Source organism: Notolabrus celidotus, chromosome 12 (genome assembly GCF_009762535.1).
Source record: "Notolabrus celidotus isolate fNotCel1 chromosome 12, fNotCel1.pri, whole genome shotgun sequence".
Classification (NCBI taxonomy): Eukaryota; Metazoa; Chordata; class Actinopteri; order Labriformes; family Labridae; genus Notolabrus; species Notolabrus celidotus.
In genome coordinates this window covers 24,302,244-24,590,601 of record NC_048283.1, presented here as the reverse complement: position 1 = coordinate 24,590,601, position 288,358 = coordinate 24,302,244, and the positions used below count along the sequence as shown (strand labels likewise).

General features: G+C 41.4%; 4 protein-coding genes across 8 annotated transcripts; all 4 read right to left on the bottom strand.

Annotated features, from left to right (window-relative positions):
* Positions 1 to 36,581: 36,581 nt before the first annotated feature.
* On the bottom strand, positions 36,582 to 42,037 carry fzd1 (frizzled class receptor 1). Its single transcript, XM_034698230.1, has one exon. It carries the CDS (start codon positions 41,674 to 41,676, stop codon positions 40,015 to 40,017), a length of 1,662 nt encoding a protein of 553 aa, XP_034554121.1. The 5' UTR covers positions 41,677 to 42,037; the 3' UTR covers positions 36,582 to 40,014.
* A 4,745-nt stretch (positions 42,038 to 46,782) lies between these two features.
* cdk14 (cyclin-dependent kinase 14) lies at positions 46,783 to 241,447 on the bottom strand. Of its 2 annotated transcripts, XM_034698458.1 has the most exons (16): positions 241,296 to 241,446; positions 240,916 to 241,168; positions 228,563 to 228,594; positions 177,984 to 178,229; positions 171,455 to 171,549; positions 170,788 to 170,867; positions 164,690 to 164,784; positions 161,376 to 161,438; positions 147,370 to 147,493; positions 134,195 to 134,315; positions 128,222 to 128,315; positions 113,614 to 113,677; positions 106,937 to 106,985; positions 100,173 to 100,312; positions 96,359 to 96,509; positions 46,783 to 52,182 (listed from the first exon to the last, which is right to left on the bottom strand). In XM_034698458.1, the coding sequence occupies exons 2-15, from the start codon at positions 241,007 to 241,009 to the stop codon at positions 96,394 to 96,396; spliced, it is 1,413 nt and encodes a 470-aa protein (XP_034554349.1). In that variant the 5' UTR covers positions 241,010 to 241,168; positions 241,296 to 241,446; the 3' UTR covers positions 46,783 to 52,182; positions 96,359 to 96,393. The 2 variants fall into 2 exon arrangements, with proteins under 2 accessions (XP_034554349.1, XP_034554350.1); XM_034698459.1 differs by having other exon boundaries at positions 240,916 to 241,447.
* A 3,704-nt stretch (positions 241,448 to 245,151) lies between these two features.
* LOC117823461 (pituitary tumor-transforming gene 1 protein-interacting protein) lies at positions 245,152 to 266,583 on the bottom strand. The gene is made up of 7 exons (XM_034698671.1): positions 266,283 to 266,583; positions 266,057 to 266,103; positions 264,259 to 264,367; positions 261,484 to 261,592; positions 258,145 to 258,210; positions 248,473 to 248,519; positions 245,152 to 245,633 (listed from the first exon to the last, which is right to left on the bottom strand). The coding sequence occupies exons 1-7, from the start codon at positions 266,422 to 266,424 to the stop codon at positions 245,584 to 245,586; spliced, it is 570 nt and encodes a 189-aa protein (XP_034554562.1). The 5' UTR covers positions 266,425 to 266,583; the 3' UTR covers positions 245,152 to 245,583.
* A 17,031-nt stretch (positions 266,584 to 283,614) lies between these two features.
* Positions 283,615 to 286,543, bottom strand: LOC117822395 (G2/M phase-specific E3 ubiquitin-protein ligase-like). 4 transcript variants are annotated; one of them, XM_034697096.1, is made up of 3 exons: positions 286,181 to 286,543; positions 284,816 to 285,039; positions 283,615 to 284,464 (listed from the first exon to the last, which is right to left on the bottom strand). In XM_034697096.1, exons 1-3 carry the CDS (start codon positions 286,276 to 286,278, stop codon positions 284,208 to 284,210), a joined length of 579 nt encoding a protein of 192 aa, XP_034552987.1. In that variant the 5' UTR covers positions 286,279 to 286,543; the 3' UTR covers positions 283,615 to 284,207. The 4 variants fall into 4 exon arrangements, with proteins under 4 accessions (XP_034552987.1, XP_034552988.1, XP_034552989.1 ...); XM_034697097.1 differs by having other exon boundaries at positions 284,816 to 285,030; positions 286,181 to 286,542; XM_034697098.1 differs by lacking the exon at positions 286,181 to 286,543 and adding an exon at positions 285,214 to 285,909.
* Positions 286,544 to 288,358: the final 1,815 nt, after the last annotated feature.

Sequence of the window (288,358 nt, the reverse complement as noted above, 5' to 3'; positions counted from 1 at the left end):
ATTTTGTTGTGGAGCATACTTTCCTCAGTAATTAACAGATGTTTTTAACATTCTGGCAAAAACCCTCATCTGCTTTTTTTTCTAATTGTTCCATCTGAAATTTAGTAATTGAGCTACCTCTTGTAAAACAACAGTTCATCCATCTGCTCAGCACTCAGCGTCTCTGTTTACCTCAGTGAGGTAAGGTTCTGATTCTGGTCTCCATTGATACAATAAAGCACATAATAAACATGGTACCCAACCTAGTAACCACACTGTGACAACAGGAGTAAGGGAAGTAGCATAACCCCCAATTTATACAGGAGCGTAGTGCCAGCTCAGAGCAGCCAGGATCAGCTGGGTCCAGCATAGAGAGAACAACATAAGGTGTATTTTGACCAAGAGTTCCGGGGTCTTTTAGCCCCCAGAACTACTTTACCCTGAACTAAAAGGTTATGTGCCCCCATTGTTGTCTACGTTTCGACTGCAGGCTGAAGTCCCGGGGAAGATTGTGCAAATCAGGTCAGTGACGTATGGAGGGGAAAAAAAGGTAAATGCACTACACCACCAGACCAGTAGGGCACAGTAAAACAAAGACGAATGCCATTCATGACACCATAGAAGCAGACGGAGAGGCAGGTATCATTATAAGCAACACAACAGTTAGCCTGTTAGCATGGAAGAGACTCATCTTGCCTTGTTTTAGATGGTGCTATATTTCATCACAGATGGATTCACTGAATCAACATGTGAGAGGAGATAAGCGCGAGTAGCAAAGACGTTTCAACACGGCTTTAAATTCGTTTTGAACTCTAAAAGCCGTGGCAGAGATCAACCGGTGTTTTGGTTTAAACAGCGACCCTGTTAACTGGAGACTTTCAGCCCGATAAACATAAACATCTCTAGACGATCATTAAATACCTGATGAGGATATTTTGAAATCTTAATAGACTAGTTTGCATTCCCAGGAACTCCCTCTGTGTTTCAACAGCTGTGTAAACTCCACAAACACTGTTATGTTCAGTTGAATGTCTCCAGTTTACAGGGTCACTTTTAAAACCGTAACACCGGGAGAGATGCATTCGCAGTTGGCTGAGAGAAGACTACTGTTACAAGCTGCTAAATCAAGTGAATCACAGCTTCTTCTTTTGAAAAGTACACACATACAAAAAAGATAGAACAAATAAAAACAAATGAAAGAAAGAGAAATCAAGTGAATCACAGATGTGTGTGATGTTATTGTGGACGGCGGGCGGAATGAAAACACTGCAGTTAATCTACCAATCAGATTCAGCCCACACATTCAGCATTACAGGCCCTGCCCACTGAAAGTCCCGGGAGCTTTGAAAGGTACTACCCCCCAAGCAGGGGTTTTTCAGGGGGGAGATTAACTACCCCTGAACTAAGTTTAGACCCTGGTTCCTCAGGTCGCAACACGTAGTTCAGGGGTAAAGTCCCTAGCTCCGGGGTAAAGTTCCTTCGGTCAAAAAACACCTATACAAACAACAGGTTACAGAGCCTTTCTGTGGTTGAATCATTTGGATAGTATTCCATTATGTTTGTGCTTCTATCATCACTGAGTATGCTGCATAACTAAAATGTTTTGTTTTTTTCAGGTTTAGATGAGTTTAATTTGAATAATTCTGCTCTACTGTGTTGTCCTGTTAGCTTCTGACAGTAATCATTTTAATGTCCTGTTGTAGTCGACATTGACCTCAGCTCAACCTCTGAATGTTCAAAAGTCAATCTCCCTTCCTAACGGCTTCTCAGAAACAAACATCATCACTGTTACAAGTTGAACCAGGCCTGTTTCTGTCCTTAACTGAGAATCAAATTACAGTTATCCTCTCTGAACGTGATCATAATGCAGAGTTGCAAGAATGTTCCTATGCACGTGCTTTTATTCAGATTTTTCAATATGTAAAAAAACAGCTTCATGATACCACCGCAAAGCTTTATTTCTAACATGTTTCATCTTTTTACGTTTGACTTGAGCTTGTTTTTTTTTATTCTGTTGCATCCTCCTCCTATACAAGAGTTAAATGGAATGAGATTCAAAAATCTAGTGTGAACAGCTGTTTTTGTTTATCTTTTGTGGTGGTTACTTTCTGATTTTAAAATATCCTTTGTGGGTCTAATTTCAATCAGCTTTACGTTTGGATGGAAACCTTGGCCTGGGAACCAGACGAACCTGTAAGCTGGTGTTTTTGTTTGCTCTGGCAGATGTGTCTGAGTTCTCTCCTGTTCAGACAGATTTTATCCAGCCTGATTCAGATCAGGCCAATAACAACTGTTTATCTAATATGGTGCAGGTCTGAGTGCTGTTGAAGGATTTTGGTAAACATCCATCTCTGCCAATGATGTGGAATATTTTGGATCCACTGTCCCATCAGAATTGCAAACTGGATGGTTGAATATGTTGACGTTTACATGATGAATAATGTCTGCCAACTGAACTTAAACTGTGTTTACACGTTGTAGAGTCTGTGCACAGGGCTCTGGATTTTTCAGTATGGGAAGTGTTCTGGTTAGACCATTAGACCAGACCATCATACATCAGCAGGCCTTACGCAGAAAAAAACTGTTCATATGGAGAGCAAAAGCAGGACGGACACACACCACCTTAACAAATTTCAACGGTAGTAATCTGGCAATGATTTATTTATCTCTATAGACAGAAATCCTCAGTGGTTAGAATCCTGACTCTCTGGAATGCAAACTTAGAAAGTTTCCTATTCTCTCCTCACAACGATAGCCATTACAAAGTTTGCATTTTTCCTTTTGCATATCTTTATCACAATGTTGTTATTATGACAAAATGTAGACCCTTAAATTGTTAGTAAATCACCAAAAGTAGCTTTCTTTTTCAGGGTCATAACGCTGAAGTAAGCCTCTGTGTAATATACTTTCTACTCAGCACTTCCAAAGACTGGGTGCTACTCTGGGGGATGTAATCAGCCAGAAATTATGACATTTATGTTGCAGACTAAAACACCACATGGAAAATTGAAGTCTTGGACGGTTACACTAGAATAAATAAGAGTTATTGGCGGCAACAACCACCGATGGATTCTGAGATTGTGTTGAACTTGAAGACACATGAAAAAGATACCAAAGCTACCTGAGCAGACAACTGCTTTGTCAAACATTATCATCCTGACTGGATGTCATCTCATGAGGCATTTTGTTGACTGAAGAGACAGTGAAGACAACCAAACAGGGAAAATACAGGTTAAGATGGCGTTAATATGGCACCCACCGACGATTGGTTTCAAAACAGCTCTTCAGAAACAGATGTCACGGATACTACGTTCATTATTTATACTGTCTATGGTCAGAACGTCGTCTTGTACTGTGTGCTGGTTTGGTCAATCCAAAATCACTCATGGGTGAGCAGCTAACTGAGCTGTCCTAACTTTACATTGCAAAACTAATTTATTCCCACAGCAATGACTTAATTAAATAAGACTTTGTGGAAGAAGTCAGGGGAAATACATTACCAAGGGACGTGTAATATACTAGTACAAGGGGATGTGTGGTACATTTATAAATACTGTCTCATGTCAATAAGTGTGTACTACCATTTGGAATGTGAATAAACACGATATGACTAACAGCTGATGTGGATAATTTCAGATTTTTATTCCGTCTGTTTCAGTGCTGCTCCACAAATTACCTTAAGTCTAAATCTGGTGAACCTTGTTCCTGTTTTTAAGATAATTATCATTATTATTAATAGTTTAAGCACACGCGTCCTAATGAGGTGTTTTCCCACTTTGGAGCTCCCACACATGGCCATAAATTAATGCAGTATTAAAGCGCCCTTTAAACAGTGATGTCATGCCCTTTAACTGTGATTCCTCCGTGGGGAAATCATGGGGATCAAAGGAGGCAAGAAATATTCATGTTAGCCTGGATCTTGAATCTAATGAAAATAAAATTGAAATAACCTGTTTACTCCTCAGTCTGGAACATTTTCATAGGTAAACACTGATAACGTTGATTCTGACCCAACAACCTGCGAGGAAACACACATGCATCCACACACACATGCATACACACACACTCACCCCACACATGCACACATAAAATATCAGTTAGCTTTGGGGAACTTGTGAGGGATTATCAACATCAAAGTCAATAGAAATGTCAGCCTGGCTATCTTTGGAAATGCCAGCAACCCTTTGCATATCCGCACCACACAACCAATACCACACACACACATTTACACACACACACATACACACACACCTGCCGCCAGCAGAGGAGGTGATTAAAGCTGCTCTGGCGAGTGTGGCTTTTGATCTCCAAACATACTGGAAAGCACTTAAAGGCAAAGCAGGCAGTTAAGCAGCAGAAACAGATGACATCACACCCAATCAGGGTCTCCCACAACCCTGCAGGGCCCCTCCCTGCAGCACTATCAACTAGATTAACAGGATTAAGCAAATACACCCAGCTCAGGTCGAATGTTATGGTAATATTCAGGGATTTCCAGGTCATCTCAATGAGGTGCATGGACTATTAGGAAGTGGCACAGTTAGATATCTTATGATGGGTTCTAGCAAAACTTGAAATAAATTACCGTGGAGTCCTCAAGGAAAAAAGGAAAAGAAAATATTTGACTAGTTTCACATATAAAAAATGTTTAAACTTGTTATCTTTAATAGTCCACTGGCTCCCTGTTCATTTTAGGATTCATTTTAAGATTGTATTGTTTGTTTTAACCCTCCTGTTATGTTTGTTTCTTAGGGACAACAATAATGTTCATGGGTCAACTTGACCTGGGGCATATTTAATGATTCAAAAGTGTCAGAACCCCAAAAAATCCCAATAAACATTTTAAAAATCTCATTATGAACTCCATTAATAAGCATTTAAATCAATATTTAGTGCATTGGTGTTTTTTAATTCTCACAGTTCATAGTTCAATGAGGATAACTCACTCGTTTTTTAAGAAAATTCATGTTAAAATTTTTTTCATGTACATTGGAAAGTGACTTGGGTGAAATATGTCATACAGTTGCAAAGAAACATTTAATATTAACAATTCTGATCCCTTTTAGCCTCCACTTTGACTGCCGGGTCAAATTGACCCACGGACAGTATCTATGTAATACAAACATGCAGGGGGGTTGCAAATGTGTGAAATTAACCATTTTCATTTTCTATGTTGTTCACGACAATTAAGCCAAGCAGAAGAAATTTTATAGCGAAAAAATACTTAACTTTTTTTTTTTTAGATTTTTGAACTTTAAAATGGGTCAATTTGACCCGCAACGTTACACTCCCACAAGGACTTCGAGGTGTAATGGTCACCAGCTTCTTGTGGTCCACAAGACCAGGCTGAAAACCAGGGGGGGCCTTGCCTTCTCGGCAGTGGCCCCCAAACTGTGGAACGATTATTGAATGACCTTCCAATAACTCTAAATTCTTAAATCATAGATTTAATAATGTCAACTGTAGTCTTTCTTCTGTGCAGATAAAAACTTGGATTTTAAACATTTAATGTCTGAAAATGATGGAGCATTTGTGAACTGAACATTCTGTTACAAGTTTCAGTCACTGATGACCTTTGACCTGTTTGCTAAACCTCATTAAAGCAGTGATATTCCTGAGAGTGTGTTTTTAGTCCAGTGGGGGTAAAGCCCGTAAAGCTTTCAGAGGCACAATAACACTGACTGAAATAGATCCATCAGAAGTCTTCGCCCCCTCCCTCTGTACAACACACAGAAGAGGAAGCTTTGCTGACCTCTGACCCCGACTCACTCATCTCCATCGACAGACCGGTAACAGGAGACTGCAGAGCCTCACAGTGTGTCCGGGGACCTGCACCGCCCTAGGCTGTCAGCCACAACACACCTCATCTCCCACATCCACCCTGCAGCTGCCCTCTCACCCAGCCTGCACCTCCTCCAACGCACCCCCCCTGCAAATTCTCCACAGCCTCCTCCTTGCACCTCCTCTTCAGCCCCCACCCTGTATCTCCTCCACAGCTCCTTCACAGCCACCCTGCACCACCTCCACCTCCCAGAGCCAGAAGGAATCAGCCAGGGTAGATAACTTTGTTTCAAGCTGACCCTGAATCTGCCCCCCACCCTGCCTCAGGTGTTACAGCACATGGAGCTCCTTTATGGAAACATTACCTGTTTGTCTAGAATATAAAACCCATAAGATAACACCATACACACACTCTCTCTCACATACACACTCACCTACTTACACACATCCCAAAGAAGCATGTTCTTTACAATGAAAAAGTTACCTAAAAATGCTCTTTGGTAAAATAAGAAAAATGCATAATTAGGGGCGTGGCTGATTAGACTAACAGGTGGGAGTGTTGTTGGTGTTTGCCAGGCTCGAACTCTACCTCTCCCTCTTTGCCTGTTTCTAGATCAGCTGGATTATCTGGAGAGCAGCATTTCCAACATGGCTACCTCCATCTTTGGGTTTCAAAATGCTCTTCAGAAATTAACGGATGACATCACTGAGACTACTCCATGTTTTCCAGAGTGTATGGCTACAAAAGTTTTATTTCTTCTAATTATATTAATAATATCTCTAGATGTTTACATTGTTTTCTTGTGTGAATTTCTCTTGTACTATTTTATTAAAGTTTGGACTCATCAGCTTAAATTAGATACCTTTGCTTTGACCTAAAATCTAATAAATCTGGTTGTATCTTTTGATGTGAGATGCAGTGAATAAATATGATCATTAAATTGAATAAATTAGTCTCTTCCTTATCAATCAAACATAAAAGCTTCATCAATTAGGGTACAGTGTAATTTGTTACTTCGGTAAAGTGCATTTCAAGTTGTCTTTGAAAATTGAAAATGTTATGGTCTCTCCTGCTGTTTGTGACAAATGAGGAGAGGTGCACATTTATTCACAAAGTAAACCTTATGACGGCTTAATTTAAAGGTACAGTGTGTAGAAATGGGAATGTTTAGCGATATCTATAGCTGTCAGATTCTACATTGACAACCTCCCTTGCTTACCCTCCCACTGGTGAAGGTATGGTGGTCTTTAAGAGCAAGAAGCTCCTGTGATGCATAATAACTTTGATCCTCTCCACTCTCTTCTTTTTCTTCCTATAATACTGTTTCTAGTTTGTCAATTATGTGCTTCTGTAGAAACATGGCGGTGCAAGATGGCGACGTCAGTGGAAGAAGACCTGATTAACAAAAACAAAACTGCACCTTTAAAAGCTGAACACGGTACCCTTACATTGAAATTGATTGAATAAAGAAGGAATACAAAAGTGTATGAGTAACAGGTGTGCACAAAATGATAACCAGTACCTTTCTGGTCCTGGCAAACACTCATGTTTCATCTAAAAAGAATGAAGTGATTTCATGCAATAACCAGGTCTGAAGATGTGGAGCTGCTCTGAGAGATTTTGGAGATCATAATTGAAACCAGGAAAACTGGAAAGTGAAATCCTGCCAGCGTGGTTTACAGTGAGAGCGGCTTTGCCAGGACCCTGCATGCAGCCGTGGCTCAGATCTTACCTTCATCAAAATGGACTATGAGAAATAGCTTCCCAGCAGTGGTCGTGGCAGGTTTAAATACGAGCCTGAATCATTAAAATCGCAGCTCCAGCATGTGTTTGCTATAAAGGCTGAGCAGGGCGCCTCAGCGGTAATCATTTAATGTCTTAACTACATCAAAACCTCCAAAAATTCCCTGGCAAGACTCGTCTAACTTGTGATTTGGTACATGCTTAGCTGCACTCATTTTCAATCATTTCTTTTGGCTGGAGGGATGATGAAAAACTCGAGTTGTGCTTCAGTTTGGGAAGATTTTGTTTAATTTTTTTAAACAAATTATTTTCCAAACTTGGCAGAAAAGGCAGAACACTATGTTAACGTTCTGGCTAAAAATCACATGTCGTTTTTAAATTAAATAAAATGTGTTGAAAGGTTTGACTGCTGCAGCTCTTTGGTTGTCTTGTGAAACCGCAAACAACAATCATGAATCAATAAACATTCAATAAGTAGCTTCTGTAGTTCAATGATGTAGAGGAAGTATTGCTAAAATAAGAAAGTCCAATAAAAAGTGGTCAATGTTTCATCTAAAATTATAAAAATTAGCATTTTAACACAGGTTCTAACCAAAGACCACAAAAATATGGATGAATAGTCTTAGTATCATCACCCATTGGTTTCTGAAGCAGAGTTTTGAGGTGAAATGATGGTGGTCACTTTGGAAATGTTGCCTCATCTTAACTTTTCAACAACGTAGCAAGACGCAAATAAGGAGGGTTAATCTGGCCTTTAGCCTCCATTATGCAAAAATTGTGACCTTAATATCTTCGAAATGATTGAATAATACAAAATTTAATTCTGGGTTATTACGTACAAAATGCTTTATTTGCACAAGGCTGTTTGCTCTAAAAGTGTGCATTTTAACATGAGTTTTAATATGATTTAGTGGGCTTTTGGAGACAGCCTCAAGTGGACACTTGAATAACTGCGGTTTTCAGGCTTCTGCATCAGCTTCCTTTTTGAGGTTTCTGTCTCCGATCCGCTGTGGTCGGGCGCCGTGCTCTCTCACCCGTCAACACCCACCAGTTGCGTTCACAACGCAGCGTGGAGCAGGACCGCTGCTCTGTTGAGATTGATGCGTCGTGCTCCTGCTTGTGTATCTGATCCGGAGGACTGCGACCTGCCGGATCAGAGACGCAGCCGGAATGCAACGGAGCGGATCCAATGGAAGTTAACACATTGACTAGAATAGAAACCTATCAGAAAGGATCATTTTGGCTGTCAGATCTGATGCAACACAAGCAAAGTGGAAATAAAGACCAGATGAAAATGGCGGGGCTAAAGGATCTGATGTCACCCCCCAGGTAAGAGATTCAGATCACTAGAAGTCATTAAATTTAGATGTAGACGGTTCTCAGTTTACATTAAAGATAAAAACTCTCATGGACGTCTAGTCTGCTGGATGAAAGGTCAAAAGGCATGATCCGGTATTTTATGAAGAATTTCAGAAGTTTTGCAATTAAGTTTGTAATTACAGTTGACATCATGCATGTGTGGTTTGCAAGAATGTTAACAGAAGGGAAAAAACACATTAAACTGTGTGGCCTGGCCATGAAACTGGAAAATGATATAACTGTGTACCAAATGGAGGTTTCTGAAGTTACCGTTTGGCATTTTGAGGCAACATTAAGCCCAATGAACAGGTCATCCAGTCATGAATCAGGAGGAATGTCACAGCCACAGTTCAGAGCGATAAAACTTCAACAAGACCTGGAAAGATCTCCTGACCCTCAGGGCAGACAAATATCAAATGAGCAGGCTCGTTTTACAACAGCATAATGAGAGGAAATAGTGCCGGTACAGTTTGATTCAGACTTCCTTCTCTTTGTAAATGGTCTAATCTAGATATATGGATAATTGGCTGGTTGAGTGAGTGCAGAGATTTGGGCAGCGGTGTTATGTCAGTGGCCCAGGTCTCAGGTTTCAGCAGGAGACGGATGAATGAGTTTTCTGTCATTGTGATGTGTGCAGAGCCTCGGGGCTGGAGCTCCAAACAAACACAACAGTCATACCTTCGTGATGAGATGGGAGGAAGAGCTTCACATCTAATACAGGGTGCTCAAATTACAACACAAGACAGACAGACAGAGTTTAAAGGCATTTCACTCATGTTGACTTCTTAAACCCTGATTGAACCCTCAGAATTTCTGTATTTAATTTAATGAGCTACAACACAGGCATTTCAATTCACAAAAACAACATAGCGAAATTAAAAAATATGGAATTAAAGGAGATTAAACACACTGTAGGGTTAATGTCAATTTCCATTTAGTAGCTGTCAACAGTAGCCAAACATAAAGGCACATTTTCAGCCGACTGAAAACAACAAAATAACTCAATATTTCACATTTCTCAGTGTTTATGGATGTGATTTAAAACTGCTTTGATTAATCTGTAAATATATTACTGAGAGCAGTAAACACTGCCACTGACTCGATGTTGAAACTCTGTTTTTGTTTGGCTTTTGGTGCATCAACAGCTTTATAGTTTTAGAAATACAACCACATACATGTAGAGGTTGCACTTGCAGATTCGCTCATTAAAGAAGACCTGACTGCTGGCCCTGAGGAGGGTCATACTCTTCAAGACTCATTCAAGTTTCAGACATTTTCCTCCAGCTGAATTGCTTGCCATCATTGGTCAATGCCTAATGCGGGATCTGGTCTTAGACCCAGACTTCAGCTAGCCAGTTAAACCATTTCCTACTTTTGGTTTTGGCTCATTTACTCCACTTCTGTCAAGTGTCCTAAGTGTCTCAAAGGGCTCAATGTGAGTTGAAAAACCTCTTAAACAAACTGAAGAAATGCCTGTGTGCAACCTCAGAATAACAAATTGAGTGCACATGAACATACAGACAAAAGAGAAATTCAGGCGTTGAATTTTTGGACTGGAAGAAGCGTACGTAGCATGGAAAATGACTGTTGAGGTACAGTTCTGAGAAAAATGCAGAGCTCCTTGCCCGTGCTGCAGGGCTGCAGGTCTGGTATGAAGCCAGCCTGGCTCAATCTGTGTTTTTCTCTCTCCTCTCCACGGGCTGCAGCAGGGTTTCTCCTCACCAGAGGTAATGATGGCCTCATTTTTGGCCGAGATTTGGAAGGAACAGGAAATTCTATGGCTGTCCTCGGAGGAGGTTGCTATATTACTGGGACGCCACTAATAAAGGCTGGTGCCGGCCTGGGATTCCACGTCTCGCTCTCTCTCTCTCCCTCGCTCTCTTTTCTTCCCCTCTGAAGTCTCTGTCTCTTCAGCTCTCCCTTTATTTCACACAGAGAAGGGCTTCAGTATTTGGGGCTCATCGGAAAGCACATTCATCTCGGATCGAGACGCAACAAAATAAATAGGTCTTTGTCTATTTGCTGAAAGTCACCGACTGCTACTTGTGCTATGATTCGACAGCTGCTCTGTATAAATCATAACAGTCACACTGCAGATTGTTCACTTCCCAAGCCTGTGATGAAGCTGCCAGCCACACTCTGGCAGAGTTTCCTGCTCAGGCCTCACACGGTGTTAATACCCACACAATCCATCTCCCTCCATCCAAGTTCTTCCTGCTCAGCCAAAGATGATATCTGAGGGAGAAAGCTTTTTGAAGGAGGCGGGCTTTGTCCTCGTCTCATCTCAGGCTGGCACACAAGGTGGTACTGAGTCTCATTCTGCAGAGATCCTAAAGAGAGTCTGCATACAAATCATTGTTTTGTTTTCATGCTCAATACTTGGATGAGATGACATTGTAAAGATCAAGGTTTGTGGATGATAAACTTCTATTAATATAATAACATATATTCTATTAAGTGTCCTGGATGTACTAAAGAGGCACTCTTAATGATGAAGCCAACACATACAAGCCTCAAACTGCAGTTCTTCAAATGGCCACTAGAGGCTGGCTCCAAAAGTGAGTCAATCACCATAAAAAGATGCACAACCTTACAGCTGAAAGAAACATAAAAAACATAAATGTGTTATTCTCAGTGGTTGCATTAACTTAAATTTAAAATAGGTTGGCAGACGGAGCAACAAATGCATCAACGGTTTTTGCCTTTATATATATTCTACACCCCTAATACAACCTCAGTATCAACGAACATACTGTCACTCTTTCTGCTTCACACCAGTGATACATCAAATACTGCTTCCTATTGAAATGTGCTACTAAGTGTGGAGCCAGGATTTTGGACGCTTGTCACAACTGGGATTATTATTTGATAGAGAATATCAATCTATCGAGGTACGCTTCACCTGAAATCTTACTGGGGATGGGCAATGATTTTCTAAATATTCGAACATACGTTCACTTTGTAAAAATCAAAGAGTTTCTTTGAATATTTTCTCTTTTTAAAAGTACAATTTTTCAGCGTTTTATATGGTGCCTGGTTGTAATAGGGTATTCCCGCCAAACGGTGGCTATAGAGCGTCTTAAAGCTGTTTGCTACCCACATTAAGTAACAGAAGAAGAAGAATGCTAACTGTATTAAATAGCTAAAGAAGAAGAAAACATTCACGACAGTTGCAGCAATTTTCTCCGTTTCTGAATCTCACGCTACTAGGAAGAAGAACGTACTTTATTAATCCCCAGGGGGAAATTCAATTTTTTCACTCCTGTTATTTTTTGGTCATGCTACACGCAGTTTTTGGTATATACATACAATGCACACACATGCACTTAGGGAGAGATGTTAGAGTGAGGATGCTGCTATCAACCAGCGCACCTCAAGCAGTTGGGGGTTTGGTGCCTTGCTCAAGGGCACCTCGGCAGTGCCCAGGCAAGTGAACCAGCACCTCTCCAGTCACCAGTCCACTTGCCAAACTTCAACCATACTGGGACTCCAACCGGTGACCCTTCGGTTCACCAAGTCAAGACCCTATGGACTGAGCTACTGCTGCCCCACACACGTAATTCCAGAGACTGAGCATGGCGGTAAAATGTTAACATACACGCCACGCTGCATCACAGAAACACTGACATATAGGTGTTATTATATAATCAAATAATCGTTAAATAGATGCCAATGATTATCAAATTGTATTTTGGCTTGAAACGCCCATCCCTAAATCTTAGTGAAGGGTTTTGTAAATAGAGTATGAAAGCATGCTCCCAGTACTCTGACGCTGCAAATGGAGAGAAGTGGTGGGATGTAAAGGGGTAGTCATGTATTCTGATATATCTCTCCTGAAACTAAAATAAAGGTTTAATAGCGGTATTAAATCATACTCACCTTCTTCTTGCATAATACTTTCACCATTTGTAATCATTAACATAAATTAAGACTGCAAACTGATTGCCTATACTATGGACTTGCACTACCGTAGAATTTTTCAACATGGAAGCAAAACTCAGCAGAACACCGGTCACATTATACAAACATCATCACCATCTTCCTGCTATGAATTTTCCTGAATATTACCCACTGTCTTCCAACATAAGATCATCCAAAATATGAAATTTTACTCAGAGGCTGGCAGGAAAATGTTGGGATACAATCTGGGTGAACATTTAAGTTTTGCATTTACACATGCAGCCTACTTGGAAAATGTTGTGATGTTTTTAGTGTTTTTTGTCAGTGTGAATAGGCCTTTACAGCTCACATACCCCTTGCTGCATTGCCATCATGCCAAACTCAAGGCCTCAAAACTGCAGTCCACAAACCAACAGGTGACATGACGATGGCTTCAGTGTGATGGTATAAAAAGGTAATAAAATAAAGCATAAACCTACATTAAAAATACATGATTACACTAAAATATTCCAGTCATGAGTACAGAACTACATTAATTTTGTCTTATATACAGACTGTCTTGAGATATATATTATTCTCTCCTTTAGTTTTAATAATAAACATCTTGTTATGTTTGAAAAGATTGAATGCAAAGCTTGATAGAAACGAGGCTGACTTCTGCAAGCTCACACGTATGATCTCTCTCTCCATTTTGGGTAAGGAGCATTGTTATAGAATGAGTCATTTAGCAAGGTCTAACCCCCACCAACATGGTTCTCATTACGCTCGCCATAGCCTTGAGTGTGCTGGCATACACCCCCAGCTCCTCCCCTTTGGCAATACACTCACACTCACACTCACACTCACACACACACACACACACTCACACACACACACACACACACACACACACACACACACACACACACACACACACACACACACACACACTCTCTCTCACACACACACACACACACACACACACACACACACACACACACACACACACAGCAGAGAGAGCGCTGCAGTGTGGATATTTATACCTAGGTCTGTGTTTCCCATTAGGACGGCTGTGCCTCTGTGTCTGCTCGCCGGAGAAAATGGAGCTCTGAGTTCAATCACCCCGCAGACATTTCCCCACAGTCTCAGCGTTTTTTATGAGGGGAAATCCTCAACAGCATTTATGCAATAACAAGGATCTTTGTGGTGTGGAGGATTAAAGACTTATGGCACTTTATTGTCATCTACTGTTTTGAACTGAATTTGTAAGGATGGATTAATAAAGTAAGGAAGCCACACGTTCAAGACTCCTGACAGAGACTTTGATTATTCATCTAAAAGGTGACAACACAGCTGTTTTAAATACTTGATTCTGATTGGTCGAAACCCTGAAACAACCGTAATTGATTCTCAATAGCAAAAGAGACGCCAGGAACAGCCAGATTACACACACACCATATCTAATCAGCTGTCCAAAAATCGGAGTATACCCCATTGCCTGTTGACACTGTGGCAAAATGTCAGCGCAAGTGAGGGCATCTATTAGTTTCACTACAAAGTAGGGATGTACATTTTAACTATTCTCCATGTTCGATTTTTGGAAATGTTAATGATCAATTATCTATTAGTCAATAAAAAAAACTGAGTTGTCTTATGTCAAAAACAATGCTGCATGCGTTTTTCCCCTTAATCAAATTTTCCTTTGCGACATAATGTATACAACTGACGATATTGAATAGTTACAAATTTCATTCAGGCACACAAAATGTTAAACACGATGAATATCAACATGTGGAGCAGGCTCATAATCTCTGCGGACGCATAGTCATATAGAGTGAAGGCTCACACTTCAACAAGAGATCTGAACAGAAACATATTTCAGACTCAAGGTGTCCCGTTTTCTGTCTACTTGTTCTTATAGAGAGAACTTAGCATGTGTATGTGGTCAGGTGTCAGTCAGGAGCGCAACCGGGTCATAGTCAGTCCAGCGGCGGAGAGAAAAGTGCTCTGAACTAAGTATGAGACAACATGAAGTTTGTTCCATGTGATATAAAATTGAAACACAAAAAAGTGTTTGAGTACGTTCTTAACAATCAACGAATCAATGCTCAATTAGTTGTTTACATCCCTACTACAAAGTTACTTAAACCTTAAGTAGTAGTAATAAAATAGCAACAGCTTCATGTTAACTCATCCTGAAAGGACGCTGACAAGAATCTGTAGGCATGGAAGTGTCCCTAGAAAAGGAGGGACATCTCGTCTTCGGTTGTCTCTCATACAGAATAGGGGAAGATATTTAAAAACAAAGCAGCAACTTGCAGGTCTAAAAAAGATGATTAAGTACCAAAGACTGTAATACCCCAAATTGCCACTTGAGGCTCGACCCAAAAGTGAGTCAATCCTCATAAAGCCGTGTTGAACTGAATTTAATGCAAAAACAGACACATTTACTTCCTGAATAAAGCATAGATAAGCTATTTTTGTATTTAATGACAGCTGCAAATTGGGTGCTATATTACTATTTTTGTAGTACTATTGTACTATGTACTATTTTCTGTATCATCAGGAGCTTGGATGATTTTCCTTATAGGTGAGTACAGGTTGTAACAGGCAGCTAAAGAAGCCTTTTTGTTTTATGGGCAGACCCAGCTGACATTAAGTCATCAGGGTAGTATACAAAAAAGGTGGAGACATTGCACAACTCATCAGTGTGTTCACCTTTCACTCACACACACACACACACACACACACACACACACACACACACACACACACACACACACACAGTCATGACTCTGAAACAATATATACGGGAAGAGCTGACGGTGCAGCTAGAGTCTCAGACAAGTGGGTCAGACTGACCTGTAACATAATAGAGGGCTTTGAGCCACCAGCATATCATCACAGACAGCACATCAACAGCTGTGTAACAAAGTGAGATCACATGAAGCACATAAAACAGTTTCTCTTCTGGCACAAGTATGGGTGGAGAATTTAGGATCAACATGTGCGATCAGATAAGGAGACAAAGACAAGCAGGCAGTTGTACCTGTCAGGGAGATACAGATCAGTCTGCTCTGAGCGAGGAAGATTATTTCTGACTTGATTCTGTTTAACATTCAGATTTTATAGCAAAACAATGATAGACTTATCACTAACCAAACAAGGATCCCACTAAATATACATTGTACTTAATACATTTGTTCACCTCATCCTAACGGCCAAATTCCACCGGAAGTGTGTCTGTTCCGTCTCTGATCCGTCACAGTACCGGATCTGATCGGTTTCTATTCTAGTCTATGTGTTAACTTCCATTGGATCCGCTCCGTTGCATTCCAGCTGCGTCTCTGATCTGGCAGGTCGGAGCCCTCCGTATCAGATACACAAGACTTCTATTTTTGCCGGATGCCAGAGCACGACGCATCAATCTCAACAGAGTAGATGAAGCGGGACAGGAAGTCAGGCACCAAAACAAAATGAAAACATCCAGTTAATTTTCAGAATAAAACACTCTGTGTTATCACCAGATTGTATTTCACTTAACTACAACAACAAACCGTCACGATGAGCAGAGCCAGGCCTGGAGTCAACAGGTCAGAGGTTTTCAGAGGACCAGAAAGACAACATGGATGAGGAGAGGAGGAGGAGAATCCTTGATTCAGTTGTTACCTTGAGAAAACCTCGGTCACATGACTCCAGCTGTCAGGCGGTCCTGCTTTGTGCTGCGTTGTGAACCGGCAAGTGAGTGTTGACGGACGAGAGAGCACGGACCAGGACTGCAAATGATTTGGTAGAAGTCCTGACTAAGTAAAGTCTTACTCAGGGGGACACTTCATGAAGTTAAGGCTGGAAAGTTAAAGTTAGTTATGACTTTTAAAGCAGCTGAGAACTACACAATGTCATCTTTGTATTAGTCAAAAGTTATGTTACATAGAAAATCATAATAAAAGTAGAAAAGAGTTCCCCTCTAAGGAATCTTGTAGATCTTTTATATCCTGTAACTGGCTGTAAACATGGTTTTTAAAGTGTGAGGAGCGTCCTATTTGTCTTGCTTCTGGCGCCCCCTGTGGACAAAGCTCTACCTCTAACATCTTTCTGGTTTTATCCTGTTTATGTGTAAGTTGTGTTTCAGACAGAAAAAATGCAAAATGAATCACTCACTGTGAATATTTGCAGCAGAAGTGTAAAAGGCTGTTTCGTCAGCATGCTGTCAATCATCTCGTCCAACTCCGACTCCTCATGGTGGTTACAGGCAGTAGGAACTACAACATAGAGAGACTGTCAGTCATGTCATTGATGGTCCAATCATATGTTTCCTAAATTGAACAACATTTTAAACAGTGGAAAAATAACAGAGGAACATGTACTTTTCCTTCCCTCACGCTATCCCTGGTTACTGAGAGCCCAAACACAGCGCCCAAAGATAAGAGCGCGGGCTGATTTGAAGCAGTTAAACCATCACAGTGACAGCTTTCCTCTCCCTGTGTAGCTCTTAAAGGCATGAAACTGTAGCTTTACTACTCAGGCCTTTCTTCTCCTGGCGGCTCTTATCTGTAGCTCTTTAAGAAACAGTCAAGGTTGAAAACAGACGGCTTCCATTAGGGAATTTCATGCTCACATAGTTTCATTCAGCTCAGACTCAGACGCAGAGAGTGCAGTCACACAAAAATTGAATTTGATAGCTTTCTTCTCTTCAACTTTCTTCTCAATTTTTTTGTTTCCTCTTGGGAGCCGTTAAGGTGCTGTGACACTCAGCATTGAACAGCTGACGGCTTAAAGAGAGATTACTCTTTGACATTATGGATGAATATATGTGGTTAAATAGTAGTGAGAGTTGAAACGTAATCTGTGAAGAATGCGAGACACTACTTTTTTTTGGGGAAAAAAAAGAAGTTATCCCAAAAAGTGAGTTTTTGGAAAATTAAACGTCTATAAAAACAAGATCCTCTAAATCTCTTTCGAAGAGATCCACTTACTGGACTGCCTTGGTTAAAGCGAACTCAAGACCTACCTTTTTAGTCTCAAGTCTTATTCCATCTTACTGAAGTATTAATTATCTAGTTCACATTTTAGTCACTTTTTTAAGTATATACTGTCTTATTTTAAATTATTATACAAACAAATATATTATTTTACAGTTTTATTTTATTTATTTTACATATTTATTATGTTACAGTTTTTTTTTAAATAATTCTCTCTATTTATTGTTGATTATTTCATTTTGTATTTAGTAATTAATTAGATCTTTAATTTTTATTGATTACCTCAGCATTTTATAATTGTATTGTGTGATATTTTTAGTGCAGTGTCTTAGTTTCTTTTACTGGTTTAATATTTTAGTGTTTCTTTATCCTATGAATTGATATTTTTTGTATCTGTAATTATTTATTTTGCTTTAAGTTCTATTTTTTTATTTATTTGTATATTATTATATAGTTCGCACCCGAAACAGCAAAGTCCAGGCCCAAAGTCCTTATATTTCACCTCCAGCTGTCATGAAATGAGGTGAAGACTGATACTTCATCCGAGCTGGAAAGTTAGAAGTTATTAATCGTTACTAATATTCAGCTTCTAGCCGTAGCTGTTGCGGATAACGTCTCTCCTCTCATTTTTTTCACACGCGCCCCGCTTCCTCTAATAGTGATGTGTCATGATCAAAAGCTGCGGCTCTGAGAGCCGATGCTTTATAGTGAATCAGAAGAGCCGGCTCGCATTGAGAGAGAGCCGGCTCCCTGTTTTTACCTTTCGCTGCTTAGCTCTCACAGAGCTCAGCCCCAGCTCTGCTCACAGCAGAACTTAGGATATAGGATATGGGTGATGGAGGGGAGGCTGTGTATCGTGGCTTCATCTGTTCCTTCAGAGAGAGTCTTATTGAAGACCGGGCAAATACTCACTGAGAGGAGAAATCGGATCAGCCAATCCAAGCTGAGGCATCTGATTTTTCTCAATGCCAACCTGAGGACGTTAATAATGTTTGCTTGAGTTTAGTTCTGGTTCTGTTTGCTTGAGTTTGGTTCTGGTTCTGGTTCTGTTTACTTGAGTTGGTCCTGGTTCTGGTTGCTTGAGTTCTGTCCGGGTTCTGTTTGCTAACCCTAACCCTAATCCCAACCCTAACCCTAATCACAACCCTAACCCTAATCCCAACCCTAACCCTAATCCCAACCCTAACCCTAATTACAATCCTAACCCTAACCCTAATCATAACCCTAATCACAACCCTAACCCTAATCCCAACCCTAACCCTTATTACAATCCTAACCCTAACCCCAATCACAACCCTAACCCTAATCACAACCCTAACACTAATCCCAACCCTAACCCTAATCCCAACCCTAACCCTAACCCTAATCACAACCCTAACCCTAATCACAACCCTAACCCTAATCACAACCCTAACCCTAATCACAACCCTAACCCTAATCACAACCCTAACCCTAATCACAACCCTAACCCTAATCACAACCCTAATCCCAACCCTAACCCTAATCCCAACCCTAACCCTAATCCCAACCCTAACCCTAATCACAACCCTAATCCTAATCACAACCCTAACCCTAATCACAACCCTAACCCTAATCACAACCCTAACCCTAATCCCAACCCTAACCCTAATCACAACCCTAACCCTAATCCTAACCAAAACCTAACCACAAACCTAACCCTAATCCCAACCCTAACCCTAATCCTAATCCCAACCCTAACCCTAATCCCAACCTTAACCCTAATTACAATCCTAACCCTAATCCTAACCCTAACCCTAATCACAACCCTAACCCTAATCACAACCCTAACCCTAATCCCAACCCTAACCCTAATCCCAACCCTAACCCTAATCACAACCCTAACCCTAATCCCAACCCTAACCCTAATCCCAACCCTAACCCTAATCACAACCCTAACCCTAATCCTAACCCAACCCTAACCACAACCCTAACCCTAATCACAACCCTAACCCTAATTACAATCCTAACCCTAACCCTAATCATAACCCTAACCCTAATCACAACCCTAACCCTAATCCCAACCCTAACCCTTATTACAATCCTATCCCTAACCCTAATCACAACCCTAACCCTAATCACAACCCTAACACTAATCCCAACCCTAACCCTAATCCCAACCCTAACCCTAATCCCAACCCTAACCCTAATCACAACCCTAACCCTAATCACAACCCTAACCCTAATCACAACCCTAACCCTAATCCCAACCCTAACCCTAATCACAACCCTAATCCCAACCCTAACCCTAACCCTAATCACAACCCTAACCCTAATCACAACCCTAAACCTAATCACAACCCTAACCCTAATCACAACCCTAACCCTAATCACAACCCTAACCCTAATCACAACCCTAATCCCAACCCTAACCCTAATCCCAACCCTAACCCTAATCACAACCCTAACCCTAATCCCAACCCTAATCCTAATCACAACCCTAACCGTAATCACAACCCTAACCCTAATCCCAACCCTAACCCTAATCCTAACCCAACCCTAACCACAACCCTAACCCTAATCACAACCCTAAAGCTAATCCCAACCCTAACCCTAATCACAACCCTAACCCTAATCCCAACCCTAACCCTAATCACAACCCTAACCCTAATCCTAACCAAAACCTAACCACAAACCTAACCCTAGTCCCAACCCTAACCCTAATCCCAACCCTAACCCCAATCACAACCCTAACCCTAATCACAACCCTAACACTAATCCCAACCCTAACCCTAATCCCAACCCTAACCCTAACCCTAATCACAACCCTAACCCTAATCACAACCCTAACCCTAATCACAACCCTAACCCTAATCACAACCCTAACCCTAATCACAACCCTAATCCCAACCCTAACCCTAATCCCAACCCTAACCCTAATCCCAACCCTAACCCTAATCACAACCCTAACCCTAATCCCAACCCTAATCCTAATCACAACCCTAACCCTAATCACAACCCTAACCCTAATCCCAACCCTAACCCTAATCCTAACCCAACCCTAACCACAACCCTAACCCTAATCACAACCCTAACCCTAATCCCAACCCTAACCCTAATCACAACCCTAACCCTAATCCCAACCCTAACCCTAATCACAACCCTAACCCTAATCCTAACCAAAACCTAACCACAAACCTAACCCTAATCCCAACCCTAACCCTAATCCCAACCCTAACCCTAATCCCAACCTTAACCCTAATTACAATCCTAACCCTAATCCTAACCCTAACCCTAATCACAACCCTAACCCTAATCACAACCCTAACCCTAATCCCAACCCTAACCCTAATCCCAACCCTAACCCTAATCACAACCCTAACCCTAATCACAACCCTAACCCTAATCCCAACCCTAACCCTAATCACAACCCTAACCCTAATCCTAACCCAACCCTAACCACAACCCTAACCCTAATCACAACCCTAACCCTAATTACAATCCTAACCCTAACCCTAATCATAACCCTAACCCTAATCACAACCCTAACCCTAATCCCAACCCTAACCCTTATTACAATCCTATCCCTAACCCTAATCACAACCCTAACCCTAATCACAACCCTAACACTAATCCCAACCCTAACCCTAATCCCAACCCTAACCCTAATCACAACCCTAACCCTAATCACAACCCTAACCCTAATCACAACCCTAACCCTAATCCCAACCCTAACCCTAATCAAAACCCTAATCCCAACCCTAACCCTAATGCCAACCCTAACCCTAATCCCAACCCTAACCCTAATCACAACCCTAACCCTAATCCCAACCCTAACCCTAATCACAACCCTAACCCTAATCACAACCCTAAACCTAATCACAACCCTAACCCTAATCACAACCTTAACCCTAATTACAATCCTAACCCTAACCCTAATCCTAACCCTAACCCTAATCACAACCCTAACCCTAATCACAACCCTAACCCTAATCCCAACCCTAACCCTAATCCCAACCCTAACCCTAATCACAACCCTAACCCTAATCCCAACCCTAACCCTAATCCCAACTCTAACCCTAATCACAACCCAACCCTAACCACAACCCTAACCCTAATCACAACCCTAACAGTAATTACAATCCTAACCCTAACCCTAACCCTAATCATAACCCTAACCCTAATCACAACCCTAACCCTAATTACAATCCTAACCCTAATCATAACCCTAACCCTAATCACAACCCTAACCCTAATCCCAACCCTAACCCTAATCCCAACCCTAACCCTAACCCTAATCACAACCCTAACCCTAATCACAACCCTAACCCTAATCACAACCCTAATCCCAACCCTAACCCTAATCACAACCATAACCCTAATCACAACCCTAACCCTAATCCCAACCCTAACCCTAATCCCAACCCTAACCCTAATTACAATCCTAACCCTAACCCTAATCATAACCCTAACCCTAATCACAACCCTAACCCTAATTACAACCCTAACCCTAATCCCAACCCTAACCCTAATCCCAACCCTAACCCTAATCACAACCCTAACCCTAATCACAACCCTAACCCTAATCCCAACCCTAACCCTAATCACAACCCTAACCCTAATCCCAACCCTAACCCTAATCCCAAACCTAACCCTAATTACAATCCTAACCCTAACCCTAATCATAACCCTAACCCTAATCACAACCCTAACCCTAATCACAACCCTAACCCTAATCCCAACCCTAACCCTAATCCCAACCCTAACCCTAATCACAACCCTAACCCTAATCACAACCCTGACCTTGATCACGACCCTAACCCTAACCCTAATCACAACCCTAATCCTTATCACAACCCTAACCCTAACCCTAATCATAACCCTAACCCTAATCCCAACCCTAACCCTAATCCCAACCCTAACCCTAATCACAACCCTAACCCTAACCCTAATCACAACCCTAACCCTAATCCTAACCCTAATCCTAACCCAACCCTAACCAAAACCCTAACCCTAATCACAACCCTAACCCTAATTACAATCCTAACCCTAACCCTAATCATAACCCTAACCCTAATCATAACCCTAACCCTAATCACAACCCTAACCCTAATCCCAACTCTAACCCTAATCCCAACCCTAACCCTAATCACAACCCTAACCCTAATCCTAACCCTAATCCTAACCCAACCCTAATCACAACCCTAACCCTAATCACAACCCTAACCCTAATCACAACCCTAAGCCTAATCACAACCCAAACCCTAATCACAACCCTAACCCTAATCACAACCCTAACCCTTACCCTAATCACAACCCTAACCCTAATCACAACCCTAACCCTATCCCTAATCACAACCCTAACCCTAATCACAACCCTAACCCTAATCACAACCCTAACCCTAACCCTAATCACAACCCTAACCCTAATCACAACCCAAACCCTAATCACAACCCTAACCCTAATCACAACCCTAACCCTAATCATAACCCTAACCCTAATCACAACCCTAACCCTAATCACAACCCAAACCCTAATCACAACCCTAACCCTAATCACAACCCTAACCCTAACCCTAATCACAACCCTAACCCTAATCACAACCCTAACCCTATCCCTAATCACAACCCTAACCCTAATCACAACCCTAACCCTAACCCTAATCACAACCCTAACCCTAACCCTAATCACAACCCTAACCCTAATCCCAACCCTAACCCTAATCACAACCCTAACCCTAATCCCAACCCTAACCCTAATCCCAACCCTAATCCCAACCCTAACCCTAATCACAACCCTAACCCTAATCACAACCCTAACCCTAATCACAACCCTAACCCTAATCCTAACCCAACCCTAACCACAACCCTAACCCTAATCCCAACCCTAACCCTAATCACAACCCTAACCCTAATCCCAACCCTAACCCTAATCACAACCCTAACCCTAATCCTAACCAAACCCTAACCACAAACCTAACCCTAATCCCAACCCTAACCCTAATCCCAACCCTAACCCTAATCCCAACCTTAACCCTAATTACAATCCTAACCCTAACCCTAATCCTAACCCTAACCCTAATCACAACCCTAACCCTAATCATAACCCTAACCCTAATCACAACCCTAACCCTAATCACAACCCAAACCCTAATCACAACCCTAACCCTAATCACAACCCTAACCCTAACCCTAATCACAACCCTAACCCTAATCATAACCCTAACCCTAATCACAACCCTAACCCTAATCACAACCCAAACCCTAATCACAACCCTAACCCTAATCACAACCCTAACCCTTACCCTAATCACAACCCTAACCCTATCCCTAATCACAACCCTAACCCTAATCACAACCCTAACCCTAATCACAACCCTAACCCTAACCCTAATCACAACCCTAACCCTAACCCTAATCACAACCCTAACCCTAATCACAACCCTAACCCTATCCCTAATCACAACCCTAACACTAATCACAACCCTAACCCTAATCACAACCCTAACCCTAACCCTAATCATAATCCTAACCCTAGGGTTAGGGTGAGTATGGTTTTGTAAAAGAATAAATACACAAAATTGGTCAATTATAAGGCTTCTCATAAAAACACTGTACGTAAAAAGGGTTTTCAACACAAACCATTCGTTTTTGCAAAGTTAAGGTAAAATATACTGCTACAAAAGATCCTAAATTAAGAGCCGTTCGGGAGTCGAAAGAGCCGGCTCTTCTTTGGGGGCCGAGTCAAAAGAGCTGGCTCTCTGAAAAGAGCCGAACTTCCCATCACTATCCTTTAAGTCCCGCCCCCAATCCAATCAAAATACAGGAAAAGTGACAGGAATCTTAAACAACCAATACAACACAGTACAGCGAAACAGGTTCGGTTTCACTCTGTTTACGCCTAGTTAGTAAAGTACACTGCAAACAACCTATTTAAATTTGACAGTAATTAAAGGAGCCATATTACTGCCATCAAACACACAAAACATAATTAGTTCATATATTTCTGAGAAGGCTAAGTTACCCAAATTACAGGTATAAATTCTAACAATGCTAACAATTTAGTCAAAATGCTGTTTTTTCAAATAAATGGCTAGGATCTTTGATAAGGTAAGATATTCCTTTATTCGTCCCACAATGGGGAAATTAAAGTGTTACAGCAGCAAAGTAGACAGTGCAAAACAGTATAAGGTAAACAAGAGCCTATAAAATAGTAATTATTAAAAAGTTATTACCAATTATAAAATTAAAGAAAGTAAAATAAGCATATCTTGTGAACGTATATACACAGCTAAATAAGTACATTTACAAATATTTACAAAACCAGTGACACGGTGAAAAATGTGCACAGACTTATAGCATAGGTATAAAACAATGTACACAACAGAACTGAGAAGATGAGTAGAGAAAACTTATTGCGCATGTAAGAAGAGAGGGATGAAGTAATTATTGCACGTTAATAAATAGATGGGGTAGATATTGCACATGAGTCTGTTTTGGTGAGATTATTGATGTTGATTATAGAGTCTAACCACTGCAGGAAGAAAAGACCCGTGGTATCTCTCCGTGAGACACCGCATGTGAAGAAGTCTGTCACTGAATAAGCTTCCCAGTGTTGTTATGGTCTCCTGCAGGAGGTGTGATGTGTTGACCATTAGAGAAGATTGCTTTGCTATCATCCTCCTGTCAGCCACCACCTCCACAGGGTCCAGTGGGCAGCCCAGAACAGAGCTGGCCTCCTTCACCACCACCATCTGTAATACCTACAGTCTTTATTTCACTTCCTTCTGATAACCAGGACATAGAACAACCAATTAGAAAGCCAAATGTATTTGGCCTTGTAGTTTCACATTTTATTTCAACATATTACTCAAAATTTTTAATTGTCGCTTTTAGTTTTACAATGTATTTATGCTGTAAAGCCTTTTCAGGTCTTCATCTTACATTATTTGAGGATAGATATTCTTAATCCCCAGGTTGTTCTGAAAAAAAAGATGTATCTTACATTGGTGTGCTCGTTACTTGTATTGCTCCATCAGCCTTCACTGTGCCTATTCTATTACGTTGGTAGTAGCCTTAGGTCCTACACAGTCATCATGTTATACCACATCACCCTTCACTGGATTTATAATCAGCTGCAATAAACTATATTTTAGCATTTTATAATGCTAGTCATACTTTGACTAGTTATTTTGGTGAAAGTAACTCAAAAGTAGTGTAACGCATTACAATTCAGAGACAGTAATGTTGTAATGTAACTTATTACTTTTTGAAACGTCAGTAACTACTAATTACATGTGTTACATTTAAGAAGTAACTTGCCCAACACTGCCCAGGGTTACAATAATAATGATAAATAATTTGAATCGTTTTTTGACTGTTTTTCAAATGTTGAATAACTCATGTTCACAGAAACACAACCTGCTTTAAATAGACAGCTCTTTGTAGTTGTAAGAAGTGGGATGTTCCTGTAAGTGTGGAGCTGCTTCAGACATGATCGCAGTGCAGTAATTGAATTTTTTACTGACTGTGGACTTGCCTCAGTGTTTTCATGTAGACTGAAGAAGAAAGAACAGAGAGAGCGAGCAGATTGGGTAGATGGGGTAAGTGGAGATATGGATGAGAGCTGTGAAAGATAATCATGCAACCCTTACACCCCCCTCATCTCCCTGCACACTGTGCCCCTGTGATTGACACTGTGTTTGGAGCTGCTCCCTCTCTGTCTCTCAAGAGAAAAGCTTAACGGTGCAATCTTTGATAACACTGTCACACACTATCACAAACCTTCATTATGATTTGCGCTAAAGAATTGACAACAACTCCTGAGGGAGAAATGCAGGGCCTCTCTCTGCTCCCTCTGTGTTGTAATATCCGCAGTGGCGTTAGCGCAGAAACAAGGCCATATTTAGTTGCAAGGATTCAGCCAGTTTTATCTAAATTGTAATGTAAATTATGTGGACACGTGTATGTAAGCGTTGTCTATCAGTGCATCGGAAGCAACAGCTGAAGGAAGGAGGAGAGATAAAAAGGAAACAAGTGAAAGCCAGTGATCTGACTGGCACAGCATAGGCAGTGACATCCGTGGGTGTATGAGTGAAAGACAGCCTAAGAAGTGTATAAAACAACACATCAGTCATCCACAGGTGGAGACAGGCAGGTGGAGTTCACAGTGGCAGGCAGCATGGTGCCAGCTCATTTGGCGAGATGCTGCTGCTGTACGAGAGGAGCTGCAGAAACACGCTGCTGACCTGGAGGCAATTTGAAATTCAACAATGAGGGGTAAAATAGAAATCCCTGAAAAAAACACAGAACAATGGAGGTCCATTTTTACTGAGGCCTGTTTTTCATTTCAGAGCCTATTCCAGTCAGTAACAGCGGTACCAACTACGTCCTCAGAATTCATGCATCATTCACAAGCAGGACGTGTACACCTTCTGTAAAAATACTGTTGAATATAATCAAGCAGTCAGCTTAAAAGATTTAAACATTTATTCAAATTACATCCCCTCATTTTCTAAGTATTGCATTGAATGTAAGGTTTCTAAGGGTTCATACTTCCACTGTATTTTTGACCCTCATATTATCAAAACATTTCAGGAACATGTTTGTGAAGAAATGCCATAAATGTCGGGTAAAAGCTTTGATCTTAAATCTTGAATTATTTGCTTACATTCTGCTCTTAACCTTAAAGCCCACATGTTGAAACTACTTCATGTCCTTTTGTTTTGTGCCAGAAGGTTCATTTTACTTCAGCGACTCCCGGACAAGCCTCCACAGCTCTCACTGTGGTTATAAAGTATAACAGAACTCATCCCTCTAAGGGCCGTGACCTACTGGCTAAAGGACAAACCTTTAAGGTTTAATGTAACATGGGACTCCTTCACTAAGGCACTGGCTTTGCAAAGAAGTCTCTGTGGACTCATTTGGACAGACGTTTCTAAAGAGAGGTCATTACTCAACTCTTAATCATGACAAACTGCACCAGCTCACTGCATGAACACCTGGTCATGTGTCTACTTCATTGGTAAACCCTCCTCATTTTTCCCTTATTTGATGTCATTTCATTTCATGCTATGTACTTATTTAACTACACTTTATGTGGCATTTTTTAGAGTGGTTTTGTGTAGGGATGGGTACGAGTACTCGAGTACTCCGGTACTCGCCATTGACCCCATTATTCGAATAGCATTTTGTTACTCGTCCACCTGGCAACATAACTTGCACTCATACAACATTACATGTGTGACCATGTGCTTTTTGTTTTCGCCTAACTGAATATACTAGATAGGAAAATAATTAACGGGATATAAGCGTATTACTTCTCCGGCCACAGCTTCACCTTTAGTACACACCGAGCCAGATTTCAGTAAAAACAACTGTTTTACGGCAGCTATGGCAACTCTCTAGGAACATGTTATTCCACCGAAAGCGAAAGCACAAAAAAACACAGAACCGTCTGTGACACCTGCAACATGTCAGTTAAAAAAAATGATGTCTGGATTCAGAACAGGCTGTTTTCTGTGTCTGTGCCTTTAAATGTGAATGAGCTCTCTGGCCACGCCCCTTCTGGAAGTGGATGTGGCCTTGGCTCTCCAGCACGTTGATATATATAACGCATTACTAATAAAATTTCAGTAATATTATACCCGTTACAAATTTCTGGCCCCGCTACGATCTCTGTTTACTTTTCCTCAGCGATTCAGAGCATGTTATGATAATCTACAGCTGATACATTTTGCTGTTTATCATACAGACATGATTACATGAAGAATAGAGAGGAGGAGATGAAATACACGGCCGATGTGCGCCCGATACCCGGGATCCCGGAAGTGATATAAATGGGGGAAACACAATACCGCCCACCAATCACAGGGCTTGAAGTCTGCGTCGATTCTACGCAGACTTATGATATTTTGCGATATTTTTCACAGTTAACTAAGAAAAAAAATAGAGATGGTGTATATGTAAATGACACAATATTACTCAAAATGGAAAGGACAAATTAAGTCAAAAAATATTTGATCGAAAACAACTTTTACACTTCATTGTTTTTGAAATACTGAAGTTGTATTTTAGTTCCAACTTGGCTAAAATAAGAATTTTTAATTTATCAAAAAATCGATATTAAGAGTTGAAATATCGACATTATATCGAAGGTCAAAGTATTGGGATATATTGCTGTATCGATATTTTTTCACACCTCCAATATATACACAACGTATATACACAACTAAATAAGTAAATTGACAGAACTGGGAAGTGGCAAGTTAAAAATATATTATATATATAATAATATATTGTACTTACTATTAATCCAATTTGTATTATTTTATTCGTATTTATATCTTATTTTATTCTTTCTTTCTATTGATATTTTGACGTTTTCATAATGTGTATGAGAGCATTCTGCAACAACTGAATCCCCCCCCCCCCCCCCCCCCCCCCCCCCCCCAAGGATAAATAAAGTATTTCTGATTTCTGATGTTTGTGCTGTGGTGGCCATTTTGTTTATTAAAAGTGCTAACTTTTCATAAACAAAATGGCCGCCAGTGAATAGTTTGAAAGTAAACAAATGACAAGTGAGTCACAAAGCCAGGAACTCTTGAGCAAGATCAAAGGCAGAATGTAGTAGAATTGGACTATGATGTCATAACTGACCAAGCTGTAAACCATGTATACCAGACACAGTCAGTGATCGCAGCACCCAGCACACAGACTATTTACACAGTCAGTGATCGCAGCACGCAGCACGCAGACTATTTTAACTTCAAACTTGTCAACATCTGAGACACTAACTCTACCCAGATTAGTAATGGACAACAAGGTGAAGGTTAACACTATGTCGAATACAAGCAACAACAGCGGCATCCAGCGCCCCACTCAGCCAGGAGCTAAGATGCCTTATCAAAGGGGGGAGAAAGGCCACCCGGTTCACTACCACCGGACCTTTTACCAAAAGGGTGAAGGAGGCCACCAGCATCCCCACAACCATCCTGCCCAAAATCCAGGATATCAGAGACCCCCTCCAAGATGGGAGGTGGAGGCAGGTCTCAAAAAACGCATTGAGGAACTGGACTTGCTTCTGAAAAAGGAGAGAGAGATGAAGAAGAAAGCAGTGCCACCTAAACCCAGCGTCAGGGACACATCAGTGGATGAGGTTCACAGCGAGTGTGACAAGCAGATCAAGAGGATGAGTGAAGAACTAAAACACCTTAATCCTTCCTACTGCGTACCACAGGATATGTTTTATTACTCGCTGAAGACCAAAGAGGAGCTCTTAGGTGTAATTTCTGCACAAAACAGAAAGCTCGCACAACTCCCGGCTGGCGCAGAGCCTGATAATACCCCGAGAGTTGAGAAAGAAGCACCAAAAGAGAAAGAAGCACCAAATGAGGAGATGGAGATCCTGCTGAATGAGGCAGTAAGCAGAAACCTCACCACCACTCTGCAGATGGAGGCCTTAGAGAAGGAGCTGAGGGCTCATGAGGAGGAAAAGAAGGCGATGAAGACGGAGATGGTAGAGATGAAGAAGAAGCTGAGGCTCTATATGTGGGATCCAACCGAAGAACCCATCAACGTGGAGGAGGACGAGGAGGTCCCTGATGAGAATGGTACTTCAGACCTGGCTGGAGTTACTTCTGAAGAGGTTGGACAATGGACACAAATTCCATATAAATCCACCATTAAGGCAACGAAAAAAACTGCCAAGATGCACGAACTCCAAAATATCATTGCATCTCTTAACAAGCAGCTGCGAGCTGAAAGGTTCAGGACCCACACCCTCCAACAAGAACTGTATAATTTTAGGTGTATGCCTAAAGAGGAAGCAAGCCAAGACCCAAACCAGGCTGAGACACTGAAAGCAGAGAAAGTTTCCCTGGAAGAGAAGGTGAAGGCCCTGCAGGAAGAGGTCTGGACTATTGCATCAGAAGAAACAGATAATACAGACAAGATTCAAAAGCTTCAAGCTAGTGTTGAACATAAAAACAATCAGCTGCAGGCTGAAAGGCTGAGGGCTAACACCCTCCAAAAAGAAAATGAGACATTTAGGTGCAACATTCAAGAGGTAGCCAGCCAAGACCCAAGCCAGGTTGAGACACTGAAGGCAGAGAAACTTTCCCTGGAAGAGAAGGTGAAGGCCCTGCAGGAAGAGGTGTTGAGTAAAGCATCAGAGGAAACAGATAATACAGACGAGATTCAAAAGCTTCAAGCTAGTGTTGAACGTAAAAACAACCAGCTGCAGGCTGAAAGGCTCAGGGCTGACACCCTCCAAAAAGAAAAGGAAACATTAAGGTGTAAGCTTGAAGAGGTAGCCAGCCAAGACCCGAAGCAGGTTGAGACACTGAAGGCAGAGAAACTTTCCCTGGAGGAGAAGGTGAAGGCCCTGCAGGAAGAGGTGTTAAGTAAAGCATCAGAGGAAACAATTCTTCCAAACAATATTCAACACCTTCAAGATAGTGTTGAACTTAAAGACAACCAGCTGCAGATTGAAAAGGGATTAAATGAGACCCTCCACAAAGAACTGGAGAAATTTTGGTGTACGCTTGAAGAGGTAGCCAACCAAGACCTAGAGCAGGTTGAGGATCTGGAGGAGCAGAAACTTTCCCTGGAGTTGAAGGTGAAGGCCCTGCAGGAAGAGGTCTTCAGTAGAGCATCAGGGGAGTCTGAAAATAACAGCAAGACTGAAGAGCTCCGAGATATCCTTTCAAAACAAAACAACAGGCTGCAGGCTGAGATGTTGAGGGCTGACAGCCTCCAGACACAAAAGGAGGAGGTCATGAATCAGCTTGAGGAAATGTCCATCAAAGACCGGAAGCTGATTGAAAGGTTTAAGAGAGAACAAGACTCCCTGAAGCAGGAGCTCATGGACCAGCAAAGTGAGACCTTCAGCATAGAGAAGACAAACAGAGAGCAGATGGAGCACTTGAAGAACCAGCTCACAGAAAAGTCCAGAAGCTGCCTCAAGCTGGCCTCCAAACTAGAAGATCAGGAGCAAGTCAGCCAGGTGCTAAAGCAAGAGGTGGAGGGGCTCCATGAGGAAATAAAGGCGCTGATGTGTGAGAAGGCAGAGCCCTCCCTGACATTAGATACAATCCAGGTCAACGCCGAAGGAGACGCTCCAGCCATGGTCGAGGAGACATCTGAAAACATCCAGACAACCCCGGAGATGGTCAAGGAAACACCCGAGATCGTAGAGTCAAGACCCGAGATGGAGAAAGTCTCTTTGTGGAGGAGGTTTAAGAAGTTTATGACTCCTCACAGTCGCCGCCAATACAAGGAGCAGAGACAGAAGAACCAGGAGTGAGACCCCAGCCCTACCATTGCCCCAAAATATTTGATTAAATTCAAATAGCCCTAAAACAAATCAATAAAAAAAAAAATAAACAAATTAAGAATTATATTCTTGGAATACAAATGATTTCTTTATACATGGATTTCTGCATTTTTTTATTCTGTAATCTGACATTTTGAGCACCTTACTCTTAATTCCTTGCATTCTAGTGAATATTTATGGGACCATTTGTGCTGGAAATTAAATTATGTAAAAAATAAACCACCAAATTACTGATACATATATACAAAAATATATATATTCAAATCCCTGAAAGAAGCTTACAATCTAGTACAATTTGATCTGTTTTTTTTTCATGAGGTCTTTTTCAAACTGAGTAGTTCAATTTAAATCAGAGGTTAAAAAATAACTGATTAAACACTTAAATCAATAAACACTTTCTGGGGTGTTAAAGGTGACATATTATGCTCTTTTTCATCAAAATATATTGGTCTAAGAGGTCCCCTAAACATGTCTTTAATGTTGATTGCTCAAAAAAATACTTTGAAATCAGATTTTGGTATGCCTGTAAGTACTTCAGAAAAAACAATGAAGTTAATGTGCAGCACAAAATACGTGGTGTTAAACTTGCATACCATAGAAATACTAGTTTGAGGCTTAACCACATAAGCTTAAAGCACAAGGAGAAAACAGCAGAGACAGATAACAGGCAGTCTCTGTTAACACACGTCGTTGTGACGAAACCAGAGCGGTGAAGATTAGCCTGATAATAACCAAAATGGTAACTGGAGATATGCTCCCAATTAAGTTTTGTGGAAGGAGAAGGCTGCAAAGAGCTGATCGTGTTAATCGAGCCGGAGTACAAGCTACCATCACGAAGAACAACAGCTACAGTATGAGAGTGGAAAAGATGTATGAAGAAAAGGCAGCAGAACTTACTACAATTCTGGTCTGGTAGGTCCGTGCCCGACTGAATTTTATTTATTTATTTTTGATTACAGTTAAAAAAATAAAATAATTGCGAGTACTCGAGTAATCGTTCATTAGGAAATTCGAGTAATCAAGTACGAGGATTATGGTAAATTCCCATCCCTAGTTTTGTGTGAAAAATAAGACCCATTAATCCTTGCTTGTTGTCTAAAGTTAAGGCTAATAAAATTATCTCTGAGAAAAAAAATTCCCAACATCTGTTACTAATGTTTTTCCAGGGAAACATTTAACCTCCTTAGCTCCTTCTAAAATCAAGTTGTTACTGGTCAGGATGTAGTTTGAATATTCAAAATGACATTCTGGATATCTGAAAATAAAATTATGGATTGTAGATATCTGAAATGAGAACTCTTCCCAGGAAAAATACTTTTGCAGATTTCTAAAATTTTCACTTTGGACAATAAGAATGAACGTGTCATTAAATGTTGAAACATCTTGCCATAGAGCCTGTGTCTTATAGTTATGCTAACTTTCCTTTGTGCATGATGTTGGAAATATCTTTCCTGGCTGTCCATTGACGACTTCCAGACTGTCCGGGCAGACTGGGATAGCACCGAGAGCGCTGTGGGCCTCCAACCATATTATCTGCACAGGGAGATCTCACATGTCATACTAGTAGCTGTTTACATCCCCCCTCTGCCAACCCGACTACGGTGTCCAACGTTCTCAGCGCTGCCATAGCCAGACTCCAGACAGACCACCAGAGTGCCCTCTTCCTGATCTCTGGGACTTCAACCGTGTATTTATTTTCTACATAGTTTATTATTGTATTTGTATGACTTATTGTGTATAGAGCAACTGTAATGACCTAATTTCTTCCCCGGGATAAATAAAGTATTTCTGATTCTTATTCTGACAGACGTGACTCGAGCAGTGAATCCTGGAAAACTCTCTTTTTAAAGCTGGGTTAAAGCAGGTTAAAACAGGCATCATGCGTACACATCTTGTTTAGAAAAGTTTTGTTATCAAAGTTTGACTGAACACTTGAAACCTGGTGCCAGAGCCTCTCACGTGGCTACTTAAGCTGGACGGTGATGCAGCCAAGTCTTCGTGAAGTGCACCCTCAGTGGAGCAGGCTGAAGATGATGGAGAGTCTAAAAAGGCCCAGGGCAAAAACAGCTGCTGCTGACAAGACACAATATCAGAAACTCAGAGCACAAGAGGAGTCGGCATGAAGCTCTCTGTGACCTCAAGGAGTCAATCTTTTAATGCTGCTATTAGAGATCTGCACCCTGACCTCCACCAGGCCTGTACCTCCGACTTTAACCTCCAACCTTACCACACAGAAATACAAGAAATGACTAAGACCTTTAAATTACTTGGTGTTACCCATGTAGCAACCTCCCTTGGACCTGAGTCCAAATAAAGATGTGAAATTGGGTTTTCGTCTAAAGTTCCTGGAACCTTTGGTCTGCAGCTTCACAGCCTGCAAATCTTTTTCAAATCAGTCACCATATGCTGATAATAAATAGCTTTTTTTATTTTTGTTTTTGTGTGTGTGCTTCAAAAACTTCAATATTTGTGCAGCATTGCAATAACAGTAAACATGGAGGAGATTGAAGGTGTAATAGAAGTGAAATTCTCTTCAATCACAGTGTTGGAACTCAGTGAACAAAAACAAACATACAAGTTTGTGGATGCAGAGTTTCACATGGTGGTTTTGCTAAAATGCTTCTCAACCAATCAGTAAAGCTCACCACTTTTAGCCCCACTCCCAAAATTCCTGTACTTCTCAATGTATTACCCTCCAGCAATAAAAAATAATGTCCCGGATATTAGCGCTGACCCGGCTGCCTGCGATGGAAATGCTCCGAGTTCCACCGAAGGTTAAGTCCCTGGGGCGAGTTCCTGTGGTGGAAACGCGGTTTAAGATTAAGAGAGATGGGTTTTTTTCAAAATAAAGAAGAAAACAGGCCTTCAGTTTGAGCTTCTGCTGCTGAAATGTTTGTCTTTCTACAACAGGAGCCAGAGCACTGCTGCTGCCAGATCTGATTATATCTTCAGCTACCCTAAAAAGCACAACATATGTAAAACAATATACGCTATGTTCCTCTCCAGATCATACAGCAGAACCAGATGTGAGGCTGAAGCTACTGAGAAGACTACCCTGCATCAGCTTCAGTTAGAGATTATTATAATGAACTCAGGGCTGCAGAGAAATCAGCATCACAAGAGCGGAGTGTTTTTCACGTCTTCCATCTTCCATCTCACGTTGTTTTTTAAGACCATGTGGGAGACAAGCACAATACGCCCTCTGCAGATGCCTTACAATAAGACTCTTAGTAAGTCTGTAATATATATAAAGGCAGTGACTGACTCACCATGAGAAACACATTGACTATTCACTATTACCGTGTCAAAAATATGTTCCAGTTTCCAACAAAGAGAGCAGTTTTCACAGTTGTCATACGCATACGACAATCCATGTCAGCGCTCAAAGGGCCGTGTGGGGCTGGATTCAAAGCTGTGTGAGTGATAAAGAAGGAAGCAGCATGGTGTGAGGAACTGCCTGGACCTGTGACTGTGGCAGCTGACCCATGAACATCGCTACCACACTGAGGTCAAAACTTCTTCATGAACTGTAGTTATTAGCCCAGCTGCGGACAAGGTCTCCTGGGGATTAGTCTGCATTCCAGTGATTCCGGAGATGAGTTAAAGAAATGCGAGAGATGTGCTTTTATGGCTGCTTTCTAACGTTTTTCAGCATGTTGTGTCTTATTCCTTTTCTTAATGTGAGTAAAATATAGATGTGAACATTTGAGTGTGATAAAATAGCTAAATTAGCAAAGGTTAATTTAGCACAAATACTGGCAGCATGAGGAAATAGTTGGACAACACTATAAGACTGAACTTTCCCTATAAGGCACTTGAACTTAAGTATTTCCATTTTGCAATACATTTAACAGTTTCTAACGAATGCTTTCTTTCTGAAATTAGATTCAGTGTTGCATAATTGGAGTGCACAATTTAGTTCCATAAAACTATGTCATGATGTCAGGGTTCCCGTTTTGGTGGTTTCATTGGTGAGTGTTGGTTGAGGGTCAAAGGGAAGCAGCTGGGTCCTCAGACTCCAGGATTTGTGAACACAAACTTAATCTAGTGTGTTGCTTTTTCAGTCTGTTCATCAGTCCTGCTCTCCTAACTCTACCTCAACATTAAAGGTGTGAAGAAAAACCCAGTCCTGGTTCTGTGAGAGGAACCAAGGTCAGCTGAAAAAGTCAAATAAATATGGTGTTTTCTTCACGTTAAATTATTTTGTACTTAAAAAGATTGTTATAATAACAGTTACTTCTTGATTTGGTTAAGTTTTAGCTGAATGCATTTTCACACAGACAATGGCTTTGAGTTTTGTAGCAGCCACCTCAGAATACACTCAAACTTCACTGATCAGGTAAACAAAACAAAAAAGAATGTAGGGAGAAAGATTTTTTGACTTTTTTTTTTTAAATTGTAGGCTTCCTTCTGAGATCTTCTTCCGTGCATTACATTAAACTGAAAGAGTTAAACTTTGTTTCAAAAAGCAAGAGTAAAAGTAATCCTAATCTGATTTCTGTTACGCCTTCATCCAACACTCTTCTGTCTGTGTGAAAGGGAAAAAGACAAATCGCACAGAGCGGACAGTTGCAGTGGTGAGATTGTTTTTATTCTCATAAAGCAATCAATGTAGTGTTTATATAAGATTCTTTTCTATAAATATAAAGGTTCTCTTCATAGCAAATGCAAAAAAAATGAAATTACTTCAAAGCTGTGACTATTGTAGAGCCGTCAACACAATAAACGGATTATTATGAACCGGAAGCACCGTGTGAAGGAGCAGTTGACAAGAACACAAGTCAGGATGTGTGTGTGTGTGTGTGTGTGTGAGAGAGAGAGAGAGCCGCGATGCACTGACAGCAGCCGCTCTGCATTTCAACACAAGGCTTCCTTTCTCCTGCAGTGGAAGACATGCAAGCTGCTGGCTGCGTTTCAGTCCCACAGTGCAGACACGCAACTATGTTCACCGGGATCGAATTACCCTGCAGATCAACCCGAGTCTCCTCCTCACAATAACTGACACATTCAACGTCCACATGAAGGAGGCATGTCGGGGAGCATCAATCAGAGGTATGACTTGTTACAGACATTGATGAAGCAGACAAACAACTCTCATGTTGTAAATAAAAACATAATTACAGTGCTGTGTTGAAGTTTGGAGTCCCCTTACAGCTGGGTGTGCAGTGTTCTGAAAAAATAAAAAGATACCTCCGAATTAAAAAAAATACAGCCCTCCTCCTGCAGCTCTCCCCTCTCTGTGAGCCTGACCAACCAGACGAGCACACGGCGGCATAAGCAAGAGCCTCGAACGCACACAGTGATTATCATGTGTACTTCTTCATGCTCCTAATCAATCGCTACAACGCGTTTAGAGAGTACAACACAATCATGTGAAAGGCTAACCCGCCCAAGCTTTGAGTCCAAATCTCTGAAATGCTGTGCGGATGCTGTCAGGTGTTTTATTGCGCTTATTCGCCATAGAATCAGGCTGTCATGCTCATCTGCAGTAGAAAACAGCCAATAACGTACGCCCGCTCGCTCTGGATTGAGCCGTGATTGGCCAAAGTGTCTCGTCACAAGCTCTGAAAAAGAAAAAAAAACAGAGCCAGGAGGAGATGCAGAAGTCTGCTTTTCTCCCACACATCTTGAATTACAATATGCAGAGAGGTTATTGTTAAGGACACCACAAATAAGAAAGCTACTCTGGCTTCTGGCTTTGAAACAAAATGTTGTTCTACAAGAAACTTTGAATTCACAGTAAGAGTAAAGCATGATGTTTAAAGGAAGCATGCAAACCTGTGTCTTGTTTGTGCCAGATGATTTTATGTTAATAAAATACAACATTTAAACTCAGTTCTTCAAACATTGCCTGATGATGCACTCTCAGATAAAATAAAGGGAGTTATCATGATTCATTTTTCTTATGAAACCTGAATTACCTTGTCAATTCAACAAAATGCTGAATCCGCGCTACACCCAGAATTTCTCACATTTTCCTGAGCTCACTTCTTGTTTTTTTACTGGCAGTAAAAGTCAAAATGATTCCAGCTCTGAATCCTGTTTCAACCGGCAGCTACAACCTGAACACAAGATCTCCAGAGACGCAGAAAACGTGGAGGACTGAGCAGTTTTTTCCTCTTTAGCACGATTAACGTCTGATGTAGGTTAACGAGTATTGTCATTATTAATTCATTAGCTTAAAAAAAAAAATCATCTGAAAAAAAAAAATATTGTAATTTTTTTTCCAAAGCCTGAGTCAGGTGTGAAATAATTTGTTTTATCTGACCAACCATCAAAACACCTGAAGATGTTTACTTTTATGCAAGATAAAATCCTCACATTTAAAGTAGAATCATAGAAATGCCTGGCCTTTGTCTTGCTCCATTATTTGCTGAAATAACTAATCAATCAAAAAAGTTATTTAAAGGTTCTCAGTTATTTGTCTTTGCTCTGCTGACACTTCATGCATTTGAATAAATTCTTCTCACTTTGGATCAATTTAAAAAAAATCAGGGGAGCAAAACAAACATTGAAGGCTCAAAGGAACGTCCAATCACACACAGCACTGTACACACATGAATGTTTCAAACACTCTGAGGTCTCCTCCATTCAGTTCTTGAAATGTAAAGTTCACTAAAATCACAGAAAGCCCGTCTGAATGATGTTTGAACTCACAGTCGAAAAGAAACACACCAGAGTTTTTGCATGTTTTACACCCTCAGAATTCCTGTGACTTCATTTCTCAACACCAAACTTCAGTGTTTGATATTCTGTTTTCTTTCAAACATTTTAAATTTTTTGTTATATGTTAAAGGAAATTAATTTGAATACTAGGAGTGTACGAAAGATATAAAATGAACTGGATATTGTGAAACTGTTTTTAAAAACTTAATTTTTTTTAAATGATTTGGAATTTGTAAAAAGAGATAAACATGTCGTGTTTACTTTGACAGTATAAAAAAGCACTGTTGGATGTAACAGACTCAGTCACACCCACTATACTAAAAAGAGACTTAGCTCTGACTTTATGCAATAGGTGGTGTGTTTTTTGCAGCAAGAGATTCTGAATCTTTTAATGAAAACTTGGAATGCATCGCCTTGATTTCAATTCATCAAATCACAGTGACGACTGGTGATCTAAATCACGTCACCAGATTCTTACGTTAGATATTTTAGGGGTGAAAAATGTAAGATTGTGTCATATGCATTAACATTATATTGTATGATTAATTCAGCACAGCCATGATGGTCAGAGTAAGAGCTGTTTGAAGGTCTCTGCAGGTAGATTTTTAATTCTGGTTAAAAATAAAATCTGTTTTCAGATGTTTGGAAAAAATCACCATAAAATACTTTCAGGGCTAAAACATGCAAAAACATTTGCACGGTGCGTTATGCTGGCATGATTCTGTGTGCTTTATTTGGAAAGGAATGTTTTAACTGTTAGGCCCGAGCTACAGGCCACAACCATCTGTCACAATGACTCACATTCACAACCTGTGCACCGCTTCTTGTCCCACACTGCTGACATTTCCCTTCAGACCCGGGCAACTGCTGCTCGACTGTATAACAGACACAAAGTACAGCTGGTTAATCAGGATAAGAGGGAGCCACGAGGAAGCACTTGGGTTTCACGGGACTCTGCTTAGAATAGACCCAGAGCTCACAGGCGGCTCACTGATCAAAGACACCAACGCTCCATGAGAAATACTCCCAGTGGTGTCCACAGTAAGTCAGGTCATGAGACCTAAGGATCCTTGACGGTCAGCTGGCTCCTTGTGTTCATTAAGTACAATTCCATTATGTCCAAATATGAAAAAAGAGTTGTTGTTTTTTTTAAAAAGACGTATTTTTAAATCTTTAAATACAAATATATACTTACAAAAATCTCACAAATGTATATGTACATTAAAAAACAGACCAAGTGTCTCCTGAAGTCCGAGAAAAATCAGAAAAGGAAAATAACAAAAGAGGATTATCATTCAGTTTGTCACTATGCAGTCTGTGTGAGGGCCACATTACACTGTGGTCTCCCCCTGTTTACTGTTGGCCAGTCTCGTGTAAAACCTCCTCCAGGAGTTCAGGGTCTTCCCAGACCAGATCCAGAAGCCAGAGGTGATGCCCACAATGAGCGTCATGAGATACTTTATCATGAAGACGGTGAAGTCGGGACTCATGTTCGGGTGGTTCTGGATGGGACACGGCACGGCGTACGTCTTGCAGGTCTGGCTGATCCACGTCCGCTCCCACTGCTCTCTGAAGGCCTGCTCGTAGAAGTAGCAGGCGATGACGATGGTGGCTGGCACAGTGTACAGGACGCTGAAGATCCCTATCCGCACCATGAGCTTCTCCAGCTTCTCTGTCTTTGTGCCGTCGTGCTTCATGATGGTTCGGATGCGGAACAGGGACACGAAACCTGCTAACAGGAAGGAGGTCCCGATGAAGAGGTAAACAAACAGCGGGGCCAGGACAAAGCCTCGAAGAGCATCCACGCTGTTGATGCCAACGAAGCAGACCCCGCTCAGCACGTCTCCATCCACCTGACCCACCGCCAGGATGGTGATGGTCTTGATGGCGGGCACGGCCCAGGCTGCTAGGTGGAAGTACTGAGAGTTAGCCTCGATGGCTTCGTGGCCCCATTTCATCCCTGCTGCCAGGAACCAGGTGAGAGCCAGGATCACCCACCAGATGGAGCTGGCCATGCTGAAGAAGTAGAGCATCATGAAGAGGATGGTACAGCCCTCCTTCTTCGTGCCCTGCACCACAGTCCTGATGTCATTGTCAAATCTGTCATTGCAGACCACCTTGTCCTCCAGTAAAAACCCAGTGATGTAGGCGATGGACACCATGGTGTAGCAGCCCGAAAGGAAGACGATGGGCCGCTCTGGGTAGCTAAAGCGCTTCATGTCCACCAGGTAGGTCAGTACTGTGAACAAAGTGGAAGCACAACACAGCACTGACCAAATCCCGATCCATATCCGGGCAAATTTGAGCTCCTCCTCATTGAAGTACATCATCCCGTGAGATCTCTTTGGCTCGCAAGGCGCGCCGCAGTTCTCCTGCCCGAGGAAGCGGTAGTTCAGGTAGGGGGGCACCTTGAGCGAGGCCGGGCACCTGAACTGTCCGTTCATGGGGTCCGGCAGTGTGCGCTCGGTGGGGTACGCTCCAGGTCCTTCCGGCTCCGTGCGGTCCGACATGTTCTGCCCGACGCACAGCTCCCCTGCGCCGTGCACTGGGAAGGACTCGCAGGCCAGGCTGTCGGGCCACTGGAAACCGAACTTGTTCATGAGAGCTTCGCAGCCCTGCCGTGCGCGCTCGCATAGAGAGCGGCACGGAGGCAGCGCCTGCTCGAGCACCGTGCACACCGGCGCATACATGGAGCAGAGGAAGAACTTTAAATCCGGGGAGCACTGCACTTTCACCAACGGGTAGAACTGGTGCACCTCCAGCCCCGCGTCCTCCTGGTTGGTGTGGCCCAGCAGGTTCGGCATGATGGTCTCGTTGTACGCGATGTCCGTGCACAGTGGAATGGAAATGGGCTGGCAGAATCCGTGCTCCGGTATAGACATTCCTCGGTCCCCGCCACCGTACTGTCCGTTCACTCGGAAAATCCCCCCGTTCAGGACCAGAATACAGAAGAATAAAGACAACACCAGACCACAGAGTCTGCTGTGCGCCATGGTGAGGGTCTCTCCGACGCCGCACTTTATTCTCTGGCTGAACTAACTTACGCGTCGTCGCCAGGCAGCAGGTACTTCCTTGAATGCTCTTTGTTGGCGTCTCTTCGTGAGGAGAAACAGCTCCTTTCACCAGGATTTCAGCTCTCCTGCACCCCGTTTTTCACTGCACAGAGCTGATATGACAACGTGACAGTAAAAAAAACCGGTATCATTGAGACCGGCTCCGGTCCTTCTTCGGTTTGATTCAGAATAAAAAGCCAGCTCCTCCAGGAGAAGCTGCTCCTGTCTCCAGTCTACCAGACAGCTCAGTTTAGTCTGCCGTTCAAACCTGTTCTGCTCTCCCTCACTCGTTCATAACAAAGTCAAGTGAAACACAAAGCAGGAGCGTTTCCGGTCCTATCTTTCGAAATAAGAGTCCCACAAAATGACTCCAACTACTTAACAGAATGATAGACACTGATATAACTTTATTTATTTTTTTATTTTTGAAGAATGTCTATAGTTAAAGAGGGCATGATTTTATATGATTCATATCAGACTTGAGACATCATGCAATTACACTATACGGACAATCACACATAACCCAGGTTTACATTCCAGGTTTACGTTTTTTAATCTAATATTTTTTAAAACTTATAATTTAAATAATTCGGATTATTTATATGTCAGGTAGCCTGTTTGCATTATATAAAATGCTTTCCATTGTTTCTTCTCTTCTGTTTTGGCTATTAATCCTGTATAATAGATTCTTGTTTTTAGACATCATCAAAATATTAAAATAAAATGTATTATTTTTGTGATTAGTATGAAGTTTTGAAAGTAACACTTGCAAAGTGACTGTAATTCATAAAAAAGTTATTTATTTTAATGTTGTTTGTAATATCTTTACTTTTTCAAACCTCATGATTAAGGAGTTATTGCTCACATAGATATTCAGGTTAGAAATATTACGTATCAGAAAATATCTTAAGCACAGGAATAAAACACTCAACAAACAAACATGACAATAATAACAACTTTGAAGTGTTTACTTTGATGAAAACTATCAAATTAAATGAAAACTTGAAATGTCATTAAAAAACATGGAAAGGGGACTGCTGATGTTAATTAGCTTTATGCTAACTGGTACAATGCATCAAATAATATGGTAAATTATTGAACATGATCTCCTTATAAATAAATAAAAAATAAATGAATAAAATAATTTGACCCTGCTGTGACTGTAAATATTACTAAATTAAAACTCTGTGCACTCTCTATGAAAGCTTTTAAAACTGAAAGACCAAAATAGAACTCTGTTCAATTATTTTGAAATGATCTGTTAAATAAACTTCATCCAAACATGCGCGTTTACACCTGCACGGACATACTTCCGGTTTCTGCCTGACTCACTTTGACTGGCTTTACGGATCTCTCTCTCTCTCTCTCTCTCTCTCTCTCTCTCTCTCTCTCTCTCTCTCTCTCTCTCTCTCTCTCTCTCTCTCTCTCTCTCTCTCTCTCTCTCTCTCTCTCTCTCTCTCTCTCTCTCTCTCTCTCTCTCTCTCTCTCTCTCTCTCTCTCTCTCCCTCCCTCTCTGTCTCAGTTCGGGGATGTTAAGGAGGACCCGCGTTTTTCCTAATGTTTGCCTGGATTGCAGCAGTTCATTGCAGTTCACCTCTGCACTGATGCTGCTGTGAGTGCAGGATCTTTAGGGACACTGATCATGCATCTATTATGGAAAATGGCTTTCTGACTTTAGCTGGTTTACATCTGCAACAAGCATCACGTTGAATAATTACCTGCAATAATCTGTTGATAAGAATTGGATTCTGATTCTATGCTTGCATCTGAGTGGTGATCAGAGTGAGCAGGGGCGGATCCAGACTTTATGGCCCAGCTGTTTGCAGTGACCTACAGATGAGAGGCATGAAGTATGATTACATGATGTTAAAAACCTTCATTCACTTCTTTTAAGAACCATAAACTATTTTTAGTGTTACTTTACACGATGTGTTTCCCTCCAGCTGACCTCTAATGTTATAAAAATCAAACATGAGCTCTGTACTTGAACCAGTGAGTGGATGTTTAGGTTTCTTGATGCGCTGAAGTGTCTTGTTTGCTAATGTCAATCTATCTCCCTGGAATCTGAAGCCGTCCATCTCCCTGCAGGGTGAATCATTGACATGTAATTTTGGCATCCCCCTCCCTGGAACTAAGCACTCATGACTCCTCTGCTCTGTGCGCAGACAGAATGCAGTTTGAGAGTTTGTTTTGTGCCATTTCCAAGTACCAGTCGAGACACAGCTTCCTGTAATCATCCCTCGCACAATAAATCTCTTCATCACTAAGGGCAGAGATATCAGGCTGAGGTGGAAAAATAAAGAACTGGCTCTGTTATTTTATTGTCTTTTAACTCAAGAAGGGAAGAATGAACACTGACAGAGGAATGTTAGTTTTTCCTCTTTCAGCCGTGAAGAGGAAAGAGGGATAAGAACTGCAAACAAACATGCTCCAGGTTTTTTTTTAAGACTTTAGGTTCAGTTTATCGGTTTTATCACTGCAAATCAGCAATAGCTTTATAAATAAGGATGTGAGATCATCTGTAAAGTCTATGAACATGATATAACACCACATTTACTGTACGCTTCATGTAATATTCCCTCAGTGCTCCACAGCTTTCTGATTTTCCACTGTTGGTATTTAAAATGATGCACACTGTACGTCGTAATGTCAGAGAGAATTCAAGCTGCTTGATGTTTCCTCTGAACCCGCCTCTGTTCCTGGTACTGAGTTCTGTCTCTTATGTAAGAAAACTCTGTCAGTTTTTCCAAAGATTACATGTAATTTTTTTTTTCTCTCTCTTTCTTTTTTTTAACGTGTTTGCATAATTAACTGAACCCAGTGCTAAGCTCTCAGTGCATGGCTATAAAAACCAGAAGAGTACCAGAGCTAGATGTTCTAAACAAATGTAAGTGACCCTGCAGGGAGCACCGGGCCAGGCATGCGGGAGCTGAGGTGAGGCCTGCAAACCTTCCATCCTGCAGAACTGGCATGGAAGCTAGACTCAACTGCTCCAATTTAAAATCACAGTTTAGAACATAAACACCTAGATATTTATATTTAACAAAGAGTGTTTCTACCTGAGAGTTTTGATAGTGAATCGTTTAATCTAAAGTTTGCAATAAATGGCAGAAATGTGCAAAACACTTGTAATGCCCTTTAAATTCTTCCATGTTCAGATGTGTGTGACCCTGCATGACCAAAACATTCTGGAAAGTTCAACAACACAGCTTGTTTGTCCTCGTGCAGCTGCTGATGAAGGAGTGACCCTACCCTTGCCTCTGTGAATCATAACTAACACTGTGATCAGGGGAATGAAAGGGTGGCGTGACATGCTGTTATCATGGGGCGTATAAAAATTGGACTCTTTGACGTCAGCCGTTGGTTTCCGTAGAGACGTTGTGAAGCTGTGCCTTTTGCCAGGTCGTCACTGTAAATAAGAATTTGTTCTTAATGACTCACCTGGTTAAATAAAGGTTGAATAAAAACAAATAAAATAAATAAAAAGCTGAAGGATGACGCTCTGTTGGAAATGCTTACTCAACCCAACTTTGAATAAAAGTAGAAACAGGCAGAGGTGTGCTTCAAACGGATATCAACTTGGCTGTGGCCCTAATTTTGCAAAAATGTACACTACCAGTCAAAAGTTTGGAAACACCCTCTCATTCAAGGGTTTTTATTTATTTTAATTATTTGAAACACTGAAGATTAATACTGAAGACATCAAAACTATGAAAGAACATACATGGAATTATTATTTAGTTAACAAAAAAGGTTTCAACAAAGCAAAATATGTTTTATATTTTAGATTCTGGAAAGTAGCCCCCTTTTTCCTTCATGACAGCTTTGCACACTCTTGGTATTCTCTCAGTCTGCTTCATGAAGTGGTCTCCTGGAATGGTTTCTGATTAACATGAGCCTTGTCAAGAGTTCATTTGTAGAATGACTTGCCTTCTTAATGTGTTTGAGACCATCAGTTGTGTTGTTCAGAGGTAGGGTTAGTACACAATGGATAGCTCTATTTGACTACTGTTGTAATCCAGATTATGGCAAAACTAGATTATTTCATAGTTTTGATGTCTCCAGTATTAATCTACAATGTTCAAAATGATTAAAATAAATGAAACCCATTGAATGAGAAGGTGTGTCCAAATTTGACTGGTAGTGTATATTATTCCTACCCTAAATATTATCTTAAGGAAGCATTGTGAAAAAATCATCCCTGTATTGTAACGAATAAATGAGCTACAAACCGAAAACTGTTTTTGAACCAGGCTGTAAACATACTTTATTTTTTTAAACATATTTTCAGGCTTTTATGTCTTCTTTAGAGAGGACAGTGGATACAGTCAGGGCTGCAGAATGGAGTCAAACCCAAGCCACCTGCTTTGAGGACTGTAGCCTGTACATGGGGTGCATGATTTAACCATTAAGCCAATATGGCACTTACAACTGTGAGAATTTTGCTGCAAAAGTGTGCATTTTAACCATAGACTGTTTTGAAGACAATCGGCGGCAGCCATATTGAAATGCTGAACTCAACCAAACTTCTGTCGAGTGAGTGTGACGTAAAGAGGCATGCTTTGAGCCTTTCAGCCAACAACTACAGTGTTCCCGCCTGTCAATCAAGTCAGCGGTGCCACTCATAATAGAAAACTCATAATCTTAATAACTTCGAAATTGCCGCGTTATGAAAAAATTCAACCCCTGTACAGTGTGTGCTGATCGAGAAATGAGCTATCCAGACTACACTCGTTTTTTGTACCAGGCTGTAAACATGTTTATTTCTGCTGTAAAGATCGGCTCTTTTGAATTTGTGTGTATATGGTTTCTGGTACGTCCGGAGTCAGCCTCAAGCGGATCCTCATTGCAGTTTTTAACACTTCCGCATTGACTTCAATTCTCGTGGCCGGAGGTTGCCGCTGGATTTCAAATCAGGACCTAATGGGGCGTCCCCAAGTGGACACTCAAGGAACTGCAATTTTTGCACTTCTGCATTCTTCAACCACGGAGGTCTCAGCTTCATTTTTACACCCTCATAATCACAGCCAGAGCTCCAGAGAGCAGTTTGAAGCATTAATAAATTTTATTTCAGGTAAAACAACATTAAACAACATTTACAGAAGGACATTACATCTTCCATAATAACATTACATACAGGTTGTAACAAATAATGCAACTGCTATTCTACTGTATACTATATTGTTTCACTTGATGAAGTGACCGACGACACTTCTGTTTTCCAAACCACTTGTGAAAATGACATATTTTCAGTGCAGCATACAAAAAGAAAAATAAAACGCTAGAGAAGCTTTGTTGAAAAAACACAGTCATTGTTCAGCACAGCGAGGATGCACCTGCGATCCCACCTATATGTTCATTCTACTAATACCACATCATAAAGAATGACAAAAATAGATGCCTTATATCTAATATCATCATATATGTCTATTCATATATGACCTCTCTTTGATAGCGTTAAGGGGACATTTGAAACCCTGTATACAAACATAGTGGAAGCATCAGCATTCACTTCTCAGGAGGTTTGTCACCACATGACCTCCTCCTTTCTTATTGTTTTGATTTTCCTGTCACAGTGCTAAACATGCAATTCCACCTATCTTTCCTTCTCTGGACTTTATTTGAAAGATATGAAGAACATTCAAGTTTGAACAGAGTGCCTTCAGGAGCTCTGCCCACACAGAACTCAAAAATATATGTTACATAGAAGACCGCGGGCTGCCAAAGCTCCACAAAAGTCAAAGTGTTGAGGGGGAAACCAAGCGATGTGTGGCACACCAGAAGTGTGCATGAGAAGAAACATCCCAAAAATAATTATTCAGCTGCTAATACTGCCTGCAATCCTTTAAAGCCACATGAGGCTGGGCAATCTTAGCACAGCTCGATGGTATTAACCCTCTTCTGTCACGCCGCTTTACTGGCATTACCCACCCCCTCTCCTCCCCTTTTCTCTGCCGCACAATCACAGCCCGGGGATGACACTGAAAAGCCGCGAGATAACTTCAAGCACAGCTTCTTCTTCTTTTTTTTTTTTTACGAGCACTCCTCAATCTGTGGTGACGATTCAAAATAAGGGACGATATTTACATTTGTTAGGAGGGCTGGTTTGCTTTTTGGTTTGTTGGGCAAAGCAAGGTTATATATAAATACTTATAAATTTGTCATTAAGGGCAAAGCAAGTGCATAAAGTGACCACACAGGCTGGAATGTAGGGCAAACAGATTTTTCTTTTAAAGTGCTTTTCAAACAGGGTAGAGTCGAGCCTATAATTATTTATTTTGGCTCAGAGCCACAACTGTCCTTGGTTAGAGAAGCTGGAGTGGCTCACAGTCATGGTGAAATGTCAAAGTGCTAAAAGACTCCTTCTCTTCACGACTTTCTCCCTTTAAGGAAAGGTTTAGATGTTTTCAAGCCAAACCCGTGTGTACTTTCGAGAGTTATTGGCTGTGATGATCATATCTCCTCACAGTTATTCAAAGTGACTACACTGTAAAAGATAAGGGACAGAATCCACTGTCTTTGCACACGTCAAACAAACGCTATGACCTGGCTGCCTGCTAAATTACAGACCGGACTGCTGTGACAAAGGGCATCAAGCTGAAACATTTCCATGTTTGTTTGGAAGGACTGGAAAAAACTGGTTGATCTGAGAGAAGTCAACTTTGCCCCAAAGATCTGTGCATGCAACCTACAACCTCTGCGTTATTAACGGTAGAGTTGGAAGAAGTTAAAGTCTTTCGTGTTAGACATCCTGTCACTGTTCTCAAGATTTTGTGAACCAATTGTTCAAGGGATACTTACATTTTGCACGGCTAACTCATGCTCAAGCGATAGAACCATGTGGGAACAACATCTCAACTACCTGACAAGTCCATTTTGTCTTTGTTTCTGCAATTTCATAAAAGAAGACAGCTTGGTCAGGGGTCCTACGTTTCAAATTATGCAATCTTGTACTCCTCTGTTGTCAGTTTCACACATTCAGGTCAAGTAATTAATGAGAAATTACAAATTACTGTTAATTTTGTAAAGTAAAGCTGTCAAATTAGAATAATCTCCCAAATAATGACCAAGTATATCTTGAATACAGACATAGCTGAAGACCTATACCCTTAAAGCTCCTGTGGAGTTTTTAACTGCTCATAAAACAGAGTGAAATTTTATTTAATGTCTTTTTAAGTCAAACTAAAGTAAACAAAACCATAAGCATGATTTACATTTAACTGTTAGAGAAAGTAGGATCAGATATTTGTCAGAAAACACTACTTACACATGTACAGGACAAGATCAGCAAAGAGATAAGTGGTGCCGTTTTTGTCCACAGGGGTCGCAAAATCTAGACAACCTGGAAATTCTTCACAGGAGCTCTAAGGGAAGGTAACTTGAGTAGTAACCTACAGTACCTCGGTAACAACATCGAATGTTAAGATGATTTATGCATGACACTTAAAGAAATAACATAACTATGTCAGGAATTAGAACAGGCTCAGTATTTCTCTTCAGGATCATTTCTGTCAGTATACTATGACTGCCCAGACTAAGTGAATAACTCTATGTACCCTGATGTTTACTCCTGTTGACCCTCAGAAGTATTCCAGCTTAAAGAAACCTTTACAGTGTAGTCACTCTGTACCTCTGTATTGCTATATTTGATGTGAGAGTTGTATTAAGTTAGTCATGAAAACATCCAAATCTACCCTTGAATGTGACACTAAAGCATTTACCAGCCAGTGGGGGGCACGGAGGGGCTGCAGGGTTATACTGTACTGTAGCTGACAGGATTTGTAGGGGTGAGGGACATTTATCCCAGCAGGCAAGACATCTATATTATAAATGTGAGTGTGAGTGTGAGTGTTTGTGAGTGTGTGTTTTAGTATCCGCTGTTCCCAATCGAACATGGCATCTTTCTTCGGCTAATCAACAGTACAGGGCCATTATAATCGTTCAGTCGATTTCAGACTGAGATCAAACAGGAAGAAATTTGATAGTACTTCACAATCATCACCATACTTCTAATCTGTAATACTCAAATATGTTCACACAAAACACCAAAAGAAAGACCAAAAACTGTATAAACAACTTTGCAGATGATGCAACGTTATACAGCTGATTTTTATCATCGTGTCCCAAAAGCTCCAAAACATTTAGAGCTTGTAGGATGTTGAAGGGCACACATGTGGGTGGTGGAGGGACTGCTCACACTTAAAGACCACCTACAGTACACATACTGCATGCACACTACCACACACTGCAATGCACTCATCCCGAAACTTTATCAGCCAGGTGAGGAAAGCTCCAGATCAATCTTAAAATTTGACTCATATTATTGATATAAATCATCTGCTTCTGAAAGAATATTGCAAATATTCTATAAAGATAAAGTGAAAGGGAGGATTGTCATGGGCCAGATCCAGCAACAGGCTCCACGGCCTATTGCCTTGCTGTTTTACATTTTGTACATTAGCTCATATGCATGGATGGAAGCACCAATGCTTAGCTATTGCCAATATTTAACACACACACACACACACACACACACACACACACACACACACACACACACACACACACACACACACACACACAAACACACTCATTTACAGCTGAAGTATTGCATCTAAATTCACACTGGTTGGTGCTGTCCCTGTTGTCTTTTGTGTGCACAATCAACATCTTGAGCACAATCATCCATGCCAGAGAGGGTTTGGACAGTTGTATCATGGATCTTGTATCCGGCAGGTTTGGTTCCATCGTGGAGGTCCATTGTAAAAACTCAAAACTAACCATGCATTTTATGTTTTTTGCAACCAGAGTCTTAATTTTGCAGTTTTGGCCATCATTCGTTCAAATGAGTAAGTCTGTATCTACTCGAAGCCAGTTGCCCTGCTCACTATGCATCTTGCCATCTTGCTAACTGTGTGGTATCTCCTATGTATTGCAGACGATTCACTCATACAGAATGAGTTGAAATTCAACCACAACCTTTATAAAATCACACAGTATATGCCCAGATTCAGACTCTGCCTGGCAAAACACACTGAGATCTGTGTTTTGACAAAAGACTGTATAATAAATAGAAGTACTACCTGTGATGTCACCATCTGTTTCTGAAGCCCTGTTTTGAAGCAAATCGTTGGCGGGTGCCATATTGGAAATGCTGAACTCAACCTAACTTTGTCTGAGCTAGTGTGAGGTAAAGAGGCGGGCCTTTAGCCTTTTTGCTAACAGCTACAGGGTGCCGTGTCAATTAAGTCAGCCATGCCCTTATTTGGGCAAAACCTGTAAGTTTAAACATGTAAATAAACACGTAATGTTTATTTCTGCTGTACAGATCGTCTTCTTTGAATGGGTGTGTATGTGGTATGTTATTTTGCAGCCAGCCTCTAGTGGACGCCTGATGAACTGCAGTTTTTAACACTCCCGCATGGGCTTCACCTATCTGCTTCCTGCATTTAGACGCAGATGTTCAACTTCATGATATTTTAAGTGAAATAATCTGATAATTGATTGGAATGATGGTCAAAACTACAAAAACAAAACCCTGAAAAATACTTGTTTAAAGTCTGAATGTGCAGTTTTAACCCGCACACATGGGAAGAGAATTATCTGATGAACGGGAATACTTCTGTTTACATCAACCCCTATTAACTACAACTTACTAGACGTGCACTTGAGTGATTAAATCAGATATGTTGGTACTAAAATGTTGAATAATCAGGATGATACCACAGTTACATAGCTAACAAGCCAACATAAAGTAGACACAAAATCAACTTATATCAGCTGATCTATGAGAACCAAGGACCTCCAATATGGCCACCAGAGGAGGAGTCACACTGCCTGAAAGCCCTCCGGTTTTATCATTACTGTTGTCTGTGGTTCCACAAATTGGAGTCTGGAAAGGTGTTGTTTTTGTCTGATAAGTGATTACATCTTTTTTTTGTAGGTAGGCATGTCTCCTGTATGTGTCCCATTAGTTATGTGTTATGGCGAGAGCGTATAGTGGTGAGAAGATGAAGCAATATTAAAAGTGTCCATTATATAGTTTCTAGATGAGTATATCATACATACAAATATACATTCTTAAATAGGAGGCTAGTTACAAACACAAAACACAATATGTACCAATAGTAAAGTCCTCTGTTTATACTGTGACGATGATATATGAGTTATTGGAACCTTATAAAAAGTAAACAAAATTTGCAAATGATAGCCTGAAATCTTAGGTACCGTTCATAATGCACACATGCATTCATGTCTATGTTCAATGCTCGCACGCTTTCTCATGCACACGCCACACACACACACACACACACACAAACGTACGCTCATATGTCCACACTCACACCTATTGTGAAGGTAATAAATAAAGAGAACTGGGGCCCTTTCATTCGTCTGGATCCTCCATCTCAGCATCTTTATCTTCATCTTTTTTTTAACAACAGCCACCTGCAAGACAGAAGAAGAGACACGACACACAATGAGTTAGAAACACAGTCCAGAGAGTTAACCCTGCACAAAACAAAACCTTTAACGATATCTAGCATTTGGGTTTTAATCATAGGGAGGTTTTTGTTTCTTTAAGTAACATAGACAATGTTGTAATTAGTCTGTTGATTTTCTGCAGACGCATTAGGACTACACTCGTTCTGAAGTTGCAGAGTTTCTCTAGGATCAGAACAAGTGTAAACTGCATGCTCCAAGGATATCAGATGATGCATCTGAAAGGCGTTTAGGCTGACTACATGGTGACTGCAACAAGATCTGTTTAATTTGGATCTGCATTTTTTTGTGGTCATTTTGCAGCTTTGATGAAAAATATTCCCTTTTAAATTTCTTGGTTGGTTTTCTTTGGTTTGACAGACAGATAGTTCTAGTGCCGATTAGGGTGATGCTCATATTCTGTTCACCTACTGTATATCGGGAGGAAGATGTATGAAATCTAACAGCGAACTATCTATCTACATAGACTGAAGGTTCTACAAAACATGCTCTTTGTAGTTTAGTGGTAAATTGAGTCATTCATTCACCTCCATGAGTTCAATGTCAGCTTAAAGTACAACGTTCAGAAGAACAGAGCGATCGGGATGATAAAGAAACATTTCACAACTTTGGAAAATATTTAAGGTTCAACAATGAAGAGGGGAAAGGAAGAACAGCGAGGAGATGAAAACAAAGACAGAAAGGAGGACTGAAGGGGGTGAAGAGGAGGAGGAAGTGGAAGATGACCAAGAGGGAGTAGAGGATGAAGAGGAGGAGAAAGAGGGAGTAAAGATGAAAGGGAAGGACTGGAGGATGCTGAGCAAGAGGGAGTAGAGGATTGGGAGGTGGAGAGAGTACAAGAGAAGTAGGAGGAGAGGATGAAGAGGAAGGGGGAACAGGGGAACAAGAGGAGGAGAGAGCAGAGAAAGAGGAGGAGGAGTAAAGGATGAAGAAGAGGAGGGAGCTGTGGACTGATAAATAATTCATAGCCTCTCTTAGGTCCCTCTCTACCCCGACTTTCCTCCTCTCTGTCTCATATTCTCTCATTTTTCTCCCTCTCTCTCTCTGTCTCTCTATGTCGTTCACCCAGCCTTTGGTAGTCAGTTCCCTGTGGAAGCTGCTTCTATACACCAGGAATCTCAAACACAGGATGAGTTTATCTGCTGGTGCTGCTGTAGCTCTCACATGCCAATCCAGTACATGATGTGTTTGTGTTCATGCGTCTGAGAGGACGTGCATAAGTACATGACGAGTCCAAAACAGGATCAGTGTCATGAAGCTGTTTCTGTGTTGCAGAAGGTTTATTGAGGAGCCTTCAGCATGCTCATCACTTGTCCTGCTTTTTGCAGAGGGTTTTTGAGACAACATTGGTCTTCATTTGGTGCCTTATGAATAAAATGGTCCAAATAAAACCTCAAATGCTCACCATGCATCGTATGCTTCATCACAATGATATTTAAGTCCAAAATGTACACTTTATTGCATGCTATCCCTCTCTGCACACTGCTGCAGCTTCTTGCTGCTCTTCTTTTGAGCGGCACATTTCACTTCACAAAAAGTTGCAGGCATCTCATTTGACAAGTCAAAAGTAATCTGCACTTTGTTTCAAGTTGAATCAAAATAACACTAAAGCACTTTGAGTTTGAGCCCCCACCTATGAGCTAAGCACACAGGTGTATGCGACTTGTCCAGAGGCACACCCTGGACAAGGCGTCAGTCCATCACTTGGCTAACATGTAATAATAATAATAATACTTTTTTTCCTTAGTAGAGCACTTCTCAAAAAACAGAGTGCTATTTCAAAGTGCTTCACATGGGCAGCAAAATAAAACAGGCAGTTCATAAAAACACAAGTCAAGATAAAGAAATAAAACATATTTTAAAAGACATAAAATTCCCCTAAAAGAATTCTTAAGGAATGAAAATGTCTTAAGATGGTTCAAATGAAATAAAATAAAACAAAATTAAATTAAATTCAGATAAAATCCGGGAAGGCTCTGCCATAAAGTATGTTTCCAGAAGATATTTAAAAGAGCTCACTGACTCAGCAGACCTGATCTCCTTGGGCAGATGGTCCCAGAGTGTCAGACCCCTCACTGCGAACGCCCTGTCCCCTTTTGTTTTAATTTTTGTATTTGGAATGCACAATAAACCTCTGCCCGAGGATCTCAATGCACGCGTCAGCTCGTAAGGTACTAAAAGGTCTGCTATAAAGCTCGGGGTAAGTCCATGTAGAACTTTAAAGGTAATCAGTAAAATATTAAAATCAATTATAAATTTAGTATTTGGTCGTATTTTTTGTTTCTGGTTAAAGTAGAGACAAAGCACCATGTTTTACCATGACGAGCATGTTTTTGCACTGCGGGAAGAAGCTAGAGAGAACCCACGCATGCTCGGGGAGAACATGCAAACAGGGATTCAAACCAGGAACCTTTATGCTGTGGAAACCACGATGAAGCTACTCGTTGTTGCATGATCCTGTTAAATTGTATTTTCTTCTTTAAACTATAATAGCTATTAATCTTTTTGCAACAAAAAGCAGGATCCCATATTTAGCACTGCTGTAATGTTGTGTTACATTTATGTGCACATACAGTGTGTTAAAAAATGTATGCACAAATCTGGCTGCAGGAGACTTTTTTTTGCATAATCCTGTTTAAATCCTGAGCATAACTCACAAAGCTGAACGTTTATTTTGTACAAAACGGTACTGAGATAAAAGATGTGCTGTGGTTCTTATATCTTGTGTGATGGAAATAAATGTGAAAAGTCAAATATAAAACAGAGAAGTTGTAAAATGTAGTGCAGCCACCATATTTGAATCATATGAACCTCTTCTGGTGTTATCTTTAGCTCTTCAGTGAGTCAGTAACGTCAGTCAGCTGCTCCCTGCAGAGGTGCTTCCTTATTTTGGTATCATTGTTTTCCTTATGGTTCTAACAGATGACTGTTGAGGCAGATCATCAGACTTCATGATTTTTACCGCCTGTTTAAACACACTAAAGCTAACAGGAGAGGAGGAGTGATGCCCGTTCTGCTCGGACAAAATAAGAAGTCCATTTTCCAAAAGGTTTTAGTTTCTCTTTAACCTGAAAGAGAGGCCAGCAGGACGGACAAACAGACCAAGAGCTGGTCGTGTAAAACAGCGTGCAACTACGGCTCATCTTCAAGGTCAAAAGCACTGAGGCACTGTATCTGTGTGTGTACATGTGTGTATGTGTGTGTGTGTGTGCATGTGGAGAAACACTGTAAATGAATGAATGTCATCAGTCATCACTTCACTGTCACACACGCTGTAAGCAGACAAGGCATTCATTGTTTTAAAGGGATCTGATGTACTAAGAACAGATGTAGGCTTCCGGCTCAAGATCAAAGAGCACCAAGTAGGTGTGTGTGTGTGTGTATGTGTGTGTACGTGTATGTGTATGTGTATGTGTATGTGTGTGTATGTGTATGTATGTGTGTTTGTGTGTGTGTATGTGTATGTGTATGTGTATGTATGTATGTGTATGTGTGTGTGTGTGTGTGTGTGTGTGTGTGTGTGTGTGTGTGTGTGTGTGTGTGTGTGTGTGTGTGTGTGTGTGTGTGTGTGTCAGGGGGTTCCACTTTGGAAGCAGATGGAGCTGGTGGGAGGGTTTTGTAGGGAGGATTTAGCAGGCGTGGCCAGCTGCTAGCTGTCCTTTAATAGCGACGGTCTCACCCTCCCCCCTAAAATGAAATCCTTAAATTGCTCTGTGTTTGGACGGAAAGACGTTCAACAACAATGAGGGAGAAAAATAAAGAGAGGGAACATGCAGAGAAAACAGCAAAAAGACTAAAAGAAGCAGAAACACTGATCTGCTTTTTTTGAAACCTGGATAGCAACAGATTTAGAAAAAGTTATTTCTCACTCCTTCAAATTTGTGTAACTGTTGCCCTGAAAAATAAACTCCCTGTTCAATTCTTATGTCCAATAAAATCATTGCTTTTTAAAGGAATGAGTGTTTGGCCTCTATTTTCAAAAAGATTGATTAATGAAGCTGCTAGGTATCCTAATACGCTCTGAGCAGTGAATCAGATATCGCCAATATGTTTGCTTTCAGCACGTACACACCTTTCGAGCGGCTAATCTTTCCCGGCATTGATCTGTTGTTCCTATATATCGTCCTGTGTTGGATCTGAACTTATCATGTATAATAGCAAACCAATTAAAGCAAATAACCACATCAGGCAGTGGTAGCCCAGCAACTCTCAAACTCTGTGAGCTCATATTCTGGTTTACATCCTTGCAATCTGGAGGCTTTCAAGGGAGAAAGTTAAATTGAGGATTGGTCTTTGTTTCAAACACTGTCCTGCAACCTGAACCTATTTAAATGCAGTATTCTTTAGATTTAGTTTACAGTTCTTAACAGTTACGGACAGAAATCACTGCTGTGTTTGGCTTTTTTGTGCAAAACAAATTACGAGCCTCTTGCAGCCTTAGATCCTCAGGTGGGGCATTTTTGGTCATTCCAAAGTCGAGGCTCAAATGTAAAGGGGACTTCGGAACTACCCCCCTGAGGAGATAAGGCTCGGAGAGTCAGTGACATCTTTTAAATCTCTTGTTAAAGCCCATTTTTACAGACTTGCTTTTATGTGACTTCATCCTTCTAACCTCTTTCACTTCTATTTCATTATTATTTTTAGTTTTTATCCAAATAATGATTTTTTAAAAAATTTTATTTAATTTTTTATTGTTTGAATGTATTTTTCATTTATATTTATTTTTCATATGTATTTATACATATCATTTATTTATTATTTTAATGTTCCTAATTTATCATTTTCACTTTTTCAAATTTTCTCCGATGTGATTTTGTCCTCTCATTCTGAAAACCTCTTTTATTGTCCTTTTAATGCTTTTATTTACTTATCCATTTGTATTTATTTATCCTTGAAAATCCTCTTAAACAATTATTTAATGGTCTATTGTTGTTTATTCTTTTTAACCCTTTGCGTTGTAATAATTCGTCCCCCCTGTCTGTCAAGATGATTACTTTGTTATTTGAACCATGCTTTGTTTGTCAAAGCACTTTGTAAACATTTGTTTTTAAAGGTACCATATAAATAATGTTATTATTATTACTATTATTATTATTATTATTATTATTATTATTATTATTATTATTATTATTATTGTCATTATTATAAAACACTGTCCTAAACAGTTTGTGCATGAAGAGATTGTAATAAAATAAAGGTCTGAAAGTCGACCTGCAGACTTGGCAGCTCATGGTTTGTCACATGAGCTCAAATTGATTGGACTGATTTGTTAGTTGGAGCCAAATGTGAAAGTTTTCTGCCTGGAATATTTCTGTAATTCTATGAAACGGGACCAGAGGAAGAGGAAGCCTGCTGCATGAACTGGTCCAATCTCAAACCCATGACTTCTGTTCACTTCTGCAGCTCTGCTTATTGTCCTCTCCCTTTCCCCCCTTCTTCTACAACTATGCCCCCATATGCCCAAGTTTGCAACCAAGCACTCATCCCCAAAAACACACCCTGACTTCTGCTCCATCAGAGAGCCCTCACTATCAGGGAGCAGAACTAATAAGCCCCAGATTGGTAGCGGAGGGTTTGCAGACGTACAGTATGTTTACATGGACTTCAGTCTCCTGAATATTGTTCGCTCTCTGAAATATGTAAACAGTAGGAGAGAGTTCAGTCCTCTGCAGCATGGCCCGACACCGCCTTTCAAACAAGTTGAGTAAATCAGACTGACGTGCCCGTATGCCCTCTCCCAACCACCCCTGCCCCTGAGACCCAGGGGTCACAACATCTGACCCCTCCCCCTGCAGGGAGGTCTCGCTACGTCTGATCCTGTTTAATGAACTGAGTCAGCCTGCCCTAAAATGTCACTCTGTGGACACCCCGAGCTGGGAAGGTGCTGATGGTTTAATAAGCTGCTTTATTATGGCTCATTATGTGTGTGTGTTTGTGTGTCAGAGAGTGTAAAAAATTGAGCTGGCTCTGCGTTGGGATACGTAAGGATTGATATCGATGAACAGAACGAAACTCCTCTGTACCTCTTCATCACTCCTCTCCAGAACCGACTGTACTTTAAGTTTCCAGTGAATTTCAGAGGAATGCAGCGTCCAGGCCAAGTCTGTGTTGAGCTGCCACATTTACAACAAACACTGCACTGTCTCCAGTGCTCCAGTTAAACATCTCAGATGACTTTGCAGTCTGCCCCACATGCAGTGACACACAAATACACACACAGAATTTTCCGCAGCTTGTTGGCTGTTTGGACGGCCTACATTAATCAGAACGACTCTAAAAGTGTTTGTTTAGTAGAAACCCGTTAAATCCGAGGCTACTTAGATTTATTTTACAGGGGAAGGAGCATGTTTGCTCTGGTTTAACAGGTAATCCAGTCCGTATTAACTTTTTAAAGCAACATAAAGACCTGGGTTTTAAAGGGATGTTAGAGTATTTTTAAATGTGGGCCCTGATTCTTACGTGTTTCTGTGTGTAAATGACTTAAAGGTTGCCTCAAAGCAGCTGAAATGAAGACATCGCAATCCCTGCAGGGCGATGCATCTGATCAAAATATGTCACCTTAAGTTCTTGATTTTTTGATACTAACACACTTATTCAAGTATCCATCTTCCTCTGCAACAAAAAAGTCAGACTCAGACTGCCAAATTCCGTGTCCGGTCCGTCTCCGATCCGTCACATCACTGGATCTGATCGGTTTCTATTCTAGTCAATGTGTTAACTTCCACTGGATCCGCTCCCTTGTGTTCCTGTGGCGTCTCTGATCCAGCAGGTCGGAGCCCTCCGGATCAGTTACACAAGACTTATATTTTTGCCGGATGGCCTGGAGTCAACAGGTCAGAGGTTTTCAGAGGACCATAAAGACAACATGGATGAGGAGAGGAGGAGGAGAATCATTGATTTAGTAGTTACAGCAGGAAAACCTCGGTGACATAAATACCAGCAACGGAATCGTCTCCAAAAATGTCCAAACCCTTAAATCAGAGCACTGACTCGAACCGGGGACAGAACCCTCTTTAAGATGCAGCCTGACCATTAAGTGACCGCAAAGGTTCGACGTGCTGGTAATGGAAAACCTGTGAGCCTTAAAGAGCCAGAGCCAGAATGAAAAAGCTAGTATAGTAAACCCAACAATTCCACCTTGCTTTGACCTTCAGCTGAAACATACCCTGAGCATATTCATGTTATCTGAAGTGTTGAAACATCCGCGCTCGTATTGCACCAAGTTTCATCACCTGTGACTGACTGAGATCAGAATTATTCTACTGTCTCAAGATCATAACTTTCATACACTAATATTCAAACTGGAGGAAAACCGATCGATATCACAACAGTTTCCTCTTAAATTGTCACCATCCCCATTACAGAGTGAGAAATCTGTGGAGATCGTTCAAATGGAGACTCATTTGCTCGAACTCCACAGATTTTAAAGTGTTGCTGTGACAGCAGAAATAAACATGATGAGTTGCACCTCGAGGGCCTCCCTCTACATGAGCAGCAGATTCCACAGAGGCTCTGCCCGTTGACCTCCACTTTGCTGCTCTTGCTGGGAAAGTTGTTTCAGCTTCATGCTCACGGCTTACAGCCCTGACACGCCATCTCTAAACTACTCTCTCCTTTGGACATTGACGGGCTGATTATGAATTGTCTTTGCAGTCTTATGTCCAGTCCTCACCTTCCTTCTCAAGAGCAGATTATGGGACCCCTGTGTATTCTTGTCTGTGCACGGATACTTAGAAATGTGGCCATGAAATAATGACAGTCCAGATCCTCCTGGTTGGAAAATGAACACTCAGCTCCGCAGCTTGCAGACCTGCCAGCTCTCTCTGCTCTAATACAAACACGCTCCTCTTTGTTTTTCTTGCCTCAGTTGTCTGGGCCAGACTCGGTGAATATGAGTCTTTAGAACATGCATAAACACAATCCTAGACACACACACGCACACACACATGCCGCACATATTCTCTATTATTTACCACAGACAGCCCACACTGGGCTGCACATTCATGTGTTTCCTATTAGCAGCTCGCTCTCTCTGCTCACTTTCTCCTGCAGAATTAGACATCCTGACGCACAGAAACCATGAAGTCCTGCGTTCACAACATACAAACACGCTCACTCAGGAGTGTTAGCTGCTGTTCAACCAACACAAACTCCTGCTCACACTCGCTTCACACTTTCTCAACCCACTGAGACTTGGCCCTTCTTGTGCAGGTGCAAGTTATTATGCACACATTCCTGCATGCATGGAGGTCATCGGGTTTATAAAACAGCTCGTCTGCACTGATGTATGCCTTTCTCTGCATCAGTGACTCCTTTCGTTCTCATCAACACAATCATGATCCAGCTCCAGCAGCCCACTGAACGAAGCTTCAAGGAGTGAAGCCTCCAGCTCCATGTGGTTGAAGGATGTTTACTACTTTTAGCAACATTTATTTCCCAGTGAAACTGCTGGAGTCATCGCCAAAGAAAACCCAAGAATTGATTCGTTTGGATGCCGAGTATTGATATTTATTTAATAATGCTGCCAGTGTGGTGAGAATCATGAAGACGATGGAGGTCTGATGAAAGCAGTCTGTTCTGTAGATCAACTTTAGATCATTCTTACATGCAACAGCTTTATATAAAAAAAATGGCTTCCTTTTTTTATTAAAGAAAGTCCATTAAAACCACTGAAATCAATACAAAAAAAAGAGTTGATTGTTAAAAAAATATCTTTGATCAACAAAGGATATCTGGAGCATGGGTAGGGCTGCAACTAACAACTATTTTCTAGTCAACAAGTCGTTGATTTCATCGACAACTCATTGACTTATTGGATATTGAATTGCACAGTTAATCAGCGGCTGAATTTATCATTACTCTTTTTATCTTGCAGTTAAAAATCACAACTCATGTAGCAACCTCCAAAAACTGCAATATGTTCAGAACTCAGCTGCCCTGATTACTCACCCATTCCCGCTCCAGAGCTCACATCACACTTATCCTTTAGCACCTCCACTGGCTCCCCATACAGCTCTGGATCCACTTCAAGATCCTGCTCAGCCCTCAATAACCTCGCCCCCTCGTACCTGACCGACCTTCTCAAACGCCACTCCCCATCTCACAACCTCAGTTCCTCAGATGCCGACCTCCTGTCCCCTATCACCAAGACCAAGCACCGCACCTTGGGGGATAGAGCCTTTGCCATTGCTGCCCAAACTCTCTGGAACTCTCTTCCTCCAAATATCAATAGCTGAGTCATTTAAAGATCAACTCAAAACGTACATCTTCAAAAAATCCTACAACACCTCTACTCTCAAATTGTTTTATTTATTTGTATTTTTTGCACTTCCTATAAAGCCACTTAGTTACAGGGTTAGGATTTTAAGGGGAGGGACTGAAAAGGCTCTAACTTTGGTTTGATAAGTTGAAATCTCCTCTTCTAATGCTTGCACATTACTGACGTAAGGGTTCCAGTTTGCAGCTCTTTCTCTGATGGTAAGATGCTCCCAGATTTGAGAAACTTTAAGACGTGATGGTGTTGCTTTAGCTGCTGATATGTTGCTATGTTCTCTTTACCAGTCACAGCTTTGCATGTGAAACTCTCGGCAAAGATAGTAAGGATGCAATATGTCTCACGTCTCAGCAACTCAACTTCAGAAAATGATTCTGTGTTGGCGCACAGCAAGGAAACGTGCAATGACATCATTAAATGTCATACTAAGTAAAGGCAAACTGTTGGCACCCCTGCACCCCACGAGCTGCAGCTAACTCCCTCACTGATTGATCGTGGTTGTCGGACGCATGCAGAGTAAAAATGTGAAGGTTATAATCATTATTAATGTAATATTAAAGGCTTCTCTCCTCAATCAGATGTTCTTTAACACACTGCTGAACTTTGCAGACCAGCCTCTCTGGGAAAGGGTTCATCTGATCTGAGGAATCTGCTTGCAAAGTTTTTAAAGCAGCAATTTATTTTTCTGCAATAAAAGTCTGCAGTGATTCACACGGAGCCGAGCTGCTGGCATGGTGGAGAGCTCCTGAAACTGAAGCAAGGCCTTCATGGGAAATTAAAACATTTCCTTCAGACCCGACACCCTGATGTGGAGTGACACTACGACCTGTTTTAACAGCTTGGCGAGTTACAATCTCACTTAAAGAGCAGTAAAAGCTAATTCCACCACTCCTCCGCTCAGCTTGTGCCCTGCTCTGTGGATTAATGAGTGTACACTGAGGGTCAGAGAGCGCCCCGGGTGGAAACGCCTTCATCCACCAACTCTCAAACACACCCACTGAAGTGCGCCAGGTTCCCATTCCATAAATCCTTGTTTGGGGGTATGTTTTTCTTGTCTGGGGCCTGGCTGACTTCCCCCTCGCTGGGGTTTATGTAAGGTGATGGAAAAACTGAGAGGAGGGTGGAGGACACAGCAGGGAGGAGCATTAGAATGTGACTGGGTGAGGAAAGCAGAGGGAAAAAGAAGGGGAAGAATATTTGTGAAAAGTTGGTTTGAGACTGAGATTTAGATAGAGAGAAGAAGTAGAGAGCAGACACCAAACTCTGTATTAAAGTGAGGAGACATGAGAGAGGCCACTAACAGTTAATATGACTGACCTCCTGCTGGGTCCCACCACAGAGACCACCATCAACTTCTACAAGGGCACTCTGACACTGTTTTTGATCTGCACATTGCAGCTATTACAAGATCCCATTGGACCATTGTAGGTATAGTATACCTTCACCTGCTCACTCAGTGCAGGAGTAAACCAAGTTTTTCTGCTTGTGGGAGTAAAGTGAGCCAGGATGGACTCACTCAAAGAGAAAAGTTTAAAATGTAAACCTATACTGTAAGGAGTTGTAAGATGCTGATAAAAGACTGAAAATTAAAGAGATGTTTTTTTTAAGATCTAAAGAAGCAAACGAGGCCATTCACAACAAGACTCACAATTTTTTGGTTGGGATATTTAATGCTTGAAAACGCTGTCAGACCAGTCAACTGACACAGCAAACTAAAGTTCCCTACAGGAACTAATCATTAATCATAGATTTTCAGCTTATAAGGCACACTTTTAATACATTTCTCTCATCTAAAAAGTGTTCTGCATCCTGCACACCTTTACCGATATCAAATATAGGGAGAGCTATGTTATTGTCTTGTGGTATTTTACCGAGAAGATGGTGCTCCAAGAAGCAAGCAGCCCCTTTGCTGTGCAAAGCATGCTGGAAACATAGAGGAGCAGACCAGGGTCCCTCTCTATAATAGATTTTCTCCCTCTCTGGGTCATATCCATGCATGTAAAGAAAATGTTAGTATACTGTTAAGTTAATTTGGCTCGAGACCTGTTGCAAACTGTAACCCAGTGCTTTTTCATGGTGGATTAATGTTGTGATTCTTTAAGTAACACAGCAAAGTGCAGTCTTGCTCTTTAGGTTAAGTGTCCTGAAATAACTTTGGTTTGTTTTGGTACAGTAGAAGCATTAGCTGATTGATTGATGATTGTCTCAACATGTATCTTCTCTCCTTGCAACACAGACTTCTTTTCTCTCTTTGTTAATGCTGAACTGATAGTACAACTGGCCTCTCTGTCGGACCAGATGAACATAAACTTCAAATAACTTAAATGTAAAACCATGAATAAGTGTTAAACTGAAGGAAAACTTGTGTTTCTGTTCCTAAACATATACATTGTTGTGATACTGTTTATATTTATCTGTATATACAAATTATCCTCTTTGGTTTGGCTTGTAGCTTTTTTGTAGCTATATTTTTGCCACAAGTCCTATTTTGAAAGTTTTAAACATTGCACACATCTATCTTTCCCCTCAAAACATCTTCCAAATTTCTATGAATCTACCAGATCACAAATCGGACTTAAGACCAGGGATCTTTGGAGTGAAGCTGAATGAATGCACAGAAAAAAACCTATACTAGAGAGTAATTTGTACTCATTAGATTCTCATGTAGGTCACATTAGTTATGACGACACAACCGTACAAATTACTGATGAAAAACGTGTATGATAAATATGAGCGTGATCAGCAGAGTATGGAAACACATGAAATGAACTTTAAAAGACTCTATACATTATTAACTGCAGGCTCTGCGGGAGGCCGGCTAATTGTAACTCATGGGATGTTATGGATCTATGTAACATGAAGCACAGAGCGGCTGCGGATGTGAAACAGCATCACAACTCTTACATTTTCTATACGCACGTTCTCTAAAGTTATACAACAGTGAGAGTTCATGCTAATCATAAAAATGTGTCTCTCTCTGTTATGAGCGGTACCTGATTGCACTCCTTCAGAAGCCTCGTGGGGAATAAGAAAGCAGTTTGGAAACTTGGCTTCATTACAGGTTTGGGTGTTTCATTTGAGGGCAGTGAGCCGTGAGGAGCCAGCTGAACGTTTGCCAAACTTATGGTGAAATACTCAAATTCATGATCATTCCCGCAACAGCTTCAGAAGCTGAATTGGGCGCAGTGTGTGTGTATGTGTGTGTGTGTGTGTGTGTGTGTGTGTGTGTGTGTGTGTGTGTGTGTGTGTGTGTGTGTGTGTGTGCGTGTGTGTGTGTGTGTGTGTGTGTGTGTGTGTGTGCGTGTGTGTGTGTGTGTGTGTGTGTGTATGTCTCCTTTAAGGCAAAGGAAAAACTGTCACTGGACAAAATCTTGATGATGATTTTGGGGCAAGTTCTAGCATGTGTCGAGGTCACTGGAGAGGACGCTGGCGTTGTTTGTCAGCTGCTTCTCCACCAAAAAAGCTGAAGGATTTCCTTTTGTTTACTACACTACAAGTTTAATCTGTAAAAACTTAATTTTACACTGTGAATCCAACTTTTCCTGAGTGCTTTAAATGGCTGCTGGTCACTGTATCATCCTGATGCAATCCCTCTATAACTTCGGATTGGAGCAAGGCAACCCACTGTTTTTGTGTAGAAGCTTCACTGACACTTCTCCATCCCCTACTGGCCCTGGTACCAAGGGTCTACTTCGGACAGCCTCAAAGTCCCCCCCCTAACTCATTCAGCAAGTAGCTGGTGGATAACGCTAGCTGCTATGGGCTGGCCCTACCGACTCCTGACCTCTGTTCTTTCACCTGGTGGTAGTCAGCAGTTTTGATCTTCTTCCCGGTGGTCACACAGGTTTGATATTTACGATCCCAAGTCAGACTGCCTCCAACAGATCAGGGGAAGCGTCACCAACTGGATGCTGCAAACATGGCAGCGGATGTAAACACGCATGAACCCCAAGCCAAGTGAAATATCGCAAAAATAATACCACTTGTGGAATTATTTGTCCATTATCTTTTGCTAATTTTTGGTTTATTTGATGCAAAACAGAAAACATGCTTGGACAGCTGGCTGACGACTTAGATTGTTTCTATGTTTGTTTATCTCCTGAAGTAACGTTTGGTCCTTATGTAGGTGGTCTCCAAATTGTATAAAGATCTAAAAGTCGTCCTCTCATGTTTCATGTCTTGTGCTTCCTGTTTTATTTTGAAACTCGCCCCTGTGTCTCGTTTCAGGTCAATAACTTCCTTTCCTCCAGTGTCGTCCACCTCTGTGATTACCCTGATCTGTCTCAGCTGTGTCCCTGCAGTAATTAGTCTCCTGGTGGAGTTAAATAGTCCAAAAAATGACCCCCTTTGTATTTACCTAACCACTTTGCTTTGACCTCGATGGAACTCATACAGGGTCTCATACATACCTGCCCATCAGAGACTAATCTAAGTAACTGCACACCTACAGCTACAGAGGTTCTGTAGGAGTGTGCCAGAGCCACCACACCAGGTGATACTTATAACTCTTGTAAATGGTCCCGAACACAAAGCTGTGCTGCAGGTTAGTGCCTGCAAAGAGCTCCCCAAGATGTACCTGTGTGTGTCTGATACCACGCACTAATACTGGATATAACTGATGCTTTATTCATCAGCTGAGCAGCTGATGCACTAGAACCCTGTAATCACATCCCGCCTTCATACATATCACTGTGCTCCGGTGAACCAGCGGGGGAAGGGCTGATCAATGCCTCTGCAGCTACAGATTCATCTATTCCCACCTCAACATCCATATGGCTTAACATGCAGCTCTCTGCCTCCTCACTTTAACCTATATCAATCAATCAACAGTCCGAGTACAAGGTATCAGGAGGTTTCACAGAGTCAATCTGAGACCTCTTCGAGCTGCAGGGACGGCGTGTTGTGTCCTCTAAACATCAGAATAAAGGAATAGAGAAATGAAAGCAACCTTTTCCAAACACTGCTCAGATAATTTGCTCCAGATTAACATGTTACATTCACTGACAGTCTGACCAACAAACGGTTTCTATCCGTCTAATCTCAGGCAGAAAATAAAGCGAGTATGACTCGCAGCGCCATGATTTAAAAATGCACTTGTATCTCTCGCTTCCATAAAATATTGGAGGGAAGAATTCAGCGCCTCTTTATGACCAGTTAAAACATAAAAGCCTGAACACTGCAGAAACACTGCACAGTTTGATCTCTTTGACAGGCTATTTATATAGCAAGGCTTAAACCCTCACCCAACTGAGGCTCGCTATGAAGACATCAACACACCGCGGCTCGCCTAATCTCTCTCAAGATAAATCTGTCATGAAAATGATAGTACAAAAAAAGGGATTTGTATGACTTTAAAAGTCTATTTCCATCCTGCTTTATCTTTTTCACTGTCGCCAACCAGTTCCTCCAGTTCCTGCATCTGGAGATTAAATTCTCATGAGCTCAGTGACAACCGCTGCTAAAACCAAAACACAGGAGTCATTATTGTTCATTAAGTTTGGTGAAAATGTTATTAGGCATAATGATTTAGACAGATCTTGGATAGTCCAGAAGAAGATATCTATAGACGTGTTACATCTTTCATAACGGAGCCATTATTTGTATCCTTAACAGGGGATGATGTCACTGATCTGTAAAGTTAGTGTGCCCATCATGACTAAGCCAAGCCTTCACTCACAACCACAGCAACAGAGGGATGAAAGATGGAGAGACACAGTGATCGTCCAGAACAAAGAAGCTCCAAAGTAGATCAAGTTGTTCAACAACTGAGGTGGAGGTATGATGCTGGTTTTAAGATGTTGGTTATCAATGTAGCAGAGACATTAACTAACTGTCAATAAACTGAAATATGGAGTCACATAGTTTAATGTCCCAATCTCACCGTGATTCTCAAGGCGACCGCGTCCAATGGATTGAGAGGAGGATGTGTGAATGTGTTACTGAATAACAGATTGAAGGTATGCCCATTACCAGAACCGTCCTCCAGCTGAAAGCCTTGGAGATCACCATAGAGGCAACATGGGGATGTTTTTATAACTGAGATGGATACTAATAATAATATATATATAATTTATGTTATCTGTTTGTATTTATTATAATTTTGTATTTATCTATTATAATTTATTTATATTCAATTCTCTTTTTTATTTATTTGTATTGTATTTATTATTATCCATTTTATTTTATTTGTATTTATTTATATATTAAATTTAATGAATTGATTAATTTGTTATTATTTATTTACATTTCATTTTTATTTATTTAATTATTAATTTAAATTCTAATTTATTTTATTTTATTTGTATTTATAATTATTTAAATTTTTATTTCTATGTGGTACAGACCTTTACCAAATGTCTATCATTTACAAGCATGACTCTTTACTCCAAAAGATATATAAAAATATTATATTTTAGGTATTAAAATCTACATAGCTTGTTTTATTCATGAGTTTTATCAAGTTTTTTAATTATCATCTTTAACTAAAATTGTTTTTTGTATAAAAAACACGTCGTCTTAAAGTATTACACTCTCATAATATCAATACTACTGTATTTTCCTTTTTACACACAAGTTTTCTGAGTACTGTCACGGACCAACGTGTGAACTTTGGTTCAAACAGATGAGGCGGCGCTCTGAGCAGGTGGCAGTTATGAAAGGTGAATAAAGGTTAATACTCTGAGTCAAGCATAGACGCTCGTATGAGTTTGGCTGATTGTTTTGTGAAGCCCCGATGCTCGTGATTCTACTCCTGAAGAGATTAACTAATTCTGACAAGAGGAAAAACAAACAACATCATCAAATATTTATACTGAACTGAAGACTTTACAAATTTAAATTAAGCCTTGTTAATATTTCATGAAACATGTTGAATTTGAATTCAAGAGATTTACGACACACTAAGCGGAACGGATAACACTGACTGTTCAGAGAGTGCTCCTTCTTCTTCACAACATGTACCTGAATGTGTTAACACAAAATAAAGTACACCGAAGTAAGAGCGACTGAGTCTACGTTGAGTATAAAGTCTTTTAAGACAACACAAACTCTGTTCTTACATCAAACAACAATGCTCTTCCAATACTGCCCCCAAGGTTTAAGACACAGCATGGAAACATCACTTGGAGTCAAAACTAAACACAACAAGCCCAACCATCGACTCCTCCCTCCTCTCTTAGAGGTTTTGTGGCTTCTAAACGGCGTCATGCTTTCACTTCTGGTCGTCAAAACAAAGAAAACGTTTCCTTTAAGGTGTCTGAACCGACAACCAGTGTTGAGGTTTTTTAAAATCAAGAACACAAAAGTTCTACATGAGGTGAAAGTAAATGCTGAGCGGTCGCTTTCTGGGCTCCATAAAGCTTTCTGTGGAGACTCCCGATGAATCCGACTGCTGGGCCCAAGCAGAGAGCCAAGAGGCCAGGAGGTTAAATTTAGAGCTCTGTGGTGTCACTGCAGCTCACCCTCTGTTCAGACTTGAGCTCTATAATCTGCATACATTTCATCCACCACTTTCTTCTCAGTGTCAGAGAAATATAACGTGTGGTTGGTTTTGAGAGCTCAGCTGAAGGATCAGAAACTTGTGGCAATGTCTGGCAGCTGTGGTGTCATTTTCTGTGTAGTACAGCTTTTGTTGAACAGACTGGGTGTTGCCCACACTGGGACATAAACACAGGATCCTGTTGCAGAGAGCATTTGTATGATGAAAAGCAAACCTGGCTTCTTAAAGGTTTGGCTGGAGATAGTATGGACACATCATTGTTCCTGTTAGAGAACACGTAGCACTGAATATTCAGAGTGTTTCACATTTAGAAACATAATCGCTCAGCAGTGTTTTAAAGAACTCCTGACTGAAACAGCGACTGAAGCAGCTCAACATTCAATCGAGCTTTAAAGCAATAAACACTGTGCAACAATGAGGGAGCTGCATTTCCATTATTACCATTCATGGGACTGCAAGCATGTACCCAATACTAAATGGGCCATCTAAGCATGTTAGTCTTCCTCCATCACAGTGAAGGGGGCTGCTGTTGGTGGCTGTGAAAGCTGCTTTATTGAGGCCTAAACGGCTGCATTTAGTGAGGAAATCAGCTTGAACATACCATTCTATTTCTGTACGTTCTCCTCTCTCTCCCTAATGGGATTATAGGCAAATAGAGACAGAGAGGGCATGGCACACACAGCAAATTTAGGTATTTAAGATGTGGGAGAGAATGTGAGTAAGAGCCTGCATCTGCATAAAATCATGTGTATTTCTATTTGTCCCTCCGTCGCAGCATGTCTGTTTATGGATATGCCCAACAGCGTTCAAGGACACTCCACTCGTTCATATTTCATGAGACACCTTTTGGTGTTAGAGGTTAATTAGGGTCGCTTATTACTTCAGCACACATTTGTCATGCTACATGGGTTGTATAACTTCAACAATTTCAGGAAACGCTGGTCAGATAACCATCAAAACCTGGTACGACTTTTACGGCCCCCAGAGGATGAGCTTTACTGTTTTTAGTCCCTCCTTTAGCGCCATCTTTGTATTTTAAAATTATTTTCAAAGGTATGTTTTTGGGCATTTTTGCCTTTAATGACAGGACAGCTGAAGAGAGACAGGAAACGTGGGGAGTAGAGAGTGGGGGAAGACATGCAGACCAGCCGGGAGTTGAACCGGACACCTCTGCCATGAGGACTGTAGCCTCCATATGTGGGGCTCTTAGACCGCCACCAGCTCCCCTTTAGCGCCATCTTTAGCTTGAATGTTGGCTTTGCTATGTTAGAAGTAGGGCAATAACTGGTATTAACAAATGAAATGTTGATATCGGCGCTGGTGGTTCTTTCCACTGGTTGCCACGCGCTGTAAAACAGAGGAGGGATAAACAAGAAGCAGCAGGAGCAAACATAAAAAAAAAGACTCAGTTGTTCGCAGGCTACATCTGTCAGCTTGCCCGCTAACCGTTACTGCGGTGTGGCTTCTGCTGCAGCGCTAATCATGGCGGAAGTGGTCGGAGAAGATGACAGACGAGAGCGTGGTACTCAAAACCCCCAAAAAGTTTCCTCGCCAGTTTGGAAGTTTTGCGATGCGTAAAAAAGATGGAGTGTTTGAGGACACTCCAGTCTGCAGGATTTGTGGAACAACAGTGACTGCAAAAGGAGAAGATAAAAAATGGACATATAAAAAGCTGAAGATATGATCAGTGGACTTTTAGATACAGATATTCCCCCCTATAAATATCATTATTGTGAATTGTTTTGGGCACGATAATTATGAAGTGAAATTCTGATATTGTGACAGCCCTAATTTGAAGCATTTTCCCATTTGGTTAGACATCGCCTGTTGTATCCGTTGAAACGTTTCGCAGCAGCAGAACATTATTATTATTATTTTCACAGATGTTTATTGACATTTTGATAAATGCGAACAACACAAAACCAAGACAGCACACAGAGAGAGTGACAAATTACAACAACAGCAATAATAGTACAAATTCATATATGTAAAAAATAAATAGCGAAATGAAGAAGTAAATAAATAAGTAAAAAAAATAAAATATGATAAATAAAATTAAAAATAAATTAATAAATAAATAAGTAAAATAATTAAAAATCAATAAATAAACATATTGTTATTGGTCAGTCTGCTGCCCTCAACATCACTTTTGAAAATTGGCAAAATAGGTAATCACCTAATCAGGGATCTCAGAGAGGTCCAGCTCCTGCAGATAGCAGCAGAACATTATTAGCGTTTAGTATCTATAGGCTCCAATTTCATCAAGTCCTTGCAGATTTATTTAATGCCAAAGCTAAGGCTGCAGAGATGATGGAATCCCTGAGTCGAGCCTGCAGGTGGATACTGGGGAGGTGGTGGGGCTGATCAGAGGGAGTGGTCGGAAATCTTGCAGCTTACATTGACCGCCACTTTGGGTGGTCACTTTTGTGAGGTGATTTTGAGAATGATGCATGTCAAGGTTGAAATCAGTGCAGCTTGAGTTGCACATAAACTTGGGAACAAATCAAGTGGTGGCTTGGCTCATCCCAGGTGACCTCAGCTGGGTTTACTTCATGACTTTATATCCTTAAGAAAGAAGATATGTAGCCCTTTGGCTCAAGGTTGAATTTAACGTAGCTTTCATATCTATGTATTCATCCATTCAATGCAGGGATACAGGTTGAACGGTGCTTTGAGGAGGTCAAACAGAGCCGGTCTCTTAGATGCACGGCTCAGAGACTCTGCAGCCTGGAGCAGACTAAACACTTACAAAGACAACAGCTGCTACTCGGGAGCCAAGACGCCTGACAAATGACACACAGAGGAGTCATTGACCTGTGAGGCTGTGTTTCTAATAAATGTGGGGTCTGGCAGTTTAACACCTTTCTCCCACAGGTGTATGTAAACATGACACAGAGGCAGAGTGTGTGAGTAAAGACACAGGATTTTAGTAAACCCCAGTGAGTGTAATCATGCCTCATTAGCATCCCTGCAGGTTTTCCCTACAGGACGCCCGAGCAGAAGCAAAGATGGAGGATTTACATTAGGAGCTCCATCCTCATTAGATTTTCTCAAGGAGAGCAGAGAGCGAGATAGGATAGTGATAGTCATTATAACACACTACGTAATTAGGCAGCCCAACCCCTCCTCCCAACCAGCTGTACATCCTATAATCCATATTCAAATGCAGTGCTGACACAGAAACAGCAGCGTGACGACCAAAGAGCACAACTGGCACTGTACAGCACTCGGCGGAGGCCTCGGGGATGTGTTGTGAGGGTATTGAGAGGGTATTGGAGGAGCAGGATCTGTAATACGGAGGACCAGCAGTTTGTATAATGAGCTCTGTGTCGCTCTCACTCACAGATAGAAAGACAAAAACACCCGAACAAGAGGCTGCAGAGCTGGTCCCGATCCAAATCCTCTGTCCTCTGCTATCCTCTGCTATAGCACCGCTAACTGTACAAGTAACGCCATGTTCTGACTAAACAGCAGAGATTTAAGGCATGGGATTCTTTTATAAACCCTCCATCTTTTTTTGTCCTTACACAGCTTCTGTAAGAGAGCAATTCAGCGCCTCCGGTTTACAATTCTGTGTGATGAAGATTTAGTTCAGCATCGCCCCCTCTGGAGAACACTATTGTCAAGTGTATTAATTAGCCTATTTTGTGTAAGTATAACGATCTGCATAGTTTAGTTAATTTACGGGGCATGCATAAGAATGATGGAGGAGGATTGCAGAGGAGGAAATCTGCTTGGGAAATTTGTTTCATATTTACATAATTATTTAGAAGCTCCTGCTGATGTTGAAACTGAAATTTGGGGCTTTAATTTATTCCAAAAGGCTTGTGTTTGCTCAGGGATTGTGCACAGGGACTCAGCTGGTTAATCAAGCATATGTATAATTCATTTTGCAGGCATGGGGTCTGGCACTGAGGCTGTTAAGATGAGCTTTTCTAAATGTAATATTTTCACTTTCTCCCTGTGAAGTTCAGGACATATACTCGGAAGACTTGGACTATATCAACAATGCCCATCCTAAACATCATGTAACAGGATAACGATATGACTCCAGCACTGCCCCCCCTCTTCTTCCCATCCTCCTCCTCCTCCTGATACCTCCTGCCTCCATTTACACCCCCTGCTGAGACCCCCGAAAGTCAGTCTGAGGCTGCTTACACAAAAATTAAAAGATATTTTTGGCTTGCAAAGAAAAAGAGAAATCATTAAGAAACTGTGCCTTCTGTTGGAGCAGCCACTTTGTTTCTAGCCTGCTGCACTGACACACACACACACACACACACACTCACTCTCTCTCTCTCACACACAGACACACACACACACACACACACACACACACTGTAGATGAGCAGATATTGAAGAGCGAAGAATTCTCTATGAACCTCACGGTCCACGACAAACCACCAGAGATCCCATTTACACTTAAAAAGACTCATTAGCAGGCCGCATTGCAGTGAGCAGGCAGACGCACCATACTGTACACTGTGCCTGTACTGATAACGCTTCATAAAGGGCAACGCTGGCACTGATACTCCAGACTCAAGGTGCTCCTGAACATCTGCTGATCCTCACACATTACGACAACAAATACACGCAATTAACCAAGGATTTACTGACGGTGCAGAGACACGTATGACACCGGGAAACATTGACATTTTAAATCCTTAAAACTTCTAACTCACTGTTATTTCTCAAGAGCAGACCTTTGCTGTGAAGAAGAGACTGTTGCAGCTTAATCGCAGACTCTGGAGGACTACCTGTACTATTATCAATGTGCAGGGAGAAGTGCTGGTAATTTGACAAGTGTGTTCACAAAGAAGGATGAAATCAGCGGAGATAAGGCAGGAGAGCTTAAAGACACAACAACTGTAGGCTATGAGTGATACATCTTTGAAACTGAAGATGGTGCATGAAGTAAATACAATGTTTTAGGTAGCTTTGCAATGAGACAAGACCCTGATTCTTCACTTCGGGTACTGCTAACCCTGTTTTATCGTTCCTCTATAACAACTTGCTCACTATACATGAACCCTCACACTTAGGTTGCATCCTGAGGTTTAGATTTATAGATGATATGATGCACATGGCTCCTTTACAGTGATAAATCCATGTCTCCTAAAACTCATATGAATATTCTCACATCTTGCACTTGCAGAACTTTGAAAGTTAATTCCTGGTTTGCAAAAAAGCACCAACGTAATAACATTTTCAGCCTTTCATGACACCCTTGAAAGGTCGATTGTACCTCCACCTGTCAGAGTTAGCTGTCACCAACTCTATTTGAATCTCTGAACACATAATTTTGCACCTTTCAGCAGCCTAACACTAAACACAATCTTAGCTGACTGCTGTGAAAAATCATCTGGTCTGTGGGATGCAAACCCAGGTCTCAGAGTCCTGAGCTTTGTATGCAGAATCACCCTCCAGCTCTCCTCCCTCTGACTGTGTGCACGGTGAACACGCTCCGGGCTGCAGCTGTGGTGGTTTTGTCTCATTGTAGCGTCTCCGTTCACAAAGATAATATGTGATGTCACATAGCTGTTATTACAGACTGGACCCAAACGCCGCTTTGTACAATCAATCACGCTGCTCCGATCCATCAGAACAGAAGTAGGTCACACTGACTGGATCAGATGACAAGATTATAAATAAAACAGGAAAATATCTACCACCGTGATGAGACGTTTTGTGGGTTAGAAACGAGAAGCAGGAATATTTTACAGCCTTTAGTTATTCATGTCAGCCAACATGACCGTCCTTACATTAGCTGCTGCTGCTTAATGTGGCTGCAGAAAAGCAGCGCAGAACTGCTAAGCTCTAATCTTTCATTAAAAGGAGCTGAGCTGCTCGGAGGCATAGCATGTGAAATATGCTAACAATTCTCGCTTCGGATCAGGAAGTCAGCTAAGCAAATAAACAGAGTAATAACATAACAACATAATCAGATTACCCTAGATGGCAAAAAAAAGAAAAAAAGTGTGGTTTGTGGGGATAATCAGCTGCTGCTGCTTTCTCCTGAACGGGAGAGAGATGTGATGTCCTGCTGAGAACAGACGTATAGCTGCAACTGGGTAAACACAGCAAAGGGTTAATAAGCTGCCAAACACCCCCAGAGCTGGGCTTCACAGGATCCTAGGCTATGTTGGGAGTGGAAGCTGGAGGAGGGAGGATGGGGGAGGAGGAGGAGGCTGGACCTCCCCGAGTCCCGCTGAGACAAAGTGGGCTCCACCCCACCTGCATCCCCCTCACTACCACTCCTCCCAGACCCAGTGTTGGGGCTTTAAGTCCCACAGACCCAGCTGCTGACAGATAGACAGACTCTAACACACACACACACACACACACACACACACACACACACACACACACACACACACACACACACACACACACACACACACACACACACACACTCATAATAACAGGCCCTGCAGTGCAGAAAGGGTAGAGCCTTGTTAGCCAACAACCAGGCGTGAAATCACTGCACCGTACTCCCACCACGATGAGTCAATCTATACCTCCTGCTTCTCTTTGTTCATCCCTGTGTGTGTGTGTGTGTGTGTGCGAGCTGGTGTTCCTCCAGGCCGCGCAGAGTTCTATCTTTGACTGGGATGGCTGTCTTTTGTTTAGACTCCTCTCCAGCTCGGCTCGAACACACACCTCATGCTGTGCATCCTAAACACAATATCAGAGGATTAAGTTAACTTTCCCGACTTGAAATGAGGAGGTCTTTATTGAGCACATCTTCACGCACCTGTTCCTGTGCACATTTTGAATCTGCACGTAATATAAATAAGGGAACATGTCTGCAATATGAGAGAAATATAGGGCATGTAGGGGAGACTGGGGCCAACTGTAACATTGGGAATTGTACTAACAAGAAACAAGAGAGTAGCACGAAACTCTGCACATGCTCCACTGAGATCATTGTCTGTCTACACAAGGACAAAATGATGTCTCATACTTCTCAAAGGCTTGCAGGAACTCTAAGTAGCCATTTTGCATATTCACTATAAGTTATTGAAGTGTTTTTTTCCAGTGGGTTTTAAGAAAATGTACAATGTCACATCTGTTCTGCAAAGAATTGAAGCCAGGTGACATCTGCACTTCATTTACAGGTTTTCTTTAGGTGTTAACTAATACAGTATTTGCATTTTAAAGCTCCCATAGGAGATTTTAGCAGGTTGTACTTTATTCTTGCATGAAGACTTCTTTTGTCTGCAGCAATGAGCAGTCTCTATGCAACTGTGCAGCTCTCTCTGTACCATCTGCTTTCACCATGTGGAGTTTGCAAGCCTGCATGCTGCAGATATGGTGGTGTAGCTCAGCCTTTGGTAACACCGATAGTTGGGAGGTAGCGTCCGCCTCCCCTGAAAGTCTCTTCAATCAAATCATTACTGCACAAAGTTTATTTACTCATGCAGTATGACCTGATGAGGGAGACGTATGACCTGATGAGGGAGACGAGTGTGAGAGGAAGTGGCACCACTAGCCTGATCCACCTCGCTCTCTATTCAACACGCTTGTGCAGCAAAGCGGCTGTTCTTCGAGCGCTATCTTCTAGGTGGAATATCAAAACACAATAAAACATCTCTATGCATTTCAAAGTGCGTCTAATACACCTGAATCTTATGGTAATGTTAGGGTCTCTTCAGGACATAAAAAACAAGGTCCTCAACAAGTAGAGCGACTATTTCTATGCATTTTTAATATCTGAAACCACTGGTGAGTGGTTAACCAAGCCTTTTAAACATATTTCAGAGCAAAGACTCGATGAGTGAAACCTCTGGCTGTCAACAGAGAGCAGGATAAGATCAAGTGGCAACCTGCAGTCTAAAAATATGAATCCAATGTGGAAGTGCTAAAAACTGCAGTTCATCAAGGATCCGCTTGAGGCTGGCTCCGAAAGTACTAGAAACCACATACACACCAATTCCAAAAAGCTGATCTTTACATCAGAAATAAACATGTTTACAGCCTGGTACAAAAGACAAGTGTAGTCTGGATAGCTAATTTCTCAATCGGCACACACTGTATGGGGAGTGCATTTTTTCATAACGTGGCAATTTCGAAGTTATTTAGATTACGAATGATTGATAGGCGGGAACACAGTAGCTGTTGGCGAGGAGGCTCAAAGCCTGACTCCTTACGTCACACTCCTGTCAATGATTGGCCTCAAAACAGAGCTTCAGGAACAGATGGGTGATGTCAAGGATACCATGTCCATTATTAATACAGTCTATGGATAGGATCTTTTCAAAAAGCACAGGATAAAACAGCAAAGACAGGTTTGTCCACAGGGGGCGCAAAAAAGCGACACAAACTGAAAGTTCCTTAGAGGAGCTTTGATCAGGTCTCGTTTTGATGACCTCTCTGTTGACGAATATTTGAGATCTTTGTACTTTAAGAAGTGTTGTGAGTCCTGTTTGATGTCAGAGTGTATTCTTTTTAGCATGAACCCTGCTCTGTGGTTACATCTTTCTTCAGACCTGTGTTCAACTCTCATCATTTGGCTTCCATGTCGCTTTCAAATTGTTTGTGTATATGAAGCAGACATCTTAATAAAAACAGTCACAATTGTTTGTAACAGCTGTTTTAAATATCTGAAATCTCAAAAGTACATTTGAACTTTATTTTCTTTTGAAAAGCCCAGCATTAAAACTTTGTGGTATCAAATGTGAATTTCAAAACCAGGTTGTAGCCATTTAATACTGACAGGGATAATATACCATCACCTCTCGCTTTATTCTTCAGGCACATTTAGGATAATTTGGTTCAATGCACGAGTATTAACATAATCTCTCTGATTCTGCTCACCAGTGTGAGTACATAAACAAATGAAATATCTTCCTGAGAGTAACACCGCTGCAACATAAGGAGGGAAGCATCAATGAGGAGCTGCCTGCACTTTTTATGTAATCTTGTGCTCTCCTGACAATACGCACACAGCTCTGGCTGTTCCATGACAGACTTTTTGGAAACAAACATGATGATACCACCCTTATGCAAGCCCCGACACTCTCATTTCTCGATCCACAGCGTCAGACAGAAACTCTGCATCAACACAGAAACATTTCCTGCCTTCCTCTCTGTTTTTGTGCCACTGGAATTCTTTGCAGAGCCTTGTGAGCGCCAGCAGTTGCTGCATTGAAGCTCTGTGCCGCTCGTTCTCTCCCACTAATCACAAGGTTTTCGGCTGCGGCATTATGCTAACTTACACTGGCAAAGGGGAGGGGCCAAGGGGCTGCTTTGATAAGTCGAGCATGGCGAACATGAATGAGGCAGCGACAGGCGAGGCAAAACACACATTCATTCCTCTCACAATGCCGAGCAGCACTTTTAATTAAACCTTATCCAACATGATGAATAATGCAAAAGCTTCCTTGCAATCCATCGTCTCTTTTCTGTTGCTCACCACGCTGAGTTAAACCATCTCACCCAGTCACATGCATATATTAGGCAGAGGAATGGCAGAGAAGAAAGGCTGCTGCACAACATTATAAATATACAAAATGTTTTATAGTTTTGCCAACAGGGGGAAAACAAGTGGCGGTGCATACATAAGCAGCTGTGGTTTGGGTTTTCTGATCGAGCAGGGTGCATCAAACGTCTGATAGCTGCTGTTTTGTTGCTTTGTTTAGAACATGTCAGAACTGACATAGCAGGAAGTATGCTGTGCAAAGTTTACACATGTTGCTGTTTCAAAAGCTCTCACACTTGGAACTGAGAAGCAGGTATAACTTTGGATCTCGATTCAGCCTCCATTACGAGGGCAAAGGGCTCAGTGTGAAACTCAGGGAGACAAAGTCCAACATAACATGCTCCCCGTGGGAGAGAAATGGCCTCACTGCATCAGACAAGAGCAGCCGCTGAGAAAAACATCAGCCCCCTTCTTTCAAAACTCATGGACACACTCCTAAAGGGATAGAGAGAGAGGTGGAGAAAGGGTGAGGGGGCTGGGAGGGAAGAGGAGGGGGCTGCCGGTCAGAGAGAAAGGCAGCAAAAGGGATATTCAGAGCATTGAGGAGTGAAAGGATTGTATGGGAGAGTGAACCCATTACAGGGCAGACTGGCTGGGGCATGGGAAGACCCAGAGAGAGAGGCTGCAGGGAGGTACTGGGTTGTATTTAGACCACAGAGGATCAGCGCAGGGAGGCTCTGCCAGGAAACCTCTGGCCCCACAGACTCCACTGAACCCAGACCAGGAGGACTGCTGAAGTAAAGCCGCAACCAAAACACACCAAATACTTTATTATCCTGTGAGGGGGGACTGAGACTGTGCATATAGGATGAACAGCAGGTAGAGGATAAAAAGAAAGGGTGGACATATCTTCAAGTGTTGCAATATAAAGAGAGAGCAAAGAGAGCAGAAATAATGTGACCCTTATTGTTTATGCATTTAAACTCTTGAGTGTCTGAGAGTCTCACTACAGCTTCAACATCCTCCGTTTGACTTTCAGTGTTTCATCCCTCTCTAGAATATGTTTGTTTATTATGTAAACAAAGGTCTTAAAGGATGACTTTTAGCATATCTTTTAAACTCTGTGTATACTTTTATGTTGCACTCAATGGGACTTTAGCCTCTGTATGTGGGGCGCTTAGACCGCTAGGCCACCAGCGCCCCTAACTGCTGCTATTTAAACTCCTTTTATTTTCATTTAACATTCATAAATAACATTTTATTGGCATATGCATCAGTCTATGTGCTACAAGAACATATAATCAGTCGAAATAAAGCTCCAGACAGATCCCCCATTTACTTACACTTGACTACATCACTGCTTAACCTCGACAAAGTCAGACAGGCATGATATATGTTTAGGCCAAATGCAATATATATGTGCAATTGTATAGCAGACATAGCTAATGAACAGTCTAGAGAGAAAAATATTAACTAAAATCGCAATTTTTACCCTAAATTATCAAGAAGCCAGTACAAGAATGCTAAAACAGCAGTACCTCGAGTGTCCACTTGAGGCTGGCTGCAAAAGCAAACGAATCCCCATTTGGTCTCATGTTAAAATGCACATTTTTACTGCAGGAATAAACACAGCTTTGGTCTATGTAGTTAATTTCTATATACCTACAAACTTTTTTTTTAAATGCGTCTGCTAAGATTATAAAAAGGCTCAGATTTACATTTAAATTTGCACAACTAGCGGCCCTGCTGAGTTGATAGATGGTCTAGACCTGCTAGGTTTGTCAGGTAGCTAATAGACCAGTCAGCATTTTCAACATTGTGACTACTCATTTTTTTAGCTCTTCTGGGTCAAGTCTATGAAAGCTATCCAACTAAAGAAACAACAGATATTTAATCCCATACTTTTCTCTACAGTTAGAAACCTTTACATACTCTTTAAAGCATTGTCCAATGTTCGTTAACATCGCTGCACGAATCGAGGATTTGAGTAAACACCCTTTGAAAATTCGTACATATGATTCTTCTAATTTCACATACTGCTCTCCAGCTTCCTGCCCCATGCTCACTTTTCAAAATGAAGAGTTAAGTCAATAATGGATCAAACTATCCTGATTAGTTAATTGATTTTGTCCCTGTCAGTTTCACTTACATCTGCCCCCCAACATCAGCAGCATAAAATAGTACACAGAATACGCCTGAATAAAAAACATACATTACGGCTCATATTATTATAACTATTTATACCTTTGTGTAACATTTATATTTACATTTTATATGCATTTATCTATCTTTATTTTATTTTTTATATTACTTAATTTGATTTATTATTCATTAATCCTTTCAAAAATGTATTAATCTACTTATTTTATTTATCCATCTTTATTTAATTTTATTTATTCATTATTTATTCATCTATTTATGAATTTTTTTCTTATTTGTACTAAAACAAATTTTCACCCTTATTCTTCTGGTACTACTATATGCTACTAAGTCTGTGTTTCTGCAACAACCAGATTTCCCCCTGGGAAAGATAGTGCTGGTGTTCATACATGATTAAATGCAATAAAAGTGTTTAGTCGGTAGCTTTAAGGAAATTTCAAGACAAAAATCAACCTTGTCACTCTCCAGTTAATTGTAATTTCAGTGGATTTCTGCAGCAGTGTGCATGTGTTGTCTATCCACAATACTCAGTGTTCATAATGTTTATGGAGAAGTTCAGAAAATAGCTCCTTGAAGGAGTTTTTTGGAGTATGGAAAGCAGAGAGACATAGGAGGGCAGTGGAGGGATGGAGGGGGAAGAGCTGTGGTGCTTTTTTGGAGAGGAATGTGTTTCTGCAGCGGAGCCAGCCAGCCACAGCCGTGTGTTGTACCAGCCAGTACCTCGGCTCTGCACGGCCATGATAAAGCTGTTCACTGCCAGCCTGCTCCTGGACCAGATAGTTAGGCACCATGCTGGGGTTGGTAGGGCGGGGGGGGGGGGGCAGGTATGTAAGGACGTGTTACTCTGAGAGGGCAAGTCAAGGCCAACGCTGAAAGAAGAGGGGTTTTACACTCAAAAGCATGTGAAATGCAAATAAAGGGACATTCCATTGTTTTGAAACCTGGTTTATTTTTGGACAGAATTTGGGTTTAAATAAGAGGAAGAGCAGCTGCATCTATTCATTCAGGGCCTCGCACACATCCAAACAATGCTTGCAAGAAGTTCTTGTTTGTGCCAATGACAAACTCAAATTGTTATTTAAAGTAAATATTAAAATGTAAAATCAAAGACAGTATCCTTAAAGAGATAAAACTTGAAGAATAAGTTGCTTTTCAGAGCCAGATATAGGTGTTAGATTGTCCTTAAATGCTACCGGACCATATCCAGAAAAAGAACACGAGTTGTTTTGTATAAACCTTTAGATTTTATTTTGTTTATCTACTTTAATGTATTATTATTATTATTTTTTCTTTATTTAATTAATTTAATTTAATTAATTATTTATTTATTTTTTTATCAGTACTCAAATTGTTTTGTATATACCTTTACATTTAAATTGTATTTATATATTTTAATCAATTATTATTATTATTATTATTATCATTATTATTATCATTATCATCATCATCTTTTTTATTTGATTTATCTAATTTTATTAATTTATTTATTCTCTTTATTATACTGTTATCTAATCTTATCTTTTCTGGTCTGCCTCTGTGAATTCTTTATAAACACAAGTTCTAAGTCTATAACCGTAGAAACACTTGAAACAGTGTGAGTGTGAAGTCACCGTGCACAAGGCCTCCATGAAAAAACATTGTAGTATCACTAAAAGTCTGAAAGTGAAGGCGTCCCTCTCCTGCCAGCAGAGTGAGTACACTTATCTCTCTGCAGGAGCAGGTCAACCGAACACGACTTCAAAAGGGTTTTTAATAATCATAATATTTCCTCGCACTTTCTCTAAACAGTTGGAGTGGCAGGGAAGCATTCCCCCTGCCTCTCCTCCAACACTCCCGCCTTTCATGCACTGACATTCATTTCTCTCTGCTCTCTTCCCTGCAGTGTGGACTCATGTATACTGGGCCCAGTGTTTTCAGGCCACTCCATACAGGGCTGCAGTGTGCTGTTAACATGCAGACTCCCCGGCGAGTGTATAATTTGTGAGTCATGTCCAATTCGGATCGAGTCAGTCTCCTGCTGACTTCCTGCCTCGGCTCGCTGATGAATGCTGGGAAAACTGATCTGGTGTAGTACAATCACAAGGCCTGCATGCTGCAGCCAACACGCAGTGAGACACTGAAGAATGACTTGGCGCTTTTGGATCAAAGCTGCAAAGCTATGTAATTTTCTCCTTAAGTGTTCATCATCACGCTCTTTTATTGGAGTGATGGTGGAAAATAACTTTCACAACCCCTTTTCGTATGCCACACTCCAAGATTAGATATTATCAAAGTCACCCAGTAAAGCTAAGTCAGCAGATTCAGATTGTTAAGTAACAATCAAACACTGGACAAAAAACATCCTGAACATCCACACTACTCCACCAAGCCATAGTGTCAGAGGGTCAAACACTCGGAGCTGGTTGCAGAGAGCCGGAGCGATGGCTTCAGACTTTGCTGTGAGCCAGTTAAAGTTTGGTGCCCTGACTTTTCTGGCCAGTCAGCAAACTCTTAAACTCCTTGGAGTTAAAACGTCTACAGTGCAAAAGAGAGACCACAAACTGTCTGGAGGCTGCTGAAAAGGCCGATTTGTGGCTGTGGAGGAATCCAACGAGCAGGTACGGACTCAAGTGATCATCCCAAGCATGGTCGCCTGATAGAGACCTTACTGAAGATGAGTTTAAGTTGCACCAGAAGGTTTATTTTATCTAATAGAAGTGCCCTAAAGTAGGAGAATCTGGTTGTATGACAACAGTTTTTCACAAGCCCTCCAATTAATATGTTATCGATAACGGTGCATGAAACACAAAGTATAAAAACAGGAGCCGTGTTTGCACTCAAATGATGCTTCAACACACTGAGATGGTGAAAAAGATCCAGGACAATGGGTGAAGGTTAGAAATTCACATACTTTAAGCTTACTAAATGCACAACACTGCATGGTTTTCTGTAATATTAGATATATATATATATATATATTCTTTACAAAGTTGATTATCTGGGAAGTTATATGTGCAATTAATTATCCTCCATTCTTGCAAAGAAAACATCTGTTCACATCTGTCAACTGATTTCAAAGATGTTTTTTTGTGGCTGGATAGAGAAGGAAAGATGGAACCACTAAGCCAAACCTGCACCCTGACATCTGTACCCTGTTTGACCAAAAGTCATGCTTAATGCTGCACAACATGATCATCGAAAAACAACTCCAAATGAGCATTTTTCATGGATGCAGTTTGTTACACAGTCGCTTTTAAAACTACTGGATCAGGGTTTTTGGCAGAGACTTCAATCTGCAGGGCAGCGCACTAACTCCTCTGATAAACTAGGTAACATGAGGGTTCGTACTCAGGACAAGCTTTTGTGTCTTAACTCCTCTATGGTCCACTGCTCTCTCTCTCTCTCTCTCTCTCTCTCTCTCTCTCTCTCTCTCTCTCTCTCCTCTCTCTCTCTCTCTCTCTCTCTCTCTCTCTCTCTCTCTCTCTCTCTCTCTCTCTCTCTCTCTCTCTCTCTCTCTCTCTCATCGCTCTACTCTCTCTCTCTCTCTCTCTTCTCCTCCTCACAATGGTCTGAGTTATGAGGACATTTGCCACGGCACACAAACCACTGCTGATTCAGACGACCTTGTGACCTTTGAAACAACTTCAGATTCTGCCACCTCTAAAAGAAGGCCTGAAAATAAAGAAACCATGAGTGTGAGTTGCAGCAAAACATGGAGGAGTATCAAGACACAACAGAGGGTCTTTACACATTACACTTTACTATTTATACAGAAACCCACAGAAGCAAACTCCCATACTGCCGTAACAGGATAGCGCAAAACTGCAGCAATCGACTGTAATATTCAATCCTAATTAGTTTGTGTTGAGCTGTTTGCTTACATAAATCATCTTTGAGTCATGTTGAACTAGTCAAAAACGTTTATCAGAAGCCAATATGTACTTTTAGGGAGTAGGCTTCAAACTGTCCTTTTTGATAAAGCTTATAGAGCTGGATCAGGCTTAGACCAGCTCTTAGTTATGCTGCTATAGGCTTAGACTGACACACTGGGACCCTGTCTCTCCCTCTCTCTTCTCTGTCTGCCTGTCACTTACTTTAACTGTTCCTGTCCCTTAAAGTTACTAACCTTAGACCTTTCTGGAGTCCCTGAGCTCCCTTGTCTCCTAGATTCCCCTGGATCTCTGCCGTAGACGACCTGCTGCTGTGGACGTGCCAGACTCCAGCTGCTACAACTACTACTATCCGTCTCACCGCTATCATCTCTCTATCTTCATCTCCCTCTATCCCTCTCTCCAACACGGTCTCAGCAGATGTGTGTCTAACATGAGTCTGGTCCTGCTGGAGGTTTCTGCCTGTTAAAGGAAGTTTGTCCTTGCCGCTGTAACTTGCTAAATGCTGCAAAGTGCTCTGCTCATGGGGATTAAGATGAGATCAGACTGAGTCCTGTCTGTAAGATGGGACTGGATCTTATCCTGTCTTGATGTTGGGTCTTTGTTAATAATAGAACATAGAGTACGGTCTACATCTGCTCTGTTTGGAAAGAGTCTAAGGATAACATTTGTTGGGATTTGGCGCTTTGTAAATAAAGATTGATAGATTGACATCAGCTGGCTTTGGTGTGTGCATTCAACAACTAACCCCTGGTTACAGTTGGCGTCCACTTTCAGAGACCTATCATCTTTCATCGTCAGCCAATGATTGCTGATTGGTTCGGGAGAGGACAAGCTACGCATCGCCTAGAGTGCCTTTCTAAGATTATTTGGCTCAGAGAGAGCTGCAAGAAAATAAAAAGTACACACATTTGGTCTAATGTGCTTTCTGTAATCTTGCAGGTATCCTTCTGCAAGTGATGGTGCTCCATTTTGTCCTCCTTCCTCTCTCTCTTATGCCAGAGAGATGAGTCAGATGAAAGTGAAGAGAAAAGCTCATTGTAGCTTTAGGTGCAAGTTCTGATGGAGAAAAAGCAACATATAACAGCACATGCATTACGACGTGGAGCATCTCTTTCCGTCGCCATCTAAGCTTCCACTCATTATCCCTCTGACTGACTAAGTTAAACTCATTAGCATACTTATTTGACACTAATTCACTCAGCTGAGACGAGCAGCTCCAGATCTGCTGCTGGAGAGGAGCTGTTGGCTGCACCACATAAGAAGGAACCGGGTTTTCTTTCTTTTTTGGAGGAGCAAAAAAGGAAGGAGGTACATGTGCAATGCTCATTAGGGAGAGCCATATGGTGGAGGCAGAGAGAGGAGAGAGGGAAAAAAAACTGGGAGTTAGATAAATGGAGTGAAAAATAAAGGTACGGCACTTCTACTAGAAACACGCTCCATTGTTGGGATTTGTTTACAGCTGTTAAAAAGCCGCCAACCTCACTGCTGTCACATTATTTTCACATCAGTTTCACTTTCTCGTGTTCTCAGCTTCCCACAGAAGAGTAACCGTTGCGCGCTCACTGAATTCATTCTGTTTCAACTAAGAGTTTCTACTGAGACACATTTTCCATCTGTGTGTCTGACTGACTTTATGAATGAAGAAACACCAGCAGAGAGATCAGAAATCTATCAATAATCTTTTTAATATAACCGTGACAAACTTGTTGTGAAGGGGGGAGGATGGAGGGATGAGAGAGGCATTGTGGGAAGAGGGGAGCTTATGATAATGGGACTCAGATCTCCTCCTACGTGTCAGCCTGACGGCATCTGCTGCCTCTGCTGATCAACAATTATACATGAAATCATTCGTGCACCTCTTGGAAGACTCGTCCCTCCACGGCCTCTTTTCTTCTCCTTTTTGCTCAGTTAACTTTCTCTTTTGTCTTTATTCCTCCTTCTTTGGTCTGGCTTCTCCTCTTTTCTCACCTCTCCATCCATTTTGTCCTCTCAGCTTCATTTTCTTCCTCTGAGTCTTGGACTTTATAAAAAAGTTGGAAAAGTTTGTACCTCTGGGGAAGCACACCATGACCTGTCTCCCCACTTCCTCATACGCTTCCCTCTCTCCCTCCCTCTTTACTCTTCCTCCTGCCATGCTGTTATGTCTAATTCCTTGATCTTTAAATCATCCTGATAAAGAGGGTAACAAATCATACCAATATCAACCCTGATCACTTTCACTTGTGTCACCACCTCCACTTGTACCAGCTCATTGTGTTTTTGCTCTCTTCTCACCAAGTGGCTTTTGCTGACACTGCAATTTACAGAATTACCCTGGACATTGTAAGTTTCTATAAAAGTCATTCTCACCAAAAGTACAAGTTTCAATACTAGGAACTACAAAAGGTCCCTTCGATCAGATACCCGATAAGATTGGCAATTAGAGCGCAAAAGCACGAGAAGTGATGGCTGTTTCACCAGTAACATGTTATTGCAACTCCACTAAAATTTGTGGAAACTGGTCGTGCATGTAGTAACTTTTAAATTGAATAACAAGGTTTGAATTGCAGAGCTTTAAAAGGACTCTTTACTTTACTTCAAGCCACAATAATATAAGATGAATCCTCCGACTCTGCAGCAAGGTTACGCCTTTGTGAGCTCAGTAGCATCCTGACAGAAAGAATATCTTGTGCAGTAAACACACCAGCAATTTTGTCCCTCCTTGAGGTAAAGACAAAAGAGTTGAGTTGTAGTCTGTAGAGAGGAAGAAAAACGTCTTAATTCTAATCTCATGGAGCACCTATAACCAAAATACAGGCTTTCCAGAGAGCCCGGCGCTGCAAACACCGTCAACCAAAGTGCAGCTCATGTTAGTGGCACCAAGCAGGTGCTGCTCCATCCAGACCGCAAAGGCTTGATTTAAACTCACAGACAGCTACACAACCTGAAAGCCAGGAAGGACCAAGTGGCTACCTTAAAACCTTAAAATATGAAGCCCTTGCAGAAGTGCTAAAAACTGCTGTTCATCGAGCGTCCACTTGAGGCCGGCTGCAGAAACACATACACACCCAATCAAAGAAGCGATCTTTACAGCAGAAGTAAACATGTTTACAGCCTGCTTAAAAAAAAATGTAGGTCTGAATCGCCTCTTTACCTCACACTAGCTTGACAGAAGTTAGGTTGAGTTCAACATGTCCAATGTTGCACCCGCCGATGATTGGCTTCAAAACAGCGCTTAAGGAACAGATGGGAGACGTCACGGAGACTACGTCCATTTACTATACAGACTATGGGGAAATATTGCTGAGAAGAGGGGCAGGGGACATTAAGAAGAGGAGTGAAATAAACAAGAAATGCAAAAGCTACTTTAACAAAAAATGCATGGCTTTATAACGCTGTTTTCTTGTTAACTTAAGGTGCTGAAACATGACAAATAAAAAAACAGGTTTCGTTTTGTGGCTTCAGATTTGTGTAAATTCAGGCTGATATAAAATCTAGAGTCTGAAACCATTCAGAAATGTTCAGCTCTGCGATCCACACCCCCCAAGTTTCCCTGGTTTGAAAAAAATACTAGCCCACGAGCAGGGTTATTTTAAGATGATAGAAGCTAATTTAAACCCTGGTCCTGCGGTGGAAACAAACTGAGTTCCTCCAAAGGTTCCAGTCTCTGGGGAAAGTTCCTCTGCTGGAAACCCTGCGTTATACTACTAATAATACTTAGACGTGGAGATAGTAGAAAACCTACCTGTGTGTTAATTAATAATGAAAAAAAACCTGATCCAGAATGGACTGAAGATAATGAGACCCCAGCAGACTGTTACAGATAAACACTGGCAGCAGTGTGATGATAACCAATTAACAAGGAGGCACGGTCAAAAAGAGGAGCAACGTAAGGAACCTTAACAGATCTGCCTCAGACGACACTTTTACCTACTGTTATTAGAGCATTTAAATACCTACCTTATATATTCTACTTTGTTACTCCTCAGCAAAAAAAAATGAGGATGTTCTTAAAAGGAAAGCAATTGAAAGTACAAAGTTTGGGTGTGTTTGATGCTGATGTGCTTGGCCTTGGAGGTTGTTTTTGTCTACAAAGTTCGCAGGAATCCACAAAGACTTAAAATTAAAGCTTTAAGGAAGTTAGCTTATCACAAATCACAATCTTTGAGTAGTTTTCAGTAGTTGAGTAGGGTTAAAGTGGGAGGTGAAGGGAAGATGTGGTTAGATGTTTCCGGACAATTCAGGAGTTAGTTTGTTTGATTTTTAATTTTTTATATTTTTTAAACTTAATCAAAATAATCAAATACAATTTCATTTTATTACATTTATTTTTTATTTTAAATGATTAATTTATTAATTTGTTTTTCAGTCATTTATTTAATTATTTTGCTCGTATTTATCTTGTTATTGTTTTACAATATAATATAATATGACGTTCATACTTTTATCAGTAATTGATATATTGATATTGATAGAAAGGGTTCAAGTTTTACATGTTGATGCAGAAGGTCTTCCTGGTTAGGATCAAGCAAAGGGGGGTCAAAGTGGGTCTTTTATTTGAAGGACCTTCTTATATGAATCACCTCTGCAGACTCATAACTCCTTCCACCATGACGTTATTTGGTTGCATGAAGGGATATTTATGTCCATATACACAAAGCTACATGCCATCATTTGTCACTTATTTAAAATGTGTGAACTGGGTTGCATGTCATTTTTAACTGACCTCATTTCAACAACATTATACAGATCTTTGGAGTCAGTGAATGGCAGAGATGGAGCATGATGATGTAGAAAAGGAGTGAAGAGAGAGCGATAAGCTGTGAAGATGAAAACAGGGCACACTGCAACGTGTTTGAATTTTAGAGGCTGTAATAAGAAGAGAAATTGGAAGAGGCAGTACCTACATAGATATCTCTTCATATAAAGAATCTGATAGTTAACTGCCTCTCCTGCTCTGTGCACACTCACATTCGATAGTGAGAGCCTTCGGTGTCCAAAAAAAGCCTGATGTAAATGACTGCATACGTTCTGACACACTCTGCAGAGCTGCTGTGAACGTCTGGAGCCTTCACTCTGCCTCTCCGTGAGGAGAAGATGAAATGAAAGCCCACATAACTGGCAGCCACTGAAGCTGTAAAGTTATAAGAGGCAGTGGGAGAGTAAAACTGGCTGATTTGACTGAAGGCTCTCCATTTCTCAAGGCTACGCCTCCGGTTATCCTTCCTTCCCCCACCTCCTATTCCCCCCTCCGGCTCACAGCAGGGATACACTTTAAATCACTTTGTCCTCTACCTAGAAAAACTTTCTGACAGGTCGTTTTTATGGACTGCACAAATCTATTTCTTCCTGTTACAGAGCCAAAAATATTCTTTTCAGTCCTGCTGACTTAGTGAGTTTTGGACACTGATGGCTTTAGTAGAAAGACATCATGGCAGAAACACACCAGGGGACAAATAGTGCTTTTACTTTCAAGAGAAATGCCTGCACAGCCAAGAGGGCTTCCTGCATTATATCCCTCTGAAAATATAGCGTGGTCACTCGGATGGTACCTAAGGCGGGCAAATGTGTGTGTGTAGGTAGATAAATAGCTGGCATGGCTACATTGTGGACACTACAGTGTAGCTTTGCCTGCAGCTGTTATCTTCAAAGTGACACAGTGATGCTCCAGGGCCAGAGTGTCCTGTCACTGACCTGTGATGGCTGACTGCACAGACACACTGTAGAAAAGAAAATGCTTTGTGTGAAGCTCGGCCATGAGACCAGCAGCAGCAGCAGCAGCACGGAGAACAGAACTCGACCACAGGACTTCAGCTGTCTGAGCCGCTCGGACTGCACACATTACATTTGGATATGTAAAATAAAAACATTGTGATTGTGAACGAAGATGAAGGATGCAGGGCGATTTCGGACAAGATGCATCGGCTGGTAACACATCCTGCAGACCCTGAGGAAAGTCTGAAACCTTTATCATGCTGTCACCAACTATAATATTTTGCAAAATTGAATATTTTGCAGGCTCACTATTTGAGACACGGGATTAATCACTAGATCATTTCCCATTATGCCCCTGGTGGAAATTTGAAGAAGGTAAACACTGGAGCAGAAGCAGCACAAGTGTATTAGTTTGTATTATCTGTAGTGACAGAACGCTAAATGCTAGCAGGGTTAGCATTGTCAGCCAGGTTGTGTTTGCTTTCTAGGACATGCCTCCGGAGAGCTAACCACCGCTGTGCTAACAGCAATCTGGCCGTTACTTTCACTTAGGACAGGATGACAGCAGCTGCCCCTGGAGCCCCCTCCAAGCTTTTGTACCAAACCTTTCACCATGTCCTGTTTGGTGCTGTGGAGAGGGATCCTTTTGATTCTTGACAATCTTCATGCTTCTACTCTTTAGTATTTGCAAGAACCAAAACTAAATACTGAAACTTTGAGTTGAGAAAACGGTTTGTCTTTGAATTTCATGACCACAATTAGGGGTGTGCATGTTAAGTCGACTACATTGTCGCCCTTGCGAGTAAGAAATTACTAGCCTGTTTACCAAATTCTAATTATTTTTAATGTTATCGGCCAAAATGCTGATGTCAAATGTTGTGCATGGGCTGTAATGCAGCCACCTGCCACTCGCTGGGGCTGCAGCTCTGGTTAAAGGCCACTGGTAATGCTATAATGTTCCAATCTCTCTTCTTTTAAAAGATGCCTTTTGGGTTTTTGAGATGGTGGTACGACATTCGCCAAATCTTGGTGGGACCAATGCAACAAGTACTGTGGCCTCTGTAAGGTTTGTGGGCTATAATAACTGCAAAAGACAGCGTCAAACTTCCAATGGCATCAAGTCGAGTAGTGACAGTTAGATTGGCACATAATCATGACAAAGCTTTAACTAGAGAGTAAAATACTGTCACACAGTAAAATACCTCTCTCTGCATCTTATATATTAGAATATTGGTTGCAACTTTTGATATGAAAAATCTAAATTGCATCATATGCACACATTTTACTGTGAATTCATTATTAGTGCATTGAAAATAATGGCTGATTGCAAAATTCAGCTTGAGTTGATGTTTAGAAAATAAGAAGTTGGAGCCTTCATTCATTTTGTAGGAGAAAAGTAAGACCTCTGCTTCATCGTCAACATGCAACGCCAAACGAAGAGTATAGGAGAAACACACGTGGCAGCAGAGATCCGTCAACAATACATACATTTGATCTCAATTAAAAACAACTTGAAGAAAACTTCAAAACTTGCACAACTCTTTATTTCAGATTTTCTGGGCCTCATTTGCAGCTTTCCAAAATTCTCCACGAGCAAGAAATCTTATGTAGACACATGGAGATCAATTTAATTGCAGAGTTAGTCAAAACAGAGGGACACTGGGGAGGACTGAATTATATCTGGGTATAGATCTGTAACACTGCTTTAAATGCCTCTGAAGATTTGCTTTCAAAATAAAAACTGACTAAATTCTTGTTTGGATTGGGCCACAGAGCTGTTGATTTTACCTCTTTCATGTTGCTTTTTGCTCCCTGATTGAATCAATGTTTTATGCTTTGTTATGTATTCTGACTGTGAGCATGCTGCGTCCAGCTCTCCACAGTCTCTCGCCCGGAGTAGCAGTGAAGTGTGTTGAAGCTCAGAGACGGGGCAGCTGTCTCCCACTTGTTGTTGGGACTCACAGTTGAACCGTGTGGTCACTGAGTGGATTGATGGGGGGAGCCATTGCCTCCCTTCGGCACAGAGTTGCATCAGCTAATCTTGTGAATAATGCAGAATCATGAATAAACATAGATCAATGCGGTGCAGTACTGTAAAGGAGACCTGCCTTTTTTCCCTCTCCCCCTTTCTTCTCCTCTTCACCCCGCTTCCATTTTTTTTCAATCTATCTCTTTCTGGCTTTCTCTTTTCTCACCACAAAAACAATCTTTTTTTTTCTCCCTTCCCTCCCTGCCAAAATCAAACACTCCCACTATTTCCCCCCATCCTCTGTCACTCTCTCTCTGTCCTTTTCTTTTCCTCTCTGGCCGCAGCAGTGACAGACATTGTAGTGCTGTAGTGTTGCTGTGTCTCAGTGCAGTCGAGTCAGTCCCGGCCTTCACTCTCGGCTCAATAGCTGCCCGGGTTTCCTCAAAGGCAGCCATCCAGCCAGCACAAAGCCTGCCCACTGGGAATAGACCCACAAAAGAGAAAGGGGCTGCTCGCCTTCTTTGCTGTGCTCTGTCTGAAGCGGCCTGCCTCCACCACCTCCTATAAATAATACAACGCTGCCTCGACAAAAAGAAACCCGGCCCTGCTCCCACAAGCTTCCATCTCTCCTTTATTCCCTCCCTCCTTTCCTTTGCCCTTTCTTTGCTTCACTCCTTGTCACCTCTTTTACCTCTGATTATACTAAAGCAGAAAACCAGCTCTTCAAAAACAGTTTATTCAGATACATTTTTAAATCATGTGTGGGTTCTTTGCAACAACAAGTAGTGTCAAAGGGAAGCTGAGAAAAACACTCGTCCCCCATGTCTCTGAGGTCTCTGGTCAGAGGTTTGACCACTTTTCTATCTGGACTCTATAAGGTTCTAAAGCTTCTAATAACCATAGCTATATTAGTCATGGATAAGGCAGGTTTGCTAGTTCCCTTAGTAGGTAAAAAAAAATAGAATAAACTTGCATATCTATTTCATAAAACAGGTGCATGGGGGAGGGGGGGAAGGTATGTCCAAACTTTTGACGAGTAGTGTATATGAGGCTGCTGTGTGGAGATTCAAGTGCATGCATTGCCATTCATCTTATGACCACTTAAACAACTTTGTAAGGAGATATAACACAGCAATACTGCACATATTAGCAGTTAGCTTCCTCTCTCATTGTAGCCGTAAAACACTTGATGTGATACCCAGCTCAAATACGAGTATGAGCTATGTTTGTGGGAACTTATGAGATTCTGTGTGCATGTGTTGGTGTAATTTGTCAGTGTATTAATGTGAATGTGTGCACGGGGATTAGGCTGCTATCAGTGCAGCTCTCACAGCCTGTCGGGCTTTAGGACGACGCTGGACAAAGAGGCTAATTTCAATGTAAATGCAGCAGCTGAGAGGACACAGCTCTCTCAGTGGGGTGACTTCCACTCTCTCCACACACACACACGCACTCTCTCTCTCGCTTTCTCTCGTTCACACACACAGACATATCCTCCAGATCAGGATCCACACACTTCTACATATTGACTGGAATAGTGAACACATAGTATTTCCTCCAATTTGAAGAAGCATGCAGATTTTGCAAACGGAGACGATAGCGGATGAAACGCTTCAGCTTCTCTCAGAGAGTTAAAGAGTTGATGTGTCTGGTGTCTCCCTGCACCTGTCAGTAATTATAGATCTAATCTGGTGCACAGCGCTGTGTTGTGGCCCCTGTGTTGGCCCTCACAATCCAGAGTCCATCATTAGTCCAACCATTATCCCCATGCCTGGCCTCTGCACCTCTTATTGCATGCAAATAGAGCAGCTCTATCTGAGGAGTGAATGAGACCCCCGTTTCTAAAGAATGGGACACCCTCCTCGGCCACTCAAAGCCATTCCTCCATCTATTACTGCATTCTCTGCTTGAATGCAGACAGAACAGATCTCATGGCGTCAGTGTTCAAAGAAAGGGTGTAGTGGTTGGCGGGATGCAGATTAGTGCTCGGCTCAGAGTTGTCAACGTGACTGCTTGATCAACTGAAAAGCCAAAGATCCAAAATGCACCGCGTTGTGTTTCCAAACACCTCCTGGTTTATGACACTATTTCAGAGTATTTCCACTCTTCAATACGAACATTACTTTTACCTCTTATACCTTTCAGAATAAATACTGAAATAAATAAACAGGCTTACTTAAGGGCTAAAGAATGAGTTAGCAAGCTTTAACAGGTGATGGAAGACATGAAAAGTTCTCATAGCATTCCTGTCTTATAAATAAATTCTTAATTATTAACAGAATCATAAACTGCCAGATGATTTGAGCACAAAGGGCTGTCTGCTCAGCCGGGATGATCTCATCTGTGTGCTACAGACTGTGCAGAAAGTTTCAGGAAACTGTTGCGGCACCCCCTGCTGGACATCAATATAAAGGCACCACTTCGACATCAACCTAAGCACTGTTTTCTGCATTAGACCTCCTGAAAAGGGGTTTCAGGCCAAACCACGATGGGTACATAAGTGCCTGTGGGTTGATATGTAGGTTCTCTGTGATAATATTACCATAAGAAGAATATATCACAGAAAAAAAGAAAAGTTTTTCTCAAACTCTCAAATAAATATAAGATGCTGATTCAAGTTCGTATCACAAGCATTCTATTTACTAACTCATAATTTGACAAATCTTCCCTTATGCATGAATTATCTGCCCAATCTCCTCTCTGTTATTTAACTTCTTTCATTCATTTCATCAACATATTCATTTTGATAAAGGAAAAGGGTTCTAGCTTTTGATAACTTGTTGTTACACTTAAAGTATTTTTACAGATTTACAAACCTTCAATGTTTCGTAGGAGATGTAATGTACAAACCTTCTGCTCTGTTGTAATCTTAAGATATATCTAGCTCAGTTTGTAGGGACATCATGCGTTGGGACAAGACGGTCGCCACTTTGAGTTCTGGTTGCAACCAAGTTAGTAATGGTAGTTTGGCTGGTAGCTGGAGAGGTGTCCCTGAGCAAGGCACCAAACCCAAAACTGCTAGAGGTGCCCCTATTACCCCTTTTCAACCAAGGCAGTTTCAGCGCTGTTCGGGGCCGGCGCTCAATTGAGAAGTGTTTTTCGTGTTTCAACTGCGAGTGAACCGGCTCCCGGCCGGGAAAACTGGTTCCAGAGTGACTCCAACTCTTTGCTGGTATAGAACCATGAACTGCTTACATCAGGGGCGAGGGGCGGGGCTGCTGTGATCAAAAACACAAACCAAACAGGTTTCCGCCATTGTCCTGCAGCCAAAAAAAAAAAGAGACTAATGGATTCTGCCGTTGTCTGCCATCATTATTGTGGTTGTGAGGGAAAGTTCGCGAATCTGACGTCATGACGTGCCTCAATCACAGGCTCGAGGTGGTGGAAAAACAAACGGGTGCCGTATTGGTTCGTGAGTTCAACCAGCTCCGAACCAGCGCGAGCACCAGCCCGGAAATACCCGGTTCGGGTTAGTGGACAAGGGGTATATGTGTGCAACTCCCCTCACTCTACATCGCTCAATTCATTCATGTTCACAGATTCCTGTTGGTGCATGTTTTCGTGTATTTCAGCCTCTGTGTGTGTGTGGCATGTTTAACAGAGTGATAACATTGAGTTTCCCCATGAAGGTTAATAAAGTATATAGTGGGCATTTTTGTTGTTATCATCCTGTATGTTTTTTTATGTCTGACTTTTGCTCTTAAGTGTGATGCCAAAACTATATTTTGTTTTTCAGCGTCTTTAAAATTAAATGTACGTTGGTTCGAAGAGTTGCTTGCAACCAAACCATACAACCTGAACGATCGTTAGCATCTTTGTTTTCAGCCCTTGAAGTAAGAAATAAAAAAACACTTAAAAGATGTCTAAATGTTGGTTATTACAATACTTTTCTTTAAGCATTTTGCAGATTTTAAAACGAATATAAAATAAATAAAAGATCAACAAAAATGCAGATACAGCTGTTCATAACCAGATTAAACATCTGACTTACTCATGGTACGATCTGTATGAAAAATTGTGTTTCATGCAGAAAGCAGAAAAACTGACTTTTTTTGGGAGCCTGAAGTAATCATTGTTCATCCTCTCATTTCTATCATTAACCCTTCACCTCGTGTAAGCTTCAGTACGTCTTCATCTTGTGTTTGTTAAAGTTTTCAGTGTACCCTGCCTCTGCTGCTGTTGCTGCTGCATAATACTGTTTGTGTCTGTTTCCTGCATGGTAATGAGCACGTACCTGTCAGGCAATCATGTGCAGGATGCTGCCTCAGGTCAGTGTTTGCTGCCAGAGGATGCCTTCCCATGACTGTTCCTTCGTGCACACACCTGTATGCTGTCCCCGCTCTCTGTCTGCAGCTTGACATTTGGTACGGTGAAGATAGAAGACACTGCAGGGGGAGAAGACGCAAGCGGATTAGAAGTATGTAGGCTGACAGGCAGGAGAACATTTCCAAGTGAGTTGTTAAAGATAGAGACAGTTGCTTCAAATTGAATATCTGAATATTTATTTGCAGTTGTTGTAAAATCCCGCCACGAGGGAAAGTATAATTTGAAGGTATTTTAATCGCTACATGTGACATTTTAAGTGTCCTTGCTTGCTCCCTGTAAACTGACAAGACCATCAATTCAGAGGATTGTTAAATCCTACAGGAGAGCACATCCTCCAACTTCCAGAAAAAGGGCGGTGAGTTTATCCAAGAGAGCCGTGGAGATAGAGAACAAACACTCTTGCTTTTGTTTCACTTTCACATCCATGTAAATCTACTTGAGTCCAGTCCCCCAAGGCTGTGGCTCTTACTTCTTACACTGCCCACACCCACACCCACACACACGCTCAAACACACACACGCTCAGTGAAATCAAATTAAAAAAGGTCACAATCCAATCCACACTGCAGGAGCAACCTCAGGAGCTTCATTGTCTCAATAATTCTGCCATTGTGCCGGGTAATCTGTGTGAGTATTGTCTGGATTAATTCATAAAGCACATGACAAAAGAGTGCGCAGCTGGCTATAGAAAACATACTGTTCGTCCCTACAGGGGCAACACAAAGACGTTCACTTGAAAGGTTCATCAGTTTCACAACCATGTGCGTCTTTTGTCTCGTCGATTTATCTTGTGTTTGGTGAGTTCTGGTAGTGATTGGTGTTTAAGCTAAAGAGCGCAGTCTGCTTTCACTGGGCTGTCTTCATTGGATCTAGTCTGCCATTAAGGATGAACAATGCTGCAGTCGTAGCCAAACACTCAAAAGTGAAGTAATTAAGCAGTATTTTTAAATCTCACATTTATTTCTCATTTGCATAATTTGACACATCCCCTCACACACACACACACGCACACGCACACGCACACACGCACACACACACACACACACACACTTTGTGTTTATCCATTCCTGTCCTCGTTTTAGGAAACTGTTTTAATTCACTGCCAGTCGTCCCTCAGTGGCTCTGCAGCTTTGCCAGTGTGTCACATGTGCGTGCAGAAAAGACAGAATCAGAGAGAGACAGATAAAGGGAGAATAGAGCGAGCGAGAGAGAGAGAGAGAGAGAGAGAGAGAGAGAGAGAGAGAGAGAGAGCGCATGACAAAAATCAAAATGAGCCATCTCTCTTCTCTCCCTCTTTCAGTGACCACCGCTTTCAGACGTGACAACCTGCTGGGTGCTGATAACAGGATTAATAATGCTTAAAAATCTTAATCTGGGGGAATTAAAAATGGAATTCTTACATTAATATTACCACCGTGTCAGCGGCAGGTTTGCTGAGCATGCTTTACACATCACTAATGAATAACAGCTTACTGGATTGTTGATGCATGTATGTATGTAGCCCGTCACATATCTGACACTTGCTTGCAAAAAAACAGTTCTGAAGGATTAATTGAAATGTAGTCCATGACGGTTTGGCTGAAACTCGACTATTAAACCGAGTTTGCACCAGAAGTAGAGAGAAATTAACCTCCTTAACTACAGCCAGTTTGACATCTGTGTCAATGTTCCTCGCTGGGATTTTGAAATGTACTTATATTGATACTGTTACATCTCCATGAGCATATGAGACCATAATCAAGAAAATGCATTATTTCTAACTTTATTTTTAAAGGGATATTTCAGTTTTTTTGAAGGGGGGGTTGAGTGAGTTTGATGTCACAAGCCACTACGGATGCTGCTCAGCTCGACCCCTTTAATGAAAATATCCAGGGAGAAACAGGACCAAAGCTAGGCAACACATTTCTGCAGTAGGGGTCAGTTCTGCCACGTAATTTAGCCAGTATTGAAAGACTACAACCCAAGCACTCATCTCGGTTTAGATGTACACTCTACTTGGGATTTAAGCAGCACCTCACTTTGCCACCAGGAAGCCTGTTTGTTTTGTCACTATTTGCAGACACAACACAGACGTGCTCTTCCGCCTGCAGAGCACTGCAACTCCATTTGCACGAGTATGAGACAAAACCAGTCAAACAAATGTCTATCAATTGCCTAAATAAATATAGAATACCCACTCAGATCACAATTTATCGATCATCCTAATGTTTCTATCCTCGTTGACACTCTTTAAAAGTGTTCAAAATATTTCTTGCCACGCTGACCTTTATTAGAGCTGCAAAAACTAAAATCTTAGCGAGTGACTTTCTTGTCTCGTTTCTAGTCAGCAATATCGATTTGTTATGAACTCTGTTTTGACCTGCCAGGAACTACAGATGGAAATTATATATTTAAATGGATGCTAGAGTTACCAGTTTGTCCACAGGGAGCACCAAAATTGACAAAAGTTCCTTACAGGAGCTTTAAACACAACCTGTGAATGTTCATCTATTGAGTCCGTTTCATAACGTCAGATGAGTAGACGGGTCTGTTCCTGTAACGTCTTGCTCTTTGAGGCCGACCAATCACAGTTTGAGGACATGTTAGCTGAACATTGCTGCATGGATTCCTCATATAGACACTGTTGCAGTGTGTTTCAGTTGCAAACCCCTGTGCATGTGATTCAAGTAAGTGGACGTTTAACTGCAAGTCGAAAGTTGGCTGGAGTCCTGCTTACAAGGAGGGCATGAACTCGTAGGAAACAGATTGGAGGTTGAATGAATACTGAAAAGAATCCTTAAAAAATATATATTCCTACCTTGTCATGTATGTGCACAATATAGGATGCAAATAAATAATGAATATACTTTAATAAAGGCTTTGATATACTTTTGTAACATGCACACTTCTTGCACAAGCTGGAAAATTTCAAGTTGCATGAATATGTGATGATACTAGTTTGATATGACAGGAATTCTGTCTTTGAACTTATGCAAATTTACATCTTGCCATTGATTTTGTATTTAATGCCCCCTCACATACATCTACTTTGTATTTGGTCTTTACACACTTTCACATGCAAAACAAACACTGTTAATAAAGATATGCTTTCAAAACGAAGATGGGTTTTCAGACTTCTCAGTGAAAAATTGAAGATGCAGAAAAATCAAGCTGAGCATCTTTCTGTGTTCAGCAGATGTCCAGCTTATTGTTAGAAAGTCATCCAAATAATAAGACAGGTTTTCTCTGGAACAGCAACCATACCCGTCTCTGCTCGCTCAGATATATACAGACACAGAGGATACTGAGAGACCCATTTGAGCTGAACGTGCTCAAACAAAAGAGAAAAATAAAAATGGAAAAGAGGGAGGAAGGGTGAGACAGAAGACAAGAAAGAGAAACAAAGAGAGGCCATATTTGTGTCTGTCAAGGTACTGATAATTTTAGGACAGCAAAAATAGATCCTCCTAACATCTATAGATATTTTTAACTTGAAGTGATGACATGTTGTGATCATTGTTGAGTTCTTTTTAACATTTCTAAGCTGACTTGCAATCAGCTGCAGAAAAGTCACCGAGTGCACGGCAGGTTTTTATAAGAAGCATCCGTCATAGTCGAGTCACTAAATCTGGAGTTTGAGTCCTCAGTCTTGAGTCAACAAAGAAGGACCGCTGAACTAATCACTGTCTGAAGTCTGCAGCGATGGTTGTTTGTGTTTGGTTATTGAGATGTTGTGTTACGTACTGTCCTGCAGCTCCCAGAGCCGTGGAGGAAGGTTGCTGAAGTATTCGTGGTTCAGCGCTGCCTGAGCTGACAGCCGGTTCTTTGGGAAGCACTGGAGGAACCTAGAGGCCAACTCCTCAGCGTGGTCCACGTAGCCCAACCTGAAACACACAAACGCACAGGATCAGAGAGCGGTCACAGAAACACACATATAGAGATAAACAGAGATGTACTAACAGGAAACAAGCAGTCGACCTCTGAGGTTTCATCCTAATAAAATATGAAGCACCACATCACATCTTTCATTCACTCCTCGGAGAAAGAAACTCACTTTATCTCCAATTCACAGAGCTGCTGACAACAAAAAACAAGCCTTTTAATTATGCTGAAGGTTTGCTGACTCCAGAGGAAAATGCTTCTCAGACACACACAGATGAGGAAGAGCACACACTCCTGCTCACACCTTTCTCTTTTGAGCTTAGCTGGCACACAGCGACTGGGTCACCGTGAGAGACAAAAAGTGTTGATTAAAGCAGGAGCGAAGACGGAAGCAGACTCTGGCTGAGTGTGTGAGTGTGTGTATGTGTGCTTGTAAGCATGTCTAAGCCCTCGTACTGGGAGTCACTGAACTCCTGAACCAGTCCTTCCTCACGGTGCTGAGAGGCAGAAGTGATTGAAAATAAACGAGGGGCAACAAATTCAGTGAGTAATTAGGCATCCCCTACATTAAATAAACATGATGTTATTCAGCGCAGCTCGCCGCTCACAGCGCTCAGACGGCCTCTCATGTTCTGCACACTTCTCATGGGTGGATCCCCAGTCAAGCACTCTGACAGACACTCCCACGGCTCTCGATGGGGATCTCGACTTATCAGCGGAGAGACAGGGGGAGGATAAATCTCTGTTCAACTCATCAACACCACTCAGCAAAGAGGCAGAGATAAAGTTAATGAAGTCCATCAGGAGTTCTTCTTCTTCTTCTTCTTCTTCTTCTTCTTCTTCTTCTTCTCCTTCTTCTTCTTCTCCTCTTACAGCGGAGATACAGTGTAGGTCTGCTGCAAAGTTTAAAGACAAACACGTCTTTGTGTGAAACTCTGCTGGCTAAAACAGAGCTCCTCGCTTCACGGTTTCATGTTCAGGGTATTTCGGGTCACCGTTGATTCTGTGTCTTCAGAGTGTGGATACATTTGTGAGATTTAAATACAAAGACGTTTGCAGTACGACACAATCACAGCATGATGTTCATTACTTTCAGTACCTCGTCTATGGATCAATTCATATCAGAACAGCTGAACTGATCAACCACAGACGGATGGAAGTAAAGGTGCTTCAATGTCAAAGATCACAGAAGAAGGAAGGCTGAATGAGGACAGAGATGTTTTCACTTGTGTCAACTTGTCTCTAGTTGGTGGCTGTTTCTTGTCAGGGTTTTGGCTCACCCTGCCAGGATTATAATCAGCTTATTACCTGACTCTGTTACTGATCTTCCAGCTGTGTAAAATGCTTGATTCTGATTGGTCAACGATGGTTATTAACTTCCACTAACAAGAGCAACACTAGACACAAACTGATCACATGTCATGTTATATCAATCCACAGAAAAGAGTTCTGGCACATTTAGCTCCTGCTTGTTGACACCTTAGAGCATAGACTGTAAGGTGAGGTAAAACCATTAGCTTCCGTTAGTATGCTAATTCGGCAGGCTAAACACTCGGATACTTTCATAACGAATCCTGTCCAGCGATATGATCGACGAGCGGAGCAGGTGACAGAAACTTCAGGTTAGTGATCTCTACAAAGAAAGTTAAAACATGAGCGGTGGTGATGACAGCAGCAGGGTTCAAAGTTATTTGTTTATTTTTAAAGGTGTGTGAACCGCAGAGCTCGGAGAAGAAGGAGAGCTGAATGAGGACAGTTTCATGTTAAATCCACCACAACAGACAAATAAGAATCCATCACCATGGAATGCTAACTGACAAGGGATCACTGGGACTATTTTTAAAAACTGTAAACATGAATACTTTAAATTAGGGATGACCACAATTAATCGATTATCGATTAATTGATTGTTAAGAAATTACTCGAAACGCACATTTTTGTTATCAATTTTCCGTCACGTGGAACAAACATCATGTGGTCTCATAGTACACTCATCTATCAGGGAGGTGTTTTAAGTTTAAAGCATGTTTCGATGTGAATCAGCTGTTAAAGGTGTTGCGCACAGCGGAGACGCTCAGCTGGCGGCTGTGCGTCAGGTCTCCACGTGCGCTTTTTAAAAGAGGATCAATACAAAACTGCTGCCAACAACGACACGGACACGAAGGTTGACAGCTTTAAACAGGACATTTTCCACTTTTGGATACGAAGGCAACAGACAGGTGGGAAATTCTGGTACGCTACGTTTACAGACCAGCAACATCAGAGCCGTCTGGGCTTTTCTCCAGCGGGACTGATTATGACCCGGTTGCGCTCCTGGCTGACACCTGACCGAACACACATGTTTATTTTTCTCAATAAGAACGAGTAGACAGAAAACTGGACACTGTGAGTCTGAAGTACTTTTCTGTTAGTATGAGACTTCACTTTACAAGATTATGTCCGCGGAGAATATTTTAATGAGCCTGATCGTTGATATTCTGCGTGTCAAACGTGTGCCCGTATTCAATACACTCAGTTTTATGCATTTTGTTGCTGTAAAAAATATAATTTAAGGGGAAAACAACCTATTTGGCATTGTTTTTGACGTAAGAATAATAATGTTTTTTTTTATCAATTAATCGATAATTGATCGTTAACATTTCCAAAAATCGATCACGGAAAATACTTAAAATGTACATCCCTACTTTAAATCAATAAAATAATCCCAGAGTGTCTGATCTCACCCTGCCAGGATTCTATTTCCCATACATCATATTTTTTGACCTGACATTTGAAAACCTGTCATGTAACAGACCCCAAACTTTACAAAAACTAAATCATAAAAGACTGAAATACTTCCCAAACGTCTCCCATAGCTGATGTGAAATGAATAATCCATCATTTACTTCAATGAAACCTTAAAGATAAACATCGTCTCATAAACAGGAAGTGTCCCTGAATGTAGCCTGACTATGACTCCGCTCTGTGATTGCATACGACGAGATCACCTGCGCTGGCTTTTCAAAAGTGTTGAAGAAGAGCGGGCGCACATTCCTCTCTGCTATTGCTGTCATCTAGGCGGAGTGAATATGCACACATCTGCAGGAAGATCGATCATATCTTCTGGAACTATCAAACAGCTGCAGGTGATGACACATTTACAGCACAGAAGCATTCCTTCTTCAGCGGCGCGTGGTGTTTTCTTTTTCACGGCAATCAGAAAACTACGCAGAGAGGGCGGGAGAGGCGTGACAGAGGAAAGCATCTGTCTGTATCGTCCCCTGCCCCAGCAGAGAGAAACAGACCGGTCTGTTTGTTCCAGCCGAGCGGAGAGCAGGAGCTGTTCTAGCAGGACGCCTCTGTGATTTCTGTCTGAAGACGGCTTGTGAGGAGGTTTCACTGGGTTTGACTCATCTTAGGATGAGGGTGTCGTAAGGGCAGCTTGGAACCGTGCATGAACAAACAGGCCTTAGCATGCAGCTATAGGAGGAATAGAGTTCTGCAACAGTCAACAGGTACAGGTTATATGAAGCAAACAGAAAATATTTAACCTACAGTATGTTTGCTTAAAACCTAAAAGGCTGTGATTTCGTCCTGCCAATACGTTCTCATCCCTAACTCAGAGGCTTCTAACTATCAAACCTTACTAAATCTAAATCCAGTTTTCAGTCAGCGTCAGGTCGATGAATCAGCAGCATCTGACTTGACTTTGAGGATCATGTGGGCAATTCAGCATCATTACATAAACGATGTCTGGTTGGACATTAAAAATGAAGCTTGCCACAAAAAAAATCTCCTTTTATGATTTTTAGATATGCAAGAATTATTAAGACATGGTTAATATTACATATCTGTCACAGCTGCTAACGTCCAGTAACTGAAACTGAAAGTTCTGTCAGTTGTTGAACTACTTTTAGTCCAGAATATAAGTCACGGTTTGAGTCAGATCATGTACAAACTAACAATTGTTAGGTACTTAACTAAGTGGCTTTGGGAAACACCATAGACTGTATAAATAATGGACATAGTATCCGTGACATCACCCACCTGTTTCTGAAGCGCTGTTTTGAGGCCAATCATCGGCGGGAGCCATATTGGAAATGTTGAACTCGACCTAACTTCTGTTGAGCGAGTGTGATGTAAAGAGGGGGACTTTGAGCCTCCTAGCCAACAGCTACAGTGTTCCCACTGTCATTCAAGTCAGCTGTTCCTCTCAAACTCGTAATCTTAATATCTTCGACATTGCAGCGTCTTTTGTACCAGGCTGTAAACATGTTTATTTCTGCTGTAAAGATCGGCTTTTTTGAATTGGTGTGTATGTGGTTTCTGGAACTTCCGGAGTCAGCCTCAAGTGGACACTTCATGAACTGCGTTTTTTAACACTTCCGCTTTGGCTTCAATTCTAGCGACCAGAGGTTGCCGCTTGAGAAACATCTGAGGATTACTCAGGGTTAATTAAGGCTCTACTGCTCAGTCCCAAACTTTGCACACACTGACTGTGAGGTGTGTTCCTGGTAGGTGTATGTTAATGTGTTAATGCCGTCTGTCCCTCACATCATCGTGCATGTGAGATCTCTGATTCAAACTTTACCATGCTTAATCATGTCCTTTACGTGGGTCCACTTTTCTGCAGACTTAACTGAGGGACTGACCCAGAGGTCATGCAAACTTGGTGAGTAGAGTAGAATAGAATAGATCTTTATTGCCATTGTACAATGGAACTAAAGTGCAGCCTATTTCAGTGCGAAAACATGCATTAAAAGAATTGTAGTAAAATAAAAAATAAAAATAATAAATGATAAAAACAAAGAGACACACACAGCATTCAACAGTCAGACATTCAAGTGATCAAAAAGATTGCACTGTCACATTTTATATTGCATTAAGTAATATAGATCTCTTTATGCCTTTAAGATAATAAATCTGATATGAGCAGGACTCCCTGGATAAATAATAAATACTCAAACCTCATCTGAACATCAACAACAACATGCAACTTATTTGCTGAATCATCATTTACGCAGATCTTAAAATATGTTTGGATCATTGTAATCCTCCTTATCCACCATGAAGTCTGCAATAACATTTTAAAATCTCACAATGTTTGCAAACCCCTTATCCTTTGATGAACATGTTTTCATTTCAAATAGTTTGATGAATAAAAGAAAAAAGGCTGGACAACATCACTTCCTTGTTGGAGCTAGTGAATGTTCAAATCCGGCCTGATACATCAATAAACCTTCACCGTGTATGATTCTGTATTTTCCATTGAGTTAACAGAAAGTACAGTTTTATTATTACCCACATCAAAGAAGGTAAAACTACAGTCCCTGACCGATTTACTGCACATCAATCGTTCACATTTTTACAGCTGCAGGAAGAAAAACAGAAGAGAGAGAAAATGTCTGACTGTGTGCAGAAACAAGAGAGCAAGAGAGGGTGAGCCAACTCTCAGAGCAGAGACAAAGTGAGTGTATAAGTTCATATCAAATTCATCGTTCCCTGGACTACGATAAAAGGCCGCAGAGAGGAAGTGACAGTCATTAACATTCCTCCTCACTTTCTTTCTTCACATTTTTATTTCCTCCTGGACTGGAGCGAGGCCAGGGGACCGGGAGGGGGCAGACAGAGTCAGACTCAACTCATAAGACTTTGCTTTTCATCCGTCATCAAATATTCAATATAGTGTGTAAAATAATGAGTCATTCTTAAACTTCAACATTGTTTGAGTTGTTTTAGATTCAGATGACAGCTGTTATATGATAACTAAAGACCTAAAGCCGAGATGAATACATGCTGGACTTTATTTGAAATGTTTGCCAACATTCAGAGTTCCTCTGTGCAGAGAGGAAGTACTTTTAGCTTAGCGTGCAAACTGATGCTGAGCTGGACATCAAATAAAGGTAAAATAATCTGGCAGAGCAGAAACCTCCACGCTGGGAAGAGGAAGTCAATGCAGATGCACCAAACTGCAGTTCTTTAAATGGCCACTTGAGGCTTGCTGCTAGAGATAGTCCATCCCCGTAGAGCCCCATTAAAAAAAAAACAGAATTATCATTCTTTACTCTATTAAAAAAAGGTTAAATGTTTAACCTAATCTTGATCTTTAGATGGAAAAATAATGGAGGAGGAATTTACTAGCACAGGATTGTCAGACATTTGAGGTAGAACTCCTATTTCTTTAAATCATCCGAGGACAGGAACTACCTTTATAATTATGATATTATAACAAGATAGGAGAAACACTGTGATGGGGGTGTTAGCAGCTTTACTCTGTGATTCCAGCTGATTAGACAGCTGGACATGTTCATAAATCACTTGCCCAGAGCTGCTCTCAAATTCCCTGAGGGTGTTAGGAAAACTCCCCTCTGCCCTCGGTGTGGTCCCCTGCAGATGTGTGCCTGGGGCAAACTGTGGCACACATCTGGGGAAATCCCTGACCCTGTCACCGTGGCCTTTTCCTGCCATGTGTGTCAAATGTCTCAGAGCAGAATCAGACACATGCATGTGGCAGGAAGGGTGGAGGCTGGAGAGCATGAGTGTTTGTCAATTATAAAAGCAATCACACTACTCTCACATATAACACACACACACACACACGCACACGCACACACACACACACACACACAGATGAACAGTTTACTTACTTATTCCACGCTTGTCGGAGCTTCTTAGCACTGTACACCGTAAAGCGGTCTGTGAAGAGACAAACACACAACGATTAAGTCACTGAGCAAAGAATTAATTCCTAGTTCATATTTGTTTCCTCCTATAGATGTGACATGATAACTTATCTTGAAAAACAGCAGTATTTATTCATTTTAATGCTCCATACCTCATAACAAACAGGCTAATTTGTCTAAATTACAGACTGAGTCCAATGGTACAGACCATTGCTTGAAACAAGCCCACAAACAAAACTAAATGTTTTTATGCCTTCATACTCTGTTTCTGATAATGATTAATACTCACAGAAATATTTTTATTTCATGACAGCAAAGTCTTGCCAAATACAATCTGATTAATGTGCTGAAACAAGTCTGGCACATTTCACCTCTGCCTGCAGACACTGGCAAAATTTATATTTTCTGTTATTGCTATAAATTAGTAAACAGCATTTTTTGTTGTTGATGTAGCCCTTTTTCTATTTCTTTGTACATTTTCTTTTCATTTTGTTTCTGCGTGAGTTTTTAAAGCTTTTACTCATGGCTTCGTGTAAAATGAATTGTTTAATAAGGTAGTCTTATACAAATTATATGCAAAATTCATGCATGTTAATGCTGACATGGTGTAACATCTTTGCTATGTCTTGTTTTGTTTTTGTGTATTTTCTTGGTTCTTTATTTCTTGAAAACTATGAAATAAAAAGTATCTAAAAATATATATATATATCAAATATAATTAAAGAGAGCACAGAACTTTTGAATCCTAGTTCATAGCTGATTACCAAAGAGAAAACGGAGAGAGGAGGAACAGAGGGCAGAAACATTGAGGAGACGTTAACTTCACGGTTCAGGCTCAAGCGGCAACCTCCAGTCTTGAAACATGAAGCCAATGCATAGTGGTAAAAACTGCAGTTCCTCAAGTGTCCACTAGAGGCTGGTTGCAGAAACACTGGAAGCCACTACACACCATTTAATAAAGCCGATATTTACAGAAAAATAAACATGTTTACAGCCTGGTTCAGTAATGATTCTTTTTCAGACTACTGTAACTCCAACTTTGAACGTTGAATATTTGACATTTGCGGTAAAGAAGAGAAGTTTAAAGCTCCAATGGAGAACTTCTGCTTTCTGTCCATTTTGGCCACTAGTAGAACTTCTCTTCTCTTTTCTGATCTTGTGACAGCAAAAACATCATCCTGCTTTCTTTTCACAGTTAAAATAGTCACTTCTTCTAAATATTTGCTGAGTAAAAAAATGTAATGTGAAAAATAAATGTGTCTACAGGTGCCAGTACAGCTCAGTGGGTTGGTCAGGCGCCTCATGTACAGTTACTCTAGTTGCAGGATGGACTCCCGATCCCAGTATGATTTGGTACATGTCAGTCCTCCCTCTCTCTCCTCACATTTTCTCTCTCTCTCAAGCTCTTCTGGCTTCAAGACATTCTTAAAAAGAAGGAGAAGATCTGAATAGTTGAAATAGTATCTAAGTGTATTTAAGTTTGACTAATTAAAGAGAGGCTCACTCAGAGACGCTCTTGAGTATTACTGTACGAGGCGTGTACTCGTGCTTCAGAGCCAGACCACATTAAATTGTCATCATTCTGAGAGTTTTGGTTTGGTGAGACAGCCTCGCCATATTTCCACAGCTATGTTTATTATGCTGGGAGTGTGTGAAGCTCTGCAGTGTTGTCTTAATCTCAGCCAAAACTGCCATGTGGACACACAGTCTGGCTGAGCTGCCAGCCGACCAGCCACCACACAAGCTAGCCAACCACCCAGCGAGCTAGTCCACCTCCCACACTGCCAGCCTAATCCTAGCAGCCAACCACCCAACTGCCTTTCAGTTTCAGCCCTCAGCCTGCCAGCTAGCCGACAGTGGGTCCAGTTACCCCGCTCAGTGCCAGAGCTGGTCTGAACTGGCCAAAGCTTCCTGGAAACCAGAGGTGAGTGCTGCCAGCTGAAGAACTCAGACATAAACAGAGTGGAGGTGAGAGGACGGGGACATTATGCGATGACAAGTCCACTTTTCTGCTCTCTAAGACATCATTATTTTGTAACTGTGAGTGTGCTAAATCAATTTAATCAGAGAAAATACTCGGTTAAGTTAGGGAAACACATCACTGAGAGGGCTGAGAGAATAACTCAACACTGGCTTTGGTTTTCTTGAGCGGCCTGGGTTGAAGTCCTGGTTATCATTCGCCCCCAAAAAGCTAGGGCAGTGTCTCTGAGCATCTGATATCACCACTGATATGCCAATGTACACTCCTGATAAGCTCTAAGCATTTCTTATCATAGGTATACTGTATAAAAACATAAATTGAGAACTAGTTGATCACAAGAAGTCCTTCTAAAACTGGTTAAAGTCGAGTACTAGAGAGATAAATAAGATTAAAAATCGCTCCAAAATGATTGCATCAATGAATCAATACATCCCGACGTATAAAAACAACCTTAAGAAACCCTCAAATCGCTCTGACTCAGGATGCGGTGTACATGTCTGACCTAACAGAGCACTAAACATGGGGAGACAGTTAAATGGAGATATGACTCGAGCTATCTGAGAACTTTTTTAGGAACCACAAAAATGTTAAAAATAAGTGGCGTCTCCGCTCTGAGGTCAAGCCACGCAGTCATGTCTGAAATCCAAGCTTTTAAAAACATGTGCTGCAATGATAGGGATGAAAAACATGATGGAGAGAACTCTGCATACGAAGGATGAAGTGAGTGTGATGAATCATGAGCAGAAGAGTGAAACAGTCTTTGTGTTTTTTGGGGAAATGCATGCAGATGACAGTCGGCTCAGAGGGGCTCAGTGCTGCTGTGGAGACTCATCCTCCATCACAGGGAGGACTTTCAGACTGACGCAACACTGCCATCTGCTGCTGAGCACAGAGTCTGCAGCTAAATACCAGACTTCTTACATTCACATTAACATGAATCTGTCTTATAACACTTATAAATACACAACAGAGCATTCTTTGTTTGTCTTTTCTCACTTATAAGCTTCATTAAAAGTTAATGTCACCAGGAATTAAATACACATCGATGCATTTTAATCAGCAAATGCAGCTGTGAAGTGTGGCTTAAACACCTTTTTCAAGTTTAAAGAAACAAAGTCATTAATGATCCTAGATGCCAAAAAAGTTGGTTGCAATATTTTCTAAAAACTTTAAGGCTTTAAAAATACTTTCTGGATAAGAAGCAAAACAATTATGATTGTAAATAAAAATAATAATAAAACAAGATTAAGTTTGAGTAAGAGTTGCAGTTACATTTTTTTTTTTATTTCTTTCTCATTTTTATTTTAATTATTTTCCAGAAATGTAATTTAAAGGTACAGTGAGTAGTATTAGCAGCATTTTTGAAGAACAGACTCGGTTTAAAATGAAAATATTTGTAAGAATATGTTAGTTTTTTGTTAGAATTAGAGAAATAACAATTAAATAAATATAAATATAAATAATAAAATAAATATGAATACTATAATAGTATATGCATATTAGAATATGGATATATAAATCTTAGAATAAAAGTTTTTTTTCTATATAATGGAAAAACTAGTAACATACGCATTTTTGTTTTGAGTGATTGGCTGCACAAAATGCACCGGTTGTTATTGTGTGCAAAATAATCTGTATTGATAGGTTTTTTTAATGGTAATAACTCGACAAACAGATGATCATACTTATACATCACAGGAACTTCTTGTCTCGACTAAATATTCCTACGCAATGTACCTTTGAAGTCTGAGAAGTAAGAGCTGCCCAAAGCCAACTGACTGGCAGCTTCAATGGAAACCAAAACAAATGAAGAAAAGTTGAGAAACAGCAATAAATAAATGGCACAATACAAAGATACGAAATAAAAACAGGAACAAAGACAGAGAGAAAAAATCCTACTCACACTGTTGTCTTTATACAACAAGTAAACAAAGTACATGCAATTCCTTTCCTTCATTTGTGTCTTTGTAATTCAACATTTTATCTTAACTTTTGTATATCCTTTTTTTTTTTTTTTAAATAATAAGTCTTCATTAATTTTCTTCTCCCTCTTCTTTCACTGAAGTACTTTCTGTTGGCACTCCCACTGCTCCAAACCAAACAAAGATATTTTTCCTGGGTCTGAATTCGAGTTTTCTCAGAATCTTTGAATAATTAAATATTCATCTCATTCTGACTTATATATATTCTTTTAAATTTAGATTTATTCCAACCATAATATTCACTTAATAGTTTTTTTCCCTTCTACTTTTAAGTTGTTCACTTCAAAACATGTAGTGATATCATCTAACGTTTATGGTGCATTTGGTTCATATGGTTTTGCAGAGATGTGATGATTGCCCTGATCATTATTGACCGCACATGCTGCCTATTTTTTTTACTTTACCGCACTTCGAGGTAAAGTTTTACTCCATCCCACTCCTCCTGTGAAGAGCAGCCTTAATAACATCAGATCTGCAGACTCCTTATGAACAGATGCAGTGCTCCGAGGCTGGACTCAGGCAAAGCTGCCCCATGTGTGTGTGTGTGTCTGTGGCTTAGACAGCTGCACAGCTGTTCAACACAGTGTGTGCGAGACAAACAAGAGCCAACTGTCACCATGGTCACAGGATGAGAGATTACATTTGTATGTGTTGTGTGTGCATGTGACCACGACAGTCACCCCAGTTGGTCTCTAATTGGCCACTGGAGATGGGTGGCCGGGTCACATGTCTCACTGCCCCACACCATCACTCCAAACCCTCTTTATGTCCGTCTTCCCTGTCCCCTCTCCTCCACTCAGGCTCCTCGTCTCTCTGTGAGCGAACACTAATCTGCAGTCCCACTATTCATGTTCCCTCTAAAAAGCCCTAATGAGCTCCCAGAGGGCACGGCTGCCCTGGCAGAGCTGCCACCCCACCCCACCCCACCCTGCTCCTGTTCCTGCTCCTGCTGCTGCATTAATGGAGGACAGTGGGTTTTGGGAGACTGTGCCATCGCTTCATTTCAATGTGCAGGTAGAAGACTGGCTTTGGTTCTCTGGCTGTCATATTGAGTGACAGTACGTTTGATGGCTTCATAAAGTCTGGATTCTGAAACATTAGCATGGTAGAGAACGGGCTCAGGGCAGGTCTGCACGTCATATCCAGGATGTAACTGGTTAGGTGTTCGCAAGCTGTTGTCATGCCTCAGCTCAGGTGTAAGCATGGGACCAACGATTTTTTTAATGAAACTGAGAGGGTTTAAAATGTTAGAAGACAAAGGAGAAGAAGCTCTGCTGGGTCTTTTTTTTTTTTTTTTTATCAACCACAGGTGCTTAATTCATCTTGTGAAGGGGTGGTTGCAGGAGTAAGAAGTACCTATGCAACCTACTCAGGTCTGACCCTCATGAAGTCCTGAGTCGGTCACAACGAGATGCCTGTTTTTAAATAATCTGCCATGTACAATGAAGGCATCTCAGTCGTACAGTAATCCTTCAGGGTGTCTTTGATTGTTATTTGCAGGATAGTTGCAGTTTTCATTCATGACTGAGCTGACTTCTTACCCATGCAACCACACCTCCACAAGATGATCAACAAATCTAAAGTGTTAGCTTGAAGCTGGGTGTTTATGCTATGCGGGCTACAGTGTGGTTGGTTTGCAAGGTGTGCACTCTCCATGCTTTTGTATAAAGGTGCAGATAAAGAAGTCAGTGCAATCATCGCACATGATTAATAATAATAATAATACCTAAGTTTTATATAGCGCTTTTAAATAACTCAAAGACGCTTTACAAGAGAGACAAATAAATAAATAAATACAAATAAAGACATACAAGACAAGCAGAGGACAAGGGAAGAGGTGGAAAAGTTAATGTGAGGGGAATGCCTGTTTGAAAAGGTAAGTTTTTAACTGTTTCTTAAATGAAAGAAGTGAGTCAGAAGCACGGATGTGTGGGGGGAGAGAGTTCCAGAGGGTGGGGGCGGCTATGGCAAAGGCCCGGTCCCCCAAGGTATGGTGCTTGGATTTAGTGATTAGACAGAAAGATCGCTGTAAGTCCAACTGTTTGATAAAATGATTAGCTTATCTGTTAGCAAAGAAGCTCCCATGCTAACAGTTGTTGGACAACTCAGAATGATTGACTTGATCATCAAGGAACAAGCCTCACATGCCGACTTTGTCTTTAAGTTGCTAACGAGTATCATTCAGAAAGCTGAGTGTTAGAGGACCTCATGCTAACAGTTTGGTAAACATTTTGTAAGGGGAAACTTTCATGTTATCATTAGTATCAATACTAAATATATCATCAGGTACCGTGCTAACACGCAGACTTTGTCACCTGCGTCTGCAGTAAAACATGGCTGCATACAGATAGATACCTCACAATGGGCACCATGCTGAGCACAAACTATGTTGTTGACTTCATGCTAAGATTTCACTGATTCAGAAAAAGTCTCATGCCCACCCCCCAGCTTTATGAACCTATGATAAATAGCTTTAGGCTAGTTATAACACTTTATTTTGCAGTCCTGATGCCCTTATTTTGATGTATAATTACAAAAATTGGTAACCCTTTAGCCTAAAATCTGTTCTTTATTATGAACTAGGATTTATGTGATTCAGTTTAGAGACGGTTAAAGAAGTAAGTGAAGGTTGTTTCAGTCTAAATGTAGAAGCTACTTTATGACATAGAAGGTCTCACCTTGTTTGAAGTGAGGCAGAGAGTTAACACCAGGCCAGGTGTCCTCAGATGGGGTGCCGAGGACCTGAAAGAAACCAAATGGGGAGTCAGTTTTTATGCACATTTTTAGAGTACTCAGATACAAAAGAAATTCACGTAGTGACGACGGTTAAGCATCCCAGCATTGATTTCTGACTCATTCACAGACAATACAAGAATCTGTTTGTTACATTGAAGATCAAATATAAAGAACGACAACTGCACTTGTGATACCTTTGTGCTAAAACATGCAGCATTTGTTGTTCATGTCCATCAAAGGTAGTCAGATGAGTAAACTAGTTGGCTCACGTTATGGGTCTTATTGATCATAGATATTGTTCCTGCATTATTACAAGGTGTGTGAGAGATAAAGTAAAGAGAAACTGTGCAGCTGTATGAATAACTTGGACGTCCTCCACAGGCATCTCATTGCTTGTGCAACAGTCATGATAAGTGCATCTTTTATGGAAAGGCTGGCGGAGTTCTCACGCACACAGCCGGGGTTTATGATGACAAAACCCAGAGCAGCGGACATGCCTTCCACATGATCCATCACAGCTAAGCAGCATAATAGTTTCCAGATTGCCCGGTTGTCTCTGAACTGCAGCTCGCTCTGAGTAGAGTCAGCGTTCAGGGAGGATTTTGCAACTGAAGCATGCAAACACTGGATGTAAGGGTGTTAGGGGATTATTGAGATAAATTTGTTTTAGGGGAGACTCGCCAACGTTGCTGAGAGATTAAGAAAAACAAGTTACAGCTAAGGTTGAGAGAATATAAGTCAAAGATATAAATCACAGGTCAGGAAATACAAACAGATTCAGTTAAAGGGACAGGAAGTAAAATTCAATGACAATCAGGGGAATTTAAGAAGGTCAGAAGCTTGTTTACCTCATGTTGGCTTGACACAAATGTCAGTCATAGTTCAAGTAATAACACAACATCGACACAAGAGGGCAGTAAAGCTCCATGAGGCCAGACGGAGAGACTTCCATCAGGACAAAGAGAGCTGGGTTTGCAGCTTCAGCGCCTCAACCTCTTACTGATGAAAAAACTCATGAGGCTTCTGTGTATGCATTTCCAACATTTTTTTCAAAACCCTGTGCTTTTTTACATCTGAGAATACTCCAAATATCAATCTACAAGCCTTATTTCCAGGAATGCGACTTATAATCACACCAAACTTGACATGCACATCATAGTATTGGATGAACTGCTTAAAATCTGAGTATAAGGCAGTAAAAACATCCTTGATTTTTTCCTGTATTGCTCCTCTGTGTGGCATCATGGCCCAGAGGTTGTTGCTGTCACCTCATGATGCTGCCTGCAGTCTCTTTGTGTGTGTTTATACTCTCCCTGTCTCTCTCTGAGTACCTGCCTGCTCCACTATCAACATGCCCGGCCTATAAAAGAGGTCTCTGGATGACCGTCAAGGGAAGATCTACGTTCACACTGAAAATAGCTTAGTAGAGATAATAGAGACTGTGTCAGTGACGAGAGCCTCAGTGTTAAATCTCCCAGTCTGAACGAGCAGGATCATGATGGGACAAAGTGAACCCTCTGCAGACAGATGAGTTATGAATGAGGGGGAAAGGTTTTTGGAGTGTTACAGGGGTCACAAGGGGGAATGAGGGGGCATGCAAGTGGATCTGGATCTGGTCTGCAGAGCTGAAATCTTCCCTGCATTATTGATGTAAATGTTCAGCGGCCTTTGAAGTGAAGAGGGGCGCTGCTGAGTGGAGGGGGGGTTTGAGGCCGGGTGTGAATGTCAAAGTCTTTATGAGGACAACAGCGGGGGAAAGTGTACAGCTGGGAGTGCAGGAAAAGAGCTGAAACATCACTGCAGAGCCTGACAGCAGCCATCAAAGCGGCTCACTTAGAACTCTTCTTCTGAGGCTGTTGTTATTCACAGTTCGTTCTTTAGCTTCTGAGAAACACTGAACTAAATAACCCGTGTAATCTCCTTGTCCTTCAGCATGTCGTACAGAAGCACAAGGAACCGTTTAACATCTACATGAGTCTCACCAGGCTTTCAACTTTCTTCAATGTAAAACCAACCTCAGCACTATAAGACGCTTAGAGCAACTCTTCCAAACTCAGGATGTGGGAGCTCAGTCTGCAGAGAGGAAGTAGTTCAGGGGACGATGGAGGGGTCAAACAACGCAGAGTTTTTACTCTGGAGAGTCCTGTGTCAAACACTCGCGGTAAACACTTCTAAGAAAGACGACAGATACAACTCGAAGCTACCTCGGGCATCTGTATGAGAAACAAGAGAGGGTTCCACCATGGATGACAAAGCGATTGACATTTGTCAGATTAGCAGGAAAAAACTGTGTGCATAGTTCTTTCTAATCTCAAAGTAGGGTTGTGAATAGAAGACTACAGTCACAGGTGTGTTCTCAAATTGACTTGACTGTATAATAAATGGACGTAGTCTCTGTGACGTCCTCCATCTGTTTCTGAAGCGCTGTTTCGAAGCCGATTGTCAGCAGGTGCCATATTGGAAATGCTGAACTCAACCTAACATTGACCGAGCTACTGTGAAGTAAAGAGGCGGGCCTTTGTGCTTTTCGCTAACAGCTACAGGGTGCCCACCTGTGAATCAAGTCAGCCATGCCCTTATTTGGGAAAAAACTTGTAAGTTTAATAACTTCAAAAGTAAAGACTTATAAAAAATTCACCCCCGTACAGTGTGTGCTGATAGAGAAATTAGCTATTCAGACCTAAACTGTTTTTTGAACCAGACTGTAAACATGTTTATTTCTGCTGTAAAGATCGTCTTCTTTGAATGTGTGTGTATGTGGTTTCAGGCGTTTCTGCCGCCAGCCTAAAGTGGACACTTGGGGAACTGCAGTTTTTAGCACTTCTGCATGGGTTTCATATTTTGAGACTGGAGGTTGCTGCTTAAGTCAGACATTGCTTCAGTTTTAACTGCCTGTGACTGTGTGGAAAATAAACATGAGCAGACTTGGGAGGCTGGACTTGGGAGTGCTTTTACTTTATGCTTCTTCTGTTCGACTATGACCCCAACTCCAGAAAAGGTGGGATGCTGCGTAAAATGTTCATAAACACAGATTTTGTTGGTTTGCAAACGATTTAAACCCTGTATTTGATTTTTAAAATATAAATGTTGATAAAATATATATCGTGGCTGTCAGAATGTGTCAGATGTGAAAAAAGATAGTCACTTTTTACTTCCTGAAAAGTAGTGGTTTTGGAGATACAAGGTTTCTGCCCAACGGTCATAAATTTGATGCCAGCAACAGGGATGTAAAGCCGTAGATATTCCCCGCTGTTTGACCTTGCGTTCCCGTGCACAAACTCATTAACGCAATTATACATATTCGACTATACACTTCACAGAGGGTACCTCTATAGGGAGCATCAGAGAGCTCAGGTGGTATGCAGCATGTAAACAAGTAGACATGGCAGAAGTCACAGAGGTTACTGTCATGTTCATTCTGGATCTCAGCAGCTCAGGGAGTGATGAATCCTTGAGTCAGCTCAGGGGAGTGATGACTGGTTGACAGAACGCTCTGATGGCCTCCACTAAGTTTTTCCTCTGTGCTCGGACTTCCTCCTAGTCTTGTTTCCATTTAGTTCTGCAGGTTTCCATATCGACTATGAGAACTCATCCCTTGCCAGCTTCTTTAAAAGGCATGCTTGTTGCAGTGCACTGGATCTGACACATACACGGATGTGGAAAACTGCAGTCGAGCCCCTGTCACTCATATGCACACTGCATTTTGCATCCACATGGTGTTAATTTTTGAGGATGTGAACAGCTAATGCAAAGATCAGACATCACTCCTTAATGTCTGCATGTAAAGTTAACCTGTAAGGAGTGATGAGGCCAAGATACCAAACACAAACGTCTGCAGCTGAAATAAAGTTGGATTAATACAGCCAAGCCGACTGACTGGACTTATTTTCGTGTGGTTAAAGTTTGGCTCCTTTTTTTAAGAAGAGCTACAACTGCTTTAAAAGTGGGTCAGCTCCGGCATCGTGAAGCATTACTTTCTTTATTCACAAAAAATGTGTGGGAGTAGAGCCAACACAACACAGCTGTGTCAGCATCATACTTCTTTCTTGCTGCACTCCCTGTCTCCCTGTTTTCACCAGAAACCAGTCCTGGGATAATTACTGTAATAATTACTGTAATCTTAAGAATCCTGACATGAAACTCAGCAATGAAGCTGGAGAACAACAGTAACATGAAATAACTCTCTGTTGTTCTTAGTTATAATGTCAGGTATTCGCCTGAGCAGGACAAAGACTGTGTTTACAAATCAAATTACATGTAATCACAAATCATATCCTAATAGCCATAATTACACGTCTTAAAAACGGGATTGTATTTCACCACCTGAGACAGATTCTTCTTTTTTTAACAACTCAAACACACGTTTTCACAAACTGAGATGATGCAGAGGATGTTTCCCTGCAGACAGAGACTTGAAAAACAAGAGGAATAAATCCAACTCCCATTAAGCCCATCTTCAGTTAAATGTGATTAGATCTCTGAGAAAGAGTGAATCTGCTCTTTCTTTTCTCCTCTCTGAGAATCCTTCATGGAAACCCCAAGCTCGGACAGTGAAATCCAAACTCAGAGAGTAATGAACTCATGTAACCGCATGTTGAAAGGGAGTTCTCCACTATCCATCAGGGAGGGTCTGTGTTCATCTCAACATATGTGAGAGCATGTGCAGAGAGAGAGTTCTGTCGCAGAGGAATTCCTGCAAGGTCAGATGTCATGACCCTGATCTCTGCATGCATATTCTGCTGGATCTACAAACTGCTGACCCTCCCCGGCTCACTTACAGACCACCCAAGCAGCCAGACACAAACAGACCGTCTGACCTTCACACAAAGACCCCCAATAATGCTTCTGTTGTCAGAGAGGACGGACGGATTAGAGAGATCTGCAGTGAGAGCGGGTCAGACAGACTCGCCACTGTGAAGAAGACAACTGACGCTCCAGAACTTTCTCCATCACTAAGTGAGAAAGCATCAGGATATCTCAATCAGCTTCCCTCTAAACTAAAGCTAGCTATTGTGAGCTTATCAGTGCATTCACACTTATCTATATTTCAGTCAGATGACTCAAGGTTGTATTGTTTGAAACATTTATAGCAGCAGCAGAATACTGTTTGTGTTCCAGCTCCTGCCTCATCACTCCTCACAGATTTATTTCACAAGCACGCTTATGTATGCATATATCTATATGCATGTTTCCACCTCTGCTTCCACCTGCAGGCTGCGTGTGGCTGAAAGATGAGAGCAGGATTTGAGCAGAGCAGGAGAAGAGACTAGAAAGGAGGATACGAACTTGCTTGCAGGCATCGCTCCATATATTTGAACTCACCTACTTGGGCTATCCTGCCAACATTACATGAACATGAATGTAGTGTTGGTACATCGTACTGATGAAGTGCCAAAAAAAGCTGTATAAGCATTAAAGCACCGTACTGTGAATAGCATCTTTCATGTGAAACATAAACGTAACATCAGTATTTCCGTGATGCCCTTCATCTCAGGGGACAGGATGTCAGAGGGGGCTGCAAACTGAGCGGCTGCATCTTAGTTTGAAGTAACTGAGCATGTTTTTCAGGAGAAGGATCCCCTACTAGTCAAATTCTTAAAGTTTGAATGCCAGGTTATGTAGTCCTCCCTAAAACAAGCTACCACTGCTAGAGCTGCTTGTATAAAACATTCTGTTTCTCTGGTGAGCTTCAGGATCTGAGCTGCAGCTTTCTTTATGTCTGTTACAGTCACATGATGGTTGAAGATGGCTTAAAAGGACTTGAAACACTGAGTATTTGACTGGAAAAGTTCTGAAGTGAAAGCTTGGGGTTTGGGAAAACTCTGTTGATATGCATCCTGCAGGAGTAGCATGTCCTGGTCTATTAAGGAGGCAGGTGCAGCGCTGAGCTAATGCAAATAAAAATGATTAAAGTTTCTTAATGAGCAGCTAAATCTGATGCAACACACACATTTCTGAGTGAAGTGAAGCCCTTTCCTCTTTTCCTCTTGGAGAAAGTTTTAATTCACCAGTAGGATTAACAGATGACTTTGTCTGAGTGACTTTTTTAAAGATATAACACATCTCCTTCAGAGCAGTAGAGTGACTGCTTTCACAGTTTGATGTGATTTAAGTGTAAAAATAGTTGTGTCTTTGTCATGACAGCTGTTTTGACCTGTGATTGTCAGCTGGATGGATGTAAAAACCTGAGTGATTTGAAGCATTTCTATCACTTGGACAAAATAATTAATCCAAATAATCACTGGTTCAAGCTCAAATAGCTTTAATTCTTCCACTATCTGCATCCTCAGGAGTCCAGGCACTGCTGTCGAGGTGCAGGTATGTAAGTTGCATTTTTCCCTCCTGAGATCAATCCCTTAATCCAATCTTAAGTACTGGTTCTGACCCCAAGCCGCAGCTTCATCCCGCTCCTGCCTCATCCACATTCCTTTCTCTCCTCTCCGTCTTTGTCCAAATGCTGACCCCAGCCCTCATCTCCTTCCCTGCTTTGGAAATCCCAGTCCTACCCATCGCTGCTGCACAAACCCACTCACGGCCGAGCAGATTGGGGTCACCTCCAGGCAGGGGTCAAACGGATCAGAACCAGAGCCAAGTGGATCAGCTGTCTCCCACTGCGACTGGGTGGAATGCGTTCAGTAAGCCTCGTCTATCCGGTCTGCGCTTCAGCAGATGGATGCTCATGTCACTGACACAGCGGCTGTCAGTGAAATGGCATTATTTATCTCCCAGCAGCCTCTCGCTCTCTCCTAAGGGAAGATCAGCTGGCATGTGCACTGGCTTACTCTTCATAGCAGGAATACACTCTGAATAAGCAGGGTCTCTGTGGAGAGAAAATGGGTACTTGCACTGTGCAGGAGGACTCTGCTAGTGCTGTTATGAGTCCTTTCAGGGTTGTTTACTGTAGTACCATATTCAAGTGGCTCTGCTGAGAGGAGCCTCTTTTACAAAAAGCTCCCGACATTATCATATTCTTTTAGAAACACAACCAGAAATACTCCTTAGAATAATAATAACGTCTGGTGGAAGTGAAAAATTATTCTCAGTTCTCTAACAAAATCCACAAAGATACCCGAACCCACAGTGAACTCGTACTAATGAAGCCTGTCTGCATTGCTTTGCATCACACCACCCGAGCATCGCTGATTATTGTGCAAAGAAGTCTGCAACTCTGCTACAGAAAGTAGTCCCAAATAAAGGATATAATCATTTTTAAAGCTGTATGAAGTATTACTAACAGAGAGTGTACAACATGTACATAACTTTCTGCAGAGTGCCCGTTAGGAGAAGCTAGACCAAGTTCCTGCAAAGCCATTTACTGCTGCAGACTGGGTCTAAAGTACCAAATACCATAGCCAATTAAAAAAGTATGCCATGATGATTAGGATTTCTGGAGGATAGAAGAGTGTTTTTCTAGATTAGATGCCAGTTAAGATTGCTGTCTGTCAAGTTATTCATTTTAATTTTATTCACGGCAGTTATTATACACCTCGTACTTTACATAAAATGAAGGTCCAACCATTTCCTTATTGTAGCTTCTGTCCTTATGACAGCACGGGTACTTTCCTTTTCTGGAGGGAGGTATCTCGCACATTGTCCCGCATAATGGCAAAACCTATTCCGCTCTCCCTCAATGTGCTCTTGCTCAACGACAGCTCTAACTTAAAACTGTCTTTTAAACAGAGGCGTGGTTTTTTTTTGGCTGGCCTGACTGCTGCCAAAAAAAATATAGCCTATAGATGGAAACCTCCCCACTCACTATCAGTGCAGAATTGGCTGTTGGGTTTTATTGATGTTGCCAGCATGGAATGTGGGGCAGAAATGCATCATGCTAAAACCAATAATGTGACAAGTCAGCTCGACACCATGAATACTCTGAAGTTGTTGCTATGATCAAATCTTTGTTTGTCTGCGGGGTCCTTGGAATGGGGTGGGAAGGTGCTTGGGGGATGGGGTGGAGTGGGGGGTTTGTTTTTTGTTTTTCTTTCTAATTTTCTTTTGCCTGCCTATGTTTGTCATTCGTGCTATGGCGATCCTACAGAGAGAAAATGTATTTCTCTGTTGTAAAAAATTTGAATAAAAAATTGATCACAAAACAATGTCATAAAACAAAACATAAAAAAGGGATAACAATAACCGTATGTGCATGCTACTTCAAGAATAAGAATCCTGTCCCTGCTTCACCGTGATGTCTTCTGCACAAAGGCCCTTCATGCACCATACTTAATCAGCTCTTTCAGCCAGCAGTTTGTAACAAACACGTCAAATAGTCATAAAAGGATAAAATGCTGTTCACAGTGGGGACAGGAGGATATTGTATTCTCACAGATGTCGTGCAATTTATTACGCCGTCCATGTGTCAGCTGTTCGAGTCAGAAGTGTCACTGCTGCTGAAATCAAACTTCACTTTTCTGAAAATACCACAGATGGTGCATCCTCGTGTTTGTCCATACTGTTCAGACTAAGAGTTTCCTGCATTGATTAGACTTCCTCCTGTAAAGTATAAATGTTATTATGTAATTTCTTTGCATTCTTTTCTGCTAACCACAGCCCAAAATAGCGGATCTGCTCTATGTGGGACCTCAAGCTGGCTTTTCTTAACAAGAGCCACGTTGACAAGAACCTCATACAGCCTCACTTCAAAAAACTCAAACCACAATTAAAACCAGCAGTGTTTGGCCTTTTGGGTGAATTATTATCATTGTTTAAGAATGTGACTAAATATTTGTGATCCATGTTGTTTGTCGGAACAATGGATAAAGAAGCAAGAGCCAAGAGAAGGGAAGTCGTCTTATCTGTGATAAAACTGAGGTTATCCTCATCGGCACCAAATCCACCGGATCAAAGCTCAACAGTTTCTCACTTAAACATTGATAACTCCTCAGTTTGGGGATGACTCTGGGTGTCATCCTCGACAGCACACTTTCATTCCAAACTCACATCAGTAATGTCACTCGTTCTGAATATTTCCATCTACGTAACATTAATTGCCTCTGCCTGTCCCTCACACCCAACAGTAGCGCTTGACTTGTTCACATCCTGGTTACATCTTGCATTCCTTCCTCTTTGGTCTCCCTATCAAATCCATCCATAAACTTCAACTGGTCCAGAACTCTGGTCCAGAATCTCGTCCTTTAACCCCCTCACTCCTGTCCTTCAGCAGCTACACTGTCTCCCAAAACTCGCATTGATTTCAAGACTCTGATTCTCACCTTTAAGGCCCTCCAAAACCTCGCTCCTCCTTCTGCACATCAAAACACCCAGCCGCACTCTCAGGTCATCTTCTTCCATTCATCTCACAACACCACCTGCCTGCTGGACCACCATGGGGTCTAGAGCCTTCAGCCGGTCTGGAACTCTCTCCCACCAGACATCCGTAACATCCACTCTCTTTCCATTTTCAAATCCTGTTTCAAAACACATCTTTTTAAACTGTCATATTCACTCTGATTACACCTCTTCGCTGCACTTTATCTTATCCTGTTAATTTTATTTATTATTTACACATTTATTATTGGATCAGGTCTTGTTGATTTTTATCAGTCGCTTTAATATTTTTGTTCTTTTTTAAACTGCCCTGTAAGATGACCTTGAGCCCTTTGAAAGACACCTTTAAATAAAATGTATTATTATTTTTATTATTACCTTTTAAAAACCTCACTACAGCACGGCATATCCATCTGTCTAACCATGCAAAGTGACAATAATAAGAGGTTCATACATATATCTGTGCTTTTGTTGTTTTCATTTTCTTGTATTTTTATTTTTTAGATATTTAGGTGCAGCTTTCTGCAAAGGAACATTAACGTTTGGTGACAATATGCAAAAAAATAATGATAATGGTTTGTTTTAATTGAGCATCCTTAAATAATGTGGGTGTTTAAGGTTTTGACACTATACTGGAAGCATCTACAACCATTGGCAACACAACTCTCAATGAAACGGTCGTATAAAGAGCATGTAAACATCTTAATTACAGTAACACCCTCGGCTGATTAGATTATTCTGATCATATTCACCTCCCCGATGTGTTGCTGTGAATATCAAATCTCACGTACAGAAACAGAAGCCATCGTATAATTTACTTGTGTCAGACTTCATCATATTTCACCACACAATGCTTTCCTGATTGCACTAATAAAAGGAGGCAGCTTGTTGTCCTTTAAACACAAACTCACACTTGTGCGCCAACACGCCCACGTCTGCCTGACAGGCCATTTCCTGCAGATAGACCTGTCCATATTCATACACCTCTTCCAGGGGATGTAATCTTCTGTGTGGTGACAGCTAGTTAACCAGCTCGCCTGAGCCTGCCCTCGCCCACCATGACTTTAATTCACACAGACAGAGGACAGTGTGTGTGTGTGTGTGTGTGTGTGTGGAGGAGAGTTATAGATACATACAAAGTCATGTTAAGACCTAAAGACAAATACAGGCCGGACTTTCTGCTCGTGGATAACTGCAGCTATCTCATTACTAAAGACAGCAGCAGCAGCAGCAGCAGCAGTAACGGACACTTTGAATAATAAAAGAGTTCATTTACACAGCGACGTGCCGCTGCAGCTGTGAAGGAATGGTGATAAGCTCAGGAAGAGGTACAGCCTTAATACTGTCAGGGTTATAACACTAGAGGAGGGGTATTAGAGGGAAATTGGCTCGTGAAGACAAAACAAAGGAGAAGAAAAAGGTGATTCAATAAACAAGCGATGGGGAAGGAAAGCCATTTTGAGGTTTATTTATCTTCTGTTAGCCTCTGGAGCCCAATTCTGTGTTTAAATGTTAATGTCTTCATTAGTGAGGAGGAGCAAAGGTTTGTGAAGAAAGATGTGTTTTCCCACCGTCAGGACTTTGCACATGGAGGTATGCTGGGGCGAATGGGTTTGTATCCATCCAGATATTGATTCTTTGACTGCTCCTTTCAGGCCCTGTCAGATTTCTTTACTCTCATTGTCGACACACTCAGATGTTCAGTCAGCTTACTGTGCAGTTAACATGCTGAGTCAACACGACTGTCATAAGTGATAGCAAGAAGAAGATACAACTTGCATAGTGTGTTACTCCGTGTCCTCAGTTTGGCTCCCGCACAGAGCAGCACCCTGGAGTCCAGCGGCTCATTCAACAGCTCGTTTTCCCCAAATAATTCAAATGCCTCATTACGCTGAATGTTTAGCCAACAGGAGAAAAACTCCCGGCCACCTCGTGACATTACAGCTCGGAGGATGTCGTGTTCAATGTGCCGGCTGAAATCCTGGCATGGTGCCTCTCAAATAGTGATGGAAGCTGACCTTTCTCTTCCTCTCTTCAAACAACATGGCCTTTAAGATGCTTCTGACTCCGCATAATTCATTGATGGTGCCCTTCACATGAGCCTCTGAGGCTGTGAATCCAAACCCTGACCCGCCTGACGGCCTCACAGCAGACACACAGGACCGCATAGCAAGGAAGGATGGATGGAAATGTCAACATGGAGCTCTTTGTGACAGGTGGACCAGTTTAGTGAGCGCACAATGTTTCACTACAGCAGAAAACTTTCACATTTCCATATTCATGCGTCTCCTCTGCCTGTAGCTGACAGCTGAATACTGACTAACACTAAACAATGAATGTGATTCGGATGAGAAATAGGGAAGGCTACGTTTTCCCGTCTGTATTCCCTGGTGGTGGAATACATTTATGCTGTTTTGTCATAAACAGAGGTGCATTTGAATAAAAATATCAAAGAGAAACACCGGGAATGTCAAAGAAGCAAAGTTAATATTTATAAAAGTTAAGTTTCAGCTCTGTGTTGGTGCACCACCTGCAGGGAGAGGCACGTGTTGGGCATCATACGACAGCTAAGCCATGCAAGGATCAGAGCATGCTAACCCTCAGCACAGATGTGGAAGGACATCTTTCTGAGGGGAGAGAGACTGGAGGTGGTGCAGAGGTTTGAGGGGTACCATGTAGATCCATGGTTACTTGGCATTTTGAACGCCTAGAGACACTCCCACATCGTTGTGCACCTGAGACTCAGAGTATGTAGTCTTCCTGGAGTCTCTGGTTGGCGTATTAGAAGAAATCTACCTGATTTTGGAGGTCTATAGGAGATGCTCAAGAGGCCAATGATGAAGAAACCTTGAGGATGGGGGTGATAGGAAGATACGGTCTGCCTGGTCTGAACAGTTTGGGATTTGGGAGGCTAGAAGCAGGACTTTTGCCCCTTTGTTTGGGAAACAGAGTAACGTAAGGCGTCATCCAATCATCTTATTAAACCAAAAATACAGACCTGGATCAGGTTTGTTTTTGTTTTTGGCCTGTAGCAGAAGTGCTAAAAACTGCAGTTAATCGAGTGCCCACTTGAGGGTGGCTTCAGAGGCATCGGAACTCACATACACACCCATTCAAAGAGCGGATCTTTACAGCAGATATAAACATGTTTACAGCCTGGTTCAAAAAACTGTTTAGGTCTGAATAGCTAATTTCTCTACTGGCACACACTGTATGGGGGTGCATTTTCTAATATATCAGTAGTTTTGAGAATATTAAAATTAAGAGTTTTGCATAATTAGAGGCACAGCTGACTTGATTTACAGGCGGAAACACTGTAGCTGTTAGCAAAAAGGCTAAAGACCCGTCTCTTTACCTCACACTAGCTTCACAGAAGTTAGGTTGAGTCCAGCATTTCCAATATGGCATCCAATGATGGTTACTCTGTACTAGCCAAAGTTATTGGCAAGATCAGAGACAGCTGGGACATCACTAAGAAACAAGCCAAGAAAGATCACATGAACCACTTTGTTTTAGGTCGAGTGACAGCACCAGGAAACAATTAAGCAATCGTTTCTTAAATGCACAACATAACTAATATCTCTGCAGTAAGGTCCAAAGTAAAATGTGCAAAATGTAAATGGGATTGTTAATTTTAACTCTAGACAACCGGCTCACTCATTTGGATCAGTTTTGTAAATGCATGTTTACAGCCCCCTCATGTGATGCCTGATCTATAAATGAACCAAGGAGTTAGAATGTAGAAGAGATATTATGCACCATCCATGTGTTGCTGTCGCCCCGTGGGAGCAGGTTTGACAAATCTACCTCCTCAGACCTGTCACTTTGAGTTATTACAGACTGCCTCTGAAAGGATGTCCAGCCACATTCATTATCAGGTAGTTTCTTGCAGGTATTCAGGCTCTTGACATGTATTAAGACATTTGCATAAAATCATCTCTCCAGTAAACCTCTACGAAAGCACCAAAGAGACAAAATAGATGATTTCCATCCAAACTGGAGAGCCTGTGTTGGGGAGCAGCGTGCAGCTGAGCCTCATCATGAGTCTGGCCGGTGGCCATCTCACGGTTGGGCCCCTCCGTCCTATCATGATGCGTCTTTGTGTCTGAGAGGGGAGCTGGGATCACAGGAAACCCCACTTTCTCCTTCTGGCATAAAATACAATCAATAAGAAGCATTTTTCTTCATCTCCCTCTGCCCCGGCTAGCTTTCACGCTTTGTGAGAGACCCCATGCCTGCAGGGCCTCTTCCACCTATCCTCATCCCTTCATCCCAAATCCATCCGTCCTCAGATGGGTATCTTTAGCCTTCAGCCCAGAGGAACGTGCTTTGTCTCTATACTTGACTCTTCCCTGGCCAAACCCTCTCATACTCTCATCTCTGCAATTTTCTCCATTAATTATTCAAGGCCTTCCAGCCTATGAATATAAATCCATTATGTCTGCCCTGCCACACTCTGCTTCAATTAAGAGATTGGGATGGAATTATGGAGGGGGTTGGCAGATCAGGTGATTAAAGGATTCATGAGACCTCACTTTAAAATATTGATGCAACTCTACATCCAATGCAGAGATACCTACATTTATGAAATTACTCAGAGCTTCTTGGCTATTGTTGAGCTGTCAGGTTCCAGGCAGAGCTTCCAGTCCCGGTTATTAAGGAGAGTGGTCCATGTTGAATCAACGACAGCATGCCGCTCTAACATCTTTACGTTGAATACGCTGTATTTCATCTTATTTTAAAGCACTCTGTTGGGCGCCTGCAGTGTTCTTGGAAGCGTTTGGAGTTAATGGATGGTTTGTGATATCCTGCTGGCTGCAGAAAGATGCACCTGTTCAGCAGCAGTAATGGCATCAGTGTGCTGTGGCTCTTAAATGAGACCTGATTGATATTACTGAGCCTCAGGGACAGTCCTGCAGGTTAACTCTGCACGCAGAAAATCTACCTTCAAGGAAACGATTCAAAACTACTTCACTTCAGGGGGCAGCTGTTTCTTTTGAGTATTGTTCTTTCTGTGCAATCATGACTTAACACTACAGCTAATGCATATTTGCACTTTATTTAACTGCTGTATTTCTGTATTTATATTGTGCATATAATCTGCCTATTTTGCATTATTCCTCCTTATACTGTAACTTAAAGCTGACATCTTGATGTTTTTATTCAATATCAGAGCGACTGTAAGCCCCAAATCTTGCTCCCAGCAATGAATGAATTATTTCTGAGTCTGATACGAGACAAACTAATACTCATACATAAGCAGTGATCGGTGCATCGGTGACTCACCAGGAATATCCTCTCCAGCTGATCCTGGATGTCCTTCATCCCAGGGAACGCAGCCACTCCTTGGATCATCTCGATGAAAATGCAGCCCACTCCCCTGGAAGAGAGAATGACATGGGTTGAGATGTTTCAGTCGTTTATGATGTTATATACAGACTATATTATTATCATAGTGAGGAGAAATGAAACAGTGACTTAGTTTTTATACGTCACTTATCAGTACTTATTGATCACCTCATCAGGGACTGTTAACTGGGTTAAAATATGTAAACATTAGGAACTAGACGAAGATAAAGTCAAGGAGAAGTGTGTGTGTGTGTGTGTGTGTGTGTGTGTTTGCGTGCATGTGTGTGTGTGTGTGTGTGTGTTGCCAGCGCTCATTTGTCAAAGGGCTCTTGTTTCCTGACAGATTCACTTTCTGCCTCGATGCTCTGAGCCAAAACAGTGGCGCTGCAGGGAGAGAGGGACAGAAAAGCCTAGCTCAGATTTTCACGTTCCTGGAGTCTGCCGTGAAGGAAATCCTGAATCATACATCCCCATGACCCGGCTGTGACCTCAGCATGCATCTTTATGCTTAAGTGTGCACAACACCTCGGCTCGCTGAAGAGTCTGGACGAGCTTTAAAAGAGAACTCCTCTCATGTGAAGAGAGATATCTTTCTTCAGACTGCAGTGGGGGGCTCAAATGTTTATATCTGATATAGGATGAAGATGCTCCTGCATGACTCTGTTACTCAACCAAACAGAAGATAAGATACACATACATATTTAAAATACTAAATGAACGCTGGTGGCCAAATATAGAGGTTATAGTCCTCGTTGTAGAGGTCGCTGGTTCGACTCCCGGCCAGTCAACCATTTGCTGCCCCACTCCTGACTCCCCACATTACCTGTCTCTCTTCAGCTGTCCTATCTAATCTATCTTCATGATTAAGAACAGAAAGAGGGAGGTGATGATTACGTCTGAGCAATCGATCAAAATTTAAGAGTTGTTGTGACACAAAGTTAGACCTATCTCTGCATTTGAAGTGTTTGCAATTTGGTATATATACATTTCTGCAACAACAGAATGAACAGCACTTTTATCTCGATTGCTCACTCATGTAAAAGTACTGATATATTCTCTCAGGTGTGTTTTTATTAACCATCAAACACTGAACACAACATGTAAACCATATAATGGATATAAACCAGTCATACAATATTTGCAGGACAGAGAATTAGAGTGCTCATTCGAAACTACTCAAAAATGCACTCTGTGCTGACCCAAAAAGGACAAAAAGTTAAAAAATGTCAGCACTCCCAATACAGCTCAAAACGTTTAATGTCAGAAATGACAGCAGCTTTCTAAATCTTTGCTAATTATAAATGGGACACACCCACCTCGTTGGTGAGGCGCTGATGAAAGCCTAGAGCTGAAACGCGTTTGTTTCTTTTAGCTGCTGTCAATTTCAGACATTAAAAGTTTTTAACTATACAATATTGTCAAACCTGTATTTTGGCCCAAATCGTCTTTTTTTAAATGGACAATTTGGCATATTCACATAGTCCAACAATAAATACTGTCCAGTCATGACAGAAAAGTAAAATAAAAATACTAAAAAGGTTATGAACACAAATCCCCCCCCCCCACCTTTCCTCCACTATTTATAAAAACAGGGAAGAAAATACTTTACGTAAAGAAAGTTCCTTGCACTCGCCACTTAAGGATTTTGTAGGTTCCTGTCGTGGTTAGTTGTGATCGCTTCAGGACAAAAGTGAGAAAGTGTTGTAATTAAGCAAAAAAGGAGAAGATAAATATTACATATACTACTGTAAATATTAAAGCCTTTATTTATGTACGTGCATTTCACTGCATACTCATTTTACGCTGTAGTTCATGAGGAGGCATCACTACTTTCCATTTATTGCCAGAAATAAGAGATTTAAAGCTTTTATCATTTACTATTTTAATACTTCACATGAATCTGATTTAACTCCCTCCTCATATAGATCAATCTCTGTTGCCCGGTGCTCTCAGGCTCACACTGCACATGCAGAGTGTGTCTGCAGTAATGTGCTGTACTACTGCTGTTATTGTGATTAGACAGCGTGAGAGGCACTGCGACTGTAAGATCTCTGTAAATCAGTCAGTCACTGGGCCAGCTGCACTCTTTAAGCTTTAGCACATTGTAAATTAGCCTCCATAAATACAGGCTCAAAGACAGTTAATGAAGTCTGGTGATGGCAGCAGAGTAACATAAAGAGTACAGTGCGAGGGTTAACAACGCAACATTCATCAGCTCTAAAGAAGTGATTCTAACTGATCGAGGATATATGTGGGCTTTTGATTCAACAGATAAATAAGACAAACTGATCCTTATCATGTTCATCTCAGTAGACACTCATAGTGTGTGCTCCTCTCATCTCTCTTCATCATGCTGCAGTCAGGTGAAGATGATGCTCCTGTACCTACCGGGATGCAGAGCAATTAATATGCCTACAGGTAAAGGCCAACTGTGTCAGAATGTTTGTAATAGTCTGACTGATGGCTGAGCAGGTGCTGCAGAGAGGAAAGAGCAAGCAGCTCAGCAGGGACAAATAAATTAAAAGATTCCAGCAGAACGTTGTGAACCGGTGAAAGGAAGCAGTTGAACCTGTGACTCATTTTATCCAGATCGTGGATTTATATTCATATGTTATTTATGACAAGTGATGGATGATAAAGCCAATCTTAAGGAACAACATCTGTGCTCAGTGCATGTTCTAGCATTGCAAACACACTCCACCAGCTTGTGTTGCTTATGATTACAAAACTGGCGTAAGTGTTTCCTTGAAGTGAGACACATTATCTGTCATTTGTTGCATTGAACGCCTCATAAGATATTTTTTGCAGGTCTTAAATGTGCTCAAAATAATGCGCTTATAGATGACGTCACTACTGATCCTACTCTTTCAGAAACAGACCAGCTCACCGTTGCCTTTGTGCTGTCGTGGGTTTCGTTGACAATAAGAAGCATATAGATTCGCGCCAGTCTCACCCTCTAAGCTGGAGGTGTGATGCAGTGCAGCCGATCATAACCGAACCTGTACATTTATCTGTGCATGATCACACTCGGGTGATTCTGCCTCAGACTCTGACTGACAGACGTGTGAGAGCTGCAGTTCGCTGATGTGCTAAGGGGGTAAAAATAGAGCGGTTCCTCTCCTGTCTTCCATCACATCCTCCCTCCTCACAGACGGCAGCCTGTAACCTGTAGGCTGCTGTGATGGATGCTTCTCATGGCAGGACGACAGATCTGTTGGACCTTTTGGTCCTGCAAGAGATGCTTTTTCATGGAAGACTGCTTCCTAAGTGACCGGGGGTGAGATAGAGAGAGATAGACAATGTGGGTGTGTGTGTGTGTTTGTGTGTGTGTGTGTGTCGCAGAATGATTCTCAGAGGGATGGAAATCCACCCTGTGGATTTGCCCACCTGAAAATACCCTTGAAGCAGACACTCTATCCCCTTGCCTCCAGACCCTAAAGCCCCCAGCTGCTCTTTAATTGGATGTTGGAGAGTGCAGCTGGGGTCCTTGGGACGTCCCTGCTGACCGCCTGTCCAGACAGAAGGGGTCAGCAAGGCCTGACTGAGAGCCCAGAACCAGTTTTTCTGGTGAAAGCTTCAGAAAAAAAGAGATATCAAGTAGAGGATGTCTGACCAAGACGAGGGAACAGATTCCTTCATCCCGGGGGAACTCGGGGGAACTTTTTTATTCCTTTCTCAAATGTTTACTGCAGATTTGGTCAACATGATTTGAAATCATTCCTATTAAGCGGTGTGAATGTGATCAATTCAGCAATCCTGCACAAGAGTTAATAACAAATTTAAGGTGGAAAATGATTGCATTATTTTTGTTTTCTTGCAGGTTGAGCTGTTTGTCTCGTTGTTGTTCAGTTTTTATTTCTTATTCACGTTTGTCTTTGTTCTCCTGTAATTTAGCAACCTTTGTGTGCAGGCCAACATTAAACCTCATCAGTAATGCATTTATTTACTGATATAAAAAAAGAGATAATGCCAGAGTTGAGGCACTGCCAGAGCGCTGGTACCACATGCAACACCACTCACCCGTGATGTGTGCTTGTCTGCTGTGTAAGCTCTGCATGCCAAGATCTGTGCACTTACACTCAGATAAAGACAGGCTCTTTCATACAGAGGACGCTGTTCATACTCCTGTACTGACTTTTAAACTGGAGTGGTAGACGGTTGGATGCGAGAGAACACTGCTGTAGAGTAAAATCTGTGCAAGCAATAGTCTCACTCTGCAATTCTGGAGCTAGCCAGTAGTTTGCTCTGTAACACCCACAATATATAACTGTCAGAGGAATCACTTGGGGATTTCAGCCAGACATAAAATCTGACAACAGCAATCTATAAAGCATGGTCTAAAGTGCAAAGACAGTGTGTTTAAGGTGTGTTCTACCCGTATATTCTCAAGTAGTTGGTGCAGAAACGATGTGAAAAGAAAGGTGCAAACAGCGCTCTTATGTGACAAAGTGATAGCATCTTTTCTTGAAGTATGTGTACTTCTCTAGAGTTTTTAGATTTCTGTCAAATTCCACATTTACTCAACTATATCCGCCAAGTAAAATGTTCTTCTAAGGATCTTATTACTCAGAATTAAATCCTGAAATTAAGTTAAGGTGTTAACTTAAATTCGGGAGCAGGACCACACCTAAACTACACCCTCAACCATCTGATAAGCCTACTTAAACTTAGCCAGCCTACTCCAATCATTTGTCTGTGATTCTTCCACCCACCCTCTCTCACCTTTCTTTACTCCACTTTAACCTTTTTCCTTATTCCCCTCTACTCAACTTGTGCTCGCTTCTTCTATACCCTTGTCTACTTCCAGGTACAACCCGGGTCAAGATCAGCTCTGGCAGGATAACGCTGAGACAGAACCCCCATCCAGAGTCTCCTTCTGCTGGTGATACTACCCACAAATAACTCAATAAATGTTCAAACTTATATCCCTGTGTGGCATGGTCCCTGCTAGTGAATTATTTTTCGACTGGAAAATAGAGCTTCAAATGAACAGGAACTGAGAGGTTAAAAACTTAGGGTTGTAGTAATTCAGCAATGTGGATGCAGACTGCAAATGTGCAACAAGCTGCAGTTCAACTTTTAATCCGGGTCCAGGCAGACTAGATGTGAGCGAGGAGTGACTACGAGAGGAGAGTACGGCTCAGCGGTGTTTGACGGATACATGATGGAGACAGAAACAGCAGCGGTAGTTCACAAAATATTCCAAAAGCTGATTTCACTTCTTTCCAAGTCTTTTTCTGCTATGATATCTGCTTTTTACATGAGTACTGCATTCACTACGGAGTGCACAGTGGTTGTTTTTATGTTGTTTAAATGTATGGCATAGTTTATTCGATGTAATACGTGACCTCATTTTATATTAAGACAATACAGTGAAGACACTTAGATGAGTGCAAGCAAGTTTCCTTCTTTTGGGGTCGGTGTAAATATGACCAATGTGTCAAAGTGCAGCATGACATGAAAGATAGGGTCCTACATTTTTATTGCCAAGCAAAGGTTCACTCAAATAGGATTTCCCCTCGCCATATGCAGAGGCTTCATCTGTAACTGTGTTTAAATGTAATGAATGTGTGATATTTGAACCCTTTCAGTTCTACGCTGTCAGCCAGAAGAAGCATCTGGAACAGAAGGTTGACCAAAGAGCTAAATATATGGAAGAAACTAAGAGACACATCCAGGAAACAATCTCCCACCCTGCAGAGAACTCACCCTCGGGTCAGGATGAGATACAGATAAGTGTGTTTTAATAGGTTTCTGTCTTCTTCCTGATTTATTCACAGTGTTCCCCGAAGGAGGGAAAAATAAACTGATTCAGATCTGAACTGGACTACCTGAACAAATCAAGCATTAGCAACACAGAGCAGACTAGGAGTATGGGGGATCTCAGGGTCAGGGGTTAGGAGTACCCACCACATGTCCAGGCAGGTGGAGTAGTCTGTGGATCCCAGCAGGACATCAGGAGGCCGGTACCACAGGGTCACCACCTCGTTGGAATAAGTATGGCTGGGGACTGACTTGGCCCTGGCCAGGCCTGAGGGGAGAAACAAAACAACACAACAACACAGTGTTAGAAATAATTATCATTGAGCGACCTTCAGCAGGCGTCTGCAGACAAAGAGGAGAGGAGCAGACACTCCCTGTAGGAGGCACTCTGACATCTGGTTATACACTCACAACACAATACAAAGAATGCATACAGAATATGTACGCAGGAATTCTGGTGATTATAGTTTCCGGCAGAAGACTCTCATTAAGGCAAACAACAAAACAGCCCCAAATAATCAAATTCAAGGACGAGAATAAAGAAAGAGAATATGATGACACAAGATCTCTGATTTACAGAAGACGTGTATCGACTGATTTCAGCCTGCAACAATGACACGGCTGAACATACGCTGTTCATTTCCATGTGAAATGAACAGCTAGTTACAATAAATATGTTTCAAAATGAATATATTTTGTCAAAGGAAACTACTTGTGAATGCACAGGTCAAGTTCAGAAAACAGATGTGATTTCTCACTTTGTCCACAGGGAGAGCCAGAATCAACAAGAGATAGTTCGTCCTTTAAGTAAGCTGCAATGGAGAGTTCAACTACTACTTTTGATAAAAGGGCACAGTAGAGATAAAATGGGACAACGCACTCTTGTTTTTGTCTCCAAAAAATGTCATGATAATTTTTCCCTCTTCTGAAATTAGTCAAACAAAGATCTTGATGTTTGAAACACGTCCTCTTAAAGTCTGAAATACTGCTGCAACACTCAGTGCTCAGACTCTGCAGAGCCGTCTTTGGACCGACTTTGGCACATTCAACCGCGACAGGCCTGAGATTGCCTTTTCAATGGAAATTATGATGGAAGACCTTCGAGGCTTCAGTGAGGAACTCTGTGACGTGAATATCAGTCAGACGAACCCAGAGGAGCAGGGCTCGTGTTTTCATCGAGGTGAGCCTGACATCATCACCGTGTGGTTAATCTATGATGACACCACAGCTTCAGCTACGGACACAATTATTCCAAAGATTCATAAGAACCAAAAAATGTATGCTTTTATCTTCAGCCTGACACAAACCAGATGAGTAAAGTGTCCAGTGGCAGAGCTCCCATGGCAGCTAATGGTAGAGCAGAGTGCATATGCAGCAAGCTTTAATGAGGCTGTTGGCATTATCCCTCTGTCTCTTCCCAAGTGGTCTGAGGGCTTAATTAAAGCATTTAGCTTGGTAAAAAAGGACTTCCTGCCCTGCTGCTTGTCCCTGGAGAGTGGGGGAAGAAGGGCAGAGGGGAAGATAAATGAGGGGAGGGAGGGGGGGTTTAACATTTCCTTGTGCTAGAGCACCCACAAGAGAAAGGAGCTTCAGCTGGCGTTCATCACAGCCGAGCACTGTAATTTCCACACAGTGATCTAACGCAGAATAAAAGGCATCATCACTGAGAGGCTATCATTTCCACGGAAGGCGTCGTGTGTGTGTGTGTGTGTGTGTGTGTGTGTGTGTGTGTGTGTGTGTGTGTGTGTGTGTGTGTGTGTGTGTGTGTGTGTGTTTTGTGTGTGTGCTGCGGAGGTGTACTGGAGTAAAAAAGAACAAAGCGTGTCTGCAGAGTCGGGAGGAAGTAACACAAACCTGTATATTTGCACATCACTTAGCCTCCTACATTTCCCAGCATGCCTGTGAACACTGCCAAGAACATAATAACCCGTTCAGACTTGATAAGAGTGAACTAGTATTTGCTGCAGGTTTAAAAAACACTGATGCACATCTTCTAATCTGGCTTTATGACCCTCATACTGATCCGTAGATTATCAAACATGCTGCTGCTACAGTGAATAAACTCTACTAAATCATTGGGAGAGCAAAATCCTATCATAGTCTCCAAAATGTACTTGATTTGATTTGATTAACCCCTTATTTTTAAGCCCTAACAGCTTTGCTAAGTTATACAATCGTGTCATTAAATCTTGTCAGTTGATCACTGAGTTGTAAAAATGTAAACATATTCCCTGCAGGTGATCCTCAGATATATAGAGACATGAAAAGAACTGGCACAAATTAAATCACCCTGAACTTTGACCTTTAAGTGTTTTCATACAGTTTTTCCAAACCGTAAAGCATATCTGAACGTCACCTCTCTCCTTATACTTAAAGCTGGGGTTGGTAGTCTCGGAAAACCAGCATGAATTTGAATGTAGCTTTTCCTCATGACTCCGTCTAGCCCCTCCCCTCCTCCCTCGGAGCTCCTCCAAAACGACGCCCCCCCCGCTCACATGCACGAGCGCCGCTGACTTGCGACCATATGATCGTGACTGATTCAAAACCGGTCCTCACCAAAACATTCTCACAGTGAAAGTTAAAAAACACAAACAAACATGGCTACTGTTAGTACTCACAACTGTCATGCTAGCATTATCCAGTTGTACTGGTGACACGATATCAGGAGAAAAGTTATAATACATATATAATACTGTAACAGCTCTACTGTTTGTTAAACGGGTTCAGTGTAGATGTTCTTAATTCCTACAGTGTTGACAGTCAGTGAAGGCATCAGGAGAGGCGTAGAGTGTACGAGCTGGAGAGAGGAGAGACAAGAGGAGAAGTTCTTCATTCATTCAAACATTGATTGTTGCTTTGTTGGTTGGCGTGATCACGGCCGACAGTGACCGGTAAGTAAAGCTCAACGTGTTCACGAATCGGCTCGTCATCCCTACAGCGTCCAGACGGACGCTACAATACAGATACATTTTCTGTAGGACTTACTAAATGTCATTTATTCTTCTGCTTGTCATTTTTAGATAACTTTAAAAAAAAAAAAACATTCTGTTTCATGTTTAAAAAAGGTATCACAATTCAGTTTCATCCCACTGATATGAGTGCCTTATGCATACTGTTACATCAACAATCCATAATATAGAAAAGTAACTCTATGTCTTTCATTTAAAGTTTTGGCCCATTCTAACCACATCCAAGTGGAAATTGCAAAACAGACTTAAAGTTAATTTAGTTCAAACAACAATCTCCAACCACCAGCAGGACCTCAATCAGCTGTTCCTCCCCCGCTTTAAAGTCCACTTTTCCGCCCCTGCACAGCTTGAATGCTCGAACGCTCAGCTCGCTGTGTTCATCTGCAGCTTCCTGCTGTTTGCTCACACTGAGATCATAAAGATGACTTTGTAAACACAAGAGAGTCCAAACCAAAGTGTAATAGGAAGAAGCAGCTCTGTTATTGGTGCTGTTTGTGGTTTCTGTGTGCTCTGACATTTGGATCACCTTGCCGGTTATTGAGGAGCTCTGTGATGATGGATGGGGAGGAGAGACCCCGCCCCGTCCTTCACCCTGAAACCTCCACAAGTCTGTCTGCAGAGGAGGGCACTACTTCAAAGCCTGACCTGCTGCTCTGTGCACACACAGCTTCAGTCACCTTCATGTGAGGACCTGCTTTCCGGTGCAGGTAGCAGTGGGAGGAAGGTCACAGGTGAATTATACATCACTACCTCACAACGAAGCAGGGGACGAGGTGGGCTGGAAACAAGAGGGAGAAAGAATGGAGAAAGAGAAGGACTAAAATAGTCTGTGTCCCCGGGGAAACGGCCCACTGTTCTTTAGAAGTTCATTCGAAATTTTACAGGCAGTTTGTAGCTTAACTGATTCTCCTCCTCCTCGCCGAGGTGCAGCGAGAGAGAGACGTACTTATCTGCCGGGAATTATTCAAGATACTGCAGGAATTTTTTATTTCTCTAGGGAAAATAAAACGTCTTCTAAAAAAGTTTTGACTTACAAATACAAAAACACATCATTTGTTGCAGTCAGGTAAAAGTGGGAATCTTATAATACCAGGGAATGAAACAGTTTGCGTTCTGAACTTACAGTAATCATTCTATTTTAAAGATTAGCATGTGAAGCTCCTGTGAGGAATTTTAGTTTGGGTGGACGTTGCAGACCTCTGTGTGCCACGCAGGAGCTCTTATCTCATTGCTGATAATTACCTGTGCATGTGTAAGTAGTATTTTTAAAAATGCTCTGTCTGCCTTCTTCCAAAGGCCAAACGTATCACTCATTGAGGATATTTGCAGCGTAAAGTGTAAATAAAAGCTGTTTCTGTAATCACACTGACTGACATCGTCCACATGGCTGTGGATTGAGGAATTAAAAATGGCAGAAATAGTCTGTCTGTGTGGATTGTCTTATTTGTTTTCGTAGCTCAAAGATGCCTCAATATTAATTTCAGTCTGATTCATAATTAGCTCAAATATTCTTAGAAGAGCTTTAAAGAAGACAAGCGTAACTTTGCAGAAACCAGATCGTCGTAATCATTTATGAGAAGAGAAATATGAAGAACGTAGTAGACATTTTTTTTGAATTGACAGAAACAGACGTTTCCTTAATATTAAAAAAGTATTGTTCACCAGCAGAGAAAAGAAGATGTGAGGAGGAAAACAGCACAGCACAACAGCTTTCTACCAAATTGAAGAAAACAGACATAAAGTAACCTCAAACATATGTGTGTTTGTGCTTTGTCAGAGCTACAGGACTGGTTGAATGAGAAGAAAATGCAAACAGAGAAGTTACAGGAAGAGGATCTCAAACAGGTGCTACTGTTAATTTCTGCATCCATTGAGAATGCCAACAGAAAAACGTGGATGTTTCGACTTAAACATGAATGAAAATTTTGTTAAATGTAATTAATAACAGTAAAGCAGGCTAATGTTGAGACTTAATGTCATTGAAAATGCTACATTCGGGCGTGGATTTGGCCTAATGGCTATATCACGCGCCTATGGAGCGGTTAGCCAGAGTTCAATTCCAGCCTGCAGCCCCTTACCCTCATGTCCCTCCCCCATTCTCTCTTCCTGTTTCCAGCTCTATCCACTGTCCTCCCCTCTCCAATAAAGTTGCAAACTTTTTTTTCTGCTGCATAAATGAATAATTTCAAATCAGTAAAATCATCTTTACATCAAAACATAGTGCCAACTTGTTTTCATCTTTAGTTGGTGGCTGAGCAATAAGCAGGAGAATGTATCATAGACTTGGTATCAGAGTCTCATCTCACAGTTTTTTATTCTCACCTGCTTCTTTCTTGCATAACCTCTCGCTCACTAGACATTCTCTCTTACATATACATTTTATATTGCTTGCATGATGCAATTTTATCCATTAACTAGTTTCAAAGTCTTTGTTTTTAGCAAGAAACAAGCATCATAAATAAAGAACATTACTTAAGTTGCCTATCCTGAGATGATGCATCGTCTTAGGCTGAGCTCTGCTGTTTGTGCAGGCTGGTTTCAGTGCGTCTGCTCGACCTGCTCACATGACCCTGAAATTAAATGCAAGAGGTTACGTGCTGCTCAGGTTATCAGTGTGGCAATACGGCTTTAAAGCTGGGATTACATGCATCATATTTCTATCCAACCTTCCCACATTAATGTCGGGTAGGGTTTTTATCATCCAAGCAAATAGAGTTAGAGTTTCTCCCAGAGGTAAAAAATGTTGTGAGTACTTAAGTTGATCAGAAGCTGCAGCGCTTATTTTAGGGAGGTGATCATTTCTTATTCTGGGAAGAAAAAATTAGTTCTGATTAGTAGTGAGTCAACACTCACTGCATACATCATTTAAATGTGGAGTCTTAGCCTTCGAGTCTTCCTACATTGAGGACAGATTGCAAACACAAGTCTTACTGCTGTCTCTTCTCATTTCAACACCTGTGCATTGGTTTATTTTATCCTCCAGCAGCTTTAAGAAATATATGGTAACACTAAGAACAAAAATCTTAACAAGAACCAGTGAGGTACTCAAGGAAGAGTTGAAGATTGAAGATGCACAGGTACATCACAAAATCACAGTGACAAAGTTAAGACAGATTGGAGTGCTCTGCGACGTGTCCTCTGCCTGAGTGTCTCTGCTGCACTCACTCAGCTGATAATACACACATGTAATATGGATGAGGAGCTGCTGCAGGTAAATATCGTTCTGCTTGGAAAGGTGCACCCATGTTTTGTAAGAACTTCAAAGTAAAGTGAGAGACAGAGTCAGTTAGACAATCGGCTAAGGTTACATGGAAAGTGAAAGCACACCGCGGCTTGATTTACACCGTCATCAGCTGTTTGTCTTCTTGGATTAAACTGTGTCTGCAGACGATTTCAAAGGAGTGGCTTCTATTTCTGTTATCCTCATTCAAAACAAATCTAAGACAAGATGATTGGGAAATCATTTTGGCTTATTGTGCTAAAAGAAAGAATATTCCTGAAGAAATAGTCACATTTTCATGTGTGTGTGTTTGTGTGTGTGTGCACAACACACCACCTGCCACCGTCTCAGCTCATTTCCCAACACAAAGTGGACTGTGATGAGCTCTGCATTATGAAGGTCCACATAAAACAGCCGCATCATTAAGAACACACACGCCAACCAACTCATTACTTCTGCTGGTGTGTTAAAATCTGTGGTTTGTTTCAGCCTGGTCTCAGTTTGGACTGTTAAATACACGCACACACGCACACACGCACACACACACACACGTCCCAGTGCTGTGGCGAGGCGAGGCGCTGGGTGGAACAGCTCACTGGGGAGAGGCAAACAGTCTGCTGCGGGTGCTGCAACATTCCTCCAGCTCCATTGTCACATTGCTTTTCTCCTCACACATCATTATCCCAGCAGCTGTTACATCGCAGCCCAGTGACACATACTACCCGGAAAATAAACACACACATCAGCACACTTTAGATAGATAGCTGTGGATGCACTCTCTGAAAAAGGATTGTTGTAATTAGTTCAGTCAAATACTGAAGTCCAACATTTAACACGCTTTGAGCTGCAGACAGGTTTTATTTCTGCAGAGTGGTGATATAAAAACACTGCAGGAGCCTCTTTATGACCAAAAAATTAAAAAAACACTGTCGACTCAAAAATTGTCATTTTTAATACCTGCAACTGATGTGGCGGTAAGTTTCAAACCAGACCGCTGACGGCACACCGAAGAGATAACTTTACGATCCCCTCAGCAAATACAAATATCCAAAGTGATTAATACAACAAAAGGTTTCAGAGAGCGGGATGATATTTGTCATCAAATAACACTTCCTTCAAACATCCAGGACGAGATCAGCAGAGATATCAAAGGTATCATTGTGTCCAAACAGAAAGATTCTTAAAGAAGCATTCATGATGTTCTTTACGACCATCCACAACTTCATGCAATCACATCAGAGATGTGAAGGTTCATGTGGTGTGACATCTGGGTATTACAGAAAGACAGTATATCAAGAGAGAAAACCACATCATGGACCGTGAAAACGTCGAGGTAATCCACTCTCAGAGCAGCAGGAACCAGTGCTGGATAAGGGAGGCTGTAGAGATCAGTAAGGGAGCCCAGAGGACAGTAAACCAGGATGAGGGGGCCTACATGCTGACACACACCTGGGATGCTGTCCCAAGACTGTCAGAAAACAGGGGGGGCGTGTTTCTTTCACCATCAAGCTTATAATTAATAAAAGCACGATCACAGCAGCCACACAGCACTTATAATGAAAACATTGCATTGATTCTGCTGCTTTCTCAACCTTCCTGTATGTGCGATACTTTACGATACAATACAGCGAGGCAGAATTAAGGTGCCACACTCTCACCATGTCATGAAAGCCTCTTATAGTTGTTGAATTATCTCAGCTAGCCTGCCGAGTGAGTGACCCCATTGCTTTGCCCTGAGCCTTGCAGCTAACATGGAAATAAACCAAGTCAATCTGATGTGCGAGTGAGAACAACTGACTCCAAACGTCCCTGAAGAGAACCTGGATCTCTGCTCCTGCTGCAGAAGTCCCTAACTTTTCAACGAGCCAGGAACATGTCCACACTGTACAAACAGTCTGGGACAGGTTTCTACAAGGACAGAGGCCAAAACACAAACACACACACCGCACACACACACATTGAGCTCTATCAGTGGGGTCGTTCTGTGTGGAGCAGTCCTCAGATAAGGTTTCAGGCTCCTGACCACAGCCGGTGCTCCAGGTTGGCGATGGACACTGACAGCATATGGCAATGCTTCAGTGTTTGCGAGCAAACACAAGCAGCCTTTCAGCAGGTTGATCCAAACTATGGACACACTCGCGCTCTCATGAGGCTCAGAAGTATGCAGGCTATGAGAGGCGCTCATCTGCTGTTTCATTGGCCTCTATAATAAGCTACGGCAGCCCTGAAGGACAAGAGAGGAAAACATGTCATGAGATGATTGGTTTTCTCTCTTTTTTACGACCATGTGGTGCTTTTCACATGGTGTTCAACTCTTATCATAAATATCATATTGTGGAGAGTGTAGTTAAAGCTCCAGTGAGGAGTTTTTAGCTGGTTATGAAACAGACTAACATTGCTTCCTCATCACAATAAAGACTGAATATTGCTGTGTAGTTCTTTTTAACACCTGAAACCTCTGCCGCTGGGTGTTAGACGAGCAGAGTAACAGCTCACTGAAGACACAGCTTTTGTTTACATGTTCCAAAGAGCCACGATGAGTGATGTGTTTAAAGACAGCAAGAGGGGTATTTCATCAGGAAACACTACGTACTCATGAAAACAAGCAAAATCAGCTAAGAGATGAAATGTACCATGTCGTCCAGTGGGGGAACTAAAAGATCAGCACAAACTAAAAGTTCATCACAGGCGAGTTTAATAATGTGTTTCATCTTTGTTTGTTTTGTTGATTTTGATGAGACTAATTATCTCTCTCTGCAACAGCTTTATGTTTCAAAGTAATGTATTCAGTCTTTTCTCCTGTGGCCAGGGTCCGGGAGGCAGACACCCTCTCTACTTTTAAGAGTAGGCTTCTAACTTTCCTTTTTCATAAAGATTATAGTTAGAGCTGGCTCAGGTTTGGACCAGCTCTTAGTTATGCTGCTTTAGGCTTAGACTGCCGAGGGAGCTGACACAATGGGATTCCCTCTCTCTCCTCTGTCTGCCTGTCTCTCACTTTAGCTCTTCCTGTCCCATTAAAGTTACTAACCATAGACCTTTCTGGAGTCCCTGAGCTCCCTTGTCTCGTAGGTTCCTCTGGATCTCTGCTGTTGTAGACGGCCTGCTACTCCAGCTGCTACAGCTACTGCTATCCGTCTCTCCACTATCCTCTCTCTCTCTTCACCTCTCTCTATCCCTCTCTCCAACACGGTCTCAGCAGATGTGTGTCTAACATGAGTCTGGTCCTGCTGGAGGTTTCTGCCTTTTAGAGGAAGTATGTCCTTGCCACTGTAACTTGCTAAATGCTGCAAAGTGCTCTACTCATGGTGGATTAAGATGAGATCAGACTGAGTCCTGTCTGTAGGATGGGACTGGACCTTATCCTGTCTTGATGTTTGGCCTTTGTTAATAATAGAACATAGAGTATAGATCAGTAGACCTGCTCTGTTTGAGGACGACATGCAGCAAAGGGAGAATCCTGGCCGGGGGATCAAACCAGCAACTGCTGCAACAAGGACTACAGCTGCTGTTTATGGAGCACGCTTTAACCACTGAGTTAAACCAGCACCCCAAGTATATTTTTTCCTCGTACCTCCATGTTCATCTCACACGAGGATGTGTTGCTCAGCATTGTTAAAGTCAAAAGTTAAGAAAATTAAAGGAAACGCTCCGGTGGGTGGCATTAGGAAGGAATAAATGTTCAGGTCGGAGGGCTTGTTGTGTTTTAATTAGCTAACACAGCTTAAGTTATGATGTTACTTAGAACTGGAACACTTTTTGGCAGGTTAATATTAGCTTTGTTTTATGAAGGTAGTCTGTGTTCACACAGTGTTTCAGTGATTACAGTCCACACAGCTCCACCACACAAACATTACAAATCACACACACGCACACACAATCACGCTCCCCACGTTGGCCTCAATTAGCTGTGTCCTTGCTATGAAACATCTGATGCTCTAAAGCTCATGTCTGTGGTGGTTTGTTTGTTCAGCTCATTAAAAAGTGAGTAAACCCACAGAGGAGCGGAGAGGAGCCTGTGGATCGACTCCACAACCGGCAGTGGGGATACAGAGCTCAGATGAGATACCAGCCTTCCACGTTAAATCAGCTTTGAATCGGTCGGAAATGTTTGGTTATTGTGCCTGTGAGAAGCTGATCTGTGATCTCAGAGTGTGAGACACAGGGCTCCCAAATAAACAGAACCTCAAAGCAAACACAGCGGCCCACAGATGCTGGAATTTAGATGTGAAATGCTTTAAAGTCTGTCACTTATTATCATCAAATGTATTGAAACCTTGCAGAAGAAAAACTGAAGAAACTAAGGCTGGAGCTGGACTTGAAAGATTAATTGCACACAGGCAATGACCGACCACACAAGCTGAAGTCTTCAATGTGGTCACACGTTTCAATTTCAACACATATCAGAGGTCAGTGCAGCAGATACTTGTCCAAGCATTCAGAATGTCTAAAGTTAAAGGCATGAGGTCCGACTTTAGTAAATAAACATGGAGCCAAATTATCTGTTTGTAGAGTAAGCTTAATCTTTGGTATCTCAGACATTGTTCTGTATTCACACGGATCATCTCTTTGTGGTCTGTAAATCCAGATATGATCAGATGCACACACCTCTTCTTTTGAGTCACGTCAGTCACATTATAACTTCATTTAACGCTTTCTCTTCATTACAGCAATCTGTTTTCTATTCCTCTTTGTGCCCTCCATCCTATCACCAGACTGTCTCATCCCCACTAAGTGGTCTTGCCCCACTCATTGTACCTCTCAGCCCCTCCTTTGTTGACACTCCGCCTCCATCTCCCTCGATTACCCCATCCGGCACCACAGGCCTCAGCTGTCGGCCGTTAGTATTCCTGCTGCCAACGCACGAGACCGCAGGGAGCCCTGGCGGCCGCACAATATCACTCACACACACACACACACACACACACACACACACACACACACACACACACACACACACACACACACACACACACACACACACACACACACACACACACACACACACACACACACACACACCATACACTTGAACAGCCTTCACCTTCCTCATCTGGCATCCCCCAGGCAAAGACCGATTCTGTGTTTTTCTGCATGTTTGTCGATGAACACAGCTTCAGCGACAGACTAATAGGCCGGGGATTTTTCATTCCTGCTCATTTGGTATTTTGTCCATTATTTCCTCCTTCCCCTCATTTCCCTTGCAGTAATGCTTCTGCACTAATACGAGGTTTGCATTATTGATAAAGCTGCCACATTTTGCCCACCCCCATCTGTCTGGGCAGAGGGATGGAGGAGAGGGAGGAGATGGATGGTAGAGGGGAAGGAAGGTTTTCGGCAGCGAGGGAATAAAAGAATAAAGGGGTGTGGAAGTAAAGAGGTGGGTGGATGGATAGATGGATGGATGGATGGATGGATGGATGGATGGATGGATGGATGGATGGATGGATGGATGGATGGATGGATGGATGGATGGATGGATGGAAGGATGGAAGGACGGAAGGGTTGGAGGTACAGGCGGTTGGGTAGTTGGGCAGTTTTTCTGCCTCCTGGGATGCCAGACAGACTATGTAGTCAGTGTTTACTGAGCATGGATCCAAGCCATATGGTGCCACTCCAGGAGGGTTTTGAACACACTCACACATGCACGCACACAAACACACAAGACACACTCAGCCACACATGCACTAACCAGACTCCAGCCCAACAGATTGAAGCATGCATGTGCTCAGTGTCTTTATTTGTGACATGAGCTTTTAGCTTGATTAGTCTTGAATGAAGTGCTGGCACTGGATCAAAGGCGGAAAGATAAAGGTCAAGAGGTCAGATGTCGTAAATCTTGAAGAAGATGCACGTTTAATACAATTTTTCCATTTTTAAAATGCAGAGAGTAGAGTTTAACCCAGAAGGTGGCGCTATATTACGGCGAAAGCTTTGTCGAGAACATGCACTATAATGACCAACAGTGCAGCAACCACCATGACCTGTGGGGATTGAAAACTCGCTGCCATTCACTGAGTTTCCAAGTGGATGTTTCGCACAGAGCATACTGGAATACATAGCGATGTTGTCAGGCTGGCAGAGCAATTTTTTAAAAGCATTTCTCATTCAATAGGTCATTATCATGCATTGAAAGAAAACACTCACTGGTACACTATGAAGTGAATAAACTTGTAGAGAGGAATGGTTCAATTGAAAAGACTCCTCAATTTAGGACAAGTGTCCAGCAGAGGTGGGTGGCGCAAGTCTTGCTGAATTGGTAACAGGCGATGGGTCAGAACGTTTACAAAGTTTGGTTGAGGTCAACATCCTGTACCAGTTGAGAGCAGGATTGCAAACTTCACATGGCAACAACAGATGGTTCTATAAAGAGCTACTCAGCTGCACAGAAACTGACCACAATGGAAATTATCACGCAGGAAGACCAGAGCTACCTGAGCTACATTCTGAATTTTTACAGTAGTTGTCAACGCCAGAAATTTGTAAAGATGAATGAACTGACAGAGCATCCAAAGTCGCCCTTTCAACTGTCTAAATCAGACTGCCGAGTCTTCAATATTTTGTATTTTATTGTTATAATCATACATGCAGAAACCCTCAGGGTAGATCCATTGTTCTCATGGTATCCCAGCTTGTGCATGAGACACGCAGGATCAGAGGGCACATCAAGGTCACTAGTTTGATTGTTTTTAAATGCACCAACCACACTGTTTATCTTTGTTATTAAAGTTGTAAATGGAGGAGCGGTATATTCATTAAAAAGCTGAATCTAAATATTATATTTACATTCATTTCTTGTGTCAAAGCAGCTTTTTTAATATCAAGTGATGTAATGTTTTGGCAGGCTCAAGTCCAATGCTTTAAGACGGTCAAGGTAAATTAGACCTTATGTCATATTTCTATTGAAATACAAAGACTGTGGGAAATGTTTCCACCCCTCACTTCTAGACTGGTCAGCATTAAAAGATAAGAATACAGAACAAAGAGGAAGGACACAGTTTGAACAAAATATCTGCTGCTGATAGATGACTTAGTAACTGTGCATTCATCACTCTGTGCCCATCCATAACAGATATCTCACAGGCTCACATCTCATATTTAGATAAAATAGAGGCATCAGTCACTGGTTGACTCACCAAAGTCAGCAAGTTTGAGCTCTCCAGTGTCGCTGATGAGCAGGTTTTGGGGTTTCAGGTCACGGTGAAGGATGTACCTCTGGTGGATGTAGGACAGACCTCTCAGTAACTGGTACAGGAACAGCTGAAAAACACAGGAGGCAACCAGATTTGTTACTTTCATACAACTATATGTATCTATGAAATATCTGCATGATGCCTGGAAGGATGACAGGCTAAATCACATGACCACAATTCTGAGTTGTCTCTGTCTTAATCTTCAGCACTCTGCTGCAACACGTTGAAGTGAGCAGCTGTTACAGAGATTGAATGTAAGCAGCAGACATGAGAAGCAGCGTGGTGCATCACCTGTTGTCTCAAAAATAGTACAGATTGAATAAAATTGTATGAACGAGAAAATGAGAGCTGAATTAATCACCTCAGTAAATATTTTCCCAGTATGTTTACAGTTTTAGTGACTAATTTCAAGTCTTCCACGACGCAGCATGATGTTGATTCCTGATAGAAGAGTTAAATAGATGATAAAGTAGAGTACAATTTAGGCCATAGCCTCCTTCTGATTCACTTGTTGCTGCCAAAGTCATCTGGAAATGTTTGCTCATTTCATTGTACTGCAAGACTCTCTCGCTCATGGCCAGGAGTTGAAACACCAGCCTTTGTACATGGGGCGCACCCTTTAACTGCTAGGCCAATCGGCGCCCACTTTAACTGTCAAGTATTTTTAACCCTGCCAACCAAGCTAGCTACAGTGTTCACTAAAAACCATTGCATTGTCACCACTCCTCTCCAGCTCACCATGATCCCTTCTCTGGGTCTCCTCCTCAAACTCTACAGAGCAGTGTCTGCCATCACAGCGACTTCTTCCACCACTTCCACACAGTCTATGGTTAGTGACCTATTCAGTAAGGGACTCTCTAAGGCAGGAAGCCCACATGTTAATAACACACTGCCTTTCTTACAAAGTCACAAACAGCAAAAATCAATACAGAGCCAGCAGTCGATATCACAGCCATCATTTCCTCCACTCGGATGATTGAACAGAGACCAAACATGCGGCGGTGCATCCTTCACATATAGCAGCTGATTAACTGCCGGCTGCTGAGGCAGTGAATCATACCGTTTCTTTCCTGCTTTAAAATGACCTCGGTGCATTAACTGTGGCGTCTACAATGTGTAATCAATTCAGTTTGGTATAGGAGTGTGAATTAAAGAACAGAGGAAGTCTCAGATATGTATGGAGGTGTGACAGACGGGGGGGCTGGGCGGAGCTGCAGCCTTCTCTTCATTTTCTGTGAAGGGCGGAGAATCGATTGCACCGAGCATGACAGGACTGCTGACAGCAGGGGGGCGGCAAGGCAGAGTGACAAAATCGGCTAACTTTGACCCAGAGAGACTGAAAAAGTACACAAATAATCATCAATGAGAAAAACCTGTTTCTAAATCCAATCTGTACTTTCAAGAACAGAAAAGTTCTGTCCTGATTGTGTTGATGGTTTTGGGAATTGTAGTAAACTTAAGAGAAGTTGTTATATATTTAAGATATTGCATTATAGCTTTGCAGCCCAGCAGATTGTCTTGGTGATCCTGTGCATGTCATTATAAAGAGCTGAGGAAATGTAGCTTCTGTAACAAACTTTCAAGGTTTTAAATCCACGTATGTAAAATATACGCTACTCAAAGTGTCACAGAGGAAATGAGAATATTTTATTACACAGCTAAAATAATCAATGATTGAATTTAGACATGGTTTCTAGAGCGTGTACTCTGTTTTCTTACAATCCTGAAAACCAATCACTAAAATGCACATGCAGATAAAAAGATCAGGTTGTAAGTAAACAGAATCTTGGGGCGCTGGTGACCTAGTGATCTATGCGCCCCACGTTTAGAGGCGACAGTCCTTGTCGCAGAGGTCGCTGGTTTGACTCCCGGACGGTCGACCATTTCCTGCATGTGTTCCCACTCTCCACTCCCCACATTTCCTGTCTCTCTTCAGCTGTCTTGTCATTAAAGGCAAAAATGCCCAAAAACATAACTTAAAAAAAAATAAAAAATAGTAAACAGAATCTTAAAGATGTAGTGTTCAAATGTTACTTAAAACTGGGAAAAAGACCCCTGGATAGTCCGGTCAATACAATATTTAACTTATTGATACTCGTACTTCATCTGTATTCAAATGTCAGCCACCTGTAGATGTGTGAGTAAGGTGTAAGGGGAAGATATGCACGTGTATGTTACATTGAAGATTGTGGGTGCAACTCTCCTTGTCATGGCATGGTTTTGTTCTTTGTTTTGTTTTTGTCCTCCATGGTGTTTTGTTAACTGTTTGTCCAAATAGGAATGAAGAAAAATGAATAAACAGAATTTTCTAAAAATTAAAAAATCTGGGAAAAATGTGTCTTCACAACCTCTGTTACTATGACCAAAAACCTGTTTGATAGCGACAATTCACCACCAAACTCTGATCAGTTCAGTTACTGTTATTCCTTAAAACAATGTTCATATCTCAAACAAAGCCTCACACCAAACACTGAAGGAATCCTCCAACAGATACAATAACAGCAAACACATTCATAAAAACACTCATGAAAATGCATGAACGCGCTTTTGCTGACACATCATATGAATAAAGATGAAATTTCATTTACATTTTACAGCCTATTTTCTCTCAGCTGAAATTAAACACAGCTCATTCACCTGCCCGAGGAGCTCATAAACCCGGGCTGCATCCACAAAGCTCATTTCGCTTTTATCGTATGCACACTGCGTGAGATGTATCTGCCTCCAAAAAGGAAAATCAACAAAGTCCTAAAATGCAGAGAAAGTCAGAGCCCCATTAAACTTGTTTTGTTTTCCTTCAGAGATCTGGCAGCTCCTCACCCCCCCGTGCAGACGTGTCAATCAACAAATAATGAGGCCGGCTCGATCTAGCGTTCAGTTTTATTCCAATTCCAGCATTCTCCTCTTGTTTCATTCCTCTCACTGATACCATGGTCTCGGCCAATTAAGCTGATTGAAGCACCGTGGAGTCCAATCAGGCACGGGCCCTGTCTGGCATCTGGAGTCACAGGGTCAACAGTTTACTACTCCTGCACTCGGCGGGTGAGAGATGAGCTGCGGTGTGCAGAATTAGCATGGGAAATGTGTGTTTACTCATGTATATCAAAACACACTTCTGAAAAGCCCTCGCCTTGCTGGGAGTGCAACTGCACGGTAATAAAAGAGGAAAAAAACACTCTTTTATTCTCTTCAGTCAGCTCTTCAATTCAAACATCAAACCATCCTCAGAAGGTTTTTCTTTCTCTGAAACAGCTCTCTGCCATTTGCAATTCCAATATTTGAGAGAAAGTGAGGAGCTGGGAGCAGTTTGTGAAGGCTATTCAGACCGACTGTTTTGGCAACAATAATGATAAAAGTGTATTCTGCTGTCAAGGATTCATGGTTTTTGAAGCCAGATTATGAAGGTCTGATTAAGATTGAAGTCGGACTGCCTGGAATTAAAAAGATATTCAAGTCACGCTCAGCATCATTCACTTCATACAGAATGAAAAACGTGCCTTCATTTCCACCCATTGTGAGACGTGAAAGACCGCCTCAATGAGTGCTAACATGTTGCACTCTTGCAGTCAAGTCACGTGCAGAAGCCAACTAGCTTGCAGAGTAACAGGACTTACATTACACCCTTTCTGCTAACCAAAACATGCATTTGACCTGTCATTAAAATGTAAAAGATCACAACAGAACAGATTCTTGTGCTGATTTGAAGTAGAAAGTCACGGTTATGGAAAGCTCAATGACTCGTGTTGTTGAATGCTGCAGGAGCCTCATTTGCCAACAGAGCTGTCAATCAATTATCCTCTTAAAAATCAAACAACTAGTTAAAACTATACTTCTCTGAAAAATGAGCACTTGCACATAAAGCAGTATGATGTGTCACAAAGAAATAATTTGTCAAACATCCTGTTTTGAATAATATCTTAGTCCTCTGTGTGGTGAGTGAATCTACATGTCCACTCTCATACAGAGGGACTCTTCAGGAAGTTGTGTTTGCTGCAAAGCTAACAAAGCTTTCAGGACTGTTTAAGCAGCTGAGAGCTCCACAGGTTTATTGTCAAAAGCAAAATAACATAGAGAGTAGTGGTAAAGTAGAAAACTGTTTCAGATTGCATCGAAACACACAAATGTTGCGGGGAGACGATGCCACAGTAATGGCAGATTGTTAACTTCTAATAATTTGTCAGATTTGTCTATAAGGAACTTCCATTGTCACATTTTAAAGAGCAGGGTGCTCAAGCTGTCACATTTGACAAGTGTTGGAATTTACAGTCACAAGGCAAAGATGTAATAACTCTGTGACAGCGTTGACAACTTCTTTTCTTACAGGCTGATCAGTGCAGTCTGTCATTATCTGCATATTCACAGCGATTTAAGGCTGAGTAACGTGACATTCCCCACTGCAATGCCCTCTGCAACTGAGCTCTCCTACAAAAGTTCACTATATAGTGTTTTACTTCTACTTTTGACTTTTCACAGTGCTGCATCTATTTATTTGTACTCTGCCAGGGGACTTTAGTACCTATCTTATTGTTGGATCTACTCCAATAGCCGTTCCTCACCTAACTTTATCTGCAGGAGAAAAGAACAATGTTGACCTTAAGTTTAAAACACACTCACAGCAGATACAGCAATGTTTCACGATGATGCTGCAGTAAAATTAGCTGATAAAACACATCATAAATCAGAATGAAAAGTTATTTCATTAAAGAGAAAAAGTCCTGCAGCATCTCCCGTGTGTGTGTGTGTGTGTGTGTGTGTGTGTGTGAGAGAGAGAGAGAGAGAGTAAGAGAGTGTCTCCCTAATCATGATGCATTATAAGTTCATAACTGCAGATGAAACAAACCGTGTGATCGTAGTTAAAACAGCCATTAACATAATCTATCACCAAGCAGTGACCCGACTGCACGAACAACCATCCATCACCAGCACACCAATAAACACGCTGCCATTTTTCTAATGATGAAATACTTATTGCCATCTCACCACGAGCGAGCAGAACTCTCCATCACGATAAGCATTATGAGAAATGTGCGGATAGTATCGGCTCTGCGTTATCTATCAGAAGAATGGAGTGTAATTTGGCTCTTTTGTCTGATATTCAATGTGCAGCAAAGCGTGGAGCAATGAATCAAAGTGACAGCAGGACACTGGGGTTCATATCGCTTCACAGAGGCAAAAACAAATTGAAACAGCTCAGAACACAGGAGGAGAGGAAAGATACTGTGTTTTAATCCATGTTCATAGAAGCTAACAACCCTTAAGACACTCATGCATGAAGGCTGACTGATTTGGGACTTGAACAGTAACACTGACAGAGAGAACAGATGCTGGACTGTTGTTCTTCTATATCTGGAAACACTGCTGCATGTTTATTCTGCAGGAAACACAAACAGGCTCAGTACACTACATGACTTTTCTTTTATTCAAGGACAATGTCATTGTCGTGATGATGGTTTTGGTAAGGTTGAACAGTCCCTAAAACTAAGAATATAATAAGTAGGTCTGTCATGCCATTATTATTAATTTATGTATCTGTCCCAATTGATAGCATTTTCTGTCCAGTGATCTCATGATAATGCAACTTAGGGGTGAGTATTGGAAAGGACCTCCCGATATGATACGCATCACAATACTTGGGTCACGATACGATAGTATCACGATATCCCAATATTGTGATATATTGCGATATTACTGCAGTCGTATTTTAGTTCCAACTCTGCTAAAATAAGAATTTTTATTTTTACAAATAATCAATATTAAGAGTTGAAATATCGATATTATATTGTAAGTCAAAGTATCGCGATATATACCCAGCGATATTTTTTCACACCTCTAATGCGACTGCATTTGCACTTTTTAGGAGTTCCTTTTTGTTTGCTTTGTAAGTTTCATACTGGACCTCTCATATAGGTCTTGTTCCACAAGGCAGTACAACATAACTGGTCACAACATGCTAACCTGAGAGCGTATCTTTGACTCAAGTCTAACACAGTGTTCACTGACCTCCAGTCAGTTTCTGTCAATTTAGCAAGCACTGTAGTTAACTTGTTTGATTTATTTGCATTCAATTCAGTTGTTTTTGTTTTAAAGTGAAGTGGTGTCGATATTTTCCATCCCAGCAGCAGCAGGAACAGAAAGATACAGCCAGAGTTTGAATGCAGTGTGCCAAAAAGGAACTACAATAGCTTGCAACTAAGAAAAAATAGCATGCTCATTTTGGACCTATACCACTTTGCAATATATTTACATGAGGTTGGTCTTCTTAATAACTTGTATAATCAGAAGTAAATGCCTTTAGTAGTTAATATTAGAACATTTAACTTATTTAAGTTATATTGTTTACCAATTTGGACAACATTTTTGCCACAGTGTCAACAGGCAGAGGTGAAATGTGTCCTTTCCATGGATTTGTTTGATTTGACGTGTGTGATCAGGTTGCTCCATGCACTACTTGATGTTTAAAGTTAATCCTCAATGTTTTGGGATTTTGACCAATCAGAATCAAGTATTTAACAAAGCCATCTCAATAATGATATTCAATATAGCCATTCAGATTATTTTAACATTGAGAAAAAACGATGGCTCAAACACACACCTTGAGCTCTTTGACAAACCTCTGAAGCAGTGTTCTGCTGAAATGCGTAAAAGTGGTGAAATCAGTGAGGGAGAGCTAAAGTGAAGCGGTGTTAAATGGAGTGAAAAGGCTCCACCATCTGCCAGCAGGCATGGAAGCAGCCCTAATCTTTTCCACTAAGCATCTGTACCGCGTTCTCCATAATGGCCTGAATCAGGAGACAGCATCAACCTGCAGCGTGGCAGCGGCCACAGAGGACTGTAAAGTTCCAGAAATGCCCCAAATTGTCTTTGGCTTATGTTTTAATGAGCAGCTGTGTCGCACTGCAGGGTCTCTGTGTGTAAATATAGGGCTGCTGAAACACCACTACACACACCGTAAAACAACACCAACATCGCGTCCTTGATGTCAACCAAACGTCTCTGCAGACATGAAGTCTGAATCTGTTTCCTGCTTGTTGGCATAATGGTCCTCAATGGAGCCACAGAAAGATGGATCTGGCCGTAGACTGGGCTTAATGGAACAGGAATGACAGGGAGTAACCACCACGTTACAGTGTGATAGGATGATGGACCGATCAAACATATTGATCTAATGAGAAGCTTAATGAAACTTGTCTTTGAGGATTCCCTACCTTTTTATAACCACTATTTTACAAGAGCTTGTTCCTTTTATGAGTGTTAGCACAGGACTAAAACTTCATGAACAACTCAAACTTTAAGTTAGGAAGTTCTGAGCTAAAAACCAGGACGTTGCTCTAAATATGACAAACTGGTAAATTGCATGTTCCACTATTATCTTGGGCTACATGTTGGTGCAACAGTTATTAATGTCGCCTCACAGAAAGAAGGTACTACAGGTGCTCTTCCTGCTATGGGTAGTGTGGACTGATAACTTCAATATGATAAATTTACATGCTTCTGTTTCCTTTTTTAATGCTCTTGTACTCTAATTTGGGACTGTTGCTTCTGTTTCTGAGTGGAGTTTGCACGTTTTCCCTGTGGGTTTGCTCCTGGTACTCTGGTCTCTACCCACAGTCAACCCCCCCCCCCACAAAAGTAACAACATGCACCAATGATGTGCGTGTAAGCATGTCAGCCCTGAGACTGACTGGCAACCTGTACCAGGTGTGCCCCATCTCTCACCTAATGGGAGCTGGCAGTAGATCCAGCCCCCCACGACCCAGAATGGGTATTCAGTATAAATGATGGATGGTTGGATGGATTAAAAGGTGTGATGTTTCACTGGCATGTAGATAAGTGATGGACTGAGTACAGTACATATGTATTAATACAATTTCTTACGGTCAAATACATTTTAAATGGAAAACAACATCTTAAAAAAATGCTTGTCAAACATTGAATCGCCAAAAGTAGTCTGGGAGGTAGAGCCTTCAGTCAATTGGCTCTGGTCCAGATGAGTAACCTTTGATTTTAGGAACGGGGCCTGTATGCACGTCCAGCCATTACACAAACGGGACCATTAGTCCTAACGTACCGTTATGATACGGCCCATTTGGCCGTAGCGTTAGCCGCATGCACAACTGCAAATAATAACTAATTGCGCCATGAAAGCGTGGCTGGTGCAAAACGTCATCTGGAAAACCCCTATACAACAAATTTGAATTGTGCATGCCTACTACACATAAACAATAATAAACATGGCGAGCGGTACCGGTGTGATTTCGAGAAGATCAAGAAATAACTATTTCTCAGTGGAAGAAATGGACATTTTATTACAAGAATATAGAATGAACAAACAGCTATTATCATCAAGTCAATCATCAAAGATAACAAACAAGGATAAAAGGAAAGTTTGGCTTGAGATCTTGAACCGGGTAAATGATGTTGGTCTCCTAAATCTAAATTTGCTGTATATTTCAACATCGTCATACTTATCCAAAGGATTAGTTTGATCCCTAAATATCCATTGTCTTCACATATTTTGTCTTAAACGGTAACGCATAAGCACGATGTCCACCATCCTTTAAACAGCCTAACAGGTGCGAAATCCTGCCGTTAGTGCATGCGGGCCCAGGATGTCGACAAACTCTCTTCTTATGCTTATGCTTTTTTTTTTTTTCTGCCTTTTGTTGGTTTGGCCTTGACTTGAGCTAGACCTTTGCTGCAGGCTTAGATAGACCAAGCTCCTCTCTCTTCCTCTATCTCTCCATCGGTATGGGTTTCAGTCTCATTAATGCATGATACTCACTTTGTATCTCCCTGGACTTTTTGTGCTCTCTTGCTGTCCTGGAAGAAAGCTTGACTCTTGCTACTGCTATTATTAGTCCATCACTATCCCTGTTACACCGCTATGAACATTGTTATTTCAGTGCTTCTCTGTCTGTCTGTCTGTCTGTCTGTCTGTCTGTCTGTCTGTCTGTCTGTCTGTCTGTCTGTCTGTCTGTCTGACAATCTCTTTTTCTGTCTCATTTCACTGAACGGTTGAAAAAGATGACTGTCAAAAACACATATCTGCTTCAGGTGCCTGTCTGTGAAAATGAGAGTGTCTCTGTGGTTGTTGCCAAGTGCTTTCTCATTGAAGTCTCTATAAATACTATCACAAATGTTGCAGGCTGAAGTAGCTGTTTCTGTTATTTCCCTGCACCTAACTTTTGTTCTAAAATAAAATAAATCCTGTTAAATGTGCAAAGGAAGGTTGTCAAAAATATTACTGCTTCACAACTTTTTAATACCACATGATTTAAAACAATAGAATCTCTGTTACTGATTATATATGTCCAAAGAATCTGCTGCGACAGAAGGAGAGCAGCAGCAGACAATCGACATAGGGACAAGATGTAAAGAAAGAGATCGCCTGTAAAATTACCAAAGCAGCAAAACTGTGAAACTGAAGTTATTTTCTGATTGTTTCACAGCAGTTACACTCTGCAGAACTTATAAATACAACCCCACCTCCACACAAACATTCAGGAAGGTGCCAGGTTTCATTTGTTTGTTGCTGAGGTTGAGCTTCTTCCTGCCTGCTGTGTCTCTCTGCTCGGCCCTCTGTCACAGCCACTACTCCACTAACTCTACTCATTCACAGGTCTGCGAACACTTAACTTTATAAGGTCCTTTTAGCATCTGATAACGACTTACATGTTACATTTATTTCTGTTGCAGACAGACAGAGCGTTTAGGAGAGAGACAGCAATGTCACCTGGTCCCTATGTGCTTCCAATAACCATCAGACTGTTGACAGGGAGCAGCACAGGACTGACCAATGACTGACATCCATAAAAATGACGAAATGACCAAATATTTAGGAAAATGTTGGTTTTTGACAAATAATTCAGAGGAAACATTTTCAATTGGGTATACATGTTTTTTTGCAGGAAAGTCTGATTTATTTGCCTGTTTTTACTAATTACAGTACGTCAAATGTAGTCTATGCTCAGTGACTATTTCTGAACCAGTAACAAAATTAACCATTATGGGTGCCCGTGAGGTTTTTAATTGTTGCTTTGGTATTATAACAGGTGTTCATAATATTGATTTTTACTGGTATCTTATTTAAGTTGTATAGTATGGTATTATGAAGACTCTAGCAAAGAGGCCATTGTCCTAAAATAGGCAGCCCAGGTTTGATTCCAACATATGGTCCTTTGCCAAGTCATTCTTTTCTTTCTCCCAGTTTTTTACTCTATCCACTTTCCTATTATCCCAATAAAAAGAAATAAAAGGTCAAAAAATGATCTAAAAAAATTAATAAATTGGCTGAAGGCAATCAAAGAAACAAATATCAGCTTGCTTTTAATCTAACACATTTAACTTAATTGTTACAGGCTAAAATCATGATTTTTCCTGTACAAATACAACAAATTTACTTAGTTTTTTATTTGCTTTGAATTAATATTTCATCAGAAACAAATATTATAAAGTGAATGTTTTGTTATTTGTGTGATATTGAACTTGACTTTTTTTTTTTTACAGTTGCTTTGTTGACCCGTTCTTGATATTGACACGACTCCAACTCTACTAATGTACCATCAGCAGCTTCCCTTGTAATCTAATTGTGAGAGCAAATGCTGGCTGTACTTTGGCTTGTAGACATGCTTTGTGGGTGTCAGTTTCCAATTGATCCATGGAGATGTCACTGAGACACGACCCTTCAGCTGACTGCATATAATCTAATAAGAAGAGCACTTCAGCAGCCACTGGATGAGGTCATCCTCACTGTGCTCAAATACAGCATGCTGCTAACAAATCACAGTCAAGTACAGAAGTACATGAGGCCAGAAAAGTTAATGGGGCTGCAAAACATTACAGTTTCTGACAGATTTATTGTAGTTCAAGCAGAAACTTCCAACATATTTTTTACTTTAACTGAAAGACACACACACACACACACACGGACCTCCACACACACAGCTCTCTGGTTCTCGACCAGTAACGACATTAGCAGAGAGCGTCTGAGTGCTCCTCTCTAGATGTTAATTTGATGTAGCACCAGCGGAGTCACTAATAGCTTTTATGTTGCTGATTAGTAAATAGGAGGATGGTTGAGTGACTGCTCATCCTCACAGTCAGCCATAAAACACACTAATAACAGACATTAACTCCCTTTATGGTGCTTATGTTCGGGTCTTAATTGAATCATTGCTAACTTCACATGACTGACACTCGAACATGTCTTCATCACTTCAGATTCCTGCTTTTAAAACTTAAAAAGTTCATAATTTCATATGCTAAATATGCTGTTTTTAATTTCTCCCAGAGCAAGGAGGAGGTCAGAGTCGATCCCAGGTTACTGTCAGGCGTCCTGTGTGTTAAAGAAGAACTCCTAAAGGGCCATTACTCTCTGGTTTCACCACATTTATATATGTTTTTTTATAAGTTGTTTTAAATCTGTTTTTACCCTATAAGGGATATCTGTGTTGAGTTTGTGGTGCAGCTTTGGGCTGAGCAGACTGTGACCCTGACTCCTCAGGAAGACATTCTGGGGTGGATGAGTCCATTTCAATTCAGGTGAAACCTGCAGGGGGATCTGAGGTAGGACTCTGTAGTCAGCAGGGGTGGACAGGCCATCTGGGCATTCAACCAGTGGCTGGTGCATGCATGCATCCTCTTTTTAATTCATGACATCATCATTAAAGATAGTCGTACTGACAGGTGACAGAGGGTGAAAAATTTTATGTCAGTTACTGCATTTTAATATTTTATTTTTACATATTTTTATTGTAGTGTCTTGTTTTAGCTGAAAGTCATATTTTCTTTGAATTCTCTTAATGATATCCATGTTTTCTTTGAAACTTTGACTCGCTCTCCGTATAAATAGTCCTTTATAAATAAACCTGCCTCGCTCGGCTCTAACAAAGCACTTTTTATTCCTTCGTCTCCGGAAGATGCTTTATAAATAAACTTGCGTTGCGTTGCTTTTCTGAGTCTGTTTATGATACCAGAGCACTGAGCTGCTTCTGTGAAGACTATAAACTACAGGTGAGAACTGCACACCCTCAGTCTGATCATCTTCTCATCCACCTCACTTTGTCAGGCTGATGATAATTAGCCTCAACAAGATTACATTACTGTCACCTGCTCTTAACTAAAGTCAGCGTTAATTGATATCTGAGCGTGTGGGATGTCTTTGACATTATATGGTAGAGTGAACTACATGTCAAACTTAAATCATTGCAAGCAGAGATAATTGAATGCTCCTATGTTTAAGATTTACTCTGTAATTTTCTGAATAATACCAAAATAATAGAGCTGCCATTCTCATCCTGATGGATTATTACCACCATTGTCCTCATGTTAGCTAAATCCAGACTTTCTTACATGACTGCACAGGAACAAATCCACGAGCCCCATCAACAGATAAGAAATCACAACTCAGGCGTCTCAGCAGCGAGTAACAAAGTCAGCTTGAGCCAAGCAACACCTCGCTCTGCTCCCTCAGAGTAATCCTAAATTATTCATGTGAATTTCAGTGAGGCTGCTGTCAGCAGGAAGAAAAAAATACATATTACTTATGTAAATCCTCAGTGGCAAAAGGTACGAGCTGTTACATAACAGATAGTGTCTGAACTGTCACCTTCCTGCATGACAGAGCATCCCAACACCCCCATCAACACCAACACCACACGGCCTCATTCACTCCATCAGCGTTTGTTTATACCTGTTTATTAACAGAACCAACACCTTCCAGCAAACAGGAGAAAGAAGAGGACAGAAACAGTCTGTCAGACTTCAACCAGCTTCACCGCCAGGCTCTCAGCTTATTAAAGTCCCCGCTGACGTAAGGGACACAAATTAAGATACAGGAGCCGAGGAGCCGCATCAGCACGATGAATAAACTGATTCTTTATAGCTGGAGGTTGATCTTATTCAGCTAACGGTTAGCTTAGGTTCATCCAGGTTGAACAGCTATATTGTCGGAGCAATGCATTGTAATATATCAGTCTATATTTAGGATGTAACAACACACTCAACTCATGATACATTCATGCAACATGTGAGTCTTTATTAGATGCTGTAAGAAACTAAGAAAGTGTTTGTGAACCTGTGAATGAGGAGAGTTAGTGGTGTAGTAGCTGTGACAGAGGGCCGAGCAGAGCGACACACAGCAGGCAGGGATAAGTACAACCAAGCAACAAGACATTCACAATGCCTGGTCAGTGACAACAGCTAAGAGTGCTAATCCACACCCACTGAAGAGATATAAGCTCTTTTATTGTTATAACTTTATCTGTTACGTCTCTTTTTCTCTCTGTTTCCTGAAGAGCAAGTGAGGAGGCACCACTCGACACATGTACTCAAGGAGTAGAGAGAGAGATAGATCTTCCACTAGCTTATCTACAGCAGATTGCAATCTTATAAGGAAACAAAATGCTAAAACGGTGGTATATCCTTCAGTGGCCTATCCAGGTATCATCTCTGTGTAGGAGACACTGGCATGCAAAATGTTCACCTGTTGCAGGTGATATTGATCATGATTTTTTATCTCTCTGATTTTGATCAACCCTTAAGTGTGCCAATTTTCAGCAGTTGTGAGGTATCGTCTCATCCCTAGTTTGTACAAAAAAGATTGCTCATTTTTCCAGCCTGCTCACGACCCCTGTCTGCAGTTGTGGACATCTTCACATTGTTTTTCCTTTCTAGCAACACATTAGGTTTGTTTTAAGGTTCTTTTTAGTACCTGTAGATGGATCTGAAGGAACAAAGCTTCTTCCTTAAGACTAGGAAAACTTCTGAGTGTCTTTTGAAACAACAACCTAACATTCACAGTTTTTTCAAAATGACTCAGGCCCAGGTTTCTTGCATAGGATGGGTTCAGAGTTACTTAAGATTGTTCATGTTTTTGCAGAGCACCTAACATGTCCATGCAACACAATCTCTCCTTGTTCAATCTTGTACACAATTTAAAACAACTGTACCTTCACATTGTCTGGATGGAGACCCCCGGGATGTTTGTCCATGTACTGACACAGGTCTGTGTGCTGCAACACAAAAGACAGAATGTTAGTATGTTAACATGAGAGCATTTTAAAACTGATAACAAGTTGTGAGACAGCCTGAAAATCTACAAAGAATTGAAAATCAGCTTTCCATCAACTGATCAAGAAAGCAGAGGGGCATATTTGAGTTGCAATACTTTGTTTACCCGACGTAGCGTTTGTTTGAATCTGATACCCTCTCCTTCAGAAACCACCACTGACTCATGACATGCATGCAGTGTTCGCCGGCCTGCCCTTCACCTCTGTGTTTTTTTTAGCAGATTGAGGGTGGAGAGGCAGCGGCACTGATATTTACAATCTCGACACTGTCCCACTGCAGCCTGAACCAGCAGAGCCTTGTCTGCTGAATTATTCAGATGGGTGCTCCAACATGGACACGCCTGTCCGTCTCACTCTCTGTAGTAATTTATTCCATCGTTTCCCTCCCTTGATTCATGGTCCCCTCTCCATGTGTATGTCACCCTCTCCCTGTCAATCATCGTTAGCTGTGAGAGAACAGCTATGAACTGGTTTGGTTGAAAAATCCTCAGTATGTTAAATAGCACAGGCTGAAGATGGTGGATCAACATGAAGACATATGTCACGCTTCATCACAGAGGGTTCTGGTATCATCAGGAGGGGTCTTACTTCTTCAGATCTAAGGATCTAAAATGAACTGGGACAGTAGACTCCTTCAACTGCAGACATAGAAAATCTGCTGCAAATTCATCCCTGTAGCAGATGAACAGAACAAAGTACATCCATACATGTACTTGTTTTTACCTCTGGCAGGCTAAAATTTTAAGTATCAGTGTCTGAGAACAAGACAGAAAAGATCCCTGACAAAACAGACCTTCTTGTTCAGGAGTGCTCAGCAAATCCCTTTACTGGATCAAGTTTATGTGTACCTTTTTTTGGTTGATTTATTTTGTGTAGTAGTGTTACAAAGCCACCACTTATTCAAACAAAAATTTAAATACCAACTTAACAACTAGTCAAAAAGTAAGACAACACTCAGGAAAACAGTCAAAACTAGGCACAAATTAATTAACACAGATGGACATGAGATCACAGAGTCTGCAGCGTAACAATGTCAAACTAATTTACAGAGAGTGGCTACCATTAGCAGAGCTAACACCACCAGCAATCAGTCCCCCTTCCAGGTTGACGCCTATGTGCCTGTGCTGGTTACTCATTGCTCTGTTGAAGTGGTTATATGTCAGTTAAGAAAAATACTGACAAACCATGCCGCACCATGACATACTTTTTTTTATCTGTGCTTGTTTATACCCTGGTAGTAGATCATAGCAATTAACCGGAGATACAGCCCCCCTTGTGGCAGGCAGCTGCATTCAGACACAATATATGACCATCAGTTTAGACCTACAACAACAAAGTATTTATAATTTGTTTGGCCAACCTGTAATTATTGTGCCTCCTAGTTGCTTAAACATGCACAGTCCTAATTTTTGGAGTTGCATGAAACACAAATTTTAACTTAGAACTAATGTTGTGAACAATAATTAAATTAAATTAAATTAAGTTAAATTGAATTAACACTAAATAAAATAAAATAAAATACGATAAATCAAATTAAATTAAATTAAATTAAATTAAATAAACAAATGAGGAAACAAGAAATTATCAGCCTACTTAAAATTGCTAATTATCGCCAATGAACTCTGGAGGCTTTGAAAAGAGCAATCTCACGTCTGTTTGTGGTTAAAGAAAAATATTCAACCTTAAAGAAAGTGTATCTCTTCAGAGTTGACTTAATAACTGTGATGCTGTCAGACATTTAGAATAACAATCAGGAGTCTGTCAGCTGCAAAAACAATAACTTTTAGTGGACAGACTTGGATGGAAAGTTTGTCTGCAGGAATAATGAGAGCTAATACAGACCATTTTATAACACGCTGAAGAGATGTAATGGATCAACTCCAAGTCTTATGTACCTTTGAGTGATTTAGCCCCAAGAAAAAAATAAAGAAATAGAAAGTGATTCCTCATAGACTTAAAAATATGTTGCATCACATTACATCAGGGAGTTTTTCTGACTCACTTTTAAAAAACTGAACCTCCGATGTGTGTTACATCTACCAGAAGGGGGCACTGTCCTGTTTAAACTCTGATTAAAAGCAGAAGTGATGGAAAGCTGAGTCAGCGTGTTCTGGTGGAGAGCTTTGGCCTCACTCAGCATTTTCAGATTAAACATTGAGCTGAATATCAATGAGACCGTCAGAAGGGTTAATGGAGGATCTGAACATTTTTGTTCCGTGTTTCTGAAATGGGAGCTGAGCTGTACTTTTAAACCTCTGGTTCAGTATTTACACCGGATGGTGCCAAGCTCAGAACAGTATCTACTGAGTAAATACTGATAACTTTCCTCATGATAACCAGTCAATGTGTTCTGGGAAATTAGCCAGCAGTATTTTTTGACAGCAACAGGTTTGGAGAAGATTCAGGGAGAGACTATTAATCAGCGCTAATCTCGTAATCTTGCAACTAGAAAACTTTCCAAAACATTTTGTTCCTCCTCGATATGATGCCTAAATTATGTCAAATCAGTGTCCAGGTTTTAAACACCGGACATTCCCTTCAAAATCTGAGTAACTGACCACTTTTCAAACAAACTCTGATGTTTGTTCACCTTCATTAAGCTCAGAACTTTCCTTACAGACCAGAAAAGGAAATCTCCTCCTCTTCTCTTCAGCTGTTACCTTTTGGAAACTGCACTCAGCTGCATTTTCCAGCAGGAAGCTTTCCTATAGGCCATTAATACATCAATAAAAGGTCTTTGTCTGCCTTTTACGTCCACAGTATTATATAAGGTAGTTGTGGAGACGTACTAAAACAGTGACCTTCCAATAAAATGGCCGCCTGGCTTCCTGTTCTGGGCACAGACAGAGCAGCCTCTGGTGCCTCTGGCTGCCGTTTCTGTGGCACCGAGCGAAGAGTGGAAAAAGCTAAGGCTGCTTTTACATTCTCCAAGTGCCCTATAAACCAGAGCATGCCAATCAAAATATCCACAGCTCATGTTTCTGTGGGCTGAGTATTAAAAAAGTGAGACTCAGTGAGCGAGGAGACTCTGAGGTCAAATCAATCAAAGTAAACACACACAGAGTGAAGCGCTGACCTCTGCGCCCTTTAAAACCAAGGCTTCTCTTTCTTTTGAGCAAACACTAAAAACAGATCCTCAAACTAATTCAGCCCTCTGCAGTGGGTTCAGAGAGCCTGGCTGCGTGCACACTCACCACATATTCAAAGACCAGAGTCAGGGTTTCCTTGGTGTGGATGATGTCATGGAGCAGCACGATGTTGGCGTGCTTCAGGCCTTTCAGAAGGGATGCTGCAGAGACAGATCAGACCGAGAGTTAATGGAAAGAACATCTTCAGATACCGGAGGAGCCGCGATGATCTATGCCTTCATTAGCAGCATCATTAGGAGGCAACACAGGCCTCTGGAAGCCTCACTCCATACATACAGGGGATTAAGAAAAGATTAAAACAGAAGCAGAAAACACAGGCTGGATTTACTGTTGTAAGCTCTAACAGCCGTTAATCAACACATTTATGATGTAATGGACATGCTTAATGAGCAATGCAATGTGATGATGTGTTGGGGAGATGAACAAATTGCCCATGACTGTACTGGCAAAGCTTCTCTCAGAGTCTTAGTGAGGAAGCTGGGTGCGATCAGCACAATCTGAGACAGACTCGCTAAGACTTTCACAAGCCATGCGCTTCCTTTTAAGGCAGACCTTCAGTGCCGTCTGGGAAGATTGTGTAAATAAAAAAAAGGAGGATAAAAAAAGCAATACACGGTGTAATCAGTAATTAGCCAGGCTTAGTTTTGTGTGGGAAAATCTGCAACCCTGAAAAAAAGTGGTCTAATGAGCCAAATTAATTAAAGTTAAAGAAACAGGTCTCTGAAAATACAAACATTCAGGAGAAGAGACAAATAAAGATATCTGTTGATGCTTTATTGTTTTACCTTCATGATCATAACCTGTAATAAATATGTCATCACTGTGCTAAAGTATAAGGAGTCTCATGAGTAACATAGAAAATCAAAACATGTCAAAGAGTTCTTAATTATGTGCATTTTTATTAATTCCTGGTATGAAATGATGGACTTGGCATGAAGAGTTGCCTTCAGAAGGAGACACCTAGCTTGGCTCTTAAAGGTACAGTAACAGAGAAGCAAGAGAGAAAATGTTATAAATAAATACAGGGATTAAAATCACAAGAAAAACTGAAATGTTATGTTTAAAAAATTTATATAAAAGAGAAACATAAATTAATGGAGTAATGTCAGAGTGTCCGTCTGATTACACAGCAAATGTGTGTGCCAAGTTTAGTCAGTGTCACGGTTTGCTCTGCTTTGGATACCTGGCAGTGCAAATATTAACATCTTTTCATCCTCATTATGTCAAAATCATGCATTTAAAGGAAACGCTGGCAAACTGTGAAGTAAATAACCTAATGGGGTGTTGCTTTGCTGGGACAGATTCCTTGATTTAAGAATACAAGTTAAGCAATCAAGGTGGGCGGTGTGTCGATGCATGCAGTAGGTCTGCAGCGTGAAGTGTAGCATAGCGGGCTAAGGCTAAAGGCAGCCTGATTCATTAGATCACAAAATGAAGTGTTTCATTTTGAAACTGACCAGATGCTCTGGAGTCGAAACACAAACACTGGGTATGGATCAAACTTAGCGTATGTTGCAGTGGAAACAACAGGTTGCACACAGACGAGCGTCCTGTGCAGTCAGGGGTTCAGGGCCTTTATTATAGACACCTTGATAGTAGCCAGGAAGTGATCTAGCACCTCTCCAGCAACCAGTTAAACTTCCATACTTTGGTCCATACCAGGACTTGAACTTGTGACCCTTCGTTTCCTTAGCCAAGTCCTTCAGACCTGTTTTTATTTCCTTATCTACTTTTTATTGAGGCCTTTTTAATGTTTTGATTCCCTTATTTATTCCATATTTTGGCTCTCAGTCTTTTTACAGATCCATGTTGTTTTTTAGTGGCACTCCTCTGACTTCATAATATTCATGACACCAAAGCCACTGTGGAGTTTCAGAGGTCATTAAACTTAAACAACAAACTGCAGAACTCTCTCCGATAATACTGAAGACACATTAACAGGCAAACAAACAGCAGACAGGAAATCTCATCTGGCCACAGTGAAGCAATTCAGGGAACGATTTCATCAGGACAGAATGTGAGAGCAGAATAATAAGCGCAGTTTTTATTACCAGACACAAATGGGTTTTTCAGACTGTTGCCAATTTGATTAATTTAGCAAACAAAAAGTTATATTTTCCAAGGGCACAGCAGGTTTGAGAGACACATCCACAGAGGAGTGATGAGTGCCCAAACCTCATGAATACATTCATTCCGTACGAGTACATAAAGGTTGTTAAAAAAATCTGACGGCAGGACTCCTCTGAACGAGCAGGAGGTTAGAGCTACAGATACCTCAAAGATCCTGTCACTGTTTGAAGATTTATCTCCTCTCTTTCACATGCACACACCCTCCCGTTCTCTCGTAATGGGCATGCATGTGTGCACTTTTAATGGGCATGTGCATGGGCATGGACACACACACACACACACACACACACCACAAACACACACACACACACACACACACACACACACACACACACACACACACACACACACACACACACACCACACACACACACACACACACACACACACACACACACACACACACACACACACACACACACACACACACACACACACACACACACACTCAGCTCCCCTCTCTGGTTATATTACTTTATTCAGCAGCAGTGTGTGATGCTGCTCACATATCAGCGCTGGGAGCTTCCTCAGCAGTAATTGCTGAATTAGTTCAATTTCAAAGTGCTTTACTGATCCGCTCACAGGGAGGGGTGTGACCCTGTGTGTGTGCGCATGTGAGTGTGAGTGTGTGTAAGCCCCTCACTTTATCAGGTCTGTATCATACACAGATCTAAAAGAATCATTTTCTAATCTAAATTCAAATGCCATCAAATGCCCGTTAAGTGTGTGGACTGAGCGGAAACCTCCAGTGTTTCTGAATGAAGGAGTGAGAGAGAGAGTGCAGTTCCTCAAGTGTCCACTTGGGGCTGGCTCCAACAGCCAAGAATCCCCAACACCCATGTTAAGCATGTTTTTGGATATGTAGCTCTTTTATTTGTTCGTTAAGGTAATTAAAAGTCCAAGAGTTATACATACATTTATATAATAAGGCGTGCGTGGTGATTGCAACATGTTTTGGCTTTTAAGTTGGAATTTTTGGAAGTTGTTTTCTTGTGTGGAGTCTCTCTCTCTTCCTCACAGAGATTGGGCGGCTCCACCTGCACCCTCACACCGGCATCAGATTACTGCAATCATCACCTGCATTTAAGCCCTGCTGTGAGCCCTGCTGCAGATTATTCCAGCATCTGATGTGGTATCACTCTCTCCCCTGGATTCACTCACCAGGCCCTCACGTCTCCAGCCTTCACTCTCCTCGGATTCCCTCCTCATGCCTTGGACCCTGGGTCTCTTCCCTCAACCGTTTTTCTCCTTCAATAAATTCACTTAGCTGCTTCATGTGCCTCCGGTTGTGCTTTTGGGTCCACACTTAAACACCTGGGCTGTTTTCAAAACGGCCTGCTGCATACTCCCTACTAATGTAGTAGGCAGTAGGTCCTGCCTACTACATACAGCGTGTGAATTTAGTATGTATATGAGTGTTCTGTTCGATCTGTGTTGCATACATACTGAATTTTGGCCAAATCAGTACGTACTGCTAGTATAGTAGGTGGTTTCAAAAACAGCTCTGGTTTTCTAACCTCCACAGGGTGTAGTTGATTTGATTGACACGTGGGTGCATCGTAGCTATGAGAAAGACAGCTATGGCTTCAGCTCCACCTCTTCCCTGCATCAGGATTAATCCAAAGTTGAGTTGAATCACCATTTCAAATGTACTATGTCCGTATTTTTACAGCATGTTTTGTTTGAGGTGAGTGCTTCAGTAAACTGAACATCTTCACACACACACCTGACATGACAAACAGAGGCAGGATAGTGTTTGTATAAAAGATGACTGGCATACCAGATGTCAGGCTTGTCTTTCACTTGCGTTGTCATTTCCCCACACAACAAAAAAAAAAAAACTCAAACACGCATCCATAATTTATAAACCGTAAGTAGCATCATCACTTATTTCTACATTCAGAGCTCAGTGGACGCAGGTAAAATGCATCACACTGAGAAACCAATCTGGGCTTTATCTGAGGAACAGTAAAGTTCTGCTCTCTGTTCAGTCTGCAGCTGGTGGGAACTCTGAATCTTCAGTCTGAAAGTTAAATCTTCTGAAACCCTGAGGGGAAAAAAAAGAAAGGAATCTGCAGATAAGTTTTCTGATTCTGATCTAAATTGTTTTTCTCTCCTGTGTTTATGACAAGAGAACAGCAGAAAAAGTTGTCTTTATTTTTCGTTTTGTTTTATCTCCAGAACAAGAGGATGAGTTTTCCTTGAAACTTTCAGTCCTTTTAAGAACAGTTATTCAGCCATGAGCGATCGTTGATTAAAAAATATAAACTAAAATGAATATTTAATATCTGTGTCAGCTAATAGAGCACTTCTGCGAAGCACTGCAATTGAAAGTAAGCTTTTCATTGGAGTAGCACTTAGTCTGTAACTGATGACATTTCCCTAACCCTGAAAAACACAATAACACAGCACAGCTTCAGAAAGGCTGTCTACATGTGTTTGGTGTTTGCAGGGAGGGAGTGTGAGTGATGGGTTAGTTATGAGATGTGAGAGAGCAGCTCCTGAACGTCACCCCAGTTAATTAGTCCTCCTGTAACTCAGGGTTCTGTCATGCTAATTAATTGGCCTGACAACCTGTTAACCTGCAGCAGCAGCACAACACACATGAAGCAGTTTGAGGAGAAGAAGTGCAGCTGAAGTCAGTGAACATAATTGGTTATCATTAGATTTCTGTTTTCTGCATATTTCATCTTCCTCTTACTTGTCTCACAAGTATTCAACACTTTGGAATTTGTTAGATTTCTGGAGCAACTTTAGCAGAACTGTCCTAAAGATCACTCATCTTATAAACTAAACAAATCAAGGCTGCAGAATCCTTTTAGTTAGGGTGTTTCTTGTATCATTGAGCCCAAGTATGTCACCATATCATTTGTATGTTTCCTCAATCACAGGTTCAGTCTACTAAGAAGGTGATAAAAGAGAGAAAAGAGGTGTCCTGCACATTTTAACAGAACATATTTGGCCGTTATTGATTGCAGAGGATTGGTGTATCCGAGTCTGATCCCTGTCTGCACTGCAAGTAAGATAATAAAAGCACATACTTTATGTTGGTCCATATTTGGTCCAACTCCATACATACCTCTTGATTATGCTGAACAGCACTTTAATGCGCTAACTTGCACTTTTGTATAACTCATATGTGCTCTTGTGATGTATTGTTGTTTTCATTGTCATGCTATCATGATGTGCTGTTTCCACGTGTTATTCATCTTGATCGTTATGAACTTTGTTTTGACCTGCCGGGGACTACGGATGAAAATTAGCCTTATGGCTAACTCTGGCATATTTACATTGATGCAACGCTGAAACGTTAATTAATATGCACTGTCCCTTTAAATAAAAAAATAAATAACTTACTTGGGGCATTTCAGGATTTTAAAAAACATCTGTAAAGGTGAAACCTGCAAAGATCAGTGATTATACTGCGTCTCATTGTGTTTTGAAAGAACCTAGTCCAAAGAACTTTAAAGTTCCTGAGAGGACAATTTTTTGTGTGGACTTTGGCACCCCCTGTGGACAAAAGTGGTATCCTTCATTTTCTACAGATGTGGTCCTTTACATTTGAGTTTCTTTTGTTCAGAGAAAATCTTAGCCCTCCTTCTTCAAAACAAACAAATAAAAAACATTAAAAAAAGCATCACTGAAACTTTAAAATTTAAAGGAAGCCAAATCTTTCAAGACAGTTTTGTGAAGGAATCTACGTCTAATCCTTCTGAAGTTACAGAATCAAACTCTACCAAAATTAATCATTTTCAATGTTCCTTCTCTATCTAATGGTAAGTATTTCCCATATTTAACCCTTTAATGGATTAACAGTTTGATCAACAAGTTATTTTCCACCATGCAGCAATCTCACAAAACTTCCTGTCATCCTTCTCTCAGCCCATTTTTTCGACCTAAAGGATCATGATGGCATCTAAACGAAATGCTCCATTGTGCCTGAATGTTCAAAACAAAAAAGGAATAAATATTTGAAGTTAGTGAGTAAAAATAAAAAGTATCTTTGCACGTACCTTCTCTTATTGCAGTGAAAGGTGTTCCCTCCTCTTCCTGCAGACGGATCACCTTCAGAGCCACCAGTTTCCCATTCACCCTGAACACAGCACGGAGCACAGGTTAAGTGTTTTAATCTTTGCTTTGTTTTTTTTTTGTGACAAGAAAAAATTTAAGTATTAAAATCAGTGAAGCTGGAGAACAGAGCGGTTTGTTAAGTGACTGAAATGTAATTTAGCAGCAGTGGAGTGAGACTCTGGTACGCTGCCACGGGATTACAAGTGAATGAAGCTCACCAATCAAAGCTGCTGTTGTGCCGGAGAAACACTCACACTTACACCATTACAGAGAAGATTACACTCTGTTTCATACATTTACTGTGTGTGAATTTTTCATTTTCAAGAATTTAATTAGTACATAAGAAGCAAACCATAAAGAGTGGGACATAACTATTATAAATGAATAAAAACATAGAGTTATTAAAATCATAAAGCACGTGTTCAAACAGAAAAGATAAAAAACATTCACACAGGAGTGTTATTGCTGTTCCAGTTAATGAGTTCAGTCAGTTACAGCACAGCTCCTGTGTAATTAAATGTAATATTCACTGGCTGCAGGAGTGGCTTATAGAAACTCGACAGAGGAGTGTCTGGATTAGACCTGATGTGACACGTGTGCTCGACTTACTTGCTCTTTCCTTTGTACACTGTAGCATATGAACCCTCTCCCAGCTTCTCCAGCTTTTCATAAGAGTCTGCTTTTCCAAACTTGGGGCTTGTGGGCTGAGGAGGAAGACAGAACAAGATATGAGAAAGTAATATTAAAGGGATGAAATCAGTAACCCTGAAAAGTTAAACTCTCAGAGGATTTCACAGGAGACATTACGAGTCTGTGCGAGATATTAAACCTCTCTCCTGCATCATCTGGGAGGTGGAGAGTCAATGAGGAGGAGGGAGCTTTTCCATAAGTCTTCATGTAAGAACTCTGAAGAATACTTTTCATTTAATCGCCTCCTCAGAAGTTTCTTTAAACTCTTTTCATTGTCAGCACAAAGAGAGGGAACAATTACAGAGAGCTGCAGCTGAATGTGTTTCAACTTTAAAACTTCACCTTTGCAGAGTCAAACCTCACCCATGCCTGCAGAGTGCTAACAACAAGCATGCTTTATTTGTCCCCAAGCAAACTCCACACTCTAATGTTTATAGAAGACCGTGCACAACCTTTAAGAGCCGATGTTTGGAACATCACAGCACACCTCCAGAGAATGTGGAAAACACAGAGTTGCGTCTGCTTTATTGTTTACCCTGCCATCCTCTGCAGCTGAAATAAGCTCAGAGTTTCTGAGAGCTTCTCTAAACAAATTAGACGTCCCCCTGGGACCGAGCAGGAAGTGAAACTCTATCTGTGAAACTACTCAGTTGGACAGTAAGATATTCCCCTCCTGGTGGCCCGTGGAGCCTCTCACAGAGACTCATGTTCCTTTTCTCTAGAAAACAAAGAGTTCCCCTTCTCATACATTTTTCATCCTCATATTAAGTCGTTTTCAGTCTCAAACATCCTGCATTAAACATTTTAACTGGCTTCTATTTACATTCATTGCAAGAAACTACCCTAAAACATGACTTAAATTTTATAACAGCATTTTGGGCTAATATAGCAAAACAATCCTGAATGTAGGATTTATTAAATTTAAATTTAAATTTATGCTCTCAATTAGAAAATGAAGAAATAAAAGAAGAGATTTGGCTCACTGTATTACTGCATGCAGAACTTGCACCTAAAACATTCATCTTTAACATCCTCCTCACTCTGTCTGGTCTTGTTGAAGTGCAAAACAACACATTTCACTTATGGTCACAACATGATGCTCTCTCTTAGTCAAAGTGCACACCACAGCTTTTAAGGAGCACTTCAGAAACATTTGCTCTTCCTGAAAACATCAGCTGCAGATCAGCATGGAGTACAATGTGAGGTCTGATACCTTTACTAAAATATCTGTAATAAGATTAATCCGATCCTTCAGGGTGCTGGGTCAAGAATTAAAGTAGCCATGTGCAAATCCATGCACACAGATTGATATGTTGCTCCTTTTTTCCTTGGCTTAGCTCTAGGGGTCTCCGTAGACTACTGTACATTATGATTCTATACACTAGGAGCCCAGCTATCTGCAGAAAAGTCCCCCCTCTTGATAAAATAAATGGTTCCTAGATGACAGCCTCTGAGGAGATAAACACATGTGCCTCTACATGACATTCTGCAGGTAAACACAGGTATTAGTGAGGGTGCTGCCGGCCGAACTGCCTCGACATCTACAGGACATCAGTTCACCTTCATGGTAGCTGTAGACCCTCGGTATCACCCTTTTACAGACTGGAGACCAAACTCATAAAGAGTGTCTTACACTGCTGAGTAAGGTGACAAAAGCAGGTTTAAAGAGCCTCTCCTCGTCTGCAGCTTTTCTTTGAGCCTTCTGACTCGACTGCAGAATTCACAGAAAGTATAAATGCTGCTCTGAAACCTTCAGCTCCGAGTACAGACCATTTCTGGTTGCCAAAGAAACCTTGCCGTCCTCTTTTCACTGAACATTTTAAAAGTAAGGAATGTGAAAGATGTGTGTGCCTAAAAAAAGACCATGAAAGAGACAATTTACACATTTTCATAATCAGTCCTGACACAATTCATTAGTGTCTCGCAGCGGTGCTGGCAGGCAATCAGTCAGGCCTCATATCACACTTATTAAATCTTATTTGTGTGCACATTCATTAGCTGTTTCAAATTTGGGGCCAAATTAAAAAAGGAAACCAAATACGTTCTCAAACCTGAGAATCTCATTTGCATGATTAAAAAAAAAGCCTGTTGTTCGTAAACAGCCTTCAATTAACCAATGGAAACAGGCTGGAAAATGTGTTGCAGACGGAGGGAACAAAGAAGCTTCTCGGCCAAAACAAAACACCTGAAACATGAAGATGTCATTCGAGGCTTTGGCATCGTTTGAAAGATTTCAGCGTGTCAGAGCCGATCAAGTGCATTCAATGACAACAATGTGATTATAACACGTCAACAAAGCAGTGAGACTAAAAACACAAAGGCGTGTAACGTTAGAAGTACACTCTGCTGGATTTTGATACCATCTTTGCTTATATTTCATTATTCGTTTGATTGCACATCTTTGTTATGAATTAATTCTGATTGGTCAGCTCTGCTTTCCTAAGGTCTGTTATTTCTGAATAGCAGACCGGTGCAGATCTGATCATAGACTCTGGATGAATGCACAGAAGTAAGTCCCATGCATTTTTAGTAAGAACATGCACTGAGGCGAAAGAGGTTTTGAAAAAAGAGAGAGAGGTTTAAGAAATGTCACTTCCCTGATGATAGAAAGTGTGCTATCATTTTTAGATGACAGGATCAACCGTTTTTAGAGGAAATAAAAAGTGCTCTTCCTGATCAATATTTTAGGACAAATGATCAATGTCCTTATAAGTATGTCACCATGTAATAATGTACAGAGAGTAGGTCGTTATTGCCAATTAAGCCCTTCAAAGCTTTGCATCGTCCTTCAGCTTAGAGTGCATGCCTGTAATGTTGTAGTGGGCGGTGTCTCTGTGGTCAAATTCACTGCGTAGCACTAAAAGCTCTGAAGAATCAGGTTCAGCGTTTAGCCTGGATGCTTCAGAGTAAAAGGTCAAATACGGTCTGTTGATTTTAAAGTCAGAGTTATCAGAGTCACAAAGCTGGCCTTCTTTAAACCTGGGGAGATCATCATGCTAACGTATTTAACGAAACCAACCCCAGGTCTAGGTTACATTCAGAGTTTCAGCTTTAAAGAGGCTGAAAAGAGCCGTCCTGTCACTCATGACCCTATGAATCACGGTTAAGATCCTCAGCTAACATGATATGTGTACAGTTAAATAATGAAGCTTGACAGTAACATATACTGTATGAATCACATCACAGAGCCTCTGCATTAATGATGAATATAATCGGACCCTCTTCAGTCTGACTCCTCTCATTTTACCTGTTTACTTCAGGTAAAGGTGACACTTTAAATTTCTGCAGATCATCCACACAGTGAAATAATGATCATAGCATCTACTGACACTGATATGGATTTTACACTTGATCTTAACATCCTGAAAAGTCTGTTGAAGGCTAGTTTTGTGGTGAAAGCTAAAGCTAATCATTAGTCTGTATTTATCCCAGATTTAGTCTTGTGCATCATTGTTAAAGTTTAAGAGTCATACTGTGACAAGTCTTCAAAGTAGAAATAAACATTTTGAATAACACAATAATGTCCTGCAGGCTCTGCTTTGTGCACTTCTCTGGCTTCTAATCCTGCTTCAGTTATCCCTCCTGCTGAAGGCGGCCATGTTGAGGGATGTTTTGTCACCGAGTCGTATGGAGGGGGCTTCTCCTCATGGGAAAATGACGTCAGTGCAAACTCTCAGGGTTTATTGCTAATAAAACAACATGATCTCTGTACACTATCTGTTATTTCACTGTGATCCTTGTCGTGCAGGAATGTGACTGAATGTCCTCAAAAGAAAATAAAGAACCGGATCAAATTCAGAGGAATGTTTGCAGCACACTCAGAAACCAGCTCTTATGTGAGGAGCTGCGAGAGTGATCGCTCTGCTGCAGCACAGGGAGATGTTCTGGTTGATGTGCGTTGTGCTTAAAGATCCTTATTGGTTTCCCAGGGGGTAAAACTGGATCCTCTGCAGATACCTGCACACCTGTGTATCATCCTGTGGTCTTTTCAGCCTCTGCAGACTGTGAGTGAGGATTTCCTCCTAAAGCAAAAATTGGTTTGATTGAAATGTTGAGTAGGAGGTTCAGCGAGTACACAGATTCATTAATTACGAGCAAAAATAAATAAATAATAAATAAAACAGGGATCTCTACTTCCATCTTATCTCAGAAACTACAAGCTGTGTTTCCATGGCAACACCGGCTCAATTGTCGCCTGCTCTCTCACCAACTGTTTATCAATTCAAGCAGGAGGAGACTTCCCACCAAGTCCTACATCACCAGCACGGTTACTGACGGTGACTCTCCCCGTCGCCTGTCTCCTGGTATGTGATCTTCTCTGTCGTGGCTCCGAGCGACACGCTGCGATTGTTTCTTGGAAAACAAAAAGGCAGGTACTGCGAGCACGGAGCTTCAAGGAGTCACAGCGATGCTGCGTCTCAAACCAAATCTGTTAGCACAGCGTCGAGTCCTACACTCTGCAGCAGAGATATTCCTTCACTGCAGGAATTTTGACATAAAGCTCCAAACTTTTACACAGACGATGTTCATCTACTGTAGATAACAAAGTCCTGGTTCAACCTTCTTTATCTTTTATTGCAAATTGCTACCAGAAGGAGCATCACCACCAACATCCAGCTATCATCACCTGCAGGATGTCTTGGGACTTGTTTAAACACTTAGTGTTAATTGCAGTCTTTTTTCCCTTATCAGTTAAATGCTTGGTGTGCTGTTAACAGATAACATATTTAAAGTTCATTCCTGTTTTGGTTCCGTTGTGATCACTTCAAGAGTTACAGGAAGTGTGCCTTAGGTGGTGGTGTCACATGACCTGAGATCAGGAAGTGAGGAGGATTAGACAACATGGTGGTGTTATGTTATGGGTCTTAATAATCCTGTGACATCTGCTTGAACGTTCTTGCTAAATTTAATCCATATCTTAGTTGGGATTAATGTATTTTGTAGTTTGATGCTGACGGAAGTTCATAGATTATTTAGTTATCTGTTTATTTCTTGTATTTATCCGACCCATTAACTTTAACTGATTTTTAATTTTGCTTTCTACTCTCATTAATTTTATACATTTTATGTATTGATTTATTTTATTTCAAAGTATTTTTTATGATAATGTATTTTATTATTTACACATCTCTGTTATTTTGTGAAGAACTTTTGGCTGCATGCTTGTATGAAAGGTGCTTTATGAATAAAGTTGAGTTGAGTAGAGACAAAATAAATGACTAAATATATAAATAAGGTTATGTTTTAAAGATTAATTCATGTGAGGTGATATGTGTCACAAGACTGATTGTGTTTTTGTATATCTTATAATTCCACCTTTTTCTGAGGTACCAATAAACCTGTGGACGAGTAGACAACGTCTTCAGAGTCTTGGTCATATATAGGACAGAACATTTGGGTTCTTTGTGCACAAAAATTGTCTTCATTTTAAGTGTGGGCACATTTATTTACTCAGAACAGCAAGGAGGGTAAACACTAAACTAAGTCAGCTGCAGACGAGAGAGTTTTATCACTCTTTGAACGTCACTCAGGGAAAGAAATCCAAAAGTCCATCTCTTTAAAAATACAAAATAATCCCTTTAAAGCGTTCATCATTCAGCAGTCTGGATTCTGTCTTTACAAAGTTACACATGCCTGCTTTAATTGTACCCGCTAATATAACTCTTCTCATGATACCCGTCACTAACCGCTCTGCCCGAGTGATGACTTCAATGCATACGCAGGACTAATTGATCTGAGCCAAACTCAAAGTTGTGCAGCCAGCCTGTGGTGTGATAATATCTGACATCAAGAGAAAGACTCCCTTTTCCATCTGCTGGTCATTTTTAACAGTCCAACTACCAATTTCAGATGCCAGAACCGGGCTGGAAAGCACAGAAGCTGATGGGTAATGGTGTTTTATTTCAGCCTTCTGCTTCCAATAAAAATGAGAACGCTTCCAAAACCCAGGAGTCTCATCCCAGCGTTAAATACAGTTTCTGCAGTTTTATTTTGACGTCTGTTTTTATGGATTCATGCATCAGTTAAAGAGGATTCATCCTGAGGTGTTAGATTTCAGAGTCCAGAGCTGTAAGTGGAAGAACATAAGTGTTTGTCCTCCCCTTATTCACTTGTTGGCGTGGCGCTGAAAGACTTCAGTCTATCACATAAACAAAGAGCCTCTGCATCTCTGCATGTAAGAACAATGCAACACACGCAAAAGCATGCAAACATCACATAGTGCATCATGGGTAATGTATTTTAGGTGCTAATTTGAATCACCAAGAGAACTGTAATATGGAGAGGACAGGGAAGAGTACTGGCAGTCCACATTCACCAAAGAAGTCCTGATACACCAAGGGGTTAAATTTAGAAGTGGTAGTGCTACAAATGCTTCAAATGAAAGAAGAGATCTTTTAAAGGTATCCTGATGAATAGGAAGGTGACTCTGTGTGAGAGGTGTACTTACAGAACTTGGGCTGGAGTGTCGGCGCAGTTTAGGCGATTCTTTGCCGGAGGACGAGCTCTTGGCGTTGATGCAGGCATTGTTCTCGGAGTGGACCCTCTTCACCTGGCTGGCAGGCTTTTCAAACGGGTCGAAGCCGCTCTGCGTGCGCTGCACTCTCACCTTCTTGTCCTCAGGGATGGTGTCCAGGGGCTTGATGACCGAGTCCGTTCCCTGGCAGCTGCGTGTGGACATCTTTGTGACACATATCTGTCGCATGAGGAGAAAGAAAAGAAAAAGGGAGAAGATGAAAGTGAGCTTTAAAGAAAAAAATCCATCTGCGATTACCAGTGTTCAGCCAAAAACTGCCTGTGCCCCCGCCTCGCAGATCCTGCCTGTTTTTCATCTCTCTGTCAGCCTGGGTCTCTTCCCTCCCTGCAGAGCCTTGCTGCTACCTCTCTGCTCAGATGAGAGCCTTTTTATCTCCATCTCTCTTTTCTCTGATCAAAAAGAGCTCCAGCCTCTGTCACACACACACACACACACACACTTACACTCACGCACCGCCGGCTGCTGTTTCTGCTCCCATACTGAACATTCACACAATTCCACCTTATCTCTGACACACATCTACTGTTCCCTATATTGTGCAGACACGCTCCAGATTGTCTCCAACGAGCCTGTCCGGCACACACGCAGCCCTCCACGCTCCTCATCTATTTTCCAACACAAAGCTTCTTACCAGCTGCTGCTCTGCCGTGGACTGTGTGTACCGGACACAAAAGACGCAGGCGGCATGACATGTTTTGCCACAGCTCCCTGCAGATTAAATATTTAGGCCCGGGCTCCCCTGCAGGAAGAACTTCTAATTACTCTGATACACAAGGAGGAGTCGTGTTTCAGCGCTGTGGTTGTCTTTAACGTAGGACCGGTTTCAGTGCCCAGAGCAAAGCGTTTCCTACAACATCGCTCTCCTCCTCGCTGATGCTAATGTGGAAACTTCTTCAATTAAATAAAAATATTGATTGTGCAGTTTATGTTTCCATCTTTCCTCTTGAGTTTGCCTAACGGTTGTGTGACCAGTGATGCTCATGTTTGATGATGATGATGATGTCTAGTGAGCCAAGCACATGCTTCGGGTCAGGGTCTTGTCTCACCCTGCTGAGATTCTAATCAGCATAATCACCCACTTACTATAAATGTACCTTACTTTTATTCCTGCCTACATGATCATGACACCTAGGTCTCTGATTGTCTCTGTGCTGCATGTTTTACATGGCCAAAAACCTGAATGAGTTGTCTCCATGTCACAATGATCTGGTAACTTACTCTAGCATAGTTTATAAATGCAGGTCAAGCCGTTATCCACGCTTGTGCAATCATTGTAAGCATGTTAAGGTTCTCACATGGTGGGTTTACGTGCATGCTAGTGTCCTGATATGTTTGGGTTTTTAAAGAACAGGGTTTTGTATCTAGCAGCTCATCTCATCCTGGTTCTTGGACACCTGGATGATCCCTTGATTAGATACCAGGATAATGTGGTGGGTTAACACCTCATCCCGGTAGGTCAAGCCTTCAGTTATCAGGCACCTCTCCTTTGGATCATCTACTAGTCAGGGTCCGTGAGGCAGACACCCTCTCTACTTTAAGAGTAGGCTTCAAACTTTCCTCTATGATCAAGCTTATAGTTAGAGCTGGCTCAGGCTTGGACCAGCTCTTAGTTATGCTGCTTTAGGCTTAGACTGACACACTGGGATCCTGTCTTTCCCTCTCTCTCCTCTGTCTACCTGTCTCTTACTTTAACTCTTCCTGTCCCGCTAAAGTTACTAACCATAGACCTTTCTGGAGTTCCTGAGCTCCCTTGTCTCCAGCTGCTACAACTACTACTATCCTTGTCACCACTATCATCTCTCTCTCTTTATCTCCCTCTATCCCTCTCTCCAACTCGGTCTCAGCAGATGTGTGTCTATCATGAGTCTGGTCCTGCTGGAGGTTTCTGCCTGTTAAAGGAAGTTTGTCCTTGCCACTGTACCTTGCTAAATGCTGCAAAGTGCTCTGCTCATGGTGGATTAAGATGAGATCTGACTGAGTCCTGTCTGTAAGAAGTGACTGGATCTGATCCTGTCTTGATGTTGGGTCTTTGTTAATAATGTGTAAGTGTAAGGTAATAATGATATGATGACTAAATACTTGAATTGTTTGTGTAAACTGTTCACGTTGAATCTTTGATTTAGAGTGCAGAAGCAGCAGCACGTCCTAATCTTACAGAGCCGTGTTTCCTTCAATGAAACAATCTGTAGAATAATAAACAACAGGATGCTCTAATGTCAGGAAGCCAGTTTCTTTTTTGTTGTTTTGCCATCTCACAGGGTAAACATCAATTAGCTACAGCTGAGTAAATCCATCAGCAAGAGTTGTCATTAAAGCTGATGAAACTAAATGTCATCAGCTTACGGCGAGCAGGCCACAGCTGGGTGCAGGTTTACTGATTCAACATTAGTTTTTAGTTCTAAGGCACGAGAAAATCAAATAATAATCATTCACCAAACTTAATCCTATCAATAGTTTGTCATTTTGCTGTTGATATAAAGATCATGAGGGGAAAACAAAAGTTCATCCTGTCATTTTTGCAAACTTTTGAGATTTTTCAGCAGTTCTCATTTGTTTTAAGACACAAAATCAGAGTATGCCCACTGACAAAGGAACAGAGGAGACAAATGAGCACATAAATCAGGCGAGGGAGAGATATGCAGGACACAAAAAGAAAAGGGGAGTTTGGCAAACGAGCCGTCAAGCTGTCTCAAACATGAATCTGGTGAAGATCCAGCTCGTCCTCAGTGACAGTGTTTGACATCTGGAACAGCACATGAACTAACAAAAACACACACCAGCATTTAGGACCTATCATACTACCAGGCATCAATTGTTGATGAGAGAGCCTGGGAACGATGTGTTCAACATGGCTTATGTTCCAACCACTCCACATCAGAGAATCAGCCGAGGATAAAGAGACATGACAGATGGAGAAAAAGGTCACCAAAGAACAGGGGACAGGGAGGCTGGCGTTGTTTTTTATCTGAATGGAGTACCGGCTAATGCTGCCAACTGTGCTGTGATTGGATCCTTATTCAGAGCTGTGGTTGGCTGGTAAGGGTCCCAAGTGTGTCCCAATTCAGGGGCGCATTAGAAGACACGAATGCGTCACAGCAGCGCGTCGAAGGCTGGGCCCAACACATCCTGTGATTCTTTGCCGGTCAGTTCAACCAGTTGGTGACTCTCAACGACCATTTAATGAAGTGTTTAATAAGAGTGTTAGTAGAGTAATTGCTGACTCAATGTTATAGCGATCTGGACAAATGTTTAAATGCGCTGAATGTAAGTTAGGGTTAAGTTACTCAAGAGATGGCACTTTAAGGGGCAGGAACAGCTGATGATGCAAACAGAAAACCAGACAGTCTCATTCCAGTTCAGCCTGTGAAGTCTAGTTAACCACAAAGGCTGGATCCTTCCCTAAACTGGGACACAACTAATGTTGGACAACTGGTGATATAGAGGACACAAACAGATGCCTCCTTTATATCTGGACTTCAACCTATCGGCTGTTTGAGTACAGCACATGAAGGTGGGACCAGGCAGTGGAAAAAAAACGAAAGACGGAAGTCTATGTGGAGTGACAGGCTTCCAAGTTCTGCACAGGGGTATAGATACAGTCAGTGTCGCGTCATAGTTAGGGGCAGGTCTCTGCGAGGGGAAAAACAATCCTTTCTCCCAGCTTTTAACACTGCGAACACAGATTGGTTTTGAATGTTTTTGATTGAACAATTCTTATTATCGAAGATGGCTGGATCATGCAGGGATTCACACACAGATCAGCCTCAGAAAGCGTGGTATAGTAGTTCATTTAACTTCTAACTATTAATCCAACATTATGGTACCCCTGAAAAAATCATACACTGTTGGATAAGGTTAATATAACGTTAACGTGCCAACTACAGATAGAAATGTTGGATTTTTGATCCCACAGACGACCAAACCCAACATCCCTCCGGTTGTCTTGCAGCCACAGTGTTCTCCTGCTTGGCTCTGGGCTTTGGTGATAAAATAAAACTTTATATTCTGATTATTGGTTTATTCTCGTGCAGAATGACATGCTGCAGCTCTTTTGCATTGTGGCTAGTGGTTTGTTTCCCCTCCGGATGTGACGTTTTCTGGGATGCCGACTGTATTTATTAAATGTCTTACCACAGCCTGGAAACATTAGGTAAGCAGGACTCAGGAATCCAGCTAAAGTGAGACAGATTTGTAAAGAGCTCTGCAGTCTCAATCCACAAGAGAGCATTGGTGAGAAGATCACAGAGGGGTTATTTTTCAGGGGGTTTGTGGTGTTAGTACAGGTACAATAAATGCAGGTGAGGTTAGAAGGTAGGAGGACAGGAAGGTTTGAATGATATCACTACTTGTGACAGAGACCTGACTTTATTCAGTTGATTTACATATTGCTGTCAGTATAAGAAGTCAATTTTGACCTAGTCTCTTTGATGTCATGCACTGGTCTCTGAAATGAGCTTTTGAAGCCTGTTGATGGCAGTCAGGATGTTAAAAATGCTGACTCAACCTAACTTATACACTAGTATTGTTGTCTGTCCTCATGTAAACTGCCTGATCACTTTTCCATCAGGAGACATCACATGCAGGTCACATGTCCACAGTAAATCGCCTAGCTTTACCCCCTCATTGTGTCAGGTTTCCTAAGTTCCTCAACAGTTCCCAAGTATCCTTCATGGTCATAGTAATAAATAAACTCCATCTCAGATTGAAACCATAAACCTCTTCTTGAATCCAGTCTGAATTGAGATCTTTCATTGAGGTGTTTTTAGTGAATGACAGTAACGTCTGGGTTGTGTCTTGTGTTGTGCATCTTCAGTTACCGCCTCTGTGCGGTGTATTGTGTTCAGAATATGATCCCCCTGTTAGCTCATTGTTGCTCTTGTCTGTAGTTATGAGACCACACGTGTGCGGGTTACAATAGACTGTTTGCATGCTCTCTGAAGGGAGATGCCCAACCTATTCTCTGCCTTAATGAACTATTCAGACTGTTCTCACTGTCTTCGTTCAACAGCAGCTTTCTCATTGACCGACGCTTCAAAAACACAAAGCTGAAGGCTCCTCTCTGGAGTCATTTACAGAGGCCGTCCTTCAGTTTATTGTTGTGATTCATAATGGAGTTTGGAAACTGTTGAGCGCTGATTGAATTATTCGTCTGGGGCAATGCATGGGTCAGGTAAACACAGGAGTGATTGAGGATAAAACTGTTCCTGCCCCTAACATTGATACAGTAACGGGATTAAAAATGTCCTGTAATCACAACAACCTACGCTCCAGAAGATGTCACTGCTCAGCTTGTAAGAGAGAGAGGGCAGCAGTGGCTGAGTATCATAGACAGCAAGTTCAGGGTATGAAAGGAAAGGGCAGCGTTATTCTCTGATTGTTGCAAGGTGATTATGCGTCCATATGTCGACACAAAAGTGCAGAAAGAAGCTCAGTTTTGTCTATATTCAGCTGCTCTCATCTGTGCACAACCACGGCACAGACAGACGGTTAAAATGTGCAAGTACTGATGTTTTGTTCAGTCCTTTTGGCGTCTCATTAGGACCTGAAGTTACATCTGTGTGTGCAGCAGACCAACGGAGAGGAGGAACAGCTATGTCATCTGGTCTCTTTAAACTGTTAAACTTCTGGCTGCATATTTACAGTAAATCAATGGCAACCCTTATTTCCTGAGTATATTCACAGTAATTTATTGTATGCTGATATCAAGTGGAGAATACAGCCTTCCTTGCCAAAGTTTGATGAAAAATGTTCAACAAACACATCATCATGAGAAAACCGAGGCGTAGGAAAGGGTCTGCAGAAGGCTCTGATTGATTGGTGTATGAATGGTTTTAGTTTTGCATGAGTCATGCATACAATACATCCAAAATATGACATGACTGCATGGCCCCCAGTTGAAGTGCAGTCCTGTTCAATAATAACAGGAATGTTAACTCTCAGTTTATGGCAGCATGTGGAGCCCTGCGACATCTGGCTTTCCGGTGTCACCAGGATTAGGAGCCCCACCACGACAGGAAAACCCTGCCGCGGATGCAATTACAGCACATCGATTCTGGTTGAAGGACAGCCTCTTTAATCACTTTCACCCCCCTCCACCGTCACCACCAGCAGCCTGATATACAAACACACATGCACACACATAAACAAACGCTGATAAACTGCATTGTTTCCCTATCTATAATTTATTCTGTGCTGCTGCAGTGACCCCGCGGGGATCTCTGCAGATTTATCTTATCTCAGAGATGCCATACAGTAATGGCAAAGGTAGGCAGTAACACGGTGGGCCGGCCCAGGCTAATGCAATATCTCCAGAGGAGTAGTTACTGATGACATTAGTTTGAAGTATGACAAGAACCACACAGGCCGTAAAAAACAGATCAGCCATAAAACCTACTTATGTGCTCTGCTAACTCGCAGCTATCAGCTGTGTTAACTTGACCACAGTCGGGGCTCACGCTCTGTGTGAACGCATTTCCATTTTGCTGAGACAAAGCAGAGCTATCAGCTTGCCTGGCCTCATCATTCTGGGCTCAAGACGACAGTGAGACGATACACCAGAGGAGATACTGGAAAAAAACACCTCATCCTCCTCCCGTCCTCGCTGTCTGGAGCTCAAGCCTTTGTTTCTTGAATGGCAGATGTGTGTGTGTGTGTGTGTGTGTGCGTGTGTGTCGGTGCTAAATATAGCTGGATCCTCCTCAAATACAGCAGATTTGGTGTGAAGTCTTTGGTCACTGACAGAGAGCTGAGCTAGAGATGTAGGGACTGTAGAAGAATGATGGTCTAATACAATAATGACTCACAGCTTCACAGGATCTGATTGAGGACTACGCTGACATGTCATAATGGGGACATTTCAGTGGCAGTCGTATCAGGTCCATCCTGACACAGACGGGCTCAGACTGTTCTACAGAAAGTTCAAAATCAGGATAACGTTTGTTAAGTGAGCAGAAAAAACTTCCTTCAGGCGCTTTCAGACCAAAATACAAGAAAGGTTTCCTCTCATCGCTTGTTGAAGACCGACAAGATCATCTGTGTACACATATAATACACACAATTCCCTGAAAAAACAAACTAAACATTGCTCTCATTGGACTTCCACCAGATCCGTCTCCACAGAGCAGGACCGACGGACAGCTGGGGTCATGTGACCGAGGTTTTCCCGCGTTGATCATTGAATTAAGGATTCTCCTCTTCCTCTCCTCATCCATGTTGTCTTTATGGTCCTCTGAAAACCTCTGACCTGTTGACTCCAGGCCTGGCTCCGCTCATCATGATGGTTTGGTGTTGTAGTTAAGTGAAATACGATCTGGTGATAACACAGAGTGTTTTATTCTGAAAATTAACCGGATGTTTTCATTTTGTTTTGGTGCCTGACTTCTTGTCCCGCCCCACCTGCTCTGTTGAGATTGATGCGTCGTGCTCCGGTATCCGGCGAAAATAGAAGTCTTGTGTATCTGATCTGGAGGACTCCGACCTGCCGGATCAGAGACGCAGCCGGAACGCAACAGAGCGGATCAAGTGAGAGTTAACAAATTGACTAGAATAGAAACCTATCAGATCCAGTGCTGTGGATCTGGTGGAATTTGTCCGTCTGAGTTGCAGGGCTTGGTTAATTTCTCCAAGTGTATGTGGATCGGATAAAATGTTAATTTTACCGCTTCAGCCAACTCGTGCCCAGGTTGTTGACCCATTTACTGGAACCCAGAATCTCTTAGATAAAAACTACTGACCATCACAGAGCAATCCGTCTCTACTGAGTTTAATTTAATCTAGCAGGTCATTCATCGTCTCTAATTCAGCTAACTACAGCTGTATATGAAATAACATGTTCTATTGTGACTTAATTGTAATAGACAGATGCTGTATGACGACATCATTGAGCAGATTTGTAGAGAGTGTGATTTACTGCAATGTCAGATCTGTCTGCAACAAGACCAGCAAGTCGAGCTTGGATCGACTTCTGATTAGAACTGCAGACTTAATTGAATAATAGTAACATCAATAATTTCAGACGCCCAACGATTCAATGAACATTACTGATGGCGATCTTGATGTTGCTTCACTTGAATGAAACTCATCTGCATGTCAAATCAAGTGCTCACTCACCTAACAGCCCCTCTCGTGGAGGCAACTGAGAGGTTTTGGCTTCACTTTTGTGAAAGGTGGATGCCTACCCTGTACGGGCAGTGTGGAGCAGACAAATCAAATGTGTAGAAGAGATGTAAGAGGTGGTTTGGGTTTAGGGCAAGGAAAAAAACATCTATTTAAATGTGACCGTGTGTTAATGCATGTTTCTTTATAACAGATAGTTTCCCTTGGCTTCTTATCCACATGCATGCACAGTTATGTCTGAAAAAGCTGTCTCAGATTCAGGTTTTGGGTTTGACTATCGAGCAGACGAGGGAAGAAAACAGTGTTAAGTGCACGAACAGCAGCAAACAGTGCTTCTTAAGAAAAAGCAGCTTAGTGATGGATCCCTCAACAACCGCTTTCCCCCACTGTAAGCACTACAGAGCTAAGCTGGCAGGCCTCGCCTTGCACACTGTAATGGTCCGCTGATCAATAAGGAGCGAATGTGCTTTAAATCTAATTCTTGTTGCTTCAACAGCGTCAGAAACGGCTCCTCTCACACCTTCCCGATTGGCTGGCTGCGATGAATTGTTGTTGTCACTTATCACTTTTCTCTGAGCTTCCCCTCGAGCTCTTTCTCATAATTCACACGCCCACTCTTGTCACTTACACTCATGTAAAAGAAGAATGTCTACGAGGGAGGACTGTCTCAAAGCTTGGGTGGAATATGATGTTTCAATCCACGGCGGCTGAAAGAACGGGGATCACTTTTCTCCTCAGACATGGTCGAGTTCGCACAACTTTGTTCCGTCACTTTGGGGTTGAGATGCCCATGAATTTGATTTATTCATCTTTGAATTTTAATTCACTTTAGGAGAAATACTTTAGAAATTTGGTGATGAATTATTGTTATTCCTTCTTGGCAGAGTTCAAATTTCATATCTCGTATCCTTGAGTTCTGTTGGCTTCCTGTCAAAGCCAATGTGACTTCTCACTGCAAGTCACTTTCATTAAGTGGCGGAGCAGAGTAAAATATGGAAATGTATTTTTGTTTCTCCGTCACTGTGGCTATTTATCATTTTGAGCACAAGCCTTGAGATATTATGGATGAGAGTTTTAATTAACATATGCGGTGGAATAAAAGATCCCAAAAGCAAGCAGATGCCCCAGATAGTGTTTCTTCATTACAGAGCTGAATTCATCCTGCAGAAAAACAGGATGTGCGTAAATCCCTCTCTCTCCGTCTGCAAGCATTCATGGATACACCAACTTAAAATCATTCAGGAGGTTTTGAGCTCCATTGTCTCGGATGTTCCCCTGCAGACCGCCTTCTGCCTGACTCCAACTGCTACAACTATTATTATCAGTCTTATTTATATTATCATGACTATATCATTGCTCATGTTTTACATAACACCACTTTAATAATTGGCATTGAAGCCACCGCTCTGTATTATCTTGTTATTGCTATTTGTGTTGCATCAGATGGCTCTCGATGTTTCCACCTGTTAGAAATAAGGTTTTCTCTGTCGCTGTTGTAAAATGTTGCTGAATGTTTCCTCATGTTGTGCAGCTCTTTATGTAAAATATCCTGGGCTGACTTTTGTATGATTCCATGCTTTTTTTCGTAAGCGTATTGCAATCACATGAGCAAAAAAATCTGCTTTATTTTTATGAATTAAAGAGATAAGCGGCACTTCAGTTGCACTCTGTGGATCCAGTATTTTCAGCAACTGTCTGATTGTTTCTTGAGTCACCACGTAGCCAGCTTGAATGCATTTCAGATGCATTGTCTTATATCCATTAAGCCATATTTGCTCAGCTGATCCTGGAGAAATTATGCAACGTGCAGCAGATCAGAATGGGCCTCACGTCTAAACAAGTGTAAAGTCCTAAGCTGCAAAGTTGACAATACCCTCTATGTTACTTACAGACATGAGTATCTCCCAATGTCTTAAACCCAAAGTAAATAAAACTGGATTAAACTGAACAACCAGGGTATGTGTGGGCTACTACCTTGTGTATCCTTGAGATGCTGTTGGGAAAAACAGAGCAGATTTTCTTGTCTTGTGTGAATCAAGCGGCAACCTCCAGTCTCAAAATATGAAGCCCATGCAGAAGTGTTATAAACTGCATTTCGTGGAGCATCCAATTGAGGCTGGCTGCAGAAATACCAGAAACCACAAACACACAGCATTAATAAACATGTTTACCGCCTGGTTCAAAAAACGGCTTGGGTCTACGTAGCTATTCCTCTATCGGCACACCTGTACGGGGGGTGAATTTTTTCTAACGTTACGGTTCAGGAGATATAAGATTACGAGTTAAGCTCCAACCCTGCCTCTTTAACTCACTCTACGTTGGTTGAGTTCAGCATTGACGTCACGGATACTACATCCATTATTTATACAGTCCAAGATGTGAATGCAATACGCTGCCGTCCCATTTAAATACAAATTCAAGTCATTTCAAAAGCTTAGACAGTCAAATTTATGGACCAGCTTTGGCAAATTAGCAACTTTCATGAATTGTACACACCAACAGTGAGTGGCAACCTCTGCTGTTAGAAAATGAAGTTGATAAAAGTACAGAAAGTTGCAGCTCCTCCAGCGTCAACAGGAGGCCCTCTCCAAAAAGAAGAAATCTCCATTTGGTCCGATGTTAAAATGTCACTTTTACAGCAAGATCGATAAAGTTTACATTCTGGTTATGATAATATTAAAGCTAAGAGTTATGTATACATTTGCATAATTAGGGGCATAACTAACTTGACTGGCAGGCTGCATGTTGTAGTGGTGTGCCAGGAGGCTAGATCCACCTCTTTGCCTGTGTCTTATTGTCAAAGAGTAAGGCAGAGTCTATTTCCTACATGGTGACCGCCATTATTTGGCTCGAAAAAGTATCCTCAGACACCAGTGGGTGACATCATTGAGACTGCGTCCATGTTTTAATGGTTTCAAAAAGTTTCTATCAAACTGGAACAAACTGCACCATCGTTAGACGACAGGCGATGTCTTGAGCACAATCTTGGCACACTTTATCTCCATTTTCAACCTTTGAATGCCTTCTTATTAACAAAACCTCAACACATTGTTGTACGCTGATATATCTTCGCGAAGGAGGCCTCGCAGTTTAACACAGTGACCTGTGCAGGCAGCCAGCCTCTTCCCCCTGAGTGAAGGAGGATTGTGGAGTCCAGCAGACTTCTCGGAGGAGGAAATGTTCCGGCCAGTTAGTGACTCAGCCAGGCCTTCTACATCCTGATTAGTACAGCCGGCCATCGCCTTTGATTGGGATTCTTGAGAATAGAAAGGACCGACATATAAATGACTAAATTGGCCAGCTTCCCAGCACTTATGGATGCAGGAGAGCACACAGTCACTCAGGAGAATGGCTGTGATGTAGCCAGCTCCTTCCCTCATCCTCCACCCTGATGACTTCTCTTCTCCCAAGCCCTGGCAGCCTCCAACCTCGCTCATCTTCAAAACACTGATATATAAAGCAGTGAAACCTGAGCCAGGAGTGGAGCATTTCAATGTACACCTCATTAAAATTTGCAACGTTTCACTTTTTCACAAAGAAAAAGTGTCCCTGGCTATCTTTTGATACTGAAGAGAAGAGCCAACCTGAGGATTTATGACACTTTTAAGGTCCACCTTTAAGTCTGACAATAAAAATGAGTGCTGATCACTTCGGGTTGATTGCGTTTCAAGCAAAAACACCTGTTTTCTCTGCACCTTGCATTGACGCCCTCTTCTTTGTTGGTTATAAAATAGCAGTCAGCAAACAGCCTTCAGAAGGGCTGCAGTCACTGAGAGCTGGTTTCACAGCATGACAGCCAGGCCCTGATAAAAAATAGTGAAACAATACATTTCTAAGATGAGATAATCACATAAACTGTTTGATTTTTCAATGTTTATTTTTAATATTGAAAGTCATAACTCATCCCTAATGGCTGTATTGATGTGCAGAGCTTACAGTAAACAGAAAAAATCAATAGGATCTCTCAACAGGACTTTATTCAAGTGTTCACATGAAATCAGCTCAACAATACAGCCTTTACTGGATGTAGATTTCAGGGCTAATTGGTCATTGACCGCTGAGTCACCGGGACAAGAGCCACTCAAGCAAACACCTTCATTGTGTGGGCACTTGATATGAATCACAGGGTGAACCACTGACTCTGTCTCAGGGGAATGTGTCTGAATGAAACCGCTTTGTCCGGTGTCACAGGCCTGCAGGTCTGAACTCTGAACTCGGATTCAGTTCAGGCTCAAGTTTTTCTGCTGTAACCTCTGCACACAGCTATCAAAACACACCTTGGAGCTCACACTGCATTGGGGAGCACCTTTTTAAGGCTTAGTATTGTTTTTGAGCACAGCGCTGCTGAGACCAGTTCAATATCTTATATTACCAAGACTGTTGGAAAGTAGTATTTCCTTCAAAGGGAGGTCTTTGAAAACACTGCACAGCATCTAAATGCAGTGTCTGTTTCTTCTTTTGTGAATGCAAGAAATGGTTCTTAGCTCCAAGCTGACTGAGCCATCAAATTCATTAAGTGAACAAGGTCAAACGTCTCAAACTTGAGCCTGACAAAACTCCTCCTGAAGCCCATAATCAAGGGATAAAACAAGATGTTCTTAGTGTGAAAACAACAAGATACTTCAACTCGTTGGCCAATTTTTCCATAAAAGTATTCAGAGAGCAATTTGAGGGAATACTTTATGAGATATTGATCAAGAAAGACGGATGGCTTGTGAGCTCTACAGATGTCCGTAGAGACTCATTAGGTGAGAGTCTCCCTTTCCATTAGCATAAAGAAACTTTCCAAAACACACCATCCAACAATTACGCCTGTTTTGAACAAACATGGTCGGCTGTTCGGAGCCCTAACAGGACAGTTGCAGAGATTGTGCAAAACATAGATTTCTTGACAGATCCTGGATGGATCTGGAGACGGGGACGCCGTCAAGACGGGAGGCTGATGGCAGCGTTTATGACACAGCCTCCAGGGATGCCACTCAGAATAAGTTTGTAACACTTGTTCTTAAATGTGGTCGGACACACACAGCTAGTTCAAAGCTGAACCATTGAGACTAGAAATTGCTTGAAATGACATTTTGACCAAAGTCAACCTGAGCGTTGCCAAGACACGATGACAGAAGAGGAAAGTATTGGAGGGTGCAGCCCGGCGACTGATGTGATAGCAATCTGAAGACGAGATAACACACTCTTAATGTCATGTAAAATGAGATAAAAGTTTCAGACAAAGAGACACACAAGCTTTGATTATTTATAACTCGTTTCAGCATTCACTTCAGTTTTACAGAAAGATACTGTTGTTGCTTCTCAGTTAAGGAGACACAGCTCTCTCGGTCTTGACAGCACTTATCCTCTCTCAAACACATGACACCATGATACTCAACTCCTCCTTTTCCCTTCCTTATTCTCTTTGTTCACTAACAAGTCTGGCCTGCTGTCTTTACAAGGAGCTGCATATGGCCCTGCAGAAGCCTCTCTGCATGTCTTAGAGACATTGCCACAGATGGTAAATGGCCTGTCCCCGTCTCTCCTCCTCGTCCACCCCACAGTGCCCACAATCCTTCCCTCTGGGCTGGGGAAAAAGACAAGCTTGTTTAAATTTCCCCTGAAGTGGGACGACATGTTGTTGAGTGAGCAGAAAAATGGTGCAGCAGAGCATCCCGTCCATTAGAGCCGTAAACATCAGCACCCATTCCTCCACCACAACGGAAATGCTACTTATTAGCACGGAGGGGGGACGGATGGTGGTGGAGGAAGGAGAGGCGGGAGTCTTCTGTCTGTGCTGACGTTGTTTCAGACACAAGGCTACACTGACACTTTGTTCCAAAAACTGCAGATAAAGCTGAAAAGAAAAACACACACACTCTAACACACACACCCACACACACAAACTTGCATCCCTTTTTTCCCCTACTTCCTCCTTTTCCCCAGAGTCTCTCGTCACATCCTCAGCTCTGAGACTCAGAGAGAACCAGGTGGGCCGTCCACTTTCAAGCGGTCATGCTAGCGTGAGAGCTCATCATCAGCCCCTGACATCCCCAAAAACACGAACCACAACACACACCCTGGTACCCACAGCATGCATGCACGTATCGACAATCATATCTGCTCTGTAGATGCACACATGCCAACATGCCTGCACATCTGCACATCGCCTCTTACAGTATTAAGTGTGTGTGGATGTCTGGGGAATACTATTCATGCTGAAACACTCACGCGCGCGCGAATACACACATAGACAGTAGCAATGAATCCGTAACCAGGGATGAAGGCAGCAGGGAGGTAATGACAAGGGATGCAGGGCAAAATAAGCACCAATCTCAGTCTCCCTCTTACCTTCCAGGAGGAATCAGCTCACCTGGATGCCTCTGAGGAGCAGACAGAACGCATTCAGGCCAATCTCTCCCTGCAAACCAGCTCAAAACATCTCCCTCCCTCCCTCCCACCCTCTCTCTCTCTCTCACTCTCCCTCTCTTCCCTCTCTTCCGCTCCCTCACAAGCTGGAAATGATGAGATTGTACTATGAGCGGAGGGGGGAGTGAAATCTGAGGCGGCGCAGGGTATTAGGAGGATGCGTTGTGTGTGGCCGCACGCCCAGAGAGACTGTGAGCTTTTGGATCATGAGGAGCCAGTCGGAGGAGAGGGGGGGTGAGGATGGGTGCGATGCAGCAGATGGGAGACAAACAATCTCCCAGCGAGGACATCCTGAAACACAAGAGGACCCCTGCTCAGCCGAGATGGTACAGTCCAGAGGAGTTTAAGGAAGCAAACAGTGTCTGCAGCAGCTAGCAGCTCAGGCTACAGTGATGCAGCCGCAGTATGAATCTGAGCTGAGCTAAGCTAAGTGAGGATAAGCTACTTTCAACCGGCTCTGTTTTTATCAGCATCACACGGCTGAAGCTCCGCAGCTGAAATGTGAAACCTGTCTGCTGCAGCACAAAGCACTGGGTTTGCAATAAATGCCATAAAAGGGGAACATCAGCAAAAAGGCAGACAGATAACCTCACTTTGGAACAATGCCTCGTTTTTTTAATCATTAAAAATCTGTCTTTCCAAAATATGAGTAGAGAGAGGAGTAAGTACCTCAGAGCAGCTCTTTGGCAGCTTGTTCCTTCCAGCAGCCACGAGAGAAATACATTAAACCTGCAAGATCAATTCACAGCACTTACATCAGGCTGTAAAGGACAAGGTTAATACCACAGATGTTTCACGGCGTCCTCTGTCTGAAGAGTCGAGTAATGAGAGTACAAATGAGAGGAACACTTGGGACAGAGTTTCTCCCTGAGAGAGAATATGATTTAGGTAAAAGAAATCTAACTTCACGTGACAACGGAGAGGCCTGTATGAGTCTCTTATCTTTACACGACCAATAATAAACACCTGATATGAGACTTCTCTCCAGGTGCTGCTGCCCCGACTGGTATCAACAGGTGATGGAGCACACCTGAGGCTGCTTTCTTATTAAGTAGCATTACCTCGTGTCTTTTCCAAACAACTGTTCCTTAACCCCAATAGAAAACGGCATTTGACAGACGTTACTGATGTCATGTAAATCTGCAGTGTGAAAACTACAATCTACCAAGCATGGACTACAAAAAGTGCAGTGTGTCCCTGCAATGTTGTTTATTGAGGTCACATAAACATGGAGGACTTGGTGATAACATGACAACGTTCAGGTTTTTATAGGTAAAGAGGCAGAGCGGCTCCTCAGGACAGTCAGCAGATCTGAGAATCACTCCTCTCATATTTATCCTCATTAGGCAGAAGTTTGATTGAATGTTAATGGATTGTTGTCACGCTCAACCGAGAAGTGCGTCACTTGTCGATGCAAAGACTTGCAGGTCATTTTATCGTCTCTCTCTAGAAAAGGATGGCCCAGTGAATCCTATGCCTAAGGAGACAATAAAGGAAGCAATGACGCTCCTTTCATTATTATTTGGAGATTTCAACTCTCATAAGGGCCGACACCTTCACACTTCTTTCACTTAGGAAAAAAGACTATTCAGACAGACCCAGTAGTGTTGTATTCTCATGTGAAGGACTCACGTAAGTTTGGTAAAAATACTTTATTTATTTTGTTCATTTACTGTCACTTTTCTTTGTTGTTCCTCTAATTCCCTTGTGGTACGGAGAATGTACATAGGTGGTAAGGTAGCAGGAGCCAAGGAGGCAGAGGAATAATCTGTACATCAGTCATGGATCTAGCATGCTGGTTTGGGAACAGGGAACCTATGCAGAGGTTTTTCTAATATCCAACGGGGACAGCTTCACCAGTTTTTAAAATAAAAGTCTGATTTTAAAAGGTTTATGTGAATACAACTCATCATTTGTCTTAGTTTCTAGAGTCAAGTTTTCTGTAAATCAGCATGACATTCATTTTTTATTTTTATTTGGAGTAATATTGACATCAGGTCGACTTCCTGAGGCTGAGACATGCATGCACAGTGGCACTGCAAAGTGTGTCCACCCTCCAATCCAGATATAAATCACTTCTTGTTCCAAAATACACAGATGGTGATGGCTTCCATGCAAACTGATGCTTCTTTTAAACCACATCTATTGCAAGTAAAATCACCAAGCTTATAACTGAAAGACTAAATTGGATTATAGGTAATAAATGTAGGAATATCAGCTTAGAAAACACAAACTGAATCAATAAGGCACACTGGCACATCATTCTTTCTACTTTTTTATCAGGACAGATTGTAGCAGGCCGTCAGCCTGTTTGTGAGCAGTGGTAGCATCATTAAGAATGAATGTCTCTTTAAAGAGATCCGACATCAAGCAGAGAAAGTTTCAGACTGCAGGGAGAAATCTCAGCAAAGTCAGACGGAGCGGGTTTTATTTATACAAGATAGATTTTCTTTCATGGTTGCAGCTGACCCTGATCAATTGTTAATAACTGCATAAACAGGATACGCCAAAAATAACGTCATGTCTGTGTCATCCCACTTACAGCCAGCTCTCACCTTTCTCCTGTCTTAAGCCAACTCAGAGAAAATGGGAAAGCAGGAGAGAAGGAAGAGGGAGACAAACAGAGAGAACTACATCCAGTTTTTTCTTTGTGTCTACTTGATAAGAAGAGACTATTGCAGATTCAGCACCAAGTGGTCTGGTTGCTAGTACACTTGTATTGTAGCCTTGGTAGAATGAACCAATAATGTATCAGCAGGCTTCAGTGTATGAGAGAAAAATGGATCCTAGAGCAAAATCAGGCAGAATTCAATCAGCAGTAAGGACATCCTGGGCCCAGTTGGTGGTCTGATGATGATTTATTTATCTCTATAAACAGAGATCTCCATGCAAGAACAGCTAACAAACTGTTCTAGTTTCAAACATTTATACTGAGACACAAATCTGCTTGATGCGTCAAGAAAGCCAATGAGCAAATTGATTTAAGATCAAATCTGAGCCATCCACGGGGGATCAATTTGACCTAAATTCCCAAAACAAACATTTTAAAAGTAGTTTTCTTCTCCTCTTGATTAAAGACCTGACAAAGCTTGACTTTTACTTTTTATAAATCATCATGATTTTATTTCAGCAATCCTTAGACCCTTTGATATCAAATAAACCACAATTTTTTTTTTCTTTTCTGGGTTCAAACCTGTGAAGTAAGTCTCTCTGCAAATAAGTATTTACAGTGAGGCTGAGAACAGGTACTACTTTGGGGGACATGATGAGCGATGGGGGGGGCTTACAATGCTTCACTTTCCATCTAAACACATGATTGCTTCTCAAGTTTATGACTGGACTGTAAACGGTGCAGGACACAGAAAAGGAAGCTTTGGCTGGAAGTAGTTTCTCACCAACTGCTGGTTACACCCAAATTACTCAGAAGTTGGTCATAGTTCTTGGAGACATATCGTTGTGAGTTGATAGGCGATGGGTTCTGAGATTGATGAGAACTTGATGCCAGTATTGGAGAAAAGAGGAAGTAGTTATTATCACAGTTCCTCAAGTTCTACGTATTATCGGTCGGCACAGACGAGCTAAACCTCCCATGCCACGCTCAGTCACTGTAAAATACTAATCATCACATAGACGAGACTCTTCCTTTGTTCACGTTCTCACTCAGTCCCCCCCTCCCCATGTCTTCCCTGCAACCTCTTTCTCTCAGCCATGGATGACCTTGACTGACAGGCTTGTTGCTACAGGAACGGCACCATGTCTATTGTGTTGTAGTGAGGCAGGGAGGTGTGAAATTCACAATATGACGGCTCAGATTGGATCTAAACCAGAGTCGATTTTCAAGCAGACAGCAGAGAGCAATCATACAGAACCATAACAACCGCACACGAGATTATTTGCATTTTAACAGGATTTAACCCTGAAAATATATCTCTCACTCTCACACACATTCACACACATTCACACACATTCACATGGTTTAAATGTGTGTAGAACAGTGAGGTGGAAAAAAGCCTGCAGGTCATTCATTATTTAGTGTTGCACACACCTCCAAACTCCTGCATAAGCACATAAAACACACACACACACACACACACACACACACACACACACACACACACACACACACACACACACACACACACACACACACACACACACACACACACACACACACACACACACACACACACACACACACACACACACACACACACACACACACACACACTGTAAAGCAGTACTGGGGTAGCTCAGGATGGTCCATTGGGGGTCAAAGGTGAGTCGGAGCAGAGGGAAAATGAACAGCTAGCCTGGATGTGTGATGGGAATGAGAGAGTGAGCCAGACGGAGAGGTAATGGTACAAAAAGAGACACAACAGGCTCTATAACACACTTTTTATCTCACCTGCAGAGGAATATATATTCACTACAAATCTCCACCTGGCAATCAATTATGCAAGTTAAATTTTGCACATTCAATCCAATTAAACTAAAACTAAATCCAATCATTTTTTTGAGGGATATCCTTAAAGCCTGTGGATGAATCTCATCCTGAGCTTCCCTCTGCCGATGCAGGATGAGAAGGAGATGTGTGCCCCTGTTCTGTTTATTTAAGACAGTGCCTCCATGCAGAGAAACAAGTACAAAACAAATGATTTCTTAACTTAACCGGTCTGAACAGTCCTGATTTCAGCCCCATCAAACACCGTCAGGGTGACCAGCGACACAGACAATTTTCTTTCCTGCTAACATAGAAGATTTTTACCACGACAGTATGTCCATGTAGTTAAAACAAAGTTGTAGCTCAAAGTAAAATTAATCATCTAAAGAAAGGAGGAACCATCAGCCTCACACAGCCAAAAAATGTAGATATTAGTCCAGTGAATATCCCTACTTCATTTTCACGCTTCAGTTCAACAAAAAAAGTCTGCAGTCATGTTATAGCGCCATAAAAATGTTTCATTGGCTCTATAAAGCCGCCTGTGGAACTTTATCCTCCTTCCAATATATAAGAAGCAGCACAGAGCTTGCAGGACTTCTACTGAAAGTCAAGAGTGCTCATTATTGTTGGATGCATTAATAGGACTGCAGTTGGTGTTGTTCTGTTTTGCAGTGAGAACATTTCTTTTATCTTTCTTATCTGTCAAATCAAATCTTCTCTCTTAAGGTTTTTGTTCATCCTCTGTCGATAGTTCGATGGAAAAAAAGCAGATAGAATTGCGATACTGGCGACACGCATTGCTTTGTGAATGTTCATGTGGATGCTCAAACCAGGCGCAGCTACAACCAGCTTGGTGCACTTGGTAAAGGGCCAGTCTGAATTAAAGATCGATTTTGTCATAGCCGGCAGGTGCACTCTTTATTTCAAAACTGTATAAAAATAATACTAATAATAATTACTTAATTATATTCAAATTAATCAATTTAAATAAATTTTAAAAACAAAAAAATAAATAGTGATAAATAAAATAATAATTGCCAGCTGTTGCACTCTTTATTTCGAACATGTAAGATATGAATAAAAAAGAAAAAGAAAAAAGGTAGTAGTAAAATAAAATGAAATTTAATAACAAAATTGAATATAAATCAAAAGTAAATGAAAAATTAATAATAATAATAAACAAATGCCGGTTGGTACACTCGACCCCAGAAGTTCTCAAGGGTGGATTTTACCTATCCACAAAGCAAAATAATAAACTCTAGAATTTACAATATAAGCTACTATGTTTCTTGTATTTCTTCAGCAGTGTTTGAATTAACTGTTTTATATGAATACTCAGAATTATAAGTCAGATCCTATTGCAAAGTGTGTTTTTCTTTGCAATTTAAGAAGACACTCTAAAACGTTTAGATACTGAAACCTTTAGATACTGAAACCTTCCTTCCGTTAAGTTTTCTACTGAGGTGTGCATACTGGTTTTTGTTGTAGTAATGCAGATGATTACTTGAATTCTAGTGTTGATGAACTTCCTGCATCCTGAAGTGGATGAAATGAAGCTGCCTGTGTACAAACTCTTCAGTCTGGTATAGTTGGATGTGTTTGCAGAGTCAGAGGACGCTCAGTACAGAAAGTATTTCATCAAACTGGCTCAAAGTCAGAGAGAGAGTGTGATTGAAGAGGAGGTGTTTAAACAGTCAAAGGCCTCAGAGCACACATTATCTAACCACGAGATGTTGTCTCATTAAACACGGCCAGCATGGCAGCAGACCCTCATTGATTTATCCAACAAAGGTTCATTTCAGTGGAATTTAGAAACAGGTTGGTGAGCCAGAGCTCTGCATGACTGAGCAGTTACACATACTATAAATAAAAGTTTGATCCCTCAGCGCTCTAACGCTGCGTGATTACAACTATCTTCAGGTTTATTACGTTTCACACAGCGAGACAAAGGTCTAATAAAGTCATGGTGGATGTGTCGGAGCACATATCAGTTTGGAGGTGCAGATTGTTGGATAAGCTGCTGTGTTAAGATGCAAACTTGAAAATAGGATGCATGCAAAGTAACAGCATCAAGTTACTCTATCTCTCCGTGTCGATCTCATGATTTTAAGATTTGAAAGAAAGAAAAAAAAGATGATTTGATGATTTCTGTGAACGTGCTCATGGCCAGGTTGTGCACGAACATGCTGGCTCATGAGTGTATCACACATCTTTTTGTGTCGTGCTCTGATAGGCTGGATGTAGTTATGAATCACAGCCATAATGCCACCTGATACATCACTCGCACAACCTTCATGGGAGACTTGTCCTCTTAGCTTTCAACTAGAGCAGCAAAAATCTTACATTTTTACGAGCCACTATTTAATTTCTTTCTGGAAATAATTAAAGTTTTCTGCTCTATATTTAGCTGTGATTATGTGGGTTTTAATTCTGACAAAATTAGGTTTTTTAAGCACAGGAATGATAAAATGCTTACTTGAATTTTTGTAATTTTGAATCATAGACTAACAAAAAATTACCATGACATTCCCATTTGCATCTTTGTTTCTGCAGCAATTTGTACATAAAATATTGAGCTGCCAGTCTCCTGCAGACATCAGAAACAACACTCCTTTGTCTGCGCTGACCTGTCTGACTCTTGTTAGACGGCTGCCGTGAATGATGCAGATAAGTTTGGTGTTTTCCATCCGCAGCAACAGTTCAAACACAAGTGACAAGAAACGTTACATCATTTGAAAGTGAAATGAACAACCAAGCGGGTCAGTAACAGCTGGATGCTCCGTCGTCACAGAGCTTTGTGCAGCTGCAATCAGACCTACATCCGCCCTGTAATAGGATTCAATCTGCTGAGTCACATGATCACACGCTTGACCTCAAATAACTGATGAATTTCTCTGACCTGGATATCCCGCATTGTTCTACTTTAAAGATCCACCTGTGTGTGAAAGTGTGCGCCCCACATTCAGAGTTTCAAACAACACATCCACGGCGTTCTCTCAGAGAAAGAATACAAATCTGACATTTTTTATTCTAGTTCAGCTCCTCAATCCTCCTGTAATCAAAGTTATAATCCATAAGATTTAAATTTCATCTAACCTCATTTTTGCTGCAACAATATTTAGGCTGTGCTCTCTCAAAGGTACAGTTTGTATGTTAATCTCACTGATAGAAGCATACAGTTGAATTTCTCACGGCATGATGAGCCGTTGTTTTTAACGATGTGACTCTGAGCTCAAAGCTGGGTTGTGTGTCCTGTAATCAGATGTAAGAGAGATGATTATCATGTCCTGTACTTCGGTAGAGCATGGTGCTTTTAAAAGTATTTCACAGAGCTTCCAAAGACTTTCAGGGTGTGGTCGGAGTGAGTTATGACCAATTCACAGCTTCTTTTACTCGTCTGATTAAAAGGCTGATTCTCTCTGCACAGAGCAAAAAGTTCAGATTCTTTCCTCATCATTTTGGATCATTATCAACAAGTGGAGTGAGTAGTTTTTGCATCTATGAATTGCATATAGCTGCATATTGTGTTTTGGGATCAATAGCAGAAGGCAGTTGTCATATTTTTTCTGGTTTAGGGATTTTCCAGGTCTCTTTTCCAGGAAAGTTTGAGCTTTATGATTACATAAAAGCAAACCACACCAACATAAAACCAACTTTAAAGAGAGGACGACAACAAAGAGAAAAGGGGGAAAAAATAATTTGAACAACCCGTTATGATCCAGCCCAGGATCATCTGTATCAAAGAGAAAAGCTGTTCATGTGAGCTGAGCACCTCATGGTGGGAAGCCCCTCATTTATCAACAACCTTGTCTTTAGTCAACAAGGTCAGACAGGAACTGCCGGAGAAGCTGGATGTTAAACCCGAACTGTAAAGTCCAGAGTGAGATGAGAGAGGCGGGGTCCCCTCAGGTGTCTATTAAAATGAGCCTGTGTGTTCTCACTCAGAGTGGAGCCCTGCCTCCTGCTGCCTGCACGCTATAATTGGCTGAGCCCCCTGCGTCTGCACGAACTCTCTAAGTTGTGAAACTCGAGCTACAGCGAACATGTGGGAGGGAGTTTTGGCTGCTGCTCACCTTGACTCCTCCTTGCCAACAAGAAACAAACAAACACAACAAAGTGGCACCTACCTCTTGGAGAAAAGAGCTAATCGATTGACAAGGACAAAAGCGAATAATCCCACAGAAACACCAGATCCAGTTAATGCCGGCCATGACGGAGCAGAGTGACCTAGAGAGGATGAAGCACCCAGCTGCTGCTCTTAGCACTCCAGCTGTTTATGGGTTTCCGTGTGTTTGTGTGCGCATGTCTGCTTGTGCATGTGGACAAATGTTTAGTGATATTCACACCCGGTCCTGGCCTAAATCCCCCTTCAACTCAGAGAGTACATCTGTGCGCGTCCTTCCCCTCCCACTGTCTGTATCAGGATTTAGGATCCTGCTGATGCCTCTGGCTGCTCTCCAGAAAAAAGAGCCTCATGTTGCCCTCCATCACTCTGTCATTGTTATTCTGCAGTGTGCTCCTCATTGCCCCTGCAGATCGATACCAGACCAAACCAAGTCACACACACACACACTCACACAGAAACACACACACACACACACACACACACACACTCACACAGAAACACACACACACACACACACACACACACACACACACACACACACACACACACACACACACACACACACACACACACACACACACACACACACACACACACACACACACACACACACACACACAATAAAACTGCTTATTGGAAAACATTTTGTCCCCCTAGCTCAGCGTAGCAATTAATTTAAGACTAATTCATAAAACAATAGGTCTGCCTGCGGGGACCAGCCTTCACACAATTACTTCTTCATGTCGGTGGTCAAACAGCTCATCAGTCTGCTGTTTGCTTGCCGTCAGGGATAAACTGCAGCTTTGTGCTGCTGATGAGCATCAGAATGCAAATCAGCAGGATGACACTACAGCAGCACATGAAACAGACAGAGCCGCAGCAGAATTTAAAGAAGCGCTCTAATCCCTATTCATGGCTAAACACACTGCTCCAGGCCCTCAGATTAGGGCTTACATTTTGCTGTAGCGAACCTGCACTAAGTGCCAGAGCCTCAGAAGCGTCACTGCTGTAAAAGTGTGAATTCTAAAGCTGGATTGACCTTGGCTTGACTCTGAACTTCATGTAGCCATGAAGCTTTTAAGACTTAAGTAAAAGAAGAGTTTGCTGCAGGGGCAAAATGTCTCGCTCTGCGTTGATTGGGGGAATCAGTCAAGCAGATTGTTGTCTGACAGCATCACTGTCAGGCTGCTGGATGTGCAGAGATGATGGTGAGCTGCTCCGGATGAGATGAATATGAAGGGCTGCTGTGTGTGTTTCCTGGCTGGCTGTCAATGCTGTAAATGTGACACATTGACAGGAAGTACAGGCAGGATTAAGGCTCAGCTCGGCCAGCAGATGGCAATGAGTCTCCTACAGGTTGCTGAAATGAGCTTCAGAGACTGTGAAACACTCGTCATGTACAAAGTTCAAGACTGAAAATAAACTTTACAATTAGTATAATGTCTCTTCTTCCTTCTAATGATTGTATAAATAACTAAATTCACAAGGTACACAATACTCAGCTTGCTCAAGTGTTTGTCTATTTCTCTGTAATAACATTTAGAGCATCATAAAACTTGAGTCAGTTCATTGGATCTGTGCACATATCTGACCAATCTAACTGATTCTAAACTAAGCCATCAAAGAAAGCACTGCAAGAGATCAGAGCATGTTTCAAAGGTCTTATACCTCCAAAATGATACTCATACAATGCCATCATCTCACAGGGGAACTCTGGTGTTTGCAAACTTCCGCCATATTTTTACATTTTGGGGTCTCTACATGATGAGTAGGCACAAAAAGTTTAAGAATGAGGCGCTGTTGGCCGTGGTTTAAGCGTGCACCCCATATACAGAGCAAGAGACATGAAGCTGATGCAGAAATCCTAAAAACTGCAGTTCCCTGAGTGTCCACTTGAGGCTGGCTGCAGAAGCACCAGAAAGCACATACACCCCCATTCAAAAAGATGATCTTTACAGCAAAAATAAACATGTTTACAGCCTGGTTCAAAAAACGGTTTAGGTCTGAATAGCTCATTTTTCTATCGGCATACATTGTACAGGGTGATTTTTTTGACTCATTCATTTTGAAGATATTATGGTTTTGAGTTTTGTAGCTGTTAGCTAGGAGGCTAAAAGCCTGCCTCAACTCCGCCTCTTTGCCTCTTGTTTGGGTTGTCTGAAAGTTAGGTTGTTTCAGCATTTCCAACATGGCTACTGCCCAAGATAAGCTTAAAAGCTCTGCTCCAAGATCAATGTACAGTCTAAATGATTATGTGCTGTTTAACCTGTAAGATAGGAGTGTGACATTGCCAAAAAATACAATATGTTGTGCACTTGAGACTGTGCAGTGTCTTGTTTGAAGATTGTTTATAAAACGGCCTTTGGCATTTGACTGAAAGACGGCAGTCCTGAAATATACTTACTTAATCAATAAACAAAAGTAGGAGCAGAAGAAATCAATGTTTAAAGATTTGATTCATTTATTTTTGCATTTCAAAAACTATATTTTCACATGAGTGCAAGGTATCAAAAAAAATCAGAGGAGGAAGACGTTTGACATTTTGACTCTCCATTTCAACTTTAAATTCTGCGAGCTGAGCTGTACCTATCTTCTCACTGTTATTTATTCTACACCTGGCTATTGTCTGTATAAATGTGATCAGCTGATTAACCTGACACATATCATTTACAACCTGGAGCCAGACCTTTCCCATCACCTTTGAATCAATTCTTTGAAAAAAGGTCTCCATCTGCAGACTGTCAAAAACACGATCGATGTGATTCTACTTCTGATGTACCAGCTGGTGGAGTTGCGGTTACAGTCTTACAAGGACTAGTTCTAATACTACTATCAACACCACAAATCAAGCAGGAAGTATAAGCACTGTAGGTCTGATAGTGGTGCTGTGATAACAATGACTCTTACAGTACGGTGAAGTACACAGAGCCGTCTGTACGAGAGGAGCTGCACTGATGATGTGACTAAGTAGAGTCTCATGATCCTCTCGTATTTTTACAGAACATTTTTGTTCTCTGAGCGTCAGTATTTGGGGAGAGAAGGAGGAGCAAATACATGTGAGATGATATCACTGCTGACCCACCCTGCAGCAGCCCTGAGAGACTTTTAATAAAGCCTCTGAAATATTTACAATTTCCCCCACAAAACCAGAACTCTGAAGTTTGTGGTGAATGAAACACTGAGTATCTAACATATTCAGTAATGTGCTTTAGTCTCCCTGTATTTTAACAGTCATTTATTAAAAATTCAACAATAAGAGTTTGTGGCAACTTATTTTTGTCCCGTCGTTCATCACACATTTCCATAAACTGTCAGACACAGACCGACACCTCCGCAGCTGCAGATGTTATAAATCATCTGTCTGCATCTGACCAGAAATGAAGATGACAAATTGGGAGAGGGAGGGAGCTGTGATTATAACATGAGCAGTCACTGTGTCAACATGAAGGCGTTACCGAATAAGGTTGCAACTTTTTCAGTAAAAACAACATGTATCATCTCTTACAAGCAGCACGGGCATCCTCAAACAAGCTCTTCTCCTGTATGTGTGTCACTTAAACATGATGTAAGCTGGGACAAGAGCTCAGGAGTGTTCTTTACTTTTTAAGAAAAACTACAAGAAATGCATAAGATGTGTAAACTATTGACAGTAAGTATTGATCAGGTGTGGAAGTGAATAAAAAAAATCTATCTGCACTTTAGTTTCAATCTGTATAATTGTACACGCAGTAATGACAGAGCAGCTGCACAGCCGGCTGTAAACTTTACAAACAAGTATAGTGACGCTTCACGGTTCATCGTTTACAAGATTTCAACTAGGAGCCACATTATCCGAGAGGTCTCCTCATATTCCGGATGAATAAAGCGGCTAAAAACAAAGAGGAAAGCAGTGTGTTTTTTTGTCTTACTTCTTCTCATACAAAAGGTCTTATTAGAATTGTTACCGGGCACATTCACCTAAGAAGTCCAGATAAACATCTTGTTTTAAGATGTAACAAACAACAACAAGAGCTCAAGTGCTCGTCATGAGAAAACAAAATCCTGCATACGAGGCAGGAGGCTTCTTGCAATAAGAGATACGTTTCTTGAAATAAGAACAATTTCTTAATTCAAGAAACATAATAAACAAAAGTTTCTCACCCACTGGCAGATGCTTTTAGTCATTACAAGCAGTTCAGGACTTATTTTTGGTTTCTAACATCTTTAAATAAAACATCTGAATATATATTTTTTTGCATTTTGCCTTTATTGAAAGGACAACTGGAGAGAGACAGGAAATGTGGGGTGTAGAAAGCAGAGGAAGACGGGAAGCAGATGGTCGAGGACGGGAATGGAACCAGTAATCTCTTTGACAAGGACTATAGCCTCTGTATATGGGGTGCACTTAAACCGCTAGATCACTGGTACCCCTCGAAATAAAACATGCATTTGGACTTGTTGAGTGGATGTGGCTCATATTGAGTCTAACATGACATTATTTACTAGAAATGAAACAAAAACACTTCTTTAGTTTTGAGTTTTAGAACTTCATGGTTCCTTGTAAGAGCTTTGGGGACTGTGAGCTGAGCTACCAGACTTAGATTCTCTGATTCTGTTACGTTTAGTTTTAACTGAAAGTAAATTCCGTTATCCAGTTCAATAAAAAGTTAAAAATAATGTGATGCAACTTGAGACCTATAGGGATTTGAAAGCTTGTGCTCTTTGACAACAGATGGATGTGTCATACAAGTCAAATGTGACTCATGAAGGCTGAGAGTTTGTTTGACCCTGAACTTAAAGAAAAAGAAAAACTCTGTAATGAATGATAAAGTTGAATAGTGTGCTAAAGCCCTGTCGACTATCATAAATAAATGTGAAAAAGGGACATACATCATCTGTTTTGTTCAATTTTAAAATTGGCAACAATTACTCAGGAATCCCTCCCATTGAAGACCAGGTACACCAAAGGTCTCACGGTATATTTGCTTGCAGAAGGAGAGAACTTAAACACCACCGGGGACAAATGCACTCTCCCCTCTCTTAATCCGCAGAGATGAAGAGAGTCTAAAAATGGCTCAGGTTCAAATGACTTTAAATGGGATTGTGCACGGTTATGCCATAAATATGAAGTGCTGAATCTTAAACAGCTCTCCTTTTGAGACGAGAGACGCCTGAATCTTCCGAGGTTGGTGGTGCTAAACTGTTGAATGACAAAGTGCTTTATCTGGAGCTAGATAAGGGAAGGTTGCAGCCTCCTGCAGATAGCGACGCAGTCACTGAGGATGAAAGACATCCTTTGTTGCCAGCCCGGATTCAGCAAGGGAGCCTGTCAACAAAGCAGCTTTTGCTGGCTTTCTGCAGCAGGAGAAAAAAATGATTGTCATATGGCCGCCTCACTCTTCTGTGGGCTCATTGTGCCGATCTGTGACGTGCAGAAGTTGATTTCATTGGGTGTGTGACAAGTATTTACCAGGCAGTGAGTTAAGTGTAGTGATATAGCGCCTGCTCACTGCTTAGACACCAGTGCATAAGTTAATAGTGCTATTATTTGATATCATAGATGTTTATGATCCTCCTTGTTTGAGGTTATTATTCTCACGTCTTGTTTTGTATTTTCTGAGCTTTATGTTGTGGTATTCCTCGGCTCAGTTACTTCCTGGTTCCTGGTCCCGAACCAGCTGAGATAAGTTGCCTGCCTCAGTGATGCTGATAAATGAGGCTGGTCTGTTCTTCGTGTTGTTGTTACACCTGCGTTAGATCTTAATGTGGCAATGATTTATTTATCTCAAAATGATGATGACTGCATCTTTATAATCCACACTGCTTTGTCTTCATGCAATCTAAAACACATACATCATGTTTGATGTAACTAGCTGCCTAATTAGCCGCCCATTCACTCCATATTCTGCAGTCATGTCAGCATGTGTTGCAGAGCTGATTAAATATTCAGGCTCTGACATTTTTCTGTTGTATGTCTGGCACATTTCTGGAGTGCAGCGGTCCGGGGCCACCAACACACATCATCCATGTTTATGCTTGTTGCTTTGATTTAAATTAGGTTTGAATGAGGAGATGGAGTGTGCCACGGCCATCATTCAGGGGTGATTAGAAGCTTTAATATAGGCACCAGCTGCTTCGCAACATTTAATCACCGCTATCAACATGAGAGAGCCTGCAGCTCTGTTCAGCTGCCTGCCGCCTACAGGAGTCTGCCTGATGTCACTGCTCCTCATTCAAGGGTTCGTCTTTCTGAAGTCTCATTGGTTGACCACTGAAGGGGCTGATTCCAGAGGGACAGGCATCGACTGCAAGGTACGATCACCTTTAGTTTTGAGCGGGGGATGGAAAGTAAAAGAGAGCATTGATCAGACTTTTATGATTCTTCTTAGCTGACCACAAGTTTGGTGATGTGACGGTCAAAGGTCAGTTATTGGTCGAAGAGGATGACTACATTTTTAGACGGGGGTTTTTGGTTGTAAAGGGTCACTAAAGTTTCAGATTGCAGCGGTGAAGTTTTCTAGTCCTGTCAGCAGTATTTCAGTTTTATAAGATGGAGGAAATTTAAGAGATCCACTCACTGCAGTAAGACGATTATGGAGAGTAACTGCAAGGAAGAAAATGTGTTAAAGGAACAGGTCGGGTTTCTATATTTGACATTTCTTAAAGAGATTTTCAAGAGTGTGCCATAAATATTTGCTGCAACTCTATGTCAGGAGACGTGGTGCTTAAATATGAAATGCTAACATGTTTGGTTTCGGGTCCAAGTTTATTCTCCTATTTTCTACAATTGGATCATGCAAAAAGGAAAAGTGTGATGTTCTTCGTACCAGGACAGTTTTGTGCAACTTTTGCAGACATGTTTAACGAAGCATTAGAAAAAGTGGATGCAACCAGCTCAGCTTCAAAATGGTCTTCAATGTCAGAATATCAAACACAGCAGTGATTCTTTGGTCGGCAGCAAACCTCAGAGCCTGAAACCAGTGCTGAATCATGAGGCACACAGCTGGTTGTCTTCAGTATATCTGGACTGAAAGTCTGAAAAGTTATGAAAAGGTTTTTGAAAGTAAAAGCTCACGCATCTTTGCGACGTGCTCTTTCTTTGAACATTGGTTAGTTTTGATTGCTTTTAGTTGTTTTCTTTAACTCTTGGAACTTTACAATCTAGTGGAAGTACCTTTAACGTCCTTTCAAAATAAAAGCACGTTATTCGTGAATAAGACAAAATAAAAGCATAAAAAAAAACGTTTATGTAAATCTATTTTTTAAATCTTGAACATAAACTAGGTCATAATGTGTAAAACACATAGTGAACCCAGCTTCATGAATCACATCAGGTTGTGATTTCGGTTTACTGTTACATCCCCAGTCTGCACTTAAAGCCGGATTCTTGAGCAGAATGATGCATCAGTCCAACCTTCACCCTCAGACTGTAACACATCAGCCATAATGTTCCCACGTCTCTTTTCCATTTCTGGCCTCCTAAAAATGTCAAGCTCTCTCCAAGGGCTCCTCGCTCTATGGATGGGGGTGAAATGCTGGAGCGTAAGCACAATCTCACATAGCCAAGCTTTCACACACACACACACACACACACACACAGGTACGCAGACCGAACAAAAACAGCAGGCATACACACCGTGACCAAACCCTGACCCCTTCTCCTAATGGCTGTGGTGCAAACCGCATCCAGATTTATTGAAGGAAAGAACAATATTCTGTCAAAGAGAAGAGCTGGTATTTATTTAGCTCCAAAGGTCAGAAAGCATGATTTTATTTCTCCTCTCTCCTCCCACACAGAGGCCATTCATTAGAGGAAATATTTACCTTGACATTTGAGGCAGACATCAATTCTTTAGCCTGAATGAGAGAGACAAGCAGTGATGGAAAAACACAAAGAGAGACTGATTGCTGCTCTGGTATGAAGGTTTATAGAAAGTGAAATGTGTCTCTTCAGACTTTGTTTTCTGTTGTACCTTGACGAGATGACATTTCCACTTCTTGTCTCAAAGCAGAGGTCTCCTGTGTTTTCCTGGACCCTGAACCATAACCTGAGGTGTGGCTCACATGGGTCAGAACCATGTTTTATTACAGTCAGCCAGTCCACCTCTGTCTATTCTTACTGGTCCTGTGTTTAACACTCAGGAGGATCAGGGTGAACCACAGAAAGTATGCTGTTCAGAGTATTACCTGTGACAGACTCTTATTGATCTATGAGCCAGGTGAAATGAGGTCTCAAAGCAGCTCACATCACAACAACAACACCACAAGAGACGAAACGTGAAGTGAAAACCAACATGATAAAACTTTTTGCATACGACAGTCAGTTACGCTGTCCCATGGAACTGTTTGTTAATATCTATGACCCAGCTGTGTTGAGTACTTGCTTCTGATTGGTTAAAACCTCAAAACAGAGATTGATTCTAAACAGCAGCACCAGGAACAACCTGATCACACACAGCTTATCAAATCAACCCAGACTGATTTCAGCAAGCAGCCACGTCACAAACACTGGCAGAGTGTGTGAAATGCCATTTACCCTGTGACTCGGACCTAAGAGGAGGCCTCAGGTTCGCATACTGTGATTCAACTGTATGAAACAGAGAGCGCAACCAAACTGGAACTCCTAAAAAGTGCTGTTGCATTAATTGGGGATCACTGGACGTCAAAACGATCTCAGGAAAGTATAATTGTATAATTCAGCGAGAACAAAAGGCCTCGCTGAATTTTACAACTCTGTCTGAGTGTTGATGTCTTTGTGGACAGTTTGTTGAACGTACAGCGTTTGTTCTTGTGTTTGTCTATGTCTGTGGAAACGCAGAAAGGTGCTTTGGAAAATTATTTCCCCAAGAGGACAATAAAGTCTAGTCTGAAAGCTGCTAACCATAAAGATATTGGACATTTTGTACAATCATTCCTGCACATTTCTTCATGCATCCTAACCTTTAAAGAAAATATACATACAAATAAAATGGAGTACCGCCTGCAGAGTAGTTCAGGGAGGCAACAGCTGACCAAATATCTTCTCTTTTGGCGGTTTATTTAAGCTGCAAGACTCCCTGTCTCTGCCTCTGCGTAATTTCAACTCAGCATCCACCTGTAGGCTTCAATGGGGGACAGTCTTATCTCATTACTCCTCAATTTCTGCATGTAAATTCATCTGTGAGGAGTAATGAGGGTCGTAGCCAAGATGCCAAACACAAATACTTTCTGCTGCATTAATAAAGTAAAGAAAAATAACCTGAGTTGTCTGACTGTACTGTGTTTGACAGAATAAGGAATTTGAAGATGTCCCCTGCCTCTAAGTCATGGTTTCAGACCTAACTGGTGCAGCATTCATTTGATTTCACATGCATAAGTCAAGAGCTAAAAAAAAAAAAATGACATCACATTTATTGGTAAGAATAATGTTGCATTGTTAGATTTTTGGTTGAATTTGCACAATAATGGAAATTTAAAAATGTGATTAATCCAAATTGACATAACTCAATAGGCAGCTCTAGGTTTTTGCAGACAGCAGAAGTTTGGAGTCCATATTATTGCAGGTAAAATCGGGTCTTTTATATTTTGAAAAAAGTATCAGGTGAAATTTCCAGCAGCTATCAGAGTTTCAGTCTGTCATTGTAGCCCAGGGAGAGTTTGACTCCACAGGCTGTACAATTACAAAAGCTGTCACACAATCCTTTGTGTTGGCTGTAATGGAGATTAAACAATCTTAAGGCCAGCAGGGGTGCAGACTTTCAGCCTTACTTTGCCAAAAATCTGCAAGGTTAATAAACACTGCATGACTGGATACCCAACACATAAACTCATAACATAACCGTCAGGCTGATTCACAGTTATAACCCATTTCATTACCCGTCTTATGTCTCATTTCCTGGAATCACCTTCCTCCATCTCCTCTTCTGGTGCACAGTCAGGGCCCATTTCATGCCCGCACACACCTACAACACAGAACCTGCGAGCATATGGGGGAGCTCTCCGGCCGTCAGCATGATGGATGTGACATCACATTCGACACCATCATCGCGGCAGGCTTCACGACAGAGGCCCACCAGGCCAGCTCCTCATCTCCATTTGCATTTTAATACCTCAGCAATATTTAATCCATTAGGTTCCTCCAGGGCCGATTAGCAGAGGGTTAATTAAAGATGTGATTGGACCATCCCAAATTTATAATGAGATGCTATCTGTGCTCCTGTGCTAACACTCGGAGCCTCCTGCTGACCATGATGGCTGAAGGAATTCATCTATAAATATACTTAATACTACATACTGCATTATTACCTCTGCTGTCCCCTGAAGCCGGTGTGAGCGATGGAAGAAGGCTCGCTAATTTACACCGATAGCGCTAATCCTGGGATGAAGGAGAAGGGACAGTTACTGAGTAAAATTAAATTACTCTTCTATAAGGACTCATCCAGAGGAAGAGGTGAGAGCTGAGTGAGCACACGGAGGGTTAACGGCCTCTCAGTTCACTCTCGGCTCAGCCTTCATCCTCAGAGCGGGAGAATTTCTGACCTGAGCGCTCGCTAATGCTAACGCTCACAGATTAGCCGGCAGCTGTCCCAAACCAGACTGACAGAGCCAAACAAACATGGCCGGTGGCGACATCTTGAACTGTGACAGTCAGTCAGTCAGGATTAGCCGCTACAGTGGGAGGCTCACATGGAGGCGAGCGCGATGCATTGCACTCAGAGTTAATGAGTTCACCGCGGCTAAAGGCTAATACTGGGCTCATAGAGGAGGACAGCAGATCATCACATAGGCGTATTTTTAACCTCCCTCAAACGTGATAATTTATTCATTTCATGTCTTTAACCATAGCTGTCGTCTGTAGAAACAGAACCAGGTGCGTGATGAACATTTTGAGACTCTTTTCACAATTTTTGTGAGAATACACCTGTGTTTGCTAAACATCGACAACCAGACAGCCTACAAACAACTTTATCTCCATTTTCTAAATTAAAACACTGCTGAGCCGTAACACGCTATGAGCTGCCGTCTGTCATCTGTGCTCGTTTACAAGCCGTAAGTAGTGGTCATGAACTGGAGCTACAGCTCAGACACAACAAATGACCCACAATTCAGGCCTACAATAATAAAAATATGAACAACTTAAGATTTAGGGGTGTAACGATTCATCTACTACATTGATGTATTAATTTATATTCCTATGATCCGACTACATCAATCTGTGCTCGGCAAGTTGGACTTCCGGGCGACATGTATCGATCTAACATCGTTTTAAAAGGCAATAAATCAATTGTATCGACACTAGGAAATAACACATTGGATTTAAGCACTGCAGACTTTATATGGATGTGTTTTTTTTTTGCACTTTTAATGTTAAAGACGTTAAACATTACTCAATTCGGGCTGCCTGCCTGTGACATCATCACCACGCGCCAGCAGACAACGAAACATAGAATGGCGGATGGCAGAGGAGAAGACAGCGAGCGAGAAATTATCAAGCCACCATTGCAGCCCAGTGTGTGGAAACACTTTGGCTTTTGCAAAGACGGAGATGTTCTAAATACTTTGCTCGCTGTTGTAGAGATTGGGATTTGGGATTTCACACAACGCTGACCGTCCAGGCACCTCTTGCAGCATTACCGCTGCAGCAGTGCAAGGTAACATCAGCTCTGCAGAAGCATGTTTAGTCAGAGATGAGACCAAAACTCGGCTCGGGCAAAAAAAAAAAACATCACGGCAACAACAGGAATCTAGGACTGTCCAGTATCAAGGTATTTATTGCACACTGGTTGAATTTTTGGCTAAAAAGTTACTGAATCGATTTCAAGTCACTGAATTGTTTTGGATCGTATCGTTCTAAATGAAACAATATCGTCCTTTAATCGTATCGGCAACAACAAATCATGATACGAAACAAATGTGGTTAAAAATAATCATTACACCCACTAAGAACGTTTAATCATGTATTCATATATTCCCAACCTTCATTTTCACCAAATCTCAGGAAGCAAAGGTTTATTGACCTGATAAGAAATGAGGCTATCACTGCACCAGTGAGGTCACCGTCCAAAGGATAGGTTGGGTCTGTTGATGCCATAATGAGGAAGTGTGTGTATGAGAACTGAAAGTCATAGTGTGTCCTTCCTGGGGTAAATCTCTAAAACTAAGAACTTTATCAAACATGTGGTCTCATGTTACATTCAGCCATCAGGGAGGTGTTTTAAGTTTAAAGCTTGTTCAATGTGAATCAGTAAATCCAAATGTTGTAGTCCAAGCTTCAATACGACTATGCATCCACAGACATTATTTGTATGAGCCCACTCCCCACGTTGATATTCAGCATGTTTAATATTTTATACGCCTTTATGTGATTCATGACTAATTTAAATAACTTCAGCTTTCCTTTGACAAAAACACATTTGGTGTTGTTCTTGTCAAGGAAAACTGAAGTTATTTCAATTAGTAATCGATAATTGATCGATAACCTTTCCAAAGATCAATCACAGAGAATACTTCAAATTTGATTCCTTAAAAGATGTATCATGATGTGTATTGACAATCATTTTTATGTGTTGGGATTAAAGCTTTCAGATTGGATCAAATCTTGAAAAGTGGATCATTCAAAAAAAAAAAAGGAAAGGAAAGGTCGAGCCTCAATTTCCAGACAAAACCTTCAGTTTGTGTTCCTGAAAATTTTTGTGAAGGATGGGAATAACTATGATCCAAAAGTGTGGATTATCTTGATCACAGCAGAGAGTTATCGAGTACCAAAGATCTATGTACGAGGTAAAGAAACAATAAGGAATCTTATCGTCTTAGTGATTTAGTTTGGACATTAGCTTTGACTTCATCTGCCGAGTATTTACACAAACATGATCTTATTTCTAATATTTAAACTAACAACTGTTTTTCATTATAAGTTACTTATAAAGAACGGAGAGGTAGCTCCTCATGGGGAAACAAACACAGAAGTGCACACCCACTAACACACACACAGGGCCGAACACACACATGGCTCACACAAGAATAAATGAGTAATATTGGCTCTATATTCTCCTCCACCCTGGTGTGCTCAGCCACAGAGAAGGATGTGGAGTGATGTCCCTTTGGCTGCAGCGTGATGCAGTGTTCCCTAAACACACACACACACACAAACACACACACAAACACACACACACACACACACAGACACACAGACACACAGACACACATACACATACACATACACACACATACACACAGCCACCAGGGGAGAAGAGCATTCAAGGGCATCTATCAATATCTTCCTCCAGCTCAGGAAAAAGAGGAGAAAATGAGAAAAGAAAAGCTCAGAGGTCAAAAAAAGAGAGAGCAACAAGACAGAGGAGAGGACATCTTGAAGTGATTTTCACATACACAGAGATAAAACACTGATCCCACCCGGTCATAGAGTTGGATTACTCTGGTTTTATCTCTTGTAGTTCACCTCTGAACCAACTATTGTTGACATCCCTCTGGATTCAATGCACAGAATCAATACCGCCTAGATTAATTCACAAAAAACACACCGTCTGCTTCTCGTTATTTTTCATAAAGGTGCATTTAGAAAAGAGAGCAGATATCAGATTGGGGTAAAGGTGCATCCTTTGTTTTAACATGTCTGATATTACCCAACCTTCAGGCATCCTGATTCAGATCTTGCCAGATTACTTTATTACACGTCATTCCCGATCTCTCTGTCCTAACTTCCTGATATCTACTCTGTAGTCCACCAAAAAAGAACAAAAACAACACTAAGAAAATAACTTGTCGGGATTGAACCAGAGGGATTTCTTCCCTGTTGTTGTTAGGTAAAGGTAAACATACTTTATTAATCCCCATGGGGAAATTCATTTTTTTCACTCTTGTTTTATTCATTATTTGATCATACACACACAGTTCGATTTACATACAATCATGCACAAAAATGCTATGGACATGAAGTTAGGAGAGATGTCAGAGTGTGAAGGCTGCCACCAACCAGCGCCACGGTGCCTTGCTCAAGGGCACCTTGGCAGTGCCCAGGCAAATGGACTAGCACCTCTCCAGCCACCAGTCCACTTGCCAAACTTTGTCCACAGGGACTTGAACCGGTTCCCAAGCCAAGTCCCTATGGATTGAGCCACTGCCGCCCCAAAGATAATGGGTGTTAAGATGCTGTGTAAATAAATAAGACCTGTGATGCCGAATTATGCTTACTTTTGATGCTAGTTCTCTGAGCATTTTAAAGATTTATGCAATATTTCTTTAGCGTAAAAGATTCCTCGCCAGATTGTATTAACAAACCACAGAAGCTCTTAAATTAAAAGCTTAATTACCAAGCTGATTGTGAGAACCACGGCAGCACCGAGTGGCCTGTTCATTAATTAATTGTGTCCTCTGTATTTAGCTGTTCTCTCAATCACCAAGTGTTTTTTTTTTCTTTCAGGAAATGTGGCTCATCACGTGTCGTCAAATTAGTGTTTGTGGTTTCTCAAGCTGTTTGTTTTCCTTATTGTCGTGTATTTCCATAAGCTGCAGTGCACTGAGCTCTCAGAGCAACCAAGCCATTGGCTATTTTTAAAACACACACATGTAGAGCTCTGCTTGAAAGCTTGTTTGGAAAAAGCGTGAAACTGGACAGGAATAAAAGTGGACACACTGCAAATATATTCTTAAATCAGCAGGTTTAGAAAAAATAAACACCAAACCACGTGAGAGTAACCGTGCTGCTAACACGTAGCAACATAAAGAAGCACACGTAAACAGAAAATGCAAACCACACAGGGATGCTGCCTGCTTCAGAAGCTAGCACCCGTGGGAGCCCCTGCATGGTTTACTGCAACAACATAACATGTTATATTAAGAACGTGTGTGTATGCACGCTCACTGCTGCCTCCCGCAAGACATGCACTGCAATACTTGGAATTCATTCCAAAGGTGTAAATGTGATGCGTGATCACATATCCTACACACTGACTCAACTCCATCACACACACAGCACTGTGCTATATTCAGGTGATCACTGCTGCTGAACAAGAGCAGGAGTCGGAGGTCGCTGCTGACGGCACAGAGCTCCCTCAGGCAGGCTGGTGGTAAATTCTGCTGTACACTAATGCTGCTACGATCAATCAGACACTGATTGTCTCTCTATAGGTTTCATGGACGAGAGCCAGGCATCAGCTGAGCACTATAGAAGCTGGCACAGGATCAAGGATGCAGCCAGAGGAGTAGAAAACCAACACAGGCAAGCTTAAAAAATCCCTCCATTTCTTCAGAATGAGACGGAGTAAACATCTACTCCTCTCGACACTCTCCTCTGACCGAGTCAAGCTTAATTTCAATCTGACTCAACGTTTAAACATCTCTAATATATTACAGCTGACAGTTTTTGAAATGAAAGTGACTGACAGCATGTACAGAGGCTTATATTAGAAGCACAGTGTGAGGGAATGTGTGAATTCCCGGCCGTGATTACTGCCAGACAATTCAGAGAGCAGGACTCAATATGCTCGTCAGAGTGTGACCTCACACAATCACACATCCCGGGAGGAGGAAAGGATGCAAATGAACAGAGAAATGAATAAGACATCAAGGGCTCTTATCTGGAGCTCATTTCTTACAGTCTAATGTATGGGCTGTATCTTATCCTCTGCTGGTTAGCATGCTGACGTTGTGCCACTGGCTGCAAATGTTGTGTCTGAGATATGACAGTGACAATGAGTGTCTGACAATAGCTTTGTGATATGTATTGTGTCCACAGTGACAGACTGTGCAGAGGCTGTCTGTCCCTCTTAAAGATACAAAGTGTGATATTTCTTTTGTTTGTGATGAATGAGAATGAACGCTGCAGTCATGAGAAGCCCCCCACCAAGCGATCACATCCGCCTTTAAAAGGTGAGCGTGGAGCCTCTTCATTTACCAGCAGCACAACTAGCACCTCTTTTTATTTCTCGTCTCTTAATGTGAATGTTCTCATGGCACGTGGTTTATATAGTTAAAGCTGAAATGAAGCATCCCGCAGAGAGCACACTTAGATGCAGCATTCTTTTTCTTTACATCCACCTAGTCCAGTAGCCATTATCCCAGACTACAGCCCTGGCTGCAGTTTAAAGGCTGATTTATACTTCTGCGTTGAATCGACGGCGTAGCCTACGGCGGAGGTCTGCGTAGGGGCCTTTGCCCGTGGCTGACGTGCACCTCCTCCAAAATGTAACTACCTGTAAAATTGACGCGGACCGCAAGCCCTGTGATTGGTCGCTCAGCGGCATTGTGTTTCACGCATTTACATCACTTCCGGGATCCCGGGGATCGGCCGCACATCGACCGTGTCTTTCATCTCCTCCTCTCTATTCTTCATGTAATCATGTCTGTATGATAAACAGCAACATGTATCAGCTGTAGATTAACATAACACGCTCTGAATCACTGTGGAAAAGTAAACAGAGATCATAGTGGGGCTGGAAGCAAGCGACCGGCTATCAGAGAGACCACACTGCCCTCAAGCGTTTCGGCAGAGAATTGCTGCGCGACACGGACACAACGACGCACAAGTATGTGATGCTCATGTCCACGTCAGCCCCTCCTGCCTAGGGGCAATGCAGAAGTACAAATCAGTCTTAAGCCTGGTTCAAACTTCTGCACTGACTCTGTGCAATACTCTGCCTAAACACCAGTTGGCATTTCGATTTCTGTGCTAGTCATATCCCCAGTTTCTGGTTCTGCTACATTCTCTGCCTGTTTTGCAAAGGAAACTATGGTGACTGAATCTGAGAGTATTATGTTGAAGCTGGAGATGATACATGTTGAGTACCAGTTGATCATACACCAGTTATTGCAAAGACAAGGAGGAGGTGGAAACTACATTAGCTATATCAGTGTCTCTAACAATACCAGAAATGTTCTAAATGCAGGAAATAATGATGCTACCCAGCAGACCAATCACAGGGCTTGCAGTCTGCGTTTATTCAACACGTAGTTACATTATTGAGGAGGTGCAGAGCAGGCTGCATACATAGGCTCTGCGCAGGCACAGGGCTACACAAACCTCTATCATAGGCTACAGCACAGATTTGACGCAGATCTTAGATTCAACTATGAAAATACTAATTTGTTAAACCGACTAGTAATTCTGTTGCTAACTAGTGAGGGTGACAACGTTTAATCATGCACATCCCTTGTTTCAACATTTGTTTTACTTTGATCGTTTTACAGGTGTTTTGATTTACTCCAGTATTTTACAATCCAGTGGAAGTACCTTTAGGAGCCTTTCAAAATAAAAGCATGTTTATTATCAAGTTCATAAATAAAGTAGCCTCAGTGAAAGGGGGTAAAAAAAACAAGGAGAAAATCCACATTTTCAAATAGTGAAACTGATATAATGAACCCAGCATTGTGGATGAACTGTGTCATGAGTTGAGTGTATCACTCATCATATTAAACTGGCCTCCTCTGCCAAAGATACAAAGACAGCTTTCACAATACTGATTCAAATACGACCATAACCTGTTTTTAAAAGATTATTCTTAAAGCTTTTTGATGTCTTTATTCAGATAAAAGGACACCAGGAGGAGAGAGTGGGGAATGAAATGCAGTAGAGGACCAAGGGTCATAACTGAACCCAGCCAGTACAAGGGGTGTGCAGTTTCGCTACTGAGCTAAAACAGCGCCCCACTTTCAGCATGCCAAATGAATGTTTGAAGAAACTGAAAGGAAAGAGTCTCCGAAAAAGAAAGACGGAACACCAAGAACAGCAATAAAACCTTAGAGTGACCTCATTTTGTCTGAAAGTCATCTTTAACCCCTCGCTTTGTTTTCTTATCAAGCTGCTGCTGAATCTGATATGCTATCATGACTCCATGTGACCTCTGACCCTGAGTTTCTTATGCAGGACGTGGCAAAGTGACACAAGCTGAGGGTGTAATCATGTCCAGAGCAGAGAGGGACTGGGGCCACAGACACATCACACGTACAAGGCGGTAAGCAACACCACAATGTGCTGCACGCTCCAGCTTGAATAGCCTCCAACCCACCTTGACCCGTCTCCCTCTTTCATCAGGGGTCTTTTATCTCTGCTGATGCGCAGGTTGATAGGTCCTAATGCTTTTCCTCCTCCTGCCGGGTCACCTCTCATGTCCTCTGGCTCAACACTATTGAGTTCATGTCAAGGTTTACATCCACAGCCATGTCAGGACTTAAAAGCCAACAGATTTACCAGAGACCGCTTTAATCAACAGCCTTTCTTTGTCATTTCAGGAAGCGTTATCACATTGATTGGAATTTCAAAGCTTCAGAATAAGCATTGGTAATTGAACTTCAACCAGAAAAAATCAATTTAGAGGTACTCTGCATTTACTGTTTTGCCCTCTATGCATGCTAATTCTCTGTTGGGAGCTGCGTCAGTCAACAGCCAGTCAGTCTCTGACCTTGTTCCTGGAGGAGAAGAGATGCTGTAAACCATAGAGACATCTTTGACAATGTACAAGGAAGGAAACCCCAAATATGCATCCCTCTCTCTGTAAACAGACAGTATAGCTTATGACAGCAGACTGAGCAGACGCTGATGGCATTTCTAAATTCATCAGAGCTTATCGGTCTGGAAGAGATAGTTGCTAATTGGGATCAAAATTGTCAGCCGCCCTGCGAGGCCGTTTCAGGGAGAAACACATCAATGAGGCTGTCAGCCATAGTGTCCACTCTGATCCTTCTTCAGCTGCTCTCTGCAGATCAGCAGGATGAGAGGGGGGGATCATGGTTAATTTAATCATCTCTTTGTTTATGCCAGTACACAGGTATCACCACCCACCACCACCAGCCCAGACTCCTCCTATCCCTCCTTTAACAGGAGCCCGCCCCTCGTGTTACTGTTTGAATCAGATTGTTGCAGAGAGATGACTGCTTCTTTGGTGCATGTTAAATCTGCTGTTGGTTGGCTGGAGATTGAAGCTGACCTAAAGCTTCATCATTAGTTTAAAATTAAGCAGCTGTGTTAGAAGTAAATAACATCTAGCGGCTGTAAATCCAAATTTGTTACAAGATCCACGAACTGCAGAGACATTTTTAACAATCTGCTGAAACATTCAGCAGTTTGCATGTCTTTCATTTGGGATTTAGGTCTGTGTTGTACAAATGTAATAACAATAGTATATCGTATACCACAAACTTGCACACGGAACAATGCTGCTTCTTGTTGTTGTCGAGTTTTGCTGCTTGGTTGAAAAATGCTACCATAGCACATATCAATATCACAGGCTGTCAATTTGTGACATATATTTATGTTTGCACGGTTGACTGATATCCTCGATAAGAATGATGCAAAGAATTGGTGACAAGCACCCTGGATTCTGGCTCTACGTGAAACGTTTTGATGGGAGGCACCATCTGGTAAAACCCAGAGGAGCATGTAACAGAACAAATTGAAACATCAAAAAGTAGTGAGACCGCCTTATGGCCAAATTCCACCAGATCTGTGTCTGGTCCGTCTCCAATCTGTCACGGCACCGGATCTGATAGGTTTTATTCTAGTCAATGTGTTAACTTCCACTGGATCCGCTCCGTTGTGTTCCTGCTGCATCTCTGATCTGGCAGCTCGGAGCCTTCCAGATCAGGTACACAAGACTTCTATTTTTGCCGGATGCCGGAGCACGACGCATCAATCTCAACAGAGCAGATGGAGCGGGACAGGAAGTCAGGCACCAAAACAAAATGAAAACATCCGGTTTATTTTCTGAATAAAACACTCTGTGTTCTCACCAGATCGTATTTCACTACAACAACAAACCGTCATGATGAGCGGAGCCAGGCCTGGAGTCAACAGGTTTTCAGAGGACCATGAAGACAACATGGATGAGGAGAGGAGGAGGAGAATCCTTGCTTCAGTAATTACTGCAGGAAAACCTTGGTCACATGACTCCAGCTGTCCGGAAGTCCTGCTCCGTGCTGCGTTCCTGAAAACCCACCCGGGGGGTTGACAGACGAGGGAGCACAGAGCCAGACCACAGCAGATAGGAGACGGACCGGACATGGATCTGGTGGCAATGCCATGTTACACTCTCTTCTGCTCCCAAGTATTTCCTTTTTCACTCATTTGTCGATGCTGTCGATGCAGTCAGTTACATGTTGCATTGATGTTATGGCAAAAACTGGTGTCAGCATTGTCTACAGACTTTTTAAAATAAACTCTATTGCTGATAAAACATATCGGGGAATTTATGAAAAAGCATATATGCAAGGAGAAACAGAAATAAGACCTCACAAGAGGACAAATAAACAGTAAAGTCAGGACACTTTCAAAGGGCAGAGCTCCTGATTTTTTTAGATACTTTCAGGCATGTGTGAAAACAGCTTATCAGTGGCTTAATATGAAATTTAAGTCACGTTTAAAATTAAAATCTAAAGTTGTGTTAGTGACAGAAAATAAAGAAAGCTTATTAGTTTCCTTTCGATAAGAACAAAAAGGTCTAGGTTGATGAAATTCATTCACAGTATGATAGTTTTTTTAACTCTGGGTAACAAGACTTTATCTGATGTCAATGTAGAATAAATCATCTATATGATGCTTTTTTATACATGAGATGTTAATTTATCTGTGCGCTAATTCATGGTGAAACAGGAAATGGAGAATGTAAAGTAGATTTGGGTCTACCTTAATCCCACTCTGAATACATATAGAGAATTATACCTCCAGATTCATACCGTGACAAAAACAGACGAGAGGAAAATAATCATGACAGGAAAGAAGTGATGATGATTCCTCTTAAAGCATAAAGAAATATTCTGCAGGAGTCACCATGATGCACGCTCCCTGCAGCCAATGATGGAGCTTTACTGTTAATGAATCCTCCTGAGCTTCTACTAATTAAGACACATTTGTTACATTAATATTTTATCCTGACACCAAACACCAGAAATTATTTCAGCTCCAGTTGGACTGAGAACTGATAATGAAGTTTGGGTGTGACAAAAACAAAATGAAGCGAGACAAAGAGCCAGAGAGAGAGAACAAAGATTCAAAGAAGGCTCATGAGAAAATCATTCCCACTTCTGTCAAGTCATCAGAAAGACCGAGCACAGCCTGACAGTTTACCCAAGTTCAATCTTCATGGACCGTTTCTGTGACAAATTACTTCACGACAATTAAATCAAAAACACAATGAAGACATCTGGAGAGAGAACATAATCACTGATCAAAGCTCAGCTTTCTGTCGAGAGCAGCAATTTTAGAACAAATTCAAAGCAGCCAGTCGGGTCTCAGTGTTTGTTTCCATTAGAGGGAGGGAGGGAGGGAGGGAGGGAGGGAGGGAGAGAGAGAGAGAGAGAGAGAGAGAGAGAGAGAGAGAACACATAACTTCATAAACTGTAATAATGAACACATCTGACTTACATGCTTTCATCCAAAGATGTTCACAGTTATGTTTTAGCCACATCACCAACCCCTTGATGAAAACTTCTCAACAAAAACTGTCAAATAAACTGCTAATAAACATAAAATGTCTTCTTCTGCATAACACGTTGGCCACAAACATCCCAACTTTTTAAAAAATCCATAACACTCCTAAACAGGGTAGGAAACTTGAGCCGTCGTCTCCTTCGAGCAAACACTGCGGTAGAGGCTACCTAGCTAGCTGGTTACTGAGTCTTCTTCTGCTTCTGCTGCTTCTGCTGCTTCTGCATCTTCCCTCCTTTGTACGGGGGTGGAAACCAATGTAAAGAACCATTAATGTATGCTTATTTTTAGCACAGGTAGATAAAAGGAGCCTGAATGTCCCTGCTTGGTCAGGGATGTTAAGGTAGAAGAGTCATTCCTCTAAAAACTCTTGAGCCATTGTAAACATTCAACATCCAACAAGTGACATAATGTTGTTGTAGTACATTGCTTATTTTAGTTTTCATTCATCCCACAGATTAACTGATAAGGTTGGAGACATGTTGGAGGATTAAGAAGCTTGGTGTGTGTTGCTCAGTTCATCGTAAAACCTAGATGCAGAGGTTAACAGCTAGCTTCACTCGAGCAACACTGAAAAACACTTTGCATCCTGTTTGTTTAATTCATACATTAATGAAAATGCCAAAAATGAAGAATAATGAACAGCCCCCATAATAAACCTGCAGACTTGATATTGTATCTCTTTGTTTAACTCTTACAAAGAAAGATAACACGTCTAATGTTCACCAGTTAACCAGTATGGCAGCACAAGCCAGTGATCACAGCTTGGTTTAGTAGGGACAATATATTTTTAGAGAAATTATTACTTAATCGCCTATATTACTATCATTTATGTGCATTTAATGCATGTGCTATAATGATAATATAATGACACATTAATTCAATGCAGGGCAAGGCCAGGTTATTTTATAGCACCTCTCAATTACAAGGTCAGTAAAAGATTTTACGAGACTCTAGAATATATGAAATCAAGGCATTAGGAAAACATTAGAACAGGTAATAAAAACAAACAATGGGAAATGCATTGATTTATCAGACATAAAAGAACAAACTCAGCAAATAAAAGAAACATCAGGTATTCAGGAAGGATTGAAATTATAGGATGTTTCAGCTTTCTTGATTTCGATGCTTAGGACACAGAGTACCGTGTCCCTGAAGACCTGAGGGGTAAAGTAACATGCTTTGTTTTCTACAAACATTAAAGTGTTTTACATTAAAAGCCTTTAAGGGAAGTGAAGGACTTCTAAGGCTGAAATGCAGACTTTATTAGAAGGGATTCTGGATGTGTTAAATGTGTCTTAAATGACAAATGCATAATGGCCTATGTCCAACAGCATTTATTGCGTTGGCAGTGCCCACAACCTTGATTTTATCAGGCTTTTCATTGGTGCTAATTGTTGATAGGGGACAAAAATTGTCTCGTGCCACTTCCACTTTCTTTAGTGATGATCTGTAGCTAACATATGATAGCTAATGTGAACATCTGGACAGATGTAGCAATGTCTTTCTTGGCTTTAGCCATTTTACCTGAATCCTTGTAGCCCTTCCAGGCGAGGTAAAAAATGACCAGGGTGTAAGAGACCATGAGGTTTAGCTTATCTTCTTTCATTGTGGTTGACAAAGTTGATATCAGAATTCCCGCCCCTTCTTGATTCTGATTGGTTAGTGAAACAGAAGTGACATTGACAAGTGGGTGTGGGGTTTTAGAGCATAGGACACTAAGTGCCTGAGTGAAAATAGGTGCTGCAGTGCAAACAATGTTGTTAGTGGACAACACAAATACACAAACTAAAGCAGGGCAAATCGCAATTTTCAAAAAGACAGAGTTGGGAATAAAGAGCTGCCTCTAACTCAAGCCTGCTTTAAGTAAAGTCTTTGTATCTCCAGCATTTAAGGTCAATATAGGCCCAAAATGACTGATGTGTCTGCTTAAAGATCATGTATCTTCTCAAAGCAGCAACCTAAAGTGTCATAAAACTGAAGCCGCTGTGGACATGCAAAAAAACTGCATATTGCACACAAACTCCCATACATTCACACACTCTGGCTTCATCATTCAGCTTCTTCCAAAGCATGAAAGATGATTTTTCCTTCTGTGATTCTTTACATTCTTTCTTAGCAGCAAGGCCCATTTATAGCAAATGACCCGAGCTGATTCTCATGGCACTGACTCCTACAAATAGTCTGCTTCGTGTTGTTTCACCACAAAAGGCAGAGAACATGGGCTGTATCTTCTTATCCAAATAATCTGAGGAAAATGACAAACAGCCCTGCTGCCAGATTTATGTGACGTCTGTGATACCGGAGCACTCATGTCCCATTACCAAGAAAAACAAAGTCCCCCCCTAGAGGGAAAATCTAACAGAGGAGCATTCCTCAGTGACCCCCCTCTACGCCGCAACGCCACAACAGAGCTGAGGCTGCAGACTGAGAGCGAACTGTTTCACTTCTACTCATGGATAACACAACAAGAAAACATAACAAACAAAAATAAAACCACAAAAACACAAACTCATGATGCAACCTGGTGTGTCAGGCTTCTTAGATATTGAAGTGCATGATGCAGAAAGCTATCACCATGTTCTGAGGATGTCTTTGTTTGTCAGATACAAAGCGTCTGAAGCACAGCTCAGCTCAACAGCACATCCCAAAACTGAGGAAGTCAGAAAGTGGTTTTTGTGCACCACTCAGGAAGCGACAGTCACTCAGTTCAGCCACATTTTTCTCTGCAAATAAACATCACTTCTTTGTTGTTTGTTTTCCACGATCTGCAGCTTGTAATGCTGGTTTAAAGGGTTCAGAGGGTTAATTCACATCTCCAGCTCTCTCCTCTTTAATCTGCCTCTGGGTTTTTTCAAAGTGATTGAACTGGGCTTTGCATTTTCTTTGTCATCTTCATAAAAAGAATGTTTTGATCTCATATCACTGCCCACATCACAACTTTCCCAGCAGTTCAAATAAGACTCATGAGTTCTCTCTGAAATCTGTTTAAAACGGTTTGTAGGTGTAGGAGTGGAGACTCTCTTTTACAAGAGACAGAAAAACGGACACCTAAAATGGAAATAAAAGACCCAAATGTGCAGAAGAGATTGATGCAGGTCTATTTAAGGTTCTTGTAAAGTGAGCTGACTGATGAAATAAAGTCTCATAAATCAATTAACTCATTAGCAGTTAACTGCTGGGGAACTTTCCTGCAGCTCGATCATCCATTTAAAAAGGATGTTTAAAGAAAGGAAAGATTAAAAGCTGCAAATAAATGAGAGCAAATCTAAATAAAATGAAATGGATAATGTAGTGATCATGTCTAACAATGTAGCTTTGTCTTTTACAAGTTTAATAATAATCTTCTTGATCACAGATAAAATAAATAAAAGGAATCTAAACACCATCTACAGCAGCAGCATGTCTGCAGCAGCAACACAAAGGGTCCTGTTGTCTTATCACTTATTCATCAAGCACTGCCACTGCCCCTCCAAGACACCACGCTGGAGAGGATCCACAAGCATAAAGAAAACATTGATGCTTCAAATCGAGGGCGCAGCTTTACACGTCGCTCACTGCAGTGTTTGCAGGTAGACCAACGCTGAATGCCTACTTTTACTTCAACTCAAAAGAGCAACCGAGCAGGATATCCCTGTCGATACAAACATAACATCCCTGAATCCTCAGACGTATTGACTGCATCATCAGCCAGCCGCCTACCACAGCAAACAGAGGGAGGAATCGATGTGTTCTACAGGGTGGAAAATATCATTATTACAGAGTTTATGGAACAATGAGTATTATCTACAGGATGTCTTCAAATCAGATTCATGATGAGTCTGTCAGCAGGATGATTTATGTTGACAACATCTTAGTGTTTTGAAGGTTCAACAAAAAGAGACCTTCAAGGCTGTTTATTCTATCCATAAACTGACTGTCGGTTACTTACTGTGCGGCTTATTAGATACAGAGACTGAGTAAGTGATCATAAAGGAGTAGTGCACGTATTTAATACTTCATGAGTATTTGCTGTGCAATAACACTTGGTTTATGATGTGAAAGGATGGGAGTCAGTTATGTTGGAGTTTGGAAACTACCGAGTTAGCTTTGTACTAAGATACATACCTTAGACTTCTTAACCCTCAAAGACTGAGATGGCTGCCGGCGGCCCCAAATATCTCTTCTTCTTAAATGTTTAATAACTTTTGAACCTCAGATCCTATCAACAAGCTTTAAAAACTCAGGTACAGCGGACATTCTCAGCTTTCCATCGATACCACATTCGTCTCATTTGCATATTCAGCGGCTGCGTGGTGACCGTGATGACGCCATCAAATTTAGCAGCATTGATTCGTCAGGGAAACCAGACCTTTTTTACACACATCTACAAGGTCAGTAAATGAAACATAAGAATACACCTGCTTTTTCCACTAAAAACGCCTTAGAAAATACTATAATAAATGGCTGTAACTTGCTCAGTAAAGGTTTGATAGTGACAAAAATTTATTTGGAAGTCTAAAACACCTAAGTACAACTTTCTAACAAAACAAAACAAAACTTCCTAATGTTTTGTCTGAGTTCACAGTAAAAATGACCTAAATTTCCATACAATTTTTAAAAAACTTCAGTATTTTCATCCATTATCAGACAAAACTAAAGTAAAACTGGTACTTTAAATGCAGCACAGTGAAAGATAAGGTTCTCCTGAATAAAATGATGTATGGCACTTGATGCTGAGTGCTTCAATATATTAGAAAAACAAGATAAATACGGGAGAGTCTGGTACCCCCAAAAATGGTCTAGGTCTTTAAGGGTTAAAAGAACTGAACAATGACCTGTCCATTCCCCCAAACCTCTAACCCAAGCACTCCATATCCAGTTACCTGATATCAAAGGGACATCAAAACTAAATGCATGAGCACAGCATCTAGTAATGACATAATATACTGCATCAACTTGTGGCGTTTGGCGACTAACCAAGCCGCTGTGATCAATACACTGGAAATGAGAATGGTCTGACACTGTAATTCTGCACAACCCTCCTCTCATCATATTGACTCTTGAGACCAAACCGCTGATCTCCTACCTTACTGTGCTACAGGTGAAATAGGTGAACTACAGGTGTGATTAATGAAGATAGAATCCATAATGCTGATTAGCAACAAAACAAGCTCTTTGGCATTCATAGTGAAACCTCCCTCTCCTTGTGCAGCAGATGCACTTCATGGAGTAAAATGGTTCCCTGACTTGAATCACACTCCTGCAGTGTTTTTAAATACTAAACTCATTTTAATATGCCATACACCTGGCACATTCACACACCAGTATTCATCTTCTTAATTTGAATTTCACACTGAGACTGGGGCAGGAAAGAGGAGCTGCTTTTAGGAATTGTGCGCACGTTCCTGCATCACTCCTTACTTTGTAGAGCAGTCTGAGAAACATAGGATATCATAACACCGGATCACTGCACCTGCCTAAAATCTCAACTACCACTCTGTAGTTTATCTGCTGTCTTTGGACAAAACACTAAATACAAAAGCTGTCTGACCTCACGTTTAAACAGAGCATTTCCAATAAAACAGAGCACTGTAAGCATGAATAATTGGTATTTCACAGTAGTGGGATGGCTGTGAAGCAGGTCTGCAGCCCTGACTAAACCCACACACACAGACAGGATCTGATTGGTGGAGCTGGTGGTGTCTCATTTGGCAGAGGAGCTGTGTGATGGCGAGTGACCCTGAGGGATGTCTCTAAGATGAGAGGGAGAACCACCACGCTCCAGACATGAATATATTACACACCATATGCACTGAGTTACAGCAGGATTCACACCCTCACCCCATCCCCCAAAAATCAACTGCAATGCAGTCCTGACAACATCTGGCCAGCAAGACCTTGATGAATAATTTTAGTGAGAAATACAGCCAACATAGAACAGTGTGTTTCAGACATGAAGCTGCAGGAAACTGGGCCAGTGACGCCACCAGTTCCTGAAAACTCTCGTGTTTGGTTCCTACCTCATCAAAGCCGCTGTCCTCCTTCTTGAAAGCTGCAAAGAGAAGAAAGAAAGAGAGAATCAGACGCTGTAAGTATTGACATCTTTTAAAGAAAGAGCTAAATAGGAAAGTGGAATGGTAGAGGTGCAGCACAGGGTCTCGTCTCTGTGCTCACATTTGTCAAGAATTCATCCTGTGCTCATTAAACAGTGCAGGGCTGTGTTTGGATTGAACCGAGTTCACGGGCTCTGGTGATAAATGACTATTTTCTTATAAAGTTCTACTGAAAGATGGCAGACAGAAATATAGGCAAGGATGGAAATCAGTTCAATGAAAAAACAAATGAAGATATCAAAGCGGAGTTAACCACGCCCTCCTATTGCAGACCTTAGGGGATTCATATTGTGGATATAAAAGATGTGAATTTCGTAAACTAGATGTCAACGACACTTGTTGATAAGTTGCAGATGTTGGTCAAAATGTAGGCATGTGATGTCATCAGACAAAAATGCAATAGTCTCTTCTTTCACCCACTTTAAAATGTGCATATGTCACCTGTTTATTTTAAAACACTTACAAACCTCTGTTTCAACAAAACGTCAGCTATGTGTAATCTCTAGCTACAGGCTGCACATAAGTAACCCATGTATGGTCAATATATAGTTTTGTACAACATGACTGGGATGACTTAATATGTTCTGTGCACATGCAAGAAGGGTTTAAAAATAAACCTAAGGGTTTAGAGTTAGCAGGTTTTCAAAATGTGGATCGACCTCAGTGACGTCACAGCTAGCTACAGTCTTTGTTACTAACACAGGACTTCCAGATCCATGTCCGGTCCGAGTCTGGTCCGTCTCCGATCCGCTGCGGTCCGTCTCTGTAATCTCTCGTCCGTCAACACCCACCGGTTGCGTTTTCAGAATGCAGCACGGAGCAGGACTACCGGACAGCTGGAGTCACGTGACCGAGGTTTTGCCACAGCAATCACTGAATCAAGGATTCTCCTCCTCCTCTCCTCATCTACGTTGTCTTTATCAGCCTCTGAAAAACTCTGACCTAATGACTTCCTGTCCCGCTACATCTGCTCTGTTGAGATTGATGTGTTGTGCTCCGGCATCCGGCAAAAATAGAAGTCTTGCGTATCTGATCTTTTGCGTTCCGACCTGCTGCATCAGAGATGCAGCCGGGACGCAACAGAGTGGATCCAGTGGAAGTTAACAGATTGACTAGAAAAGAAACCTATCAGATCTGGGCCGTGACGGATCGGAGAAAGACCGGAGACGGACCGGAGACGGATCTTGTGGAATTTGGCCATAAGCCACATAAACAAAGCTATAAGTGTAACGGTATCAGAGTTACATCTCATCATAGGGTTAGCATTGCTTGTTGGCTTATTAACGGGTGGCTAGTTTAAATCATACATTGAAGTTTATGCACAGCCTGCTAATAAACACATAAAGCTAACATGGCTTACTTCTGTCAGTTTGGTGGAGTTCAAGCTCAACACAAACATCAGCATGGATACTTTGAAATGAACACTATCATCACATGAATCTGTGAAAGTCCAGACATTTTCCTTATTTCCCCAAGCACATACAGTATATCCAGGAGAATCACATCTCTAAATGTTGCATGATCGTGAAACTCTCTGACTCTCTGAGAATTTCTCTGACATACAGTCATAAGCTCAAAATGTTGAGAGGTTGGACTCAAGCCTGGCTGACTCCTAAGGATGTTGCAGCGATGTTCAGTATAATGCACAGACAGTAGCAAACTTTAACTAAGATTCTGATCATACTCATAATTTCAATGCTGCAGTTTAAGTAAACATATGTCAGATACACGGTTTAATATATTTGAATTGCACCAGCCTCCATGGAAACAATGATGTATGTCCCTGTGTAGCTAAGGCTGAGGCCATCTCGCACTGTTGTTCTGACTGTGATGGTATTTTGTGAAACATCCCATCAATGCAAGCAAATCTTCCAAAATGTACTAATACATCAAACCCTAGTTTTAGCTTTACCAAGAATCTGTTACCCAGGATATGCATTAGAGCTGGAAGTCAGGGTTAAGGTTTACATCCAGCATTAAATACAGACACAATCTCTCTGAAATAGTCAGGGAACCACTCTCAGATTTGATCAAAATGTTGGGTGTTGTTTTATTTCAGACACAAAGAACTTAAAAATCAGCGCTGGAAAAAAAGTCTGTCACAAAGTGAAATGATAGCAGAACCTCTTCATCATTTGTTCCACTCTGTGTTCCTCACAGTTGGTGGAGGGACGGGCAGATTTGCATTTGACGTCAGACTCCTTCATTCTTTCAGGGAGGAGGAAATTAACTGTTTGTTTCTACAGCTTTGATTTCTGAATGACTCTCGTAGCTCTGGAGGATCATTATTAACAGTCTTATGATGATTTTTCAGTTAATAACTTCACATGATAATTATGTTGTCTGCTGAGGAAGGCAGTGCCAATGGCTAACAGGCAGACAGACATACAGACAGACGGAGTGCTCAGGGGGCCGCTCTGTGCTGAAATTACCTTTTTATGTCAGAGTGTTTGGAAGCATTGTCAGTGCAGCCACTGAGCCGTTAAACTGCTGCCTCCCTCCCTCTCCTCAGAGGGTCCGTACACACACACACACACACATTCCCCAGAGACTTCCCAGACACTCCAGACAGCATCATCACAGCCGCAAATCCACACTCAATACAATGGATTAGACTGCAGGTAGACAATACAGCTCCTGCGCTGCACGGCTGACATACAAGATTTAGTGCTCAGTGTGCAAGAGGGGCGTTTAACACTGTCGGGTTCAATCAGTGTTATTAAAATGATCCCTTCAAATATTCATTAAAACATATTTCCAAGGATCTTTCGGAATTGATTTGTTTTTGTTCCACATTAAGATTTACTCTACGTAAAGCTGGAGCAGGAACATTATGAGAAAACAATCAACAATGTTGTGTTAGCAGTCTTTTCCTTAAGTTTCTCTCATAAATCACTACATCCCAATCTTAGCACATTGCATTTATTGATAACATCTACAAGTAGAACCATAAAAAGTCCCATTCCTTTAATGTGTATTAATATGAACAGCACACCTCTGTCTCCTCCCATTATCAGATGTGAAGCCAAGATAGCGCCTTTATTAGCAGTGAGTACAGACTGTATAAAACATGGACATATGCTGTGTGATGTCACCCACTGGTCCTGAAGACAGGTTTTGAAACCGCCATATTGAAGATGCTTACTCAACCTAACTTTCAGCGAACCAAAACAAAGAGGTGGAGGTGAGGCACGCCCTCGGCCTCCTGGAACACAGCTTATGTGCACCCGTCTGTAAGTCAACTAAGCTGTGCCCCAATTATGCGAATCAATAAATAACTCTTAGTCTAAATATCTTCAAAATGGACATGTTTATAAATCATAATAATAAAGAAATTAGCAATGTAGACCAAAACCTGTTTCACTTTCTGTAAAAATGACGCTTTTAATGGGTGTTAATGGAGATTTCTGAGCTTTTGCATCTGGCCCAAAGTGGACACTTCAGGAACTGCAGTTTAAGTTTATTCTGCCTTTAGGTGTGGATTTGGCCTCATGGTTAAGTTGCGCGCCCATGAACCGGTTGGCGCAGGTTCGTGTCCAGCCTGTGGCCTCTTTCCAGCATGTCATTCCCCATACTCTCTACTTGTTTCCTATACTATCCACTGTCCTCTCCTCTATAATAAAGGTTTAAAAGCCCAGAAAAAAAAAAAAAAAAAGGTATTCTGCCTTTAATTTTTCAAAACAGAGGGTTTCAATGCTGTGTTTAAATATTGCACTGGTGTTGAGTTCTGAGACTTGTATATTTGTATTGTAAATGTGCAGGTGACTGTATTTATGGACCTATACAGGTATATAATTATGCACATGTATGCACCTTGTTTCTCCTGTTAGGAGTGTCGTTTTTCCAGTCTCATTATTATAGGTTTTTCTTTTCTACATTTAAATGAAAATTATAAAATGTAAACTTTTACGCAAATTAAAATGTCATTGAATTTCGCTCAATATACAGAACTGGCAAAAAATATATATATATTGTGCTAGCGGAGCCAAGACATGCGTAAAGTGAAGCAAAGTGAAGTGGCTAACGGCAGCACTGACGGCACACATCCTCTGCCAACCAAAAACACACATTTACTGAGCAATAAAACATCACAGATCTCTTAGGTGGAACCGGTCCACAGCAGAACAGCAGCCTGATGCACCAACTGGTTGTAGGTTCAAACGTAGCCTAGTTTGAACGTAGTTTCTCATTTAGGATGGAGTTTACACTCTACTAACTTTTTGGGCGTTGCACCACCTGAGATGGTTCAAACGTAAGCCTAAGTTACAACGTAATTCTTACACTTTGCTCTTAGAAGGTGTAAAGTCCTCCGGAGAGTAGGCTATACCGGCTGCCATGGCGCGTCGTTTTGAAAGGTGGGATGATTTGGAGGATGAGGAGATACAGAGGGTTCTCCCAGCTATATTACGTCGGCAACGTGTTATCTGCAAGAGATTACATCCTTTGGAAAAATATGATGACCAAGATTTGCACTCCTGAGTATTAACATATGTTATAGTTGATAATTTTACCACTGCTTGTCACTGTTATTATACACACTGTAAATTAAGGCTTAAGGCTATAGTTATCACCTTACTTTAGTTTGTTTCTGCTGTTGGTCAGTTCAGAGAAGGTTAGCCATGAAAGACAACAATGTTACAACCCCTGCATCAAAATTGGTGCTTTCCTCTGATTGGCTGCTGGAAGTGTAAATGTCATATGTGCGACAATCTTTTGATTAGTTTGGACGTTGCAGTCTACTAGTTAAGATGAACCTTACGTCTCTGTGGTGAAACCAAAAAAAGGACACAACTTAAGTTACAAACTAACTAGTTTCAACATATGATTAAGTGTGGACTTCAGACCCTAACTTAGGACACAACTTACGCACAGCTGGAGCAAAATGCTGCAGATTCCTGAAGCAGACACTGAAGGTAGGAAGTTTGATGGCTTCTGTGTTAGTGTTTGTAACATTTTCTCTTTCCATGCCTCCTCTGCTTCGCGCTGCAGCAGCCTGCATTTGTCAGGACATCAAATCTCGTCTTACATTAAATAACTAGTTAAAATGTAACTTTGCATAGAAAAGAACACTTGCATAAATTTTGGCATGATGAGAGCTAATGACAACACAAAGCATGTTTGAGAGAGAACTATTTGTGCTATATGTTCTTTTCCAGATCACCCTATGCCCCATCTGTTTTCATGGAGGAGGCAAACTCAAACCTTTTCAGCAGCAAGTCAGCAGAGGGAGCTCTAAAGGCTTTGGATTCACTTCAGGGGAGCTGCTGTGCTGTCCAGGATTTTGTACAGTCGATGATATCTTTTATTTTAGCAGTAGGCAGCTTTGCATTATATTGAAGACCACTAAACCCTGAACCCTGGAGGTGCAGTTTCTGAAATGCATGAAATGAATGTGCTGAAAAGCTAAACAGCAGATCTCCACACCTCTGTGCACCGCTTTTATATTATCTATGACAAAAAATCTACAACTCATCTCAGTTATGTATCCACTGTGTGATATAACTGCAGAAAGACAAAGCCACTCTATGTCTCAGGTTATTCTTCAATATGTCAAACTGACTTCTCGTCTGCTTTAAAAAAAACGGTGTTTGACAGATAATAAAAATGGCAGACACCGGCGTGCAGAGGGAATATAAATCAGACAGCAGAGAACTTCTCCTCTCCTGTTTGTTCACAAAGTTTGCTGCAGCTTATTAAATCTGCTGCCCACAGCTCTAATCATATCGCGCAAAAATCTATATCTGCCAACTTTAACATCCACCTTGCAGAGCGTGTTATGACCCTTTAAGTGTATAAATTACACTTACTTTAACAGTTTAACATTTTGAAGTTATGCTGTTTTGCTTTCTTGCAGAAAGTGAGAGAGGAGGATCGATACTGAAGTAATTTCCATCCCGAGTATAAAGGATGAGGAAAAAAAGCTTAGCTGAGCAGAAAGATTTAAAGCAAACAAGCGGAAAAAAACTCACAGCTTCACTTCTAAAAGTCGAGATCAAATGTTTGATGTCCATTTAATAATTCAAGTATTGAGTTTGCCCCACGCTGCTTTGAATACGATGCACTATACCTGATGTTTGACATGTGATAGAAATAGAATTACATTTGAAACCTTCTGAGAAACATTGAGACAAAGCTTTTTCTTGTTTGTGCAGAGGGAGAGTTTGAGAAAGGATCTGTTTCTGTCAAAACATGGAGATCTCAGTGCTCCTGACACGCTGTCTGAGCACTCTCTGCTCACTGCAAATATTCTTCATCCTATATTTATATCCAGAGCGCACACAGGAAATAATAGAATCCCCTTTTGAAATTATAAAAAAGAGACATAAAATATTACAGCGAGAAAGAGAGCGAGAGAAGACGCTTTGTCCAAACTCACTCCTGAAGAAGAGAGTAAGCCTGCTTCTCCTGCCTTAAACCCATAACACCTCATTACTGCTTCTACAGCTCCTCATGCTGCGTCTCTCTCATGGAGGAATTCGCCTTTTGATCAAAGTTGTGTTGAAAACATTAAGAAGGCAAAGCTGTCTCTCAGACAGAGGAGGTGTTTTCAGAGAATGATCATCAGGGGTGTGCTGTTAAATCCACACAAAGTACCTTAACCCACATTTTTATCTGCAGAACACAGACGATCTGGATTAGGTGTATTTATAGCTGACTTCATATTAAAACTTTATTAGCCTCACCGGGGAGATTCATTTACATTTGCACATTAAAGAGAACATTGGAGGAGCTTTTTGTTTTTAGGACTGAGACTTGATGAGTGATAGAAACGTCTAAGTGAAGGTTTGTCTGCAGACTGTGGATGAAGATGACTCAGTCTGTTCTGTCCACCTCTCTGGACCAGAATCAGGGCTCGGACCAGAAGCAGGGCTCGGACCAGCTCAGAGTTTTGTCAGTTGGATCAGATTTGATTGTTGAATACTGAGGCTGTTGTAGCTCCTGAAACAGAGGCTGTTCTCGAAACCGCCTACTATACTAGTACTATGGATTGGCCAGAATTCCGTTTGTAGTATGTGAGCAAGAGGAAAATCTGCAGTATGCCAAAACTACATCCGGGAGAGGCTCAAAGTAGAGCCGCTGCTCCTCCGCATCGAGAGGAGCCAGAGGAGGTGGTTCAGGCATCCTGGTCAGGATGCCTCCCGGACGTCTCCCTGGGGAGGTGTTCGTGCATGTCCGTCTGGGAGGAGGCCCCGGGGAAGACCCAGGACAGGCTGGTTAGGGATGGGCAATGATTTTCGAATATTTACATATTTATTCACTTCGTAAAAATCAAAGAGCTACTTCGAATATTTTCTTATTTTAAAAGTACAATTTTTCATTGTTTTTACCGGTGCCTGGTTGTAATACAGTATTCCCGCCAGACAGTGGCTATAGAGCGTCTTAAATTTGTTTGCTAACTGTAATAGCAAACAGAAGAAGAAGAATGCTAACTACATTAAATAAAAAAAGAAGAAGGAAACATTTGCGACAGTCATGACGATTTTCCCCGTTTCTGAATCTCACGCTACTACACACGTATTTCTAGAAGCTGAGCATGGCTGTAAAACGTAAATATCATGGTAAACATACAAGCCACGCCGCCATGTCACAGAAACACAGACGTAAAGATCGAGACAGATGCTGTCAGTGCCCGCTACTATCAGCACCTCATCTCGGTGCTGGTTAACATGACTGCCACACAAACGGGCTGTTAATGGGACAGGTGTGTGTGGGGGGGGGGATTATTTGAATAATCGTCGAATAGATGCCAATGATTATCGCATAGTATTTTGGCTTGAAATGCCCATCCCTAACGCTGGCGAGATTATATCTCTCAGATGGCCTGGGAATGCCTCGGTATCCTCCCAGAAGAGCTGGTATAAGTGGCCGGGGAGAGGTGTGTCTGGGCTTTCCTGCTGAGACTGCTGCCCCGCGACCTGGACCCGGATAAGCAGAGGAAGATGGATGGATGGATGGATGGATACCCACAATGCACAGCGCTAACGTTGCAGTTCTTTTTTCCATATATGACAATTATTAAATTCCATATAAACCACTTCTTAATTTTTTAAATCATAAGTGTTGCTAAAGACGCAGTTTATCTATCAGCTTGGCCGTTGTTTAGTTCCTCATTCCGAAACCGAAAAATCCAACGACACCTGTCACAGCATCCTGCAGACCAGATCCAACAGAACAGTCAGACAACAGACTACCTTCAAACGCAGTATGCACTATGCAGTACGTACTGATACTACATTCATAGGTAGTATGTTGCAGCTGGTCTCGAAAACAGCCAGAGACTTCAGGAAGCTCTTTCAGCCCCAGATTCTGTTGAAAACCTCTAAAGGTTGTTTTTTCTATGCATGCAGAAACAGAGACCTTTGCTGCAGTGACTCAGATATCTACCTCCTCTTTTTTTTCACATGATAGAAACAGTCATGTGACATATCCAGGCGTACTTTTAAGGATGTAAATTAGCTTTAAAATGAAGACACAGGAGCACGGACGTAGCTTTGATCACACATTCACACCTTGAAGCTGCAGTCACACCTGACCTAAAGGCCGCCACACTCTGCAGCTCCTCAGGAGCAGATGAGGGTTCATTAACTCACTCAAGTGCACCTCAGTGGCAGAAACATTCAGTTAATCTGCTTCATGCCAGGACTTATCCTGCAGAGATCTCTCAGCCACAACCAAACCAAAACAACATGTTAGAGTAGGACAGATAAATATGAAGCGTCGGATGATTTTAATGTCTGATGTTTGAGTAAAAACAGCAATACAAAAAATGTGAAAAATCCTCAATCAAGCTTTTAATTATCAGTGTTTTTAATTAAGGTGGACGGCCGACCAGATGTGTTGGATATTTGATGTCCATACAATCTGTCTGATAGCCATCTGCAGTCGCGTACTCAGCAGACAACAACACATCTATCTGAGGTTTCCTCCTGACAACCTCACATTAACAATCTGACGCTCTCCAATAACTCAACCCTCAAAGAGCTGGCCTGAGCTCACAGTTCAGAGCAGGATGAGAAACCCTGCATGAGTCTATTAACCCGCTTCCAAGCTATTAAAAATAAAACATCCACAATGCATTATGTTTCACGCGGCCGTAAATTGACACGTGATACCACTGAGCCCGCTGGGAGCTGTTGGATCAACACTGTTTGAAGGACATAAACAATACGCTGCCTCTTGAATGTGCTTTGTTAAAGCGTCCATAGAGCAGGGCGAGGGGCCGATCAATGCTCAGATGTGTTGATCTAGATGGGAGGAAAGATGGCCAATAGGAGATCAGAGTCAGCACAGTGGAAAAGTCAATGCCAATCTTTCTTCTCCCGCAACATCGACCCAAACTCACTCTGCACGCACGCTGCTTCAAAGGCCACTGAGCCCTGTGAACATGCCAAGACTCTCTGCGTGTGTGTGTAAGAGTGTGTGTGAGTGGGTGTGTGTCTGCGGCAGGATGTGCGTGTGTCAGGACGAGAGATAAAACGAGAAACAGAGGCAGATGAGATGAGATTTGATGGGTGCACCTTGACAAACGGTGATGTGGGTGATGATTCGTGTTCGGAGGTTTCTGAAGCAGCGTCGTTCATCACTGAAGAATAAGTTCAGGTGAAACAGAAACCCAAAGGATGACAATGATGATGAAGATGATGCAGGGATTTTCCTGCATTCTGCACATATCCTGCACAAACTGTTCCTTGCCATCTTCTGACTTCCTCATCAGATATTTCGGATTCATGAATCTCTGACAAGTTCTCGACTTAGGACTTAAAGGCCCTGGGAAACAAAATCAACAAAAACATTCTACCTATGATATTTGAGACCATATGTAAATACTAAAAACTATGTAAAAATATTAGAACTCAACTTTATTCCAATTTCAAATATGTTCAATCACGTTTTTTTAACACGTTTTCACGCTGGGTTTTAAGGGGTTTAAATATTCCATTTACGTTTACAGAGGCTTTAAAAAATTGCAGACTTAAAAACTGAGGCATTGGCTTAATGATGGATGAGACAGAATTTTGCATTTGGTATCAGAAATAAGACTTTAGGGGAATCCGGTTTGGCCTGGTGGTGGAGTTGTGCACCCCATCTACGGATGTTTAAAAAATTAAATTCCAATCTGCGGTTCCTTCCCCACATGTGACTCTCCACTCTTTCCCCATTTCCTACTCTATCCATTGTCCTTTCTTCTCTGAATAAAGGCATGAAAAAGCTAAAAAAATTAAATACAAATACACTTATGGAAGAATATTCATCTACAGAAGCCCTCATTTGCATCCATAAGTTGACTGTATTCTGTTCTTCTGAGCTAACGAGTCATTCCTGGTTGTTTCCTCGAGATCTCAGATAAAAACTCTGGTATTCACATCATAACAAACTGATTTATCTCGTACTCTTGAGAAAACAAAGTTTGTTTCCTGTAAGAACAAGTACATTTTAGTTGTTTTCTTGAGCTCTCCACTTATTCCCGCTTTATCTGAGAAGGACAAAGCCGCTTTCCCCATCAGAGCAGACTGATATACGTCATTAACTTCAGATAACAAAGCTTGTTTTCCTCGGGACGATGGGACAATTTTCTGGTGGTGGACTAAACAAAACAGGAGACTGGTTTCTGTGACGGGCCGGACAACGACATGCCATGTCTATCTCTGTTTGTTTTGAGCTTTTGCACCTCTGAGATACAAGCTATGATCATCTGATGTCAGGTCAAGCTCTTAAGGAAACAGCTGGAATGAACTGGATATTAAAAAGGTACAAGTGAGTGAACAAAATGTGCTGTGGCTAATTCTGATGCGTCTGATCAATCAGCTGAGTATTACGTGCAAACATTTCTGCTCTTACTGCAGTACCTGTGCAAATATCCTAGAAATACGCAGGTGAATCCTAAATCAGGAAGCCACAGCAATTTCTCAACCATGTGTGGTTGAAGGTTGTTTGAGCTTATTACTCCCCATGAATCTGAAATGACTTCAAGATCCCTACAGTAGCTTTTCAGTGGGTAGAACTGCCACCACAACATGTAGAGACACATGTCCACTTCAGGCTCCCGTCCCGCTTTCAAATACAGCTCTGATCAGTTTCAGTGTTGTCTCCAGTCTGCTCTGAAGCTCTCTCTGTGCTGCAGACAGTGCTGAGAGGACTGTGACCTGCACCCGGAGCTCTCTGCTGGACAAACTACGAGATGACACCATCTCTAAACCACCCCACACATCACTTGCTGGATTATACCTTCTGCAGAAAATAATACTTACACATAAAAAGCTTTCATATGGACGTTAAAGATGAGGCTCTGGGACGATGCCTGGGAAGATAAGCTGATACCACAGATGAGCATCAGTGTGCACAGCATGTCAGCGAGAAGTGGCGGTGAAGAACATTATAAAGCGGTGCCACTCTGATTCAGAAGCAATGAAACCAACATTAAGGGACGATTTAACAACTGTTGTTTGTACCATGAGGTCAATGATAAATAATCCTCTTTCCAGTGAAGACACTCCTCTGTTTTTAGGTGCTGGGCTGTGACAGATTTGACATTTGATCACAGTTTTCTATTTTAAGTTTAAGTAAAATTTATTTCTGGGACATTTACTCAGACAAAAAGAAACTGAGGGACATCGTGGTGAGTTAACATAATTTGAGTCATAATGGTTTGTCAATTAAAGCATCAACAGGAGGATCAAAAAGTGATTTGATGACATTATCACTCAGACTTTACTGTAAGTGGCATTCAAATGATTAGTAGGGTTTTGATCATCCATTTAAAAGGGAGTTACATTTATATGATTCACATTCTTTCACATAATGTGCCATTTTTTCCAGGAATATGTCTAATGCATCATGTAGATGCATAGATGAATTAGTGTATAGAATAGTCGTAGGCTATATAATGGCAAAGATGAGTCTGTGAGGTTTTTCGTGAAACGCTGTGCCATCTAGGAATCAGAATTGAGCAATCATCCTGAAAGTCCACAGCACATTTCCAGGAACACATTCCAGGTTTGCTCTCTCTGTGATCACAAACTTCACAGCAGATTTTAAATGTCTCTCTTCAAAGTGTTTCAGCCTCCTACCAAGAGTCAGCTACATTTTGCTCAGAGAAATGTGGTCAGGCCAAGTTACTGTGGGTTTCTCTGTGACCAGACATCAGCTCTGTAGGAAACAGCAGCCTGTGGGTTTCTGCTGCTGGAGACATTTTTCTGCTCACATTTTGCACAAAGAGTGGAAACTGGTGTGGAAAATGAAAAACCCGTCCCGTTACTCACCAATGCTCCTGAAACTCTCTGACAAAGTTCTCCTCAACTTTTTCATTTTGCCGATTTTCTCCACGGGCTGGGAGGCTGGCAGCAGGTCACACATTTCTTTTCTTCCTCGCCGAGTTTGGCAGCGGACTGGCAGCGGTTTGAGACGGAGAAGGAGGTCCGGTGTTCAGGCAGCCCTGCGGGGCTTCTTCAGCCCAGCTGCACAACACTGGCAAACAGGAAACGGAGCCTCAGCGCCTCTCACTTCTTTCATCAACTAGTAAAAACAAATGCCTTCTTCAGATTTACGCAAGAATGCAACTACATTTCCAAAAAGCAGGAAAAGTCCGCGCAGAAGCAGAAGCATCCAAACTGGAGACGGTGCGTAATTGTCTGCGTCTTACTGCTGCGTCTTTGGGTTTAGATCCTGATATCTGCGCTCTAGCTTTGACTTCTTTCTTTCTTCTCTCAGCGTCCCGGTCGCTCCCTGCTCCACCGCAATCGAGATGTCATTTTTGGGATTCTCGCTCTGGTTTCGACCCTTAGTCCCCGCCCTGGACACGAGGATTGGAGGAGTCCCGGGGTGCACCGCGTTCCTATATGTCCCTGACAGTGTCTGTCAGAGAGATAACTCCGCCCTGTAATGTGTTGCAGGAGGAGGAATATTTTCATGGACCAGTTTGTAGTCAGCGCTCCTGCATGAGACTGCTGCCCTCTGCAAGACCCGGTCATTGTGTGCAGGTCGAGGGTCTCCCCGAACACCAGCTTCATCAGCAGAATCTCTGATTTCACCTGGAGATGAGATGTGGATGTGTGGTCTAGTCTTCATACAAACCACCTGGTCAAACCCGGCTCATGTGGTGTATTCTGCATGATATAAAGGCGATTAATTGCTGAATTGAATCGATACAAATCTCGGCGGTGTCCATTAACACATTGACTCAACGTGTTTATCATTCATTTGGCGAAAGCAGTTTGTATTGCAAGATCTAAAATGATTCCTGACATTCTCAGAAACACTTGATTTTATGAATATGCACAAAAAGTTCCTCTTCTCTGAGCGCATGAAAGAATCCCATAACATAATCATCTGATGATAACATCCAGCAGCCTATTTCTGCCTCCATAATATCTCACTCTGTCAGTCAACTTTCTTTGGTATAAAGTTGGGATTAAAGCTAGCTCTGGGATTAAAGCTATCACAGCTATGAAACAGCAGCATCAATAATCTAAATCCTGCAGCAGTGAGCTCATGAGCTCTGTTCTGCTTCTGTCATGTGTCTTTATGTGCCGGCTGGCATCTCTGATCTGATCATGCCTGTGCTGCAGTCACCACAGCAGCTGCATGAGTAATTCAGTGGCATGAAGAGAAACATGGTATAGCAGAGAGTGTATACCTTAACACGTCTCAGTGAGGGATCTCAGTGGATCAGAGAGCGAGCAGCCTGGTCTGGAAACATCTCTGGAATGCAGAGGGCAGAGTGTTTTCATACTGCTGCCTAATTACTCTGACTGGAGCGCTCATAATGGAGACGAATGCACAGCTTGATCAGTTTGAATTGCTCCTTCATTGCAGAGTGCGTCTCAATGATGCATGCAGACAATTTACCTACATTTAACAAGACATCTCAATGGTGTGTAAAAAGGTAAAGCTATATGAAGAAACATATTACAGTGTTTGGTGCGTTAAAGGGAACTTTAGGTCTTCATTTGGAAACCATGAAGAGATGAGGAGCTTCAGCTGTGACATTGTTGGGGTCAAAGGCTACCGAGGATCCAATGAGTGATGCATGCAAAGGCCTTTGGATGACCCTTTAATGAGACAAAGTGCAAGTGACTCTTTTAATGACTACAATATGTATGCACCTAAACATAATCTCGAAGCCCATGTCAGCATCTGAACACAGAATCTTTAAACAAGAGAATGTTGATGTCCCATCATCCAATCACGTTTTGACAGTCATTCGGTAGATAGAGGTAGAATCTATCAGCCATCATGTGATCATTGTTTAGCTTTTTCTTAAACTTTAAATCCAGATATCTAGGGGTGGCGTTGGCCAAGCGGCTTAGGCACGTGTCTCATACACTGAGGCTATAGTTCTTTTTGCAGCAGTCGCAGGTTCAGCTCCCGGCCTTGACCATCTTGCTGGATGTCTTCCCCCTCTCTCTGCCCCCTGCACTTCCTGTCTCTCTTCAGCTGTCCTGTCCATTAAAGGCACCACTACCCCAAAAATATAACTTAAAAAACAACACATCAGTGCAGGTAACCAACAGATCAGAGAGACATTCTAGACCTTGAGTCATTACTCTAGTGTTGCACATTTACACCTCCACCTCTCTGCAAAATCGTAGACCTTTAGATTTCTATTTCAAATGTTCTGCAGTATGTTTCAATCAGGATTAGATTTAGATTTACTTGCATATGTTAACATTTCAAGTTAAAAAAAAATGTTTTAGATTTACTAGATTTGATTGTGCCTTTTTTTTTCTTTAAGGATTGTGTTTCTTTAGGATGTACTTGCAGTGTATTTATATATCCAGCACTGTGTTTGCTCTGATAAGCTGCTGTGACACCACTATCCGTCGGTTTGGGGATTCATAATGCACATCTATCAATCCATCTGACGGTCTGTCAGTATTTCATCGTGGTGGATCCCTCTCACTCAAGCCCTGTAAACTCACTCCAACATGCCTTGTCATGGACTTCATCTCACCACTTCAACTCAGTTCTTCCATCTCTCTAAACAACAAGCGATGGAAATCCATATTGTAAAACCTGTGAGTGCACTGGAAGTCTTCCAAAGTCTGTTATCCACCCCTGAGGTTACATCTTTGTTAGGTTAATATCAACACGTTAAACATATTATATTTATTGTCATTATTTAAACAGATTTCAACATGTTACACCCCACTAGCGTCTGTTGTAGCAGTCAGATGTGCAGAACACACTCTCGGCTCCTGTGAAGCAAACTGACAGGGTGAGTCAAAATGCTTCTCTAAAACTCTGATAGAAGAAAGAGGAGCTGAGAGGTGAATTTAATACCAAGAAAGGTGCACACTGTGAAGGCGCACCAGGCAGGTGTGACAAGCGGAGTGGGAGAGGTGAAGAACTCGGTGCACTAAAGCTTCACCCAGGCTGTCCTTTAAGAAAGGTAGAAGGCTGTGGCTCTGAAGCAAAATGTGTCACTGTGTGTTCCATGGAAAGATACTGAACCCCGCAATGCTCCTGAAGGAATGACGAAGGTGTGTGTGAATGGCGTTAGATTAGTTCTTGACGGGCAGGCTGGCACTTTGCAGGGAAGCGTCTGCCCTAAGTGTGTGAACGGGTAGATGTTGACGTGGTGTAAAAGAGCTTTGAGTGGTTGGAAGTGTAAAAACAGGCTTTATAATCTGCATGTTCATTAAATTAATATAGCCTCATATGGCCGTATTACTGGAGGAGGAAGTGGCTACATTTTGGAAATGTCTGCCCCCTTGTCAATAATTCCTAATGCGTGGCCTGCTGGTGGCTCCAGTTGGCGTTGAGGTGAATGCACCAGGTAGATTTGAAGCCCAACTCACCTTTAGTAGGTAATGTGAGCAGAGAAAGCTCCTCCCCCTGGAGACAGTCAGGACTTGTTGGGTTTTCAAGACCATGTGCTCCTAATTGACAATTAGTGGATCCACCTGGACAGGGGACAGGGACAAACAGAACAGGCTGCATGTGCATGTTGGAGTACAAGAAGACTAACCAGACGAGGGACACATACAGAAAAAAGAACTTCCACAGATGAACTGTTTGCTGCTTTCCCTTAATAGCTGTGAGAGCAAACAGTCAACACAGGACTTTTGGAATTAGGAACTTTTTAATGCCTGTAATTACCTTAATTGCTTCGCTAACAAAGAGTAATGGTTTAGGGAAAGATAAAAACGAGGCTGCAGGTGGCTGTGAAACTTAAAATCTAAGTGTTGCATACATTCTGGCCTCAGCTCGTTACACACATCTGCAAATGACTTTGTTTAGATGCTGCAAAGCCACAAACATGCTGGGTCATCTCTGAGATCGATTCTCAGCCATCAGTGTGTTATGAGAGTGAAGGCAGGAGCTGATGAAGTGTTCAGGCCACCGCTGGAGGACATCATAGCGTGCATTCAGAGCTTTATCCTCCCATAAAACTTCCAAATTGAAAAGCTACAAAACATTTTTATCCCCCTTCAGACGTCCCGACAGTCAGCCTGCAGAATAAAACATGTACATGATAAATGCACAGAATGACCGTGTTAAAAGAGAAGAGTTTATTCATGTGTCAGAACACATCTACAGTGCAATCATTTGTATTCAATGTCAATACTGTATGTGCAAAGAGCAAAGACTGATATGAAACTATGATATTTAAAAAGAGCCTAACAGACGGAGAGATTACAGGAGACAAAAGCACTTTGGAGGAAGTTTCAAAAAAGATTCAACATTCAACACACTACACGGAATCCTCATCGAGAATCAGAAGGCAAAAATAGATCTGATTTGTTCTATCATGTTAATGTTTGAAAAGTGTGAAACAGTGATTTATTTTGTGTCAGAACAGGATTAATGTGATCGACAGCACTCTGCAGGATCTCTCTCATTGTGTGAGAAACAAGCAGCACTCCAAGCTAAAACTAAAGAGCAGCCCAACACGCAGCCCGGTGGGGATCCCCTCCACTGCAGCTGCTTTACTCGTTCTCAAACTTGCTGTATGGGTGGTCCGAGTCCCCGACCAGACCTGCACAGAGGAGAGGGGAGAGACCGAGGAGACGGAAAGAAAATACAGAAGCTGTTAGTGAGGAAGAGGAGGGAGCGTGATGTGCTGCTGCTTACATTTACTAAGTTTCCATGAATCTTTAAAGGAGGAGTTCTCATGTGTGACATACATTTCATGAAACAAAATACAAAACCAACATCAATATTTCAACAGTGATGAAGATCTAATGACTGAAGTGCTTATTCTAAACAGGCTTTTATGTAACCTACCTTCACCACAAGTTTGCTTTTACTCTTCAAACTACATTTCCTAGAGTGCTTTTCACAATCCCCAACGATCAAAGACATAAAAACACGGTAAAGAAATAAAACTAAAATAATAACAAAAAGCATAATGCACAAAAAAGATCAAAAACATAAAAGCACAGTAGAAATTAAAAATAGAAGAAGAAGAAGAAGAAGAAGAAGAAGAAGAAGAAGAAGAAGAAGAAGAAGAAGAAGAAGAAGAAGAAGAAGAAGAAGAAGAAGAAGAAGAAGAAGAAGAAGAAGAAGAAGAAGAAGAAGAAGAAGAAGAAGAAGAAGAAGAAGAAGAAGAAGAAGAAGAAGAAGAAGAAGAAGAAGAAGAAGAAGAAGAAGAAGAAGAAGACTTTAGAAAATAAAATAAAAGGCAAACTGAAAAATTAAATTTTAAGGCTTCTTTTGTTAAGTATACAAACGTCTTTTTTTGCCTCACAGTGAAGACAGAGAGGTTAATCAAGTGTCTTGTTAATGTCTTTAAGTGCAGGATGTGAGCAACAAATCCCTGAGACAAACATCTCATCATGTCAGAACACAGATGTGTGTATATCCACTCTACATCTTCAAGAACTGTGTTTTCAGCTCATGTCAGTATGGATGCATGATTAATAAAGAGTTAACTGTAACCCGGGGAGAGAAGGAATCCTGCTGACAAAACAACAGCTGGGCCAAAGGAGAACCAGAGGCAGCTGAGGGAGTTTGAGGATTTCTAAACTCTAAAATTGTTCATTAGATTCAGACGTCCTGCAACGAGCAGAGGAGGTGAACATGTGACCAAAAGATTTTGGCACAAAGAGTTTAAAGTGATGAAGACAAACTGCTGATGTCAGAGTGGTTGCTGTGGGCTTCATGTTTGGGAAAGTCGTCTAAAGAACGATGCGACGAAACCGTCATCTAGAAAGTTTGTGCACACACTTTATTTTGTACCATAGTTTAACACTGATAAAATGAGTGCCGCTGATTGCAACAAATGGTCCTGCAAGATTTGAAGAAAATCTGCAGTGTCAGACTTTTTTTTTTTTTTTACAAATATTGCAATAAAGGTAAGATGAGTAATAATTTTAAAAAGTACTGATGCATGCACATCAGCTCACATACAACAGTGTTCTGTCTTTCTGTTGCTGGGCTTGTGTTGCATGTTTTATGTTCACACATCTGAATTCAAAATAACATCAACGTGCTGTTCTATCCCAACAAACTCTTCGTCAACATCTTCTTTTTCTGCCATCGTGCACGCTAACTTTGCCACCAAACTGCTAAACGCGTGGATGCATCACTGCCTCAAATCTGCAAATGCTGAGTTTGATTGGAAGCACAGTTAAAAACATCTGATCCATGCATGTCAGGCAGTCATCTGTAAAATGTTGATGTTTTAATGGTGATGAAAATATGATTCATTTTGCAGCAGATGTGTAGATCTTCACACCTTTAGGGGAGCAGATTGCTGTAACTGACAGTAAAGACAAACCCTCAGACAGAGTCGTTCATTTCCTTCTGTTGATGCAGAAGAAACTCAATTGTGTGGGAGGGTTTACTTTCCATTGATTGACTTTTGATGCTGCGTGTGTGTGTGTTTGTGTGTGGCAGCATCAGTGTAGCAGTCTGTCAGGTGACGTGGTTTTGCGTATGGACAACATGACAGGGTGATGGATGGCGGTGCGTTCCTCCGGCCTCCTGCTCTCATTTGTTTACCTCCGTGGGGATTTCAGACTGGAGGCTGCGCTCCTCTAATGCTCATTCTGCGTCATCTGTAAAAACACAATCCAGGGAGCTGCTGCACATCCTCTGTGGGCCTACACACCGAGACGTGTTACTTCCTTAAAGAACTGGTTCTCATATGAGGATGCAGATCAGTGAAGGGGGCTGAGGATTCCTTAAGGGATGGCCGGGAGGTTCTCCAGCTGAATCAGAAAGGCTTCATTCCTCTGTCAGTCGAAATGAGCCCAGCAAGGGAATGTGAATTATAATTACAGGTGTGACTCCAGGCTCTGTTATTCCCTGCACACTGTAAGCCAGATATAGGCAGCTCTACAGTCAGGAGCGAATAAAGCTCGATCCCTCAGACTGAAGGCGCTATCATACTGCAGTGAATTTATTCCATGGGTGCTCTTTGTTCAAAGACAAACCTTTGCCTGCAGCGTCAGTGACCTGTAAGCTCGTGCACGCAGCCAGGAGGGGACGCACACTCGACACTGCTGCATGATAAATTATGCTTAAATTGATTTAAGTGTACAGGATGTAGTGTCACGTATACATGACCTGATTTACTCTGCTTCAGGAAACGGTACACACTGTTGAATAATGTATAGCTGGCACAGAGTCTGGAAATAACAGTCAATGACATTGTCCTGGAGAATCTGAAACCGATTCAGCATGTACCTGAGACACAGCTGACATGAGCTGAACACAGAGCAGGGGGGAGTCGACATGCAGCAGTGTGTTAGACGTGCACATGAACTTGTGTACTGCAGGTGTATTCATCACAGGAAGAGACGAGGACAGAGTGTGTTGGACTATCATCACGCAGGTTTAATGAACGGGGGTTTAATGAGACTCATACGTACCATACTTCTTGCGGATCTCATCGTGCCTGGCTCTTCTCTCCGTCTTCCTGCAAGACAAAAACACACAAGAGGAGGATGAGGGTGAAGATTTTATACCTGGGATTCACTCAAGACTCCTTCAGGACAATGTCTTGAAAACACTTCCATCACAGTGATTGAGACCATCAGCTTACGGACTTATAGTTCATGCATGACGACAAGATGCTGCCAGAGATCCTGCAGTTATAACGACAGCCTTCACCAGACTTCATGACCTTAACCAAGGCTGGGAAACAAAAATGCTATTTGGTGTCTTACTCGGCCAGATCAACCTCTGCATCAAAGTAGCACCACAGCAACAGAGGTAGAATTGCTCTGGCGGACTAGTTCTGCCTGCAGCTGCAAAATGGGCTGCAATGGTTCAAATATAATCATGTGCTGATTAAAGTAGGTTTATGTTAGTGTCTGACTTTGGTGATTTAAATTTATATTTTAGATGGAATGTGGTTTTTGCATAACACAGAGTAACACAAACAAAAGAAACAGTGTTTCTCCTGTGTTCTACAAGGATTAAAAATGACTGTCAGAGGAGTCTGGTGGCTTTAAAGAGAGATATGAAATCTGAGATTGGTTAAACATATTTCAGTTATGTTTTAAGAAGGCTGGTAACACACGAGACAACTTCTAAATCTTGACCAATTTTAAAACAGGGGGAGCTCACACACAACGACAGTTCAGACCAATTTTTAACATCACAATCCTCTGAGCACACACACTTGGCGATTCCTTAACACCGCTTGACCACACACTTAACGTTCGGGGCAACGGTTACACAGACATGAGATCTCACAGGAACTAACGTGGCTTCAGAAGACAAACAAACATGGAGGACATGTCATGTTGTCAGCTGGCTGTCCTGATGTTTTCTGTTTTGCAGCAAAAAAAAACAAAAAAACATGAGGAAAATAAAATCGGTGAGTTACTCATTTTCAATTTTCTTCTCGGCTCAGGGCATAGCAGTGTTCACGTTCACCATCGTGTCTGTGAGCTTTAAGAGTATCCATTATCAGGTAGGCCATTTCCAGTCTGCTCTTCTCGTTTGTTTTTGGGGGTATGCTAGGAATCGTAAAATAGTCGTGATGACATCACACACTGGAGTATTATTTGGACAAATAATCACTTAAGAGAAGTCCAGGATCAGGTCACATCCTTGATCATTACGGGGGCAAATCAGGCCCTAAGCTGGGACTAAAACTGTCCAGTGTTTGGCCAGTCCACAGCTAGCAGTGGCAAACACAAGCACTTACAGGAAACACTTTGACCAACCTGTTTCATGGCTGCAGGCTGCAGAAATCCACTGAAGCAATGCCAAAACGTTTTGTTCTTCAAGTCCTTCTGACACCACAATATGTAAAAAGAGTGAAGGGTAACAAAAATACCGGAATCGCCCTTTAATATTAGACATCACAAGATGGATTTCAATCTCATTCCTCTGATGGGCGCACGGAAAGCCAGAGCTTAGAGTGAAACTTTCACCGTCAGCACATCACAGAACTCAAAGAGGCTTGGTTTCCTCAGCTGACTGGAGATCAGATTCTAATGAAACTTTGAGGAAATGGAATATAAATGTCAGATTACAGAGACAGCTGCAGGAAGGAGGAGAGGACTGCAGGTGGAAATGACGACTTTAATAACCTGCCCCACACACACACACACACACACACACACACACACACACACACACACACACACACACACACACACACACACACACACACACACACACACACACACACACACACACACACACACACACACACACACACACACACACACACACACACACTTTTAAGATCACCGTGTTTCACTTTAGGGGAACTTCAATCAGCAGGTTGTCCTCTGACTCAGCACCTTGTGATGTTAGGAAATCATTCCTCTCACTATTAAAAGACAACTTTTTATATTTTGACTGAACATTTAAATTAATTGTCACAGTTGCCTGATAAGACATGAAAACAACATTATTACAAAACCTCTCCGATGATAAATGGTCTCATATTTTTCCATTAATGTCATATTGACAAACTTTATCATCCAGCTGTACACAGCCCATTTATCTGCTCAGGACATCGATACAAGGCACAACACAGAGGGCAGAAAAAGGAATAAGCTCCCTTTGGGAGAATGTTTGTTTCTGTATCAATAACAGACACACAGATCTGCATCGGACTGTTAAATCATGTTTCTGCTTCCATGGGACGTTCTCTCTGAAAGTCAAACGGAGCAACAGGCCTGCTGTCAGCTCCGCCTTCAGCCTCTCTGAAGGCCAACAAAAGCCTGGGAGGAGGTTTAGTGCTCAGGACCTCCAGGGGCGTCCCTTCACTTCATGTCTGCACAAAGAGCTGCTGTAAATGCCTCACTGTTTTATTGCCAGGTAGTGATCTGTGAGTGAATCGGGGTAGCTGAGCGCTGCCTGCCATCTGCCTCCCGCCCGGCTGTCAGCTTGTATGCAACTAATTGATTGACATGTTCACACGCCCTTCACATAAATAAGGCTGCTTTCAACAAGTATGGCTCCAAGAATCAACAGGCAGCAACGCTTATTAAACAGAAACTTGCACTTCCGTCTTTGAGTATTCAGTGAGACGTCTTCCTTGGTATTTTTTCTGACCCTAATGCCGCCTGTGCAGAACTCTCTTCTTAGTTTATAAACAGCAGAACTCCATTTTAGCAGTCTGAATCCAACAGGTGGTTTATTATCATCAGCTCTTTGTGAAGTGTTACTGCCAGGAGTCTTAGCTGAAGGCATTGTAAGGTCATGCTTATGATCAATGAATCTGAATAAAGAGATCAACAAACTCTCGCTCTCTGCTGTGACGCCGACATTATGTAGGTTAGCAGAAAAGTGACACATCAAGTAAAAGTGGGACAGATTTTTTCACAAACAGGTCGTGCTCATTAAACCACCTCGATATAAACTGCAGGAGGAAGCTCGCTTTTTAGTTTGACGTCAAAATGAAAAGAAGAAATCAATGATTGGATAAATTTAACGTCAACGAGATGCTAACTGTCCCAACCCTAGAGAACCTTCAAGAAGTGTGTGATGGTGAGTGTATCTTCAGAGATCCTGCCGTCTCCCTGCATCTTCAACGTTTCTTATTTTGGACACTTCATCACATCCATCATTGTGTCGAGAAGCGAAGCTCCCAATCAGCAGTCCACGGGCTGACACTGACAGAAAACATGAGGATGAGGTGACACCGCTGTCTGCAGCAGACATACATGTGACTTGTGCCAAATGTGCATGCAGCCTGTTAGAGTCGCTCCTCTTCGTTCATTCTTCTTTCTGATTTTTCTTCTCTTTCTTCATCGAACTTCATCTGATTTTTCTCTGGCAGTTTGTTGAAGTTGTGACCTCTTTTGGCCTTCCGTTGGTGAGAGTTGTGGACTGTTTTTCACGATGGAATCACCAACTTTAACTTTTACTCGCATTACTGTTGCCCGCCAACCCTGCTTTGTTTTGTTTTTACTGATGCTCAGCTGGTTGAGCTGAAGCCGGCCGGCTCGTCGGCTCGTCGGCTCGTCGGCTCGGGCGATGTTCCTGCATCAGGATATTCCTGACCACAACGTCTCCATTGACGACTTCCAGACTGTCCGGACGGACCAGGATAGCACCGAGAGCGCTGTGGGCATCAGACCATTATCTGCACAGGGAGTTCTCTCATGTCATACTGGTAGCTGTTTACATCCTCCCTCTATCAACCCGACTACGGCGTCTAACGTTCTCAACGCTGCCATAGCCAGACTCCAGACAGACCACCAGAGTGCCCTCTTCCTGATCTCCGGGGACTTCAACCATGTATTTATTTTCTACATAGTTTATTATTGTATTTATATAACTTATTGTGTATAGAGCAACTGTAATGACTTAATATCCACCCCGGAGATAAATTAAGTATTTCTGATTCTGATTCTGATTTATGAGACTTTTAACAACATCTCCTGACAGAGTTATGTCTTAAAAGGTGACATATCACGCTTTTTTCATCAATATATATTGATCTAAGAGGTCCCCAAAACATGTCTTTAAAGTTTATGCTCAAAAAACACTTTGAAATCAGATTTTGGCATGCCTGAAAACCCCTCTTCTTCAGCCCCGCTCAGAACAGTCTGTTTTCTCTCTGACCACGCCCCCTCAGGAAGTGGATGTGGCCTCGGCTGTCCAGCACGTTGATCTAATGTTTATATGTTGGCTGAATATACACGGCTGCTCACAGACCCGCGTTACTTCAACCCTCTGAATCTGATCCAGAATCTGATCCTGACGGAGAGGCGCCTGCAGCAGGACCTTTCTGAACGATTGGCCGAAGATTCTGTGATTCTTGTTGTTTTATTTGTCAGTATGTCGACGTGTGTCTTGGTACACAGCTACAAACATGTAGCTATGTGGCTATGCTAACTAGCGCTAGCATTTTTCAATGAAAAATAAAAATCATCCACTAGATCTTCAAATCTGCAGACGTGGGGAGTAAAACCAACCTTTGTGTTTATTAAGACAGCCTACAACTAGCATGCCTCCCTCCTAAGCTCCTTGTTACCACACGTGTGCAGGGAATGAAAAACAGAGGAGGAGTTGAGTTGTATTTTATACAGTCTATGGGCTGAGAGAGAACATTCAGTATTATTATAAATCAACGTTGACTCTGTTTTTGTCTCCATTACTGTCCACTTTGTTTGACCTCACTCTTTATGTTTGTGTAATTTCTCTGCTTTTGGCAATCCTGCTGTTCACATGCACGTGTACGATTCTCCATAGAAACATCTCATGCTTCTTTAAAGCTGGCGACAGTCTTTACTGTCATTTTGCAACGCAGCAGCTGTACGGAGCAAACCTCAGAATCAGTGCGTACACTAATTTATTTAACATACAATACACTGTGAGGCTCTCAGTCTTAATACGTTTACATGGACCACAAATAATCACAATAATAGCATGATCAGAATCAAAATGCATCCAGTCAACCCTTCCATTAGAGCGGAGTGATCTTCTGGAAGAAATCTCTGCATGTGACGAGTTTCTGCTTTTCTTGTAACAAGGATGAGAGAAACATTGTGGTAGCTGACAAAGTTTGCTTGCAGCTGACACAACTCTTTTTAAATAAGACTTAAAATGAGCTTCTGAATTTAAACCAAAGATAAAATCAATGAAACACAAACAGGGGCGTGTCAAGACTTATTTTAACAAGACTTAGGCTCCCACTTCTGAAAGGGTGGCCACTCACAAATACTGTATCTATCTACCGTTTCCATTAGGGATGCACCAAAAATTTGGCCTTTTATCACCGAACCAACACGGCCGAAATAGATTGTTGTGATGACGCAAGCAAAAACCGCGGCCTGTGCGCACTTGTCTGGATATGAGCCAACATGTCTGCATCCGTTATTCCTTTAACTGCAGCATTAAAGCGTCTTCTAAGCAAAGAGGTTGAGATGGACCACGGAGTGAAAACAATGAAAAGTACACTCTTAGAGTCTGTCAGCACACGTTTCACTGAGATCTATTCGGATCCTCTGCACTTCATCGCGACTGTACTTGATCTGCGTTATAAAGATCATTACTTGGATGTGTGAATAAAGCAGCGCGCGTGAGAAATTATCCAGGCCGCGATTGATGCGTAGAACCCGGTTGCCTTGATTCTACTGAGGTTAGTACACACAGTCATAGCCATAAAAGCAATGGTACTCATAATTGGCATAATAATTTATTTCGGTTTTCGGTTTTCGGCCTTGGTTTCCTCATTTTCACTTTTCGGTTCGGCCAAGAATTTTCATTTCGGTGCATCCCTAGTTTCTATCTTCACTAATCATCTGTATTTGAGTGCTTCTTTCTTCAAACACTGCTAAAAAAGATGTCATAATGTTCAGTAAACTCCAGCACACCGTCTGTCAACAATACGTTTATTGTAAACGTTTCGTTTGATGGACTGATTTGTACCAACAAACAAACTTTTCAACGTCTAAATGCAAAGTAAACTGCTCGCCGTTTGTTGCAACACAATCCAAAGAGTTGTTTATAACATAGGTCCGCCTCTGACAAGGCAAGCAGCCGGTCATAGTTCAAGATTTGGGGATAGCTCATGAGATGGGCAATCCAATTTTAATGGCCCCACTTTTGAAATGCCCTGCATACAGACATCTAAAGTCACAGATGCTAAAGAGTAGGAAATCAATTCTCTGCTGCACAGCCACAAGGTGAAAGGAGGAGCAATAACCTGAAGTGCAATATGTGCAATGACGCAGCGACTGCAGTGTTTGTTTGTTGACATTAGAAAGAAACAGAGGAACCAGCCTCTTCTTCTTCTTCTTCTTCTTTTGCTATTTTCAGCACATTAGACGGGCGGACCAACTCTGCATCATCTGCACATATCAAAATGTTTTTTATTCTGATTATACTTCAAACTTCTCCTTATTTAGTGTCCCTGTCAGCAGTGACAGACATTTAAAATAACTATATATAGAATAAAGTTTCTTCTTGTTCCTGGATCCCTCTGTGTTTGTAGGTCACATAGAAGCATCAGCGTTAGGTTGACATAAGAGGTAAAAAAAACTCCTCAGAGAGCAACTAAAGAAGTGTTTTCATGGCTTCAGTATCAGCGTTTTTTCTATCTTTATGAAATAGAATCTGTATCGAGGTTTTTTTTAAAGGCAATCTTAAAAAGCTGCAAAATCACTCGACATCCAAAAAGCAGAGTGGGTCAGTCCCTGGTGGGCTCTTAATGATTCCCCAGACTGCTCTCCAGGCTCAGATGACGATGCAGGCTCAGCACTGTGAGCCAGCTCTCCGGGGGCCTGGCTGCAGTGTCTAGAGTCTTTTCCATGATGGGTCCTATCTCTTCTGAATGTCCTGTTCACAACATGAACTTCCTCTATGTAGGTCACTGCACTAACTCTGACTTCGGAGATGTGATCATGCTCTCTGCAGGAAACCTCGACTGGATTCTGTGGCACTTGAGAGAAAAGCTCCTAGAGGTTGGATAAATCAGCTTACACAGAGACAGAGAGATGGAGCCAGGGCTGTGATGTTCCCAGCTCTGCAAGTGATGATGATAAACCACAGTTACTGATTATCTTTCTGCACGACTGCCCCGCGTACCAACACATCACCCGGCCGTCCTCTGAGCATGAATGCACTGGGAGCAGAGGCACTAAAGAGGAAGACGAGGCTGAAGCATTAATGGAGTGCAGGAAGAGGAAGACTTCCACTCACTGCTGTATGACTCAATGACTAACACAATGTTTCTTTGACAGAGGATGGCGCTCCACAGGATGTAGCTCGCTCTATTTATGACCGTATTACCAAAGAGCAGCTGCTCAGCCTTGACAATCCAATTGGTGTTTTGGGATGCAAGCAGAGAAACCCTGAGCTCCTCCTCTGGGACGTGGACTTGTTGGGGCTGCACACACACCAGTTGCTTGAATCCCAAACACACAACGGGCCCTTTTGTTGGGGACTAGGAGCTATAACATTGTGGGGAATCACATGATCTCCTGCTGGGACATCCACAGAAAAACTCCCCCATGGTGTTAAAAGACAGAGATCAGATCTTTAAGTTCAACCCTCCATCGTTCTTCTGATATTATCAAAGAGATGGTTGGATTGCATCTAATCATAGCTGTAACATGGAGCATACAAATTCAGGCAGTGTGAAATGATGGGTTCTTATTTAGACTACTTTAAATGTGTCCAATCTTAGTAATACATTTACAAACCTCTGATTTTGCTAAATTTCAGCACCGCAGAATTCCAGATAAATCCAGAAGAATGCCTGATTTAAACTTCTAAACTCTGCAACAACTCTGGACCACCTCGTCTCCATAAGGGTTCCTGCTTATAGGGATTTTAGGTTCCGGAAAATTAGTTGTATAAGATCCACTTTCAATATCTGTTGTTGCTCTTTAAAGTTAGCCACGTCCTGTAAACCAGAGTGATTTAAATGCCTGCAGAGAAGCATTTTACTGAACCCAGAAGATGGCGCCCTAACAAGCAGCGCCACTTTGCTCTACACATCGTTTAAATCTCTTCTTAAACTCATTTTTACAGACTTGCTTTAATGTGACTCCATCCATCTAACTGCTTTTACTTCTATCTTATTGTCATTTTTAGTTTTTATCCAACTAATTAATTGTTTAGAACTTTATTTGATTCTTTTATTTGATTATTTATTGTTTTAATGTTCCTAATGTATCCTTTTCTTATTCTGAAAACCTCTTTTATAGTCACTTTAATGCTTTTATTTACTTATCCATTTTTATTTATTTATTTTTTCATCTTTGAAAGACCTCATAAACAATGATTTATTGTCCCATTGTCACAACACTTCATTCTGTTTAATTTACGTGTATTCTTTTTAACCTCATGTTGTATTATGTTGTGCATTTCTGAAATTCCTCCTCCCTGTCTGTCAAAAGGTTTACTTTGTTATTCCAACCATGCTTTGTTTGTCAAAGCAATTTGTAAACATTTGTTTTTAAAGGTGCTACATAAATATAGTTGTTATTAGTATTATTATATTATTCTGGGATACATAGCATTGAGAAGCAAGCTTGCACAGCCATTTTTGAGCAGCCTTTCTCCCTCCATTAGGTCATAACTGCATTTAAATGCATAATCTAATACATCTTGTGAAGTCCTGGTTTGATCGGAAAAACTGCCAATTGGTCATCGACAGTGGGTTTATACTTCACAACTAACAAAGTTTAAACACCTGCTGAGCTTATTTTGTGCTGATAGCTAGCAGGATTTCAAACTCCACATGATACAAACGGATGATGCTGGAAAGAGCCACACAGCTGCACAGAAAGCACATATTGTGGACAATAACACTCACAAAAACAGGCGGCTCATATGTCTTATATATGTGATGGATACTTCCCTGTTGTTTGACAAGTGGCTGAGGCTCATTTGATATCCTGAGAGGAACTTAATGAAAAATATGTGAGTGCATGGATGTAGTAATGAGCCAGAATAAGATAGGAATCTCTGATACCTCTGATCATATCTTTAAAATGTCCTGCGTTGAAAAAGATAATATTATATCCATCCATTATCTTGACCGCTTATCCTGTTTCGGGGTCACAGGAGGCTGGAGCCCATCCCAGCTGACTTCGGACAGAAGGCAGGGTACACCCTGGACAGGTCGCCAACCTATCACAGGGCAAACACGGAAAGACAGACAACCATTCACACACACACTCACACCTACGGGCAATTTAGAGTGATCAATTAACCTGGTGAGCATGTTTTAGGACTGTGGGAGGAAGCCAGAGTACCCGGAGAGATAAGGGGAGAACATGCAAACTCCACACAGACAGGCAGCTGCCCGACCGTGAACTCGAACTAGGAACTTTCTCGCTGTGAGGCAACAGCGCTACCCACCGCACCACCGTGCAGCCTGATAATATTTTAGTTATAGTATATTTATCAGCCACCTCATCTTGTAGTTCTCACTTTAGTCAGAGGGGGGCAACATGGTGTCAGTACTGAAATGCACCACATCACCAAATCCTGCACCCTGCACCTCATCAAGGGCTCATAAATGCAAATCTGTTTTTAAAATAAACACAGTCGTGAGTCACAGTTTGTCACACACAGCTTTGTCTCTTTCCTTCTTAAGCCTGGGGTGAATTTCTTACCTTTCCTCAGCGCGCTGTTTGATCTCGTCTCTCCTCCTGGCAAATCTCTCATCATCTCTGTCGGGCCTTCAGACATAAGGAGGCAGGAACAAAGCGTCAGAGTTACGGTACAGCAGAAACACCCAAAAACATTCACACTGGAAAATTACATTCATGCTGACTTCAGCTGGAGGGAGATTCATCTTTAACAAAGCATTAAAACAAACAGAGTTTGAGTGATCTACATTCATCAGAGCAGGATTTATGTTTGATGCATGAATTATCTCACCAGAGGAAGTGATGTGAGGTGAAGTGAAAGTGTGCATCACCTTTGATTAAGGAAGCTGAGCAATCAGGAGGTGAGGAAATAAAATAGCCTGTAGGTAAATGTAACTACAGAGTCTGTTTCATAAGCACTTGGAGTGTGTGTGTGTGTGTGTGTGTGTGTGTGTGTGTGTGTGTGTGTGTGTGTGTGTGTGTGTGTGTGTGTGTGTGTGTGTGTGTGTGTGTGTGTGTGTGTGTGCTGTGCATGCTCTTTTTTTGTCAGATGATAGACGTGGAGGAGACTCCTGCACCCACAGGCCTGTCAGTGTGTGACAGGCCGGCCTGCAGATGATTGACTGACAGAACATTTTCATTTTACTGCAGTTCAATGAGAGCACCACACACACACACAGAAGTATCTCAATGATGAAGCAGGAGAGCAGCCGTAGCTCAAGGGTGCTCAACTTAACTTCTGAGGCTCACTGCAGCGAGCAGTTGTTCTCTTCTTATTTGCATTTCACAAGGTCGAAACTTTGGTGCACAGACATGGCTGACACAATAAACTCAGGTTCTGCATTATCGCTCATGCTTTCATTTGCTTTTGACTTATTTTGATTGCTTAGGTTGCTGCAGGAATCACATAGTTTTTGTTTTTAGTATTTGGATTTGCTCCAGTAGATTGCTCAACCAGCAGCTGCAGGACTGGTCGAAGAGGCTGGGGTGCAATCATACGCTGAAAGAGCACAGGATCGAAGAACGTCCAATAAAATCGCTTCTTTTCACTGATTGGGAGCCAAAGAGAAATATTATGAAATTCTAAGATAAGATTTTGTTGAGTTAGGATGACCCCCAGACTCTATTGACAAAAACACACAGGTATTTTCACGAGAAGGACACAGGAGTCCCTGCTCTCCTGCTGCCTCGTCAGGTGAGCTAGTTTCAGTCCGCACAAATTTCTAGAAATCAATTTAATGGGAGACAGTTTTAAAACCTTGTAAAGACCCAAACAAAGAAAACTCTATACAATATTTTCACAGAAGGAACTAAAAGGTGATAAAAGTGTGGCACACTTTCTATCCTAAGATTAAATGCTTTACATATCTTTGGCTGTGCTCTTCTCCCTCTTCCTTCAAGACAACCCCCAAAAAAATGAAATGTAAAAAAAAAAAACTAAAAGGACAAAAAAAACAGGATTTGATGGTTTCCAAATCATTTGAAGTCTATAATTTTTTTAAAATGTGCAAAGACAACAAATGAAATATTTAAAGTGAAAAATGTTTGTTGCTTTATCGAAAATATAAGCTAATCTTAAATTTGATGTCAGCAGCTCGACTGAAACAGTCGGGCCAGGGACATGTATACTAGGGATGAAAGGATACACTCAACCCACGATTCCATTCAAATCCAGATTTTTGGTTCACGATACGATTTACTCACGATTCTCTAATGTTTTCCAATAAAACTGGATTGAACTCAAAATTTAAATAACTTATTTTATTTCAATTCTCAGATTGGACAGTTTTTCACTTATATTTCTTTGTAAACAAAGTAATCTTTTTTCATTTTTAAGATGTGTTGTAACTCAAATAAAACCACTACAAAATTTTTTTTAGCATCTTACAAAAAAAGCTAAAAATGACCGTACAAAAATACCTTGTTGAAAAAATTTCAGAACAATTGTAAAGAAAAGGAAAGTGAACAATTCCGAAATGAAATTATTAAATATTTTAAAAAATAAAGTAAATCTCTTTAAATAAACTAAAGTGCAGCTTATGCTCTGGGCTGGGAATTGACATGTTTCTCTTCAGGAACATCAGGGAAAGCCAAAATGCTGCCGTATCTCAGACTTGAAACACAAAGGTGCATCCTTAACTGCTCGGTCTTCACCTGCTGCCACCATGTCTGTGATGCTCGACTCAGCGAGTGACAAGAGAGCAGCGCAAGAGACTTAATGATAATGAACAAGCGGAGTGAAATGCAGATAGCGCCTTCTACTGTTTAGAAATAATATTGCAATACAAATTTTGTTGAAATCGATTTTAATCCACTCTTATTTGTATCGATTTTTTACCGTCTTGTCATATATCCATACATCTCAAATGTTTACGTTGTGCTCATCAGCTCTTCTTTGAACAACACTGTAAACGTTGGTAAGACCAGGAGACCAGTTTCTAGAGGATTTCAGCTGCTCAACAGTTCAGGGTCTCCTTTGTCGTATTTTTGGTTTCATGATGCTCCAAATGTTTTCAGCGGGGACAAGTCAGGACTGCAGGCAGGCCAGTTCAGCACCTGGACTCCTCTACTACAGAGCCATGCTGCTGTAATACATGCAGGATGAGGTTTGGCGTCGTCTGAAATATGTAAGGTCTTCCTGAAGACGTCATTGCAGCATATGTTGCTGTATACAAACTTGAGACGGTGCTAGATGTGCAACTCTTGTGTGCTCAGAGATAAAATGACTGTTTGCATCAACAGGGTCTGGTGGCTTAGAGCAGGGGTTCCCAAACTTTTAAGCCTATGACCCCCAAAATAACGGTGCCAGAGACTCGGGACCCACGCTGTTACTTAAGTTGGTTAAACATTGCTTACAGCCTTGGGCAAGCACTAATAAGCCAATCAAAAAACAGACATTAGAAGCTGAAAGCCAAAATACCGTTATCTTATTTAATAGTTATTTAAAAAAGGTTGAAAGCAGAATGCAAGAAAACTTCATGCATAGTCTGTAGCAGTGATGGGAATATAGATTTGGATCTGCATTAATTTTAACCAATATCTGTATTTTATGTTTTTTATAATAATGGATAAAATACACACTTTAGATATAGTCTTAGATCATCTTTTGAAAGAACCCCCCATCAGTGCCTGGCGACCCCCCAAGGGGCCCCGACCCCCACTTTGGGAACCAGTGGCTCAGAGGAGCGCACTTATCAAATGTTCCTCATTTAAAAAAACAACTTAAGTAAACAAAAAGTCTGATGCTGAGAGGATTCTTCCTGCAGACACTTAAAAAACAGCCTGAGCCTGTCGGTAACATAAACAAGCTTCTGTGGACTCACTGTGATTGGTCACCCTAAAGGAAAACATGGACTGACTAACCTTGATTCACGCTTCTTGCAGCAACAGCAGCAGCAGCAGCACACAGCAATGCTGATAAGGATGGTTCCACCCAGGACGGCCATGGCGATGATGAGGGCTTCAAAGTTCACTAAAAAACAAAGATTCAGATTGTTGTAAATGTTCATGAAACTCAAAACTCTGGATACTTTTTCCCCTCCATGACATCTCGTCTTGTTAGGCAATGGCACCACCTGCTGATTCCTCTGCAGAAATACAAGTCCCAGGAACGAGGAAGCTACAGTGTTATTTCCTGAGAAACACAACTTAAGGACCATCAGATGGAGATTTGGGTCAAGGCCAGAAGCTACTCCACCGACAGTGTTCTTGTTTATCAGGTTTGGTGGTTCAGACTTCAGCAGCAACCACAAGTCAGTCATAAGACATTTGAAGTGTCAGGAGTAACCAAGCTTATCTTTTTGTGAAATACACCTACTTCCCCATGAACCACTAAATTAGGACACTTGTTTTGTCTTACAACAAACCAAGTGTGGATGAGGAGGAAGAAAAAGGGATGAGAAGAATAGATGAAGTGATGCAGGGGAAAGGTTTTAAGGTGAGGGACTGAAAATGTGACGTGTCTTTAACTTTCACAACTTGCCTTCTCTTCAAGCATTCGTGCATGACAAATGAGATCCCATGATGCATGGTAGTGAATCCTGTTTACACATTTTGCAGGACATCCTCATCTTTGCATAGCTTCGGGTACATGGTTCCTGTTGTTTTGGAGCTTCAGAACAAGATGCTGTTGCATCGACTGAAACTATTTCACTATGTTTTGTTTACCAGGTGCTGATTTGCATGCTCCGCTCTCAGCAGTGAGATGTCTCACTCCTCACCAACTAAGCTCCAGAAACACAAGTTACGTCTACTTACAGCATGAAGCAGACTAACTATTGACCGTCTTATTTGTCTGCAACTAAACTCTACTCGACGCCCTGCAACCCATCGCACTGTCACAGAGTAATATGAATGATTCATGTGAATGAGAACGCTGTTTTTAAGAGCCTAAACTTATCTGCTGAGAAAATGGCTTAAGCTAATTTTGAACAAGACCAACATGTTCTGGACGTAGACATCTGAAAATTAGCTTAATTTTTTATAGGTTTGTATGTTTTTGTGTGTGAAATGTAGGCTTCTATATACAATGTTAAAATCTGAATGTTAACCTAAGGCTCTGATACCATGCATGATTTATTTTTGTCTCACTGATTTGCTTTATTCTGAGAAAACTTAAATGTGATTATTATGAATATAATAATAAATAATAATAATAATAATAATAATAATAATAATAATAATAATAATAATATTTTTTATAATAATACAAATAATAAAATAATAATAATAATAATACATTATAACTTAAAATAATTTATACCCTTACAGTGTTGGTATAAGGTTAGAAATATGAATTGACAAACTGTATAAAATGTTTGCTTAGTTTGAATAACAGACCAAATATGCCATTCAATTAACATGAAAGTGTCCTTTTTGAAAGGCATACACTGTAATAATTAACCTATAATAATTTACACAGACAGTAATATTGAGACAGGAAGTTTTGGAGCATATTTCAAATTAACATGTGATCTTTGTTTATTGTTTGTGCCTCTCTCACTCAAACAATGTGTCTAAAAAGAGGAGGGAAACAGCATAAAGACGGATGAACTGTTCATATACTGAAATACATGTTCCCTTTATATTCCAAACATCTGGCTCATGTTTCATGTTAGAGAAGAGTAACTCAAAAAGTTTGTGTCTATTAATCTGGTAGAAAATGACCCCGTCTCATTTCTTCTTCAGTCTAGCTGCTCAGAAACTTGCTGAAGTCACTGCCTTTTTTTTTGTTTCGCTTTTTGCAGAGACAAGAGAAGATTCACCTCAAAACAGCCATTGTTGACTGCTGTCATCAGCACGAGATAAATCACACTAAAGGAAGAAGGAGGAAGTGGGTAGATTGCTTCAACAATATGATGCGAGATCGTAACCCCCCACCCACCACCTCTGAGACAGCGTTACATCAGGTGAGAGGAAGAAGAAGTACTCCTGTAACAAAATACTTATTGCTCAGCTTTGTTGACATACTATGTTCGACTGAGAGAACAATGCTGCACATATCCTGCAGATATTTACATCACTAACTCCAGAGTTTAAAGAGCTGGATTATTTAAGGTTTCTCTGGTGTGTCCGATTTGTCCTGAAAATGTTTGAACTGTAAAGAATTGAGTCCAACCTTTAAGAAAAAAGTAGTAGAAGCATCCAGAATAAATCAAAGGGTCAGAAATAAAGATAAAACATCTGGGGAAAGGTTGAGCCGCTTCAAAATAATTAACCATTAAGAGTAAAGGAAAATAATCTTAACTAAAGTCGAACATGTGGTTAAAAATAAAGTACATTTTGGGGATAAAGTTGAACTTCTTGGAGTTAAATCAGACCAGACTGAAGCCAAGTGTCTAGAAAGTTGATGTTCAGGTATAAGGACCAGTTTTAAGAGGAAATAAAGAAGATTGTTTTGTTTCATTATTCTGAGAATAAGGTCAACTTCATTCTTAACATTTAACCTTATTTTTGGATGTTTAAGTACCAAATAAAAAAAAACTAATAAAGTTCACTGAACAGTTTGCTTTTCCTTAAATCCACTAAAATCTGTTTATGAATACTTTGCGACAGAAAACACTTTGCACACAATGAAAGAGTTAGCACATTTAGTCACTAATGTTCACTTCATAATCACAATAAAACTGCAGAACTCACTCCAGCACACTCCCCATCGGGCCTGGGACAGCTGACATAACGAGGCCGGAGGCAGCAGCCAGCTCACCGGGTATTCAGTGCAGTTGTTGGAGGTGAAGCACCACAGACACTGTGCAGGAAGAACACAAAGTTTAACACTCAGCATGCATCAGTTCTAATATCATCTGAGACAGGTATTTAAGACACAAATAAAGAGCTGCATTGACCCCTTCCTTTCAATCAATCAGTTAATCAATCTGCAACTACGCTGCTGAACTTATGTGTCCCAAAAATATGTCAAACTCAAAGTTTTTCATCACTGATTCAAAGGAAATGCTGTTTAACTGATAGTGCACAAACAGTTTGGATGCTTAACTGTTTGTCCAGCAAGGCGGGGATGAATAATCAGAAAATAACTCATAAGATGAGTCAGCTTTAATGAAATAATCTTTACTCACAGCTCTATTAGATCAATAACTTACTATAGGCAAGGAAGGCAACTCTACTTCTATAGTAGATTTAAAAAAAACAGAGGCAACTAAAAGTGCTTGATATAGGCGGAGGAAAATTGCAGAGAAAAACAGTAAGTATTTAGGGAAGATGGGAAATAATAAAAGCCATAGCTAGAAAATAAATCAATGAATGCTCAAAATCCCAGAATAAAATCTACCTGGGTGTAGAATAAAGTTGATTTAAATGTTGATTTAAATAAGAAAAAAATAAATAGGATGTGTAAATAAAGCATAAGTACAGTAAAAGGAGGAGAACTAGAGTTTTCATTTAACTTAGACTCGAAAGTCTTTTGGTTTATGAACCCTGACTGTGTGGGATACAGAGGTTTTTTTAGGAATAGTGTCTCCGATAAAGTATCTTATTCACTTTTCATTTTCATGCAGCCAAAACAAACTACATAAAATACACAAACTATTAGAGATATGTCATACTGTCATATGAACCCATAACTACAGATGGATTTATTTTGATAGCTGAAATTATCTTATGGTTAGCCTACGTCCAATGAAGAGCCAAATACACTGAAAGCTGAATACTCTAACACATTGCTGAGCATACGTGTTTTCGGATATGCAAAAAACAAACATAGGCAATACAAAAAGGGTCTCATTATATCATTAAGCATGCAAAGAGCTCTGTTTGATGAAGCCCTGAACTATTCAAAGTAGAATAATACTTCCTGCAGGTGCATGAGGAAGGAACAAGTGCATCAAAAACTGCATGCAACTTGTTTAACTTGCAAAATAACATTCATCAGCTCGTACCATAATGTTGGCATTAAATGTATTAACACTAGTTAGACAGTACGCAGGGATTGTGCAACACTGAATGCTGAAATTATCAAGCTGAACACCAACTATGAGCTGTTTTTTCTGAACAGGCGAATCTCAAGACCACTTGCCATTCTTAAAACATATAAGGAAATTATTAATGATAAATAGAGGAAGATGCATCAATATCTGAGCTAAAACATCCTCCATAAGTTGAGAGAAAATCAGAAATGACAGAACTTTGTGCTGGTGAGGCTCTTTTAAGTGACTTTAATGGAAGATTTGGTGGCAGACTTTAAAACTGCACTATTTCCTTGAAGTGATTGGCCCTCGGGGGTCGCTGCTTTGCTCAGATTTAGAGCCTGGTGATGAAAGTAGGGCAGGTCTTTGCTCAACTTGTGGGAGGTGAAGTAGGCCGCCGAGATTACAGGATAAGCATTGCACTACATATTAATACACTTTATGACAGCTGTTTGATCAAAGGTCTGGTATTATCAATCAGCCACTAGAGCCCTCATCCCTCCTGGTAAACCCACCTTTGCATGTGGGACGCAGGTGTCGCAGCTGCTGTAGGTAGAGCAGGCTGGAAACAGAGAAAACAGTCAGGTGACTCCTTCAAAGTAACACAAAGCAATGGCACCAGTGGCGTATTTAAACACAACACACTATTTAACATATTATGGTGACATAAAGTGTCTCAGAACTGGTAAGAAACACCATAGATAACTGTGAAACAGACTTTTCAGACTCGATGTGACTTACGTGTCTGTGTCGGTGTCGGTGTCGGTGAAGTTGTTTGGCATGCCCCTCGGCTAACAAAGCTAACACACAGCACAGCGGCACACAAACACATCCAAGTGCTCACTGTTCGTCTCTCCATTGTAAAAGCAGACTTCTTCAACATACAAAAACAGCTAGGAAGCTTCACAGAGTCTAAACTAAGGGATATCTACTCATGGAGAGTGTCCCCTTGCCTTACTCTCAGTAAACACTGTGGAGTCTGTTTTGCTTCTGAGCTGCTGCGTGACACTTCCTGGTTGTCTGGGGGGTTCGCTCGTTTGGTGGCACCCTGGCAGCCCGGGCGGGCGGGGTCAAGGTTGTACGTGAAGATGCCAAACACTGGCTGCAAATGTAGAGGTTTAAATTTAACATTTAGGCTTACAATGCAGTTTTATTGTTGTTTTATTTATTTATCATTCATTAAGTCCCACTTTTGGAAATCTCAGTTTTATTGGAAAGATATGGAAATCAATTTTCATCGACCCAATGAAAACACATCCTGTTTTTGTTTGTTTATTTATTTATTTTTATGAAAAGGCAAAGCAAGACGACTTTATTTGTATAGCGCATTTAATACACTAGGGTAACTTAATGTGCACAAGAGCATACAAGAGCACAATGAAAATGACAAATATAATGAAACATAGAAAAGAAAAGGAAAATTAGAAATATATTAAAAATGAAATTTAAATTTGCATTTCGAGTGAGTTAAAATAACCTACAATTGGAAGGCAGTGGTAAATAAAAAAGTCTCAATCTTTTATTTAAAAGAGGTCAGAGCCATTAATAAAAGACCAAGTCACATGAAGATTTTCAAGATGAAGACGTAAATATTGATCTTTTTTTGAGTTTCCTGTTTTATTTTGAGATCATTTGGCAGCAAACTATTATAAGATATTGATTAGGCCAAGGGTTCCCAAAGTGGGGTCTTGGCCCTCTGGGGGGACAGGACACTAATGGGGGGGTCGCAAGGTGTCTTCCAGAATGATTTATTTAAAGTAAAACTGAAACTGAAATTCCATATTTTACCCATTGTTTAAAAATATTGACAAAAATAGAAGATATATTTGAAATAAAACCTTGCAAATACTACTGACCTACTGACCAGCTGCAGTAGAAGTCAATCTTTCTTTCCCACTTTTTTAGTATTTTGAAAGTATTAAAGTCAGGGAAATGTATAGAATGGTATGCCACACTATACAGGCGGCTGTGGCTCAGTGGGTAGAGTCGGTTGTCTATCAATCGGAAGGTTGGCGGTTCGATCCACATCACATGCCAAGTGTCCTTGAGCAAGACACTGAAACCCAAAATTGCTCCCTCTGTTGTTCAGAGGTGTGTGAATGTGAACGAATGAGATTAGCTAACACTGCTGGTCCCTTACTATAGCAGCCTCTACCAAAAGTGAGTGAATGAGTATGAATGGGTGAATGTGACGAGTAGTGTAAAAGCGCTTTGAGTGGTCAGAAAGACTATAAAAGCGCAATATAAGTCCATTTACTTTAGATAGATAGATAGATAGATAGATAGATAGATAGATAGATAGATAGATAGATAGATAGATAGATAGATAGATAGATAGATAGATAGATAGATAGATAGATAGATAGATAGATAGATAGATAGATAGATAGATGGATGCATCTCGACGAGGAAGTGGGTAAACTCTGATATGATCATGTGACTCTTTTGTTGTCCCTGAACACTCTTTGTGTCATGAGTTTGGCCTTTGTTGTTGTCTTCCTGTCTGTCACTGTTTACCAGGTTTTACCTGCTCCAGCATCACTGTGGGGAATTTAAATGAAGACTGTGCTGAAAAGGTGCAGTCCTGCAGTGTGATCAGTAGGTGGCAGTGTACAGTCAGTAAGGAGAACCCAGAATAAAGAATCCATACAATGATGGCATCTTTCTGTCTTTGGATGAGCTGTTTGATGAGTTTCACCTCCTCCTGCTTTGTCACATGGTCTAATCTGATGCAAACTGGGATGATTTCAGAAACTTTACATGCAAGAGGAATGGGAACTCTAATTCCTGACACCTAACACTCAGTAAAGTCCCATATTTTATGCAAAATAGTGGATCTTAAAAAAATCCCTTTGAGCCTGATTCCAGTTGAGCTGAGGCAGAGGCTGCTCATGCTTCATTTCAGCTACATCAGGTGATGGAGGATGATGTCAAAAATAGGGCGTGCTGTGTGTGTCTGTGTATGAAGGGGGATGTTATTTAGTGTCACATGGAAAAGAAGGAGAAAAAGTGAAGGAAAGAAGAGGACAGAAACGGGACAGCTGTTTGCTTATATCATCACAAAGTTTGAGTCCCAAACTGTGGTACAGTAATCTCACCATAACGCTTCCCCTGTAGGCCATATCCAAGTCCTACAGTAAATAGTCTTATAATAGAGTACTTAATACACTACGAGTGTTTACATCGTCCAGAGACTGTAAACTCTCACTCTAGGTCCAACAGTGAGTTCTCGGTTGTGAAATAAACAGTTAACAAAGTGGCGTTGCCTTGCTGGGACAGTTTTAGTGTTGGGCTTCATTGGCACTGTGAGGCTGCTGTTACCACTCGACTGCTCCACATGTATTTGGACTCATTTGTTAATGCCTCTCTCTCTCAGTTAGACTCCCCAAAAACAACTATTGCACTTAAATTGAAAACATTAAACTGTTCACAGAATCAATTTCAGGAAAAATAAGGAGGCAAGGAAGTTTATAGCCACATTTACGGCAGAGGCAGTGTTAGTCCTTCAGTTCACTGCCTTCATCCAGACTGAAATATCACCATCACAATAATGGGGTTGATGTGTTTCTTCTTTGTTTTTCTTTGCTGTTCTTCACAGCTGTGTTGATTCAGCATACATCCATATTTTTATAGATAAAGTGGGACACCATTTGATGCATGTTTTTATGCATATTTATGGTTCCCTGATTATTTAGTTATGCTTCCCTTAATTCTTTTCTAGGTCTTTCATCCAAGCAGTAGTGTTATACTTTAGTTTATGACCAAATACCTGCAAAAATGAGTGAGTAAGCCCACACCTGCCCTCTGCTTTTCAGCTGGCACAACTCCAGCAAAGAAGAGTCCAACCCCTCTCGAGAAGGTTGGTTCCAGAACCCGAGCTGTGCGTAGAGGTGAGCCGGATTATATCTAGCCGCTATCTCTCAACCTCCTGCACCAACTCAGGTTCCTTCCCCACCGGAGAGGTGACGTTCCATGTCCCAAAAGACAGTTTCCGTAACCGGGGACCGGACCGCCTTTGCCCCCCCCCCCGCCTTTGGCCCCCCGCCTTTGGCCCCCCGCCTTTGGCCCCCGCCATTGGCCCCTGCCTTTGGCCTCCGCCTTTGGGTGTCTCGGGCCGCACTTTGTCTGTCCCCTCACCTAGGATCTGTTTGCCTTGGAAGACCCTACCAGGGGCAACACAGCTCCTTGGATCATTGGGCACTCAAACCCCTCCACCACATTAAGGTGGTGACCCATGGAGGGGTTTCATGGGAATTAGTTTGATGTTAATGTGATACCCTTAATGTCTTCGTCAAATTTGACTGCAGTAAAAACACTTTAAATGACATTGTTTTAGTCTAAAGTTTGATGACATTTCCTCAAGTTACCACCCCAAAAAATAGAAAATACTCAGCTCCTTCAGTGAGTGCACAGATTAGTTTGTAATAAGTATTTTCTTATTTCTTGTGTGCTTGGTGTTTGAGTGTTGTTTAATAGTTAACAGCTTTAGATAGTTGCCATAAGGAGAGTGTTTGACAGTTGAAATGGTCATGCATTTAAGGGATAAAGTATAAGTAGCTGGCCTTTATGCAGAATATAATCCCAACAGGGTGACAACACCGTGACTTGAATGTGTCCTGCTGGATCTTGGTTTGTGGTTGCTTGGTGTCTGCCTCCTTAGTTTGGTCAATGTCTCTTTCACTTCAGCTGTTTTTCTCCTCTCCTCTCCTCTCCTCTCCTCTCCTCTCCTCTCCTCTCCTCTCCTCTCCTCTCCTCTCCTCTCCTCTCCTCTCCTCTCCTCTCCTTCTCTCTGCTGGTGTTTGGTCAGCCATTAAACACCAATCTAAAGTTTTGTGCTCTCCAAATAAACTGAGAAAATTATCCTCTGTTGTTTAACGATGATATCAGAAAGTAACCTTTTTATCTCACTGTCATCAGGAAGAAGTGAAATCATAAACAGTACACTAGATTTGATATGTATGTCCCTGGCGTTGCTCTTGTTGTTTAGAATGAATAACTGCTGTCAAGGGGGTTTGACCAATCAGAATCAAGTATTGAACACAGCCAGCTGGTTAGTAAGACAGCCTGGTTTGCTTGCCTCACTTGCAGAGATCTTTACTCATCACTTCAAGCAACCAAGATCTTATTTTTGGCTTGAAATATCTTAAAATAAGACAGATATCTGAACGTGTCAGGTGGTTGTGACTCCAGAAACTGTACTAATACACTCGCTGAGATTTAAGTCTTTGAGGTGTGGAGACATCACAGTTCAGTACTTTCAAACTTTTTCTATATTTTTAAATATTACATCATCAGACATTTCTTCACTAACACTGCACTGACCTAAATCAGTCTCTGAATGGCGAGGACTATTCAGGGACTCTGCTTTTAAAGTTTGGGTTGAAGGGGACGACAGGTTTCACTCACAGACACTCTTCTCTGAAAACCTGCGTATAGCAGCCACTACAGCCAGTCTTTGAACACATGACTCTTTTAGTCCTTGTTTAGTTTGTCTAGAAGATGAAACTTGATTAAGGAAGATCCTCATGGAAAATGATTCCTTCCTTGGTAATATGAAATATGCTTTGTAAGTTTGATAAAGATATCTGATACATTCAGATCCTAACACTACCAGAAATGCTACAGGAAATGTTGTAGTCCTTAAGTCAAGACCTAAGTTGACTTGGACTTGAACACTGATGGCTCTGACTTGTACACTGACTTGTGCAATGCCTGCACAAGGACTTTAAGGATTGATATGAGGACTCAGACTTATTTGATAAAGAAGCAGGTACTGAAATATGTGCTCACATGCATGCGTCTTCACTTGCTTGGTCAGCAACATTTCCTTCCAGGATCAAAATCATGCGGAAAGAGCAAATGCAAGAAAGAGCAGAGCAACATGTCTGATATGTAAAAGAACCACCGAGGGGACAACAGGGACAAGCTCAAACTTTAAGAGAAGTCTGTCCAGGATGTACATAGAAAGGTTAGTGAGACACTGTTGGCCAAAATGTTTGGTTAGTTCAATTATGATGATGATGATGATGATGATGATGATGATGATGAGCGTGTCTCCCTGTCCCAATTAAGAGAAGTATGATGTGCTTTTAATGCACGACACACAGAGCTCTAACTTAATTGATATTTAAATCTCTAGACACGCCGACAGGATCAGTAGGAATCTAATGTGAGGAAATGAAATGTGTCGACTAAACGTAAACAAAAGGTCCCACACAGTCCATCAGTCCAGGTTCAGGCTGGTATTAACAATGAGGACTTGGGTGCAGGTTATTGGGACTTGACTTGGACTTGAGGTTTGGGGCTCGTCTAAAACAAAGGTTACAGGTCATCAAAAACATGAAGAATCAGAAGAACCTTCTCATCAAACAGAGAAGCTATCACAATGAAATGAAAAAAGGCTAATCTGTCCTGTCTGTCTCAAATAATGAAGCCCATTCACTGACTTTTATTTTTGGTGGGGGCTCATCACAACACTCTGTAAATACAAGGTGTGTAAACATCTTTCCCCTTTAATTCCCTGAAGTGTCTTCTGAATATTCAGTTCTTTGGAGGCCTTTCACTCGTCTGCCTTCTGGATTTGTAAAGGTGTACTAAAACAGTATCAGTCAGCTTTAATAGGTGAGGAAAGATCAACTTCCACAAATTCAGTGTGACATCTTGAGGTTTTTCCAACAGCTGAGTCATGTTTTAATGTTCCTAATCGCCTTTCTTGTCATCCACTCTTTTTTTCATTCTCTCCGCTGCTCATTGGACAGGCTGACCGGTGGGAGATAAAGGGGCCTAATGGTCTGTCTGAATGACGGAGTGAAAGGGGGAACATTAAACATGGAGCTGTCTGTCTAGATGGTATCAGCTTCCCACAGAGATGAAAACGCTGTCACCGTAAGGATCCCTGCAATTTTCTACCACAGATTATCTAAAACTGTTATTTAGACAAAGAGAAGAAAATAAAATCACGTAGATAACAGAGAGTTTGCTGTGCGTACAAAGGAATGTGACTCTCCCTGTTAAGTCTGAAGACAGATTTATATAATCACACATTAATACAGACATCATGCGACAAGCTGAGACTGTCCACGTATGATGTACGGTCATCTTTACAGCAGCTTGGTACAACCTTTGTTTGAGTTAAAATTTTCATACATGGGGAGGAATCATCATGAGAGTGAAAGCATGAAGAGTGATGGCGGACGAATCCCAACCACACACTGACTCAACAAGGCGTGTCTAGCTCTCAACTTTTCCTATGCATGAGTGCTCTGATGTGAACTCTTTATTGCCCGATCTCACAGTATCAGTGAGTCAACATATCTGCAGACTTTCCTGTGGCACACGTTGCAAATCTAGAGACTCATAAGCAGGATTGTCCAGCCCCTGAAATGACTTCCCAGTTTTAGCTAACTACAAAGACTTCCCTCTTTGTATTTAGCTAACATACTTCAACCTTTTAGTAAAAGTAAAACAATAACGTAATGTAGGTGTAGATAGGTAGGTGTCAATCCCCTGATAACAGAAGCCTTTATGCGTGGACTACGATGTGTGTGGGTTCTCTTCGAATACTCCTGCTTCCACCAACATGTCTGCAATACGATTTTGACTGAGTTTAAATACAGGCGGCCGACGACCGATCTCTTCTTACCTTTCATCAAGAGAAAAACAAAACAGAATAATGCAACTGGATGAATGATGTCCATCCATCTGTAGTGAATGCAACAGTACCGGACCGTACAGACTCAGTTTCATGTTCCTCTGAAGTGCTGTCTCGAAATGCTTCCCTTTTAAATGGTCCTCTTGTGTCCCTCACAAGTGCCGGCCAGAGAGCTTTCTGTTTTTATGACCCTAAACTCTGAACTCTCTACATCTGGACATTAAAACAGAAAGCTCTCTGGGTGTTTTTAAAAGTAAACTAAAGACTTTTTAATCTGGCTTTTAATTTGGAATAATTTCCTTACTAATATAATATTAATTTGCCCTAGACTGCATTATTACCAATGTGACCATTGTTTTAGCATCATTTTTATTTATTTTTAAATTTATTCTCTCTTATTATATTATATATTATTTATATTTTATTTTACAGATTTTATTGTATTTATTTATTTTTTCTGACTTTTATCTGATTGTATTTTATTGATTTTATTGTAATTATTTTATTTTACCAATATTTACTGTAATTATTTTATTGTAGTTATTTTGTTCTAATAATTAGGATGATATTTCCCTAATTTTATTTTATTGATTTTAATGTAATTGTACTTGTATCTAATGTATTGATTTAACTGCAATTATTATAATGTATTTTTCTGATATATTCTCTGATTTTATTTGATTTATATTATTGTAATTTTTTTTTTTATATATATATACATTTTATATATTGCTGTTGTTTTCTGTCTCTCTGTTCTTTTGTGAAGCACTTAGATGTATGCTTGGATGTATGAAAGGTGCTATATGTATAAAATGAGTTGAGTTGAGATGGGATTAAATATTTCAGCTCCAAAGTTTGAAGCAGCTCTTGGCAACACTGTGAGGTCTCATGTCTTCAAAGATGAAAAATGAAATGTTGGATCACTGTTCAATCAATGGATGGATTGTTTAGATTTATTGACAAGACAGCTAATGACATACAAACATTAGAGGGGGAGAGTGAGGCATGCAGCTACAAGTGGAAACCACAAAACGTCCTGAATTAAAGTCCTGCTTCAAGAAAAAGTGATGCCTTAAAATCTGCCTGCCAGCTTCAACTAACCCACCTTAAATCAGAGGAAAAGTGCCTTTAGTCCAACCAGCAGGAAACCCTGACGTTATCTAAAAACTCCAAACAGCTGTGGGGGAAACATTTAGGAAAATAAATGATGTATCAAACAGTTTTATATCAGCTGGGTGAAACATGCCTGTGGGTGTTTATAATACAACCGTTCTGACCTCAGTGATGCTCTGTCTACATGCATGTCCCTCCAGGTGCCCTTAAATAACACACAGGTTTGTGTTGTAGGGCCGCTCAGAGCACAAACAGACAGCAGCTGACAGTGAGGTTATATCCACTAAGTGAGATCAGGATGATGATATGACAGCAGATGCATCTTCAGCTGCTGAGAAAAGACACAAATTCATACTCTTTACATACAGGTGCAGCTCAAAATAAGTTAGAATTTAATTTATTTTCAAACTTTAATTGAACAAGTTTAATACTGTCATATGTTCTATACTTATGAATGTAAACTGAAATATTTCAAGCCTTCATTTTTGTGTACATATTGATGATTATCTAGTAAATCTAGTACCTCAAATTGTTAGAATATTTCCTAAGATTAACCAAAAAAGGATTTCAAACACAGAAATGTCCAACTTCTGTCCAACCATGAACTACAGCATCAGTGTGGCACGGTATGGAGGTAACCCGCCTGTAGCACTGCTGTGTTGGGTGTTGTTGAAACCCCTGATTGCTTTTCAAACAGCCTTCTGCTTGTTCATACTTTTGTGTCAGGTGTTTCATATCTTCCTCTTGCCAAATACTGCACAGATTAGTAAGGTGCAGGTCAGGCTTGTATCAGAGTCAACAAACTATGTGGTGGTAGTTCTGGCGCTGTGGGCAGGTGCCAAGTCCTGCTGGAAAAGGAAATCAGCCTTAGGAAAAAAAGCTTGTCAGCAGATGGAAGCATCAAGACGGCAATAAAAGACAAAGTCCAAAATTGTTCGACTGCTATCTTATCTAAGGGCGGTACGGGGGCGCAGTGGTTGTCGCCTCACAGCAAGATTCATGGTCAAAACTCGACACATGCTGGTCAGGTTAATTTGTGACTCTAACTCCCCCATGGGTATGAGTGTGCGTGAATAGTTGTTTGTCTATATATCAGCTCTGTGATGGACTAGCAACCTGTCCAGCTTGTAACCCGCGTCTCACTCCATGACGGCTGGGATAGGCTGCACCCCCCTATGACTTGGAACTGAACGCGCAGGAAAGATGGGTATCATATCTATGAGCATTTTCCCTGCAGATAAAACTGGTTATAGAATAATAATAAAAAAATAAAAATGTATTGTCTTCTTCAGTGTGCATCCACATTTCATAGCTCAGACAGTCATCTTTTAGAAGCTCTTGAAATAAGTTACTATTTTTATGAAAAAAAAAAAAACCAAAAAAAAAACCATCCATCTTTTTCTGTTTACCTCTTTTCAGATTTGTGACTCATTCTCTCTTTCAAGGTGTCTGGAAATTAATCTTGTCCTTTTGCATTTTTCACAACACAAGAGAAAAACTCAAAGTGTTGTTGTGTAAAAAGATAAATAGTGGAGGGAAATATGCATGTAAACAAACAACAACAACAACAACAACAACAACATGTTTATGTTTCAGTTCATTATTGAAGATTTAGTTTTATCAGAGTTTGAGTTTGACTGAGTGATTGATTAATCCACAGATGTTTGGATTTAACTTGACACTTTAAGGTGTTTTCTGATTTGCATTCAACAGATGCCCCATTTACATTCTGAGCAAGAGCTGCAGTCCTCTGAGGCACTGGCTGTAGGGTCAGATAAACTCTACTGAAGAGATGAAAAGCTCCTTTCAAAACAAATCGATCTGATTGTTATGAAGATATTTGGTTACATCACAGGATTCAACCACTATACATGCCCCTATCCCCATGTAGAGGCAGCTGCATTTAGTACATGTCATCATAGCGTCTGTTCAAACTGCAGTACCTTCATGCTCCACAGGGTGGTGGTAGAGATCTGCAGGAAGCATCCCGTCCTCAGCAGTGACCATATAGAGACATGATTACGTGGGAGGAGAGGAGGAAAGGGAAGGTGTGCAGATCAATTGAAGCATCTGTTATTGGCAAACCTGAGTGCATTCTCTTCTGCTGCTGGATTACTCTAATGCTTTGACTTTTATTTTGTTAGTTCAAGGACCAAAATTATACTCGCCTCTCTTTTTAAATCCCCCTGATCTCTCTGCAAAGAGGATTCTCAGGCTGGGCGTGTTGAACACAGAGTTCATTACCTTTGAATGATGTCATTTTTTTTGCTGTGCCTAAATTACTGTGCCACTTTTTTGTAATATGCAAAATTAAATTATTGTGTTTGAGTCATGCAGTCATTGTTTGCTTCTTTTTATGTGCAGATTATGAGACAGAGCCTCCAGCACAGAGAGGGAAAGACCTCCAACTCTTCTTTACTGGCAGGAAATCTCTGCACCTCATTTAAATGTAGAAATGTGTGTCATTTTGTTGTTCTTTTTTGTGTCTTTTCATTTAATTTAATTTGTGCATATTGCCTTAGATATTTTTTTCTCTTTGAAGTCCTTTGTAGCTTATTTTACGTCTTGGTAGACCAGTTTGTGCATTTGTTGTCTTGTGTTGCCTTGCAGTCATGGGTGTGTTATTGTGGTTGCCTTTTTGTTGTTATCTCCAATCTTTTGTAGTCATTTCACTGTTTGTGGCATTTTTGCTGATTGAAACGGTCCTCCTGCATCTCCTCGTATTTGTTTGTGTCTTTGCCGTTGTTTCTCTTATACCTCGAGCCCCTGAGCCTGTGCATCACACGCATGTTCAGTAATGTAGTAATGGCTCATCTGCACCAATTACTCAAGTATCAGACGTCAGCTAGCATGGATGATTCTGAATCATGCAGCTGTTGTTTCTCATGTTTCCAATCTGAGGTCAAACTGTTTTCATTTATATACCAGCTCCCATCTGGATTCCTCTTCACCACATCCTCCTCCCTCTCTCCCATGTCTATTTAATTATTCCTCCCTGTTATTCCCCTCAGTAGGGTGTCTATTTTCTTTAGAAACTTTCTGTTTAACCAATTTCAATAGTGGATTTAAGCAGGCTGTGGTTAAAATCCGTAGCACTCAGGAACAGCAGGCACTCAGCACAGCGGGGGAAAATACACAGCAGAGACACCACTTTCAGATGCAAAACAAACATCTTCAGAGTTTGTCTGGTGAAATAAAAGGACTTAGATGAAAGAAACACTGAAGATTATTCTGGATCCAGAGCTCTCGTTCAGGTAAAAGTACACAGAAACCCTGACTCACTACTCTGTCAGTCACAAGATTGTGATCCAACAACAGGAGCACACAATCCAACGGTCTGCAGAAGTCAGCCTCCTCTCAGCATCTCATGGAAACTATCACCTACAGGAGGGCTTAGGAGGGCTCTGAGACTGCACCAGGACAGGGAGTTATCATCCATCCCTCACCAAACTGTGCTCTCTCCCTGACCTACAGCACCCCACTATATATGCAAAACCCCACGTTTGAGACACCAGTGTTTAAGGAAGCCGTGGAAAGAGGGACGGGTGACAGAAGCTGTTAAATGTAAGAGAAAGTAAGAACCTTCCTAATCCTCTGTCAAAACTGTGAGATTCAAGAGACCACTGATGTTTCATTTCCAATATTCAGAATCCTGCAGTAAGCTCCACAGAAACATCTGGAGGTTTTAGAGATCTTTACATGAGCAGAAGTAAACTAAACCCTCTATAAACCCTCTTACCTTTAACCAGTGTTACTCTGTTACTTTAGGACCTTAATGGATCTACAGTTTCGTGTTTCTGTAAAGTTTTTGTAAATGTCTGGAGAGTTTTAGAATCATGCACTCCTCAGATGTCAGCAGGTAAACTCGTCTTTATATAACAGGACATGCAAACATGTCCAGGCTGCTGTGCATCATACTCAATCATTTATAACGCCACACATAGTAGGAGTAAAACTATCCGTCTGTTAATCTAGTCCAGTAGAAGTTTGAAAAGCACTTCAAGTACTGGGTTCTTACTTTGACAAATGACAGTGAGGGTGAAGGAAGTAAGACATGCCCCCCAAATTATGTAAGAGCATATTTCCCAAGCTAATTATTGTAATATAACCAACAGCATTAATGTACAAAGTGATTTCGATTCTGTAACTATCCAGCGTGAAGTTATTGAATGCATTTGCAGCATCTTAATTTGTCAGTACTGCAAATTGTAGATGGTCCCTGCACCCTCAAGAATAAGGACTTCATTAATTGTAACGAGCAGAAAGTAATGGCTGCCAATGTGCCAATGCAGTGAGCAAAATGTTGTTGATAGGTTTCTTGAGAAAATATGTAAAACTTATTTGAAGGAATTTATCAAGAAGAGTTTGGCTTGTGATACATTGAAACAAGATTTATATTTGGGCTTGTGAAGTTTATATTGTGTGATTTGATGTTTTGACAAAGTAATGAGACAAACTTGGTAAGATTTGAGTTTTTTGCAGCATATGCATCATCCAAACCACTGGCTGCTAGCAGCTGATGAAGAGCTTGTATCACTCAGTAACTGATGATATGTAAAATCTAGTGAAGTACGATACTTTCCACACAAAACACTTAAGTATACGAAAAAGTTACTCAATAACTGTAACATGAATGTAATATGATTTCTTTCCACCCCTGCATGATTTTATGAAAGCATACTGAGGCCTGGTTTATTCTTCTACGTTGACTTTACGTTGTAATAACTTAGTGCAGTTTGACTTAATTATGTTTGCTATTTTGTCTGGTTGAAACACTCTGCCTTCAATACTATATGATCATTCTGTTGTACTCATTATTTCTAGGTCTTAATTCCTCCACAGAGAGACGTGCTCACTGAGTAGCACAAAAGCTGTTTTGTCACGCTGTTATTAGCATGGCTGCTTAGTTATGATGTTACATTCTGCAGACGGGGTCTGGATAAGTACAGCAGCTAACAAAGCACAATAAACCAAAAGTGAGACTCACACTCAAATATGATGATGTGTGCATTCAGAGAGGACTGGTCACTCATATTTCCTTTTCACAGTCACCTCATAAAGCAGGCCAAATAGATCCTCAGGCCACCAGTGCCACTGACCTAAGTCTTCACTTGCGTGTTTAATTTTGCTGTAAAAATGTGAATTTTAACATGGGACCTAACAGGGACTTCTTGGCTTTTGGGGACAGCCTCAAGTGGACACTAGAGGTGACCGTTAATGTTTTTCTTGATTTGGTTGTAAAGAGTGAGCTGAGATGGTATTCCATGATAGGTTGTAATGCTAAACTATGCCTAATGATAAAATTATCTTTAAAATTGTGTGTGCAAAAAAGTTTTTTTCCATAACTCTTGTAAATAACGTTCTCTGCACCTTGTTACAACTATTTATGATAACACATTAAAGGCTTGATAATCAGTTACTACTGCTCACCTCCTGGAGTAACAAATGAAGCCTTGTTAAAAAAAGTTCAGCTGATGTAAATGTTCTGTTTTATTGTATTGCTCTGTTGTCCCGAGAATCCTGAGCAGAACTATTTCGAAGAGCTGAGCTGATTTGGAAAAACAGTTTATAGGAGAGCTGTGAGACTGAACCATTTCAGTTCAGCTACAAATAAAGAAAAAAGAGAGTTGAACTTTTGATAAAGCTCTGTTAGGCCGAGGGGAGCTGTAGATTCAACTGATTATTCATTTGACACACTGTTATTAACTGCCTTGGCCTTAAGGGGACAAATCTAAGGTTGGTTTTGTCTCTTTTTTTGTGCAGAGTTTTAAAAACAGCAGGCATGTGGAGTTAACCTACAGAATAGTAATGACAGTATGATGCATTTTCTCTCTGTTTCATGCTTTTGGGGGATTTTTTTTTATCTGGATTAAGGACGCTGTATTCATAAAGATCGAGGCACACTTTGGATTAGACTCCTTGAGGCTTGCTTTTGTCAAACATCAGCTGGATTTTGCATGAACTTCCTCAAACTTTAACCCTCTCAGCCCTGAGATTAACTATCTCACAACTTATTATTTGATCAGCCCAGAGTTTATATGATAAAAAGTAAAGGGTGTGTGTGTGTGGAGGGTGTGTGCGTGTGCGGAGGATGTGTGTGTATGTGTATGTGTATGTGTATGTGTATGTGTATGTGTATGTGTGTGTGTTCTGCCAGCTTGCTGAGGTCAGTGAAGGGGTGTAATAGAGGAACAGAAGCTTGATAATAGCTCAGCCTGAGACCTCCAGAGTCTGCAGCAGATTCCAAAATCCACAGTCATCAGCATGCACACCACGTGACACCTCCCTCTCTCTCAATCTTTCTCCCCCTCCTGCTCTTTCTCCTCCCTCCTCTCCCGCTGTGTGTCTCCCTCTCTCCACTTCTCCTCTGGCTCAGTGGTGTGTTTCCAAGAGATAAGACCCTTGCTCATTTCACACATGAGCAGAGTGGAGTTGGGTAAGGCTGTATGAACGACTGTGTGTGTTCACTGTGTGTGTTCACTGTGTGTGTGTGTGTGTGTATGTGTGTGTGTGTATGTGTGTGTGTGTGTACCTGTGTTTGTGTCTACATGTGTGTGTTGGTGTGCGTTTGAGTTTGCACGTTTATGTATGCATTGAAGGTTAGAGAAAAAGAGAGAAAGTACAGACTCTGACTCCAAGTTTTCTTCACTTGCTGCTTCTTTACTTCAGCTTTCTGAGGCAGTGACTCGTCCTTCCTCTCAAACTGTCTGATGGAGGGGAAAGCAACATACATTTCACTGTTAGACTCTTAAAGTTAACTTCAGTTTGTTCACATCTCAGACAAAATCACAGAACACCTTCTGCAACAACATAAAAACAAAACTGAGCAGCTATGTTATGAGAAAAATGCTGTGTGGCGCAGTCATTAGGCCAGCCTGGCGTCAGAAGCAGGAGGGCATGCCCAGAAAAAGTCAACTTCAGCAATCTTTGAATGGGCCCAAGGTGAGCAGCACAAACTGCCTTTCAGAATCAGAAACATGTTTAAAACTGCATCTGTGCCAAAGAGAACTCAGCTCTTTGGTGTTTACCTGTGAATCTTTGTTCTCTGAGGTTATGCAGGATTTAAGCACATGTTTAAGGTGATTAAGCCAGTACAATGTGTTTCCATGCATCACTCTGTTGGATTTGCCTCATTTGAAAAAACACAAGCTGCAGTTGAACATAAGTTATCACAAGGTTAGAGTCACAGATGGAGTCTCTATTTACAGATTCTGTAAGTTCCTAGGTGCAGGACCAGATTTGAGTGTTGGAAGTGATCCTCCATTTGTAGTATGAGTAATGTTGTGCACTACTATGAGGGGCCGTCAGGGACATTATTCAGAATTGCCTCTCACACACACTACTGAAACGCTCTTATATACACTATTGAAATACTCTCACACACACTACTGAAATGCTCTCACACACACTAGTGAAATGCTCTCACACACACTACTGAAACGCTCTTATATACACTATTGAAATACTCTCACACACACTACTGAAATGCTCTCACACACACTAGTGAAATGCTCTCACACACACTACTGAAATGCTCTCACACACACTAGTGAAATGCTCTCACACACACTAGTGAAATACTCTCACACACACTAGTGAAATGCTCTCACACACACTACTGAAATACTCTCACACACACTAGTGAAATACTCTCACACACACTAGTGAAATACTCTCACACACACTACTGAAATGCTCTTTTATACACTACTGAAATACTCTCACACACACTACTGAAATACTCTCACACACACTAGTGAAATACTCTCACATACACTACTGAAACGCTCTCACACACACTAGTGAAATACTCTCACATACACTACTGAAATGCTCTCACACACACTAGTAAAATGCTCTTATACACTACTGCAATACTCTGATATAGAATTGTCAACTTTAACAGTCCAATACTGAATACAGTACTGTTTACTGGTCAACAGGAAGGCCTTCCTGTCATCTGACAGAAACAGGAAGACTCCACACAGGGAATTGCATGTATTTTTGCTGAGTTTGAAGTACTTCAGCCTAGGCTTCAACCACAATGTATGTTCATCTGATATTCTTCGTTTTTCAAGTCCAAGCTTTATTTTTTGAAGTGAGAGGCAATGAGGAGGATGTTGTCGTTTTTTTTACTAGTGCTCTGCAATGCATTGAGAGGCTGCAAAGAGAGGAGGCTGACAATTTCCAACAGGAGAGGCTTTATAGAGAGCTTAATGAGCATACTCAAACTCTATCCGCATTTCTAGCTGTGTGTGATGATATGGATGTCAGTAACCTTCTAGGATCATTGTATAGATGCTTTCGCAACTTGCTGCATGAACATGAGGCCAGACAGAGATCCACTGAAGTGACCACAAATTTGACACCTCCAACAATCTTGACTGGCAATCCAGGACGGCCCAGATACAGCATAGCCACTGAACAAATTTCTCACTGTGTGTCCATCGGTATGTCATGGCAGAGAATTGCATCATGCTTTGGAATTAGTCGAAGAACACTGTACAGACACAGACAAAGACTGGGAGTTGAGCCATTAATGTATTGTGTATTGTCAACTCAAGACCTGGACAGAGTTGTAACTAATATACTACAGAACACTCCAAATGCAGGCGAAGCATACATTCTTGGAAGCCTCAGATCACGTGGCTTGAGGATTCAGCGCTGGCGGGTTAGACAGAGCCTGCATCAAGTGGACCCTATTGGGCGATCATTTAGACGTCGTCTTGCTATACGTCGAAGAGTCTATAGTGTTCAAGCCCCTAACCAATTATGGTAAGTATATGTTTTGTATAAGGAAAACAAGTACATCTATACATATGTATGTGTGTGTGTGTGTGCATCACACATATATATGTATATATATATCTATATAGATATAGATATATATATTTATTTTTCTTTAAGTATATATTTTCTTCCCAACAGGCATTTTGATGGCAACCACAAGCTGGTCAGGTGGCGTATGGTCTTTCATGGCTGTGTGGATGGCTTCAGCCGGACTATTATATACTTACGGTGCTTGTCCAACAACAGAGCCTCAACTGTCTTGTCATTATTTCTCGGAGGAGTACAGGACTTTGGCTTGCCCTTAAGGGTCAGATGTGATCATGGTATGGAAAATATAAATGTTGCCCGTTTTATGTTGGAAAGAAGAGGATTGAACAGTGTTATTACAGGTGTATCAGTACACAACCAAAGGATTGAGAGACTATGGGCAGAACTCAATAGAGTTGTATCTAGACACTTTATAAACATATTTAACTTCATGGAAGAACAGGGTGTACTGGATTCATTGAATGAACTACATTTATTTTGTCTGCATTATGTTTATTTACCAAGGATTGATAGAGCAGTAACAGAATTCATCAATCAATGGAACAACCATGGCCTCTCCACACAAGGGGGGCAGACACCTCTTCAGCTGTGGCATTCAGGTGTAATTAATAATGCAGGAATCCATCCAGCTATAAACAGCATTTTTGATGCCAACAACTACTATGGCATTGATGAAGAAGGGCCATTACCTGAACTTCAAACTAATAATAATGTTGTGATCCCAGACATAGATGTAACCATTAATGAGACCACAATGAACATTATTCAACAAGTGAACCCACTTGAAAATGATGGGAACCATGGAATAGATGTTTTTGCTTCACTTCTGCACTTTCTTCAATAAACATGAGAGTTATGTTAAGGTTTGCTAAAATGTTTTCTTCACTTGTGCAGTGTATTCTGTGAATTAAAGTTTGGTTAAAACATTGTAAAACATTTTATGAAAAATAAATGAACATGATAAACATTTGTTCAAAGGAACGAACATTCAAATACAGTTCAAGAGAGACAAACAGAGACCTAATCAGGCAGAGGTAGTCTCGAGTTTTCAGAGCATGACATGTTCATGCCCTGCCAAACCCATATGTGTTTCCTAATGCAAAGTCAAACTTTTCCTTGAACAGTTGGTAAGACACATGTAGTGGCAACTTGATGCAGTTAACACATGTGTTGGCAAGAGGGAACATTGATGTAGAGAAGCCATCATCTCCTTTGTGAATGAACTGGACAGAAGGAGTTGGGGAAAAGCCGATAGGTGGTACCACAGATGCTCCAGTTGTGAAGGCCAATATCTTCTCTAGTTTGGATGGCCCTTCTTCTTCTGTAAAAACAAAAATATTATCAGTGGTAGTTGGGCCAATGAATGTGTATGTGAATCATCTCTAAAGCAATTAACATCAGCTGATACTGAACTAAATTGTTCAGTAAGAGTATTTCACTTCTCAAAATCAAAACATCTAAAATCTGAATGCCTCTAATAGCAATGAATTTATAACAGGTCTTTCATCTTCCAACATTCACAGGTTACTTTGTGATAATGTTACGACTACCAAGAGAATACATTTAATCTGTAATGTTTGTTGTACAGGAATGTTTTGCAAAAATAAAATAAAAAGAATGATACGAAAAAAATAGATGCATTAGTTTATTTGACCATTAAACCATTAATTACCTTCTGCATCTTGGAGATAGTCCCTCCAGAAAGCAACAACCATCTCCTCAGCAGCTCTCTTGTTGCTCCCTTCTGGAGAGAGACGAATGCTGAAAAGATCATCCACCTGGTCAGCAGTCAGTGTGTTCGGCTCATAGCAGAACAGGGGTCGAAAGCTGTCTGGATGTCGTCGTATTTGGTCCAGAACCCCAAGAGTTTTCAGTCCTTCACAGAACCTGTACAAACAACAAGGAATAATAGTACAATCCATAATTAATTTGTACACTGTGAAATTGTCCCGTGGTTTTATACTAACATAACAGATTTTGTGAATCTAGTCTTACACCTTGTTGGTCAATGGTTAAAATTATTACTCCTTTTGAGATTGATCTGACTGTATAACAACTAACACTGAATACCTTTGAAATGGACCTTGAACCCTGTGGATGACCTGAAACATGACAATGTCCTGTACCAGTAGATCCATGTCATGACTTAAAACCTCAAATGCTGATGAAGGATTTATTTAATCTCAGCAGTAATATGCAGTGAAGATCATCACTGGTAAATGTATTACTGCTTCAGTGTGGGGCAGAAAACAACAGGATTTACAGACTGTAACAGTCTGTAACAACAGTCAGTAACGTTAGTTTAAGACATGGCACCGTTCAAGTGAGCAACTAATATGGCCAAATAACAACATTAGATTGTGCTTGGTGCAACAACAGTGCAGAAATGACTTAACATAATGGAAGTGATGAAGAAACATTTAGTAAATGGAAGTTATTGGAGAGAGATATACAGTACAGTAGACATGTGAATTGACTTTCTTTAGGGTGAGCCTTTCAGTGGATAAAACATGTTTAGCTGCAGCTGCCCTCTTACACAGCAGTTATGTTACATTTATAACTTAGCTTCCTGCTGCTTCTCCAAACTGACTCACATCTACTGTAAGCTGTAACTGCACTGTAGAACGACTATCAAACCAACAACAGTAAAGTTGCCACGAGGCTGCGCAGGGGAAATCTCTCCAAAGTAATGCTGGTTTGTGTATATTTATTGCAGCTAAAAACACAAGCAGTGAAATGTTCCTACAGTCCTAAAAACATCGACTCAATGCATTTTATCGATATCAAGCCGCATTCACACACCAAGTGAAGAACAGCTGATTTTACTACCTGCCGACGTCCTATCACGTGACTCACATTCCTGTATGTTAACATAGCAACAATGCTACAACACTACAAACAATACTAGCTGACACCTACATGCATATACATATACACTAGACGCCTCAGCGACTGGGTGGATCATCCGTCAGGGCGTTGCGTTATGTTACGTTGGATTAAACAATACTTTGAAGAAAAAAAAACTATTTATAGCTACCTTTTCTTCCTTGTGCCTGATGTCCAAGAGCTGAAGCGTTGCGCTTGATAACGCGGCGCACACTCTCTCCGGACTGGAGCTGCAGTGGGCAATGTCATGCTGCTGTGCTGTCCGGAGGGGAACAGCGACGTAATCTGACTGACCAGCGTGTCGCGGCGTGGAGTCGGCTGCTGCCCGACTGTTGTCGCATTTGACAAGGTTCTGATGGTCTCCGCTGACGCCAGTACAGTGTGAAGTAACGCTGCTGCCTCGGTTAGGCTACTTCCAGGCTGTTGGGCAGAAATTACTGTTGCGAACAGTGGCTGACGCGATCAACACGTGAACCGCTGTTGTTTGTTGTTTTAACGGAAGCCCTTCCGGTTTTACTGAAACACCTTCCGTTTTGACTGAAAAACTCTCACACACCATACTGAAATGCTCTCACACACCATACTGAAATGCTCTCACACACCATACTGAAATGCTCTCACACACCATACTGAAATGCTCTCATATGACCAAGTGAAATCCTCTCAGACATTATAGTGAAATATTTTCACATAACATACTGAAATTTCTGTGAGATAATAGAGCACATAAAGACATATATATATGTATATATATATATATATATATATATATATATATACATATATATATATATAAATTTATATATATATATAAATATATATATATATGACAGACATAGGGCAGATCGAGCCGGACAGGAAGTTGTGCACGGAAACCACATCAACATCTTATGACTTTCAAAATAAAACAAACTGTGTCAAAACCAGATCGTATTTAGCTTAACTACAACAACAATCTGACAAAATTAGTGCAGCCGGGCCAGGAGTCAACAGGTTTGAGGTTTTACAGTGATGTGTCTCACAGAGAGATACCGCAGGTCCTTTCTTCCTGCAGTGGTCAGACTCTATAACCAACACCAATAACACCAACACAGACTCAAGTGTGGTCCTGTACATGAGTTTCTTAAGACATGCTCGTTCACTTGGCGTTTCTATTTTTGTAGGATCTTGTTTATTTTGCCTTTTGCTTTGTACCTTTTTGCACTATTTTGGGTTGTTTTTTTGTATATTGCTCTTGTTCGCTTTGTTCTTGTTTGCACTGTCTTCTTGCTGCTGTGGCACCTGAATTTCCCCGTCGTGGGACGATTAAAGGATTATCTTATCTTATCTTATCTTATCTTATGTGATTGTTAAAAACATGTGTACAGATGTGAAGCCCAGACAGTCTGAGTATCTGACAGATTAATAATATGATATAGCCTTTCTCCTATTTCCTCTGTGTTTGACTGTTAATCATGTATTGATTTGGTTTAGAGGGACAGGTCTGCTCAGCTCATTTATACACAGCAGCAAACTGATAAGATGCTGATTTACATGAGAATTCATGTCACACTGACGTGTAACCACGAATAGAAATCACATGTGGAACACTTTGATGTCATTATTTAATCAAGTGGAGAGACTGTGTACAAACTGATGTATGAGTCTGAGAACATATTAATAAATCTGAATAAGTTCTAATGAGATGTGAATGTTTCTATGACTTCCTATAAGGCTGGTCCACACTCCAACATAGCTGGTGGCGATAGTACACATTAAACTACCCACAATTAAACAAAAACACGAAGAAGAAGAAGACTGAAGGCTGCTGGAAATTGTCTGACTTGACCACAGCTTTTTGTCTCTGCCCCCTGCTGCTGCCAGCTGATCTCATCTGCTTTCCAGACTGCTTTTCCGACAGCATTTCATTTGTTCATATGAGAGCATTTCAGTAGTGTGTGTGAAAGTGTTTCAGTAGTGTGTATGAGAGCGTTTCAGTAGTATGTGTGAGAGCATTTCAGTAGTATGTGTGAGAGCATTTCAGTAGTGTGTGTGAGAGCATTTCAGTAGTGTGTGTGAGAGCATTTCAGTAGTGTGTGTGAGAGCATTTCAGTAGTGTGTGTGAAAGTGTTTCAGTAGTGTGTGTGAGAGCGTTTCAGTAGTATGTGTGAGAGCATTTCAGTAGTGTGTGTGAGAGCGTTTCAGTAGTATGTGTGAGAGCATTTCAGTAGTGTGTGTGAGAGCATTTCAGTAGTGTGTGTGAGAGCGTTTCAGTAGTATGTGTGAGAGCATTTCAGTAGTGTGTGTGAGAGCGTTTCAGTAGTATGTGTGAGAGCATTTCAGTAGTGTG

Excerpts from the sequence above, each read along its gene's own strand:
- fzd1 (XM_034698230.1), bottom strand. The coding sequence starts at position 41,676 with ATGGCGCACAGCAGACTCTGTGGTCTGGTGTTGTCTTTATTCTTCTGT.
- cdk14 (XM_034698459.1), bottom strand. The coding sequence starts at position 241,009 with ATGTGTGACCTGCTGCCAGCCTCCCAGCCCGTGGAGAAAATCGGCAAA. Across the intron at positions 100,313-106,936 it reads CTCCGACAAGCGTGGAATAA|GTTGGGCTACGTGGACCACG; the intron begins GTAAGTAAACTG and ends TGTGTGTTTCAG. Across the intron at positions 96,510-100,172 it reads GCTCTGGGAGCTGCAGGACA|TGTCTTCTATCTTCACCGTA; the intron begins GTACGTAACACA and ends CTCCCCCTGCAG.
- LOC117822395 (XM_034697096.1), bottom strand. The coding sequence starts at position 286,278 with ATGACATTGCCCACTGCAGCTCCAGTCCGGAGAGAGTGTGCGCCGCGT. Across the intron at positions 285,040-286,180 it reads TCAGGCACAAGGAAGAAAAG|TTTGTACAGGTTCTGTGAAG; the intron begins GTAGCTATAAAT and ends TATTCCTTGTTG. Across the intron at positions 284,465-284,815 it reads CTATCTCCAAGATGCAGAAG|AAGAAGAAGGGCCATCCAAA; the intron begins GTAATTAATGGT and ends TTGTTTTTACAG.
- LOC117823461 (XM_034698671.1), bottom strand. The coding sequence starts at position 266,424 with ATGTTGAAGAAGTCTGCTTTTACAATGGAGAGACGAACAGTGAGCACT. Across the intron at positions 258,211-261,483 it reads TGCAAGAAGCGTGAATCAAG|GCCCGACAGAGATGATGAGA; the intron begins GTTAGTCAGTCC and ends TTATGTCTGAAG. Across the intron at positions 248,520-258,144 it reads AAACAGCGCGCTGAGGAAAG|GAAGACGGAGAGAAGAGCCA; the intron begins GTAAGAAATTCA and ends TTTGTCTTGCAG.